General features: G+C 43.4%; 7 protein-coding genes and 3 pseudogenes across 16 annotated transcripts; 6 read left to right on the top strand and 4 right to left on the bottom strand.

The window, feature by feature from the left end:
• Positions 1-5515: 5515 nt before the first annotated feature.
• On the top strand, positions 5516-62964 carry SCAP (SREBF chaperone). 3 transcript variants are annotated; one of them, XM_063113941.1, is made up of 23 exons: positions 5516-5644; positions 30368-30587; positions 40526-40655; positions 49272-49429; positions 50270-50490; positions 50675-50780; positions 51383-51555; positions 51941-52067; positions 53533-53645; positions 54747-54841; positions 56286-56384; positions 56547-56765; positions 57666-58042; positions 58557-58730; positions 58813-59014; positions 59087-59202; positions 59291-59822; positions 59901-59986; positions 61486-61568; positions 61675-61841; positions 62013-62093; positions 62252-62458; positions 62543-62964. In XM_063113941.1, exons 2-23 carry the CDS (start codon positions 30466-30468, stop codon positions 62786-62788), a joined length of 3834 nt encoding a protein of 1277 aa, XP_062970011.1. In that variant the 5' UTR covers positions 5516-5644; positions 30368-30465; the 3' UTR covers positions 62789-62964. The 3 variants fall into 3 exon arrangements, with proteins under 3 accessions (XP_062970011.1, XP_062970010.1, XP_062970012.1); XM_063113940.1 differs by having other exon boundaries at positions 59288-59822; XM_063113942.1 differs by lacking the exons at positions 5516-5644; positions 30368-30587; positions 40526-40655 and having other exon boundaries at positions 49367-49429; positions 50307-50490; positions 59288-59822.
• Positions 62965-63211: 247 nt separating this feature from the next.
• PTPN23 (protein tyrosine phosphatase non-receptor type 23) lies at positions 63212-101075 on the bottom strand. 5 transcript variants are annotated; one of them, XM_063114280.1, is made up of 25 exons: positions 100914-101075; positions 90404-90478; positions 71781-71908; positions 71449-71525; positions 70766-70815; positions 70500-70631; positions 70125-70205; positions 69919-70050; positions 69773-69820; positions 69468-69524; positions 69302-69360; positions 69039-69118; positions 68807-68921; positions 68654-68719; positions 68129-68274; positions 67517-67828; positions 67282-67436; positions 67026-67177; positions 66757-66936; positions 64911-66660; positions 64621-64805; positions 64433-64537; positions 64218-64356; positions 64012-64125; positions 63212-63933 (listed from the first exon to the last, which is right to left on the bottom strand). In XM_063114280.1, the coding sequence occupies exons 1-25, from the start codon at positions 100995-100997 to the stop codon at positions 63454-63456; spliced, it is 4902 nt and encodes a 1633-aa protein (XP_062970350.1). In that variant the 5' UTR covers positions 100998-101075; the 3' UTR covers positions 63212-63453. The 5 variants fall into 5 exon arrangements, with proteins under 5 accessions (XP_062970350.1, XP_062970347.1, XP_062970348.1 ...); XM_063114282.1 differs by having other exon boundaries at positions 63847-63933; positions 64012-64114; XM_063114277.1 differs by having other exon boundaries at positions 63212-64125.
• Positions 80235-82040, top strand: LOC134390842 (syntenin-1-like; annotated as a pseudogene).
• A 905-nt stretch (positions 101076-101980) lies between the features above and the next one.
• Positions 101981-102298, bottom strand: LOC134391161 (large ribosomal subunit protein eL42-like). Its single transcript, XM_063115105.1, has one exon. The coding sequence runs from the start codon at positions 102296-102298 to the stop codon at positions 101981-101983; it is 318 nt and encodes a 105-aa protein (XP_062971175.1).
• A 12388-nt stretch (positions 102299-114686) lies between these two features.
• Positions 114687-118089, top strand: LOC134391290 (15 kDa protein B-like). 2 transcript variants are annotated; one of them, XM_063115308.1, is made up of 4 exons: positions 114687-114863; positions 115541-115642; positions 116613-116705; positions 117392-118089. In XM_063115308.1, the coding sequence occupies exons 1-4, from the start codon at positions 114687-114689 to the stop codon at positions 117530-117532; spliced, it is 513 nt and encodes a 170-aa protein (XP_062971378.1). In that variant the 3' UTR covers positions 117533-118089. The 2 variants fall into 2 exon arrangements, 1 of the variants encoding a protein (XP_062971378.1); XR_010024933.1 differs by lacking the exons at positions 114687-114863; positions 115541-115642; positions 116613-116705 and adding an exon at positions 116780-117067 and having other exon boundaries at positions 117392-117478.
• Positions 118090-129270: 11181 nt separating this feature from the next.
• KLHL18 (kelch like family member 18) lies at positions 129271-192798 on the bottom strand. 3 transcript variants are annotated; one of them, XM_063114264.1, is made up of 10 exons: positions 192587-192798; positions 153755-153885; positions 150807-150947; positions 146298-146496; positions 142099-142259; positions 140630-140766; positions 138789-139026; positions 135479-135583; positions 133512-133623; positions 129271-132527 (listed from the first exon to the last, which is right to left on the bottom strand). In XM_063114264.1, exons 1-10 carry the CDS (start codon positions 192713-192715, stop codon positions 132141-132143), a joined length of 1740 nt encoding a protein of 579 aa, XP_062970334.1. In that variant the 5' UTR covers positions 192716-192798; the 3' UTR covers positions 129271-132140. The 3 variants fall into 3 exon arrangements, with proteins under 3 accessions (XP_062970334.1, XP_062970335.1, XP_062970336.1); XM_063114265.1 differs by having other exon boundaries at positions 138789-139011; XM_063114266.1 differs by having other exon boundaries at positions 132317-132527; positions 133562-133623.
• On the top strand, positions 144032-144750 carry LOC134391244 (peroxiredoxin-5, mitochondrial-like; annotated as a pseudogene).
• A 1591-nt stretch (positions 192799-194389) lies between the features above and the next one.
• KIF9 (kinesin family member 9) lies at positions 194390-250375 on the top strand. The gene is made up of 21 exons (XM_063114314.1): positions 194390-194426; positions 197854-197951; positions 200545-200710; positions 202567-202673; positions 204911-205135; positions 221443-221526; positions 221638-221730; positions 222612-222759; positions 223791-223855; positions 228332-228409; positions 233297-233365; positions 233913-234017; positions 235229-235284; positions 235929-236019; positions 236513-236646; positions 238219-238413; positions 239574-239788; positions 243338-243514; positions 243828-243943; positions 244359-244463; positions 250118-250375. The coding sequence occupies exons 1-21, from the start codon at positions 194390-194392 to the stop codon at positions 250166-250168; spliced, it is 2415 nt and encodes an 804-aa protein (XP_062970384.1). The 3' UTR covers positions 250169-250375.
• LOC134391471 (small nucleolar RNA U3) lies at positions 207102-207185 on the bottom strand (annotated as a pseudogene).
• An 8226-nt stretch (positions 250376-258601) lies between the features above and the next one.
• Positions 258602-259279, top strand: LOC134390354 (queuosine 5'-phosphate N-glycosylase/hydrolase-like). The gene has a single exon (XM_063113610.1). It carries the CDS (start codon positions 258680-258682, stop codon positions 259277-259279), a length of 600 nt encoding a protein of 199 aa, XP_062969680.1. The 5' UTR covers positions 258602-258679.
• The last annotated feature ends 12636 nt before the right edge of the window (positions 259280-271915 follow it).

The raw sequence follows: 271915 nt of genomic DNA, 5'->3' as shown, positions 1-271915 counted from the left end.
AGAAAAATGAAAACATGTCTACACAGACACTTGTCTGCGAATGTTGATAGCAACATTTATCATAATGGCTCCAAAGTGGAAACAACCCAAATGTTCATCAACTGATGATAAAAATGTGGTGTATCCATGCAATGGAATATTATTCAGTAGTAAAAAAGGAATGAAATACTGATATATTCTACAACATGAATGAACCTCAAAAATATTATACTGCATACAAAAGACTATATATTGTATGATTCCATTTATATGGAATGTCCAGAAAAGGCAAATCTAGAGGGACAGACAACAGATTAGTAGTTTCCTGGGGCTGGGAGTGAGAATGGGAAGTGACTTCATTAGGTTTCTTCTTGGGGTGATGAAAATGTTCTAAAATAAGGTAGGGGCCGGCCCATGGCTCACTTGGGAGAGTGTGGTGTTGATAACACCAAGGCCACTGGTTCAGATCCCTATATAGGGATGGCTGGTTAGCTCACTTGGGAGAACGTGGTGCTGACAACACCAAGTCAAGTTAAGATCCCCCTACCGGTCATCTCTTTTAAAAAATTTTTTAAAATAAATAAATAAAATAAAATAAGGTTGTGATGATGGCTGCACTATACATTTGAAAGTCATTGAAGTATACACTTAAAATGGATAAGTTTTATAGTATTTAAATTATAGGTTGACTATTCCTAATCTAAAATCTGAAATGTTCCAAAATCTGAAAATTTTGAGCACTGACATGATGCTCAGATTTTTGGATTAGGTATGTGGTCAACCATTATGTATTATACGAATATTTTAAAATCCAAAAAAAATCCAAAATTCAAAACACTTCTGGTCCCAAGCATTTTGGATATGGGATACTCAACCTGCATGCCTATCGGGGTTAGAATCCTGTCACTTACCAGCTGAAGTGTCACACACCACAGCAGCTCTGCTGTAGTAATTAAAAGCCCTCAAATCCCAGTGGCTTAAAACAACAAACATATTCTTTACTCACATTACATGTCTGGGGCCATGGGGTCATTTGCTACAGTTCTGCTCCACATGGCTTCTCATCTCAGGACCCAGGATGAAGGAATAGTCCCAGTGTGGGACTGTGTTCTAGCTAAGGGAAACAACAAGAAGTTCATTCAAACAATCAATGGCTCTTAAAGCTTCTGCTAGATCTGCTGTAGGTCATGTTCACTCACACTCTATTAGCCAAGGCGAGACACATGGCCAAGGCTGACCATAGAGAGGGGAAGTGCACTCACCTTCTGGGGAGGCAGCACCACCCCTTGATAACAGGCTGTGCGTGTGTGTGTGTGTGTGTGTGTGTAACAGGCTGTGTGTGTGTGTGTGTGTGTGTGTGTGTGTGTGTTCCACTTACAGGGAAGGGAACAGTGAAATAATCGACTACAGCGATCTTACTCAAGTTATTTAACCTCTCTAGGCTTCAGATTCCTCATTACAAAATGGAGAGATAATAGTGCCTGTTTCATGGGGTTTATTGGGGTTGTCAGAATCAATATGTGATGACATGTAAAGTAGTTCTGGTACATGGTTTAAGTATTAGCCGCTGCTGTTGTTCTCATCATCTGGCTGACTTTTAACCCATGAGGACCTAATCAAATAGAATCCTCTTTGTGTTTTCTGCTCTTTGGTTTCCTGCCGTCCAACTCCCTTTCCCTCATAGCACCTGGAAGTCAGTGGCAGAAGTTCAGGTGCTGTGGGATTGGGTGGATTGTTTGATGCTGCCTCTGCAACTTAGCAGCTGTGTGACCTCAGGTAAGTTGTTAAAGCTCTGGATGCTACAGTTTTTATATCCTTATAATGGGGTTTATCTTACCTGCCTCTGAAAGGCATCACAAGGATTATACAAGATAATATATTGTAAAGCCTGCCTCTGGCAAGAACCCAATAATCAATAATTGGTCATTGTTATGGCTATTATGACCTCTGTAATAACCCTTATATTGCCTGTAAAGTTTCGTTTAAAGGTTCACATTAAGACAGTTAACTTCTGTTGTGCAGAGAATTAACTTATTGTATGTCTGGTCTCTGACAAATGGTAGGAACATGATAAGTAATAAAGACATTAAATGACTATCAATATAGCTTTGAGATTTTAAATATTTTCTAACAACTGTATCATGGTTACTTGAGTGGCTGCCATTTATTGGAATCTAGGCATTTCACATCCGTTCACAGTCCAATTTCTTTCGAAACCACAGAGGTTGGTGTTCTTGGTTGCATCCTGGAACCTGACTCCTAACTTGAGGTTCCCTGAGGTTAATTCCCCCAGCCACAGGTGCTACTTGTGTCGGAACCAGAGTTTTAATCCAAGGAGTCTGGCCCTGAAGCAGCCCCTTCCACTTCATCATGTTGCCAACTGCTATCATTAATAATTCATGGTGACCATGGTCCTTAGTGCAAGTGATTACAAGGACAGACCAATGTTTTGTTTTGTTTTGGTGGCTGGCCAGTATGGGGACAGACATATGTTATTATGAAACACGCTTCTCTGTGTTTGTGATGGACTAAGATAGCTGGGCAGTGGGCAAGAATTTGGAGTCTTAGGTTCCAGACTGAGGACGCCTGATGAGTTCTCAGAGTGACCTTGGACACATCTCCTGCCCTTTCTAGTGGAAGGTTTTTCTACATTTGTAAAATAGACCCAGCTTCTGTTTTTGAAGATTGTCCTGAGGATTAATTGAGATCTGGTTGGAAAATTGGCCCCAGGGAAGAAGTTCAAGTACTGGGAGTTATTATTTCTTGATGATTTTCAGGCACCATTTAGTTTTTTTTAATTTTGAGAGTGCAGCCTTATAACACCAAGGTCATGGGTTTGGATCCCCATACCAGCCAGCCACCCCCAAAAAAACAATAAATAAAAATTTGAATTTATCTTTCTCAAGGGCAACAATCTGAAGTAAGGTTGAGCTTTGGCTGGTTGGGGCTAAATGGAGCTGTTCCATCTGAATTACATGTAAAAACTAAAGTCAGGTATCTGCAACTTGCCTAGAAGTGCATCAAAAATAAGATGTCCCTGAACTGGCCAGCTACCAAAAGCAAGCAAACAAACAAAAACACAAAAATAAGATGGATTGATCGATGGACTGAGGGCTAGATTTTTTAGGGAGTGTTTTTGTGTGTGTGTGTGTTTGTTTGGCAGCTCTCTGGTATGAGGATCGGGGGATAGATTTTTTAGATAGACGTGAGATACTAAGCAAAACATTAAATTATAGAATCTAGGGTATGTGGCAGTTCACTGTATGGTTCTTTCAACTTTTCTGAATGTTTTCAGAAAATAATAAAATGTTTTCTCAAAATAATAAAATGTTTGAGAGAGAAGCCCTAAAATCATGGCCATTTCATTCTACTTTATGGAGGACATTCTGTAGCAGATTTACCAGGGGCCCACAATCCTCAGCTCCCCCAGAGGCTCCACAGGGCTCTTGTTGGGTCCTTTGTGCAGTGGAGAGTTGTTTCCCATACTGCAAGGTACTGAGGTACAATACTTAGCTAAGTGTTTGTCAGTTCTGAAGGCTCTTGTTTTTGGAGGAGAGTATCTGGAACTTGCTGAGGGCCAGTCCCCTTCAAATGCAGGTTTGATGGAGTGGTTAGGGTGGGAGCGGGTGGTGAGTAACGGGGTGACAGCAGTTCCCAAGACAGTCTGGCTAAGTTCCTGCCTTAGAGATTGTTAAAAGACAGGCTCGTGACCCTTCTTGGAGAGAAGACTTTAGTCCAGTGGGCCTAGGACTCAGGAGGACTCTGATTTAACTTTAAATATTCCCTAGGTGATTATGCTGTGAGGTAAGTTTTGAATCACATTCTCTTTAGGAACTTGACAGTAAACGAAAGGGGTTGGGACATGGTCCAGCAGGGTCATGGTATGTTCAATCAGAGAACTAAAAAAACTGGATAGACTTTAGGAGGAAAGAGGCAGTGGAGAGGGAGGAACGAATTGGTGCCAGAAGTGAGATCCTTCATGCCCAAGGTTTCTGAGGGGACAGATGATGGTGTTTCTAGGGATCATGGGTGGAGAGAGTGATGTAATGGGGGATAAAGGGTGTAGGTAAAATTCCCCACACTGCACTTACTGTTGTTTCTAATTTTAAAATAACAATAAAATAAAAAGAATTCTTTCTTTATAGAATTAGAATTCCATTTTAAGTCAGAGCCAATTCTGAACACGGCATAATCTTAAAGGTTACTTTGGGCCAAGGCCAATTGTCCCCACTATTGTTTAATTTCACTGCGGTGGGCAGAGAGCGAGGCCCGACTGGTGGCCTTGGAGAGGTAGCCCAGAGTCGGGTGGGAGCTGGGTTAAGGAAGAGGGTATGACCCTTTGAATCAGGCGTAGGAGGGCCGAGGGGGCTGGAGTGGCTAGAAGGACCGCCTCTGGTTTCTGCCTTGCATTGGGACTACATCTGCACTTTCCGCAATCCCAACGCTGGCGCCTTCTAGGGCAGGAACAGGGTCTGCTTTATCCATGCAGCCCGGGGTGGGTGCGGGTGAGGTGAATGGCTGAGCATGTCCAAGGCAGCAGCAGGGTGAGGGCCGAGCATGTCCAGGACAGCAGGTCCTGACACTCGGAGACCCGGGTCCAGCGAGGGCATGGGTTGGTGCGTTCAAGGCCCTCCCCCACACCTCCCTCTCCACCCCCACCCCTCAGCGAGCAGGCCCACGGACAAACGCAACCTGCAGCAGCCCGGGTTGGGCCGGCACTGGACAGCGCAGACGCAGCGTACCCTTACTCTTCTGTGAGACTCCGTGACAACGTTTCAGGAAGGTCAAATGAGAATGTGAAATGTGCTCAGCTCAGCAGCTGACACAGAGTAAACGCTCAATAAACGTAGCTAGTGCTATTAGAACAAACACCCGTTCCACGTAGAAAACGGCTAAATGCTGATTAGCAAATGGAAAAGACCCGAACACTCATATGCCTCCCACCCAGAGATAACCGCTGACCACGCATCAGTATCACCCTAAACCATTCTCCTTGAATTATTTTTAATAAAAATGAGATTATGCTCTACAGCTTGTTTTGAACCTTCTTTAAAGAACATCTTTCAACGTCAGTAAGTAGTCGTAAAACTTAAGTGGCTGTAGGGAAACTTGTCTTTTTTTTTTTTTTTTTTTTAAATCTGGCGTCTGGCCGGGACGGGGATCCGAACTCTTGACCTCGGTGCTATGGGAAACTCGTTTTACGGATATATTTTATCAGTCCAACTGCATTTGCAGTGTATCTCGGCTGCTTCTAATATTTTGCTATTATAAAACAGGGAACATGAACATCTGTGCATGTTCTTGGTGACTCTCCGGAACGTGCTGTAGACAGCTTTGGAGCGGTCCTAGTGGCCCTATCCCAGGGCCCCTCCGTGCGGCCCCTCGTACTTGCCTCGGGATTGTGCAGCGGGCGTCCGCCAGGGGGCGAGCGGGAGGCGCGAGCTGGGCTCGACTACGCATGCGCACGCCTCTGGGCGCACGTGCGGAGGGCGGCCGGGCGGGAGGGGAAAGGTAGGAGGTGAGAGGTGAAGGGGCGGGGAGCTGTGCGGGGACCGGCGGCTGGGGAGGGAGAGAGGGCCGGAGCCACGCTCCGGACCGCGGGCCGGGAGCGCGCACGCTGCTCTCCTTCTCCGTCCCCGCCGCCCGGGAGCTGCCACCGCCACAGGTACCGCCGCGCGCGTACCCACGGCTCCTGCTCGCGGGCCCCGGCTCGGGCCTCCAGTCGCGCGGACCCGGCAGTTCCGGGATGGGGACTGCCTGGGCCAGGGGCGAGCGGGCGTGGGCGCTGTCCAGCAGACGTGCGGGCCGGCCCGGGAGACCACAGCCCGGCGAGGGGACCGGGCCCGCGTCCCCACCCCACCCGCGTCCTCGCCCGAACCGAGCCCCGCACCCCCACCCCATTATTCGGGCCCTGGTGACCGCCGCCAGGAGAGGGGGCCGCGCCTTTGCGTCCCCCGGCCCAGTCGCCCCGGGCAGCTGTCGACTCTAGAACCTGCTTTGGGGCTGTCCTGGTTTTCCAGAGTCCGGGGAAGAGCACGCTCTCCACTCCTGCCTCTGTTGAGAGATCTGACTGAGCGGCAACACGTAGCTGCTTTGGGGGTTTTGTGTGGTATCTAGTTTTCTGTATCGCTTAAACCGAAACTTTGCACTAACGTTGCCTCTGATTACTTGTAGGTGGGTTTCTTTATTAAATACCTTAGTATTATTAAGATTGTAGTTTCATGGTAGCGTTAGTTGCAGGGAGTCTTGAATCCAGACTGTTTGAGTCACAGGAAGTTGTACAGGTGGAAATGCTGAAGTGAGTCCTTTTAGGGGCTCTGGCAGGAGTCTCCCCTACTTCGGGTCACTTCCAGCCCCAGCTTCTATCGTGACAATCAGAGCTGGGTGATTAAAGTCTTTCTGGGATTGTGTAATAATTCTTGTGAAGTGGACATAGAAGAGGTTTCTTTAATGATGTTAGTTTTGTGTGTGTTTGTGTTTCTTTTATTCGACCAAACGTTTTGTGGAGTTCAGAGTTCAGTTATGAAGTATCTTTATCGGTGTACTGCCATCTCAGGGTATTGTGCTAAAGGTTGAAGCTGTTATTAGGGAGTCAGGGTCAAGGGGGTCTAGTTAGTGCTGTATGCATTTTGGGTGTTCCTTCGTTATGCCTAATTGAAGACCTGTATCTTTTTAAATGTATGTTAATACAGTTTAGATATTAGGTGTTTTACATATTTGCAGCATTCCCTCTGGGCACACAGTATAAAAAACACAATATATAAAAGTGTAATTATATCTCCATGTTCATTCTTTTTGTCACAAGTTGAAATGGAGAGAATTAGTTTTCCTTTATTATGAAATAATCTGGTGTTTGAATGCTCTCTCTCTCTCTCTTTTTTTTTTTTCTTTGCTTTGTGGCAAAAACAGAATCTCTCCAGAGGTCTCCATCTACTTTATAATAACCACTCGTTTATGACTTGCCCACCCCCCCACGCCCCCCAACTAGATTAGTTTACTGCTGTGAGGTGGGTAAAAAGTTTATGCCTAGTTTATGATCAGAAAATGGAGGCATAAGGGCCGGCCTGTGGCTCACTTGGGAGAATGTGGTGCTAATAACACTAAGGCCATGGGTTCGGATTCCTATATACGGATAGCTGGTTAGCTCACTTGGGAGAGTGTGGTGCTGACAACACCAAGTCAAGGGTTAAGATCCCCTTACTGGTCATCTTTAAAAAAAAAAAAAAGAAAGAAAGAAAATAGAGGCATAAAGATTGTGATTGCCTGAGGTCACATAATAAGCAAGTAAACTGTCTAGTTAAGAAAGGAACCTTGCCTGTGGGCTTCAGTGTAAATGTATTTATTAGCATTTGCCAGTAGACCTCAGGGATGCATACTTTGTCAGTATCTAGCCATACACATGAATGTGTCCCAGGGACCCTGGAATGACATTTAGGTTCATGTGCTGTTTGCTTACTCTTACATTTAATTTGATTTAATTTGGCTAAAGAAACAAGGTCCCTGTGACTTCTTTTGCCACCTAAGTAATAATTCTGGGTAATATGAGGAGTCTTAAAAAAATTCTTGGAAAGATTTGTATTACCTTTTAATTCTATTTTTCCATGAACTTTTTGAAGCACCTTTGTATTTATTGAGCAATTGTGCTGTCTAGGTGCTGTGCTAGGTGCTGTTATGTTAGCTTATCTCATTTAATCCTCATAATAACCAGATGAGATGACATTGTTATCATTCCCTTTACAGTTCTAGAGAAATTATCTGACTGGCCCTGGGTCATCTAGAGAGTTAGAGGCAGAGCCTGTGTGCAACTAGGTTTTTCTGCCAACAGAGTCCATGATTTTATGTTGTTTGTGTTCCTGCTGGCTTCCTAATCTTCTCTGTTGCTGAAATGGCAGGTGAGAGGTAGTGGAAGAAGGTGTTATGGGTGGAGGGAGGAAGCTAGTGTTGCAGACTTGAGTCAGAAATGGTGGAACTCAGTAAGGTGGAGAGAAGCAGTTTGGATGCTGCATTTGACAGCTTCTCCTTGAGTGGGCGGGGGCACTGCCCGAGAATGCTTGCAGGGTTCCTGGGTCGTATGTAAGCTTTGCAGTAGAATTCAAAGAGGGTGTGTGTGCAAGCATCAGGGGTGCACGTGGGTCTCAAGAAAAACGTATTAAAACCGATCTTCATGTTTATTTCTGCCTTATTTCATTTTTATTTTTTATTTATTTATTTTTAAAAAGATGACCGGTAAGGGGATCTCAACCCTTGGCTTGGTGTTGTCAGCACCACGCTCAGCCAGTGAGACAGCCGGCCATCCCTACATAGGATCCGAACCCGTGGCCTTGGTGTTATTAGCACCGCACTCTCCTGAGTGAGCCACGGGCGGGCTCTTTATTTAATTTTTATTGTGGGGTTTTGTTGTTTGGGTTTTTTTTGGCAGCAGGCGGGTATGGGGATCCAAACCCATGACCTTGGTGTTGTAAGGCTGTGTTCTGACCACCTGAGCTAACCAGCCACTCTTATTATGTATTTCATAATGTACACTGTATTATCACAGTAGTGCATGCATATAATTTATATTAAGTATACATATATTGGGGCTGTGTGCTCAGATTTTTGTTGTTGGGGCTTTATGATCAAAACAATTGGAAAACACTGGTTTGATATTTATCTTTTTTGGAAAGTATAAAATGTTTGTGGCATGCTAACCATTTGTTTCTGAGTTGGAAGTCTAGTGAAGTTCAGTGTAATTCTACATAATCAGAGAGATGATATTTTATGTTAATAACCAATTACAAATTATTTTTAAAATTGTGGTCACAAATGTGAAAGAGGATCTGGTATTTCAACTGTCTTTTTGTCTCAAATATGGCAACCAATCTTAAATTTGAAGCTATGGTGACTGATATGGCCCCTTAGATAAGACTAGAAGTTAGAATTTTGTTAAACCTGTTCTATTTTAAACATGTTAATTTTAGTCAGAGGCCATAGGGTCTAAAATAAGCAGTTCACACAAAGATAGCAGTTTAATAGTTGTATTTGTGCCATTCCCCAACTTTAGAGTATTTTCAAATTGTCTAAATATTGAAATTCCGAGTACGTTGATTCCTTTATCATTTCTGCAAACTTATTCAGTTTTCTTCAAGTCATTCCACTGCAGTGGTTGATACATTATCTCAAATGAACAGTTCCAGAATTCTTCTTAATTTTAAAAATATATTTATCATCTTCCAGCTTATCATTTCACAGTCAAATAGATTAATTTTTATTCAGGAGATTGAATTAACAGAGGGTTTTGAGAATTTTATATATATGTATGTGTAATATATATTTATATATAATTTTATATATGTGTGTGTGTATATGTATGTATACAGTTTTCCATCCGCAGTATTCGTTGGGGATTGGTTCCAGGACCTCCCTCGAATACCAAAATTTGCGGATGCTCAAGTATTTTATTTAAAATGGAGTAGGGTCTGCATATAACCTATGCACATCCTCTCATATTCTTTAAATCAGCTGTAGATTACTTATAACACCTAATACAATGCCTATATATCACATCATTTGTGTGGATTCAATGTAGTACTTGGTGCACAGGAAATTCAAGTTTTGCTTGTTGGAACTTAGTGGAATTTTTTCCCCCCCAATATTTTCAGTCTTTGGTTGGTTGAATCTATGGGTGCAGAACTCAACAGTATTTTCCTAACTAGACAAGCTATTTTTACCTAGAGGAGATATCATTATTCCATCCCAATAGTTCTCTAACTTTAGCATGAATCAAAATCAACTGGTTGGCTTGTTTTAACTGCACTCTGAGATTCACTGATTCTGTAGGTCAGAAGTACATTTGGGAATGTACATTTAAATTTCAAACAAATTCACAAGAGATGCTGCCACTGCCACCACTGTCCTTGGGGATCACACTTTGAGAGCTCCATACAAATGCCCCTAAACCAGAGCACAGTGCCAGTGCTTACAATGTGTTTCCTGCTGAATCCCATCAATATCGGTTTTATAGTACAGTTTTTTGAAATTTTTTGGCAGCTGGCCAGTACAGGGATTGAGCCCTGGACCTTGAGTTTTATAGTATAGTTTTGCCAAGTACATAATTGGCTCTTGTTATTAGCCAATTTTCTTCTTTTAAATGATGTCATAATTAAGATCACATTTTCAATTATTGTGCTATTTCCATTTTTTCCTGCAATTCCATATTTCTAAGTTTCTTGAAAGATTAGAGTTTGTTTTTTATTTTTATTTTTATTTTTATTTTTATTTATTTTTTTTTTTTAGAGTTTGTTTTTTAATACAAATCATCCATGTTGGAAAAAAATTAATAGGCAAGCACAAAAAACCTGAAGCTTAAGTAGTCTGTAACCCCATTGGTAACCACTCGCAAGCTTCTTAGGCTTCTCAGGCTTCTTTCTTGCTCATTCTCTGTGTAATGAGATCATACTTTCTGTTTGGTTTTGGTGGCTGGCTTTTCTTGACCTTGGTGTTATCAGCACTGAGCTATATCCAACTGAGCTAAGTGGCCAGCCCTTTTTTGATGTTTTTATTAGCGATTATACTGTTTTGTATTTGTTTTCCACATTATATTGTGAACGTCAGGCAGAGTGCGGTGCTGATAACACCAAGGCCACGGGTTCGGATCCTATATAGGGATGGCCGGTTAGCTCACTGGCTGAGCGTGGTGCTGACAACACCAAGCCAAGGGTTGAGATCCCCTTACCGGTCATCTTTTAAAAAAATATATATATATATTGTGAACGTCTTTTTATGTGAAAAACTATTTGACAACATTTTTTTAAACATAAAATCTCATATTTATGTTTTCCAGTAATTTTCTCCTTTGAGCAGCCTTGTGCAATCCAATTTGCTGCATTTGGCTGTGGGCTGGGTTGTACATTTCAGAAGACTGAACTATCACTAAGAAGGTCTCCAGTCACTGTCAGTAGCTACCTACTCTCATGATCTGTCCCAAGGTAGCCTACCCAACCCTTCCTCCCTCTAACAGGTTATGTTCCTGCTGCCTCATGTCCATTTTGTAATTAGGTCCTTTCTTTCAGGACTGAGCCCTGGTTGGGTTTGAAAATGATTTGCATTTGTCGCCCCCAGCTACAGTGACTGTTAGAAACATTAAGACCCTCCTTTAGCAGACATCAGAGAATGTTGCATCCCATATTCTTGTCATGGAGGATAATCTTGAATTCTTCACCTCCTGAAAGCTATCCCAAGCTCAACTGTGAGAAAGAACATCCATGGCACTGTGCTTGAAGGTGGTTCAATGCACCTATTTCATATCTGCAATGTTTGTCTTTGGATGAGACTAGATCATGAGGAAGCAATGTAATTCTGGCCCCTCTTCCAGTGTTTTGTGTTTGGTTTTTTGTTTGTTTGTTTGACACCTGTCAGGTACAGTGATCCAAACCCTTGACCTTGGTGTTATCAGCCCAAGTGAGCTAAACATTAAGCCCTCTTTTAGTTGTTTTTACTTAACTCACTTTGTTTGGCCCTGTTAGCTTGTATTGTGGTCTTTATGAGAAGTTCCCAAGGAAACTTCTGAGGCCAGTGAGAAATGTCCTTCAGGTTGAGTGTCTCTTCTGAGCCACTGGTTTGATTTTGTCTAAAGAATTGTGAACTGTGTCCATGATGTTTCTCTGTCTGTCTTGGCCACTAGGGAGCTCAGAATTGGGTTTGTATCCAGAGTCCTTTGGCTTACACTTTCTGTATTAACCTTACTTCTGGGTTATAACATTGTTCTTAATGGCCAGGTATTTTGCTCTTTGTCTCAGATTTTACTATAAAATATACAGCACATTTCTCCCTATTCTAAACATTACTATGATTATAGTCTTGTAGCCAAATCTTTGTTCCTATCCTTAGTTACTTTTGTTTTTTATACTGTTGAATCCCTTTGAGTCCAGCCTTTCCGTGCCCCTGTCTATGTATTCATTCTTACTAAATTTCTTAAGGGGATAAATTCTTTAAAAGCTTGGCACATTTCAAAGGACTTCTCTGTTTATTAATATTTAGTGTAGTAAAGTTCAGATATACACAAAAGTAGAGCACAATAATTCTTTGTGTACCTAACATCCAGTCATATCTGTCACTTACTCATTAACTCAGGGATACTCTTGTTTCACCAAGATCCTTCATTCCTCTCCTCATTATTATAATTTTCTTTTTAAATTATTTAGTGATATTTTTTATTTATTTTTTTTTTTTATTTTTTATTTTTTTTGTCGTTTTTTCGTGACCGGCACTCAGCCAGTGAGTGCACTGGTCAGTCCTATATAGGATCCGAACCCGCGGCGGGAGCGTTGCCACGCTCCCAGCGCAGCACTCTACCAAGTGCGCCACGGGCTCGGCCCAGTGATATTTTTTAAATTGTGGAAAATATACGCAACATAAAATTTACCATTTTAACCTTTTTAAATTGTACTATTCAGTGGCATTAAATATATTCACAATATTGTGTAATCATTATCACTGACCATTTCCAGAACTTCTTTGTCATTCCAAACAGAAACCCATTAAATAATTCCTCACATTTACCCCTTACCCCAGCCCCTGGCGACCTTTGTTCTACTTTCTGTCTCAATGAATTTGCCTATACTAAGTACCTCATGTAAGTGGAATCATACTATATTTGTCCTTTTGTGTCTGGCTTTTTTCACTTACCATAATGTTTTCAAAGTTCATGTTGCGGCATGTATCAGAATTACATTGCTTTTTCAGGCTGAATTATATTTTATTGTATGTATATCCATGTTTTGTTTATCTTTTCATCTGTCAGTGAGCATTGGGTTGTTTCCACCTTTTGGCCATTGTGAATAATGCTGTTATGAACATGGGTATACAGATATCTGAATCCCTGTTTTCAATTCTTTGGATATATACCTAGGAAAGGAATTGCTGGGACATGTGGGTAATTCTATGTTTAACTTTTTGAGAAATCACAAAACTGTTTTCCTCAGTGGCTGCACCATTTTACATTCTCACCAGTAATGCATGAGAATACAAATTTCTCCAGGTTCTCCCCAACACTTGTTCTCGCCAACATTTATTTTCTGGGTTTTTTTTTTTTTTTTAGTTTTGTTTTGTTTTTTAATACAAGCCATTCTAGTGGGTGCGAAGTGGTATGTCATTGTGGTTTTGATTTCCATTTTCACAATGATTAGTGATGTTGAGCATCGTTTCATGTGCTTTTTGGCCATTCATATATCTTCTTTAGAGAAATGTCTATTCATGTCCTTTGCCCATTTTTGAATCGGGTTGTTTGTTATTGTTGAGTTGTAGGAGTTCTTTATATATTCTCAATATTAATCTCTTATCAGATATATGATTGGCAAATACATTCTCCCATTTTGTTGGTCATCTTTTCACTGTCTTGATAGTGTCCTTTGTACAATTTACCTATTTTTTTCTTTTGTTGTCTATGCTGTTGGTGTCACATCCAAGAAAACCTTGCCAAATCCAATGTAATGAAGATTTTCTCTTATATTTTCTTCTAAAGGCTTTACAGTTTTAGCTCTGCTTTGTTCATTTCTTCGATCTATTTTGGGTTAATTTTTGTATATGATATAGGGTAAGAGTTCAACTTCACTTTTTTGCATGTGACTATTCAGTTTTCCCAGTACTATTTGTTGAAGACACTGTCTTTTCCTCATTGAATGGTCTTGGCATCCTTGTCAAAAATTTGTTGATCATGGGCCGAGCCCGTGGCGCACTTGGTAGAGTGCTGCGCTGGGAGCGCGGCGACGCTCCCGCCGCGGGTTCAGATCCTATATAGGAATGACCGGTGCACTCACTGGCTGAGTGCCGGTCATGAAAAAATGACAAAAAAAAAAAAAAAAAAATTTGTTGATCATATTTGTGAGGGTTTATTTCTGGATTGATTCTCTATTCTATTCTGTTGGCCTATATATATGCCCTTATGCCAGTACCACACTATTTTGATTACTGTAACTTTGTGGTAAGTTTTGAAATCAGGAAATGTTTGTCCCCCAACTTAGTTATTCTTTTTCAAAATTGTTTTGGCTATTCCATATGAATTTTAGGGCTGTTCCATATGAATTTATGAGATTTCATATTAATTTTAAGATGGGCTTTTCTATTTCTGCAAAAAATACTGTTGGGATTTTGATAGGGATTGCATTAAACCTGTAGATTGCTTTGGATAGTGTTATAATCTCACTTGATAATGTATAGAAATGCAACCAATTTTTGCATGTTTTTTCTTATTTATATATATTTTTTTCTGTTTTGTTGTTGTTTGTTTTGTTTTGTTTTTTTGGCAGCTGGCTGGTACATGGATCCAAACCCTTGCCCTTGGTGTTTGTTATTTATTAATTATCATCATCATTATTATTATTATCATTATTATTATTATTTGCTGAATTCATTTATTAGGCTTAACTGTTTGTGTGTGTGTGCATGTGTAATCTTTAGGGTTTTCTACATAGAAAACCATGTCATCTGGGAACAGAGACAATTTTACTTCTTCCTTTCCAATTTGGATGCCTGAGGGGATGAGGAAGGAGAGAAGATACTTGCCTAATTGCTCTGGCTAGAACTTCTAATACTGTGTTAAATAAAAGTGGCAAAAGTGGGCATCCTTGTCTTTTTTCTGATCTTAGGGTAAAAGTTTCAGTTTTTTACCATTGAGTGTGATGTTAGCTGTGAGTTTTTCATATATAGCCTTTATTATGTTGAGGAAGTTTCCTTCTATTCCTAGTTTATTGAGTGTGTTTATCAAGAAGAGTGTTGAATTTTGTCGAAAGCTTTTTATGCATCAATTGAGGTGATCATTGTAGGGTTTTTTTCCCCATTCTATTAATGTGGTATATTACATTAATTGATTTTTTTTGTTGAACCGTCCTTGCATTCCAGGAATAAATCCCACTTGGTCATCTGAGATGCATTTTTAAAATATCTACTTGTTTTTAAATGCACAGTCAGTCAACAAGTTATTTATTGAGTTCTTCCTATGTGCCAGACACTGTTCAAAGTGCTGTGGATTTAGCCATGAATAAGCTTATGTCCCCAGGGAGTGGACTGACACAGAAAAAATAAAGAAAATTTCAGTGAAAACTCCTGTGGAAAACATAAAGTTGCTTAAAACACTTAGGACAGGGCTCAGTACACCATAAGCCCTGCTTAAGTGTTTGCTATTATTATAATTGTAGTAGAGATGAACTGGATAGTGGCGGAGGGAAGGGCTTTCGCTTGGGTTGGGACAGGTCTTTCTGAGACCTGAGAGGTGAGATGGCGGCAGTCCTGTAAAGATGTGGGGGAAAGCTTTCTCATGGGTCCACAGTGGTTGGAAGGTTTGTGAGCCCTGTGCACCACCCTTTGCCTTCAAGAGTGTGGAAGGAGCCTTGGGACCTGGTACAGGCACAGCAGTGAGCAGGATGGAAGTCATGGGGACAAGAGGCCCTTGGTGGTAGGTAGGCATGAAGGGGCTGCAGGGTTGGAAGGCCTCTTGGGAGAGCTGTTGGAAGGAGCCAGTGAAGTCTGCAGCTGGTGTGCTGGGGAGAGCTCTGTGAGCTCCCAGACGCTGTCCCCAAGGAAAAGGGCCCCAGGTGAGCCTCATCTCTTGGCTCTCTTCTATGCCACTCTTCCCCTTACAAACAGCTCTTTGCACTCTTTTTGTTTGGAATGAAACCATCTTCCGTGTGACGTATATATTAAGAGCTCCTGAAGTAGTAAAAAGAAGAGACTTGTCATACCTTCCGTTTTGGGGATTAGATTATATAAACTATGAAGAGCCTTGGTGCCCTCTGGCAGAGTACACTTTTGGCAGGAAATGAGGCAAGGGGCTTTCAACCTGTGTGGCCTGCTGTGTTCATGAGTGGCTGGTAGCAAGAGGCTGGTTCTGGCCATGTTCCTGCCAGCACCTGCTGGGGCCGAGGCTGAGGGCACCCTCTTCCTGGGCCAAGGCTCTTATCCTGTGAAATGACAGGGCTGCCCCCATGGGTTCCTGGGTTGCTAGTTTTAAAACTGATTCTTTGCCCACGTTCTTAGCAATGTTCAATCCCGTTGTTCGTCATTCCTGACCAAGTCAAGAGGATTAAGAATATAGGTAATTGGTATTGTGGAAAAAAACCTTTAATGTATTTGTTGATGTTTGATTATGAAGAGGATTGGCATCGTGTATGTGGTTATTTGTGACGATCATCACAACCAGTTAATGTAATTTGGGCTTCCTTCAATTTCAATTTTGCTGTGCCATCCAAACAATTATTCTAAAATGTGGCAATAATCACCCTATTGATTATGTGTGTTTTGAGGCTTCAAATTCTCTGAAATCAACTTTCATTCATTAACTGAAATTCCTTTCTTTTTTCAGTACTGTTAACTTGGTCTGCTAAAAATTCTTCCAGCTTACTTGGCTTATTTTTATGCTTAGAGGAGCAGAATTTCCTGCCCTGAGCATTGGTCCACTTTGCAAAACAACTTTCAGAAAAACTGTTTTTCTCCTGAAGAGATGAATTGTTTGCACCACTGGATTAGTTTAGCACAGTTAACAGACTTGCAGTGACTTTCTGCTCAGCACCAAATGAAGTGCTGGGTGTTCCAGGGAACACACAGTGATTCAGCTATGACCTCCCAAGAGGGACAGCAGTTAATCAGGGGAGGTGGAGAGAGTCAGAATGAATACAGAGCAGAGTGGAATAAACAGTTACAAAAGCTTGGAGAAGAGGGCTGCTGCTTCCACAGGAAAGCTTCATTCATTATTTTTTAATTTTAACTTTTCAGTGCAGGAATACATTTGCATGACACAAATTTAAAAGGTGCAACAGAGTATACATGGGAAACTTTGCTTTGCACCCTGCCCCTGGCTACCAGATCCTATCCCCTGAGGCAGCCAGTGTTACCAGTTCTCATATGTCTGTTCAGGGATGTTTTGTGCATATAAAGCCAAATGCACAGAAAGCTCTTTTCTTTTACATGAAAGTAACGCACTATATTCCCTTGCTTTTTTTTTTTTTCTCCATTGCCAGGATGTACTTTTATTTATTTGGCCAGAGCTCTACTGATCGAATTGTAGGGAGTTTTAGATTTTGCTAGTGCGGACAATGCTGGCATGAGTAACCTTCTGTACGCATCAGTTCTTGCATGACTAAGTGCATCTATCTAGTCACTTACCAGAGGCAGGAGTTCTGGGCTGGTGAATATGTGCTTTTGTAATTTTGATATTGCCAGATAAATGTCCATAGCACTTTTATCCTCCTAAGCAGTGTGTGCCATTGCCTCTTTATCCACACCCTGGTACCACACTGTTTGATCTGTGCCAATTTGACAGGTGAAAAAAATAGTTTCTTTTTTTTTTTTTTTTTTTGTTGTTTTCGTGACGGGCACTCAGCCAGTGAGTGCACCGCTCATTCCTATATAGGATCCAAACCCGCGGCGGGAGCATCGCTGCGCTCCCAGCGCCGCACTCTACCGAGTGTGCCACGGGCTCGGCCCATGAAAAAAAATAGTTTCTTTGTAGATTTCATAATCCCTCCTCCCGAACTTTTTATTTTATTATTATTTTTTATTTTATTTATTTATTTATTTATTTTTTATTTATTTATTTTTTTTTTATAAGATGACCGGTAAGGGGATCTTAACCCTTGACTTGGTGTTGGCAGCACCACGCTCAGCCAGTGAGCGAACCGGCCATCCGTATATGGGATCCGAACCCGGGGCCTTGGTGTTATCAGCACCGCACTCTCCCGAGTGAGCCACGGGCCGGCCCCCTCCCGAACTTTTTAGTTCAACCCATGGAAAAGTTGAAAGAGTAGTAGAATGAAGACTCATTATGTCAGGGGTAGTTTTAATTTATATCTCTTTAGTTGCAATAAGGTTGAAGGACCATTTACGTTTTCTTTTCTGTGAAAAAGTTGTTCTTATCCTTTGCTCATTTTTCTATTGGGCTTCCATATTTTTTTAATGATTTTGTAAAAATTGTTTATATATGAGTGAACTTAGTGCCTTGTCAGTGATATGAATTGCAGTTATGTTTTTCCAACTTGTTATTTATTATTTTGTTTAGGATGGTTTTGTCATGAAAAGGTTTTGGTTTATAGTTGGTTATATTTATTGGCTTTTACTTTTAAGGCTTCTGGGTTCTGTGTCATACAAAGAAAAGTCTTCCCCAGGAGAAGATTGTAAAAAATTATCCTGTGATTTTTCTTAAAGTACTTTTAATATTTCATTTTTTACCTTTAAATCTTTTATCCATTTGGAATTTATTTTGGTGTGAAGTGTGGATACAACTTAATTTTTTTCCAGATGACCACCATTTGTTACAACACCTTTTACTGAACAATTCACCCCACTTGTTTAAATACCCCCTTTATAATTTACTATATTATATATTTTGCCACATATCATGTACATTTGGTTCTATTTTTGGACTTTCTATTCTGTTACATTAATCTTTGTATTTATATGTTAATACCACACCATTTTAATTACTAGCTTTATAACATGTTTTGACATTTGATAAAATTAGTTCCCATTCATCATCTTTATTTTTCAGTCAGAACTTTCCTGATTTGGGGTTTTTTTGTTTTGTTTTTGTTTTTGTTTTTTTACAGCTGGGGATCTGAACCGTTGACCTTGGTGTTTTAACACTGCTGTAACAGATATTTTTGTTTTTCTATATGACCTTTAAAATGAGTTGGTCAGTTTATTTGGTTTGCTTTTGGCAGCTGGCCAATAAGGGGATCCTTGACTTTGGTGTTACAACACCAAGCTCTCAACCAACTGAGTTAACCAGCCAGCCCTAAGTTTGTCTATTTTTTTTAAGTCCTTTTTTTTATTGGAACTGTTACATTTTTAGATTAATGTAGAAAGAGTGACATTTTGATGATATTGAGTCTTCTTCACTAAGAACATGGTGTGCCTTGCTCTTTGTTCAAGTTTTCTTTTGAGAGTTTGAGAGATTTCTTAGCATTTCTTGTAATCCTCAGGTTTTTTGCTTTTAGTGTTGTTGAATTACTACATCTTCTACCTGCTTGTTGATATCGTATATGAAGGCATTGATTTCTGTGTATTAATTTTCACTACCTTACGTGATTCTTTTATCAACTATAAAAGGTTTTTAGTTGAGTCTCTTGGATTTTCTAAATATATAATAATATCTGCAAATAATGATAATTTTACCTTTTCCTTTCAGTTATATACCCATGTTTTCTTTTTCTTGCCTAATTGTGAGAGCTGGTATCTCCACAATAGTAGTAAATAATGGTGGTGAAGTACACAGCATTGTTTGGCCGCTGACATCAGTGGGAATTCTTTAGTGTCTTCCCGTTGGGCTTGATTTTAGCTTTGGGGTTGAGAAGGATGTAAGTATGTAGTTGAATTTTATATCTTACTATGTGTATGTATGTATGTAAATCAACATATAAATATGACCAAGCATCTGTCTATTCTTATTTTAAAAGGATGAAGGTTGAATTTTATCAGATGTCTTCATCGGCAGAGACAATCTCTGAGATGATCTCAGAGACCATATTAATATGTTGAACATAACACTATTTTAACTTAAGTATTGTTGAACTATTTCTATGTGTTTTTGGCACAAAATGGGTGGGATGATGTTTAGAGAAAGCTTTTAGAGGAATTAGCACTTTATCTAGTGCCTGAAGGCTGGATAGAGAGATTAGGGTTGGAAGGTGGGAAAAAGGATTCAGTAAAGAGAGATCCTTGACTGCGCAGGTGTGGAGACATGGGAGTACAGGTTGTTTAGAGGAGGAATGTGAGTGACTGAGTAGGACCGTAGTATTCACTGGGGATCTCCTAGTTGGGTAAAATGGGGCAGATTACTCCCACCTCTGGGCCTCGGATTTCTCATCTGTGGAATGGAGATAATAGAATTCCTTTTTTTTTTTCTTGACTTAAGGAGATAATGTAGGCAAAAGTCTTAGCCTGGAGCCTGGTACATGGTATATAAATTCTGGTTGTTGTTGTTTGTTAAAAGAGGAAAACTGGAGAGAGGTTTCAGTACATTTTGAGAATCTTGTATAACAAGCAAAGAAGTATGGCCTCAAATGTGCAGACACTAGAGAGCCATTCAAGGCTTTTGTGCAAAGGGTGACATAAGCAGGTCTTTATTTTAGGAAGCGGTTTCTACTGGTGTTGTTGGAAGGTGAACCAGAGGTGGAGCACAAATGTGGGTAGCAAAATCAGGTAAGAGACTATTAAAAATGTCCAGGCTGGAGGTTGTGGAGATCCACCTACCCTGCTTGCCACTAGTCCAGTTTAGACATACGCTGAAGATGTGGGCACCATAGACTTGACTTAATTCGGCAACTGTTGGATTCTAGGATTTGGTAAGGAAGTGGTTCTCAAATTTGAGCATATTAGAATCAACTGGAGGGTATTTTAAACACAGATAGCACTTGGCCTCAGCCTCCAACTTTCTTATTCACCAGGTCTGGGATAGGCCCAAGAATTTGCATTTCTAACAGGTTCCTAGGTGCTGCTGTTGTTGCTGGTCTGAGCACCATGCTGTGAGAACCACCTTGGTAGAGGGAAGGATGAAAGAAGAATCAAGGTGAAGGGGATTTTAGATTGGGACATTAGTGAAGAACATTGTGAAGGGCAGATGAAGTACTCCTTGTTTAGGATTTCATTCAGAGGGAGGGAATTATTATATCTTTCCTTCCTCCGGAATGCCTGAGGTGCTTTGTATCACCCTTGGAAGTTGAGGGGAAGATGTGTGGTGAGCACTGTCCTGATAATCAATATCTGATACTAGTGGGTTGGTTTGCTCATTACTTGTTCAACCAGTTTTTAAGTGCTTCCAACATGCCAAGTACTGTTCTAGGCCCTGATGTATAGTCATGAACAGACAGGGAATTTGTTTATAGTCTTGACAGGGGACAGACAATAAACGAGGGAACAAACCATTCATATAATTACAGAGTTTTAAATGCACTGACAGAGAAGAAATAGGTTCCGTGAGGAACAATAAAGGAAACTACTGGAGAATGTATGGTCAGGGGAGGTCTTTTTGTAGAAGTGGCATTTCAGCTGAGACTGAAGGATGAAAAGAAACCAGCCTATAAAGAGAAGAGGGAATAGAGAAGGGATCAATATGTGCCAGGGCCTTGAGGTGGGAATGAAGTTGGCACACACAAGGCATTGGAAGAGAGCAGGGGAACAGGGAGAGGCAATACAAAGTGAAGTGGTATTGGGACTGGGGTGGGTTGTGCAGAGTCCTTGGTACCAGGGACAGGCATCTGGACTTTGTTCTATGTGCAGAAGGGATCTGGCTAAGGGCATTGGTAGAGATTCTGTATCTACTCTGACCCCTGAGACAAGGTGTGTTGGAAGGGGGCAAGAAGGGATCTGTGAGGCTTGTAAGGTGGCAGGGCAGTGGCAAAGGGGGCAGGGAAGACACAGCTGGAGAGTTGGTGGCACTTGGTGAGGGGGAGAGAAGAGTCGAGAGTGACTACCAGGTCTCTGTTTTGGTGGTTCTGCGGGTGGGAAGACAGGATGAGACTGGAGGGTGTGCTCACAGAGTCTGTAAGTGGGGTAGAGACTGAAATTCAGGTGACAGCTCCAGGTTGTAAATCCCGTTTGCTGCTAATACAGTTTTTCTAAAGGGAATTAGCTCATCGGACATTGTAAATTGACGAATGGTTTTAGTAACATGGAATACCACCTATTTTAAATACCACCTATTTGGGTACCGAGGCCTCTCTGAGCTCCATACCCGTATACCTCACATGGAAATCATGTTGCTTCATAAATATTATTATCGTAGCACGCTAAAGTTTTGAAGTGATCAGTGGCAAGCTTTCTCATAATTAAAGAAAACTGTAGCTGTATATAAAGATTTTTAAGGGGGAAAAAAAGCTGGGAATTGTATGGAGTAGCTTCCTTTAGTGCAAGGAGTGGTGGGTGTGGTGACACTGTCCATGCAAGGGTCCCTTCTTGTGAAGCTGAGTTCAGATGGAGAAGATGCAAATGCATATACCCAGAGAAACCTCAGCCTGGATCACGTTTTATTTTTATAAAATTGGTCTCTGATAGATGCAAATACCTTCAAGGAAGATGCACAGACCTCTGAGTTTACTGTTGTGATACTGGGACAAATACTGTGGAGATGGAACTGTCTCCAGTTTTTATTAGGATAGTTACTGCTATTTCAGTTATTCTAGTCACAAAATTACATAGGTTTTTTTGGCCTGCCCTAACACTATTCTTTCCATAAGCCCTGGTATTTTTGGTACTTGATCTTTCAGCATGTGAGTTTTTCACAGGAGTGGGTATGTAGTTTTGCAGCCTAAATTCCTGTAGAAAGGCCATATGTCGTTTTATAGACAGAATGTCATAGGTAGTGAGGTGTATGGGTATGGAGCTCAGAGAGGTCTGGGCACCCAAATAGATGGTATTTAAAACTAGGGGAGTGAACAAAATCACTTGAGGAGAGACAAAAATCACTTGTCCACCATTGTGCTTTGGTGGACAAGACCCAGACCCATAAACTCTTTAGGTCTGTGTCATGTGAAAATTGGGGATACTATCACCTGCCATGTCTACCCCTTGTAAAAATAAATTAATGAGGGTTGACTGGTTAGCTTGTTTGGTGAGAGCACAGTGTTGTAATACCAAGGTCAAGGGTTCCTATCGGTACTGGCCAGCTGCCATAAATAAATAAATAAATGACAGTTTTCAAATTGTTTGCATACATTATAGCGTATTGATACAAAATGGTAGCATTTTCTGACCTTGTCTTGATTTATCACTGTTTTTGTTTGTTTGTGTGGCTGGCAACTGGCCCTACAGAGTATCAGAATCCTTGACCTTAGTGTTATCAGCACCATGCTCAATCAAGTGAGATTTATCAGTTTTTCTTTTTTTTAAACATTTTCAGTTAAATTTTATTTTAAAAAAGCAGGAGATCAACATTATAGTTCAAGAATGTAATCTAAATATGCACTTGATAATGAAGCACATCTGAGTATGGAGTGAAAAAGGTTTTCCAAAAAACCATCAAATGTTTTATTTCCAAATACCCAAAAAATAAACCTCTTCTGCAGCTTTTGTTAAGTGGAATCATAAACAAAGAACTGAAAATTTATTGCTGTGAAAACAAAACTATAGTACAGTAGTATGAATCTTGTGTGTTAAGCATAATCAGTTGAATGAAGTCAAGAAGTTGAAAATGTAATAAGAAATTGTGTGTATGTGTGAGAAAGTTTGTAAGTCAGTTGACCCAAGAGTTACTGAGATATCTAACTTGTTCAGTTGAGACAAGACATTATGTTAAATCTCCATTTTTTAGAAGGTAGTTAAAAATTTCAGTTCCAACATCCCACAAACCACAAATAAAAAGAAATCGTAGAAAGAAATTAAAATTATGTTCAAAGAGCTTTTTTTCCCCCCAGCTCAATTTCATTGTTTTTGATGATTTCTTTTTACATTTCTCTCCTTGCTGAGCATTAAGGGTAGGGAGTCTATTATTTCTTGCACCCACTGTGCCTGGCAAATAGAAGCCTTCACCCATACAACTTGTTCAGAGATTGTCTTCTCTTTGCTTAGTGTGGAACTGAAGTGCTTCAGGGCAAGGGCTGTTGCTCATCCTAGGGCCTGTCGTACACATATTTAAAGAAGGAGTGAAGGGTGAGTATGAAGGAATCCATGCTGTTTTCCCTTCTATCAGATGTAGTCCATTGACAGGTATGTGTTTGTAAAATAACATTCAGAAGAAAAAACACATAATAATGGATAAAAACGTTTAGAATTCCTCCACTGTATTCCATCAAGATGTTTATTTTGCACCTTTCTGCGTGACTCTATGGTTCTGTCTCCTTAGCTATCGGGTAGTAGTAGTTTTGTGACCTTGGTTCTGTTTTGACCTAGGTTGTGAAGATGAAGATGTGTGTAAAAGTGCTTAAATTAGCATTTGTACAAGGTAAGCACTATTTATTAAATGGTGGCCCTTGCCACAGCAGCTATTGTTGTAGTTGTTGTTACAGTACTACTTACTGTTACTATAGTACTATTACTACTTATATTAAATTACTTTGGGGAGAAATACAGACAAGAAAAATAGAAAATAAAAATTACTCATAATCTTACCACCCAGGAATAAATGCTGTTGGTATTTTGTAATCTTCATTTTTCATTTAATAATATTGTGAACATATGTTCATACTTTTAAATATATATTTTTAAAATATCACTTTGATAATAGTAGGACTACTTTTTAAAAGATTTTTGTTATGGGAAATGTCACACATAGAACAGTGTAAAAACCCCATGTGTCCATCACCCACTTTTGACAATTAATAAGCTGTGGCAAAGGTTTTGTTTTTACTCCAACCAGCTTCCTCCTTTCTGGTATCCCATATGTCATAAATATTTTGAAAGGTAGGTATGGTCACCATTAGTGTTCAGAAGTTTAATTTTTTCACTCCATGTGACATATGATTGTGGATTTACTTTTCGAATTTTTCAAATTATGCAAAGTTTTAAACATTTTCGAAAAAGACTGTAGTATAGTGAACTTCCATGTATCCATCATGTGGATCAGGGATTGGCCAGCTAAAGCCTGTGGACTAATTCTGGCCCAGTGTCTGTATTTATATATAAAGTTTTATTGGAACAGAGCCATGCTCATTTGATTACATATTGTCTGGTTGTTTTCTTACTACTGTGTCAGAGTTAGTAGTTGTGATAGAAATATGAATGACTCACAAAGCCTAAAATATGAGAGTACTACAAAAAATTTGTGGAAAAATGGTATTAAAAGATAATATGGGGCTGGTTGTTTAGCTCAGCTGTTTGGAGTATGGTACTGATAACACCAAAGTCGAGGGTTCAGATTCCTATACCAGCCAGTGGCCAAAAAAAAAAAAAAACCCAAAAACCATACACACACAAAAAAAGCAAAACAAAACAAAAAAGATGATACAAATCTTTCTATGAACCTTATTATTTATTTTTTTTAAGATGACTGGTAAGGGGATCTCAACCCTTGGCTTGGTGTTGTCAGCACCACGCTCAACCAGTGAGCTAACCGGCCATCCCTGTATAGGATCCGAACCCAAGGCATTGGTGTTCTTAGCACCACATTCTCCCAAGTGAGCCACGGGCCGGCCCTTCCATGAACCTTTTAAAGACCCCTCATATTTACTAACTGGCTCTTATAGAAAAAGTTTGGTGAACCTTGATCTGGATTCAACAATATCAATATTTTGCCAGCCTGGCTTCATCTCTCTTCCTGAACTGTTTTAAAAGCAGTTCTCAGGCATCAAACCGCCTCATTTTTGATGGCTACACAGTGTGCCATTTCATCATTGTGATGAACATACTTGTAGCTAAATCTGTGCACATTTATGTTTATTTTTTAGAACAAATGATTAGAAAGAAGTAGAATTGCTAGTTCAAAAACTTAACTCTTTAAGTGTGGCCACATTGCATATTTTAATTAATTTTGACATGCTTTTTCTAAATAGGCACCTTAGAAAAGTAACCTCATGGTTGGAGGAGTTGTTTGCATTGGGTTTAAGATCTTGTACGTGTCAATTCTGCCTCTTAGTGGCTTTTTTTCCTGTTAAATCAACTATCTAGAAGGTTATCAAACTTACATGTCACCTTTTATGCCTTTGGTAACACAATTTGGACAACAGCAGGGCCAGAGGTTTTATTTTCTTTCTGTTCCCTTGTGCTCTGGGGAATTGGCCTTGACCAGGTTGCCATCTCTGTTACTTCCAGGAGTACTTAGTGTCATGGCAAAAAAATGGAATATTAGGTGTAAATGTAACAAAACTTGTACAGGACTTGTATGCTGGAAACTAAACAATGCTGATGAAAGAAATCAGAGATCTAAATAAATGGGTAGGTACACCATGTTCGTGGATTGGAAGACTCAACATAGTAAAGATGTCAATTCTTCCTAAATTAATATACAAGTTTAATGTAATTTCTATCAAAATCCTAGCAAGATGTTTGTAGATATGACAAGATTATTCTAAAATGTGTGTGGAGAGGCAAAGAAACTAGAACAGCTAAAACAATTTTGAACAAGAAGAATAAAAGGGGAGGAATCACTCTACCCATTTATTTTATAGCTTATAGACTTATTTTTAAAAATTTTTTAATTTTCTTTTTATTTTTTAAGTTATTAGTATTATTTTTTTTTACATTCTAAGATGTTGCAGAGTTATAGACTTATAGCTGCAGTAATCAAAACTGGTATTGGTGAAGGGAGGGATAGACGCATAGATCGCTGGAAGAGTAGGGAACCCAGAAATAGACTCACACAAGTACAGCCAACTGCTTTTGACTAGGGTGCCAAACCAATTCAATGGAGGAAGAATAGTCTTTTCAACAAATGGTGCTGGAAAATTGGCTATACATAGGCCCAAAACAAAAAGAATATAGACGTAGACCACATACCTTATCCAGAAACTAAAATGGATCACAGATTGAAATGTAAAACTGTAAAAAAAATTTTAGGAGAAAATATTGGAGAAAATTACCTTATGACCAGCAATTTCACTGCTAAGAATTAATATACTTGAAAGAATTGAAAACAGGTGTTCAAACAAAAACGTGTACAGGAATGTTCCTAACAGCACTATTAACAGTAACCAAAAAGTGGAAACTACCCAGATGTCCATCAACTGATGAATGGATAAACAAAATGTGGGAGATCCATTTAATGAAATATTATTCAGCTATAAAAAGGAATGAATAAAGTACTGATACACATTACAGCATGGTTGAACCTTGAAAACATTATGCTAAGTGAAAGAAGCCAGTTACAAAAAGTCACATATTGTATGATTCCATTTATATGAAATGTCCAGAATAGGCATATCTATAGAGATAGAAAGATTAGTGGGTGCCAGGAGCTAGGCGTTGAAGGGAATGGGGACTGATTACACGTGGGTGTGGAGATTCTGCTGGGGTGATGAAAATGTTCCAGAATTAGATAATGGTAGTGGTTACACAATTCTTTGAATATCTTAAAAGGGTGAATTTTATGGTATGTGGATTATATATAGCTCAATTAACTTATTTTTTAAAATTCAACAAACAATTGAATTAGAAAATGGTCAAAGGAAATGAGACATTTCATGGAAAAGGATATAACAATGGCAAATGAACACATGAAAATATGTTCATTGCCACTAGCCATTAGGGAAATGCAAACTAAGACCTAATTAGATATCAATACATACCTATTTGCACAGCTAAAATAAAAAATAGTGACAATATCAAATGTTGGTGAGGATGTAAAGAAACTAGATCTCATGGTCGGGATATAAAATGGTACAAGCACTCAGGAAAATACTTTGGCAGTTTCTTAGAAACCTAAACATGCCATACAACCCAGCATTCACATTCTGTGCATTTATTCTGGAGAGATGAGATAGTAAACATTTGTGGTCAGAACAAGCATGATAGGTCTAATGTGGCTGAAGCTTGCAGGAGGTGGTAAGGATTTTCAGTGAGTAATCCTGGAAAGCTTTGGGACAGAGCCTTCAGTCTGTGTAGCTTTTTGCATCTTTTTTTCTGCCATCATCTGTTCTCTTCACCTTCTTGGCACTTTAGCACATTCATTTTTCATGGCTGATTCTTAGTATGCGTGAGTTGGTTGAAGAGAATTATAAGTGCTGAGAGTTTTGTGAATATAGGCACAAAATATATAGACCATCTTTTTTTCATGGCTTATGTTAATATATATTGTGTGTGTGCATTTTTCCAAAACTTTCTCATTTGGGATGTTTTTTATCTCATTCGGGATGAATTCAGAGTCATGGGCACCTTTATCGTGCTTATGACAAGGTGGGATGAGCCTGCCTCCCCACTTGGCCCTCATGCACTCGCACTTGTTTTGTTCCTTAGTGACCTTTATGTTCTGTACCTGTGGGTCTGACTTGATCTGAGCTTGTCCTCTCTGTAGGCTTCCTTAGGACTTCTCTTCTGTCCCAGTTACAGCAGTGTTTTTCCTTTCTGTGAACAGCTCTGTAATTTGGGTTTCTTATACAATCTCCTTTGCTTTTGTTTGTAATGGGGTCTCTCACAGAGGCAGGGGGGCAGTATTGTTTATGTTTTTATGTAATGTGGTCCACTCAGGCCTCCAGGGCAAGACTGTCTCTTTAAATACAGAGCTATAGATTTTGATCTGAAGCAACCTGTAAGTGTGGGGCAATATAAGAAAAACAGGTTTTTGGTTCAGGTTGGGTAAATTTTGCTTTGGAACAGGTTTGCATTGGGATTTATACTGTGGAGTAGAGAGGAATAATATTTCCACTTGCTAGGTTCAGGTAGGTAAGCTGTGTAATGAACTAGAATTTGGGTTTCTTTGTTTTCCAGGTTCTGTGAAAATTAACAATTAGTATAACTAATAAAGATCAATAGAAGTCAGAAAGATTTGTATTTACTGCAGAATATGAATGAATTCGATAACTTTTTCTCATATAAATAGTTCTAAGTGTAAGAGCAAGACTGCAAAGGTGGGTCTGCTCTCTCCTGTGTTGCTGATGTGTGTGCAGGAGAGGCCTGGGAAGGGAATTTGTTTGCAAGCAACAGGATCAGAATTTCCTGGATGGTCTGATCTTGGGGAACATTTAGGGGAAGAGATGTGGGGCTTGTCAGGGACTGAGATTGGAAACCCTACAACTGGTTTATGGCCATCAGCCTTCAGAGATTCCCTTGATAGTGTTTCTGCAGGTGTATGTCTCCTTTGTGTTTGTTTTCCCCTTAGGAGCAGGATGGAGAGTGGGGGCACAAGAGAAAAAAACATTGCTTCCTCATAGTCTTTGTATATGCTGGGTGGTGAGCACTATATAGCTAATAGTGGACTTCCACTGCTGGAGACTTTTTTAACCCATCATGCTCCAAGTGAGCCTTGTGAATGGTGGAGCTGTTGTGAACACCTCTGCTCCTCAGGGCAGCAGTTGTCACCTGCTGCCTCCTCTATCCATTGCCTTTTGAATGTACCCATGAGTTTTTTTCTGTTTCCTTAGATTTCTGGACTGGAAAGTTGTATATATGCCTAAAGCTTGTGCTTCCAGGAGAGTGGAAGGAGTGATAGTCATTCTTCTGGCTTGTGAATTGGCTGTGATATGACTCTTTTTGCTTCTCATTTCTGGTTTTGACACTATTGAGGAGCCATCTTTTTAGCCTGGGTTTTCATCAGTACGCTAATCAAACCACGACATGTGTCTGGGCAGGTTCCCTGTAGCACAGACCAAAGAAACTATGGAACAGAAGTGGATTTAAACTTGGATTCCGTTGGAGAGCTCAGTAAGGAAGAGAATTCTAGATCCTGAGCCTTCTACTAGAATTTTCTATTCTAATATTATTATTGGTTTAAGTTTCTTTGTTTTTAAGCAACAGAAATTAACTTTGGCTAACAAGCAAAAAAGGGATTTATTGGAAGACTATGTAGTGGCTTACAAACTGAAAAGTTGATGTGCCAGTCTTCAGAAAGGACTGGAGCTAGAACAGCCCAGGAATCTTGGGAGGAGCAACCTCTGTAGGGGTGAATAAGTACCACGAATATACACTTCCTGCTTATTTCTGCTCAGAAGTCAAAGTCCAGGGAGAGAGGCCCGACTGGTGTGGCTTGGGTCAGGGAGGAGCACCTTAACTAATTGTCCTTACAAATGAAATCCTGTGGGGGATGAGGGACACTTGAGTCACACCAGGCTGCTGTTACTCCAAGAAGGGTAGAGCTGCTGGGCAAGCAGAAACAGGAGGGGCCCTCTGCCCTTACGCTCCCAGGAACAACTGCGGGATCAGAAGCAGAGACTTCCACCTGATACTTCTGCCAGAGTGAATATTTTGTTTGGTGACTTTTATGTCAGGGCTTTTTAGTATTTATGTTGAGGGCTGACCCCATTGAACATTCTTTATGAGTGAATCACCATGCAAGAATGTGGTTTTTTTCAGCGGGAAGGCATCCCTGTATAAAGGTTTTTCCCAAGGATTTCTCTCAATCTGGCCTATGCACAGAGGATGGTTGGGAGAGTGTCCAGAAAGCCCATTTGGCAGAGAGAAGCCAAAGGTGATGTCTGTTAGACAGGCATGCTTTCCTGTGCCACATGTGAGAAAAATGCCCTCTAGGGAGTGGCCTTTTAGAAATGCCTTATGGAAGAGGGTTGAGAGTTTATTACTAGAGCTAGAGGGGTAGTTCTTTGACTTCTCTGATTAGACTGATTAAAAAGTAGCCCACAGTCACTTGAGAGATAACCGAGATTATGTGTGAATGTGTGTGTTGGGATTGGGGTGTGTGTGTGTGTGTGTGTTGGGATTGATGTCTCCAGAACTTGCATCTTAAGCATCTTGATTCCCTGGCCATATAACTACCTCCTCTCCTCAGCAATCCAAGTGTGCAGAGCCAAGTACTCTTTATTAATTGGATTTTCTCCCTTCTGGCCAGGTACCTGCAGATGGTGTTCATTATCAGTGCTGTACAGCGTGGGCTAGATTGATCCATGGTCACTTTCCGGGATGGCAGCAAGGTGACTTCAGCTGAGGATGACCCTGACTGAAAGGCTACGTGAGAAGATATCTCGGGCCTTCTACAACCATGGGCTGCTCTGTGCATCCTACCCCATTCCCATCATCCTCTTCACAGGGTTCTGCATCTTAGCCTGCTGGTATGTTTCTGGGTTGCCCTAGATATGGTGGACCAGTGTCTTAGGACAATCGATTTCCTAACCCTAACTGCTGCGTAATTCTTGGACTCTGTGTGCTTTTTGTACAATGAGAACTTGGGTTCATTGGAGCTGCTGAGTGGAGAGCTCTAGTCCTGGAGAGTTTAGCCAATAAACGAAAGTAGTCCAGGCTGGCTCCAACTTAGTGATTCCCCAGACTTGTTCGCATCACTGGTATTCTATCTCAAAATAATGTTTAGACATCCAAAAAAATATGAGATAATTGAAAGGCATGATCTTTTAATTTTCCTTCTCAACAGTGGCATTTCCTCTTAGTATATGGTTAAGAACAGGAGCCTTTGAGTGTTGCAAGGCAAAGTCCATTTGAACAGTTCCTTAGATAACCTCTGGCAGGCTAACCCCAGAGAGTTGCTTCTTTGCTCTCTAATCATTTTCTTATGTTCACATGGAGCCTACTTGTCTCTTGTTGATTCTTGGGGCCTGCCATGCTCACCAAAGACTATGAGAGCTATAGCTGCATTTGGTTCCTGTGCTTTCACAGGGCCTTACAGAAGCTTGAAGACTGACTGACTGTGATGTTGTAAAAGAGGGACTTGATGTAAGATGACATCTAATGACCCTTTTGGCTCTAAAACACTGACAGCCATGAAAGAGCCCACCTTATTATCTTGTTCTCTGGAAAGAATTCTGGTTTCCAGATTCATTGTATATCTAACAATTGTAGGTGTTTTCAGTGCTGTGCTGGAGGGAGGATGGCTCAGGACTGAACGAACCCCCCTGTTAAGTTCAATTGTTAATGATCCCAACTTCTTCCCTAATTTTCAGATGCCCATACCAGCCAGCTGCCAAAACACACACACACACACACACACACACACACACGCACACACACGCACAGATACACACAACAACAACAAAACCACCACCAAGTTCTTCCCTAATTAGCAGCAAGAAAGACGTATATCACTCATTGAGAGTTTCCACCTGAGTGCCATGTTGGTACTTCAGGTATGTAGTTAAATGACTCATCAGTCCTCACAATAACCTTAGGAAGTGGTGCAGTTATATTTCCATTTAACAAAGGAGACGAGGGCTTAGAGACTTGCATGTGCACACATCAAATAAGTAGGAAACTGGGGTTCAAATCTAGGCCTTAGTGTCTCCGTCTTCCTGCCTCTCCTCACTCTAACTCAGAGTATACATATTGGTGTTTAAACTTTGCTAAATTGCGTTATAGAAGATGAAATACTTGTAGCTACATCTTGTAAGTGATGAATTAGGAGTGCTCTGAGAACCCAGCTGTTGGGGTTTTTATTCCTCTAAGTTAATTGACATGTTCTTCTTTTAAAGCCATACTTTTCTATTCCTGACCTATATGCTAGGATAGTGGGGTTTTTTTTTTTTTTTTTTTTTTTTAAAAGATGACCGGTAAGGGGATCTTAACCCTTGACTTGGTGTTGTGAGCACCACGCTCAGCCAGTGAGCGAACCGGCCATCTGTATATGGGATCCGAACCCGGGGCCTTGGTGTTCTCAGCACCACACTCTCCCGAGTGAGCCACGGGCCGGCCCCCTATAGTGGGGGTTTTTTGTTGCTGTTTTTTTTTTTTTTACCTGAATTAGCATCAGAATCACCTGGAAGTTATGTTAAACACAGATTGCTGGGCCTCATCCCAGAGTTTCTGATTCATCAGGTCTGTGGAGGGCCTAAGAATTTGCTTCTTTAACAAGTTCCCAGACCTGGGGATCACATACTGAGAACCACTAAGCTGTGTCTTTCCTGAAAATTTCTCTGAAGTTCTGCCACATCTCTCAGCTAAAAGTATTTTTTCTTTTATTCTAATTTCTGTAGCAGCAGTTTGTGGTGGAGCTCAGGGTCATTATCACTTGTATTGTCTTCTGTTGAAGGAGGTTAAATTGAAGAAGTAGTTGTTACTCCTTTTCACAAAGACAGCTCTAGCTACAGGAACAGGGAAGGAAGTTTCCTCTTTGCCATTCATCTGGGGATCGGGTTATAGCAGGCTGGGATCAGGCAGCTTCTTGGGCCGGGAACGTAAGATATGTGTACTAGCTGCTTGGGTGCAGTTGGATCTTATCTTTGAATGAATAAGTTGATATCACACAATTATTTCAAAATAGACTGTCCTTAGATATAGGACATGAAGACCTCTGGTGTGAAAACTTTATGAGATGGCTAAGGTCTCAAGTATGGAGGACACCTCCCCAACTTGGGTGAATTAGAATGGGATGGAGGACTGGAGAATAGCAGATGTGATAATGACAATATTTAACTACTAGTAGGGCCCAGGTGCAGCTGACCCTGGCACATGCCAATCTTATGTCCCCTAGGTGCATGTGGCTGAACCTCAGTCCTGAGAAAGGGATGAGTGAGGCTCAGGTAGGCTTGGGCTGGTGGGAGGGAAGGAAGACTAATTTTTCTTGATCACCAGCTATGTAAGTCCTCAGGTGCTGATACCTTTCATTGCAAGGAGTTTGCTCCTTGAACCAGAGACCTAAGAAAGAGGGTCCCAGCTGGGGTGGGCCAGAAAAAGGGCCAGGCAAGATCTGCCTAGGCAGAGAACAGAGAGGCTTTTTGAGGTGAGTGTCCCTACACAACAGAAGTTGAAGAGAAAGCATAAGGTGGGTTTTTAGTTTTGTTAAGGTGGTTATAATATATGTCAAGCACTGTGTCAGATCCATGATACAGAGAAACAGTCCCTCCCCTCAAAAATGGTCTCAGCCCAGTGTCATTGGATATGTACATAGCAGGTGTGACCTCACCTTGGTACAAAGGGAGATGATGTCAGGGAGGCTTCCTGGGAGGAGAACAACAGAGCCAAGCCCTGCAGAAAGAATAACTTGTATCTTCCTCGCCTCCTTTACTGTTCGTGGTGGTGGTCATTTAACTCACCACTACCCTAACAAAAGGATGGGCTAGAACCCTGGCATGCCCCTCTGATCACCTGCTGTCCTCTTTTGGTCCCATCCTCTGATGGCACTATGATTTCCTGTTGTTTTGTAGTCACCCTGTTTGTGGGGTTTTTTTTGTTTTTGTTTTTTAACAGTTTTATTGAGATAGAATTCACATATACAATTCACCCATTTAGAGTATAGAATCCAATAGTTTTTAGTATATTCACAGAGCTGTGCAACCATCACCACAACCAATTTTAGAGTGTTTTCATCACCAAAGGAAGAAACTCCATATCTTTAACAGTTATTCCTAATTTCTGCCCCCCCCCCCCGCAATCACTTCTCTACTTTTTGTCTCTCTGTATTTGCATATTCTGTTTCTATATATCTGCCTATGCTGGACTTCCCCTCCCCCATCTATAATTATATATCCTTTGACCAACAAACATCTCCCCATCCCCCTGCCCCTCTAACCACCCAAGTCTCTGATAAGCACCATTCTACTCTGTCCTGCTATGAAATCAGCTTTTTTCAGATTCTACTTATGAGTGATATCATATGGTATTTGTCTTTCTGTGCCTCTTATCCATGTTGTCACAAATGACAGGATTTTGTTCTTTTTTATGGCTGACTAGTATTCCATTATGTATATATACCACATTTTCTTTACCCATTCATTTGTTGATGGATGTTCAGGTTGATTCCATGTCTTAGCTGTTGTGAATGGTGCTGCAGTAAACATGGGAGTGCAGATATCTCTTCGACATACTGATTTCATTTCCTTTGGATACATACCCAGTAGTGGAATTGCTGAATCATATGGTAGTTCTAACTTTAATGTTTTGAGGAACCTCTTTACTGTTTTAAATAAGGGCTATAGTAATTTACATTCCCACCAACAGTGTGCAAGTGTTCCGTTTTCTACACATCCTTGCCAACACTTGTTAGCGTTTGTTTTTTTTATAATAGTCACTGGTATGAGATGATATTTCATTGTGATTTTAATTTTCATTTCCCTGGTGATTAGTGATGTTGAGCATTTTTTCATATACTTGTTGGCCATTTAAATGTCTTCTTTGAGAAATGTTTATTCAGATCTTTTCTCTATTTTTTAATAGGATTATTTGCTTTCTTGCTATTGAGATGGTTGAGTTTCTTGTATATTTTGGATAGTAAACCCTTACCAGATATATAGTTTGCATATATTTTCTCCCGTTTTATAGGTTGTCTCTTCACTCTGTTGTCTCCTTTGCTGTGCAGAAGCTTTTTAGTTTGATGTAATCCCATGTGTGTATTTTTGCTTATGTTACCTTTGCCCTTTAGGTCATATCCACAAAAATCATTGCCCAGACCAATGTTATGGAGCTTTTTCTCTGTGTTTTCTTCTAGTAGTTTCATAGTTTTGGGTGTTACATTTAAGTCTATAATCCATTTTGAATTGATTTTTGTATATGGTGAGAGATAAAGGTCTAATTTCATTCTTCTGCATGTGTATATCCAATTTTCCCAGCACCGTTTATTGAAGAGCCTGTCCTTTCCCCATTTTGAGTTCTTGGCACCTTGTTGAAAATCAGTTGGCTGTGAATGTGAATTTATTTCTGGGCTCTCTATTCTGTTTCATTGGTCTATGTTTCTGTTTTTATGCCAGTAAGTACCATGCTGTTTTGGTTACTATAGCATTGTAGTATATTTTGTAGTGAGGTAATATGATATGTCAAGCTTTGTTCTTTTTGCTCAAGATTGCTTTGGCCATTTGGGGTCCTTTGTGGTTCCATACAGATTTTGATTGTTTTTTCTATTTCTGTGAAGACTTTCTTTGGTATTTTGTTAGGGATTGCATTGAATATATAGATCACTTTATGTAGTATGGATATTTTAACAATATTTAGTCTTCCAATCCATGAACATGGGATATCTTTTAATTATTTGTGTCTTCTTCATTTTCTTTCATCAGTGTTTTATAGTTTTTATTGTAGAGATCTTTCACCTCCTTGATAAAGTTTATCCTAAGTATATTAATTTTTTTTTGTATCTATTGTAAATGGGATTATTTTCTTGATTTCTTTTTCAAATAGTTTATTATTGGTATATAGAAAGGCTACTGATTTTTGTATGTTGATTTTGTATCCTGCAGCTTTATTGAATGCATTTATTAGATCTAACAGGTTTTTTTGTGGAGCCTTTAGGTTTCCAATATATAAGATCATGTTGTCTGCAAACAGGGACAGTTTAACTTCTTCCTTGCTAATTTGGATGCCTTTTATTTCTTTCTCTTGTTTAATTACTCTGGTTCGGACTTGCAGTACTATGTTGAATAGAAGTGATGAAAGTGGGCTTTCTAGTCTTGTTTCAGATCTTAGAGGAAAAACCTTCAACTTTTCCCCATTCAATATGATGTTAGCTCTGGGTTTGTCATATAACATTTATTATGTTGAACTATATTCCTTCTACACCTAATTTGTTGAGAGTTTTTATCATGAAGGGATGTTGAATTTTGTCAAATGTTTTTTCCGTGTCTGTTGAAACAATCATGTTTTTTGTCCTTCATTCTGTTACTGTGACATATTAGCAATTAACGTGATGTTTATTGATTTGTATATGTTGGACCATCCTTGCATTGTTGGGATGAATCCCACTTGATCATGGTGGATGACCTTTTTAATGTACTGTTGAATTTGGTTTGCTAGCATTTTGTTGAGGATTTTTGTGTCTATATTCATCAGGGATATTGGCCTATAGTTTTCTTTTTTTGTTATGTCTTTATCTGGTTTGGTGTCAGGATAAAGCTGGCCTCCTAGAATGAATTTGGGCATATTTCCTCCTCTTCAATTTTTGGGAATCTTTTGAGAAAAATTGGTATTATGTCTTTAAATGTTTAGTAGAATTCAGCAGTGAAGCCATCATGTCCTGAATTTTTCTTTTCCTGTGTGACCGGTAAGGGGATCGTAACCCTTGGCTTGGTGTCATCCATACCACGCTCAGCCAGTGAGCGCACCAGCCATCCCTATATAGGATCCGAACCCGTGGCCTTGGCACTCCCAGTGCCACTGCGCTCCCAGCGCCGCACTCACCTGAGTGAGCCATGGGGTTGGCCCCTGGATTTTTCTTTGATGGGAGACTTTATTACTGATTTGGTTTCTTTGCTTGTTATTGGTTTGTTCAGATTTTCTATTTCTTCATAATTCCATATTAGTTGGTTGTGTGTGTCTATGAATTTATCCATTTCTAGTAGATTATCCATTTTGTTGGTGTGTAATTGTTTATCACCCTGTTTTTCTTTGAAGAGGAAGAACTCTTCTGTACTATCACATTCTTTTTTTTTTTTGATAGCTAAATATACCTTTAATATTTCTAATTGCAAATGTACAGAAATTGCACAGCCATATAGAATCTTAGAACACCAACAACTTTCTCTGTATATCATTACATAGTTAAAAGTCACAACTGGAAGGAGGACCTCCAGCCATGTACTATCACATCCTTAGTGCTGTGTACTTATGAGGGTGCTTCAAAAACTTCATGGAAAGATTCCTATTATCTTTTCTTTGGCAGCTGGTCTGAACCTTTAACCTTGATGTTCTCAGCATTATGGTTTTTTTGTTTGTTTGTTTGTTTTTATAGGTGACTGGTAAGGGGATCTTAACCCTTGACTTGGTGTTGTCAGCACCACGCTCTCCCAAGTGAGCTAACTGGCCATCGCTATATAGGGATCCAAACCCGTGGCCTTGGTGTTACCAGCACCACATTCTCCCAAGTGAGCCACGGGCTGGCCCCCAGCATTATGTTTTAATTCTGTTTCTCCATGAATGTTTTGAAGTACCCTTGTATTTTCCCAAACTAGCATCTTTATCATGTGATCTTAAAGTGTTTTTTTTTTTTTTCCTTAAAATCTGATTGGCTTAGAAAAAATTTTCCAAGGCTAGCTGAAGTCTCTCGGCCTCCAAAGACAATAAAGCCTGTATCAGAGACTCCACAGATTTTGGGATTTTATGGCCAGGAGACCAGAGGTCATGGACCCAGGGGCATAAGCCTCACAGTTTTCTACCCCGGGAATCTTTTCTGTCCAGCGTATCTCTCCCTTCTTTCAAAGCCTCAGGTTGCCTAAGAAAGCAAAGTATGGGAAATAAACAACTTTTAGTAGTTTTGTTAGATATTTAAGTTCCATTTAATTGCTTACCTTTTATTGTTCCTGGGATAAGAGACTTGTTCAGCTTGAACCCAAAGGACCACTGCACTTCATATCCCTGTTCAGATCTAAGAGTCATCTGGGTTGTAGCAATACTTTTTACTCCCTCCCGTTGACCACCACTGTGGGGTCACCCAGGAAAAGAACAGGGCAGGACTAGGAGGTATGGTGATCAGTGACAGCTTAGGAAAAAGTGCCTTTCTCTGTCAGGTGGAAGTATCTGAGGAGTGAGAGAGGGCCTTTGTGAATGAGGAGTCAAACTCGCCTTGAACAGCACTGAGGATGTGTGACTCTTCTCTGAGCTTTTGTTGGGGCTGCAGGTTTCAATGATTGAGAGCCAACGACACTACTTCAGATGGCCTCAGTGCTAAGCCTTGCAGGGGAGCTGTAGTTAGCTGTTCTTCCTGCCTGGCCCCTGGGCCCAGTGACTGCTGTTTCCTCTGGGAAAATCTGATGAAACTTATAGCAAATAGGCACTATGGCAAGAGGTGTCTGTTTACATTTCCTAGAGATTAAGCCACTAGGACTCTAGGTGTGTCCCAGCAGCAGCCCAGCAAGGCAGAGGGTGCTGTTGCCCTGGACCTCCGCAGGTAAGCAGTGGGTGCACCATGGGGTGAAAGAAGAGTGCTTAGGAGCCACATGAGCTGGACCACCCTATGTGCAGGTCAGAGATTAATGTGAGAGTCATTGAGTTGCTTGTGATCCCACAAGCTGCTGCTCATGGTGGGAGAATGTAGATTTTAACTTGGAGAGCAAGTTGGAATCACAATGAGGCTAAACCTCCTGAAGGATAATAATCCTACAGGTGTTTGAGAACAGCCTTGGCCCTTTTCATGCTCCTTTTTCTCTATAGGAAAGCAGTACCTTTAGACTGAGACTGGATATCTCAGTTTTGGTGGCCTCCACTTCTCAACCTCTTTCCCTTGTCTGTCCACATCTCAGGTTTCTCCATGATCACCATGGTCCCTTTGTACGGTGCACACACACAGGGCTGTGTAGTAGGTTCCCTCTTCCTGTACCCATGTGGATACTCTCTAGACACACTTACATTTTTTTTCATGAACAAGAAAGAAATCTGAATAACTGAAGCCTTGTTTGTGTCTGTGCTATGGAGTGCCATGCTAGATAGACAAGAATGAAGTTCCAAAGTGCCTATGACCTCTGTCCTAAAGCCTGGATTCAAGAGAGCCCAAGCAGCCAGCTCCCTGCAGCTGCTCTGTGGCACAGACCTGTTCAGCATCTTAAAGCCAGAGCATCTTCCCAAGCAGAAGTTACCCATGGCCTCACAGACAAGCCTTGTAAAAGCTCCCAAAGGCCTATTGGAGATCAAAGACTCCTTTGTCAACCCAAAATTTCCTCAGACAAAAGGGCAGTGAGGACATCTCAGAAATATCACCTTCTAGTCTTTTGCTACCCCACCCCAGTCCTGTATTGTTCTCTCCTGGGAAGGGAAGAGAGAGATCATCTCCATCCCTGATGTCTCCAAGCAGGTATATCATGTGACATCTTCTCTGAGCTATTTCTGTGGTTGCTCTCTCTGTGTCTTCAGTGACTCCTGAGCTTCCCGTCACAGGTGACTGGGGGTGAGAATGAGAGCACTGTAGAGCAAGACTGGCTATAATTTGTGGGACCCAGTGCAACATGAAAATGCTGGGCTGCTTATTCAAAAAGCTGGGGGGAAAGTACCATTAAAGCTACTAAAATGTACTTGGATGGGAGTGAGTGAAAGGCTTGCCCCCGCCAAAATGCCCACCACATGTGCTGTGGTACTGCCATCCTGGGATGGGGATGGCTGCTGCCTCCTCACCTTGCCCCAGGACCCAACCGGGCATACACATCTGACCCCAGCCCTCCTTGCTTTTGCACTCAGGCCCCTGCTAGAAGGTGGCAGCAGGTGCAACCCCTGGCAGGGAAGGCAAGGCCAGGTCCTGGAATGCAAGGGGCAGGAGAGCTGGTGGTCAAGAACCTGTCCCTGGGTGGAGGAGTGACGTGTGAGACTACATCCCAAGCCCTCAGTGCGTGCTCCATTGTTCCGTTGGACTTCACTTACAAAAGGGAAGCTTTAGTTTGGGCTTCCTCTGAGACAGGGATTTGAGGAGTATAAGCAGCTTATGCAGGAGGTGAAGTGAGCACTGTTACGGAGGCAGGAGGTGAGATGGCAGGTGAGGCTCATCATCCAGCAAGTTGGCAGCATGGGCAGCTGGGAGCGATCTCACTGGGAATGCCAGCAGCAGTGCAGGCCCTCCCCAGAGCGCTCCCCACCTGAGAGTCTAGGCCAGGGTCTGCAAACACCCTTCAGAAAGGGCCAGAGAGTAAATGTTTTAGGCCTTACAAACCACCTGCAATTTCTGTCATATATTCTTTGTTTTTTTCTTTTTGTTTTATATAACCCTTTTAAAAAAGTAAAAATTATTCTTAGCTCATAGACAACACAAAAACAGGCTATGAGCTGGATTTTTATAGTTTCCCCCCCTAGTTTTTAATCGTAATTTGACAAGAAGTTTTATCCGTATGTTTGTTTTGTTTTTAGCATCTTGCCTCTATTAAGTCTCTGAAAACATTTAACCAGTCTCTTTTATCATTTGGGCTTCTATTGTATCAGTTGTAAGCTTTATTTTTAAAATAAGTTTGAAAAATTCTGATCTAAATGATTTCTGAATTTCAGCTCTGAAATTTTATGATTCTGATATTTTGTACATTTATAGTCCTTCTAGCAGAGAGAATTTAGTTACAACCATAGTGGTTCCTATGTCACTGCTGTTTAAGAGTTGACTCTTCCTCTCATAATGTCCTAACTCTTCTCTGCTTTTTGTTCATCCCAGCTACCCACTTCTGAAACTCCCCTTGCCAGGAACAGGACCTGTGGAATTCACCACTCCTGTGAAGGATTACTCGCCCCCGCCTGTGGACTCTGACCACAAACAAGGAGAGCCTAATGAGCAGCCAGAGTGGGTAGGTGCTCAGCATGTTGCTGAGGAGAGCACAGGAGGTTGGGTGGAGACTGGCCAAGGCAGGGTTCTGTGAGTGAGGGTGATCAGCTTCTGATTTGTGAATTCATGCACTTGAACAGCTTTACAAAGGCACCAGAAAATATGTAGTTATCATTTAATGAATTACCTTTATTGAAAGAAAGCACCAAATGATGCAAAATTTGATCATCCTATCTGCGGTTGTCCTAGCTGTGGCCAGCTGGGGCTGAGTTCATACCCTGGGCTGTGCACACACTGTGTGCAAGAGCAAGGCAGTGTCCTGACATACAGACTCACCTTGCCCCTGGGCAGTCATGAGGACAACTGAGCATCCCTAGAGTGTTCTACCAGCAGAATCCCAACATAGTAAGTGGGTATGTCTAATATTTGCAGTGTACACCTCAGTTTTTCAGATCTATTAGGTCCTATTTTATCCTCAGTCCAATCAGGGAAAAAGTGCAGGTTTTTGATCTATTTGACAGGTAAGGAAGCTGAGGCTCCAGAGTACCTCAGTATTTAGTTTACATGGGGTCAACAATGGATTGGAACTCTAGATCTCCTGATCTTAGTCCACTGCTTCTTCTAGACCATACTGTTCTCAGTTGACTGTCTCTGGGCTGAGCGGTGATATAAAAGAGAGAAAAGCAGTCTCTCTGGTTGAGGGGCTCAGGTGCAGGATCTAACTCACCATAATTCTGCACTCATTATTTGGAAGTCAATAGATGGAGTGCCCTTCCCTCACGTGTTGTACTTTGGCTCCGTGGATTGGTCCTAGACTTGCCAAGTCTGTTGTTGAGGAGGAAAACCAGAGCTCAGGGAACAGAGCTTTTCCTCTCCTACCTTCTCTCTGACAGTGGTAGCACATTCCTTCTCATTTCTTTTCTGATTAATGTAACAGCCAGGTAACTTGTTACAAACTTGAGTCTCCTGTTGCTGAAATAGAGACATATCTGGTAAGATAGGTATGTGTGTTACAGCTATACTGGTGTCAGTGGGAAGCACACACCCTGGCTTAATGGGGCTGTGCCTGTGAAGGTCAGAGGGAGCATGGTCTGATGCTGGCAGAAACCAGTTCTGTGACTTCACGTCCCAGCTTGATTGTTGGCTCACCGTGAGACCTTCTTGGTTCAAACCTTTTACCATTATTAAACTCTTAATGCAGTTTTACCACTTAATGGAACTGATGGTTTCCAGGTCCCAACAAGGTAGTCTGTGTTTGTGGGTGTTTCTTAACTAGTAGAATGCAGTGGACCTGATTGTGCACAATAGATGTTTAATCATAAGGTTGTAAGGGGGTCTGTTTGTTCACGAGCTCTTAGAACTTCCTTAGTGCCCTTCATTGGCCTGAGATGATGACAATAAGTGGGTGTGCAGAATAACTTGAGAGCTCAGGAATCAGAGGATTATCAAATTCTGACTGGAGCCCTTATCCCCTGCAGGATTGAGAAGGACTCAGGCCTCGGTGTAGTTACCTGGTGTCATGCTGCTCAGTAGTCGGGTAGCTCACCTCCACTGACTGTTCATGATAACAGTACAGGCCAGCAGTACCAGAGTGGTAAGGGCTGTTTTAGTTATGAGGAACAGAAAATACAACCCACACCAGAGTGAGTGAAAAGAGAATTGTTGGCTCATATAACTCATAGCCAGGGGCAGGGCTGACTTAAGCACAGCAAGGTTTGGCCTTCAAAAGGAGTCCATCTCTTAGTCCATCTTTTTCTTCTCTGGGTCAGCTCCACTCTTGGTCTTCCCAACAGTGGCTCTAGCAGCTTCAGCCCCACATTTTTGCTACATCCAATCCAGCAGAGGCGGAGAGGGAGCCCAGATGGCTCTGACTGGGGTTATCTACCTGCCCTCATCCCGAGCCCTGCGTAAAGGGTGGGTGCTTTGTTCTTGCCTTCATCACCTGGCTAGGAATGAGAGAAGATGGTTTCTAAAGGAAAAATAAGAGGCTCGGGCATACTGCAGGCACCTACTGCCCACATCAGGAACCAAAACTTTCTTCATTCTTCCATTCATTCCTCTTTTTAACGTTTATTTATTGCATGTTTGTGATATGCTTGGCAGGATGATGTGGGGGACAGATAGAGGCTCACTGTCTTTGAGGAGATCCCACTCTGGTTAGGAAGAAAAGACAGGGATTTTTAATATTTAAAAAAATTTAATATATGTCAAAGACATAGGGGCCAATTGAAAGAGCTCTCAATGGGTCAATCCTAGAACAGTTTTTGTAACAAATAAAGTAGTATTTAATTTTAACACAAATTATAAAATAAATGTCCATGAGTCCATCCCAAGTCCGTCTGATTGAATAAATAAGTAAGTAAGTGGGGGACCATAGACAAATCTCCTGGCAAAAAAATTCTAAATAATTTATGTAGATACTAACCCTCCTTCAAGGAGGTGAAACATGACTCTCCACTCCTTAAGTGTGGATTCTGCATAGTGACTTCTTCTCAAAGAGTACAGTACAGAGAGGGGGAGAAAAGTAACTCTACAGTGGAGAAACCTGATAAACATTTCCTCAGTACAGCAATTAGGGTTAACATCAACAGCGATAAATCCTGTTAATAGTATGTGCCCTTGATATATGGAGAAGAGAGCACTTTACCTCTGGGATCTTCCAAAAACCATAACCCCAGACTAATCATGAGTAAAACACCAGACAAATCCCAATTGAGGGACACCTTGCAAAAATATATGACCAGAACTTCACAAAACTGTCAAGGTCATTAAAAACAAGGATAGTCTGAGAAACTGTTCCAAACTAAGAGAAGCCTCAGTAGACATGACAACTAAATGTAATGTATCCTCGATGGGGTCTTGGAAGAGGACAAGGACATTAGGCAAAAACTAAGGAAATCTGAATATGCTTTGAATTTAGGTTTTTGGAAAACTACAAAGATGAAGTGTCATTCTTTTAATATCTCTTGAACTCCTAAATTATTATTTTCTAAATTTCCATACGTTAACGTTCAGTCTTAGTGCTGTGAAGTTCTTGGTATTGTCAGGTTTTTAAAAAGCCATTCTAATAGATATAGAGAATTCTTATTGTGATTTCAATTTGCATTTACCAGATGACTGATGACATTGATTATTTTTTCAAGTGATTATTGTATTTGCCCGTCTTCCTTTGTGGTGTGTGTATTCAAATGTTTTGCCCATTTTCTGAGTGGTTTTGATTTCTCGTCACTGAATTTTGGATCTTTCTGTGTGCTAGACTTGGCTCTCTTTTGATATAGCCCTTCTTTTCCCCTTTTGCTGAGGTGCTTCTCCACAGTGGGATGATGGCTGTGCCCTGAAGTTGCACCTTTATGTGTCCTTCCAGAAAGGACTCTAATGGACCCTGCCCGGTCCTTGTGCTCAGAGTGAGGCTCACTCTGTGTTGGAGTCTCTGTGGTCAGTGGCCTCACAGGGTTGGGGAAGGGCAGTTCTGTCTGGGGAGACGGATGAGACGGATGATTTTACCAGAGGAAGAGAAGAGCAAAGCAGAAACAGTAGAGACTTTCCATTTCTCAGCTGTGTGACCTTGGGCAAGTTACTTAACATCTTTGTGCCTTAGTTTCCATATTCATAAAATGGGGATAATAATTACACCTACATTATACATTGTCATAAGGATTAAGTGAAAGAAGACAAGGGCTTAGCGCAGTGCCTGGCCTAGTGTCGTGACTGTACTGTCTTCATAATTGTTATGGATCAGGTCTGGTTGGCCAGAGCAGAGAGGAGGAGAGTGAAGGTTCATGTGCTTAGACTACTCTGCAGTGTCCACCACGTGTGTACCCCTGAGGCACTGCCCCTCACCTCAGTGTCACTTTCTGCAGGAAGTCTTTTGCAACTCTCTTACAGATGAGTGCTCTGCTTCTCCTCTGTGCTCTATATTGGGATGCTGTTGGAGTCATGTTTCATTTGAATTTATATACACCAATGTTTTACACATAGTAGATGCTTAAGAAAGATTTCTCGTTGAATGAAGAAACAATACAGCTTATTTAGGAGACTGTGAGTCTGTAGTTTATCTTGGAGCATGATAGGTAAGGTAGGTGGGACCAGGTTGAATCCTGGGCTGTGGAGTTTAAACTTTAATTCTATAGGCAGTGGGAAGCCATTACCTTAGAGACAAGTCACAATGAAAGTGGTGGTAAGAAGATCAGTCTTACTGAACTTGGAGACTGAGATGACTGTGCCTCAAATGCTAAATCCAGTTTTCATAGTTTTAAAGGATAATGGAAAAGATATAACTCACGTGATTGTAACCAGACACTTTGCTAGATGGTGTATTGGTCCTCACGGTGATCTGGTGAGGTTTGAGATTTTATTCCTGTTTCGCTCAGTAAAAGACTGAGGCTTGGAGAGCTTACAGACCCTTGTCCGAAACACACAGGGAGGGAATGGTGGGGCTAGAATTTGAGTGCAAGTGGGTCTTCTGAGCCTGCTCTTCCCGCCATAACTCTTTGCCCACCAAGACTGGAGAATGACGATCAGGAACCCTCTTCTCCGAAAGAGCTCAGCGACAAGAGCTCTTTGTATCATGTTCTGGAGGGAGCCCATGGGTGTGTCAATATAAAGGTAAAATACCTGGAGCTTTAGGTTGCTCTATCTAAATACGAAGGAAGGATTATATTTTTTTAAAAAAGGAAGAAGAAGAAGACTGGGGTTCTCCAGCACTGGCCTTGCTCTCAAACCAACTCATCATGGAACCCGAACCTCACACCAGACCCCACTGGCAGGTCCACAGAAGTGGTGGGCTTGTTTCATGCTGGGCTTCCAAGGCCAGCATTGTGGTGTTTGTGGTGGCTGCCTGAGCCTGGACACAGAGTTTTCCAGAAGCCCTGGGCAGGGGCCTCATGCTAGGAACTGTGGCCATAGCATAGCCAGAGAACCCAGGAGCCTCCAGGACCTCACCTCCTTTCCCACACTGCTTGTACTGGGCCTTTACTTCTGTGTCCTATTTTCCATGGGAACTGACATTATTCACACTAACCAAGCAGGTTGGCTGTAGAGGAAATAATGGGGTTGGGAATTAGGCAGCCCTAGGTTTTAATCCTAGCTCTGCTGCCTATTAGCTCTGTGACCTTGGACATATCATTTCCTCTCTCTGAGGCCTGGTTTTCTTATCTGGGTCCTTTAGCTTAGGGGCTCTCACAAAACTGCAGACGAGCTGTCAGTGGAGGGTGCAGTCATCTCAGAGCTCAACTGGGGGAGGATCTGCTTCCAAGCTCACTCAAGTGGCTGGTTGTCAGCAGGTTCCTTGTAGACTGTTGGACTGAGGGCCTCAGTTCCTCACTGGGTGTTGGCTGAAGGTCCGCCTCAATTCCTTGCCACATGGGCCTTTCTAGACCTGCTCACAGTATGATGGCTGGTTTCATCAGTGTGGCTTCAAAGGAAGGGGGTGGGGAGAAGTCATAGTCTTTCGTAACCTAATCTCAAAAGCAACATTTCATCACTTTGGCTGAATTCTGTTTGTTAGAAGCAAATCCCTAGATCCAGCCCACTCTTTAGGGGATGGGATTACACAAGGGCATGAGCACCAGGGAGTGCAGATTATTGGAGACCACGTTAGAAGACTGCCTACCAGGGCCGACCCCGTGGCGCACTCGGGAGAGTGCAGCGCTGGGAGCACAGCAGTGCTCCCGCCGCAGGTTCAGATCCTATATAAGGATGGCCGGTGCGCTCACTGGCTGAGCGAGGTGCGGCCGGTCACAAAAAGACCAAAAAAAAAAAGAAGACTGCCTACCACTGCCTCCGTCTAGTTAGGAGCACTTCTTTGCCCAGGGACATCTGGACCTCTCTGGCCCTTATACTTCCTCCTTCACTCTCTTGGATACTCTGTTTCCATGCCTGTTTCTCACTTGACTATCAATGTGGATTGTGATACAGCCCAGCACAGGGAGTGGATGGCCCCACCCACATCGTCTCTACCAGTTTAGTGGTCCTCTCTCCCCCTGTATGGCGGGTTGAGTGGATGAGCTGCTGTTGAGGTCAGAGCCTGTGGCAGCCAGCTCCATGCAGGTGTTCTGTACCGCCTGGCAGCTTCTAGTTGGCTGAGTGTGGTATAGAAGACGAAGTGGATGAGGGCTTCTGGCTCCAGAGCCCTCACTAAGACACACCATCACACACTTAAACTTCACAAAGCCACAGATGGTTGTTTCATGTTCCTTTGTACCCAGGGGACAGGAGGTATTAACTTGGTGTGGTTGGTCAGCATCTTGGCCCTTGCCCATGCGGTAACCTGTGGTATGGCATTGTTGAATGGCTCAATGGCCTTCCTTTCATCCACACACAAGCCTTTTGGAGTCCCTGACTGTGGCACGGGCATGGAGACAACCCCCTCATTCCTCAGCCGGGCCTGGCTTTCTTCAGCCTGTACCTCACAGCACCTCATGCCTGCGGACAGTCCTTTTCTGTCTCTAGTTGACAGTGTAACTCCTGGTTAGTTTTTCCAGAGTACTGCTCTTGTCAAATTGCTCCTCCACCTCAGAGACAGTCGAGCTTCTCATTGTCAGCTTGTTAACATCCAGACAGCTCAGTCAGACGTCATCCTAGCCCGCCTCTCATTTTCCCTGTAATTTCCATTATTACCCAATTGGAGTCCATTGTGCTTTCCAGGCCGTCTGTGCTCTCAGTATCTCTTACTCCTCAGATGCCCTTTGTGCCCCTCTCCCACCAATCCTTCTGTATCCTCATGGCTCTACTCAGCTCCTTTCCTAGCCATAGCCCTGCCATGGCTGACCTAGCTCATGTTGTAGGGGTGCTCTACGACGTGCCCATCACCAGGAGTTGCACATGTGAACACTCTTGTCACTTACATGCCTGTCATAAGCTCTTTAAGGGTGGACACTAGCCTGCAGTGAGAAAAGTATGCTATGTTTGGTGAGGAGACCTGTATGTGCATCCTTGCACCACCCTGTCAAAGTTGTGAAATCTGAAACAGGCACAGTGCCTGAGCCTCTCCTTGCTTCTTGTAGGACTCTTTGTGAGGGTCAAATGAAACGATATGCTTGACTATTGCTAATATTTCTATTAATACTTAATCTCTGCATATGCTCTGATACACCTGCGTGTGTGTATACGTATGTGTGAGTGTGGTGTGGGTGTACATCTTCTTGATGCTGCAGAGTGACTATCATCCCTCTTTTACAATGAGGAAACTGAAATCCAGAGAAGTCAAAGCGTTCTCAAGGCCATGCAGTTGGAGAGCTGGGATTTAAAATTGAGTCTTTTGATCTTCAAAAGCTACTGCCCTGCTGCAGGTAGCAAAACCTGGATCAGGGGGGGAGGGGGGGAGGGAGAAGGGAGGGAGGTTTTGGTGATGGGGAGCAATAATCAGCTACAATGTATATCGACAAAATAAAATTAAAAAAAAAAAAAAGAAGACAACATTCTCTTGCAACAGAGAAAACATAAACATCAGCATATTTGCATCAGTTCCTCTTACTCACCAAAAAGCTCAAAGAAACATAATATAAATACAAAGAGTCACACCTAGATACCTCAAGTCAAGCTCTGAAAAGAAAAGAAAGAACCTTAAAAGCAACAATAGAAAAATCACTCAACATACACAGGAAAGCGCCAAAACAATTAACAGCTTATTTCTCATCTGTAACGATGAAGGATACAAGGCAGTTGAATGATATATGCAGAGTGTTGTGGAGCAATGTGTGGGCTGACAACCAAGAATTCTATATCCAGCAAAACTATTCTTCAAAAGTGAAGGTGAAACAAAGGCACTCCTAGATGAACAAAAGCTGATAGAATTTATTGCTAGCAGACCTGCCTTATAAGAAATACAGTTGACTGTCCATATATGGTGGTTCCACATCCATGGATTCAACTCACTGCAGGTTGAAAATATTCAGAAAAAATAAAAATAATAAAACCCAATACAACAGTAAAAATTAATACAAATAAAAAACAATACAGTATAGCAATTACATACATAGCATTTACATTACATAGGTATTATTCATAATCTAAAAATAATTGAAAGTATGTGGATGTGCATAGACTATATGCAAATACTACATGATTTTATATAAGGAACTTAAGCATCTGCAAATTTTGGTGTCTGCCGGGGATTCTGAAACCGAACGCACCACATCAACAATGACTGTAATAAGGGAAGTTCTTCAAGCTGGAAAAAAATGTCACCACGGGGTGTCTCAAGAGTAAATAAAATGCATCAAAAATGGTAAAAAAACAAACAAACAAACAAAAAAAAACCTGGATCAGTAAGACAGGCCACATCCTTTTGGGAGCTTATAGTCTATAGTGTGGTCAGCAGACATGTTCCATAAAGGTCTAGATAGTGAATATTTTAGCCTTTGCAGGCCAGACAGTCTCTGTCGCAACTGCTCACCTCTGCTGTTATAGCATAGAAGTAGCCATAGACCATAGTAGTAGAATGGTCATGACTACTCCAGTAAAACTTGATTTAGAAAAATGGGCACTGGGCCCTGATTTGGCCATAGTTTGCAGACACTTGGTCCCACAGTGTTTTGCCCACAGTAGATGCTCAGTAAATCCTTACCAAATATGGACCCATGTTTCTCTGTCCTCTGCTGAGCTGACCTTTCTGCCCCCTTCTCCATTTCTTCTGCAGTATGTGGGTGCCCCAGTGGCTTACATCCAGCAAATATTTGTGAAGTCCTCAGTGTCTCCCTGGCACAAGAACCTCCTGGCAGTTGATGTGTTCCGTTCACCTCTGTCCCGGGCCTTCCAACTGGTGGAGGAGATCCGGAACCACGTGCTGAGAGACAGGTACCCTCTCAGGGACCCCAGCCCCCCTAAATCTTGTTCTGCACTGAAGGGAGAGTTTATAGTCCTCAGTGTAAATCCAGTGAGCCAGGCAGCTCTGCAGAAATAGAACAAGCAGGAAGGATGGAGGGTGAGCCAGCTTTGAATTTCTTAGCATTCTTATGAGTCCACTGTGGCTGCATTGCTCCCCCTACCTATGCACATGGCACAAATAGAGCCCTGAGCTTTATCCTTACATCTCAGACAGAGTAAGTGTCCACTGGGCTGACTCTGTGATGAGCTGAGACCTGGATGACTGATGATCACATGGCTTCCTGCCTAAGGGCTATGAGATGTGAATATAATGGTGGTAGCTCTGCTGATGAGAAGCAAACTCCCTGGGGACACCTTCTGCAGCCCCAGCCCAGGTCGTGTTCGCTAGACCCCATCAGTGGGTCTCTAGATTATGCTGGCTTTTCAGGCTGCATCATCCCCAGGTTTTAGTTAGCTGATGATGGCCTTGACAAGCATTCTGGTGAACTAAAAAAGCCCCTAATTTTCACGTTACCCCTACTTGTCCACTGAATTGGCCAAGGTGTTTTAGTGATGGGGTGTGGGGGCTCTGCATGCTCCTATAATCCCCACACTTGCCTCTCATTGGAGGTGATGGGCTTTTGGGCTCCAGCTGAACTTTGAAGGTCAAACAGCCACATGGTTTGGTTGTTGACCACATGGAAGTACTTTCTCCTGCTGCCTAATCATCAGGCTCTTGGGAGATATCAGGGAGCAAATAAGCAGCATTTAGGAATCTGCTGACAGAGGGTGCCCCATAAGTGCAGTGGGCTTGTCCTGTCTCCTGCACAGTTCTGGGACCAAGAGCCTGGAGGAAGTGTGCTTGCAGGTGACTGACCTGCTGCCAGGCCTCAGGAAGCTCCGGAACCTCCTGCCTGAACATGGATGCCTGCTGTTGTCCCCCGGGAATTTCTGGCAGAATGACCGAGAACACTTCCATGCTGATCCTGACATCATTAGGACCATCCACCAGCACGAGCCCAAAACCCTGCAGACTTCAGCCACACTCAAAGGTACCCTCAGCACAGGTTGCACAAGGACCCGCAAGGGTGCTTGTTGGATGCCATCCCTTCTTTGGTGGGCACTCTGGCAGATAAAGGGTTACCCCTTGTTTCCAGGGGCAGAGGAAAAGGGGTCCTTGGTGGTTCTGCAGTGGCTGTCATCTTTTTGTCAGTACCCGCTGGTTTCTGCCCACAGACTTGCTGTTTGGTGTTCCCGGGAAGTACAGCGGGGTGAGCCTCTACACCAGGAAGAGGATGGTCTCATACACCATTACCCTGGTCTTCCAGCATTACCATGCCAAGTAAGGCTATCAGTGCTCTGGGCTCCTGACTGGTCTGTGGGGTGACATGAGGCTTTGAGCTGTCCCTGTTCTGATTAAAGTGCCCCCTGGGAACTTGAAATGTATATGTCCCTTAGACTAAAGGATACTGCTTGCTTCATTTGGAAGGGGATGACCTGACAGCTAGTTAAGAATAATGGACTAAGGCAGGGCTGGCAGTTTTAGTATGTGGTATCTCTTGAGCCTAGGGCAGGCATCCCCAGCTGATTACTGCTGAACCCCATGTGGCTTGAGTCCTTCCTAGTGGAGCACTGCAGGCAGCTCCCCATGATTGGCAAGGGCACTTGGGGTGCCTCTGATCAGCTGTCCTGGGCCTTTGGCAATCGGAATGGTGTAATAGGTCAGGAAAAGGAGGTGGAGGCTGAGCAGGGGGACAACTTTGCCAACTTTGTAATTCTTCCAACACCCCTGGAGACTATAGAGAAGCTTAGACTCCAAAGAGGAGTTCCCTCACAATACAGGGGAAGGAGGGAGGCCCTGATCGACCCTCCGTCCAGGGATTATCTTTGTCTCCTGGACCAAGAGGGACATTCCATCTGTCTCCTACCCTGCTCCATGACCAGGTTCCTGGGCAGCCTGCGTACCCGCCTGATGCTCCTGCACCCCAGCCCCAACTGCAGCCTTCGGGCAGAGAGCCTGGTCCATGTGCACTTCAAGGAGGAGATTGGTATCGCCGAGCTCATCCCCCTCGTGACTACCTACATCATCTTGTTTGCCTACATCTATTTCTCCACACGTAGGTCCATGGCAGGCAGGCTGGGAGCTTTCCCCAATCTAAACAATTCCATGTCACCCACCCCCTTGCCTCTGGAGGTGGCTTTGGGCAGAGAGGTAGAACATGCCCAGTGGCCACCAAAACCAGGACATCATCCTCCAGCAGAATCTCAGGGGCATGGGTGGTTCCAGGGCTCCTTCTACTTCTCAGGAAAAGACCTTTCCTGTGTTAGGGCTCCCAAAAGATGTACCAGTCCATGAGACTGGGAAGTGTATATGGTTATCCCATTCTTTGGTTAAACCTTCATTGACCGTCAGGGCACACACTATTCCCAGGAGCTAAGAAGGGCCCATGTGGTCCAGGGGCTGGAGGAGGTCTGCCCTGATATGCCCTCTCTCCCCTCCAGGCAAGATCGACATGGTCAAGTCCAAGTGGGGACTGGCCCTGGCCGCTGTGGTCACAGTGCTGAGCTCGCTGCTCATGTCCGTGGGGCTCTGCACACTCTTTGGCCTGACGCCCACCCTCAATGGCGGGTAGGTCCCCAGCAGGCTCCACTGGTTCACAGGGTGGCCCTCAGGCCAGACAGCCTTGCACATCTGGGCACTTGGCCTTCCCTGGAGTGGATGCTCACAGTTACCTCGGGTCTTCATGTTGTTATTTTTGACATTTAAGGGGTATATTTTCTTCCTCTTTAAGTTATCTGGCTTGTAATCATATATACGTGTGTGTATATAGAATATAGTAAATATATACATATAAAACGTATGTATGTGTGTATGTGTACATACCTGTGTATATTTGTGTACTTACGTGTGTGTATAAGTCTGTGTATATATGAGTACGTATTGCATGTGTGTATATGGATGTGTGTGTATATATTATATGTATATACACACACATAAATACACATGCACACAGCTTTTTGATGGCTTAAGCCACAGAAGGGTGTGAGATAGAGAAGGGTACATTTCTTTCTTTTTCACTATTAAAACATCGAAATGCCTATTAGGGTCATTTTAGAGTAAGCTTTTTGAAAGACACAAGCATACTATAATTTGTCACCTTTTTCAGTGATGTTTAATTTCCCCTTGCCATTCTTTTCTGAATCTTAGTCTAGAAGCCCTTTCCTGGTTTTGTCCTTAGGCTTGGTCTTCTCCGCTCTGGCTAGACCCTGCCTCCCTCTTTGTTCATGGTTACTGACTGGCCTGTCTCCCACCTTGGCTCATCAGGCTGGTCATAGGAAAAGCAATTTTGTGTTTTGTTTCTGTTACTTTCCTTGCTCATAGAACACCTGCTTCCTTTCCTGAACCTGATGGTGTTAAACACCATCCCTCCCCCCATACCTGTCTGCTATACCCTCCTCAAAGCCCTCACTTCCACCGGCTCCACAGCAGAGATCCTGGTGAGGTATATACCTCGGCTGGCATTCCTTGTGCATAGACTTCTCTTAGAGTTCATTACTAGTAGTGTAGACTGGGCTCAGACAGCTGAGCAGAGAGTTTTCTTTAGGTACAGTTGCTCTTCTCCAAACGCAGCTTCTCATCAAAGGTGAGTGGGACTTTAGGCTGTTTTTATCCCCCTTCCATTTAGTTGTGATGGCGTGGCCTGGAGTTACTGATGTGAGGTCTTGGCAATGATCATTTTCTTCAGGCAGCAGAGTCTGGTGTAGGAAGGGCCAGGAGAGGTGTGATCTGGCATTGGGGCAGCAGAGCTCACTCTAAGGAGCCTCTTCCAGCCCTTCTCCTGTGCTGGATGGGTGGAGACAGGGATGGTTGCTGGCCCTTTGGAGCCTTCCTGGAAGCTGAGAGCTGTGTAGACAGAGGCCCTGCCCTGTTGGATGAGGGTGGGGAGGTTAGACTTTCTGCCCTTTGCCTTTGGCCTCCACTATGGGCTAGAAACCCCTCAGTCTCCCCAGGGGCCCAAATCTGTTAAGAACCAGCCCTGTGTTGGGAGCCCTGCCACAACACCATCCCTCACTACCTCCTTTTCTGTTCCCAGTGAGATTTTCCCTTACCTTGTGGTGGTTATTGGGTTAGAGAATGTGTTGGTGCTCACCAAGTCAGTGGTCTCCACCCCAGTGGACCTCGAGGTGAAACTGCGGATTGCTCAAGGTAACATGGGGGTGAGGGGCATGCACTAATCAGGGGGAGGGGTCTGTTCCTCTTGCTCTTGTGTTCCCTGAGGAAACAGGGAGTCCCCAAAACCTCCTTTGCTCTGGCCTCTAGCATAATATGCAGCAGGCCACTAGGCCCTAGCAGCTTGATAGCATGTGCCCTGAGGAACCATGGGGTCATTGGACTGTACTTTGTCCTGGTTCATGTGTCAATAAGAAAGCAAACTAGACTCTGCCGTGGGGCTCATGTTTGATGATGGTCTTCAGTCTGGGCCAGTGCCTAGCGTTTTCTCTTTCTGCCTCACTTCACCAGACTAGACCCAGAACCCTGGGGCTGGTCACTTCAGAGATGCTGCCTCCACAGTTGCCAGAAAAGCCCCCTCTGGCCTCACTGGTAGGAGCTGGGGATCTGGGGTTCTGGGGAAAGTGAGAAAAGAGAGAGCCTAGCCCTGGAGGTCTGAGAGTCTCTAGGCCCCCTCCTCTTCCTCACCCCATGTCTGTGAGGAATGGGGCTGGAGGCAGGCTGATCGTTCATTCAGTAAATCACTCACACGGAATTTTGTGAGCTTCCATGCCAGACATGGAGTTACAAGGAGATGAGGCAAAATGGTCCCTATACACTAGGAGCTCAGAGCCTTGTGCATGCAACAGTGTGATAGCGTGGTGCCCTGGGGCTCACCATGGGGAGGGGCTGGAGGAAGAACGCAGCTTGCCATCCTGCCATGGCTGGTAGGTGCACTCATGTTGGCCCACGCACCAGACAAGCAGCATGTGAAGGTTGCACGTGGTTAGAGCGAGTGGCACTTGGCTTTCCTCTTGGGTTTTCTCATCTCAGCACCCTGCTTCTCCCTTCTGATGGTTATAGCTCTCCCCTGTACCCTCCAAGCCTCGGAAGTTCCCCCTTCCCTGTATCAGTTGTGTGGTGATGACAATGCCTTGGAGTTTGGGTGTTGGCAGGGTCCTGAGGGTTGGGGCAACCCTCAGAGGGCCAGGCACTTTCCTCGTGCCTCTATACTTTTGAGGACCACGAGGTTGTGTGCATACATGTGGCGGAGGGAGGTCATGTGCTGCCCCCAGGCCCTGTTGTTGCTCTCTGCAGGCCTAAGCAGTGAGAGCTGGTCCATCATGAAGAACATGGCTACAGAGCTGGGCATCATCCTCATTGGCTACTTCACTCTAGTGCCCGCCATCCAGGTAAGGCCCCAAGGCTAGCTCCTTGGATGGGCATGGAACCAACTGCTGGGCTCCCCAGTGGTGCAGCTGTGGGCAGGGTGCATCTCTCTTTCAATGAAGGCACACTTGCCTACAAGATGAGACCTCTTTGCCTGGCAAGCTGGTTGCTGCAGTGCACAGGGTGCTCCTGGTCTGCCTGGCTCAGAAGTGCTCAGGAAAGCCTGGCTAGGTTACGAATTGAGCACCTAGCCAGGCAGGCTCTGCCTTGTACCCTGTGCTCTTACTCTTCCCTGTCTGCTTGCTTACTCAGCCAATGGTAGGAGGCTCTGTGAGTATGGCAGAGGCTAGTGGCTGGCTGTAAGTTCCAGTCAGACTCAGTTTCCCATTTCTCAGGCAGAAACACTGTGGGGCCCCAAACTGCTCCCTTCCTGTCTTCCTCCCCTGGCCCTCACCCAGAGCTTCAGCCTCCAGACGTATGGCCTTGCCTGTGGGAGGGCCACCACGTATTGCCGAGTGGCCCCTGCTCTCAGCAAAGTGCCCTTGCTCAGCTGTGGGGGCTGTGGGCAGAGGGGGAGGTGGGCCTGCACTGGGTTGGAATCCCAGACTGTTGCTGCCCATTCCGAGAGGAGTTGCAAGAAGGGGATGACACTATCATCCTCTCCTCTGTCCTTCCCCCGGGGCTGGCAGGCCTCCTGAGGGGTGGGGATGAGTAGAGAGCAAAAGGGCTCCAGGCTTTTCATCCCGGAAAAAGAGCAGTGTCTGCAGGACATGATACAATCTTGGGACACTAGAGCTGACATGACCACTGAGCCACTATGCTACACCCTGTCATCTCACCCCAGATTTGAGTAGAAACTACTGATATGCCAGAGGTCTTAAATAATGGCAGAGGAGGAAAACTTAAATCTCAGAAAATTCCATCTGTTGCAGAGCTTGGGGAACATAGAAATGACCCTTTTTCAGTTTTAGTGTAGAGTTAATCTCTCCTCCCTTCTCTCCTGCCCTCCATTGGTCCAGTGTGGTCACTGCCCAGGAACCTTTCTGAGAGCCCCAAAATCAGATCAGGCTTGGGCTCTGGCTAGGTTGGTGGCACATGAGCAGGGCCAAAGGCTCAGTGGGGGCAGGACTTTTTGGGGACCTGGCTGGTGGGGCTTAGAGGTTTCCAAGTTGGATAAGGCCCTTCTCACTAGGGGGACCAGGAGATTCAGAGAGAGCACCCACCCTTTGGCCCTCTCTGAAAAAAAGTGTGAGGGGTTTCTGCTGCCACCTCATGGGGATGGGGTGAACTGCTGGCACTGTCCCTCATTGGCCACTCCCACATTCAGTACTACCAGTGTCTCTTTACCTCTGCTGTGCCCTGCCTGCCACTGCCCTGCAGATTCCGAGGTGCCTGCAGGCAGGGAACTGCTTCTCTAGGGTTTGGGGCCATGAGGTCACGGCGCCCCCTCATGTGCTCTGATTCCAGGAGTTCTGTCTCTTTGCCGTCGTGGGCCTGGTGTCTGATTTTTTCCTTCAGATGCTGTTTTTCACCACTGTCCTGTCTATTGACATTCGCCGGATGGAGGTAGGCGTGGGTTGAGCCCAGCCCCACCCATCCTCCTCCTCAGCCCTTGCTGTGCTCAGGGAACCTCTGGATGAGAGGGGTATAGACCTCAGGCAGGGGTAGTGGCCCCATGCAGGCAGCCTGGAGAGCAGACTCAGGTCCTGACCACTGCACCCCCAACAGCTAGCGGACCTGAACAAGCGGCTACCCCCTGAGGCCTGCCTGCCCCCAGCCAAGCCAGTGGGGCGGCCAGCACGTTATGAGCGGCAGCTGGCTGTGCGGCCATCCACACTCCACACCATCACGCTGCAACCGCCTTCCTTCCGAAATCTGCGGCTCCCCAAGAGGCTGCGTGTCATCTACTTCTTGGCCCGCACCCGCCTGGCACAGCGCCTCATCATGGTACTGCCACCCCTGCCCTGCCTTGCCTCCTCTGGAGGGTTAGTGCTCAGACTCCCTTGGGGTGCTGCACTTTGCCTTGGAGTGGGGGCGGGGTGTTCCCCCAGCCCTTGAAGCAGGGCTTCAGGAAGCTTCCCATCATGCTCTCCCTGCCTAGACCCCACCGGCTTCTGAGGCAATAAGACCATCTATGGGAGAAGCAGCTCCAGGGTCATTAGGTAGAGGAGTCATCATCTCCCCAAGAGTGATCCAGGACAGGAGCCAGCTAGACTGGGTGCTCTGGGATGGAACCACCTTGTGGCTACCATGTTTCCCCTGGGTTAGAGTTCTTCGGCTGCTATATAGCGTGCAGGCATCAGACCACTTCTGGGCAAACTAAATCAGCAGCTGGGCTGGGCTGGCTGGCTGGCTGGCTGGCTGGCTGGCTGGCTGGCTGGCTGGCGCTGGGCAGCAGTCCTCTCCCAGGGAGCTGCAGTGAGGATGGAGTGAGGCTGAGGCCCTCTGGGGATTAGGACGTCTGTGGGTCTCAAACAGATCAGGCAGCTGGTCCCTCTGGCCATGCTGACCATGGGAGTGGCAGCAGCTTTCTGGCCTAGTTAAGGGGGAGGTGGGGAAGTTCTGTGTCAAACCTGCGTGTGCTCCAGTGTATTTCCAGGCCAGGAAACCCAACTCCTGACTATGGAAAGGGGACCAGGCTCCTCCAGTGGCAAGTGTTGAGCAGGTGGTAGTGGGAGGACTTGGAGAGGCAAAAGGAAAGGACAGATTGGGTCCTATGTCCTCTTTCCACTCTTAGGCCTGGGGTCCCTGTACTGCCTCCTTGCAGCATCAAGGCCAAGGCCGCAAGGGGTGGGGGCTGCCAACTTCTCCCAGGGGCCCCATTGAGAACCCAGTGTCCCACTGCAGGCTGGCACTGTTGTCTGGATTGGCATCCTGGTATACACCGACCCAGCAGGACTGCGCACCTACCTCGCTGCTCAGGTGACAGAACAGAGCCCACTGGGCGAGGGTGCCCTGGCTCCCATGCCTGTGCCTAGTGGTGTGTTGCCTGCTAGCCACCAGGACCCTGCTTTCTCCATCTTTCCACCTGATGCCCCGAAGCTACCTGAGAACCAGACATCACCAGGTGAGCCGCCTGAACCTGGGGGTCCGGCAGAGGGTGTCTATGACAGCCCAGTTCCAGAGGTAACTTGGGGGCCTGAGGATGAGGAACTTTGGAGGAAACTGTCTTTCCGCCACTGGCCAACGCTCTTCAGCTACTACAACATCACACTGGCCAAGAGGTGAGTTGGGCCGTGCCCGCTGCCACCTCCTCACTTGGTGTCAGCACAGTGTCCCCAGAGCATCCCCTTCCCCCTCAGGTGCAAGACCCACTGGTTTGAATTCTACATTTTATTTCAAGTAATTAAAACTATTCTTAAGGTGATGAGGTAGGAACTGGTGCTCCAAGCAGCCACAGCTGGAGAGAGGTGCTGGGTCCTTGCTCTGAGGAGTCACAGGTCGCTGCCAGCAGAATGAGGTCCACCCACTCTGAGACAGCTGCACAGCCATGATGGCTGCTTGGGTGCTGGTGTGTGTAAGGGAGCAAGGGTGATGTGCTGGAGCTGGCTCGGGGCGGGACCTGCTTCCGTGTTCATCCCCCATGCCGGGAGCTACAGAAGAGGGCCGTCATTTGAGTGTGGCAGGTTGAGCTGAGTCCTGCATGGAGAGGGAGAGTAGGGAGGGGACGGGTTGGCAGGGCAGCAGCAGGAATCCCTCGGGGCATCCCTGCTGAGGCCACCCACTGCCCGGTTCCAGGTACATCAGCCTGCTGCCGGTCATCCCGGTCACGCTCCGCCTCAACCCGAGAGAGGCCCTGGAGGGGCGGCACCCTCAAGACGGCCGCAGCACCTGGCCACCGCCCGGGCCCGGGACGGCCGAGCCCAAGGGGCCAGGCGGGGCGCAGACCCACGGGGACGTCACGCTGTACAAGTAAGGGGGTGGGCTGGGGGGATGGGATTGGGGGCAGCCGGCAGGGGTAGGGACGCCTCACCTCGCCCCTGCCCGCCCGCAGGGTGGCGGCGCTGGGCCTGGCTGCAGGCATCGTCCTCGTGCTCCTGCTGCTCTGCCTGTACCGCGTGCTCTGCCCGCGCAACTACGGGCAGCCCGGTGGTGGGCCCGGCCGGCGCAGGCGCGGGGAGCTGCCCTGCGACGACTATGGCTACTCGCCGCCCGAGACAGAGATCGTGCCGCTGGTGTTGCGTGGCCACCTCATGGTGAGCGGGGCGGAGGGCGGTGCGGGGAGCGGCTGGGGCCCTGGCCGGGACGAACACCACGCGCTCTCGTAGGACATTGAGTGTCTGGCCAGCGACGGCATGCTGCTGGTGAGCTGCTGCCTGGCGGGCCACGTCTGCGTGTGGGACGCTCAGACCGGGGACTGCCTCACGCGCATCCCGCGCCCGGGGTAGGTCCGCTCCCCCACCCCCATCCCGCCTGTCTCGCCACCCCGCCTCCCGTCCCCCTCCTCACCCCGCCTCCCGTCCCCCCAGCAGGCAGCGCCGTGACAGTGGCGTGGACAGCATGTTCAGTGTATTCGAGGCTCAGGAGAGCTGGGAACGGCTGTCAGATGGTGGGAAGGCTGGCCCAGAGGAGCCTGGGGACAGCCCTCCACTGCGACACCGCCCCCGGGGCTCTCCGCAGCCTCCTCTCTTTGAGGACCAGCCGGACCTCACCTGCTTAATTGATACCAACTTTTCCGCGGCACAGCCGCGGTCCTCAGAGCCAGTTCAGCCCGAGCCACGGCACCGGCTGGGTCACGGCCGCGCTCGGGACTCCCCGGGATATGACTTCAGCCGCCTGGTGCAGCGGGTGTACCAGGAGGAGGGACTGGCTGCCGTCCACACGCCAGCCCTGCGCCCACCCTCGCCTGGTCCCATGCTGCCCCAGACTCCTGACGACGAGGGGGGCTCTTCTGAGAAGGGCTCCCCTTCCTTCGCCTGGGCCCCCAGTGCAGATGGTTCCATCTGGAGCTTGGAGCTGCAGGGCAGCCTCATCGTGGTGGGGCGGAGCAGCGGCCGGCTGGAGGTGGGCAGAGGGGTTGTCCTCGCTGGGGGCTTGTGGTCCGTCCCCGCTGGCAGGTGCTCACAGCCTTTGGGCTTGCAGGTGTGGGACGCCATCGAAGGTGTGTTATGTTGCAGCAGCGAGGAGGTCTCTTCAGGCATCACAGCCCTTGTCTTCCTGGACAAAAGGTGAGAGTACCAGGTTGCCTGCCTCAACCTCAGATGTCCCCAGCCTTTCATGGTCAGGCTGCTGTCCCTGAGGCTTGAGTCCTGGCTCTCCTCCACTGGTGAATGACTTGACTTCTTCTGCCGAGCTCCACACCTGTGAACAGAGGGCAGACCACCTGGATGGAAGGGGTGAGGACTAAATGAATTATGGGGTGTGACATGCTTAGAATAGGGCCTGGCACATGGTGAGTTCCCAGGGCCCTAGCCACTTGACAATAGGGAGTGAGTACACCATTTTCCTTTCTCACCCTTCTGAAGTCAGTTTGCTGGGCGCTGTTTGCTCTTCTTTCCCTGCTCCTGTTGCGCTTGCTCCTCAGCCCGCCTCTTAGCTGTGGGTGTTCTCAGAGCTCCTTCTGCACACACTTCCTGGGGTATCTCAGCCACTAGGTGTTGGCTCTCTGAGCTGAAGAACCCAGGTCTCCACCCATGACCAGGTGCCTCCTGCTGAACATCTTCACTTGCATGTCCCATGCTGGCTCTTCCTTCCAGGGGCCCTGACTATTGGCGGCACCACTATGTCTAAGCTAGAGCTGAAGTCTTTTTTTCCCTTGGGGTGGGGGTATCCCTTGCCCTCAGCCAGTGGGCTGTTGCCTTTGTTGCTGCCACTGCCGGGATTCTTGCACAGGCCTTGGCTGACATCTTACCCCCCAGACTGGCCAAGCTCATCGGGTCCCTCCATGCTCATTGGAAAGTGTAAATGTCTCAGCCTGACCCTCAAAGTTCTTGGTGACCATGGTTTCTCCTCCTTGCTCTCCACCTGCCTATATACCGAAGCTTCCCCAGGTCTGCTGTGGGCCTTCAAATTCAGGGGCAGAGGTGGTGGATGTCCATTGCCTTTGGCTGGAGGAAGATTTTGAATCCCACCCACTGTGACGTTTTGGGCCTACTGGGCAAATGGACATCCCTGCCTGTCAACTGGTGCCTAGGATTTCTTGTGAGCAAGCAAAGAAAATTCTTATTTCTGTGTGGAAGGAGATGGAGTGGGCTGTGCATGGGTGAAAGCTGCCTTTATGTGATAGAGACAGCAGCCTCCTGCAGCTCCACAATGCAGCCCCACCCTAGATCCTGTTTCCCCTCCTCAGAAGCCTTCCCTGAAGCTCGAGGCCATGGAGGGGAGCCCTCCACTTGTTTTTGTTTTAATTTACACCCTTACAGTGACGTTCACCAGGTGCCACTTTATGCGTATTTGCTCATTTAATCCTCACAACCATGCTGGGAAGTGGGTACTGTTACCCCCATTTCAGAGATGAAGGAACTGAGAAACTAATAGTTAATGTGAGCTCTCTGGCTCTAGGATCTGTTCCAGCACCTTGGGCTTTTCTCTTGGCCACGGCCCCTTGTCTTCCTTCCTGCACTGGACTGGCCTGTTTGTCTCTCTTATTCCCATGTGCCCAGCCAAACTCAGCCCCAAGATTGGGGGCTCTGAGGGAGTCACCCTGGCAGCTGCTCTTCTCTTCCAGGATTGTGGCTGCTCGGCTCAGTGGTTCCCTCGATTTCTTCTCCTTGGAGACACATACTGCCCTCAGCCCCCTGCAGTTCAGAGGTCAGAGGGCCTGGGGTGGGCAGGTGTGCACACAAGGTGGGTGGAGTGCAAGGGACGTCTGCTAGATGCCTTTTTGGAGATCAATCATTTGGCCCATTGTCCTCAGGGACCCCAGGGCGGGGCAGTTCCCCCACATCTCCCATGTACAGCAGCAGCGACACAGTGGCCTGTCACCTGACCCACACAGTTCCCTGTGCACACCAAAAACCCATCACAGCCCTGAAAGCTGCTGCCGGGCGCCTGGTGACTGGGAGCCAAGATCACACACTGAGAGTGAGTGTTATCTCATCACGTGAGTGTTGGATTGGCCTGGCACAAGGGGTGGGGATTTTTCTGGGTCAGTCAGGAAGAGGCTGTAGGAGTCCCAGATGAATGTTGGAAGGCATGTCTTCGCCAAACTTGGAAAATCCTAGAGACCAGAACTGATGCTTATCCATGTCCCAGGTGTTCCGTCTGGAGGACTCGTGCTGCCTCTTCACCCTGCAGGGCCACTCAGGGGCCATCACGGCTGTATACATCGACCAGGTGAGGGGCTTATAGGGGGCTGTGGGTGTGGGGTAGAGGGGTACCAAGCTGGGCCTGACTGACTACTGGGAGGGGCCTTCCATGAAGCAGAGGGGACACTGTTGTCAACAAAGGTACTCCACCACAGTGACCCCACTACCCTGGACCTGTTCCCCTAGACCATGGTGCTGGCCAGTGGAGGACAAGATGGGGCCATCTGCCTGTGGGATGTGCTGACTGGCAGCCGGGTCAGCCACATGTTTGCTCACCGTGGGGATGTCACCTCCCTCACCTGTACCACCTCATGCGTCATCAGTAGTGGTCTGGATGACCTCATCAGCATCTGGGACCGCAGCACAGGCATCAAGCTCTACTCCATTCAGCAGGTAGGCAGGTGGGGGAAAGCATAGGATTCTTGGTGTTGTAGGAAAGAACTCAAGATACTGAGCTTGTCATGTCCTTGCCTTCAGGACTTGGGCTGTGGTGCAAGCTTCGGTGTCATCTCAGACAACCTGCTGGTGACAGGTGGCCAGGGCTGTGTCTCCTTTTGGGACCTAAACTACGGGGACCTGTTACAGACAGTCTATCTGGGGAAGAATAGTGAGGCCCAACCTGCCCGCCAGATCCTGGTGCTGGACAATGCTGCCATTGTCTGCAACTTTGGCAGCGAGCTCAGCCTGGTATATGTGCCCTCTGTGCTGGAGAAGCTGGACTGACGGCAGATAGCAGCTGAGACACCACCTCGACTGGCTACACCAGGGCCTCCCGGCAGGAGTGTTGTATGGGGCCCATGCACTGGACTTAAACTGAGGGAAAGGAGCTGAGCATCTTCTGGCAGCTGCCTCTGAACTGTCCTGCCTTCTGACTGTAATATTAAATTTTTTAAAAATAACATCTGCTAGAGAGCTTGTGAGCTACTTGTATCTATCTTCCCCTGGAGGAGTTCCTGTGTCACTTACCTACTACCTCCCTGTGCCTTAATCCTTTTCAGAGCTGCCCAAGAAATGTATAGCAACATGGATAGCAAGGGGGAGAGCCTCCTTAACAAATTGTTTGAGAGGTCTGGAAAACAGAGAGTGGCCCTGCTGTCTTAGCTGAGGCTCCCTCCCTGAGGCAGCAATGGGCAGACTCAGACAATGGCCACAGAACAGGTTGGTTTATTACTTCAATAGCAAAAAGCTGAAAAATGTCAGGTCCCACAAAGGAGCAGAACCTGACCCAAGGCTCGTGGTACATTTCTACCCCACGGGCTGGGCCAGGCAGGGCCAAAGGCAGCAGGAATGGGAGTAAGAGGCTGTGGCCCCCCACCCCCCACCCCGAGAGAGGCCTGTGCTGGGCTTGGGAGATGATGTAGTGTAAGAACCAGGCAGGCAAAGCCTGCTCAGGTCTTGTTAAGTGTCCAGAGTGGATCCAGAAGGCTGAGGGGGTCATCGGTGGGCCGGGCAGCCCGCAGCCCCTGACCATTATGGGCCTGCAGAAAGTTCTGCTTGCTCATCCGCTGCTTTCCCCGCAAGGAGCTGTCCAGGGAGAAGGCCTCTGGGGTCAAGGAGGCCAGCAGCTCCAGGGAGGAGGAGGGGGGCCCCAAGTTGGGGGCTTCAGGCACCAGCTGCTCCTCCTCAGGCTGAGGGGCCTCAGGCAGGGGTGAAGAGAGAAGAGGTGGGGAGGAGGAAGTGATGGGGGTGGATTCTGGCAAGCTGGCTGGTGGCAGGCCTGGGGGCTCTGCAGGGCCTGGCAGGGTGGCAGCCGGGGAATCCAAGCCCCCAGAAGGCCGGATACTGAGCTTGGCAATGGTGGCCTGGATGGAGCTGATGGGTACGTCCCCACCAAGGACCAAATCCTGGGAATCCTGAGGAAGATGATTCTGAGAAGACAGAGTGGGTGAGGAGAGGGCTTCACAAGGGTGTGGCTGTCCTGACAGCCCCCAGGGAACCTCCTTCACCTTCTGGCTAACGCTTGTGCTGGCCAAGGGTCTGCATGGAGGGAGCACACCATGGCGCTGCAGGACCTGCTCCACATGTCTCACCACCGCCTCGTGGCAGAACCTAAGATGCAGCTGCAGAGGAGCATCTGGCTTGGTTAGCTGGGTAAGGGCCCATCATCTCAGGGCAGAGGGCCCTCCCAGCCCCGACCTGCCCAGACCCTCACCTTCTCCTGCAGCATGTGTTTCCTCTGCTGCCGCATGCGCCTCACCAGCTGAGGCAGCTCAGGGATCCCATTCCCAGCCTCCACCTCCTGCACGGCTGCGTAGAGCAGCGCAAAGGCTCCAGTGCGGCCCACACCGGAGCTGCAGCAAGAAGGGGGTGTGAGGCCAGGTCAAGAGCCTATGTCAGAGTAACCCTCAGGCAGCTGCCTGCCCCTACCTGCAGTGCACGACAATGGGCGTGTGCAGGGGTCGCTGGTGCAGGTAATGTGTGTGCACCTCCTGGATGAAGCGCAGTAGGTTGCTGGGGCTGTCAGGCAGGCCTCTGCAGGGCAGGGCAGGGTCTGAGCCAGGCCTGGTCAAAGGCCCTCGCCCTCCCCCAACCCTCATCCAGGGCCGTGGACGCACAACTCAGGCCAAGTGGGGAAGTGGAGGTGCACAAGAGAGCGCTTGAGGCTCTGGTCTCGGAACTGCAGGCTCAGTACTCGCTCTACGTGGGTTTCAGTGGTGCGGACGCTGCTCAGGGCCAGGCTCAGGGCACCATGCACCATGTGCTGGCCCCTCTCAGTGGGGAAGTAGCGTGCCACCTTTTGCTGAAGGGCAGACAAGCCACTACAGTTAAGGCTGGTTTTCCAGGGTCCCCTGCCCTACCATCCCACACTGCCCTTGTGGGCACCCACCCAGCCTCTTGCTCTCACCTTCTCCATCTCAGCCTCAGACACCAGCATGACAATGACCGACACCTTTTGCTCATGCACCATGAGCCAGAAGTCAGCAGCTGTGCCAGGCAGTGGGGCCTGAGTGGCCACTAAGGGTGGGCAGTATGGCGAGAGCCCCTCCACACAACTGGCATTGATGTAGTCATCCTTGCCTGAGCGGAGCACCACACGGTTACTGTCATAGGGCATGACATCCTGATGGCGGTTCTTCAACGAGTAGCAACGGGCAATGGCAATGGAACGGCCTCGGGCATCATGTTCCTGCGCATCTTGCAGCTCCCTCCAGACAGTATCCAGAGCCCCTGCATCCCCCAGCTGGCCTCGAAAAGCCTCCAGCTCCTGCTGCAACTGCTGCAGCCTCTTAGGATGCTCATAGGGGTCCCGCTCAATCAGCCGCAGGGCCTGGGGCCGACGGCCCTCAGCTGCATCAACCTTGGTAGGCTGCAGCAAGGGCTGCCCACCCCCAGGAGGCTGAGTGCCACCATGCTGGCTTTCAGGGCTAGAGGAGAGCAGGTCTGCAGCCGCAGTGCCTCGGCGCTGGCACGGGGGCTGCTCTGCTGCTGGGGGCCGAGAGGGTACTGGGCCAGGCCCTGGTGATGGGGCAGGTGAAGGCACCAGGTGGGGACTAGGGGTGGGCTGGCCAGCAGGCGGGGGGCCTCGAATGGAGAGAGGGGCTGCCTGGGGGCCCAGGGGCCTGGGAGATGGGGCAGGACCATATGCCAGGGTGGGATGTGGAGGTTGAGGGGGCCCAGGGCTAGGGAAAGGCAGAGCCCCTGAGTTGGGGGGCAGAGGGTCTTGTGATGGACCTGTGTAAAGCTGGGTGTGCAGGGCTGGTAGTGGCTGCGCCAGGACACCAGGCTGGGGGGCAAAGGGATAGGGGGGCTGTGGGGATAAAAGTCCTGTGGCCTGGGGTGGGAAGAGGTGTGGATGCTGGAGTGGAAGGGGCTGCTGCGGGGGCTGAGGTCCAAATGCTGCTTGTGAAGGATGAGGCTGGGGCCCAATCCTCGGGGCTGGAAAATCTGTGATCCCAGGAGAAAAGTGGTGCTGGGCTGGGGGAGCTGAGAGAGTTTGCTTGGCTCCTACAGGGTAGGTGTAGGGTGTGGGCAGTGGCTGTGGTGGGAGCACTGGGAAGCAGGGCTGGGGAGGAACAGGACTGGGGTTTGGCCGGGGTGCTGCGTGGCTGGAGATGGGGGCCTGGATGCTATCTACTGTGGTGGTGGCTGGCCGGACAGCCATGGCCAGCTCAGGGCCTGAGAATTGGGGAGGGGGTGCTGAGGGCAGACCTGCAACTACTGGGGGTGGCCCTACCCCTACATAGGGACTGCTCACTACACCATGCTGAGGGGAGGATTGGGGCACAAGGCCCACCCCGGGCGTGTAGGCAGGAGCTGGGTAGAGGGCAGGCCTAGGTGCCATGGGCATTGCAGGGGGCCCTGAGGCCCTAGGCTGCATCAACTGGGGGGAGCTAGAGTAGGTTCCAGGGGGTAAAGGGCCTGAGAGATAGTGGGGTGTTGGGTCTGTGGAGCTGGTGAAGGGACCAGGAGGAAAGTGGAGTGGGGCACCACTCCCTAGGAAGCTATCAGGCGGCCGTGGGCCAGCTGCCACATCAGGGGGCAGGCTGCGCAGCTCCTCGGGTGGGTCTCCCATCTCCACTGCCTCCCCGTCCTCCCTGCGAGGCAGCAGTGGCTTTGGAGCTGTGGGCCGTGGCGGTGGCTTCTTCTTCAGCTCCCTGTGGGATGGGCAGGAAGAAAGGGGCCCAGACCTTCATCAGCCCAGCCTGTCCGTGCTGGAGACACTCCGCCAGCAGCCCTGAGGTCACACCCACCTGTCCAGAAGCTGCTGGCGGGCAGCCTCGCGGGCCTGGCAGGTAGACTGCGCCCGTTCCAGCAGAGTGGCCACCTTGCTCTCTAGGTCTGCGTAGAAGTCCTTGCCCTCCTGAGACTTCTTCATCAGGTCCTCATAGGCTTCATATGAAGCCACTAGGGTCTGCAGCGTGGAGTTCCACCTGGCAGGCAGAAGGGCTGGTGTGAGGTGAGCTGCTGGAGCGGGACTCTGGGCAGGGCTCCAGGCAGGAGCACAGGGCCAGGCACTGACTTTTGGTCCAGTTCGCTGAGCACCCGCCGCACGGCCGCATACTGCACATTAGCTTCTGTCAACGCACGGAGGACGTTGTCCTGGGCAGCCAGGTTCTGCTCCAGGTACACCCTCAGCTGGTCATACTTCTTCAGCTGCTCCTCGAACAGCTTCTGAGGAATTGTGTTGGGGGTTGGGGGATGGACACTCAGGGCTTCACCACCTGAGGGTGGAACCCAAAGCCAAACCCCACCCTGACCCTGCTCACCCAGCCCACCTTCATCTCTGAATGGTCTGTGGTAACCAGCGAGGCAGTGATGTCATCCTTCTGAATAAGCTCCCTCAGCTGCTGCTCTAGGGACACACGCTGGTCCCGCATCTCCTGCACCTTGGCCAGGATGCGCTTCAGGTTCTCTAGCACAGCCCTGTCCTCTGGAGACAACAGTGGTCAGTGAGGGGCCAGAGAAATCCCCAGCTCTGAGTCTCTCCCCATGGAGATGGCTGGGGCTCACCTGGGGTGAGGGCTGGCGTGGGCAGGGCAGCCCGGACCTGGTCCAGCGGCCCACTAAGCAGGCGCAGGTTGCCAACATGCAAATTCATGGCACGGTGCAGCTCGCTGTTGGTAAAGGAGGCCTTCTCATGGACTTCCATATACTTGGCCCATTCTCGCCTCACCTCTGCCAGCTCAGCCTTGGAAACAGCCGGGATGGCCCCAGCCTGACCCACTGCCTCCTGGAACTTCTGGTCTAGCAGTTCATCCTCCTCCAGCAGGTCCCTGATGTCCTTCAGGGAGGCCTCCACATCCGTGAACACGCCCGACAGCACTGGGGGTGTGTATTGGGGACAGCACCTGAGGCAGGCAGACCAGGCACCAACTCTGGCCTGTCCCCCAAGAGGCAGAACTGCCCACACAGGGAAGGGCTTGTGTGTGGCCCATCACGCACTGGGCTCCACAGATGCAGGGTGCACCAGGTAGCGACCCACAGGGTGTGGGGGTGGATGCCTGTGCCAGAGCTTAGAGGGGTGCAGCCCCCAACCTGAGTAAGCAGGGGATGCAGGGAAAAGGCCATGGCAGATGACTTCAGTGCTGCCCTCTCCACCTGCTTGCTCTGCCGCTCACTTACCTTGCATAGACTGGACAAGGTTCCTGACAGTGTCGGGCCGGACGCTGAGAGCTGCACACTTCTCCATGAGCTGGGGCGGGATGTGGCTGTATACGTCAAGGTTGTCCACTGTCTCGGGATCCAGCTGCATTGAATCCATGAACTGGCTGTTGGGGCAACAGTGCCAGGTGGCTGCTTGGTGCTGATCTAACTCCTTTCATGTAAAAGGAGCCTGCTAGGGCGAGCCCTCCACCACTGAAGCTAGGACTGAGATCTTAGGAGACAGCAAATTGCCATCCCTGCCTGGACCCACAGAACATGCCCAGGACACGGCTGGAAACAGTGGGACAGAAGGAACATTCTCCCGCAGACATATGACTCTGACCTTATAACTAGCCCATGCCACCCTGGGCAAGGAGGCAGAGTTCGGAGACCTACCAATGAGAACAGACATTTCACTCCTTCTCTGCCGTCACAGGCAGCACTGGGACCCCAAAGTAGCCTGGCATGCACCCCTCTGCCTCCCACCCCCAGTCCCACACTCACTCCAGGACCTCATTCTTGTCCTCAATCTTGGCCATCATCTCCCGAAGCAGCTTGGCCTTTTCCTCACTGCAGAAGTGACAGAGCAGGTACTGTAGGCCCACATCTCTTGAGACACCCTCTGTGCCAAGAACAGGACCAGCCCCTCCCACCCACCTGTACAGCGATGAGGCCTCGTGGGCAGCCATGGGTACCAACTTGGCGAAGATGTCAGGGCCTGTAACAGCTGGGTCTGTGGGGTTCACTGGCAAAGGCTTCACCAAGGGGGCTCCTGGGGTGGGAAGAATGGTGGAGCTCAGGCCCACACAGACCTCAAGGCAGCCTCTGTTCTGCCCCTGGCCATCTTCACCCCTAACTGCACTCCTCCGCTGCCCCTCAGTTCCCAAACCTTTTACAGGCTGAAGAGTATCCAATGCTGGGACAGCCTCATGGTAAATGAAGTCATTGTCCTTCTTGGCAGAATTGTACCTAGAGGTTGGGAGTGAGGAGAGTAGGGAGTTGTGGGGGGGTCAGCAGGGATCCAGGACCTAGCTTCCCATGGGGGGCACTGCTCTCCGACACTGGTGACTTCCTCCCAAGGACCCAGCAGAGGAACGAGACTCTTCATAACAAGAGGGAACGAAGGCCACCCCTAGCCCCACAGAGACTCACTTTCCCCCAATGACATCCATGGCGAAGTGAAGTGCATCTTGCACAGTGTCAGGCTGGCCCTGGAGGGTAGAAATAGGGGTGGGGCCTCAGCACCAACCACAGCCAGCACTAGGACTCCCCCTACCCTCAGGGCTCTGAGGGGCAGCCGGGCCTTCCTCAGCTTTACCTTGGCCAACTTGATGGCTTCATTGAGCTTGTCCAGGGCGCTCTGGAAGTATGCAACCTGCAGAGGGCAGCAGGCAAAGCCTGGTCTGTCCCTCCCTGCTTGGACCCCTACTCCTGCCTCCCCATCTAGCCCTGAGGTGACCCATCAGAAGACAAGACGCTGGCAGCCAGCTTACACCTCCCACTATCCATGCCTGCTCAGACCCTTCGGGATGAGGGCTGCAAAGATGGGACAACATGTAAGACACACCAGGCCTGCAGGGTGGTGCCAGGGATGTGAGGGAAGGACAGAAACAGCTCGCTCACCCGCTCCCCGAACTTCTGTTGCTCCTCGGCCTGCTTCCCCATGTGGAGCTGAGAAAGAAAGAAAGAAAAGCCATCATGCCTCGTTCCCTGGGCCGCGACTCAGCCCAGTCCAGCCCAGCCCAGCCCCCACGGTCCTGTGCCCTCACATGAGCCACAGCTGCAAAGTAGTAGATCTTCATCTGTACGAGCTTCTTCCAGTCCTTCTGGATCCGGCCCAGCAGTGAGGCAGTGTCGGGGTTCTCCAGGGCCCGGCATGCCTCCTTGTAGTAATCCACCACCTGGGAGATAACAGGGGACCAGTTGGTGGTGGTCAGGACTGCAGCCAAGGCCTGCCCTCAGCCCCGGCGCCTACCTGTGCACTGATGCGGGCCACCAGAAAGCTCTTCCTGTTGTCCAGCATCGACTTCTCCAGGAGGCATTCCTGAGCCTGGCCCTGGCGCGACACATGCAGGTGCACTCCTTCACTCACCTGAGTCCTTTCCATTCCCCAGGGGTAGACCAAGGCATCTTCTTTTTGCTGCCCTCTCTCCTCCAATTTCCCCCACTCTGAGAAGCACCACCCTACTGCTGATCCACCCGGAGCTCATAAGACCAAAACCAAAGCCCCTCACTTGTCCCGTGCTGCCATCTGCACATGGCCTAGTCCAAGATCCCGACCTAACTGCCCTCTCCCTTGGCCATCTCCTCCCCTGGACTCAATTCAGTTTTAACCAGGGCACCTGCTCACCAGCATGAGGTTGACATTGAGAGTAAGGATCTGGCGGCTCATGTCAACACTGTAGGCGTGAGGAAAGTGCTCACGTAGGTAGGCAAAGGCGCCTGCTGCGCACTGGAAGTGGGTACAGGAGACCTTCATGCCCTGGGAGGGACGAGGGGGAGGATGGCCTGTGTCCCTCCCATGGAGCAGGAGCTATTCCAACTCCAGAGGCGGAGAACACTCGGCACCTCTCCCTGGTATGTCCATGTGTCCCACACTGCCCCTCTCCTCCTCACCTCCTCAGATACCCGCTTGTCCATGGCCCCAAGCATGGAGTGCAGCGCCCCTGGGGAGGCAGAAGACACAGTGTCAGGGGCACTGTTGTCATCCTGATTGTGGAATCAGGAAAACAGTGGTCTGAGAACTAGGACAGTTAGTCCAGGGACACTAAAACTGGAGTGAACAGGAAAACTCAGAAGTGCAGCCAAGCCCTTAATCTCTACCTCTGCACTTGCACGGGTGCGGGGAGAGGAAGGGGGCACCCCTGTGCATGGTCTAGGGGTCCAGGCTTGAAGCTTCAGGGATGCCTACGCAGGAGTCTGGGGCTCCCCAAGCTTCTCCCTGGAGCCAGGTTGAGACTGACTAGCAGGGCAAGTTGAGGCCAGCCTTGTTCTCCTCCTGCCTGAAGCAGCCCAAAGCCACAAGGAGGGAGGGTAATGTCCAGTCAAAGAAGAAAGGCCATCTCTCCCAGCTGGAGCACACGGTGGCAACTCTGTGTTGCAGCCAGCCTGGTAGAGAATCTCCCCAGCACAGTGGCTCCCTGTGGGCCCAGAACACAGCAGAGAAGCTGGGAGAATTCAGTGAAGAGGTCAGAATCCAGGTTCTTCCCTTCCTTAGCCCACTGCCTTGTGGCCATCAATGAGCTGAGAACCAGGGTTGGTGGGGTGGTAGGGCCCTGGGGAGGGATCAGGCAGCTCACCAAGGTTGTAGAGAATACAGGCCTGCTCATACTTGATGTCCTCATGGGCCACAGACTTGCCTGAGAAGATCTCGGTCCTGCAGACATACCACCCCCGTCATCTAAAGAGTAGAAGCTGGCCAGGGCCCTGAGGCCAGGCAAGGGGACCAGCTAACCCAGTGTGGGGATGTAGAGGGGAGACCTAGGGAGATCACACTAGGCCACTCCCCATCCTGTGCAGCAAGAAGAAAGGGGAGGAGAGGGTAGGTGCATCCCTACCACCCAGACACCCCCAAGCTGTCTCAGGTAACTTCCAGGCTCCCTGCTCCCCAGCCCTGCCTGCTGGCTCTCACCAGGTAACAGGGATGGCAGCCTCCTGGCCTGAGCCCATGGGGACTCGACTCTGCAGGTAGTGGAGCTGGCCAAGGTACTTGCGGAGGACACTGCAGCCCTCAAAGTCCCGGGGGACACGGACGGCATTCTGGGGGATGGGACGGGAGAAACAGGCCTGCCATCATTTGGGGTAGAGGACAGACAGGCTAGCTCATCCACAAATGCCAGGAAATATACAGCAAAGCTGGCAGACTGCACACTCCAAGGGATTTAAAGAAAGCCCATGGCTACACCTGTAGTCATTCAACAAACCATTTCACCAGCCAGGGCTGCAGACTGTGAATTGGTCCCAATTCTGGAAGGCTGTTTGCAACATGTTTTAAAATTTTTACTGTACTTAAATTTTGACCCACAGTTCTATATCTTAAAGCAAACTGGAAGACAGAAATAGTTTCTGAAATGAACCAAATATATTAGGATCTGGATAATTATAAAGATGTGCATGACCAAGAAAGCTATACAAAAGATCTGATTTTAAAATAAAGAAATCTGGGCCAGCCCGTGGCTCACTCAGGAGAGTGTGGTGCTGACAACACCAAGTCAAGGGTTTGAGATCCCCTTACCGGTCATCTTTTTAAAAAAAATTAAAATTAAAATTAAAAAATTAAAAAATAAAGAAATTTAAACGCTGGCCAGTCAGCTCAGGTGGTTAGAGCACAGCCTTATAATACCAAGGTCAAGGGTTTGGATCACCATACCAGCCAGCCGCCAAAAACAAAACAAAAAATCTAAAAGATGTGAATATCAAGGCATTATCAATGGATACTATATGGAAATCGACAGTAACAAAAAAGGAAGTTATGATCAAATTCCAAATCCTCACAAACTAGTTAAAAAGTGTAAGAAAGAATCATCAAGCAAAGCAAAGAACATGTTGACAAAAAGTAAGAATAAACTGTTTTGTAGTTAACAGGATCTTCACAGACATCTATCTTCTTAGAATCTGGTTTAAAATATATTACTACTAAAATAGATTCTGATCCTGGAAACCAAATTGAACTACATAAGAATTAAAAGCAAAGCACTACAACTCCCAATAAAAAAGAGACATCCCATTTGTGGAAGTGATCAAAGAAGGAGAATATCAGGTCAAAAAAGGAAATAAAATAACATTGAAATCAAAGAAAAGGAAGACCTCTATAGATCCTTCTCTAGATAAACATGAAGTGACGGAGATAATAACAACCCCATTCAGGGAAAGTCAGCTGACTCTGAACAAGCTGACAAGGAAAACAATTTGGAGAATGAGAAAACTTTCAAAATTAAGCCAGACTTTTACACAAAAGTGTAAGGGATGCTGTCAGAAGGACACCCTATGGCACACTGGAGCAGAAGAGTCTGCTCTAGTCCCACTCTACGCCACATCCTGGCAGTGTCTTAGAAGACCATCTCCACTCTCAGCCTGTTTCCTCCTGAAACAGGAAAGATAATCTCCTTGTGGTAGGGTCTCTAGAATGCCCAATGCAAGGACAAGGCGTGTCACAGCCACACTTGCTGTGGTGCCACCCCAGGTGCCTGACCCACAGGCCAAGGCTTCTCAAATCTAGTCATTCCTTTCACACACCTCCAGACCCTCTACTGTATTCAAATATCACTTGTGCTTCTTTAAACCAACCCACTTTTCAAATTAGAGCCACATTCTAAGCAGTAACAGCTCTGAAACAGATCTGATGTGCTAACTACACATTTTTTTAATACTCACTAAAACACATTCAAAAATACTAAAGTAACAAATATTTGTCTTGTACTTTTTTTGTTGTTGTTTAAGATGACTGGTAAGGGGATCTTAACCCTTGACTTGGTGTTGTCAGCACCACGCTCTCCCAAGTGAGCCAACCGGCCATCCCTATATAGGGATCTGAACCCATGGCCTTGGTGTTACCAACACCACACTCTCCCAACTGAGCCACAGGCTGGCCCTTGTCTTGTACTTCTAAAATCATATTTGGGAAACAATGGAAGCAGTCATCCCTGCAGGTCATACAGACCCACCTACACCCTTAATCCAACCAAGAATATATCAGCACTCCCTTGTCCTAGCCTAGTCTGTCAGACTTTCTGATGAGTTGCATGTGGTGGAGCACAGCAGCTCAGAGGAGTCTGGAAGAAAGCTCTGATGCAGTACCACCTCCATGCCATGCCCTGCACCTGTCAGTTCTATTTCCTGTAATCACAGGGCCAAGAATTTAACCTAGAGTTAGAAAAGGAAAGCTTCCTTAGAAACAACGAGTCCAGCCCAAGTTTTACAGATGAGGAAACTAAGACCCAGATGAAGGAAAGAGGATTGCCTAATTATATCTACTTTCCCTCGTTCTACTGCAAAACACTGAGCTATGGCAAAAGGTTAATTTGACTTATGCTATCTCTGCTTTTTATGTCTCTGTGCTTTGACACACTTTCTGTTATTCACTAAATTCTAGACCAGTGTTAGTTCTAAAATTGCTCTAATAGTTCATTCAGTTTTTACTTTATATGTTGCTGAGTCTAGGAGTTTTACAGGTCTGGTAATTTTTTCATTTAAGGAATTATTTATCAGTGTTCTATGTAACACTGATCCAGTCTAACTCCCACATTTGCTGGGATGAACAAACCGAGACCCAGGAAAGGGAAGTGGCTATCCCAATGTCCTTCAATGAATTATTTTGTGCAGGGACAGCACAGGTCTGGAGGCAACCTGTCCAGAGCTCCCTTGGGGGTGGCTCTCTCCAGTCCACTGCTCTGTGCAGACTGCCTGCCCTATACTTTAGAAGATCTGCTTCAGAGGAGGCTTTGGAGATACAGTGACAATGCTCCTCCCAGGGTGTGTTGTGTACAAGTGTGCAAAATGGTGGCAGTCCCAGGGTTAAGATTATCTCATTAAGTTTTCAAACTTTGTTCAAATAAATTTTTTAAAAATTCAATCTGTGAGGAGGATTCTGGGAAGACAATGGATTAAGCAGCACCAGAAATTTGTCTCCCCACATAGACAACTGCATTGGCAGAATCTGTCTGATGTCACTATTTTGGAAACTCTGGAATCTACTAAAGACTTTCAACTTCCAGGGGAAGGCTTGGACAGTAAATTCCAGTTAATTTTGGTAAATTTTAGCTACTCATCTCCCACTCCCAGCACCTGTCAGGCAGCTGTGCACCAGTTCCAGGAGCAGCTTTTGGGAGCCAGGGTGGGCAAAAAGGATTCTGTCCTCCAAATATAGGGGATCTGTGCCCTGATCACTGATTGCTGCTTCTGATCACAGACATACAGACCAAGAGGCAGAGACCATTATTGCACCTTCCTCCATTGTTGCAAGCTCCTCCACCTCTAACTGAAGTAACTTCCAGTGACTTAAAGTCCTGGCAACTTTTTTCTCTACTATTCGTTTTTCTCTTTTTCCTCTTTTGGGAGCCAGACATTGAAAATGAGGACATTCATAGGCTGGCCTGTGACTCACTTGGGAGAATGTGGTGCTGATAACACCAAAGCCACAGGTTTGGATCCCTATATATAGGGATGGCCGGTTAGCTCACTTGGGAAAGCATGGTTCTGACAACACCAAGTCAAGGGTTAAGATCCCCTTACTGGTCATCTTTAAAAAAAAAGAAAAAAGAAAATGAGGGCATTCAAAAGCAACCACATATACAGGGGAAAGTTAAAAAGTCACCACCTATACCAGAGAGAGGCACAGGCTCAGGAAAGATCAGAGAAGACCTTAAGTTTACACCTCAGGCTGATCCCAGGCACAGAGACATCCTGCAATAAACAAACCTCAGGGATAGGGAAGAATCTGACTTCTAGAGTTACTATGTCATTAGATTCAAATGTCCTGTCTTCAACAAAAAAGTACAAGTCATACAAAGAAACAGGAAAGTATGGCCCATTCAAAGTAAAATAATTAACAGAAATAGTCCCAAAGAAAGACCAGATGGTAGACCTATTAGACAAAGACTTTAAAACAACTGTCTTAAAGATTCTCAAAGAACTAAAAGAAAATGTGGAGAAAGTCAAGAAAACAGTGTCTGAACAAAATGGAAATATCAATAAAGAGATAGAAAACCCCCCAAAAAACCAAAAAGAAATTCTGGAGCTGAAAAGTACAATAACTGAGATAAAAAATTAACTAGAGGAGGGCTGACCTGTGGCTCACTTAGGAGAGCGTGGTGCTTACAACACTAAGTCAAGGGTTAAGATCCCCTTACTGGTCATCTTTGAAGAAAAAAAAAATTAACTAGAGGGATTCAAAGGCATATTTCAGCAGCAGGAGAATCAGCAAACCTGAAGACAGAAAAATGGAAATTATTGAGTCTAAGGAGGAGAAAGAAAAAAGATTGAAGAAAAGTGAACAGAGACTAAAGGACCTGTGGAACATCATCAAGTGCACCGATATATGCATTGGGGAATTTCCAGAAGAGTAGGAGAGATAAAGGGGCAGAGAGAATATTTAAAGAGATAATGGCAAGAAACCTTCCCAAATTTGATGAAAAGACATGAATATAAACATTCAAGAAGCTCAACAAACTCTAAGAGACCCAAAATGATACATGTTATAATCAAACGTTTGAAAGACAAAGACAAAGAGAATCCTGAAAGCAGCAGAGAGAAGCAATTCATCACATACAAGCGATCCTCAATAAGATCATCAGCCATTTCTCTTTAGGAACACTGGGGACCAGAAAGCAGTGAACAGAAACATTCAAAGTACTAAAAACAAAACAAAACAAAAAAACCGTCAACTCAAAATCCTATATCTGACAAAACTGTCCTTCAAAAGTAAGAAATAAATTAAGACATTCCCAGATAAACAAAAGTTAAGGGAGGTTTTTTTTTTTTTTTTTTTTTTTACCACCAGACCTGCCCAGCAAGAAATGCTTATGGGAGTCCTGCTGGTTAAAATGAAAGGACACTAGACAATAACTTGAACCATATGAAGAAATAAAGATCTCAGTGAAGGTACATACATGGGCAATTATAAAAGTTAGTATCATTGTAACAATGGTAGGTAACTCTACTTTTTGTTTTCTACATGATTTAAGAGACTAATAGCTTTTTGAAAATAAAGAAAAATTAAATTTACACATAGTAGTTTAAAGACTATCTCTTCAGTATATATAAATGTTCCTTTATAAACAACTGTATGCTAACAAACTGGAAAATCTAGAATAAATGGATAAATTCCTGGATACATACAAGTTACCAAAGTTGAATCATGAAGAATTAGAAACAAACCAATAACGAGTAATGAGATTAAAACAGTAATAAAAAGTCTCCCTTGGTTAGAGCACAGTGTTATAACACCAAGGTCAAGGATTCAGATGCCCTTACCAGTGAGCTGAGCAATAGCAGCAGGAAAAAGTCTCCCAACAAAGAAAAACCCAGGACCAGATGGATTCACTGCCAAATTTTACCAAACATTTAAAGAAGAACGAATACCAATTTTTCTCAAATTCTTCCAAAAAACTGAAGAGAAGGAAATACTTCCAAGTTCATTCTAGAAGGCCAGCATTACCCTGATGCCAAAAGCGGAAAAAGATACAACAAAAAAAGAAAACTACAGATCAATATTCCAAATAATCATAGATGCAAAAATTCTCAACAAAATACTAGAACTAAATCCAACAATGCATTAAAAAGATAATTCACCACAATCAAGTGGAATTCATCCCAGTGATGCAAGGATGGTTCAACATACACAAATCAATAAATGTTAATACATACATCAACAGAATGAAGGACAAAAACCATATGATCATTTTAATAGATGTAGAAAAAGCACTTAGTAAAATCCAACACCTCTTTATGATAAAAACATTTAACAAATTAGGTACAGAAGGAATGTACCTCAGTACAATAAAGGCCATATACCACAAACCCACAGCTAATATTATACTGAACAGACAAAAGTTGAAGGCTTTTCCTCTAAGATCTGGAACAAGAGAAGGATGCCCATTTTCCCCACTCTTATTCAACATAGTAATGAAAGTTCTAGCCAGAGCAATAAGATAAGAGAAAGAAATAAAGGGTATCCAAACCGGAAAGGAAGAAGTCAAACTACATTTACCTGCAGATGACATGACTATATATGCCGTGAGCCATCCTGCTATAGGGAACAGCATGGGAGCCTGAGTGATATCCCTTGTTCTGCAGGCTTCAAGGGGGTCCCATATGTGCGGTACGGCTCCATGGAAGTTCTTGTTTGTTCACCTTTGGTTGCTTGACAAGGCTTCCCAGAATTAACAGCCTAACCTTTTGGCTTAGTATGGCTTTGGGAAATTCCCTGGAGTTTCTCAAAGGACATGTTAAAATACATCAAAATTAACTGGTTTATTTAAAGGGCATTGTCAGTACTAAAGGTGTTTTTGATGCATGTTCCCGGTATGGGTTGGCTCCATTTAATTTTGTCATTAATCTTCCTTGTTAGTGATGTGTGCATGGACCCATTGCGGCTGTGGTCATGCTCTTGTATGTCTGGAATGAAGTTATTATGTTGGATTTCTATTCACATCCCCCAGGGAGACAGTGGGTCTGGGTGCAGTAATGTTTATAACTATTTGATCATCACCAGTTACAGATTTCTTTGTTTCTCCCCACTCCCATAGTTTCACTTGATGTACCAAGAACATGTTGTTTCCCTAGTAATAATAAGATATATTGCGTTTTTGTTAGAGTAGGATCATTTAACTTTTTACTTTGTTCCTCATACTGTTCCCAGAGTCAATTGGTAAAAAAATTGGAAAGGTTTACTATAAAGATGAATAGGTAAAATAATAAAAATATTAAAAAAGGTTTTTGATATTAATAGATTTTGTTTAGATTAGTTTATAGTATAATTGTTTTTAGTAGTAGTATAAAATATAATAGAACATTATAATCAAGTTTCATTATATAAAATCATCTTGTATATATTGTGATTTTGGTCATAAATTAAAATAATAAATATAAACATAAGACATTAAATTGTTAAATATAAGTAAGATTTTATAAGAATTTAGAATATAAGTTTATGTGTAAGTTTAAAAGGTCAAGAATTGTGATTCAGACCAAAAGTCTGACACTCTCTAATGCCAAGCATGCTGCTATTGTATAGTTTCCTGGCCACAAGCCACAGGCTTTGGGGTAAACTACTGATGCATGAGAGGGTGCTTTTATCACAGCATGAATGCTTTGGAACAGTCTGATTTTTCTTTTTCTATAGAGATAAAATAATAAATGTTTGATTAAAAGATAAATCATCATGTAAAAAGTTAAGTAAAAAATATAAATAAAGCAAGATTCATGTGGTCATTGTCCATACTTGCACTAGACATCTGTGGTCCATCTCTTTCTTTCCTCGCCGAAGCCACACCACCTATTCAGGTCCAACAAATCCTGCGGAGCTGGTCTCCGGCATATACGTATATATAAAAAAACCTAAGACTCCACTAAAAAATTGCTAGAACTAACAAATGAATTCAGTAAAGGTGCAGGGTACAAAATCAATATACAAAAATCATTAGCATTTCTAATACCAGTAGTGAACTATTTGAAACAAATAAAAAAATCCAATCCCATTCACAATAGCTGCAAAAAAAATAAAACACTTAGGAATAAATTTAACCAAGAGGTGAAAGATCACTACAATATAAACTATAAAACACTGATGAAAGAAAATGAACAAGACACAAATAAATGAAAAGATACCCCATGTTCATGGACTGGAAGATTATTGTTAAAATATCCATACTGGGCCGAGCCCGTGGCGCACTCGGTAGAGTGCTGCGCTGGGAGCGCGGCGACGCTCCCGCCGCGGGTTCGGATCCTATATAAGAATGACCAGTGCACTCACTGGCTGAGTGCCGGTCACGAAAAAAACGACAAAAATAAAATAAAATAAAATAAAATATCCATACTACCCTAAGCAATCTACAGATTCAATGCAACCCCTATCAAAATACCAATGACAATCTTCACAGAAATAGAAAAAACAAGAAAATCTTAAAATGTGCATGGAACCACAAAGGACCCTGAATAGCCAAAGCAATCTTGAACAAAAAGAACAAAGCTTGACATATCACATTACCTGACTACAAAATATACTACAGTGCTACAGTAACCAAAACAGCATGGTAGGTACTGGTAAAAAAAAAAAAAAAAAAAAAAAAACCAGACACATAGACCAATGAAACAGAATAGAGAGCCCAAGTGGCTGGCCCGTGGCTCACTTGGGAGAGTGTGGTGCTGATAACACCAAGGCCACAGGTTCGGATCCTTATATAGGGATGGCTGGTTAGCTCACTTGGGAGAGCATGGTGCTGACAACACCAAGTCAAGGGTTAAGATCCCCTTACCAGTCATCTTTTAAAAACAGAAAAAAAAAAAAAAAAAAAAGAATAGAGAGCCCAGAAATAAATTCACATATTCACAGCCAAGTGACTTTCCACAAAGGTGCCAAGAACACACAATGGGGTAAGTACATTCTCTTCAATAAACAGTGCTGGGAAAACCAGATATCCACATGCAATAGAATGAAATTAGACCCTTATCTCTCTGTATCCAAAAATCAACTCAAAATGGATTAAAGACTTAAATGTAGAACCCAAAACTATGAAACTACTAGAAGCAAACATAGCTCCATGACATTAGTCTCAGCAATAATTTTTGTGGATATGACCTTAGAAGCAAAGGTAACAAAAGCAAAAATAGACAAACAGGATTACATCAAACTAAAAAGCTTCTGCACAGCACAGGATACAGTCAACAAAGCAAAGAAACAAAGTACAGAATGGGAGAAAGTATTTGCAAACTATGCATTTGACAAGGGGCTAATACCCCAAATATATAAGAAACTGAAACAACTCAATAGCCAAAAACCGAAACAACCCAATTAAAAAAGGGGCAAAAGCTCTCTCGCTCTCGCTCTCTCTCTCGCTTCCTCTCGCCATGTGATCAGCTTGTACCCACTGGCTGCCTGCCACTTTCTGCCATGAGTAGAAGCAGTCTGAGGCCCATACCAGATGCAGCTGTCCCAGAATCACTCACAGCTGGAAGGACTTTTGCTTTTGGTCTCATATGAGACTTTGGACTTTGTACTTTTAAAAGCAGTCTGAGGCCCATGCCACATGCAGTTGTCCCAGAATCGCTCAAACTGCCTTTTCTGCAAACCCTACCAACCCAGCAGTTTTGTCAGACGCTTCTGCACCCGTCTCTCAAGATGGAAATCTCTATCCTAAACTGTATCCGGAGCTCTCCCAATACATGGGCCTGAGTTTAAATGAAGAAGAAATATGTGCAAATATGGCAATGGTCCCTGGAGCGCCAATTCAGGGGCAGTTGGTAGCAAGACCTAACAGTATGAACTATATGGTGACTCCTGTTACCAGTAATGATGTTGGAATTTGTAGAGCAGAAATTAAGCAAGGGATTCATGAAGTCATTTTGTGTAAGGATCAAGATGGAAAAATTGGGCTCAGGCTTAAATCAATAGATAATGATATATTTGTTCAGCTAGTCCAGGCTAATTCTCCTGCCTCGTTGGTTGGTTTGAGATTTGGGGACCAAGTACTTCAGATCAATGGTGAAAACTGTGCTGGCTGGAGCTCTGATAAAGCACACAGGTGCTCAAACAGGCTTTTGGAGAGAAAATTACTATGACCGTTCATGACAGGCCCTTTGAACGGACAACTACCATGCATAAGGATAGTACTGGACATGGTGGCTTTATCTTTAAAAATGGAAAAATAACATCCATAGTGAAAGATAGTTCTGCAGCCAAAAATGGTCTTCTCATGGAACATAACATCTGTGAAATCAACGGACAGAATGTCATTGGATTAAAGGACTCTCAAATTGCAGACATACTGTCAACATCTGGGACTGTAGTTACCATAACAATCATGCCTGCTTTTATCTTTGTACATATTATGAAACGGATGGCACCAAGCATTATGAAAAGCCTGATGGATCACACCATTCCTGAGGTCTAAAAGTCATGGCATGATGGAAATGTAGCTGAACTCCTCCAGTTTCCTTCTTCAGCAACTTCTGTATTATGCACATGAAGCTTTCCCAGATCCAGGGAGCATATGCTGCATGAGGACCTTCCTATCTTACATTATGGCTGGGAATCTTACTGTTTCATCTGATATCTTGTTCACATTTCAAGACAGTTGTAGCCTTATCCTGGTTTTACAGATGTGAAACTTTCAAAAGATTTACTGACTTTCCTAGAATAGTTTCTCTACTGGAAACCTGATGCTTTTACAAGCCATTGTGATTAGGATGACTGATACAGGCTTAGCTTTATGTGAAAACCAGTCACCTTTCTCCTAGGTAATGAGTAATGCTGTTCATATCACTTTAGTTCTATGGTATATTTACATTTTTAACATGTTACCACAGTATATTTAGAATGATTGCTTTTGATAGATTTCTTTTTTAAGTTCTCTGTGTGTGTGTGTAAAATACCAATTAAGAACACTGGTTTCATTCCATGTAAGCATTATACAGCATATGTAGGTTGCAAAAGATTGTAATGATTGTCATTAAATGTTAACTACCTTCACTTAATGCTTGAACTGTTGCCTTAACTATATTAAGCATCTAGAATTAAGACCAAAATATAATTATTGCTGCCTTTTTAAAACTCAAAATGTAGTTCAGTATTAAACTGAAATGTACGCTTAGCCCAGAATACTTTAATGGTACTTACTGAGCTATAGCATAGCTGCTTAGCTGTTTTTGAGATTTTCTAGTCGTTGCATAGCGGAAACTTCTTTCTTCTGAAAGTTGCCAGTATCACTTTCTGAGGAATGAATTGCTGTACATTTAACGTAAAAATTCTTGTACTAAACAGGATAAACTTTTGACTCCCTTTGTTTTTGTAGGTTAAGTGGGATAATACTTAATTTTGGCATTTCAGTCTTAACATATCCTAGCTACTTCGATATGGTCTTTGAATGTTTTCCTGGTAATTTGTTCCATTTCATGACTCCTTCCTGCAAACAAAATGGCAGTGACACTTTATTCTGATTTTTTTTTTCTTTTTGGTTTACGACTATTCTGTTTTGAGTATGTCTAAATAAAGTTAAATTTTAGTCTGTAAAAAAAAAGGGGGGGGGGCAAAAGACCAGAATAAACATTTCGCAAAGAAGACATACAAATGGCCAACAGGTATATGAAAAAATGCTGAACATCACTAATCATCAGGAAAATGCAAATGGCTATTATAAGACAGAAAATAACAAACACTGACGAGAATATAGAGAAAAGAAAACTCTCATATATTGTTGGTGGGAATGTAAATTAATACAGCCATTATGGAAAACAATATGGAGGTTCCTCAAAAAACTAAAAATGGAACTACCTCATTACCCAGCAATCTCACTGACAGGTATATACCCAAAGGAAATGGTCAATATATTGAACAGACACCTGCACTCCTATGTTCACTGCAGCACTATTCACAAAAACCAAAAGATAAAATCAACCTAAATGTCCATCAGCGGATGAATGCATAAAATAAATGTGGTATATTATATGCTAAAATACTATTCAGCTATTTAAAAAAATAAAAATGAAATCCTGTTATTTGCAGCAACATGGATGCAACTGGAGACCATCATGTTAAGTGAAGTAAGCCAGTCACAGAAAGACAAATACCTCATGATCTCACTTATGTGGAATCTAAAAAAAAGAAAAAGAGGTTGTTACATAAGTGGAGAGTAGAATGATGGTTACCAGGAAGGGAAAGGGGATGGGGGTCAGGGAGGCAGGGAAGAGGTGAATTATCAGGTACAAAGTTACAGGTAGACAGGAAGCTTATACTGGTGTTCTAGGCTGACCATAGCTAATAATATTACGTTGAATATTTCTTAATAGCTAGAAAAGCAGATCTTGACAGTAATTACCACAAAGAAAAGATAAATGTTTAGGGGATGGATATGCTATCTATCCTAAGTGAATCATTCATGTATTGAAACAACACACTGTACCCCCACAAATATGTACAATTAAAAATAAATTTTAAAAAATCGTACCAATTTTTCCTATGTTTGGGGACAAACACAATCTCTTATACTTTTAAATTATAAATAAAGTTTTTATTTAAACCTTCTTTTGTTATTCAAGTTAAAAAAAGTTGTTTAGAACAGAGTGGGCAGGTGAGGTAATTGACCTTTTTGACAGTTTTCTCCTCTTAAGAACAATGTGACCTTCTTTAAAAATCTAAGTTCCTCTACAGCAACATAAAAAAGGCCATATGTGAAAAGACTTCAGCTAACCTCATACTCAATGGTGAAAGATTAGAAGCTTTTCTTCTAAGTCCAAGAACAAGACAAGAATGACTACTTTTGCCACTTCCAGAGCAAACTCCCAGTCAGAGCAATTAGGCAAGAAAATAAATAAATAAATAAAAGGCATACAAATTGGAAAGGAAAAAGTAAAATTATCTCTGTTCGCAGCCAACACAATATTATATGTTGAAGAGGGCTGGGAGGCCAAAGTCAGCAAAAAAGATGCCCAATGAATGCTTCATGAGGGATCCCCCCAAAATTTGTAGAACTAATAAACAAATTCAGCAAAGCTTGAGAATACAAAATCGACAAACAACAATCATTTATGTTTCTATACACTAAAAGTGAACAATCTGAAAAGGAAATTAAAAAACAATTCAATTTATAATAACATCAAAAAGAATAACTTTAAAATAACCAAGAAAGTGAAATCTTGTACACTAAAAACTACAAAATGTCACTGAAAGAAATTAAGAAACACAAATAAATGAAAAGATCCTGTGTTCATGTACTGGGAAAATTTAATATTCTCAAGAGGACAGAACTACCCAATCTACAGGTTTAATGCAATGCCTATCAAAATCCCAAAATTTTTTGCATAAATAGAAAAATTCATTCTAAAATTCATATGGAATCTCAAGGGACCCTGAGTCACCAAAACCATCTTGAAAAAGAACTAATCACACTCTCTGATTTCAAAACTTACTACAAAGCCACAGTAATCAAAACAGTACGGTACTGACATAAAAACAGACATATGGATCAAGAGAATAGAAGAGATCCCAGAAATAAATCCTTTCATACATTGTGTTATGGGCTAAATTGTGCCCCCCCAATCACATGCTGAAGTCCTAACCCCTAGTACCTCAGAATGTGACTGTATTTGGAGCTAATACCTATAAAGAGGCAATTAAGGTAAAGTCAGGTCATACAGGAGGCCCTAATCCAATATAATTTTTGTCCCTATAAAAAGAAAATATTAGGACACAGACATGCACAGAGGTAAGATCATAGGAAGATACAGGGAGAACACAGCTATCCACAAGCCAAGGAGAGGCCTCAGAAGAAACCAACCTGCTGACACCTCGATCTCAGACTTCTAACCTCCAGTACTGTGAGAAAATAAATTTCTGTTCTTCAAGCCACTCAGTCTGTGGTACTTTGTTATGGCAGCCCTAGCAAATTAATACATATGGTCCAATGATTTTTTGACAGGGGTGCCAAGACCATTCAATGGGAAATGGACAGTCTTTTCAACAAATGATGATTGAAAAACTGGATATCCACATGCAAAAGAATGAAGTTGGACCCTTACTTTATATCACATATGAAAATAAACCAAAAATGGATCAAAGACCTAAATGTAAGAGCTAGAACTATAAAACTCTTAGAAAAAAAAACAGAATATCTTCATGACATTGGCAATGGTTTCTTAAAAGCATAGGCAGCAAAAGAAAAAAATAGATTGGAATACACCAAATTAAAAACTTCTGAGTATTGGACACAAACCAATGGAGTGAAAAGGCAACCCATGGAATGGGAGAAAATACTTGCAAATCATGTATATGATAAGGGGTTAATATCCAGAATATAAAAAGAACTCCTATAACTCAACCACACAAAAAGAACAGATTCAAAAACAGGCAAAGAACTTGAATAGACATTTCTCCAAAGAAGATATATAAATGATCAATAATATGTGAAAAGATGCTCAACATCACTAATTACTAAGGAAGTGCAAATCAAAACCGCAATGAAATACCACCTCATCATACCCATTAGGATGGTTACTATAAAGAAAAGAAAAAAGAAAATAACAAGTGATGGGAGAAAGTGCAAAAATTGGAATCCTTGTGCACTGTTGGTAGAAATGTAAAATGGTACAGCCACTGTGGAAAACAGTACGTGGTTCCTCAAAAAATTAAATTAGAATTACCAGATGATCCAGCAATTCCACTTCTGGGTATATGCCCAAAAGAACTGAAAGCAGAGTCTCAAAGATGTGTTTATACACCCATGTTCATAGAAGCACTATTTTCAATAGCCAAAATGTGGAAACAACCCAAGTGTCTATCAACAGGTGAAAGGATAAACAAAATGTGGTAGATACAATGGAATATTATTCAGCCCTGAAAAGGAAATTCTGACAATGCTATAACACTGACTGAAATAAGTCAATCACAAAAAGACAAATACTGTACGATTCCACTTACATGAGGTCCTTAGAGTAGCTACAGTCATAGAGACAGAAAGTAGAATAGAGATTGCCAGGGACTGGAAGAAGAGGAGAACAGCAAGTTATTGTTGGGCACAGTTTCAGTTTCATAGGATAAAAAGAGTTGTGGAGACTGGCTGCACAACAATGTGAATGGACTTAACACTACTGAACTCACTTAAAAATGGTTAAGATGGTAGATTTTACACAATTTTACCATAATTAAAAAAAAAATTTTAGTAAGTTTTTTAAGTCAGATAATTTTCTTGTCATAAAGCTTCTAATAAATTACAGATACATATTCATGTATTTTTTTTCCTAATTATTTTACATACTCTTGAATAGCAACATGTTTCCCCTTGTGTTTTTGTTAGAAGTTGGAGAGTCTGAAGTCTGCACTGACATGGCTGAGCTTGGGTACCAGTGATAAAAATACCTGTGTAGAAATCAGTAGCTATTAGTGTTTTCTTGCCCATGACCACATACTAATGCAGACATCATTGCAATAAACCAGCAGTACTGGTGACCATTACTTTTGCATACATTGTCATTTAGGCTACCAAGTGAAAACATATTCTCTGTCAGCTATTCAGAAGTTAGTACCAGCAAGGGCTGGTAACTTCAACCAAATCAGAAATTGACGGATTTCCATCCATTTATCCATTCAGAGGATCTGTACTGGACTCATATGCTGCTCTCTTAATTGGAGGTTTTCATTGTTCAAACTTTGAGGCAAATTTTTCAAAAGTGAAATTAGCAAATTGGCACTTAGTCTTGATAACACTGTTTCCAACTCTTTCACAATGCTGTAGGCAGCAGAATAGTTTCTTATGAGAGAACTGAGCCTATATGAAATCTCCTAGGTTTGGTTTGCATACCTGTTACTCCAATAACTGAGCCTCTATCACAAGCCACTGCATGGATTATTGGGGCAGGACCATGCCACCTCAGGAGGCTGAAATAGGCATTCAATAAGACATGTAGAAATTGAAGAATAAGAGCCTCACTCAAAACACTGACAAATGAAACCACTACTCCAGCATCACAGTCTCTGGATGGATCCCTCATGAAGCATTCACTGGGCACCTCTTTGCTGGCGTTGGCCTCCCAGCTCTCTTCTCTGCCACTGGTGACTTGGCCTATTAATGTCCATGTATCATACTAGTGCCTTCCTGCTCAAGGAATCTTATTTAGAGTTCCACATAACTCCACAGGAATTTTGTTTTGCTTACTGTCGACTCCACAGTGCCTAGAAGAGCACCTGAGATGTAAGAAAAGGTTCAATAAATTGTTAATGGAATGAATCATGCATGACTAGAACTCCAGTACATAAAAAAATAAAGAGCTACCCTTAGACTTCTTAGTCTTGGGATTGAGGTTAAAATTATTCAATATTATGTAATTTTTGTTTTAAAAAAAAAAACAAAAAAAAGTTTTCATAATATTCATTACAGGAACACATTTAGTTATTGGTTATTGCTAAGGGCACAGGTTAATAAAGATTCAAAACAGTGTTTTAATAAAATTTACCACATTAACCAAATCTTTTATCGATTAAATCAGTTTAGTCTAATAGTTCTTTGGCAATGTTGTTTTAACTTCTGACTTTTTCTTTCTTGTTGTTAGTGGCAGAAATGCTGGCCTTTTATTTTTATTTTTATTTATTTATTATTATTATTTTTTTTAAAGATGACCAGTAAGGGGATCTTAACCCTTGACTTGGTGTTGTCAGCACCACGCTCACCCAGTGAGCCAACCGGCCATCCCTGTATGGGATCCGAACCCGTGGCCTTGGTGTTATCAGCACCACACTCTCCCGAGTGAGCCACAGGCCACCCTAAAATTCTGGCCTTTTATATGAAAAAGGAAATGTGTACAATCACAATGGCTATCTCTGGGCATGGTTGTTTTGTTCTTTATATTTCTCTTATTTTCCAAGTTTTCTACAGTTTTTATGATCTGTTAATTCAAAGTAAGTGACCATGCAGACCCTCCTGCCCCCTGTGAGACCAGAGCCACTAAGAGGGCTGTGATGCCCCACTACCATTGCCCCTCAAAGGCAAAGCAGACCATCTTAAACCAGCACAACAGCCAGGACTGTGCTCAATGATGACATCCCAGACACCAGAAACAAGTCACAGATAGACATTCTCGTAATTATTAACATTGTCCTGAAAGTGCCTAACAATCACAAGAAAATAAAGGGTACAACTATTGGAAAGAAGTCAGCAAGATTATTATGCATTTATAATACAACCATGTACTTAGCAAACCCAAGAAAATGAGCTGAAATACCATCAGAAAGTGTAAGACAATTAACAAAATAAATCACTTAATTGCTTTTCTCTATACCAACCCTAATGGGTAGAAAATATAACAGGAGAGTGGGTTTGAACACTCAATAATAGCAACAATGACAACAAAAATCTAGGAATAAATTTAATAAGATATGTGCAAAATCTACATGAAGAAAACTTTGCTGAGAAGCCTCCCCAAAAAATCTGAAGAAAAGAAGATATATCTTGTTCCTAGACAGGAAAGCAACCTCATAAAGATGTTGATTCTCTCTAATCAACATCTAAATTTTATGAGCTGGGGGGGAGAGAGGAGAGGGAGGAGGGAGGGAGGTTTTGGTAAGGGGCAACAATAATCAACCACAATGTATATCAACAAAATAAAAGTTAAAAAAATAAATAAATAAATTTTATGAGCTTATAAAAATCCCAACACTTTTGCAGAACTTGACAAAAAGATTCTAAGTTCATGTGAGGAATATTCATGTGAGAATAGCCATGAAAAACTTGAAAAAGAAAATTATTAACAGGAATCACTATCGTAAAATGAATAACCGATACAATATTTAAAATATCATGGGCATGAGAGAGGAAGATAGATAGTTGGTGGAAGAGAACAGGAAATCCACAAACAGACCCAAAGTATATACAAGAATTCAACATGTAAGAGTGTTTTGAAACAGTAGAAGAGTATGGAGAAAAAGTTAAGTTAGAGCCTTCCCTCATGTATCATATACCTAAATATAATCTATATTATAAATAATATAGATTAAAGACAAGTAAAAAACAAACCCTTCAAGTATTAGAAGAAGAAATCAGTGACTGTTTATATCTTATAGGGTGACAAAGATTTTCTAAGAGCATATCAAATGCAGATACTATAAAGGAAAAGATGAGAAGGACCTGATTTATAAACATTTAAAACACATGTAAAATTTGAAAAGTTTGTATTAAATAAATAATAAACAAAAACAATGAATTGAGAAAAACATTTGCATCATATAAGATAAAGGAGCAATATCATTAATGTGTGAACGAGTCATAAATAAATCAAGAAAAAAGTTACAACACTAATAAAAAAATGAACAAAGGACATTGACAATTACTAAAAGAAGATATATAACAAATCCATTAACAATTGTGCAGCCTTACTATTATAAATATAACTGAAAATTAAAATTAAATACCCTTTCCACCTATCAGACTGCCAGATATGAAAAGGAACAGCAGGAGGAGGTACGTACCCTCCGAGGGTATAAACCAGAACAAGTGCATCCTGTTCACCCACTAACTTCTACAGAAACAACCCTGGAAATGCCCATAAATACATAGACACAGATTATGACAGCATGTTTTACAATGGTGAAAAAGTGAAATAACTTAATGTTCTCCAAGAGGAGACTGATTAAATTATAGTACAATATAATGATGACAGGCCATTAAAAATACTACTGTTATATGTTCACTGACACACAAACATGTTCATAATGTTACTAAGTGAAGAAAGCAGGCTACAAAGAAGTATACGTAGTATATGATCCTACTGTGGTTTTATATATACACATACATAAAATTGTGAAAAGGATTTTTTTTTTTTTTTTGGCAGCTGGCTGGTACTGTGAAAAGGATTTTTACGGCTTTTTGTTGTTGTGGTTTTTTTTTTTTTTTTTTTTTTGCTTTTCAGTATTTTCAAATTTTTCTAACATTAATTTTGCTGTTTTTGCAGAGGGAAAAATACTAAATTCAAATAAAACCACAATTCTAGGTGACTTCTTTATCTACCTATCAAACCAATCCTGTTCATGCCTGCATAAAAATACTATCCTCCTACCTGTCTGAGCAACTCCAGCTTCTTCAGTTCCTCATTGTAGGCTTCTGGGTTCTCTCCATAATTCTTCAGGACAAACTATAGAGAGAAAGAAGAATGAAGGCCAGTGAGAGATAAGACCTCCCACCTCCTGCCCTCTGAGTCCTGGGCAATGACCAGCCAGGGCTCAGGGTCGAGTCCAGACCTACAACCACCCTGCTGATCTGCAGCTTGTCTCCTGGACCACCAGGGAAGCCTGCCTCAATATCAGGCAGCACCAAGATGCTGACCCTGGGAGCCCCCTCCTCCTCAGAACAAAATGGAAAATAAGACTGGACAACCCTGGGTAAAACCCTGGCAGGTCCTTATAATGCTGCAACCCTCTCTACAAAGCCCAAGACTCTGCCAGCACAGGATGCCAGAGAACTTAGCTGAAATGGGATCCTAATGAGGATACCAAAATGGGACACAAACTCAGGCCCCTTTGAGGATTGGACGCTGTTGTATTCTTGGGTCACAACCATAACCCTAAGCCAAGAGCAAATGCAGACAAGGGGCACCAAACAAGAGTGGGGGCACCAAACAAGAGTGGAGTACAAAGCTTTCCTCACTAACCCACCCTCCTGGCCAGGAAAAGGCACAATAGTAATAGATCTGCAGTGTCCTCATCTGTGAGGAAAGGCCTGCAGGTATGTGATGGGAATGACTCACGTATACCACACACACACCACAGACATATCCACACCAATGTGAGAAGAGGGGAGGTCAGTGCCCACATAAGAGAGGAGACTGGCATGCCTGCCCATAACAGCATTCACCACCTCAAGAGCTGACTGTCTTGGACAGTGGACATTTACACCAACCTGGAGGCAAAGGCCTGGACCAAAGGACCCCTTGTTCAACTAAGATCAACAGAGTAAGACAACTGGAACTATCCCTGTTGCGGTACCTGCGGTGGGGCATCTTGGTTAGCAATCTGGGGGACCAGATCCACTCACTCCACAAACACTAAGGGCACTGATACCCAACTCACAAGGTTCCTTATGGCCCTAACCAAGGTTTGTGAGGTGGAGAGGGAAGGAGGATGGAAAGGCTGAAAAGAGGTGGCCTGCTCTGTCCAGTAGCATGCTCACTCACACCGTGTCTGTGGCCCATCCACTTTTCTTGGGGTCCCTTCCTGGGACCCATGACAAGTGGCTAAGATATCAGCCACATGAGAACATGGAAGGCTAAGAGACAGCTTCTATCCGCCCTGGTAGGCCAATGGAGAGGAGGAACAGACAAAAGGAAGGCTACTGCTGACCCAGTTACAACACCATCTAGCCACCTTCCCAAATCTCCGAACCTGACCCCTCTTCTGTTGGTTTTACCTCCTGAAAGTCCCTGCGTCCATGAGCTTTCTTCTCAATCCTCCTGCTTCTCTGGTCCAGACAATCTACCCCTTCGAATTAATCCCTTACCCAGTGGCCAGAGTTGTCTTTCTAACACAACTCTGATGTCACTCTTACTTTAAATCCTTTTGAAACACACATACCCACCCTTGGGAAAAAATAAACCAAAACATGAATTTATGGGAAAGAGATGTAATCTGAAGAGAAAAATTATAATCCAAAAAGAATTTGCTACAGTAGCTTCCCAAAGCCTCTAGGACCAAATCTAATCTCTAATCTCAACACAGAGTTCATGACCCCTCACAATCTGCTCCCAACAGCCTTCAAGGATTGTCCTCTGGCACCTCCCAGGTTCACCCAGCCAACAGCACTTTGGAATTACTGCTCTCAGGTATCAATGCCTGTCTACATGTTGTCCGCACCTTCTCTACTAAGACTCTGCTAAAATGTCACTGCCCTGAGTATTAGTTGCTGTTTGCCCCACATTCTGAACATGCCTCCACCATATTGTGTGCCCAGAGCAGGGTCATGCCAGTGTCTCCCACCCCAAACAATAAGCATCAAGGAATGGTAGGGGCCTTATTACATGTATTATATACTCAGCAAATGGAAATGCAGAGGATACATAAATTAAATAGCACTAAAAGGAGACACTCATAAAAATTCAAAAGACAGGGCATTTTACCCACAATTAACCCAGTCTCTTTGAAAAATTAGTGTTATGGGGTGGGGTGGGAGTGCAGGGGGGGCTCTTCTAGATTAAAAGGACAGAATAGCTAAATATAATATGAGAACCTTAATTATATCTGAGAATAATAGTTAAAATCTAAATATAAATAGTGGTAGAGAATCGTAGATTTTCGTAGTTGTGGATAATAATACTGTGGTTATGTAGGTGAATGTCCTTACTCTTAGGCAATACATGCTGAGATGTGTCTGGGAGAAAACTCACTTTCAAAGGGTTCATGGGATCTACATCTATCTACCTACCTAGAGAAAACAAACATGGTAAAATATAACCATCAAAACTGGGTAGTGAGAATTTGGTGAGCGCTACATTACTCTTTCCAATTTTCCCCACGTTTGAAATTTGGAAAACAAATGTTTTAAGAGTTGCTGATGGGCCGGCCTGTGGCTCACTTGAGAGAGTGTGGTGCTGACAACACCAAGTCAAGGGTTAAGATCCCCTTACCAGTCATCTTTAAAAAAAAAGTTTCTGAACAGTTAAATGGTACCTTGATATGGATTGAACTGTGTCTCCTAAGTTTTACGTATTAGAAGCTTGATCGGGGGCTGGCCAGTTAGCTCAGATGGTTCCAGAGAGAAATACCAAGACAGGGTTTTAAGTCCTGGCTACACCTCTGAGTTGCTGTGAGATCCTGGCTTGGTTTTTTTCATTTTTAAAATGGGGTTAATATTACCTGTTATGTCTAACTCACAGAGGACTTGAGCTATTTCCTAAACAGGGAAAGACAATGCTCAGCTAAAAATATTGTTTATAATATGCCAAGACCTATACTAAGGACTCACAGGCATTAACTCTTGATTCTCACAAGCTTATGAGGTAAAGTACATATTAGTTACATGTTACAGGTCAGAAATGTGAAGACCAGATTAGTTATGTAATCATTCACAGCAGCTGAAAGTCATTCAGTTATGAAGGAGGGATCTAAAGCAAGGTCTGATTCCAATGGCTATGCTATATCCATAATGTTACTCTGCTCTTTTACTGAGCAACAAATGGCACAGAATTATGTAGCTGGATGAGATCACTAGAATCATCCATCCTGTGTCCTGCCATTATTTTGCAGGTTAGAAAAATGGGAAACCAGAAATGAGCAATGGCAGTGCTAGGACCCTAAGCTAGACTTCCTGACTCCTGCGCCAGGAACAGTCCCTCTGCATCACCTTCCCTTGTACTAGCATGTTCTCATTCCTCTAGGTATGCTTTGCTCTTACTTTGATATAACATCTTGGAATTTCATGGTGCTAATTAAAGCAATAAGCCAAGAAAAAGAGGCATCCCATGTGTATTACCTATGTTCACCATATGCATTGTAGTGGATTGAATTGTGTCCCCGCAAAACTCACTGAAGCTTAAATTGTGTTCCCAAGTTTTATGCATTAAAACTTAGCCCCCACTGTGACTGTTAAGAGGGTGGGAAATCCTATTATGGTAATTGAAAGGTGGAGCCTTGAAGAGGTGATTGGATTGTAGGACCGTGCAGAAGTGAATGGATTAAAAATGGTGGTCAGGGTTGTGGTTCTGAGGGCTTTAAAAGAGGAGAGTCTCTCTCTTCTCTCTCCCTGCTCTCTCTGCTTCTACCATCTTGCAATGTGAGACCCCTAGGTCACTGTCACCACCACCAGATGGACTTTGGACTTCCCAGCCTCAGAAACTGTAAGCAATAAACTTCATTTTCTTGTAAATTACCCAGTTCTATGTATTTTGTTATAAACAACAAAAACGGACTAATACATGCATTGTTTCTTTTTTCTCTGCTTCTAGACGTGACTCAAATATAGGGCATTCCTTGGGCTAGTCCACAAAAACACATACAAAATTGAGTCCCATATATAGTATTGTTAATTAATAAATATATGTTCAGCTACTGAATTTCAAATGAGACTAATTTTATCAAAGAAACGAGTATTGCTAAGAGAAATCTTCAGCCCCTTGGTCCATGTCAGCAAGCCTCAGCTACTGAATTTCAAATGAGACTAATTTTATCAAAGAAACGAGTATTGCTAAGAGAAATCTTCAGCCCCTTGGTCCATGTCAGCAAGCCAGAGAAAATCACAGGCCAAGAGTACCAGGGATGAGAACAGACCTTCATCCTTCCCTAGTCCAACCCCTACATAATACTCAAGATCTCTCTCTCACATTCCTTCTGTAGTGGGTTGAATTATGTCTCCCCAAAACTCATTGAAGCTTGAATTGTATCCCTCACGTTTTATGTATTAGAAACTTAGCCCCCACCGTGACTGTTAAGAAGGTGGTAAATCCTATTACTGTAATTGAAAGGTGGAGCCTTGAAGAGGTGATTGGATTGCAGGATCCTGCAGTAGTGAATGGATTAAAAACGGTGGTCAGGGGTGTGGTTCTGAGGGCTTTAAAAAAAAGAGGAGAGTCTGTCTTTCTCTCTCTGCTCTCTCTGCTTCCACCATCTTGCAATGTGAGACCCCTGAGTCACTATCGCCACCACCAAATAGACTTTGGACTTCCCAGCCTCAGAGACTGTAAGAAATAAATGTCATTTTTCTTTATAAATCACCCAGTTTCAGGTATTTTGTTATAAGCAACAAGACAAACTAATACACCTTCCGAATGGCCCCCTGGCCTGTCTAAACAACACAAGTGAGGAAAACTCATGTTACATCTCCCAGAGGGTGCTAGAACTAGACTAGGTCTTTCAACCAATACTTGTTAGATGCTTCCTGTACACAAATATTTATTACTTCCCGAGTAAAGGAAAGAATCTGGTCTAAACCCTAAGTGAAATGGATATAGGCCTTTGGTGTATAAGATTAAAGTCAGAGAAGAATGAAGTGGACAATCCAAGTCATCTGTGCCTGCAGCCATTCTGCTATAAAAAATAAGTGGGCAGACAGGCTCAGGCAGACCAGATTTGTTTACTACAAATCTGTGATAAGAGATAAAACAGGTCACCACCAGGGGTAACAGGCAATGTCCCATCCTCCTCACTGCTGAGCAGCCAGGGGCCTTTTAGGCCTCTGATTCTTTCATCTACCTTCGTGTGTGTGTTGATGTGTGTACGCAAATGCACGTGCAAGCTAGTTTCTCACAAGAATCAACTGTCCCATGGAAAATCTGGAAGGGGGAAAAAGGCTTTATTCAGATATGAATAAGATGAACAGAAAGAAGAATCAACAAGAGTGCACTCTGTGGTGCAGGTCAACCAAGTGACAGGACGGTAAGACCTGTCTGAATTCAGACGAGGGTGGTAAAATTACCAGGCAGCTAAAGGGATCCTGATGAGATACAGTTCAACCTGGGTGATAAACAGGAGGAAAGAAATTCCAGTAAGGACCAGAGCAAGGGCAATGACCAGACGTGGAAGGAAGAGAGAATGAAAGTTCCCAGTGGAGATGATTGGGGAGTAAAGTTAGAGAGGCAGCCTGAAGCAAGCTGGTGAACAGCAGGCAGTTTTGCTGGAGGACCCCGGTGGGAAAGTAGAGGTTTAGAGATCAATTCAGCCAGAGTAGGAAAAGGGGAGAGGAGGAGAAGCCAACTGATAGGCAGGATAGCTACCAACCAGATGGAACATTTGCACTTGAGGATGGGTTACTATATGGATCACTAGAAGGTAAGCTCCATGAAGGCAGGGATTTTTGTCACCATTGTATTCCCAGGGCTGGCACATGATAGGCACTCAATAACTACTTGTTCAATGAATAAATCAGGGATGAATGCAACATCTGTGTCAAAGTGAGCTTGACTTGAGCTCTACTGCAGTTGGTTAAGGGCAGGTGTTTGGAACAGAAAGAAGAAAGAACACTTGTGTCCAAATCACTCACTGATGAAGAGCAAAAGAGCCATCTTTTATCAGTTTCCAGTGAGTCAGCACTCTGCCTCCAAAGCACAGGTAAAAAGGTACAGGACCAGCAGCACTTCCCCACTAAAAAATTGGCACTAAACTGGCACCTAAAGCTTGGCATTGCAGTTTAAAACCAGCTTGATCTTTTCCTGGCTCCTATTTCACATTATTCCATAATGGAAGACATGTCTATTGGGAGTGAAAAATCATTACTAACCACCATGAAAGGTTTTATCAAAAGCCCAGTTCTCACAAAGAAACCTTTTCTCTGTCTAGAAAATGCCTATTCATCCTTTAAAACCCACCACTGGCAAGCCATCCCTGATGGCCCTTCCTTAGGTTGGCACTTCTGTACACTGCAAATACTTCCACTCTTTTTTTTTTTTTTTTTTGGCGGCTGGCTGGTAAGGAATACTTCCACTCTTACACTGTCATCACTCTAATTTTTTAATTTCTTCTTCTAGACTACAAATTCCTTGAAAAAAAAAAAAAAAGGACTCTTTATTTGTCTGTACTATTAGGGCTCAGCATAGCACTGACATAAACAGAACCAATTTTTACCCCACTAACCTAAATTAAATTCTTCCCCTCAGCTCCAAGTGACTAGTAGAGGTTCCCACAGATCAGAAAAAGGATAGAGAAAAACAAGATACCAGTGGCAGAAGACAGAGCAGGGGCTCTACAGTTGGAGAGGGGGATCCAGCTCAGGAAGAGTTCATAGGCTTCAGTGTCTTCAGCAGAGTCTCTTCCGATGTCTAGGAAAAGAACTTTCTTAAGCATCTGATACCGCCTCAGGCTAACTGGCTAACAAGCAACTCCTCTCAGGGAGGCCCAGGTGTTCCCAGGGAAATCAATGCTTACACAATATCTTGTTGGCTAGGTGTGAGTGACCACAGCAGCAAAGGCTAAGTTCAAACAAAAATATCTCCTAGGAGTTTCTGGGCTAAGATTTTATCCACTAGATTTCCATATATTTATGATCACTATTTCTAAATTCCTTCTCAGCTGTCATTTAGTCATTTGCGAAACATTTTCCTGACTGATAACTATGTACAAGGGACCCTGTAGGCTATGAGGAACACAATGATGTTGCTCAGTTAACTTACAATTGAACTTTGGGGTGAGGGAGGTAAAAAAATGGCACACACAACTGTCACCAGGGAAAGGATGAAAAGAGTTAGGGGGATCCAGAGAAGAGAAAGATCAACCCAGACAAAAAGATTAAGAAAGGCTTTGTGGAAGAGAAAGCTTATGCTGGACCTTGAAAGATGGACAAAACCAATATACAGAGATTAAAGAAGGGCTCGACTTCTGGTCAGGATGGCAGAACAGATGGTCACCAGCGTCACTCTCTCCCACAAATCAACCAATTTACAACTATAAAAAAGCAACAACAGCCAAGCTGGGGCCGCTAGAGCTCAGGGGAAGAGGAGGAGAGACCTACGGAGTGCATGAAGGCAGGAGAAGCCATGATGAGAGAAAGAAAAAACCACTCCGACTGTTTTGAATCCCAGCCGCTTGCAGGCTGGAGCTGCTGAGTGCACCGAGCAGGAGCTGACAAAAGCTACACCTGTGCCCTTTGGATGACGTTGCTTAGAGGTGGCAGGGGAGAAGAGGGCCTCGGTGGCCCCCAGGCCAGCAAGACCACTAATAGGGTTCCTGTGGACCCACACAGGAGTGACAAGCCACAACAACTGAAAAAAAGGAGCCACTCAGAGGCCGGTGAGTCATCGTGAGGGACCAGGGCATGGCCCGTCCCATGGGAAGTGTTTGGAGCACAGGCAGTGGGGGAGACGGGCCCACAGGGAGAAAACTGCGGGACAGCAAGGACAGCTGATCTGCCCTCCAATCAGCATAGGACCACTCAGAGGAGACTGGTCAGGAATACAGAATTGCATGGGGTGCAGTTTGATGAAAATACTCAGGCCCAGACCAGAGTGTCTATACAACCCAGGTGCACCAGATTTCTCTAGACCCAGAAGTACCTATAAAGTCAACCATTAAAACCTGAGCTGCACAAAAAGCCTTCTCTAGGGAATCAGCAGCAAAGCAGCAATTTAGCTCAACCATACAGCTTAAGTACTGGTCCCCACAAGAAATTCCCCCATTTTGAAGTAAGCAAAGGACAACAAATTAGTTCCAGCGCAGAGTTTAAGTGGTGGGAACAGCAAATAATTCAACACAGAACTGAAAGAAAAAACAAAGTACCCACAAACAGAGACAAAGTCTGATACTAACTAGCAAAGGTCGCATTTCACCAAATACCTATAACACCCAGAAGGACCAAAAGTCCCATGGGCTACCAAGCCAGAAGGGGGGGAGGGCCAAGGACCTTCAGCCATGTCCCCCGACACCCACAACCAGTCCCAAGGGTGGGGGCCTCGGGCCTTGGCCACACCCCCCAACACCCACAACCAGCCCAGTGATGATGACCACTGAGCTGCCATAGGAAGCACCCTGGGCTCTCCTGAGCTGGGGCAGTGGGGGCCCAAGGGCCTAGGCCATGCCCCCCTGACACACGCATCCAGCCCAGCAACGACCACCAAGCCACAGCAAGAAGGACCCCGGGTTCCGAGCTGGGGTGGTCAGGGCTTTACCATGCCCCCCTGACATCTGCACCCAGCCCAACAATGACCAAGCCACCACTGGAAGCCCTCCGGTCTCTCCTGTGGGAATGAGGGGGGTGCTACAGGTCTCAATCCTGCCCCTCCTCCTTCCTCCTTCTTCCATTACATTTCCTTCCCCTTTCCCCTCTCCCCCCACCCTCCCAACTGCTCCACAATAACATCATAGAATGTAAAAAGTATATTAATACAATTTTTAAAATAAATAAATAAATAAAAAGAAGGGCCCCATCACCACAGGGCAAAAAATGAGAGCTCTTCTAGGCAGGAGGAATTCCACGACCAAAGGCACAGAAGAGGAAACACACAGAGCACAACAGGGGAACAGCAAGTGGCTGTGTACAGAATCTGGGATATCTGTATCAGAAACACATATGTAATAGATCAAGAACACAGTAGGGCCTCAATAAATGCTGAAAGAACTGGGCTAAGTCAGTGAGAATTCTAAGTGGGAAACTAAAGATATTGGCTCTATTACGTGAAACTAAAAAACAAGAGCTGTGCTGTTTTAGAAGAATTAACCTAATTGTATTTGCATAAAAGAACAGATGGGAGCCGGCCTGTGGCTCACTTGGGAGAGTGTGGTGCTGATAACACCAAGGCCGCGGGTTCGGATCCCTATATAGAGATGTCCGGTTGGCTCACTTGGGAGAGCATGGTGCTGACAACACAAAATCAAGGGTTAAGATCCCCTTACCAGTCATCTTTAAAAAAGAAAAAAGAAAAAAAAAGAGCAGATGGATCCATTCTTGCTCTCTTTTGATAAAAATAAAATTTAAAAATTAAAAAAGAGCAGATAGAGAAGAGAGCAAAGTCTGGGGAAGAGTCACAAAATTCTGGAATTTTAGATCAATTAGTCCAATTTCCTGGTTTTACAGACGAGAAACAAGAGGCCCAAAGAGGCTAAATGATAGACTCAAAGAAATACAGTGTTTGAACTAAGGCAGTGGTGGTAAGAAGAGAAGATGAGAGACAGCTTCTTGAGAAACTACTTCCATATCCATTTTCTTCCTCCTATTTCTTTTCTTAAGCACCCAGCTAGACTGTCAGCAGCTTACTCTGAAAGCTGCTGTGCTAAAACCACAAAGCCCCTCACCTGCAACAGTCTCCTGGTTGTTCCTTTTCACTTCTGCTCTGGCCCTCAATGCTACCAGGTGGCCTTTCCCAAAGCAGCAGATGTCTCAGAGGGCCCCTGATACTCAGTTACCACATATGATCTCTCCATAGTGGTCCCTTGCCTCTGCCAACGTCAAACCTGCCTGTCTGCTCTATCCAACACAATGACTGGTAAAAGTCTCTTCAAGAGCTACAACACTTTATGACCTCCAGATAGTTATGAAAAGCAATAGCCCTCCTAAAAACGACATGCAATTGCATCTCTTGGTCCAAAGGGGCTTCCAAATAGGATTCTCCTGAGACCATACAGAATTGCAGCTAGTGTCAGAGAGACCCCCACCGCTGGGGGCAGGCATCCTTCTGGGCCACCAGGGCTCCAGTCTTAAACACACAACCTGAGCCATAATCAGCCTCTATCCCAGTCGGGTCGTGGACTGACAGAGGACCAAGGGTCGGACCCAGCCGTTGAATCTGCACAGTCGGGGGAGTCCACCGCTCCCCGCGGGGCGGTCCTGGAGTGGAGGAGGGGCGGAGCAGAACTGGGTCCAGAGTGTCACACAGAGGAAGTGTGGTGCCTCGGTGGGAACTGCCGACGGTCGAGGGTAGAAGTCGGGAAGCGGGTTCCTACGAGGATGTGAGTGCTAGCCCAGGGCGAGCAGGGAGGGAAAGGATGGTCTTCGGGAGCGGGGATAGGCCAGGCTGAGAAAAACCGGCAGCGGCCCCTCCTGGCTTCACCCGGCCATGCGACAGGGCCTGGGGAGGGGATGGGCGCGCAAGGGGTGTCACGCGCTGGCATACGACAGAGATACGCGGCGGATGGGAAGAAGGTGAGAGGTACGCTCACCTTCTTCACGGCTGGCTGGAAGTTAAAGTCACCGGCTTCCTTCAGGTCCAGCCAGATCATGGGCATACGGGGCACGGCCTCCATGGCGGCTGAAGCCCGCCTGACACCCAACCGCTCCCGAAGCTGCTTCAGCGCCTGCCTCAGCCGCACGCACAGCCCCGCCCCTCCGTGCCGGAAATAGCTCGTCACGAGGGGACAAAAAAAAAAAAAAAAAAAAAAAGCCCCACGGCCTGCTGGGAGATGCAGTCCTCGCCTGCGCAGCCTTTCTCACGGGGCCCAGTTTCCGTTGCTCATGCTCAGTTTTCTTCGCGCGAGGGCGTGGAGGGGAAATCTACCCCCGCAGGCGAAAGGGTTTCTGGGAAGAGTAATCGTCCTCCATTAAGCGGAGAGGGGTGGTGCAGACGCATTTTCTGCTGTCGGGCCAAGCTGACCTCTCGGCCTGGCCCGCTGCGCTCCTCCGTCTGGTGAAGGGCGTCAGTCCCAAGTATTGTCGAGGGCCGTGGGGGACTGGGGCAGGTGCTGTGGTAGAGAGAATGTGGCGGCAGATCGCCCGAAAGGGGTGACGTGAAAACAGTCCTGAAGGAGGCTGCGAGGGGGCGCCCGGCCCGAGGCAGTGGGGCTAAGAAGAGAGCAAGGGGTTTCATTTCAAGTGCTGCTAAGCCTTTCGAGCTTTGGGACAGAGGGTGACTGGTCGGGACTGTCACACTCAGGCCAGCCTGGAGGGCCGGGCACTGCCTAAAGAGAGATTGACGCGTCCACTTGCGGTGACAGGGAAAGAGCTCCTAGATGGATTGTAAGGAGCGAGAAAAGGAGGCGCAGAGCAATGCCGGTAGATGCGGGGTGAACGTGTACGGGCAACCCGCATTGTCTACAACAGGAACACGGGACGAACAACGGTAGTTGCCTCTGGAGAGGGGACCTGGGGAGCAGGAATTTTTTGCTTTTGCCCCCACAAGGGAAATTTTATTGATGGCACTTGTTTATTCCCTCCCAAAAGACCAACTGTAACCAAATGAAGTGAACATAACCTCAAGATTTTATTGTTTTCACAATAAAACAAATGAAGCTTAGAACTGGATCATTTGGCCCTTTCTCTTATCTCCTCGCGGTTCAAAATGCTTGCATCTCTCAATAGCCAGCATTCTCTTACATCTGTCGTTAGGCTCAATGCACTCAAACCTCAGCACACTCTTCTTTGTAGTTTTAGCCTTTTTCCGGAAAATCGGCTTAGTCTGCCCACCGTAGCCACTCTGCTTCCTGTCATAACGCCGCTTTCCCTGGGCATACAGAGAATCCTTGCCTTTCTTGTACTGGGTTACTGTGTGGGGTTGGTGCTTGCCACACTTCTTACAGAAAGTCCGGCGAGTTTTAGGAACGTTCACCATGTTTGCTGGAGCGCTCTAGGCACGGAAAGCTGGAGGAGGAATTTTTAAATCACATATATATACATAGATAGATATAACCTAATTTTAGAAATACATTTTTAAATCATTTATTGCTTAGTTTTAGAAATAAATACAGATGCTCCTCGACCTACAATGGAGTTATATCCAGATAAACTTATTGTAAGTCGAAAATATCATAAGTCTAAGATGTATTTAATACCCTGATAAACCCATCATACGGTCGAAAAATCTTAAGTCGGGAATTGTCTGTAATAGAGAATGGTGGTTGCCAGTAGAATGAGGGAGGGGGGAATGGGGAGTTATGGTTTAATGAGTACAGAGTTTCAGTTTTGCATGATGTAAACATTATGGAGATAGATGGTGGTTACGATAGCACAACAGTGTGAATGGACCTAATGCTGAACTGTACACTTAAAAATGGTTAAAATCGTAAACTTTCAGTTAGATATATTTTACTACAATAAAAAATAAAATAAAATAAAAAGAAAGAAAATGTAAGACCTTGCAGATAAAAAGAAAAATTTACCAACATCTTAAAACAGTTAGTTTCTGGAAGACTATCTTGATGTCACCTGGTCAGAAGTGGAATCGATGAGGACAAGGTTCTTGCCCTGCAACATCCCAACCATGAGGAAGGAGGAGAAAGTTGCCCCAACAACACAATTTATAGTAAACGAAATGCAGAAGTGTAAACCAGCCTGCCTCGAGGCTCTCTGATGGTGAGGCAGTGATCAGCCATAGGGGAGTTGCAAGACCTAGCTTGGTCCAGAGCAGGCTGGGGTGTGGGAGACTATATAGCATAGTGTTACTGAGTAAGGAAGGAGGCAGCAGTTTGGCCACAGTATACAGACAGCCCAGGACCCAAACATGAGGCCAGCAGGAAGTCAGGATGAAGCAGTTGCAAGTCAGTATGGGGTAGAACAGAAAGAGAGGCAGGATACTGGTCAGCTGCCCCCCCCCCCAAAAAAAAGGGCAGGGAGGGAAGGAGTAGGAAGCCCTAATTTGGGCCATACAAAATAGGGAAGACCTATAGAGGTGGGCATCCCAGATGGATGGAACTTCTCCAGGATTCAAAGGACCCAGGCAGATGGGTTCTTTTCTCATGAGCTTCCTAGAGTGACACCTTTGGCCGTACTATCTTTCCTTCCCCTGGCCCTCCTCTCATCTGTAAAATGAGAATACCTTGGCCTCACATTGTGATTCTGGGGTTGAACTACAACAATAGACATAACATATTCTATGAGTTTCAGAGTGTATGAGTTTGCTAGAGTTGCCATAACAAAGTACCACAAACTGAGTGAGTCTTAAACAACAGAAATTAATTTTTTCACAATTCTTTTCTTTTTTTTTTGCAGCTGGCTAGTATGGGGATCCAAACCCTTGACCTTGGTGTTACCAACCTGTACTGTAACCAACTAAACCAACCTGCCAGCCTGATTTTCTCACAATTTTGGACACGAAGTTTGAGATTAAGGTGTCAGCAGGGTTGTTTTTTTCCCAAGGTCTCTCTCTTTGGCTTGTCAATGGCCATCTTCTCCCTGTGTCCATGGTGACCCTATCTACAGATACAGTCATGTCCTGAGGTATTGGAGGTTAGGATTTCAACATATGAATATGGGGGTGACACAATTTCACCCATAACATGGTCACAGTGACCTGAAGGATGATTGGTGTGAAAGACCAAGGGGCCCTTCATAGGCCTTGAATGCTGAGGTCATGGGGTGGGGATGGGCCAGTGGAGGTGAGGCAGCAGAAGGGATGTGTCTGTGTCAGGGGGTGCTCTTCTAACACATATTTTCTGGCAGAGTTGGAAGCTAGAGGAAGCATAAGATTAAATGAAACTGAGGAAGAGTCACCCTATTACAAGGGAGCAGCAAACACCCCATTCAGCTAGGCCAGTTCACCCTTTTCTCAACCTCCCCATCACACAGCAGAGCCGGATAGGCCCTCAAAGACACACAGACACTTCCCCTATTTTACCAACATGGAAACTGAGGACCTAGTTGGGAAGGGGACTACCCAAAGTCTCTCAACAAGTGAATGTGAGAGTCCAGGCTGGGCCTGGATCTCCTCTCCTTCAGTTTATTTATTCAACAAATATTTATTCAGCACCCACAGTATCCTAGACCTTGTTCTATGTGCTGTTTAACAAAACAGGTGAAGATCTCTGCCCTCATGCGGTCACATTCTAGTGAGGGGAGATAGATAGTAACACAAAAAAGAATAGACAGTATGGTAGATGGCAACATCTGCTATGGTAAGAAGAAAAAATAACCAAGGAGAGAAGAATGAGAGCATGGTGAGGGAGACGTGCGATTTCATATTGGGTGGTCAGGAAAGGCTTCACTGATAAGGTGCTATTTGAGCAGAGATCCGAAAGGAGTGAAGGAACAAGCCAGGGGCATAGCTAGGGGAAGAATGTTTTAGAAAGAGGGAACAGCAAATGTGAGGGCCCTGAGCCAGGACTGTGCCTGAAGACAGCAAGAAGATGAGAGTGGCCGAGGCTGAGTGAGTGTGAAGAATAGCAGGAGATGGGTCAGAGAGGCAATGGGGAGGGGTGTGGCAGGGGGTTGCAGATGCAGTAGGGTCTGGAAGGCCATGGTGAGGACTTGGATTTTTCTTTGGATGAGCTGGGGAACAATAAGAGGGTTTGGAACAAACCCAGGAATATGATCTGACCTAAATTTTTTAAGGATTACACTGGCAGCTATATTGATAGACTGAGGAGGGGACTGGGAGAAAGGGCCCAATACCAAGGATTGTGAATTCCTAAGACACTGTTCTGGGCTCTGTAGAGGGAAGGGTAGAGACAGGAGAATTGCATCACTCAGATCCAGCTTTCCAGGTCTTCCTAGTCAGGTCTGGTATATGCACAAACACAGAAAACATATGAAGGGACTTTAGAAAGAAACATACCACAAGGGTATGGTAGCAGAACAGTTTGGTGTGTTCAGGCCAGCCAAGGAGGCCAGATCACTTCCAAAGAATGGGCTGGGGATAGTGTGAAGCCAGCGGGGGCAGAGAGCTTAATGGGGTTAGGTAGGAGGGAAAGCTTCCTGGAAGGTGATTTGGAGGCTCAATGCAATTCCCACCAAACTCCCAATGTTTTTGGTGGAAGTTGACACAATATTTCTCAAATTTTCTCTTCAAAAACAAAATTTTAAAAAATTCTTAATTTTCTCATGCTTCTTTGGAAAAGCAAAGGCCTTAGAAAAGCCTAGACAGTCTTCAGAAGAGAAATAGAATGAGACCAGCTCCACCAGATATCTAGACCAGTTAGAAAGCTGAGTAATTGGGACGTTGTGGGTATTTTCTCAGGAATGCCATATTAGACAATCAGAACTGAATAAAGAACCCAGAAACAGACCCAAGGCACCCAGGTCCACTTAATAGATTCCAGAGGTAACACTGCAGGCCAGTGAGGAAAGGAGGGACTACCAAATAAATAATGCAGGTCAACTGGTCATCCGTATGAAAAAAATTAAATTGGAGTCTGTCACAGGTTGAATTGTTTTCCCCCAAAACATATATTGAAACCCTAACCCCTTCGCCAGTATCTGTGAATGTGACCTTATTTGGAAATAGGGTCTTTGCAAATGTAAACAAATTAAGATGAGGTCATTCTGGATTGGGTCCTAATCCAGTGACTGGTTTTGCTGTAGTTTGAATGTTCCCCCCAAGCTCATTTTTGAATTTAGCCCCAAATATGGTACTTGAAAGTGGGGCCTTTAAGAGGTGATTGGATTGTGAAGATTATGCCCTTGAGAATGGACTAATCCATTCATGGATTAATGGGTTAATGGTTTTATAGGTTATCAGGGAGTACACTGGTGGCTTTATAAGGAGAGCAAGTGAGCACGCAAAAACATGCTCTTGCCATTGTCTCCGTGTGATACCCTGTGTTATCAGAGGACTCTGCAGAGGTTCCCACCAAGAAGTCCCTCACCAAATGTGCCACCTGGATCTTGGACTTCCCAGCTTCCAAAACTGTACAAAATAAAGTTCATTTCTTCATAAAATACCCAGTTTCAGGTCCTCTGTTATAAGCAACAGAAAATGGACTAATATGAGAGTCTTTACAAGAACTAATTCTGCCGGGCTGGCCCGTGGCTCACTTGGGAGAGTGCGGTGCTGAGAACACCAAGGCCACGGGTTTGGATCCCATATAGGGATGGCTGGTTAGCTCACTGGGGGAGCATGGTGCCGACACCACCAAGTCAAGGGTTAAGATCCCCTTACTGGGCCGAGCCCGTGGCGCACTTGGTAGAGTGTGGCGCTGGGAGCGCTGCGACGCTCCCGCCGCGGGTTCGGATCCTATATAGGACTGGCCGAGTGCCGGTCACGAAAAGGACAAAAAAAAAAAAATTTAAAAAAAAAAAAAAAAAAAAAAAGATCCCCTTACCGGTCATCTTTTTTTTTAAAAAAAAAAGAATAAATTCTTCCTTGAGACTGCAACATCAACTCATTCCTGAGTCATCAGCCTGCCAGCTGCCCTACAAACTTTGGACCTCCCAACCCCACAACTGCATGAGCCAATTCCTTAAAATTTATCATCTATCTGTCTGTCTGTCTATCTATCTATCTATCTATCTATCTATCTATCTATCTATCTATCTATCTATCTACCTATCTTTCTATCTATTTATCTAACTATCTATTTATTATCTATTATCTATTATCTATATCTGCTTTTGATTCTGTTTCTCTAGAAAACCCTGACTGATATAGACTCCTTCCTCTCACCATGTTTTCAGTAGTGGTTGGAGTCAGGAGAGTGGTCATCCTTGGGGGTGGGAGAGAGCAATGATTGGAAGTGGGGGACACGAGGAGCTTTGGGGCTTCTATGAATGTTCTGTTTGTTTTCCTTTCTTTTTTTAATTTTTTAATTTTTTATTTTTTGGCAGTTGGCCATTACAGGGATAAAACCCTGGACCTTGGTGTTATCAGCACCACTCTCTAACCAATTGAGCTAACCAGCCAGCCAGAATGTTCTGTTTCTTGACCTGGTTAATTTTGGGAAAAGAAACCAAGTTGTACGCTTCTGTTTTGAGCATTTTTTTTGTATATATGTTATATAATTCAATAAAAAGTTGGCACAAAAAGTTAATTCCACATAGATTAAGGATCAAAATGAGAAGAGCATATATGAATATATCTAACTTTTAGAAGATATGAGAGAATAAACTCAAGTAGGGAAGGATTTCTTAAATAAGATATAAAAAGTACCAGCAATGAAGGAAGACCAATAACTTAAACTTCATTTGAGTTGAGAAATTCTGTTGAGCGGAAGATATCATAAAACACAAGAGCCAGCTTGAAGAAGCTCCTACTTGCCAAATCTGGGACAATTTTAGCTTCAAAATAAAATAAAAATAGTAAGGGATTATAACCTGTTGAATAAAAGAATACACAAACTTGCATAGGTATAACAAATGAATAGAGGAAAACTTATTTGTAGTAGAAAGTGAACTAACAAGGAAGGATGAAATTAGAAAATCACTATTTGGCAACAATATGAATAATTCAGGCAAAATCATCAATGGACATAAAAACTAGTGGATCTGAGAAGTAAAGTAACAGGGTAACTACATAGGTCCATAGTATCTCCCCTCAAGATACTTATTAATTACAAAGAGAAAAATATGGAGACTTCATATGGAGAAGCTTGGCAGACCCCACCTTAACCAAGTGATGAAGTTTATTATCACCAGCAATGGGATAAATCTACATCATGTGCCTCCTGATAGGATGATCTGAAGACACAACCAAAAATACTTAACCTTAATCTAATCATGAAGAAACATTAGACAAGCCCACATTGAAGAACATTGTATGAGATAACTGGTCTATAATCTCCAAAAATGTCAATGTTATGAAACACAAAGAAATACTATTCCATATTAAAGGACACTAAAGAGACATAACAACCAAATATAGAACACGATATGGGATTTTCTTTTGCTGTAAAGGATATTACTAGGGCTGGCCTGTGGCTCACTTGGGAGAGTGTGGTGCTGATAACACCAAGGCCATGGGTTCAGATCCCTATATAGGGATGGCCGGTTGGCTCACTGGCTGAGCGTGGTGTTGACAACACCAAGCCAAGGGTTAAGATCCCCTTACTGGTCATCTTTAAAAAAAATAAAAATTAAAAAAAAGGATATTAATAGGACAATTGGTGAAATCTGAATAAGGTCTGTAGATTAGGTAATGGTAGTGTATCAGTGTTAATTTCCTGATTTCCATCATTGTTCAGTGATATTGTTTACATATAGGAAAATGTTTTTAGAAAATATACATTGAATTATTTAGGAGTCAAAAGGCATCATTCTGTCACTTTCAAGTGGTTTGGGACTCAGGGAGAGGGCATTAAGTAATGTGTGTGTAGTAAAGTGTGTGTGTGTGTGTGTGTGTGAGAGTGTGTTGTATGTATGTGGGGAGAGGAGGACACAAATGTAAAATATTAACATTTGGGGAATTTAGGTGAAGGGTATGAAGGATTTCTTTTTTTTTTTTTTTTTTAAAGATGACCGGTAAGGGGATCTCAACCCTTGGCTTGGTGTTGTCAGCACCATGCTCAGCCAGTGAGCTAACCGGCCATCCCTATATAGGGATCCGAACCTGTGGCCTTGGTGTTATCAGCACCGCACTCTCCCGAGTGAGCCACAGGCCGGCCCTTGAAGGATTTCTTTGTAGTATTCATGCATGCAACTTTTCCCTGTAAGTCTGAAATTACATCAGAGTAAAAGGTTAAAAGAAAAACAGGACACCATAAAGAAAGTGAACAGACAAGACCAAATTGGGAGAACTATTTGTGAGACATAACCCCAAAGCGATTACCATCTAGAATATGTTGACAATTCTCATGAGTTCTCAGGAAAGACAAACAACCCACTAGAAAAATGTGTACACAACTTGGATGGGAACTTACAGGAACAGCCAAAACCACATGGAAAGATATCCAACTTCGTCAGTAACCAAGGAAATGCAAACACAAACTACACTGAAATCCTACTTTGTTCTCATCAGATTGAACATACATCAGACAATAATAAGTGTTGGTGAGGATGCAGAATGACAGGGACTCTCATCCACTGTGGATGGAGCTGTAAACTGGAGCCACCACTTTGGAAAATTGGTGTCATCTAGTCAAGTTGGCACTATTGACCCCTGTGACTCAGCAATTCCACTGCTGAGTCTGCATACCCTAGAAGGACTCCTGCCTACAAACACCAGGAGGTGTGTCCAGGAAAAATAGTCATAGTCAACACAATGAGGAAGCAAGGACCCTCCCCCAATGCCACCTCCCCTGGATGAGAATCCAGAACACTGCATTACAGGTGGGGAAACTGAGGCATGGGAAGGGAAAGGGGCTGCCCAAAATACCGTGTGGGCACTGAGGGAGGACCAGAGGAGAGGTCTGGTGTGGCAGGCAAAGACAGAAGGGGGAAGAGGGAAGGGGAGGGAGCTCTTCTGTTCTCAGTTCTGGAAAAGTGGAGGCTAGAGCAGGAGGCATCCCCGTTGTACCCCTAGCCCCCTATTCGGATTCCTGGAGTTTGAGGAGAGTACTCTAAGGAAGACCCCTCCTGTGGGCCCCAAAATAGGTGGGGACCTGCCCCATCAGAGCAGCAAAGGAGAGGCTGCTCAGTGGTGCAGTGCTCCTCCTCTCTCTGGAGGGTCCTGGGCCCTCCAGGAAGCCTTGGAACATTGGGAACTTTCTTCCTAGGAAAGGCTCTTACACACCAGGTTTGCAAATATGCAGGAAGGTCAGAGGCCTCAGAGGTCCATCCACAAGGACAGAACCCCTCCCTGGCTCCCGGGGGTCACTGCGTCAGCAGATGTCATCAAGGCCACAGTGTTGTCACAACACAGCCACAACCCTTGGGGCCCTTGACTGCAAAAAACCCCAACAGAAATTTTGAAGTGATGTTTTTTTGCTCAGGACCAGGTTTAATTCTTGGGCAAGGGGTCCTCTTGTACCAGTGTATGTGAATGGAAAGGGAGCAACAGAGGATTAATCTGTCTCCTGCCTAGAACAAACCTCCAAGTTCAGGTCATTGATAGGGAGGGCTTCCTGAGTAGATGGGGCCTTTCGGATTGCCCAAGCACACCCTCCTGGATCACCTGGTGCCAATCAGTGAGCAGCAGCAAAGCTAAATATGGTAGAACTTTGAGATATCCTGGCCTTTGCAGTGAGAATCTGCAGTAGGGCAGCACCCTCTTGGGGGTGCCAAACCCACTGGGTTAGGGCTGGGGTCAGCCTGCGGGACTCTCAGATGCAGGGCCTTCTTAGCAGAAGTCTCTGTGTCTGTGGGTAGTGGAGCACCTTGTGTCCACAGTGCTGGTGTTGGAACATCAGGTGTGTCTCAATGGGACCAATGTGGCCACAGCCAATTTCTCCACCCAAGTTGACTCGTGCAGGTCACTTGGGCAAGTGTTCCCAGATTCTGTGCCCACCTCCTGACCACTACATTACAGCAATGGGAAGCTGAGGCCCAAGAAAGGCAGGGACTTGCACAAGGCCCCACTGGGATTCTTTCTTCACAATTCTCCAGCCCTTGTGAAAGCCTTTTGCTCCAACAATCTTTTCAAGAGAGATGTGGAAGCTGCAAGGATGTTCAGAAGGAGTCATAGGGGCCGGCCCCATGGCTCACTCAGGAGAGTGTGGCACTGGTAGTGCTGGGGCCGCGGGTTCGGATCCTATTTAGGGATGGCCGGTGCATTCGCTGGCTGAGTGTGGTGCAGACAACACCTTGCCGAGGGTTGCGATCCCCTTACTGGTTTAAAAAAAAAAAAAAAGAAGGAGACATAGGTCTCAGCTGCCTGTAGTGGTAGCTCTATGCAGAGTAGTTGAGAATAATTGTGGTGTGGAACTGCTCACCTGGACTGGATATCTTACCTTCTGCAGATGGAGGACTTTTCCCTGGAGAGGTCCTCTTCATGCTCCCTGTACCCTCCAGCTGCCACCCCAGCTTCAGGCCCCAGGGTTGAGTCACATGCTGGATGGGTGTTGGAGAAACTTCTTGCTGGATGCCTGGAACCCTGCCTTCACCCTCTGCAGCTCAGCTCCCAGCAGCTAGACCCCAGCAGCTGAAGGCAGAGCAGCATTGTGAATGATGCTACCCTGGGGTGGTATCTTAGAACCTCCCCTTACCAACTCTGTGCCTGGCTTTGGTTCTTTTTTTTTAGACAAGAAATAATAATTTTATTTGAAGCGCACAAAACGCATGAATTACTTTGGCTAATTCACGATGTTTTAAAATAGATCTCACAAATCCTGACATATGCATTTCATAAGTGAAAAATTATAAATCACTGAGTCAATGAACTGCATCAAATATTTAGTGAATTATTTAGCTCTGATACATATACACTTGATAAATTTTTACAAGGTAGAACCTGAACAGTCTATCTTTGAACAATCTATTATTCAACAATTTCAATGTATAGATTTTTTAAAGTATGACACAAATTTCAATTATTTTTTTCTTTTTTTTTAAGAAGGAGAATCAGCCTAGTCTTTTATCCTGGAATAATCTCAACTTGCTGGAGGGAAAAAAAATCACTGCAAAATAAACATCAAAAGCTTAAGATTCGGGCCGGGCCCGTGGCGCACTCGGGAGAGTGCGGCGCTGGGAGCGCGGCAACGCTCCCACCGCGGGTTCGGATCCTATATAGGTAATGGCCTGTGCACTCAAAAAGACAAAAAAAAAAAAAAAAACAGCTTAAGATTTTTTAAAACATGTTTGCATTTCAACATTCTTATGCTGAAGATATCATTTAGTTGATTTTTTTTTTTTAAAAGAATAACAGTGGGCCGAGCCGTGGCGCACTTGGTAGAGTGCTGCGCTGGCAGTGCGGCGACGCTCCCGCCGCGGGTTCGGATCCTATATAGGACTGACCGGTGCACTCACTGGCTGAGTGCCGGTCACGAAAAAACGACAAAAAAAATAAATAAATAAATAAATAAAAAAATAAAAATAAAAAGAATAACAGTGCATTAAACGTTTGGCTAATGCTTCTGTCTGTAACTGAAAGTTGACTTTCTGTGGTATTCATTAGTGTCAAGAGTGCTCCATACAGATCCAGGAAAATGTTCTTTGAGTTGCCCGGCTCAGTCTCATCCAGTGAATTACACATGTAAGGTGAACAGAGCTAACTGGAGCCCCTTTACTAGATTTCCCAGTACTTGCAGACAGCATATGCATATAAAACTCACCTCCAGACTTGCTGGAGTAACTTGACAAAGGGTCAATGCCTATTTCTTGTTCTTCTGGCTGCAGAGGATGTCTAGTTTCTGATAAGGAATGATACATTGTAGAAACTGGGCAATGTCACCAAAATTAACTACCTTTCAGGATAATTTTACTGATCCACAAATTTAGTTAATACTTGAAAATACATATTCTTGTTATGGATCAAAGATCATTTTTCAGGCTAAATACAATAGAGTTCTCCAAATACAAGTCTCCGTTGGCAAACAGGAATTGAAGATGAATCAAGAAATCGAGACCAGCTGAGTTCTCCTTCAACTGAGCTGTTGAAAAAAACAGCATCTACGGTGTAACAGTGCTACAGCCTTTCTAACAGGAAATGCTACAGCCTTTTCCTATCTTCACCAAGTCTTCAGAAATTTTCTGTGGCGTAGAAGGGCTCCCCAGCTCCTATTCCCTGAATCCTCCTCCTCCCCTCCTTTCTTTCTCTCCCTCAGTCTGCCGGGCGCTCGTGGAACCGCCTGGCTTTGGTTCTTAACCTCCCGGTTGACTTAGTTTCCTCATCTGCAAAATCAGTTTAATGGAAGTCACTTTGTCTGTGCCTGGCAGGGATAAGCTGCGTCTCTGAGGGATCACTGCAGTAACGGCCACCACATCTGAGACTTCCTCCACCTCACGTGCTGGACAACCTGCTACTCTCTGTAGCAACTGTGTAGAGTACATTTTGATACATGGTTTGCCATCGGGGTGATCAAAAGGACGGACGGGGTCTGGCAGGATGCCGGTCACCGATGCTGTTACTAGAAGTACTCTACTTTTTATTTCTATTTAGTTAAAGTTACATTTATCAACAACACAGTAACAATCCCCTTTTCGTATTTCACCATTGCATGTCATGCTTGCGTGGCTTTTAGGATGAGACTTGGCTGTATGCTCTGTCCCCTCTCCCCACTTCCAGCTCTGAATTTCTCAGCTCTACCCTTAGCTTTTTTTTTTTAAAAAAAAAGACGACCGGTAAGGGGATCTTAATACTTGGCTTGGTGTTGTCAGCATCACGCTCAGCCAGTGAGCGAACCGGCCATCCCTATATAGGATCTGAACCCGTGACCTTGGTGTTATCAGCACCACACTCTCCCGAGTGAGCCACAGGCCGGCCCTTACCCTTAGCTTTTGGAGGAAGTATTCTGAGCTGCTCTGTGCCTCAGTTTCCCCACCGAGGAACACCTTCAGTGGGAACACCCTGTAGGTCCAGTTCTCTCAGGTCTCTGAGTCTTCTTTAGGAGAACAAGAGCCCCTCAGTGAAGGGCTGGCTGTGAAATGAAAGGCTGATTCCCACTAGCAAGGGAGCCAAGGAAAATGGGAACCTTCAGGGGAAAGGTGAGGCCCTTGCTGTTCCCCTTTGAGCTGCAGCCTGGGGTTGCCTCTCCCAGCAAACAGTGAGTGTCCAGGGGGAGATGGACAGTGAGGCTGTCCCTGGAGTGTCTGTCACCATCACAGCCACAAAGGACTGGTGAGCCACATATTGTCAGATCTTATGATTTTTCTTTTCTTTTTTTTTGGCAGCTGGCCTGTTCAAGGATCCGAACCTGTGACCTTGGTGTTATAAGTCTGCGCTCCAACCAAATGAGCTAACTGGCCAGCTTGATCTTACAATTTTTTAAAATCCAGGCATCCAGATTTTTAAAAGTTATTTTTTTAAATGTATGTAACATTGTGTATGTCAACCTGAGCACAGCCTCAGATTGGACCACTCTCTGTGAACTCAGCTGAGAAACTGTCATATGCAGAGTTCGTGGATTCTGGGATCAAACAGAACAGCCAGGTAGACAGCAGAGTCCTGGACTATCAGAGCTAGAGGTGGCCTCCTTGTAGCACAGGTGGGGACACTGAGGCCCAGAGGGAAGAGACTTGCCCAGCGTCACACAGGTCTCCTGTCCGCAACTCAGGGCTCTCGCCTCATTCCTAGGCCCTGGTCTGTTGCCCAAACCTATTGCCTCTTTGCCAATGGTGTTTTGGAACATTGGCCAACAATTGGTTTCTAGCAAAGGAAAGGAGTGGCCCCTTTTCAGGAAGGCACCAGTTCTACATGCTGCAAGGCAGCCCAAGGAACATTTAAAAGGGGCTGAAAGTGGCAGTGCGTCATAGAAGGGACAATGGCAGGGGCCTGGAGGGCTCTAACATTGGTGGTGGGCTTGGCAGTGGTGGCCTGTGTGGCCCAGCACCATCCGAGCTATGAGGAGATTGTCACCCAGGCCTTGAAGTTCTACAACGAGGGGAAAAGGGGAGAGCCCCTCTTCCGCCTGCTAGAAGCCATCCCGCCACCTAGCACGGTGAGTATCTGCGGGGCCCAGGCCCAGGAAGCTGGTAGTGGAGAAGCAGGTACTACCTGCCTTATACCTGTGAGGATAACAGGCCAGGAAGAATGCCTGGCTCGGGCACAAAGTGCTTGGTTACCATTAACTATTGCAGTTGTTATTACAATGTTCCTTCCACCTGAAGGTTAGACAAAATTGTAATCTCAGACCTGAAAGCTACCTGGCTGGCAAATTCAGGCTTTATCCAACGTGGTGTCTGGGAATCCAACCTGCACTCTGGCCCTGGGCTTGAGGAAATATATAGAGCTGTTTCAAAGGACAGATGAGAACTGGACTGGTCTTACCAGGACCTTTGAGGGTTTCCAGTTTCCCCTTCCTTCCCGCTGCATTACCTCTCTCTAGGCATCTAAGCATGCAGGTCATGAATTCTTGTTTCTATTTCACACAGGAGGAAATTGAGGGGCAAAGACAAGATGTGACCTCTCAAGGTTGTACAGCTATTAAGTCGTGTCCTTTAGCTACTTTCCAAAAGCCAGTGCACCTTAAATCTCTGCTGAGGCTGCTCAACAAGCTTTGGTGGAAAGTGCAGACCTGGCCTAAGCCTCTTCCAACTGTGTAACCTTAACCTCTCTGTGCCTTTGTTTCTCATCTGTAAAAGAGAGACGATCACGAGTTTTCTGTTGCTTCTTTAGAACTCCACCACCAGGATACCACTCAACTTCAAGATTAAAGAGACGGTGTGCATTTCCACCCAGCAGAGACAGCACCAAGAATGTGCCTTCAGGGAGGGCGGGGTGAGTCTCTTATCCCTCCAGCTCCCAGCTGCTGTGAGCAGATGGTCCCCTCCTCTCTTGGCCTCCAGGGGACTCGTGTCTACCTCCACCCACCTCGCCTGGCCACCTCACCTGAGGTTTGAATGAGGAAGCCTTTTTAAAAATCAGATTTTTAGAGCTGGCCCATGGCTCACTTGGGAGAGTGTGGTGCTGATAACACCAACGCCACAGGTTCGGATCCCTATATAGGGATGGCCGGTTAGCTCACTTGGGAGAGCATGGTGCTGACAACACCAAGTCAGGGGTTAAGATCCCCTTACTGGTCATCTTTAAAAATAATAATAATGATAAAATAAAATAGAAATCAGATTTTTCCTTATTGCTTTTTCTTACTATAAATTATTATAAATCCTGTTATAAAAGCAAAGCATGCTAAAAAAAAATTACTAAATATAAAAAAGAGCAAAGCGTGACCATAACCCACCTAGAGATCATTGCTTGTTAAAATCAGAATAACACTTTATTATAGCAAATTTTAAAAATGTACAATGTACAGAAGCAAAGTAAAATAAAAATCTCCTGCAACCCCACTGCAGGACAGACATCAACCTTTGATGTACCATCCTCTGTATCTTTTTTTATGCACACTTGTATATTTTAAACATATATGGTTTCCCCTGGACACGCTGATTCATGAAGCCTTTTCCTATTTAATCATATACATGGACGTCCTTTATTTCAATGGGTGAGCATCTAGTCTGCTCTGGTCCTTCCCAGGCAGGGACCGCCTCTCCTGGCTCTGATTTGCATCTCTGGTTTGAGAACGCGTTAGGGAGAACCCCAGGGTGGGTTGTGGAGTTCCCTACAGGGGGTCTGCACGGCCCTCGGGGCAGCCAGGGACCTGGGCTCGGGCGCGGCTCGGCCGGGCAGCCCTCGCCGCTCTCGGGGAGGGTGGCCCGGACACTTCCAGCCCGTCTCCACTCCCCCGCAGGAGGAGCGAATCTGCACCGGCGAATTCGTCACGAGGCGGCGCTGGCGCTTCCTGGCCCTAGGCTGCGACAGGAACGGTGGGCGCGAGCCAGAGGTGAGCCTCGGCCCGGCAAGCGGAGCCGGCGGCCAGCCCTCCCCTCCCGGCCGCCGTGCGCCCTGGACCGCGTCTCCCGCCCGGTTCCTCCTCCGCCGGCCGAGCGGCCGCGCCTCCCTACGGCTGCCCGAAGTTCCGCCGTGGGCCCCCACCCATTCCTCTCGCGGCGGCTCCCCTCTGTCACCACCCGACCACTGAGGTGCCGCCGCCTGGGCCACTGACTTAGCGTGCAGAGCCTCGGTTTCCTCCTTTGGAAAAGGGGCTCTATCAAGCCCTTCTCAACGCAAGTTGTGGGGAAGCGAGAGGCTTGTAGAGTGAGAAGAGGGGCTAGATCTTGATGATTGCTAGTCGGTTGGCAGGAGGTGAGGAGAGGAGTCGGCGTTGGGGGTTGTTGGGAGGGTTACTCGGTGCTCTGAGGACACTGGCTCTACTTTGGGCCCTGGGCTCTGGCCCCAAGAGATCCCTTGGAAACTCCCCCTCCCCCTAATCCCACATTTGGAAAAAAAGGAGCCAGAGGTGGAGCCTTCTGGAAATGAGTCCCAGAGTCCAGGCCTGCCCAGGGGCCACCTCCAGCCCTCTCACTACCCTCCCCGGCTGTGCCTTAGTCTCTTCATCCCAGCCTTGAGGGAGGGGACACAGGTGGGACAGAAAAGGGGGTCAATCAATGATGATGACTGCTTTTGCAGGCCCCCCGGGTGAGGCGTTCTGCTGGGTCCTCTGAGGCAGCCCCTCCAAAGGCTGAGAGCACCAAGCTGCCACCTGTGGTCAGGGACCTGTATGAGAAAGCCAAGTTTGACATCATCGCCAACATCCTGAGGAATTTCTAGGGCTGGAAAAGGGAGGGGAGACCCGCACGATGACCTCCTCTTCCCCACCTGTCCACCTCCCTCAGCTGTCTTCAGCACCGCCTTTTCTACACATCCAGGGCTGCCCTCTTTTAGAGGGCTCCCAAGACTCCCATCCACACACCTTTGCCTTTACACACCTGCTTCCCACTGCCTGGAATTCCTGCCCCATCCTGTGTCTGTAAATCCTACTCATCCTTGAAGGCACAGCTGAAAAGTCGCCTCCTCCAGGAAGCCTCCCTGCTCTCCCAGGCAGCAATGTTCTTCCTTTATCTCTTTACTCACAGTCCTCAGACAGCACTGTGTCTACTCATAGCTGCGCTCTCCTGAGCCAGCAGCAGGGGACTGTGGAATGAGTTTCTCAGTGAGGCATCCTGGGAGGGCAGTTCCTTTTGTGCAGGCACCTAGCACCCCTGCTCCCTGCCCAGTCACTGTGACAACCAAATACCCCTTTCACATATCCAGACACCTCCAAGGAGGTCAGACCACCCTTGAGTGAGAACCATGGGAGCAGCTCAATAAAATGTTTCTGAAATAAATGATTAAGTGAATAAGTGAATGAATAAAGTGTTAGGCTGGACTGGCTGGACTTGGGGTGAGGAGACCAATGAGGCAGGCCCTGGGTGGGAGGTTGTGGGGGCACAGACTTATTGAGGGCAGAGGCCACGGAGAGAAACAGAGTGGGGACAGAGGCCATCAGAGGTCAGTCCTGGAGTCTCAGGAAGGCAGAGTAATCTGCCCCAGCCTCTTCAATGGCCTTATTTCCTTTACGCCCTTACCTTTATGGCAAAGCTCCCGTCAGAACCTCTCCCTGAATCCTAGACCTGCATATGAGACTGCCTCCTGGACATGTCCCTTTGGATGTCCAAAGGGTGTATCTTCCCTCTGAACCTGCCTTTCCTGCAACCCAACCCATCAGCTGAAGGCAACTTGGCTCCTTGCTCTCTCTCACAACCCAATCTGGTCCACCAGCAAACCTTTTGTCTTGGTCACTGATGAGTCCCAAGCCCCAAGAATAAAGCCTGGTACACTGGTAGTTGCTTGGTAAATACTTGGTGAATGGATGAATGCCCTTTTTGTCTCACTAGCATGCTCCTTCAAGAGTCTTTGCTACAGCAACAATTTAGTGAAAACTCATTCCAGGGCTATGGTGTAGAGCTCCTTGAGGAAATGGGCTTTTAAAGTAATAGTCCCAGAGAGGTCAAGGACCCTTCTCCATTAATAACAGTAGCCATCTTCCCATAGAGTCTCTTACTTAGTTCTCAGAACTGCCTTGCAAGTTGCACACACCATCTGCAACTTTCAGTGAGGAAATCTAGTCTCAAGAAAATTGGTCCACTTGCCTACAGTCCAAACTCCAATGCCCTTGCCACCTAAATCCTGGGTACCACCGACTGGTGGGTGAGAGGATGGGGAGGGAGATGCTGCAGGGAGTGACCCTGGAGTGGGGTTGAAAAATGGGCAGGTTTGGGCTCAGCAAGTTAAGCTGAAACCCTAAGACCCTCCCCACGTGGTGGGGAAATAATGTTCAGCTGGAGAAGGCCACTTCCAGCCCTTACAGCCCCACAGAATGCACCAGCTCCTCATCCATACCACATCGCTCCTTTGCCTGACCCCCCACTACCAAAAGAGAGTGCTTCCAGGCCTCATCCAGGTCTTCTGGGCCCATCACAGGTGGTCAACACCACATCACAGTCTGGGGAAACTGGTCTATAATGCTGTACTCTGAAAAATGTCCCTGCTTCCAGGCGATGCTGGTGCTGCTGGTCCATGGACCACATTTTGAATAGCGAGGCTTTTAAGGACAAGTAATTCCAAAGTTATTTAAACTTTAATAGTTTATATAAAATAATTTGTGCGTATATATATTGAATTCAAAATCAAGGAAAAAGATGGAAAGCTCCTCAATCCATTTTATTAATCTCGGGATATACAATACTAAAAACTAAAGATAATATAAAAAATAATATCATAAACCAATTTGCCATCAACTATTGGCAAATAATAATAAAAGTATGGTTGGGAATGGAGCCCACCATCTTGCTCTCCTTGGGGTCTGGAACCCAGTGTCTTGCCCACACTGTCAATTATACCCAGCAGACATGAAGCCAAATCATTCCTCACCCTAAAACTCCCAGTTTAGGTTTCCTCTAGGTTCTTGCAGGTTAAGTTCAACCAAATTTAGAGCCCAATCTTATTAAAAGACAGTAAATAAGATCTGAAAAAATGGAAAGACAAGGCTTGTTCTAATTTACGTTTCAAGACACAGGGAATTTTATCAGTTTTGTTCACTGCTTTACCTCCATGCCTAAAATCCAGTATTTGTTGATTAAAAATAAGCCTGAAAAGGAAGATTTAATATCATGAATAAATCAGTTTTCTCAAAATACATAAATTTGACGCATTAGAATCCATTAGGATCCAGGATCCTAACAGGGTTTTTGTGTTTTTGAAGGAAATAAAATAATCCTCAAATTCACATGTAAGAAGGAATGTCTAGAATAGCCAAGAAAACTGTAAAGAAGAATGAGGAGTCAGGACAAAGTGACAATGGTCCAGAAAAGGAAACAAAGGGCCCTGTGGAAAAGAAGAGAACTTGGAAACAAGGCACCCTATATATAAGAAGGGAACGTATGGCTGAAACAGCAGTTCAATTCAGTGTGGAAAGGGTGGATTTTTAACAAGGCAGGCCTAACTGGTTCGCCACCTAGAGGGAAATAAAAATATATCAGCTGATAACAATTCCAACCGGATTAGAGACTCATGTAAAAAAGGAAACAATAAGCCTGGCCAGTTACAAACCTGGTTAGAGTGCTGTGCTGACAACACCAAGGTCAAGTGTTCAGATCCTCCTACCGGCCGGCCAGCTGCCTCAATAAATCAGTAAATAAAATCTTTCAAGAAAACTGAATGGCCAAAACCCAGAAACAAAGAGGAACCCAGCTGAGGAATGACTGAATAATGGGGAAAATACACCCTGGGACATGACATGACCTTTACAAATGGATTAGAACTTTGGCAGAAGGTGTGGGGAAAAGGCAGCTAAAAATACATACAATGGAAACCATTTTCTGTAAAACAAAGAAAACTCCCAAATATGGACATGCAAATATAGATAGATAGATGGTTTATATGAGTATAGAGAAAAAAAAGATAAGATATTGTGTTAAGATGGGGTATCATATTAATGTGTGTTATTGTAGGAGGCTCCTGATACGAACAGTAAAAGAACAAGGGGGGAATCAACAAAATAGAAGAAAAAAATGGGGGCTGCACTTTAGCAAAGCATGACTATAAGGCACACTTCTGTATTGATATGAGGGGGGTATGTATGAGGTGAGCATATGCATAAAGAAATTAAAAAGTGCAAAACAGTGATAATCTTGAAGACCACGTAACATGAAGTATGTCAAACGATAAAAGCAGGATCCTGACGTTTACATGTGGGAGGACCAGGCATCAGATTCCCTGACTCAACACAGAAGACCACTCTACATGATGGAAAACACAATGCCTTTGGAACCCACATGTCCCTTTACCATCCCAGCCTGACCCCCACCCTGGGATTGGGAGCCCCATATGGTCATAAAGGACCCCTCCATTTATGAAAGGAGACAGCAGAACTTGGGGGCTCAGGAGCCACAGTGAGAATGAGTGTTCTGATGTTTTTTTGAGCTGTAAATGACATACGTGTAATACCTTGCACATATTCAGTGTACACTTTGATAAGTTTGACACAGTAAACAGCTGTGAAACAGTTAAGGCAGCTAAGACAGTGAACACATCTGCCATCCCCAAGTTTCCTCACTTCACTTGGTAATCCCAGCCTCCTTCTCCCCCAGAACTCCCACCCACCCGCCCAATCCTGCTTTCTTCAGGCAACCACTGATTTGCTTTGTCCCTATAGATTAGTTTTTATTTTTTATATAAATGGAATCATGCACATGTACTCTTTTTCATCTGGCTTCTTTCACTAACATCATTAATTTGAGATTTATCCATATTGTTGAATCCATTCCTTTTATTGCTGAACTTGGATGTATCACAACTTGTTGTCTATTTATCTATTGTTTCTGGCCACTTTTCGAGTGACCTTGAATAGGTCTCCTCCCCTCTCTCAGTCTTAGTTTGTTCATCTATAAAATGGGGATATTCCTGCCCTGTCTCTTCAATCAGGCTGTTGGGAGGATCCGACAAGACTCAATGTGCAAATGCTCTATAAGGAGGGTTTGGATCTTGTATTCGCCAGACACCAAAAAAAAAAAAAAAAGAAGAAGAAGAAAAGAATCAAGGAGATTTTCTCATTAGGAGCATTATCTACAAATAAAGGAAAAAAAAAAATCAATGAGAGCTCTGCTTAGAATAGAGGGGCTGGGCCGGCCCGTGGCTCACTCGGGAGAGTGTGGTGCTGATAACACCAAGGCCACAGGTTCAGATCCTATATAGGGATGGCCGGTTAGCTCACTGGCTGAGCGTGGTGCTGACAACACCAAGACAAGGGTTAAGATCCCCTTACTGGTCATCTTTAAAAAAAAAAAAAGAAAAGAATAGAAGGGCTAAGTGCCTCAGACCCTCCATCCCTGGGGGCCACATGTCCTGTTAGGGAAGCTGTGTCTGAACTGTCCCCCAAGCCATCCCAATAGGAGAATAGGCCCTGAGGTCCTGGGGAGCCATTGGAGGGGTCTAAGCATGCAACAATTTGTTTTTTTTTTTGGTTTGTTTGTTTGTTTGTTTTTTAAAAAGATGACCGGTAAGGGGATCTTAACCCTTGACTTGGTGTTGTCAGCACCACGCTCAACCAATGAGCAACCGGCCATCCCTATATGGGATCCGAACCCGTGGCCTTGGTGTTATCAGCACCACACTCTCCCGAGTGAGCCACAGGCCGGCCCCAATTTGTTTATTTTTGACAGCTGGCTGGTAGGAGGATCCAAATCCTTGACCTTGGGTGTCGCAAGGCAGCACTCTAACCAAATGAGCTAACCAGCCAGTCAGCGTGCGGCAATTTGATTTATAGTTCTACAATTTCATTCTGGCTACTCTGCTGTCTATAGACTGCAGGGTGTGCAAGGGTGGAAGTAGGGAGACCAATTAGGAGGACATTGTTACAATCCAGGCTGTAAGAGATATGCTGATGGTGTGGAGGCAGAGGAGAGAACTGGATTGAAAGTAGAGTCAACACAACTAAGTCATGGCTTGGCTGTTGGAGACGAGCAAGGAAATAAATGACTCTTGTCCCGTCCCCACTGCTGGGTTCCTGAGCAACTGGGAAGATGAGAGGTACACTATTGGTATGGGAGAAAACTAGGGGATGACCAAGTTTGAGGGTAAGATCAAAGTTTCTACTTTGGACACAGTCGTATTGGGGCATATCCAAGTGAATATTTGAATCTAGCTAGTTCAGAAATAAGACTCCATTGGTTAGAGCATGGTGTTGGTAACACCAAGGTCAAGGGTTCAGATCCCCTTACTGGCCAGCTACCAAAAAACCAAAACCAAAAAAAAAAAAAACCCCAGAAATAAAGACTCCAGATACCTTCCTCACACATGGGAAAGGGAGGTATCAGATAGGGAGAGTGTATGGAGCAAAATCAGAACTCAGGGCTGAGGTCTGAGGCCTCATATTTGGAAGTTAGAAAGAGGTGGAGGTGGGCAGCACAAGAGTGAAGAAAAGGGACGATCTTAGAGACAAGAAGAGGTGAGCATACCCAGACGAGGGAGGGAAGGAAAGTGAGGGGCTTGTAAGGACACAGACTAAGTTCATGCTAGTAATCTCAATCCCTGCTGGTGGGGCAAGAATTTCCCTAACCACCAGAGTCCAACCCCCTAAGACATGCAGGTGCCCACCCTCAGGGGGAACCCAGGGAAGTAAGGAAATAGAATTAGAAATTTTAAATTTTCCTTCAAAAATAGAGGCCCAGATAGCTTCGCTGGTGAATTCTCTCGTTTTAAAAGAAAAAATACCGATTCTTCACAAACTCTTTCAGAAATAGAGGAGTAAGAAACACTTCCCAAATCATTTTATGAGGCTGGTATTACCAATCAAAGACATCACAAAATACCTCTAGTGAACACAGATGCAAAAATACTTAGCAAAACACTAGCAAACCACATCCGACAATATAAAAAAGGGATATACACCATGACTGAGTGGGATTTATCCCAGGAATGCAATGTTGGATCAACATCTTGAAAATCAATTAATGTTATAACCATATTAAGAGGCAAAAGGACAAAAAACATATCACCTCATAGATGCGGAAAAAGCATCTGGTGAAATCTAACACCCACTCATGATACAAACTCTCAACAAACTAATAGAATGAAACTTCCTCAACTTAAAAAGGTAATCAATGAAAAACCCACAACTTAACATCAGATAACATTGGAGGACTGAATGTTTTCCTAAGACTGAGAACAAGGCAAGAATTTCCACTTTTGCCTCTTCCATTCAACACTATACTGGACGTTCTAGCCAGTGCAATAAGGCAGGAAGAAATTAAAGACAACCAAATTGGAAAAGAAGAGGTAAAACTTTTTTATTTACAGGTGACATGATCATATATGTAGAAAAATCCCAAGAATACACTAACACACACACACAATTTAAAAAAATGATAAAACTCATAGATGAGTTTAGCAAGGCCACAGGATACAAGATCAATATACAAAAATCAATGGTATTTCTATATACTAGCACCAAAAAATCTGAAAATAAAATTAAGCAAGCAATTCCCTTCATAATAGCATAAAAATACTTAGAAACATCTTAACAAAAGAAGTGTAAGACTTGTACACTGAAAATTCCAAAATATTGCTGAGAGGAGTCAAGGAAGATCTAAATAAATGGACAAATATTCCATATTCACAGATTGGAAGACTTATTGTCAAGATGGTAATCCTCCTCAAATTGATATTCAACACTATTATCTATTAAAACCTAAGACAGCTTTTCTGTAGAAATCAACAAGCTGATTATAAAAGTTACACAGGAGAGCAAAGTATCTAGAAAAGTCAAAAGAATTTTGAAAAAGAGCAAAATTGGAGGCCTTACATTATTGGATTTTATGACATACTTTAAAACCAGAGTAATCAATACTACATAATCATGGACAGACATACAGATCAATGGAAAAGAATTGAGAGACTAGAAATAAACCCTTATATTTATGGTTTTGATTTAGACAAAGGTACCAAAGCAACTCAATGGGAAAAGGATAATCTTTACAACAAATGGTGCTGGGACAAATGGAAATCTACATACAAAAAGATGAATTTAGATCCTTTCCTTACATCATACATAAAACTTAACTCAAAATGGATTATATAACTACATGTAAGGGCCGTCCCCGTGGCGCACTCGGGAGAGTGCAGCAGCACTCCCGCCGCGGGTTCGGATCCTATCTAGGAATGGCCGGTGCACTCACTGGCTGAGCGCGGTGCGGGCGACACCACGCCAAGGGTTGCGATCCCCTTACCGGTCACAAAAAGACAAAAAAAAAACAACAAAAAAAAAACTACATGTAAGATGAAAACTATAAAACTTTAGGGCTGGCCGTGGCTCACTTGGGAGAGTGTGGTGCTGATAACACTAAGGCCAAGGGTTTAGATCCCATATAGGGATGGCCGGTTAGCTCACTTGGGAGAGCGTGGTGCTGACACCACCAACTCAAGGGTTAAGATCCCCTTACCGGTCATCTTAAAAAAAAAAAAATAAAGAAAAATAAAACTTCAAAAAGTTCTTAAGATATGACATCAAAAGCATGATCTATAAAAGAAATAATTGATAAACACCTTCATCAGAGTTAAAAACCTACAATTCAGGCAGTCCAGTTAGCTCAGATGGTTAGAGTGCAGCCTTATAACACCAAGGCCAAGGCTTTGGTTCCTTGTAACAGCCAACAGAAAAAAAAAAAAAAAAGTTTGTGGAAAAATAGAATTAAAAGGCAATATGAAGGGCCGGCCCGTGGCTCACTCGGGAGAGTGTGGTGCTGATAACACCAAGGCCCCGGGTTCGGATCCCATATACGGATGGCCGGTTCGCTCACTGGCTGAGCGTGGTGCTGACAACACCAAGTCAAGGGTTAAGATCCCCTTACCGGTCATCTTTAAAAAAAAAAAAAAAAGGCAATATGAATCTTTCCATGAACTTAAAACAAAACAAAGCAAAACAACTGTCCTTCAAAAACGAAGGAGAAATAAAAACCTTCCCAGATAAACGAAAGCTGAAGAAGTTCATCACTACTAACCTGCCTTATGAGATATGCTAGGAGTTCAAGTTGAAATAAAAGAATGGTAGACAGCAAAATGAAAGCATATAAAAATATAAAGCTCTTTGTAAAGGTAAATATATAAACAAACACAGAATCTTGTAATATTGTAATGGTGGTATATAAATCACTTTTAAATCTGGTATAAAATTTAAAAGATAAATAAAAACTTATACAATTCAAAAGACACCATTAAAACTGGGAGAAAATATGTGCAAATCATATGAGCATATAAGGGTACTTCAAAAAGCTCATGGAGGGCCAGCCCTGTGGCGCACTCGGGAGAGTGCAGCGCTTCGGAGCGCAGCAGCGCTCCCGCCGTGGGTTTGGATCCTATATAGGAATGGCCGGTGCACTCACTGGCTGAGCGCGGTGCAGGCGACACCAAGCCAAGGGTTGCGATCCCCTTACTGGTCACAATATTATCATCTTTCAATCCTATTTTTCTAGGAACTTTCTGAAGTATCCTCCTATATCTGATAAAAAAATTTGTATCCAGAATACATAAAGAATTCTTACAATTCATTAATAAGACATGTGACCCAATTAAAAAATGGCCAAGATTTGCCTAGATATTTTACTAAAGACATACACATGGCAAACAAGCACATGAAAAGATGCTCAAAATCATCAGTTGTTAGAGAAATGTGAACTAAAACCACAATGAGATGGCCAGTTTTCACCCACTAGAATGGCTATAATATCAGCATGATGCTCTAACCAACTGAGCCAACTGGTCAGCCCTAGAATTGCTATAATAAAAGAGAGAGACAAGTCCAAGTGTTGGCCAGGATGTGGAGAAACATGAACCTTTATACATTGCTAGTAGAAATGTAAAACAGTACAGTCACTTTGGAAAAGCTTGGCAGTTTCTTTAAAAGTTAAACATAAACTTACCATAAGACTCAGCCATTCCACTCCTAGTAATCTCCCCAATAGGAATGAAAATACATGTCCACAAAGACTTAGACCTGAATGTTCATAGTAGTATTATTCATAATAGCCCCAAGTTGGCAACAGTCTAAATATCCATCAATTGGTAAACAACACCATGTGGTATACCTATACAGTGGGATACAATTCAAAAACAATATGTAAAAGGAACAAACTACTGATACACTCTACCACATGAATGAACCTCAAAAACATTATTCTAAAGTAGGAAGCCAGACACAAAAGACCACATATTATATGATTCCATTTATATGAAATGTCCAGAATAGGAAAATCTATAGAGATAGAGAGTAAAATACTGGTTGCCTGAGGATGGGGATGAAACAGAGAACTACTGCAAATGGGATTAACTGAGGGAACTTGCTGGAGCGATGAAAATATTTTAAAATGGGATGGTGGTAACGGTTGCATAACTGTTTACTAAAAGTCACTGAATTGCACAACTCTGTATGTTTACTAAAAAACATTTAAAAAGTGTCATTGGACACTTAAAATGGATGAATCTTAAAGTATGTAATTTTTTTTTCTTTTGGTAGTGGTGGCTGGCTGGTATAGGGATCCAAACCTTTGACCTTGGTGTTACACCTCCATGCTCTAACCAACTGAGCTAACTGGCTGGTTCCTAAAGTATGTAAATTATACCTCAATAAAACAATCAAAACGTCAGTGATGTGAAAGGGAGGAAGACTAGGGAAGTGTGATTAGGAGACCTTTGAGTGTGGAGATATCTGACTGTCCTTAAGTTCCTCAAGAAACAGTTGTTGAGCTTCTTCTTGGTGCCCAGTGCTGGGTACATGGCAATAATGGACGGTCTCCAGGAGCTTACCAGCCAGTAGGTAAAACAGACGAGCAAATAGGCCATTGCCATGACAGAATACACCTAGGGGAAAGCACAGAGGAGGGGCACTAGGCTGACCAGAGATGCTTTCCTGAAGGCAGTGACATCTGAGAACCTGAAGGACTGTTTCAGGGAGGCTGAGTGGAAAGAACTGCTATATCACAGCAGCCTTCTACGCCACGCTATGGAATTTTGTTTTTAACATGAGCAGCAAAACTAGAAAAAGAGAATTCAATAGGGAACTGAGCCCTGGTAAAGAGAAAAACATCTGTGTACCACAAGAAATGAACTGGGAACGGTAAGCCTGGGTTAATTCCTAGGGAAACCATGAGATTCCCATATAATTTTTTGGTTGTGTAATGTGAGCAGCAGTAAAAACCAGTAGCACTGGACTTTGAGGTGTAGAGGAGTGGGCTCTGCTGCTAGTCATGAGGGGAGAGGAGTCCAAAGAACAAAAACAAAAAAGAAAAAAAAAAAAAAGAAATGGAAGGTCAAGCACATGTGTCTACCAGTCTACTCTTCACTCGTGGAGCTCTTGGTTCTGACCGAGGGGGTGTAGGTTACATAGAAAGGGCTGTTATTACCTTAGAAGCATCTGACCTTTCTCCCATAGTGCAGAGCTCACAGATAATCTGGCTACTTTTTTTTTTTTTTTTTTTTAGCAAAAAGGCCCCTGCTTCTACAATACTCCCCTCGCTGCCCAATCTGCTTCTCTGAGGTCCATCACAGCACTGAGCAACAGACAGACCTCCACACACTGGGCTGGATGGATCAGCTACTTCGTAGGCTGAAGCCACTGCTCCTCTTAACTGGATTGTTAGCATGGAGACCTGGTCTCAGTTCTTGACAATACCACCAGTTAGCTGATGAGTCGAGTTGGTTACTGGGCCCTTCTGAGGCAATTTCCTTAGGCTAAAATGAGCTATGCTACCTACTCTGTGGGGATTACTGAGAGGACCAAGTGAGAATCAATAGAGTGTTTATGTGTGAAACATATGGTGGTGGGGTGTGCATGGAGTGAGGTACCTCCCCAAAACTGAAAAAATAAAGTTGCCATACAAGAGTATAATCATTACCCAATGGATGAGACTGACCACAAGCGGACTTTTGGAAAATTGTGATTGAAGTTTCCCCACATCCACAACCACAGTAACCAGGGTATAATCTTAGGAAGGCAGATCTGGAACTGGGCTGTGTTTGGGGAGGTGGAAACTAAAGAGTCCAGTTCTCACACATTGATGAGCATACAAACCACCAAGGAAATCTGCCTACACCACAGAGCTGAGCTGCACCCAAGTCTAGGGAATCTGTCTCTGGGGAGGAACCTAGGAATTGAACCTGTGGTTTAAAAAATTTCCAGCAGCTTTTATGTGCACCAAAGTTAAAACAGCTCTGGACTAGAGAACAAAAGGAGAAATATGAGAGCAGTGGCAATCCAGACAGGAGCAAATGAAGTCTTTGCATATTTTTCACCAGAACTGATTCTTATAAAATAAAATACACACTTCTCTCCAAAGACTGCTTTTGTTGTACATCTGGCTTTTCCCTTATTTTCACAGGAATATTCCCGCTTTGTCCAATATATTTTTTCACTGAACCATAATAAAAATGTGATTTATTTCTAACATTTAAAAAATAAATTAGGAAAGAGCAAGAGCTATTAGGAGTGTACTTTATTTCTCTTTGGTTTCTTAACACAAAAGACATGCATTCTATAAATAAAAGAAAATAAGATATTCTGGGAATCAATAAATTTCAGGGGGTGGGGCAGAATTTCTACATAGTCACATCTCTATGGTCAAGTCAAGAGGCTGGTGTTCAGCTCCCATCTGGCTGTGATGTCTGATGAAATCCAGAAGAGACATTCTATCCAAAAAGGTGAAATGCCCAAGGACAGTGAATGCCACAGTGCTATGCTCAGAGTTGGGCTAGGCCCCAAGGCTCACTGAGCAGAATGTGTGTCCTAACTCTGTGTTACATCCTTTTCACAATATCCTTGGGTGATGCCTCTTCTTTACCTGGTGCTACTGGAAAGACTTCAACACCAAAGAGCCAGACCAGCCACTTGCAAACACCCAATCATCAGACTGAGAAACCAACTGGGGAGAGTGTGAAAATGCTGGTGTTTGCTCATTTGTGCTCGGAGCCCAGATGAAAGCACTGGTTTGCTCTTACTTAGAAACACCGACCTTAGGTGCAGCACTGTAACTTCTACACCAGGAGGTGGGAGTGGGCTCAGAAAGGCCATTACAAGAGCAGCAGACCATGGGAAAATGATCTATCATCCCCAATGACAAAATCTGGGCCAGCATCTTAAGGACCCAGTAAGCCCACTCAGTAGCCCACTGTCTGATTCTTAATAACTTCACAATCCAGGCTCATCAGGTGCTACTTCAAATTCACAATAGAAAGGGGCTTATAAGATGAGCACTGATACACTCCTCTCAAATAGGAAATGCAGACCCCAACCTCTTTCCCAGTCTACCTCTGTAGGCAAACTGGAGGGAGTGAGAAATGCTGGAGCTCTACCATGAGCCCAGGTTAAATTATATCAGATACCAGATTGTTGAGTCTTTTAAAATAAAAACATTGTTTTCAAGTGCTTATAGCAGAGGCCCAGCTCCTAAGTTGTAGGTAACAGAGGTACATCCCTCTGAATACATGGCGATTGCACACACTACTAAGCCTGACGGTCCTAGGGTGGGGGAGATGCCCCAGGCTCCACACTGTGCCTTCTGAATAGGCTTCCAGGCCACCCCAGGCAGGGAGCAAAGGACAGGAAGCCAACCAGGTGGAGACTGGGACCCTAAAACCCAGTCTTAGGTTAAAGGAATTATATCCTCTTTTAGTCTCTGTTAGAATTTTTAAAAATCAGATTTTGGCAGCAGCAGTTGAAGGACAGCCCCACTGCCCAGTGCACTGGTAATAGAAAATGTCCTCCTCTTTGGGTCCCGCTGTGCTACATTAAGGTCCCATCCTGGGAGAAGGAGGAAGGAGTCTAGAGTCTCTTCAAGAGGTCATTTGCCAAGATGAGAGGAAGAAATATAAAATCTGTTCTTTGCAGCAGCAAGATTCTTTTAGCCTTCAGCTCAATGTCATAAAACCAGCTTTGCTTGAATGTAAAGGTCCACTTTGCTGGTCGGTCTGCCAAGGGCTGGAGAAAGATCAGACCCCTGGAATTGGCAAGTGGATGGAGAAGCAGTGGAATGGCAGGGCAGACAAGGTTACCAAACCAAGGCAGCCCATGGCTGGTAGAAGGAGCAAGCCCTGGTTAGGTTCTAGAGGTACAAATGGTCAGTGTGCCCCAGAAGGATGACAGTGAGGAAAATTATCCAAGAATGATAGATGGGCAAGTGGGAATCTGGCCAGATCTGTTATTTCCTGCTGGTCAAAAAAAGAAGGAATGTAAGTGGGAGTAGGGCATCTGAATGAGCGCCACAGTGGCAGTGGGAGGTAATCACTGGGGGCACCTGGAGCCTCCAGTGACTGCTAGGAGCTCCTATCTAGAAGAGTGGCAGTAATTCAGCCGACTCACTAAGCCTATGATTAAAAAAGTCCTCTGATGCTGTGTGTAAAGACAAATCCCATGAGCACCCTGCTACAGGACCAGTTGAGAGTGCACTGATTCCAGACATGCTGGGGGCTCAGATAGAACCCCAAGTGCTCTGTGAAGCCTTAGGACCCTGGCATCCGAATGTGGGAGTGGATACCGCCTTTCTCCTGTTTGACGGTTTTCCATTTAAATACATATTTGCTGTTTTTTACACTTTCTTCTTTCTGCAAACTATGTTCACTTAAAAAAAGTATTTTTCTTTCCAGTTTCAAGTGTTTCTTTGTTTAAATTTCCTTCAGCTTCTTTCATGTATCTTTTTTTCTTGCTTCTCCTGGACAAGATGAAAAAGACCTCACTGAAATCCCAAAATTAGACATGGGAAAAACATCTGTTCTCTCTGCTTACCCAGTGATGAGGACAAAATCCTTTGTGCCCTACAATGGAAGGAGTGTGCTTGTGTGCCACCAGCATTTTGCTGTAGCTGCATCACCACAGGCAGGAAGACACTTGGAGTGCATCCTTTCTTTCCCAGCTATATCCCACAGTTTCCAACATGCTTGACCACTGTAGCCTCCCCATGGCAAACTGGTCACCACATGGCTGGAGAACAAGCAGGCGGAAGGAGTGTTAGATGGAAAGCCTTCTGCAAATGGGCAGCCCACAGAGCTGTGGTGGTGGGGAGCTGGGCTTAGATGGAGTCTGTGTCCGTGTGGACCAGCAAAGTAATTCTGTGTCACCAGCTGTGGGACCCAGACGTGCTTCTGTCCTGTGCTGTGCATCTTGATGACCTAGGCCTGAAAGTCACAAGGGCAGCACAGTGAGGGAGGATTTAAGCACCTGGGAAAACTGTACCTCCAGCAAGCTCACATCTCACCCCATCTTCTGGTCCACTGCCTCTCCTGAGAGGGACTGTTCCTGGAAGGAAGCGCCTATATTTGTACCAGATCCCTGCCCCACCACATCCTACTCTCTGCTTTAGATGGTGAGGAGAGGGATGCAACCCACACCAACCCCTCCCTCATGGCATGCCATGGGGGCCATAAATGTCCAGCGGTCTGTCTCTGGGTCATACATCTCCACTGAGCTTAAGTTTGACTGTCCATCGTAGCCCCCCACGGCATATAGGCGCCCACAGCTGGCCACAAGGGAGACCCGACTCCGGCGTGTGAGCATGGGCACTATCAGGCACCACTGGTCTGCCACAGAGCTGTACATCTCGGCGATGCTGAGGAATCCAGAGCCATCATAGCCCCCACAGACAAACATCTTGCTTCCCAGGGAGGCAGCGCCATGCCGGCAGCGCTTGTTCAGCATACCGGCTGCTGCATGCCAGGTGGCCGTGTGGTGGTTGTAGTGCTCCACCTGCAGCAAGGAGAGGGGCACAGGTACAAGTCAGAGCCAAAGCTTAGGCACAGGGTGACCTTGTAGGTCACAGTGGCCCACATGGTGTCAGACCCCAGTGGGAGGCCTGTGGATGAGGAGCTCTGCCAGCCAGTGTGTGGTCTGGCTCTGATGCTGTTTCCACAGCTGCACAACTGTTCTTGGGCTTATAGGGGCAGAGGGAGATCACTAATCTGACCCTTTCTGTTTACATCTAAGAAAACAAATCAAGGATTTTCCCAAGGATGCACTGCTAAGTGGTGACAGAGCTGGGATGAGAGCTGCGACTCCTATAATCTGTCCAGAGTGCTTTCCACCACAGCACTGACTGACTATAGAACCATTGCTAACTGGCTCTTGAGCTTTTTATTTTTATTTATTTATTTTTTATTATTATTTTTTTTTTAAAGATGACCGGTAAGGGGATCTTAACCCATGACTTGGTGTTGTCAGCACCACACTCAGCCAGTGAGCGAACCGGCCATCCGTATATGGGATCCGAACCCGGGGCCTTGGTGTTATCAGCACCGCACTCTCCCGAGTGAGCCACGGGCCGGCCCGGCTCTTGAGCTTTTTAAAAAAGGATAAATGTAATTTCAGACAGATTACCTGAAGAATACAAGTGTTAGCAAATGCACACTTGGCGTGTAACTGAGTTCACTTCGGGCAGGAATTTCACAACATCTAATGCAACCTTCGATAGACAACTGAACAGACAGTGGTGGCAGCAGCAACAGGGGTGACTATACCTTACCCCTCCTTGGGTACAGTGGCTCTCAACCTCCAGAAGAATTTCAGAGAATGCACTAGATGTTCTGAAACTGCACTAGATGGTCTGAAACCTCACTAAATGATGCTTTGTCCAGCAATGACATGGCTAAGGTTTTTTCAAACAACTGTCTTTCAAAATAACTCTCAAACATGGAAGGAGTAGATGTCCTTAGCTCAGGAGGAGCCCAGACTCACACTGTTGAAGATCTGCAAACCGTCGTGGCCGCCTGACACATATATCCTACCCTCAAAGACAGTAACCCCAGCAGCACTGCGATTGGAGCTCATTGGGGTCACCACCGTCCACCTGCAGGAAAGATTAAAAATAGGAAAGAAAGCATGAGAATTGGTGTTCCCATCCTCCCAAGACAGCTTAGCAGGGTGAAATGTCCTGTGTCCCCTCGCATCTGGACAATCTTCCTGCCTCTTTTCATCTCTCCCACCACCTTTGCTGATGGCTGTCTATGGCTGCTGCCTGTCACCCAAGCTTCAGACCCACAGCCTATCTTCTCTGCTCATCAACATGGCACTTAAAATCAGTAGCTCTTAAACAAACCTCTCTGTCTACAGATCTGCTTCTCCCTGCACTCCCTGGTGTTTTTTTTTTTTTTTTTTTTTTGTCTTTTTGTGACCGGCCGCACTGCGCTCAGCCAGTGAGCAGCGCACCGGCCATCCTTATATAGGATCCGAACCTGCACTCCCAGCGCCGCACTCTCCCAAGTGCGCCACGGGGTCGGCCCCCTGGTGTTGTTAATGGGACCAGTAGCTATCCAGTTGCTGTATTTGCAAAACTCAGTAGTTTTTTTGGCTTCCTCTTCCTCACCCTCAACATTCCTGTGGTCCCCAAGTCCTGGGTGGTTGGCCTCCTAGGCATTGCTTGTTCCCATCCCCACTACCACTGCAGCTCCAGCCTCTCACCTGCACCACCACAACAGTCTCTGTACTGGTGGCCCAGCTTTCAGACCATTCCCATCCTGACCCCATGCAGCCAGAGGAACTGCTCCTCCAGTGGCTGCACCATGTCGCACCATGTCCCTTCAGTGGCTTCTCACTGTCTCCTCTATAGCAGATTCCAAACTCCTTAATGTGGTTCTTCACCTTTGGTCCTCATCCACCTTCCAGCAACACCCTGTGACACACCATCCATGCCCACTCCATCCCCCCTTTCACACTGTGCTCCAGCCCACTAGATGATAAGTGCTGTCCTGGATCACAGTGAGCACTTTCTTTTCTGAGCCTCTTTCCTTGCTGTCTCCCTGCCTATGATGAGCATCTCCCACTGTCTATCCATGTTGGGTGCTCACCTCAGAAGACATCCCTGCCACACTGCCTCTCCCCACAACCCTGGAGAAGATGAAGACACTCCCCACTCTGTGCCTGTGAGCACCTGATGCAGGCACCAGGGTAGTAAGATAACCACGATGCACCTGTGACTTCAACACACCATGTGCTGCTTACAGGATCTTGGACACCCAGCTTGCTGCCCGATACATAGTAATTTGTTTAAATGAACAGAATATTGGCTTAAAAGCATCCTGATGAGTCCATTCAATTAATTTGCTTGTATTTTATTACATAAGAGGATTCAAATATTGAAACAAAAAATTCTGACTAACCTTGTTAGTGTTTTCCCAAGTGTTCCATAAATAATCCCGCAAGAAGGTGGGAAGTGTCATATAAAACACAAAGTTAAATAGGGTTCTTTACTGCAGAAGTTTTCAGAGCCTTTAAAATGTTAATATGTATTATGGAAAGACAAGAACTCTCGTGATACAGATGTCAACATTTCCCAAGTTCATGTGACCATATAACTTTTTTTTTTCCTTTTTCCAAATCATATCCTACCCACTTTGGAACATGCTCTTCATCTACTTCTTATCCTCTTTTGGCTGAATTTCCATTAAAACAGGCTGATTTAGCTAAGAGGTACAGATCATTAAAAAATGCTTCCAAGTGTCTATGTAGACTATTTGTTTAAAAAATTTATTTAATCATTTATTCAATTAACCAAGGGTTATTAAATACCTGTTATATGCAAGGTACTATAGGAGTAAAAAAGGTAAGACATTCTCCACCCTCAAGAAGCTTAAACACAAACTGCAGTTCTAATTTTTTATACTGTTTAATAAGCTCCAGTTACCCCACGGAGCTGCAGTTCTTACTTGTCCGTCTCAGGTGAGTAGGTCTCCACAGAGTTGAGGGAAGAGTTGCCATCATAGCCCCCACAGACATAGATCTGCCCATCCAACACGACTGTCCCCATGGCACTGAAATAGACAGAGATGTCATTCCAGATGAGCCTCAGACTTCCTGGGGTGGCCTCTCGTGCCCACTGAGAAATACACCTACCAGGTGCCTCTTTCTGGAACGAACCTAAATCTCAGGTATGTGACTAAGTAAAGGTGTAAAATTGAAGTGACAGAAGCTGCCCTGTGGTTCCTCCTGCCCCCAACCCCTCTCTCCTGGGTTACCTCTCCTCCCCACTCTTCTCAGTCCCTGATCTGTCTGAAATGGTCACCTGCCACCTTGCCATATTGAGGGTCTAATTTACCTTTAAGGCCCAGGTCAAAGTCCTCTCTCTCCTCCTCAAAAAGCCATACAGATCTCTCAGCAAGAATTACTCTCTCCTGATGCCACACTTGTCAGAGCAGCTTCTTTATTATAGCACTATCACATTCATTCATCAGATTTTCATCAGCTACCTGCATGGCACACCATTCTAGACACTAGGTTTATAGTGGTAAGAAAGCCAAAGTTCCTGCCCACAGGGTGCTTATGTTCTGGGACATGGGGTACCAGGAATCTATCTGCTACCTCTTAACAAGTGGGGATCTCCCGGAAGACAAGGAAGGGTCTTCATCTGTGTGACTTCGAAAGTGATTAGTGTGGTATCTTGTACATAACGGGTCTTCAATATATATTAGTTGTGTTACCTTTGATTTTTCCCATCCAATTCACTATAAAGGTTAGCCGATGTGTTTTCATTACATGCATGACCCTGCAAGGCCCCTAATTTGTCTTAGTGGATGATGCTATAGCTCCTGTTTGTTGCGCACTTACTATATGTTAGGTATCGTAGCTGTTGCTACTATCAACCTTCACTGAACTCTGCAAGGAGGGAAGGATCACCACAGTCATTGTACTGATGGGCAGCCACGGCTTGGGGAGGCTGGGCTCTCTTCTTGAGGTTGCCTAGGGAGACGCATGCCTCAAATTTAATGACAAATGCCCAACTCACCCAATTCTCACCATGCCAAGCTCTCCTAATATCAAAAACCCAGGAGTCTGGCATAACATATAGTCTTCCATTCTACACAAAGCCTTATGAGATATTAAACACAAATGCTAAGCTGCCCAAATTGCTGTTTTCAAACCCGATGCTGGAGAAGACTAAAAACAAATCTGGGTGTTTAGCAAACAGGAAAATAAAATATGCCAGCCTTACTGCCACCTTTTAAGTGTATGTAGCAAATCAAACTGATCCACACAATGTCCCTCTGAAGGATGTGGTAAAAGACCCCCCTGAACCAGCCTAAAAGAGGAGAGGAACTTGCCTTAGGTAAGGACTGTAAGAAAATCACAAATTCACTAGACACAATTACTATCCTTCTAGATATAGACACAAAACAAACAAAAAATTGAGTAATAATACAAGTGTTCAAAAACAAAATGAGAATGAATTAAGAGGTACTACAAAACTATGTGAGACTATAAACTAAGTGGTAAAGACAAGTGTGAAGAGATAAGGGAAAATGTTGATCAATGTGGACTGGAAAAGTCCAGTGCAAGAAAGCTCCATGGAAGCAGCCTGGAACACTGGAGAAGGAATGGAAAGATGGCAGAAAGGAGATGTCACCAACTGGCAGGATAGAGAGCTGTGTGGGGTATCAGAAGAGAGGTGACTAAGAACATTTTAAGGTAGCCTATAATTTAAAAGGGATGAAATGGAACAGGGCCCATGCTACTAATAACAGAGCATTAACCACAAGGAAGGAAAGGAATACCCAGAGGACTTTCCTCCCAGACAACACTCCAAACCCAGTGACAACAAAGCAAAGAAGTGGCCCAGAGCAGACATATAAGGAAAAACTGATTGTAGTCAAAGCAAAAAAGCTACACAATAAGTCACTTGATCACAGAAAGCTGCAAAGTACACAAGGAGCAGAAGGGGGAAGCACAAGGTGGAGATGGGGGAGGAAGGCACTGTGAGTATTCTTAGGAGCAGCAGATCTTACATGCATATTTTTTTCTTCCAAAATGAACCTACTTTGATCCTTTGTGAATCTGTCTTACTGGTACAAAGGCAGATTCTTCCCAGCTCATGTCCATATACTGACTGCTGAACATGGAACACATGTATCATGGCCACTATACTTATGTGCCAAAGGACTTCCATACTAACTCCTCTTCTTCACTACACATGCAGTCACTTGACCCTTCCCTCTTCCCAATCATGTGATCTTACATGTAGAGACTCTGAAGCATGGCCAGTGAAAGGGTCTTTGAAGAAAATACTTAGATCACAGAATTACAAAGCAGGAAGGCCCTTAAGGGGCAACTGGTCCATTTAAAAAATATTAACTGCCCATTTAAAAAATATTCACATAACTTCTTCCGACCCCCCAAATTAGGTACATGTCAAGGAAGCTCAATATGTAAAAGAGACAAATGCAGAGCTGTTTGGTTAAATGGGTAGGGGGCTTTGGACTGCTTTCCTTTCACCCCTCGAGCCTAAGCATGTGAACACTCCATCATGCATCTGACATAAGGAAAGATGTCGCCTGACACCTCAGCACTAAGAAGGCTAAACACAAGCACTACTCAGATGTCCTCTAATCCTACTTCTTATTCAGGAAATGTGAGCTGGCAAGTGCTGGAGAAAACAAATAGCTGGAATGTCTTAAGTGACATAAAAATTTGGTATACCTTGCAAATACCTATGTGCTCATGTCCGGGTGAATGTTTGTGACCCTGAAGTAAATACTGCTTTGGTTCGTATACTCCCTGGGTATTAAAAGCACATGTGTGGCAGGAGTCAGGGGAAAGAAAGTATAAAGAAAAACACCTTGGATTTCCTTTATCACTAATCAAGTTAAATCTTCCTTATTCTTCAAGTTTCAACTTTAATCCCACCTCTTCCCTGAAATCTTCCAGATGTTCCAGTCCAGTTTCTCTCCCTCCTTGAATCTTCCATAATACACATATTCAATCCTTATCTGGCACTTAAATAACAATACAAATTCCACATGTCCAAGTCTCATCTCCCCAAGTTCCTCAAAGGACAAGGCAGGTATTTTACTTTTAAGCAGATGACGGCTCACTCCCAGGAGGTTCTGGCAATGGCTGGCCTGGCTGCAGAAAACTCCCAGGCCAAAGCTTGTGTTTTGCTTTATTAAGTGCCCCTGCTTGTCTAACATGGTGCTCCCCAGATGCTCAGTATGTGTGTTTGGGCGCACATGGCTTCCAGAATACCTTCTCTTGCTATTCATGCTCCCCACTCTGGTCCATGTGTCCGTCTCTGGGTTGTAGGCCTCCACAGTGCTCAGCCGTAGCTGGCCGTCATATCCCCCAATGGCATAGAGAAGCCCGTTCACCACAGCCACACCAACGCGGCTGCGGGCTGTTGTCATGGGATGGCACTTCTGCCAACGATTGGCGATGGGGTCGAATACTTCCACCACATTCAGGGAATCACCTGCATAAAAATTTGCTACTCAAATTAAAACAAATGAGACCACTTGTTTAGATCACAACTATTGGGTAATGATTATATGGAACATTTGACTTGATTCTATTAGCTCTTCCCACAGTTACTCAACGTATAAGAGCCCATTAAGAGATTTCAGCCATGCTAACCTAATTCTTAAAGGAAAATCAAAATCAGACAGGAGGCATTTACTTTTTAGAAATGGTAGTTTTCTGTTACAATAAGATACTCCACTTGCTTAAAACCAAAGACACAGGCAAATAGATACACTATTTCCCCAATGGGTGACAATGCTGATTTTTACTTAATAGCAGATGACCCTAGGCAAGTTGCTTTGTGACCCCATCCTCTATTTCACATGTGAAATGGAGATAATCTTTTTTTTAAAAAAAGATGACTGGTAAGGGGATCTTAACCCTTGACTTGGTGTTGTCAGCACTGTGCTCTTCCAAGTGAGCCAACCGGCCATCCCTATACAGGGATCCGAACCCATGGCCTTGGTGTTATCAGCACCACACTCTCCCAAGTGAGCCACGGGCCAGCTCCAAAATGGAGATAATCTTTATGACAGAGCTGCCATGAGGATTAAATGAAATAACAGGTAAAGCACCTAGCATGGTTGAGAATATACTTAGTGCTCAATAAATAGTAGTCATAGTGGCAAAGAAGGATAATTCCAACCCTAGGTTTTTCATCAGGTTTTTGTAAGGATCAAATAAAATAATTCTCCCTACTGTATGCTGTTTTGGGGCACTTGGCACTTGCCACACTCCAGTGTTTACTGAGTTTAGGACTTACTTTTTCCAGGTCATAGGGTTAACAAGTAGCAGACTAGTACCTACCTCTCATTAACCTTCAATTAAAAACAAAACTGACCAAGGTCAAGGTCATACTATACTGGCCAGCTGCCAAAAAAACCCCCAAACAAACAAACTGGCCAGGACCGCACACCAACTCCCCCAGCGGGGGAGGGGACCCATGGAGCTTTCCTGAAAACCTGACTGTATGAGATGAGAGTTGACAATACACCTGGGTTGCAAAGCAAGTGTTTCACAGAAGTGGGATATGAAGAGTAAAACATATTATGATAGTGGCAGACCCTGTGTACCTGGATAATCTTACTTGTCTTGGAGACACTGTCACATTGTAACACCAGAGAGATCCATATGACTGAATGTGAACAGCCTAGTAACAGAACTGGGGCTCTGACCATATCCTATCCAGGGCTGAGTAAATGCTATAGCCAATGTGATATTACAGGAAAAGTGCTGGTTCAGGAACCAGGACACACAAATGCTGTTCCTTATTCTGCCAAAAACTTCTTGTGTGAACACAGTGAAAGTTCTCTGGGCCTCAGTTTCCTCATCTGTATGCTAAGGGGACTAGGCCTCAAGGATTTCTAAAAGGCCTCTTTAGAACTAATATTCTGATTCAATGGTATGAATACTTGACATGCTCTAACTGCAGAACCATTACATAAAACCAAAAGGGACAAGGTTGGTGACAGCACAAAGAAGAGGAAACAGAAGGGCCAGCCTAGGTCGTCTGGTGCTTCTTCATCCACAGAGTCCAAGACAGACATCTGCAAAGGGGAGTTGCAAGATACCTGCTGAGTTGAGGCCCCCCACGGCGTAGATAAGCCCAGCGATGGACGTGCAGCAGCGAGGCCGAGTTCTGAAAGCCGGAAGGTGGGGCCGGCGCTCTGGCATGAGATGATAGTCCTTTGCTTCATCTACCAGGTCCCTGGAATAAGGTACAAGATGCTAGAACAGGAGATATCCTTCCTACTTTTGCACTTCCAAGCTTGGCTCTCCAAGCTAACTGCAGGGGAAACCTGGGGGGAGAAGCCTTCTGGAAGATTTGGTCTCAAAGAACCCAGGTGAGTTCTAGGGAACCATACATGGCTATGGAAACATGCTCAAAATTGAAGGGCAATATGAGCAGAGCCCACCTTGGCTAGTGTCATTAGAATGAATATCTTCCAACAGACACACACTAGGCATGAGAAAAACAGGGTGGTGTGTCATCAGAATGAATATATTCCAACAGACACAGACTAGGCATGAGAAAAACAGGGTGGTGGCTAAAATGGCTGGGCTTGGGGAGGTTAGACAAGCAGCCCATATCCTGGTGCCCGCAGACCTTGCTTCTCCCTTCCACCTCTATGACTGTACCATGGCTCACACCTCCCTGCAATTAATCATCTCTCACCTGCACTGTAGCAGCAGCAGCCAAGTGCTCCAGCCTGCTCCTCCATTCCACCCTCCACACTGTGGTCCAATCCACTTCTTAAAGAACCTTCCACAGCTACCCACTGTCGACAGAATAATGCTCAAAGTGCTCAACAGCACCCTTGAGACTACTAGTTCCAGGGTCCCAGCTAACTCCAGTCACAGCTCCACCCCTTCCTGACACACACCACCTACACTGAACCAACTGATCCCAACCAGGGGCAAGCAAGTGAAGGAGACAGGTGAGAAAAGTCTTGTCAGCAAAGGAGAAAAAATATTTCATCACTGTGAATATGACAAGCAGTTTGAAGGATGGACATTTGTAACATCCTCCTACAAGGCTGTCGTCACTGTTTTGGTAGCTCTGTGCTGCCATGTTGTCATTGACGTACTGCAGGTAAACGTTTCACGTGCTGGTAAACATATCTTCCCCTTGTCCACCACTGTAGATGCAAAGCCTACACCCATCAGAGGCCAGTGCACTGACTAATATTCACTGAAGAGGGCAAAGACCCCAGGAAGTCTCGTTTGTACTGCCCAGTCAGCTGCTGACTTCACAAATAGCTCAGTGGCTGAAGATGCCAGAAAATCCTCAGATAATTTTGGGGAGAAAAGCCCCTTCTGCCTTGATGCTCCCACATGGACTATCTTTCTGCACAAGGTGTAAGACTCAGGCTCTTAACACTTCCTCTTCTAGGTTCTAGACAGGGGGCAGAGAAACCTGTGGGCCGTGAATTAGACAGACCACTCTAAATCCTTCATCTCCTGAGCTGGAACAGGTGGTGAAATCCTCCTCCCTGCCCAGGCACTCAGCAGTGTCCTGTACAGGTCCACTTTTGCTCACCTGCATTTGTGGCAGCAACGCACCAGGTCATCCTGCTGCACTCGGTCTGACAGGAACTGGGGCCGGCAGAGGGGCAGGCGGATATTGGACAGCAGCTCGGGCAGGCAGGGCCCCCTCTGCTCCTGGTCATACCTGACCCAGGCCAATGCAGCTTCAAAGACCTGCCACAAAAAAGAGCAGAAGCTCTGGCAGCAACTCCTCCCACCCAGAGGCCACACCCCTGTACCCCCAATGTCAATCCCTCCACTTTCTATATTGCAGCAGTCCCTTGGGCCCATCAATCTTTCTTCCTACTTGTCTCCTAAATTCACTGCTTTCCTTCCACTTCCCCAGCTACCCCATTTTGGTCCAGTGTTTTGCAATGCAAGCCTGGGTTACTGTAACATCTTCCGGGCTTTCATTATGATTTTATAATGAAAAACTGTCAATGGTACCTTAGTCCTTTATGCATCACAACAAGATGCCTATTACCCTCCATTCCTGCTGCTCCTGCACCCTATCCCCTCCATACTCCCTCCACCTAGCCAAGCTGGGATGCTTCCCCTGTTCACACTGTCCCTGTCACCTAGAATGCCTTCTTATCGTCTCTTCATCTAAACCCACTCTCCTTTCCTTATGGCCTAGCTCAAGATCCATGCTCTCCAGGGAGCCTTCCCTAATGGCTCCAGCCATAAGGATATCTCCCTCTACAATCCTACAGCCCTTACAGAACACATCACTCAAATAAGCGGGAGCTGCCCCAGGTCATGTTAACTAGTGGAAGAGCAAGGGACAGTATTCCTTGCTCTTGGGATAAGGCTCTTTCCTCTAAATCACAGTTCCCATGCTGCCAAGGGTCCACTTTTATAGTGGTCGCTAATATTCAAGGATGGGGGCTCTTCAGACATTTGAGAATTAGCTGAGTTGGTACTAACAACCCAAATGGCTTGTCTCCTAGAGGCTGGGGCTCTTTGTGCTGAACTGCAGGTGGGGCAGGCCAAGACTCTTGATTTCAAACATCCTAAACTGCTTTGCCTTTGGCTAGACTTCTTAACTGACCAAGGGCAGAGGCCTTGTAGCAGTGATGCTTGCAGTGCCTGCAGGGCCAGGTCCAAACTTCTCAGCCCTGCCTTTGACACCCTTCACTGCCAGCCCTCACCACCCTCTGCCCAAAACATTTACTCACTATCCCCCTCAGACAATATGCACCACACCTTTGTGGAACAGAAAAGATCACCTTTCGTTCCTTTGTAGCTACTAACACTACACTCTCATTAAACTTTTTTTTTTTTTTTTTTTTTTTTTAAAAGATGACCGGTAAGGGGATCTTAACCCTTGACTTGGTGTTGTCAGCACCACACTCAGCCAGTGAGCGAACCGGCCATCCATATATGGGATCCGAACCCGGGGCCTTGGTGTTATCAGCACCGCACTCTCCCGAGTGAGCCACGGGCTGGCCCTCATTAAACTTTTCTTGACCACAAGATCTGTCTTCTTTGTTCTTAGTGGACCCTATGATTACCTAAACCTTGCTTTGCCAATAGCTTCACCCTCCATGATGACTATAACTCGGCTTCATCAACAGTGTCACCTCTTCCATAATTTCAAGTATACAGTTTACCCTTGAACAACATGGGTGTGAACCGTGCGGGTCCACTTACATGCAGTTTAAAAAAAAAAAAATTCTTTAAGTGCTTTTTCTCTTCCTTATGATTTTCTTAATATTTTCTTTTCTCTAGCTTGTTTTATTATAAGAATACAGTATCTAATATATATAACATACAAAACATGTTAATTGACTGTTTATCAGGAAAGCTTCTGGCCCTAGTAGTTCTGGCTATTAATAGTTAAGTGTTTGGGGAGTCAAAAGTTATACATGGATTCACTGGTGCTGCCGCGCTTTGGTCTGTGGCAACAATAGCAGCAGCAAGACTGATAAGGAGGAGGAGGAGGGTGGGCGCTGGATGGGGTCCACAGTTTCAACAGCGCTGCTGCAGCCATGGCTCTGATCAATGTGGGAGATGCTCTCTCCTTAGAGGAGGTGTTTGAAGGGCCGGCCCGTGGCTCACTCGGGAGAGTGCGGTGCTGATAACACCAAGGCCCCGGGTTCGGATCCCATATACGGATGGCCGGTTCGCTCACTGGCTGAGCGTGGTGCTGACAACACCAAGTCAAGGGTTAAGATCCCCTTACCGGTCATCTTTTAAAAAAAAAAAAAAAAAAAAAAAAAGAGGAGGTGTTTGAAGGTGAGCCGGTGAACAAGGTGAATCTGGCAAAGCTGTGTAAAGGCTAGAAGGGTGTGCTATTTGGAGTCCCTAGGGCCTTTACCCCTGGCTGTTCCAAGACTACCTGCTGGGGTTTGTGGAGCACGTTGGGACTCTGAAGGCAAGGGGGTCCAGGTGGTGGCATGTCTGAGTGTTAACAATGTTTTCGTGACTGGTGAGTGGAGACAAACCCACAAGGTGGAAGGCAAAGTTCAGCTCCTGGCTGACGCCACTGGGGGCTTTGGGAAAGAGACAGATTTATTACTAGCTGATTCGTTGGTATCTCTCTTTGGAAGTTGATGACTCAAGAGGTAGTGATGGAGGACTGTGTAGTGAAGGACCTGAACGTGGAACTGATGGCACAGGTCCCACCTACAGCCTGGCCCCCAACATCATCTCAAAGCTCTGAGGCCCAGGGCCCAGATGCACTCCTTCTACCCTTTCCTATCTCATCTGCCCAGCTCTGGGTAGAGGGCCCCAGTCCAACCTCAACTGGAGTTACCCAACTGGCACCTTGACCAAATTTCTGCAATAAACACTTTGAGTTTATTTTTTATTTTATTTATTTTTTTAAAAAGATGACCGGTAAGGGGATCCTAACCCTTGACTTGGTATTGTCAGCACCACGCTCACCCAGTGAGCTAACCAGCCATCCCTATATGGGATCCGAACCCATGGCCTTGGTGTTATCAGCACCACACTCTCCCGAGTGAGCCACGGGCCGGCCCAACACTTTGAGTTAAAAAAAAAAAAAAAAGGTACACACAGATTTTCGACGCACAGGGGGTTGGTGCCCCAATCCCTGTGTTGTTCAAGGGTTAACTATACTTATAACTGACCAAAACCTCCAGTCCTTCCAGCTCAGTAATTGACTCCAATTAGCCTTTGACACTGTCTCCCTCCCTCCCCTCCTCAGCTCCCTATTTCCTCACTTCTCTCATGCATGAGTTCCATGAATTACTACGTAGTTCCCTCGATTCCTATTACATGCGCCTATTTCTCTTAATCACACTCACCTGGAGAAAAATCTCTAATATGGTGAAGTCCAGCTCTTTAAATTCAACTTGCTCCCTATTCTGCACCTGCACCAGTCTATGTGGCTGACAGAAAACACACAACAGAGCTGACCAGCTGAAGTTTGTGACTACTAATCTCACCAGGCCCTGCTTCCTATCAAGCCCTCTCCATTTCCCTAGCATTATCCATTTACTCTTCCCCTTTCCTAGAGGGTTATTTCGTACCTTTTCATCTCTCCTCAAATTTCTAACACTTCTCCCTCATTCTCACTCTCAGCTGAGAAAACAGAAATAAATCAGAGAAGAATGTCAGTAAGAGTCTACCAGCACCCCCCGCCCCCAATCTGCTGTGTGTGGCAGGTCTCCCTCCTGCTGCTGCAGACGTGGACAGCTTGTGTTCTTCCCAAAGACATATCCCTTGTATCTGAGACTCTGTTTCTTCTCATTCACTCCAGAACACCAGCAACTATTCTCCCATTTCCCCTAAATTTCCCTCTCTTCTGGAAAATTTCCATCAGCACTCGAATATGCTGTAATTTCCCTCACCTTAAAAAAAAAAACCCTGACGTCATGTTCCCCTCCAGTGACTGCCCCAATGCTCCACTCTTCCTTAGAACAAGACTCCTTCAAAAAGTTATCCATACTTGCTATTCCAGTTCACAACAGCATTATTTCTAATAGAAAACATTGGAAATAACACAAACATCCAAGAATAAGGGAAGTAGAATTGATAAAATCAACGAATATTATTAAGACACTAGAATGTGTAAAAAGTTTTCATGAAAAATGAATATGAAATAAAACAAACCCCATAACACACAACAGCTGCATACATGTCATGATATTAATTTTGTAAAAGAAAAAAATTAACAGAAAACACTGATGGAAGAGAGCAGCACCCCAGAGGTCACCTGCACACACTGCTACTGTGCTCACATACCTGCTCCTCTGATTTTACATTCAGCTCATCCCGAGACACTAGCTCAAGCACATCTTCCAAGGGCAGGGCCAGGAACTCTTCGGACATGGATACCTCCACAAAGTGCTGGTGGATAAAGCTATTGGCTGCATCATACAGCACAGCACACATCATTGTCTCAGCAAACTGGCGCACACCCAGGCAATTTTTTGGGTGAAGCCTTTTGGCATAAGAAAAGATTAAAAGAAAAAAATTAGAGGCAGGTCATTCTCAGGTTGGTTCTAGGTAGAGCTACAGAATGAAAACACAAATTTTGCCTTCAGTTTTGTTGAAAAACTCCCTGTGACACATGTACCTCTCTGGGACTCAACTTCTAAAGGCATAAGATTAAAGATCATCATCAAAGGTCCCTGCCTCTTGGGCCTGGTGCTCTATGCATTGAGGTGGAATGAGCTCTCTGGGAAGTCCTGTGAAGTAGTTGTCAGAAAGAGAGAACAACAGGAGAGCACATACTGGAAAGCCTGTTTGCTACATTCAGCTGCTGATGTCCTGGTTGAGCGTCTATTCCACCTCTGGTTACCAGGAAGGCACTGAAGTTGCAGAATGAGTTTAAACAATGCAGAGAGATGACTTCTCGACACACTGGGACATTTAGACTTTTTTCTTTTTTTAGAGCCTAATTGTTCGGACATCTGAAAACAACAGCATAGCTGTCATCAATCTAGCACCATCAGTGAGTAAAATACTTTGCCAGGCCTTTCATAGACATTCTCCACAGTCTTTTTAACAACACTACAAAGTAGTAATTGCTCTCATTTCGCAGATGGAAAACTGAAGCTCAGAGAAACAAAGAAATGTGCTTACAGTCCCTCAACCTGCAAGGTGGTGCTGAGATTGAATCCAGGCCTCTTGTGCATGTTCCCATGGCACCAAGGCAGACCTGTACTCATCAGGGCCAGGGAAATCCACGAAAATCCTGTCCCTGCTGTTCACTGGGCAACCTGGGTGAGTACCTTAAGTTCTCCCAAGCGTCAGTAATTTCTTCACCTGGAAAGAAATGATGACAACAGCTCCCCACCTCTTAGGGCTGTGGCCATGATTAAGAATGTAAGCAAAAGCACTTAGCCTGGTGCCTGGTACAAAGCTAGCTGCTGTTTTAATTGTTATTATGGCTGTTTTTCTTACTACTGTTGTATCTGATAAATTCCAAATGAGCCCAGTGTGGTTCTGAAATCTTGGTGACAGCAGCAGACCCTTGGGGATGGGCCTTTTCTTATTTTGATTTTGTGGCTGATAATCTGTGAAGGAGATGGTGTTTGTCAGATTAAAAACTGCCCAGGCTTACTTTTCTTCATTAGAATGCCCCACCCCCACCCCCCCGCAAATGCAGATTTAAGGTTACGGGCACAGAGTTATATTTACTTAGGAATATTCACCATATTCACCACCGTTCCCCAGCAGCAGACCCATCAAGGTCTGAAAGGGCAGAGTACCTCAGTAGCTTAGCTTTATGAATAGTCTACATGCTACAAAGTTATTTCATTCCAGTCTGAACTTGCTCTGTCTACTGCTTTGGAAACCTACGTGAATTTCCAAAGGCCAAGAAAACATGATCATGGAACAACACTTAGGTGAGGCAGCATGGCCAGTGAGGAACATGGAGTTCAAGGTCAGCATGTCAGCTCAGTCACCTGGCAAATAATGCCTTTCTCTAATGCACTTATGGTGATTGAATGAGACTTGTTAAAGCATTTTACAAATGTAAGGCAGATATGAGGATAAACCTTCCCTGGGCCTCTATAGCATGTGCTTCACTCATCCCTACCATTCTAACATCAACCCAAGGGGAGGATTCAAAAGTGCCATGAACTGGAGGCTGGGTAGAGTCCAAAGGTGTGGGACAGGCTGAACAGCACAGCTATGGGAATTCATTCCCATTCTCTCCTTCTCAGGTAGGATTCCGATACCTCATCTTTGGCTGTCTTTGCTTGGCTTGGCATAATATTCAGCACAAAACACACCTTCTCAACTGAACTGGACTTTCACAACCAAGAGGATGGGACATGGGAAGCCTGTTTATGAGGCAATTGGTGGAAAAGGAGGAAGAAGAGCTGCCACACAGGAAAGCAGCTCATTCAGGAATAGGAGGGAGACAGGAGGGAAAATAAACTTAAAGCGTAGATGGAGACCCACATCTTTCATTAGCCACTTCATAATCTTTTTCCTCGTTGACATAGCTTGACTATGTAAGCAAGGAAGCTACATAAGATGTAATGCTTAAAAAGAAAAAAGATGTACTGATTTATCAGAGGCAGAAAGCAGTGACTTGAATTAAATAAGTTATTGACTTGGTTTACTTATACATTTGATATTACACTCCAGCTGTGAGAAGAGTTTCAGAAAACACACAGCTCCAGTGCTCACCTAAAAGCAAGAAGGCCCATACATGTGAAGGCTGGGAAAAGGGCCTCAAGAAAAAAAAAAAAAACAATCCCAGCCTCAGAGAAAAAACGGCAGCAGGCCAAAGACTGAGGATGAGCAACCTCAGGCTCTATTGCCATACTGACAGCATTGCAGCTTCTCTGTGCTGTCATGCTCTGTCTTTTCTACTACTGTTCAGTATGGTTTTCCTCGTCATTGGCAATCAACCTTGAAAGTGAAGGGCCCACATGCTCGTCTTCAAGAGCCCATAGTAAGGGGAAAGCTGAGAGACCCTGCCACATTCTGTAGCCAGGCTCAAGGAGAAATACCCCTAGGAAGAGAGGCAGTAGTGGTAACTACTAGAGAGAAACAGAAAGTAGGCCAAACCACTGGCGCCTGTGTCAGGAAATAAAGAGAGGAATGAGGTATGGGTTTAGGTCTCAGAAGGGGTCCTACAGGGCTGAATAAAAAATTTCAAGGAGGGCCGAGCCAGTGGCGCACCCGGGAGAGTGTGGCGCTGGGAGTGTGGCGACGCTCCCACCGCGGGTTCGGATCCTATATAGGAATGGCTGGTGCACTCACTGGCTGAGTACCGGTCACGAAAAAGACAAAAAAAAAAAAAAATTCAAGGATAGGCTCAAAACAGTAAAGTATCTGTTCCTAAAATGCTATTGGTGCAAAAACTGCACTGGTCTAAAAATCATTTTTCTAAGCATCTTTTTGGCAGCAGAACTTTATAACAGAGCCTGGATCCAGTGTTGACAGTGACGACCTCAAAAACCCCTAGGTGGAGCTCTTGTCCCTTAGTGAAGGTGTGAGGACGGCCAATGTAATTCTGGAATGCCTACTTAGTCAGAACGCCACTCTCAAGTTCTGTGGGAGCAAAGAGATGAACTTAGCCCAGTCTGTGTCTTTAAGAAGCTCACAAATGAGTAGGGAAGACAGCAAGTGGGTACCCCCCACATCCCCACATGCATCCCTCCAGCCTGCCCCAGAAGACATCTCAGGGCAGGGACAAGCCTGGCTCTGGGAATGTGCTCTCACTACAAGGTCTCCATGTGCAAAACCGGGAACAGTACCACCTACTTCAAGATAAAACCATGCACCCAGCACTCAGCAGCTGAGAACCCCCTCATTTGAGGCATCATTACCACAGTTATTATGACTAGCTGCACATACGATGCCCATGAGCACCATGTAAGCAGGATGTGTACAGCAGTTGGACCAACAGAGCTGCTTAGTGAATTAGATTAATGGTGTGGGAATCGGGGAGGGGGAAGTCATCTCTAAGAGGGAATGAGGTTCAGGATGGCGGATCTGAGTCAGGAGGAATCCTGGTCTTCAGGCTGGGGACCTAATGATCAGTGTAGGCTCAGGTGGAGGTTGGCCCTGGGATAGCACTAAAGACATGGGCACTGTTCTGGTTTTTCTCTAGCTGTGTGTGAACCAGCACTAACCCTCATCCCCAAGCCTCTGGGGGTTAAAAGGTCTTTACCTTATGACCAAGAGCTCTATCTCTTGAGGGGTTAAAAGAGTCTTCTTATCTGATCAGTCAAAAGGTCCTGGGAGACCCATGAGGCCCATTGCCAAGCACTGGAAATAGATGGGGTTATAATCCACAGTCTTTTCCCTAAAAGAGTGTACAATGATTGTGTCCAGGGGACTGAGGGAGATAGAGAATTCCAAGAGGTGAAATTTGGATGCGCTCTTAAAGATCTCAAGTTTAAAAAGAAAGGTCAAGAAATTCAAGGAGGGGAAGTATCTAATCAAAGATGGCGATGGCTATAGAACAGTTATGGAGTACTAAATAAATCATTTTGGCAAGAAATCACCTAAATTAGTGGCTGGTCAGACTGGAAAGAGATCAGAAAAGGTACATATCAAGCCAAGGGAGACAGGACTATGTAAATCATGTTCCGCAAAGGTTCATCACAGAGAAGTGGACACTGATACTGATTTCAAGAAATGTCATCTCTACAGAGTAACCTTCCCAACTCACTCCCTTCATAAAACTCTATATGCCCCAAGGACTCAGCAAACTGGCAGGAGATTCTAGAAATGAAATGATCATGCTGCCTACCATGGGCCAGGCCCACCATATCACCTCACCGTTCTCGGAGGAATGTGCAACAGGCGTCTTTGATGCTCTGCAGCTGCAGGAAGCTCGCCCCCATCAGCAATGACTGGACATTTTGCTGGTCAATGGCAAGGTTGCCGTTGTAGGCAAAGTTGATCAGAGCCTCCAGGGCACTAAATGAAAGAAGAAAAGCCGTGAGAAGCTCTTCAGAGATAAGTCTTGGCCCACAGGAGAACTAACTGACATTACCACTAGGAGAACAGATGGGCCCTGTTCTGAAATCCATTTAGCCCGTGCCCTTTGAGAACCTATCTAAAAGAAATGACTACTTTATCAAAGCCAAAGACTCATTTTGCTAAGTTGTCTTTATCACCCAAATAGTGTTATTACAGAAAATTCTAAAAAAAAAAAAAACAATTACCCACAATCTCACTCCTAAAAAAGTCAACTATGGTCATTTTTCTAGGTTCATTTTCAGTCCCTGTTCTCCTGAACACATAAATTATATGGATATAATCATAAAATACTTATCAAGCCCTTTCCCATGTTGCTACACTGTCTTCATCTTTATTGTGTTGAGTGGCTGCTATATAACATTTCAACATGTAAATATGCTATAATTGATTTCCTCTATTGGTAGGCATAATAGTAGATATTACTATGTTATGGCTGTTATAATGTTTTCAGATTATTTTCTTGTGATAAATTTTTAGAATGAAATTTCCAAAATTTTTCCTGGCTTCTAATTCACACTGAGAATAAAATCCAAATTCCATCTATAGGGCTGTACATGGTCTGGCCCCTTCCCATCTCTCTGACCACATCACCTTCTACTCTTTCCCTTCCTCATTCTATTCCAACATTCTGAACATACTCACCTCAGGGACTTTGCATTGGCTATTCCCTCTATTTGGAGGGCTCTTCCTTCAGATGGCTCACTACTTCACTTTAATTAAGGTCTCTGCTCAACTGCCATCCCACTACAGAGGCCTTTCCTGATCACCCTGAAATAGTGCAGGCCTCCACCAGCATTCACCAGCCTTTACTCTGCTTTACATTTCTCATATCACTTTCACTCCCAGCCACACCGAGCATTTATTTGTTTACTGCCAGATCCCCATTACTAGGAAATTGGTACAATGAGAACAGGTGCCTTCTGTTTTCTCACTGCTATACCTCACTGCCTAGAGCTGTACACATCATAGTTGTTCAGTCAATCTCTGTTAAATGAAGCACCTGCACATGGTGACCACACGGCTCCTTCAGACACAGACCTCAGAGAAAAGTGTGCCACTGCTCTTGGAGACTCACTTCTGTGTCTTTCCTTACAAGAAGCTGACCTGAGATTTCCACCCTACAATATTTATATAAATCCTCTCCATGTACGGGGACAGATCACTTTCAGTCACCCAAAGGGAACCACATAGTCTCCTTTCCCCGTAGTTTTCACCACTATGAGATTAAGAGAGGTTGGGCAACAGTGGACTACTGGCTTAAGGGAGAACCCTGGGCTTGACCTCCTCAGGCTTCCACGTTCTCATCCATCAAAATAACCATAATATCTGTCATATTCTAGACCTGTGTTGTCCAGTACAGCAGCCATTAGCCACTTGTGGCTATTTAAAATTAAGTTTAAATTAATTAAAATTAAATAAAATTTAAAATTTAGTTCTCCAGTCCCACTAGTCAGGTTATTTTGAGTGCTCAATAACCATCTGTGCCTAGTGGCTACCATTTTGGACAGTACAAATAAAACATTTCCATTACTACAGAAAGTTCTAATGGACAACACTGTTCTAGACCAATGAGAAGGAAAGTGAATGAAGACATTTATTTGAAGAACTATTTTGTTAGCTAAAATGGCTAGCCCAGAAAAGTGTAGAGAATATACGCCATCTTTGTACCCAGCCCCAGTTTATTTTTTTTATCATTATCATGATATAGTTTATTGTATAATTTACATTTAACTTTCAACAAAAATGTATTCATATAAAATATCTTAATTTCTCAATGCTATTGGAGCACCTAACATTTCTCACATACCATGATATAATGAAAATAACTAGAATGATCACAATGGCAATCTGTGACAGTGCAGTTGGTGACAGTGGTTGTCCTCCTGGCTTGACCTGTTATTGGTTATGTATCTTTGGGAAAATCCAATCTTAACTCCTCATAAAAATAAAAACTTATATTTGTATAGCAATTTATACATACATTTTAAAATCAATTTATTATTACTATGTTTTTTTATACATTCAAAGATGTTGCGAAGCAGGGGGAGGGAGTAGGGGAGAGAGGTGGAGCTGGGGGGCAGAGCTGAGGCCCACAGGCTCCCCCGACTCCAGCTTGGGAGCCTGGGGGGTTTCCTGTGTGGTGCAGTTTTTCCTGGACTGGATGTGAATGTCGGGGGGTGTGGCTGAGGCCCTTGGCCCCCTCAACCCCGGCTTGGGAGCCCAGTTTCCTGCAGTGGGTCAGTCATTGCTGAACTGGATGCAGATGTGTGTGGGGGGGGGGGGGCGTGGCTGAGGCCCTTGGGCCACTCCACGTCCCACCCCAGCTCCAGAGCCCAAGAGGCTTCCCCCTGCACAGTTGTGGCAGGCCCAACCCCAATTTAAAAAAATGTTTTGGACTCTAGCTTATATTAAATGTGTTACTCCAGGGCCTGTCAGTTCAGGTGGTTAGAGCATGATGCTGCTAACACCAAGGTCAAGGGTTCAGATCCCTGGCCAGCCACCAAAAAAAAAAAAAAAAAAAAAAAAGTGTTACTCTAATAGCAGAGAAAAACAGCATCAAAACTCCCTTTGTTTTAGCCCTGTCTCAGGCCATTGGCAGAGGTTCTAATACCTCTACTAATCACCTACTGTATGTATGGAGCTGTGCTATTTGGGTCCTGTTGCAGGCCCTCCAGTGGCACCAAGCACGGGCTGAAGCTGCACCTGGAAAGCAGCCTGTGAAACCTAATGGAGGGATTTAGTACCTTGGGTCCATTCCTTGCATTACAATCTCATCCTGCTTGCACTCCATCATGTCATTCGTAAACATAGCATGGAAGTACGGGATCGAGGCGGCTAAGACAATCCGGTGAGCACTGAATTTGTGGTCCCCGATCTGTGGGCAAAGTAAAATACAAAAAGAGACACTGAGGAATGCAGACACAAAAACACAACTTGCCCCTTTCACAGCTTACCCCTCTGCCCATTATAATGGCACTGAGGGCATCCCAGGGCATGACAGCCAAGGCTTATCATGGAGACACTGAATAATTTAAATTCAATGTACTCATTTATAGTAGAAGAACGTAAACAATACATTTTAATGAGGTGTTAAAATGTTAAAAAACGTAAGCCTGAATGCTTCAGTGTGTAGTTTTTACTTACTTGGCCATCTCCAATGCATCCCTCTCAACTCCTCCACCAACCCAAATATATGATTCCTTTAATACTTTATCCCAACCCCAGCTATATTAGAAGGCAGATGGAACAGACAAACTGTCCAAGAATGCTGTAACTCCTAAAAGTATGTTCCTCAAGAAGAGTAAATATATAGTGACAGGAAGAGATGAGACCAGACTTGAATAGAGGTTGTGCATGGGGACCAGGGACAGAGCAGGCATCAAGGGCTCAAATGCTTGCGGGGGGACGGTCCTTAGGCACCAACCAAGCTGTGGTAGACAATAAAGAGCCCAGAGCTCCTCTGAAGAAAATGACCCTGGCCGCAACCAGCAGGAATGACTGGTGCTGCAGACTGGCCTGGCCCGTGTTCTGTCCATAGGGACAGCAGCCAACTCTTTCTCCAATTTGTATCAAACCCTCACCTACACACCCTTAGCCTAAGGAATTCTATAAAGTGCTTTCCAACTATCTGTCAAAAGGCTATTCCTTTCAATAAGGTTTGCCATTTATAGGCCCAAGCTACATAAACATTTTCACTTAAGAACTTTCCATTCTCTAGAAAGAGCAAAACAGTTTTTTTCTTTTTCCCCTTCCCCATTTCATATTACTGAAATGCCAGAGCATCTCACTGACTCATGCTCATCTTTTTGTGCCACATTTATTTAAGGATTTTAGGTCAGGTTTGGTCACTATGTCCTGTTTCACTGAAGTTCAGGTTTATCATCCATAAACAGTCTTTCAAGATATCATATACTATCTTCCAAATGCCAAAGGATCCTTATGAGATTAAAATTCTATTAGTTCCTCATATAATTTAGGTATTGCTCTATAACTAATGTTGGGGACATTAAACGGGTCCATGCTTTGGATTTTTTTTTTCATAATTAAAAAAAAAATCACAGTATTACATGTACATATTTCTTAAAGTTGTTCTATGACGCTTATAATGAAAATCAGCAGTCTCTTTCCCTGATTCCTACTACCAGGGGCAACCTCTTTCTTCTAGGATTTATCTCCACTTTTCTAAATAATATGCCTATATATTACTTCTTGAGGCTTCACTTTTAGTTATTACCTGTAGCAGCCAGCCTCCAAAGAGCCCCCCATCATCCCTGCCTCCTGATATTCACACCCTTGTGCACACCCTCCCACAATGTATCAGGGTTGGTCTATACGCTCAATAGAACATAGCAGAAATGATGATGATATGTCACCTTCAAGGCGAGGTCATAAAAGGCACTGAAATTCCTCTTATTCTCCTTCCTGGATCACTTGCCCTAGGGGAAGCTAAATAACATATCCTTTGGAAAGGCCCATATGAAGAGAACTGAAGTCTCCTTCTACTGCTACCTATGTGAGCTTGGAAGAGGATTCTCCAGCCCCAGTCAAGCCTTCAGATGACTGCAACCCCCACTGACATGTGGACTGCAATCTCATGGGAGACCTTTAAATTGCTTTTGAACTCTTGACTCACGGAAACTGTGAGATGAAAAATACTTGTTTTAAGGCTCTAAAATTTTGGGGTAAGTTGTTATGCAGCAAAATGTAAGTGTTACATTACTAATTTAATTCCTATTATGGAAGATTAGGATTTTGTCCTGACCCCCTCTTCATATACTGCTGCATGTACTCTGCCCATCTTTCCAATATAACTAGGTCAAATTTTGATTACATTAATACTAAGAATTGCATTATTAGGTCTATGTGAATATTATCTGTAGCCAAGCCATGTTGTATACATTTCCTTGTTTGTATAATTTTTATTTTCCCTGGAGTGTAAAGCTCCTTTTAATATGTTCAACCAGGTACTCTATCAGTTGTCTGTTTCTTGAGAAATCTCTACTGGAACTCTACCCTTCTGGGAATTCTTTCTACCTTACCTACATTGAAACCCCTGTTTCCTGGATCCCATTTAGTCTTTTTCCTTGTTTATTCACTTGTTCTGTTGGAAAGTTTCTTCTAGGAGAGCTTCTTAGGAAAAGGTATATACACAATATGTCTGAAAATGTCTTTACTAAGCTCAAACTTGGGGGATAGTTTAGTTGGATAAAAAATTCTAACTTGGGGAGGTTGGGAAGAGCAGGGGGGAGGACAGAATAGGAAGAGGTTGGTTAATGAATATAAAATTACAGTTTGATAGGAGGAAAAAGTTCTAGTGTAAGTAGAGGAATAAGTTCTAGCACTCTAGGGTAACTATAGTAAAAACAATTTATTGTATTTTTTCAAATAGCTAGAAGAGAGGATTTTGAATGTTATCAACATAAAGAATGATAAAGGTTTGAGGTGATGAATGTGCTAATTACCCTGATTTGATCATTACACATTGTATATGTAATCAAAATATCACACTACACCCCATAAATATGTACAATTATTATGTCAATTTAAAAAAAATACATATATATTTTTTTAAAGTTTGAGGAGACCAGAGGAAAGCTCAGGCTTTTTGTAGGGATTAGAAAAATAATTATGGAACATCATGAAAATAAATTTGTATTATGTAAGTTAAAAAAATTTAAGTTGGGAATATTTTTTTGTCAGAATTTTGAAAGCATTGCTCCATTATCTTCTAGTTCATTGCTTTTGAGAAACCTAATGCCACTTGTAATACTAACCCTAAGTATGTGACTGTTTTCTCTAGAAGATTTTAGGACTTTATAAATTTCACATGGTTTTCTTTCACTCATTGTGCTGTCTGTATCAATCTACAGACATTATTTCAGTTTTGGAAAAATCTTTTTATATCATTTCCTTGATTATTTCTTCCCCTCTACTGTCTGTTTTTTCTCTTTCTAAATTTCTATTAATCAGATGTTGGATCTCTTGGAATAAACCTCTAACTTTCATGTCTGTTTTCCCCTATTTCCCATCTCTTTCATTTGGTCTATCATCAAGGAAACTTCTTCAACTCTATCTTTCCATCTTTCTGTGTTATTGTTTTTTATTGGGTATCATACTTTTACTTTCTAAGAGGTCTTTCCTGTTTTCTGAAAGTTTATTTTATTTATTTTTTGTGACCGGTAAGGGGATCAGAACCCTTGGCTTGGTGTCGCCGGCACCGCACTCAGCCAGTGAGTGCACCCGCCATCCCTATATAGGATCCAAACCCGCGGCAGAAGCGCTGCTGCGCTCCCAGTGCTGCACTCTCCCAAGTGAGCCAAGGGGTCGGCCCAAGTTCTTTTTATTTTTAAAGGATCTTGTTCATCTTTCATGAATGCGATATTTTCTCTAATCTCTCTCAATTTTAATATTATAAAGCTATTTTTTTTTCTTATTTTCCTCCCTGCTTTTACTGTTGCCTCCGAGTTATTTTCTCTTCCATTTGTTTTGATCTATCTTTTATGTGAGAGGCTTTCTTTAAATGTCTGCTGACACTTGACTACCTATACATGTTCATATATTTAAAGTTGTTTGAAAGCTCTGAGCATGTGGGCTAGGCTTGTCAATTTGTGAACTTCACTTTAGGGTGATCACACAAGAATTTGCCATTTTATCGAGAACCCCTAGAATTATTATCTTTAGAGGCTAATTTCTTCAGAGGAGGATCTTCAAATCTCTTGCATGGGACTACTCTCCTGCAGATAGTCTGCAAACTGGGTAAGAGAGGGGAATGGTCCTACAATTCACTATTTAGAACTCTACCTTAAAGCCCTTATTTTCAGTTCTGTTCCATATTCTACCCCTTCTTCTATGCTTGGTGTGCCTGAATTAGGAGTCTCTGGGTCAACATCTAAAATTCCTATCTCCTGAGAGAGTAAGGAAGGGGGTATAGGCATCGAATTACTTTTTGCATAGATTTTCGACTAATCTTTCTGTGTTCAGGATTTGGTGTCTCCAGTTCTGGAGTTCTACAATACAAATCTCTTTCTTCTTAGTTTCTCCCCCTGGAAGACACTGTCAGTTCTTCTTGGCCCACTAAGTCACTCATACATGGTCTCTGGCTTCAACATTCCATTCATTTTTCATTTGCTGATATCTCTTTCCCCTTTTAAGTGTCATTTTAGTCGGGTTACAGGAGGGAATGAAAGTTAAAGTGTATGTTTAACTGCTGTGCTTAACTGCTGTGCATTTATTTTTCATCTAGAAAATAAAAAGAAGACAAAAGAACAAGCTCTGTGAGCATCAACAGGGTAACCTAGTTTCCCCCCAAAAAACAACCCAAGAGAAGATGGACCTATCCTGGGACATGTTAGCCAGATTACATCTGAGTTCTGTGTTTGGTTAAGGGGAACAACAAATTGACCTTCTTTAGAAGAGAGAGACCAAGATGGGAAAGGGTCTAGAAGCTACATCTTATGAGGAATGGCTAAAGGATAATCCAGAAGAGATAATTTAGGTGGGGCGGAGGAGGGGGCATGGCAGTTGTCCTCAAATCCTAGAAGGGCTGTCACATGGATGAGGGCAGAACTAGAAGTTACAGAGAAGCAGTTTATCATAAAGAATAAGAGCCTACCACCTAAGAAGATTTAGGGGGGTCCTAGACTAGTTCTAAAACTATGAAGTGATTACTTAAGGGAACTTCCAATTCTACAATTCCGTGATACCACACTTTTGTGAAAAGTGTTTAAAAATCCAAACTCTCATTTATAATCTGTTTAAAAATCTCACTTTTAAAAAAATTAGATGATCATTTATTGAACTCCTTTTATATGCCATCGACTATGCCCAGTACCCATTATACACATCTTCTCATTTCAGTCCTCACAGCAAGCCTCTGCAGTAGGTAGTTACTATGAATCCCATTTTATAGAAAAGTAAATCAAGATTTAGAAGTTAAGTAGCTTGCCCAAAGTCAAGTAGCTACTCTACTAAAGAGAAGGAATTATGCACAAGTTGTTTACCAGTGGAGTTTGAGAGGGACCCAGTAAATATCATACCTTTTCCCAGCTTGAGTTCTCAGCCAACTGAGAAATTATAAAAATAAAAAACCTACACATGTAATTAAACTGTATAGAATTAAATATATACATACACACAAATGAGTAAAAGTGAAACTGATGAAATCTGAATAACATTGGTAGATTATATCAGTGTAAATATTCTAGTTATGATATTGTACTTTCATTTCCTCTGGCCCAATAGTTTTGCAAGATATTACCACTGGGGGGCCGACCCTGTGGCGCACTCGGGTTCGGATCCTATGTAAGGATGGCTGGTGCGCTCACTGGCTGAGCGCGGCGCGGATGGTCACAAAAAAGACAAAAAAAAAAAAAAAAAAAACAAGATATTACCACTGGGGGAAACTGAGCAAAAGGTATATGTGATCTCATTGTATTATTTCTTAATAACTGCATGTGACTCTAAAATTACCTCAAAACAAAATGCTCATTTAAAAAAAGGACAAAGCAAATGGGAAATCAAAATATTCTTTTCTTACCAATAAATGTAATATTATAAACTATGGCTTATATAAGAGGGCAAGTGAGTTCCTTATTATTAATATCCGGAATTACATAGACCCATGAAAAGGCTACTTTCTCCACTGATCTGCAATTACACACTGTTACCTGAAATCTCCCCTCTTCCCTACCCCTAACATGGCAAAGAAATGTGAACTGCTGCAATACAATTTAGAAAAAAAAGCATCAACAAGAAACATATAACTGGTTGGCCAGAAAACTTAAGGCTGTTTGTTTGGCATACATCCCTACCTTTAATCATGCTTTGCTATACACCCATCTTTCAAACAACACTTCTTATAATCATAAATTATCAACGAAATGGAATCAGGCAGTAAATTTAAAGTATTAGAAAGAATCAGGTTCAAAGTGCAAGACAGGATGGAAAGAAAGAAAGAAATCTATGGTGTACACAAAACATCCTAAACCAGGAGGTCAGACTCAAGAAAGTTGTTGAACTTCAAATTGCTATGATCTGGTGACTGACTAGACTTGGGAGTAAGGGAAAAAAGGTGTCAAGATGACTTCCAAGTCACTGGTACAACTTCGTATGTGGAGGTACCATTTACTTAGATTGGGAATGACAGACAAGGACTAGCTCAGGGGTAGAAGACCAAGTAAAGTTTCAGACAAGCTAACATGGAGTGCCTGGGAGACATCCAAATAGAGATACTATGTAGGAAGTGGATGGATAGGTCTGGAACAGAGATGAGTGTGGGCTCGGCCGACACTTTTGGGAATCATTGGTATAAACAGGGAAGAGACCACTTAGGGAGAGAGCTCAGAGTGTGAAAAGAAGAGAGTATAAGACAGTCTTGAGGAACTCCAACATCTAAGGATCACCTAGTAGAGGATGCATGTGCGAAGGAGACACAGAAAGAAGGTATAGAAGAAAGTAAAGAAATGAGAAGAGAAATAGGGAGATATCTGTGAAGGTAGAAAAGAGTGTGGTAGCAGTGGTGGTCCACCAGACTGATGACATGGCATAAGCACTGAAGTTAGAGGCCCTCAACAGCCATGTTAACTTAGACAGGCCACCTCCAAATCTGGCTTTCCGAGTTATAAAATGAGATCATCCATATTCATCTGATCTCTCAACAGTTTTTTGGGGGTTTTTTTGGTCTTTTTTTTTTTTTTTTTTTTTTTTGTGACCGGTAAGGGGATCGCAACCCTTGGCGTGGTGTCGTCCGCACCGCGCTCAGCCAGTGAGCGCACCGGCCATTCCTATATAGGATCTGAACCCGCGGCGGGAGCGCCACTGCGCTCCCAAGTGCTGCACTCTCCCGAGTGCGCCACGGGGCCGGCCCTCTCAACAGTTTTTGAGAAGATCAAATATAACAGTATAAGAAAATGATCAATATGAAAGTCATTTGACCAAATCACCAGGGTCACTCTAAATTGCTGAAGTGTCAGTGGGAAAAAAGTGTTGTTCTGTGCAGACCAAGGTGATGTTGCTGCCAACCCTGGGTCTTATTTGGAAGCACAGATTTGAGCTGATTTGTTCTAGCATGGCCACCAATGGGATGTGACTCAAGGGCAAATTTACAAACCTGATAAACAGAGGTGCTTCATAATGGTGAATGGATGAATAAATAACTGGATGGATGGGGTCTGGAGCAGATTGGAGCTACTTCGATTTTTCTGAGAGGGGCTTCAGAATTGCAACTTTGGTCTCATTAAATTAAGTTATATATAACACATGGGAAGATACCTAGCACAAAGTAGATACTTAGAGATTCAACAAAAGTTTTCTGTTGCATCCAGTTGAGAGTGCCAGCAATAAAATACTAAGACATAAATAACTGAAATCCTCACAAGTTCAATCTGATGAATAGAACCCTGGTCCAGAGATTAAAATGCTGAGTTTTAGATGCAGCTCTACCATAGATAAAAGCAAGTTGCCCAATTTTACTATGCCTCAGGTTTCAAGGTTGGAATATAGGATTACTACTTATAAGGGCATGGAAGGAATATAGTAAAAAATTTTGAGATTCTCAAGAAAAGCATTATGAATACTTCAAATATTATCCAATCAGTCTATTAGACAACATTAGAAAGTACAGCACAGCATTAAACGTCAAAATACTTGTCAGTCTCTTCACCCTGTGCCCATCCAGGGGCGACAGAGACCGCAAACCATATGGTACGTACAAACTGCACTTAACTGCACCAGTTTCCACGCCAGCTATTACCTTTCTATGTGACCTAGGCAAATCTCTTTCCTTCATCCCTGAGCCTCAGTTTCTTCATCCATAAAAGAGGCGGCTTCAACTGGATCATGTTTCCCAACAGATAGTAGTTGTGCTAATAACAGTAGCCTAACATGAATTTAGAAAAGCTTTTATTTTTGATCACGATGGCATCTACATACCTCTAAAAAGTTAACGGTACAAACATGCAAAAGATATCATTTATCCAGCCTACAAATTGGTGTACTTTTGGACTTGAGGGCAATACCTCTATGGAATCCCTGTGGCATGAGAACCTCTGCATCAGAGGTGCTCTGAGGTCCCACCTGGTTAGTTCAGTTGAAGACTATGACTAAGCAAAAGGAACCAGAAATCCTGAGCAACTCACTGTCTACCTCAGCTTTGACTCATTTTAACACACACACTAAGCTTCCCATTTTATTCCTTGGAAAGGCTGGGAAACTTTCCATTCCTGGCACTCCCCTGGTGGTATCTTTTGATCAACAGAAATAGTATAGCTCAACAACACAAATTCTGTTCTCTGTCGCAGGCAGGTTGGGGCTCAACATCCAACCACCTGCTTATTCAAGCTGGAAAAGCAGCAAAGCAAAATCTGAGTTGGGAGTAATCTGAGACAGGTGTTCCCAAAGAAGGCAAAAGATATCCCAGAATAGATTTCTCTTTGATGGAAAATGTTTTGATACCATTTCTCCTACCTGCAAGGAGCCTACAATGAACATAAATAAAACAATAAGCAAACAGAATACCCTTGGGATCAGTGGAGTTAAGACTAAGCTTTCAGGAAGTCACAAGGGATGCTGAAAGGGCATAAACAGTAATCGTCATTTTATTGAGCCACAAATTTGAATTATAAAGGCTATAAAGGGTGGTGTGTAAGAATGAGTCTTTAATATGGAGAAGCAGTAGGAATGGGTTCATCTCTAAAATTCCTTTAGGCTAGAAAGTAGATCATTACAAATTCTTTAAGAGATACAGCATATAATGATGGATAAGAACAGGTACTCTGGAGCCAAATTACTCAGGTTCAAATCTAGGTCCCACTGCTTGTTTACTAGCTGTGTAAGCCTGGTCTAGTTACTTAACCTCTCAATGCCTCAATTTACTCATTTGCAAAATGGGGAAAACAGTACATCCCTCATGGGGTTATTGTGAGGATTAAATTAGCTAATATCTGTAAGGCATTTAAAACTGCATGGCACACATTAAGTGCTATGTAAGTGCTCGTTAAATAAATAAAATGAATGTTCTTAAACTTAGAACTTTATAGAAGTTACTTTTAAGACCTTTAGAGAAGGGGTTTGCAAATTATGGTCTGTAGGCCAAATCTGTCTTGCTTCCTGTTTTTGTATGGCCCATGAGTTAAGAATACTTTGTATGTTTTTAAATGGCTGAGAAAAAAATTAAAAGACTAATATTTCATGATGTAAAAGTTATATAAAATTCAAATAGTTTCTGTATATAAAGTTTTATGGGAACACAGACATGCCTATAGAATGGCAAAGCTGAGTAGCTGTGACAATGACCAGTGGCCCACAAAGCCAAAAATATTTACTATCTGCCCTTTTATAGAAAAAGTTTGCTGACTTCAGCTCTAGAGTCACAGGAGATAAATATTATAAAGAGGGAAAGGAGAAGATGCTGATTTTATCTAAGTATCCCCAGCCCGCATCACATCTGATTGGTATTCATGGACTCCCCATGCTGAATCAGCGTGAACTGTCTGCACTTTGTGGAATTCAACACTGAAATGAACCATGTCCTATACAAAATGCTTGCTCTTTTGTAAAAGCAAATGAGCTGAGCCTGAAATAAAGGCATTCATACCAGAGCCATAAATGGCCCAAATGAGCCTGCCACCACCAATATACCTTTTTGTTAAACTTCAGTTTCTTAACTATAATACAATTATTCTCTCTTTCACCACCTCCCATGGAGTTTAAGTGCTAATTAATGCAGCCTTGTCTGTGAGAAATGTAGGAGGTGGACTGCACGGAGAAAATGTGAACCATCTGCCATCCTACCTCAGGTATCAAACAATCCTCCACCTTATTCAGGAACCACCAAGCATAACACCAGCCAACCAAAATCTTATTCAGATGTTAGACAAGTAAGGATATTCCATGTTTGAGATGTGAAGCCTCAGTCTAAAATGCTGTACTTGTTTGTTTTTTTTTGTCCTACTCTAGTGGATTTCAAACTCATGAGGGTAATAAGTGTCTTGTTCATCCACTAAATAACTCAGCAAATATTCATTGAAATTAAAATACCCACTCTATCCTCACAGTCAGAAAATTCAGCAATAGCAGCCCAGAAAAAATCAACAATTCCCTGTAAAAATAACCCCACAGAAAAGAAGGCAGTTGCACTAAAGATGACAGTAAAAATGAACTGTAGATTCTCTTGGTTAAGTACAGAAAAGGATATCAAAGACTGAGCAGGAGGCATGATGATTTTCAGTCATTTCCTTCAAGTTTTTCTTACATATATAAATAGGTGCACTAATTTCAAATAGCCATAACATTTGAGGGCTATTATAACAACAATCCATTGTTATCTATTAACTATCTAGATATAATACATATCTACACAGCGATATAATAAAAATTAATAATGTTTTAATATATTAACTATCAATTATCTATAATAATGTTATAATGATGATGATCTATTAATGAACTACTTTAAGATACCTGAAGTTTAACAGAAACTTTTGGTTTAAACGCATGCCACTAAAAATCTTCCTAAAAATTATGACTACCTATAGATTCCATCTTGTGTCAGCTCTGTCCAACATACCTTACCTTCTTCTGGAATCTTCTTCTATCTTTATTCCAACCATACTGTACGACATATGGTCCAAGCCCTACTAATTAGATCTGTCCATGGAATTTTTCAAATGAGACAGAAGGGGGACAATCCCTTCAGGGTAGTAAGGAGCCATCAGGTGTGTGATAAACCAGTCTGCAGTGGGAAGAGGATGCTGATGACAGAGGGAAAGAGTTTTGGCAGCATTTCAGGCCCCCCAGCCCAGCATCAACCCTGTCCTTTCTCCAGTTTGACTGCATGAGCCAACAAATAACTGGTCTTGCTGAGGCTAGTTCTGCCATTAAGAGCCAGAGTTCTGAGCAGTGTAGTCCACAGAACTCCTGCGGGGAATTCAGAAACAGGAAGTTTTCTTCCTGGTTTTAGTAGATGGGCTATAATTAAAGGTGGTGTCAGCTCTGACTGGGCCCTGGTGGTACCTCAAGGAACCCATTTTGCTCACCAGTCAGGTTCTAAAGTACTCATTTATAAAGGTGAGGAATAAATATAGTAGTTATGGCATCCACTCCAGGTATCAAAGGTATACAGCACACAGACGGTTTTATTGACTAGGAGCACCACAGAGCACATAGGAATGGTCAACAGATATCTGCTGCATGGATAAGTCATTTGTTGAATGCCTAGCAGTTTGTTTTCTTGGAAAAGTTATCATTACTCTGAACATGGATAACAAACCCCACCATGTGAATTCCCATCATAACTCTAAGGTATGTTACTGACCTGAGGTCAGATAGGTAGGAACAAGAGCCACTTAGTGTCCTACTCTGTAAGTGTAGACAGTAGATTCTGAAGAAATGTTACCACGTCTGCACAACTCCACTTTCCTCTTCCCTGACCACAGGGATGCCCTGAAGGCCAGGGATGGGGTTTTATTCATTTTTGGATCCCACTGTTAATAGCAGTGGGGATGCCTGAGTTTCTCAAATTAACTTCTCTCCACCTGTCTTAATTCAGGCTCTATCCAGCTCTTGCTTGGACCTCTGTGAATCTTTCTTCTCTTCAGAAGTCCCCATACCTACAATCCTTCTGCACACACATGCCCCCTTAGCCACATCATTTCTCTGCTTTTGTACCTCTGAACTTTTTGAAGAGGCAATTTGTCAAGAGCTATTAAAATTTTACTCTTTGACCCTGTAATTCTCCTTCTAGAAGTGATATTTACACAAAGCCACAAAAATATATGTACTAGGTATTCACTGCACCATCATCATTAATTAAACAAAGAAAATGTACAACACCTATATGCCCTTCAATAGAGAAATGGTGAAATAAACTGTGATATATTCACATAATAAAAAACTACAAAAAAAAGAAAAAGAAAAAAGTACGACTCCATGCACTGATGGGAAGTATCCAAGATATATTAAAAAACAACTTGTAGAAAAAATATATATGGTTTGATCCCATTTACATAAACAAATGGATTAATTTGTCCAATAAATAAATATTTAAGCTTCTACTATTTGCCGGAGAAAGACAGTGTGATAGAGCAAGAGAAGGAAGAGAGAGACTATGAAACAATGTTGTTTTAAGCCAGGATATTCAATAAATTTAATTAGATATTCTGCAAGAAACAACGAGTAGGGCATTATGCCCTTCCCTATTATTTGGAGTTTTTAAAAAATTATGAGCACTTATTTTTAAAATTAAAAAACAAAAATCAGTGACATTAATATAACATTTCCTCTTCTGTCCTGCCCCCCCCCCCCACCTCAGGGTCCCCATGCTTCTAAAATACAGAAACTTTTTCTCCCTGTCCCCAGACACACCAGGTGTTCTCAAGGAGGAAGCTGGACAATATTCCATTCTACTCTTTTTACAACTGTTAGTGTTTTTCTACTCCAAAATCCCAGTCTCATTCTTTGCAAATTTTCAACTAGAATCCACTAGGGGAGGTAAAGAGACCAGGAAAGAGGCTGATACAACTATGCAGGTATGAAAATAAGGACTAGAACTAGAGCAGTGAGGACAAAAAAAGAGAAGCAGAGATGACTATGGTGGCTGACTGGTTGCTCACCAGGAAAGGCCGGTACTGCCACTGCCATATTGTCCTCATGGGGAATGTAAGGGCTAGTCACTTGGTTAAACAAAGGTGAGAGTGGGAAAAAAGGAAAAGATACAAAGTTAGGGATGAAAAGTGGACATAACTACAGATCATGAGACATTAATAAGAGAATTCAATGAAAATTTTTATGTGAATAATTAAAAATATAAAATGAACGAATTCTTAGAAAATATAACCTATTCAAACTAAATTAAGAAAGAAATAGTCTGACTAGTCTCACAACCATTAATAAATTGAATCAGTAATTAAAAATCTTCACAATTGGAGGGTGGGGAGGAAATGGGGAGATGCAGGTCAGAGGATTCAAAGTAGCAGATATGTAGGATGAACAAGTCTAGAGATCTACAGCACATCATCAGGACTACAGATAATAAATTGTACTGTATTTGGGATTCATGCTAAATGAGTAGATTTTAGCTGTTCTTGCCACAAAAACAAAAAAAATGGGTAACTATCTGAGATGATGAATATGTTAATTTGCTTCACTATAATAACTTTTTTACTATCTGTATCTATCCCATGACATCATGTTGTATACTTTAAATATACACAATAAAATTTGTTTATAATTTTAAAAATCTTCCCATGAAGAAAATCTAAGCTAATTTTATTGTAGAGGACTATACACTTAACTTGTAAAGAACAGATCATCCAAATCTTTTTTCTGTTTGTTTTTTTGGTGTTTTTGGCAGCTGGCTGGTACAGGGATCCAAACCTTTCACCTCGGTGTTAACAGCACCACACTCTCCCAAGTGAGTTAACCGGCCAGCCCTCAAATCTTTTATAAATATTTCCATAGAATAAAAAAGGGAAACATGGGTACTTCAAAAAGCTCATGCAAATATTTGAATTATCTTTCAATTCTATATTTCCATGAATATTTTGAAGTACTCTTGTATTTCCTAACTCATTACATGAAGCCAGAAAAACTTTATACTAAAAATAGAAAAAAAAAAGTATAAAAAAAATATACAGGCCAATATCACTATACAGTCAAAAACTCAGCAAACCAAATCCTGCAATGTATTTAAAACAAAATCCAAAAACCTATGTTATAACCATGTTGGGTTTATTCCAAGAAGGCAAGAAGGTTTTAAAATCAGCAAATCTATGAATACCATTCTCAACATTGACACATTAAAAGAGAAAAATTATATGATCATTGTAGATGGAGAAAAAGTATTTGATAAAATTCAACCTTTCCTTTTTTTTTTTTGGCAGCTTGCCAGTACAACCCATTTGTGATAAATAAAAATTCTTGGAAAATTAGGAATAAAAAGAGAGCTTCTGAGCTGGCCAGTTAGCTCAGCTGGTTAAAGTGTGGTGTTCATATCACCAAGGTCCAGAGTTCGATCCCTGTTGCCAATCAGGCACCAACTATTAAAAATTAAAAAAAGACAACTTCTTTAATTTGATTGACATTCCTTATCAAAAATCTTCAGCAAATATTTTATCAATAGTAAAAAATTATAAGCATTTCGTGTAAAATCAGGAACAAGACAAGTATGTCCACCCTCATCACTTAATACCATCTAAAGAAACCAATGCAAGAGGGCAAGACAAAGAAAAAATTTATAAGGATTTGAAAGGAGAAACTAAATTATCACGATTTACAGATTATATAAATTATCTACAGATAAATTTTATTTATTTATTTTTGGTGGCTGGCAGATAAATTTTAGAATAAAAATTTATCAAAGTAGATAGGTGAGATCAATATATAAAACCCTTTGCATTTTCATATATTAAGCCACAAAAGCTAGAAAATATAATTTTAAGGAGGTATTTTTTAAAACTGTAACAATAGAATAAGATTTCTATGAATACAGCAAACAAAAATGTACAAGACCTCTATAGAAAAAAACTATAATAAAATTTTATTGAAAGATATTAAAATAGATCTAAATAAATGAAGAGATATACCATATTCACAGGTAGAAAGATATAATATCACAAAGATATCAACTGTCCCCACACTGATACAGATTCAATGCAATCCTAATCAAAATCCAAACATGTTCTTACAAAGAGTTCAAGTGGATTTTAAAATTTATATGGTCTAGCAGGAAGTGCCCCTCCCACGGAGGGGGGCGGGGGGCTGAGGGCCTCAGCCACACTCCCTGACATCCGACATCAGCAAACAGCCCAGCAAGAGCACCTAGCTGCCACAGGAAGCCCCCTGGTCTCCCCTGCAGGAATGAGGGGAGTGCCATGAGCCTTGACCACATCCCTTCTCCTTCCTCTTTCTCCCTTTTTCCTACCCCCTTCTCCTCTCCCCCTCCCTTCCAACTGCTCCGCAACATCTTAGAATGTAAAAATATAAATAAATAAAAAAATAAATAAAATTTATATGGTCTAGCAAAGGCCTAAGAATAGCTAAGAAGACACTCCTGAAGAAAAAAGAATGAGGTAGATGGAACTGCCCTATCAGAGAGAGAGAGAGAGAGAGAGAGAGAGAGAGAGAGAGAGAGAGAGAGAGAGAGAGTGTGTGTGTGTGTGTGTGTGTGTGTGTGTAAAGCAAGAGAAATTAGAAGATTGTGGTACTAAAACAAACTGACCAACTGAACACAACAGAGCACTCAGAAATATATCCCATGTACGAGGGGTCCTCAAAAAGTTCATGGAAAAAGAAGATATAACAACCACAACTACTTGAAGTTGATACAACAAGCAAACAGAAAGGACATTGTTGGGGGGGAGGGGGGGAGGGAGAAGGGAGGGAGGTTTTGGTGATGGGGAGCAATAATCAGCCACAATGTATATCGACAAAATAAAACTTAAAAAAAAAAAAAAAAAAGAAATGCCGAGAAAAATCTAATGGTCAGGTGAATGCTAGGGCACATTTGAAGTACTAGAAGGCTTGGGACACCTGCCTCTCTAATGAGGATAATGTGGAAAGTCTCCTGCTTTGTACAACCACTTCCACCCAGTTAAGTTCTTATAAACTTCCTAAATTAAAGAAACTTATGTACTTTGAAAAAAAAAAAAAAAAAAAGTTCATGGAAAGATTCGTATTATCTTTTGTTTCTATTTTTCCATGAACTTTTTGAAGTACCCGAGTGTTGTGGGGAGAATGCACAGAGGAATCCAAGACCAGCATCAGTGTTGCAGTTTTTATAGCTCTTCATTTTAGTGTTGCAGCTCTTTGTTCAATGATACAGCGCCTCTTTTTGCTTGCAAACAAGGAGAGCACTAGGGAGCAAGAACTCCTAAACCAGTGTCTCCCAGAACAAAGGAAAAGACCCCCTTATATAGCCTAAATTCCCCTCCCAGGTTCCCATTCAGGTCCTCTTATGTAAATGAGGGATGCTGTCCTGCTAATTCGGATTGGCTGATTGTGGGACACAAATCCGTTGGTCACTTCAGGAGCCTAATTTCCTCTGGCCCCTGGGGGGTATGAGACTGCTGTTAACTCACAGAGGGCGGGTGCAGGAAGCAAGCAGGCTAAATCGCAGGGGCCAGAGTCTGCAGTGGAGAGTAGAGTTTCTAAAACAGTTTCTCAGGTGGAAAAGGGAAAGCCTTAACAATTAGAAAATGCTTAGGGTTCTCTGCAACCTTAGTATGTGTAAACTTGATAAATGACAAAAATGACATTGCAGATAATATGGAACAGAGAGTCCACTTAATAAATGGTGCTAGAACAACTGGTTATCCACATGGAAAAAAATGAAATTGAATTCCTGCCTCACTTCACACCAAAAGTCAATTCCACATGGAATAAAGCCTTAAGTGTTAAAGGCAATATTAAAATGTTTAGAAAATATGGTGGAGTCTTTCTGACCTTGGGCTAGGGATTTCTTAAGCAAGATTTCAAAAGGTATTAGCCATAAGAGAAAAGACTTCAATATTTGACTAAGGTAAAATTATAACTTTTGTCCATCAGGACACCATGAAATGAAAAGGCAAGTTACATGTGAGAGAAGATATTTGCAAACACAAAACCAACAAATGATTCAGACCTACAGTATACAAAAACTCCAAAAAATTAACAAATCATAATAAAAAGACAACCCAATCAATAAGTGAGCTTAACATTGATATTAACATTGGATAATATTTTGGATATTATTGGGCCAAATAAACTATGTTGGTAAAATTAAAAAAAAAAAAAAATTAACACCAATTTTAAAGAATTTCTTCCAGAAAACAGGAGGAATAACTCCAAATTCATTTTACAAAGCCAGTACTCATATTACCCTCATACCAAAAGTAGACGAAGACATTCCAAAAAAAGGCTTTAGTGAACTACTTAAAAGTAGGTGTTTCACAGAGGGTAAAACAGAATGACTCAAAACAAAGGAAAAGATGATCAATCTCAATAGTACTGGGACCAAAATGAAGTATCATTTCATATCCAGTAGATTTGCAAAAATTAAGAAGTCTAATAATACCAAAAGTTGATGAACATGTGGATGAACAGAAGAGGTCTTAAACACTGCTGGAATATATGTAAATTTATCCAATCTCCACTGTGAAAAATAATGACAATACTGACATTATCTCTAAAAGTTTAACATGCACATACCTAATGACCTAGTGATTTACCTTCTAGTTATATACTTTAGATGCATGACCCCCAGAAAATATGTGATAAAATGTTTACAATATCACTGCTCAGAAGAGCTGAACACTAAACAAAACAAAAACCAACTTAAATATCCATTGAGAGGAGAATAAATATATAAATTGTGATATTCATGCAATGGAATATTATTCATCAGTGAAAATTAATGAATTAAAAGCTATATACAACATAACATGTAAAATCCCCAGGGGCAGGAATCTGACCATGTCAAAAGATTTTTCCCTCTTATAATGATTTTGATATTATGCAATACTTGGTACATAGAAAAGAATATATGTAAGTTAGGAAAATAAACTCGTGAATCCACCAGAGATCCAACATGCTTCTAAATCATCCATAGGTCAAAGAGGAAGTGTTAAGAAAAATATTAAAGGAAAAATTTAAAATACATTGAATGAATAAAAATCAAAAACATATCCAAATTCATGGTGCACAGCTAAAGCAGTGTTGAGATTATAGTATTAAATGCTTATATTAGAAAAGTCTCAAATGAATAATTTAACCCCCCCCACCAAGGAACTAGAAAAACAGAAAAAATAAACTCAAAGCAAGCAAAAGGAAGAAAATTAAAAGAGCAGAAGTCAATAAAATTGAAAACAGAAAAAGAGAAAACTAATGAAACAAAAAGCTGGTTTTTTGAAAAGATCAGTAAAGTTGACAAACCTTTAGCAAGACTGATCAAAAAAAGGGCAGAGGAGACAAATCAGCAACACAGGAATGAAGCAGTGGATATTACTACAGACCCTTCAATCATAAAAAGGATAAATTTGACAACTTTGGTGAAATGGGACAATTCCTTCAAAATAAAAACTTACCCAAGATGAAAAAGGTAATTTTAATAGTTTTAAAACTCCCAAAAAGGAAATCGACAGGTTCACATAGTTTCTTTAGAGAATTCTACCAAATTTTTAAAACAGAATTAACACCAATGGAATGATAAATGTTTAGGTGATAGACATGCTAACTATTCTGATTAGATCATTTATACAATATATGCATGTATTGAAACAACAAACTGTACCCCATAAACATATACAATAAAAAAAATTTTTTTAATGTTTTAAAAAAAAAAGAAGAAAAATGGAGATCCCAAGTTGAGATGTGCTGTCAATGTAAAATACACAAAGAATTCCAAAGACATATTACTGAAAAAGAAAAGTAAAGTATGCCAATTTTTCATATTGGTTACATATTGAAATGATAATATTTTGGATATTATTGAGCCAAATAAAATGTTATTAAAAATTTTTTTTTTTTTAATTTATTTTTAAAAGATTACCTGTAAGGAGATATTAACCCTTGACTTGGTGGTGTCAACACCATGCTCAGCCAGTAAGCCAACCAGCCATCCCTATATAGGATCCGAAACTGTGGCCGGCCCAAAATGTTATTAAAATTTTTAAAAAATTAACACCAGAAACAATCTCTTCCAGAAAATAGAAGAGGAATGGATAACTCCAAATTCATTTTATAAAGCCATTACTCGTATTACCCTAATACCAAAAGTAGATAAAGAGTACAAAAAAGAAAACTACAGACCAATATCCCTCATGAACAAAGATACAAATATCAAGGGCTGGCAGATTAGCTCACTTGGTTAGAAACATGGTGCTGATAACGCCAAGGTCAAATCCTGGTCAGTTGCCAAAACAAACAAAATAATAGATGCAAAAAGTCTTAACAAAATATTATCAAACATGATTCAGCAATATAGAAAAAGAATTATATATCATGACCTAATAGGTCAACTCACTTACTAGTCCTGTGATTTTTTTTGTTTATTTTGTAAAAAATCCAAAGCAATCTACAAAAAAACAAACAAAAAATCCCAGGACTAATGAGAGTTCAGCAAGGTTACAGGACACAAGATCAATATACAAAAATCAATTGCAGGGCTGGCCTGTTAGCTCGGTTGGTTAAAAGAGTGGTGCTGATAACACCAAGGTCCAAGGTTTGATCCCTGTACCAGCCAGCTGCCAGAAAAAACCAAAATCAATTGTATTTTCTATATACTAGCATTAACATGTGGAAACCAAAATTTAAAATACAATTACAATCACTATAAAATTAAATACCTAGGCGTACAGGACTTTACGATGAAACTACAAAATGCTGATGAAAGTCAAAGATCTGAATAAATGGAAAGACATATTGTGATCAATGATTAGAAGACGCAACACAGTAAGATGCTGATTCTCCCCAAATTGATGTACAGGTTTGACATAATTCCTATAAAAATCCCAGCAAAATTATCTTCATAGATGTAGACAAGATTATTCTAAAATGTATATGAGACAAAATAAATAGAATAGCTAAAACAATTTTGAACAAGAATAAAGTGCAAATGGCCATAAGCACATTAAAAGATGTTCAACTCCATTAGTCGTCAAGGAAATGCAAATCAAAACCACAAAGAGATACCACTTCACACCCATGAGGATGGCTATCACAAAAAATTTTTAAAAAACAGAAAAAATAAGTATTGGAGAAGATATTGAGATACTGAAACCCCTGTGCATTGCTGGTGAGAATGTAAAATGGTATAGCTAATGTGGAAAATAGTCTGGCAGTTCCTCAAAAAGTTAAATATAGAATTATAATACAACCCAACAATTCCACTCCTAGGTAGATACCCATTGAAAATAGGGACTCAATCAGGTACTTGTACACCAATGTTCACAACAGCATTATTTGCAATAGCCAAAAGATGGAAACAACCCAAGTGCCCATTAACAGATAATGGATAAACAAAATGTGGTATATACACACAGTGAAATATTATTCTGCCTTAAAAAGGAATGAAATCAAGAGAATGAAAAAACAATCCACAGATTTGGAGAAAATATTTGGAGAAGATGTATCTGATAAAGGACTACTATACAAAATACAGAAAGAACTGTTAAGACTCAACAATAAGCAAACAAATAACCTAATTTAGAAATGGGCAAGAGGTCTGGCCAGGTGGCTCGTTGGTTAGAGCGTGGTATAACAACACCAAGGTCAAGAGTTTGGATGCCAGTACTGGCCAGCTGCCAAAAAAATAAATAAATAAAAATGGGCAACAGACCTGAAATAGACACTGTACCAAAGATGACATATAAATGCCAAAAAGCATATGAAAATATACTCATTATGTCATTAGTGAGCTGCAAATTAAAACAACAATAAGATAGCACTACACGCCTATTAGAACAGCCAAAATTCAAAACATGAAGAACACCAAATGCTTGTGAGGATGTGGAGCAACAGGAACTCTCACTCACTGCTGATGGGAATGGCATAGGTACTTTAGAAGACAGTTTGGCAGCTTCTTATCAAACTAAAAGTACTTTTACCATATGATCCAGTAATCATGCTTCTTGGTATTTACCCAAATGAGGTAAAAAATTATATCCACACAAAAACCTGCACATGGATGTTTACAGTAGGTTTATTCATAATTAACAAAATTTAGAAGCAACCAAGATGTCCTTCAGTAGGTGAATGGATAAATAAACTGGTACATCCAGACAGTGGAGTATTATTCAGCCCTAAAGAGAAATAAGCTATCAAGCCATGAAAAGACAGGGAAGAACCTTAAATGCTTACTAGTAAACGAAAGAAGCTAGTCTGAAAAGGCTACATACTGTATGATTCCAACAATATAACATTCTGGAAAAGACAAAACCACAGAGATAGTAAAAGGATCAGTGGTTTCCAGAGTTGGGGGAGAGAGGAATGAACAGGTGGAGCACAGATGATTTTTAGGGCAAAGAAACTATTCTGTATGATACTATAATAGTGGATGTATATCATTATGCATTTGTCAAAACCCATAGAATGCACACCAAGAGTAAACCCTAATGTAAAGTATGAACTCTGGGTGACAGTAATGTGCCACCATAAGTTCATCGATTGTAACGAATGAAATACTCTGGTGTAGGATTTTGATAGTAGAGGAGGCTGTGCATATATGGGGGCTGAGGTATATGGGAAATCTCTGTGACTTCCACTCAATTTTGCTATGAAATTAAAAATGCTCTAAGAAATAAAGTCTACTGGGGAAAAAAAAAGAAAAGGAGGTGGAATGAATTCTGATACATAGTAGAACAGGGATGAATTTTGAAAACCTTATGTTAAGTGAAATAAGCCAGACACAAAAGAATAATATTATATAATTCTACTTACATGAGGGAAACAGAATAGGCAAAATCCTAGGTATAGAAAGTAGAATAGAGGTTACCAAGGGCTGGAGGAAGGGGAATGGGAAATTATTACTTAATGATTATAAAGTGGTAAAAAAAAAAAAAAAGTAAAATAAAGAAGAATAAACTAAAAGGAATCACTCTACCCATTTCAAGACTTATTATATAGCTATAGTACACAAGACTGTAGTATTAGTAAAGGAATAGGGACATAGTCCAATGAAACAGAGAACCCAGAAGTGGCCTCACACAAGAATGGCCAAATGATTATTGACAAAGGTGCAAAAGCATTTTGATGTAGGAAAAAGTATTCAACAAATGGGGCTGGAGCAATTGGACACCCATATAAAAAAAAAAAAAAAAAAAAAGAATTTCAACCTATTCTTCATACCTGATGCAAAATTAACTCGAAATGTACCATAGATTTAACTGTAAAACTTAAAACTATAAAACTTTTAGAAGAAAACATAGGAGAAAATCTTTAAGACCTAGGGCTTGGTGAAGACTTCTTAGTCATGAGACCAAAAGCACAATCTATAAAGAAAAAAATAGAAAAGATGGACTAAATCACAATTAAAAACTTTTGCTCTGTGACAGAATCTATTAGAATTACAGACTGGGAAAAATATTTGCAAACTATATATCTGACAAAGAACTTTCATCTATAATATATAAAGAACCCTAAAAACTAAACAATAGAAAAACAAAAAGCAATCCAATGAGAAAATGGGCAAAAGACATGAAGAGATATTTCTTTTTTTTTTTTTTAAAGATGACCGGTAATATCTTATCTTAACTTCTGACTTGGTGTTGTCAGCACCATGCTCTCCCAAGTGAGCTAACTGGCCATCCCTATATAGGGATCCAAACAGTGGCCTTGGTGTTATCAGCACCACACTCTCCCAAGTGAGCCATGGGGCCGGCCCTATGAAGAGATATTTCATCAAAAAAGAGAGATAAATTGTAAAAACATATGAAAAGATGTCCAACATCATTACCCATTAGGAAAAGGCAAATTAAAATCACAATGAGCTATCACTACAATCTCTAAAATTAAAGTGATAACAACAAATACTAGTGAGGATTCAAAAGAAATGGGTCACTCATTATATGAGTCAGGGTTTTTCAGGGAAATAGAACTAATAAGAGATAGAGACAGAAAAATGGAGACAGAGAGAGACAGAGAGAGAAAGAGAGAGAGAGAGCAAGAGAGAGAGACAAATTTATTTTAAGGAATTGGATCATGTGATTTTGGGAGCTGCCAAGTTCAAAATCTGTAGGGTGGGAACTGGCAGGCTGGATATTAAGATAAGATTTGATGTTACAGTCTTGAGTCTGAAACCCACAGGGTACGTGAGCAGGCGGGAAATTCAAACAGGGTTTCTATCTTGCAATCTTTTTTGTGGGGCGGGGGGAGCGGCAGCAGCTGGCCAGTACAGGGATTGAACCCTGGATTTCTTGCAATGTTAACGCAGAACTGCTTCTTCAGGAAACCTCAGTTTTTGCTCTTAAGGCCTTAAACTGATTGGATGAGGCCTATCCACATTATGGAGTATAATCTGCTTTACTTGAAGTTTATTAATTTAAATATTAATCACATCTAAAAATATCTTCACATCAACATCTAGACTGGTGTTTGACCAAACAACTGGGTACCATAGATAAGTCAAGTTGACACAAAAAATTAACCGTCACACTCATACATGCCAGTGGGAATGTAAAATGGTATAGCCACTCTGGAAAATAGTTTGGCAATTTCTTCTAAAACTAAAAATGCACTTACCACATGACACAGCAATTGTACTCTTGAGCATTTATCCCAGAGAAATAAAAACCCACATTCACACAAAATCCTGTACATAAATCTTCACAGCAGCTTTATTCAGAATAGCCAAAAGCTGGAAGATGTCTTTCAGTGGGTAAATGGTTAAGGTAACTGTGGTACAACTACAACATGGAATACTTAATGAATCCTAAAGCCTATTTCATCTAAAAATATAAACAAAAAAGCTATCAGTACATACAACACTTGAAAGGACCTAAAGGGCATTATGCTGAGTGAAAAAAGCCAGTCTCAAAAAGCTACATACTCTCGGATTCCATTTACATAATATTCTTGAAAAATAAAGCACAAATTAGTGGTTGCCAGAGATTACAGATGGTGGGTGGGAGGGGGATCAATATAACTATAAGGGGGTGGCACAGGGGAGATCTTTGCGGTTATTGTAGAAGTCACTGGCAACCTTTAAAAAAGCAAATGGTGGTGGCCTGATATAACTAATTTATCCTTACTAAAACACAAGTTTCACCAAGAGAGCAATCTTTGTGTGTTTCATGTTTCCTGGAACAGTCTGGCAATTAACACTAAGTTATTTGTTGAATGAAGTTTCTGAATGAGTCAACTCAATGTATATTTGAATCTGGTCATATCAGTCCCCATTTTGGGGGGTCTCCCTTACTGCTTATAAGTCAGATCCAAACCCTAAACTGACCCCAATCGATCCCATCCAGTTTTATCCCCTACCATGCCTCTTTTCTAAACTGTCAGCAATTCCCCCAAATTGTTCTGTTCCCTCTGCTTGGATACTTATCCTCTTATTTTTCTGCCCAAGTGAATTTCTCCTCTTCCTTGAAGATGCAGCTCAAATGCTCTGTCCTCTGAGGGAATCAGCTCTCTCCTTCCTGTGACACCTGGTACAAGTTTGTACTATGGTACACATTATATTGTCCTTAATGAATGTCTCCCCACCTAGGCTGAACATTCTCCCCACAGAAAGCAAGGTTGTGTCCTAGCACTTAATACAGTGCCTTATGCTCCTGTACTTAATGAATCCTAAAGCCTATTTCATCTAAAAGGTCCTTCACCTGAGATACAAACAAGTAAGATTTCTGATGAATTTTATCTTTTTTAAACTGTTGGCTTTCTGGCTCAGGACTGCTGGAGCTCATCATAGTGGGAGCTCAAAGGTGGCAAGCACTGGGAGTGTTACTCTCTAACCTGGTCTGAAAATTCAGTTGGCTGAAGAACAAGGCTCAAGAAAAAGATGGCTTAGAGTCAACCTGTGGAAATCCTGACTTCCAGGCTAGCAGTGTTTTCCCATCCCTGAAGAAATATACCAGCCATACTAGCTAGCTATCTTGTTCAAATGGGTTTCTAACAAGGTGGTATATGTAAGGAAATGGGGTGGGGGATGTCCCTTTACCTTGAAAGCTGATGGTCTGCCTGCCAGCCAAGAATATGAGCAGAAGGATGCTCATCCATCCTACCATAAGCAGAAATGATCAGTCCTCACAAACCCATGGGGTTGGAAAACCGATGGCAAGTATAATAAAATACACTGGGCTGAGTTTGTGGTTTTTTTTTTTTTTTTTGTCGTTTTTTCGTGACCGGCACTCAGCCAGTGAGTGCACCGGTCAGTCCTATATAGGATCCGAACCCGCGGCGGGAGCGTCGCCGCGCTCCCAGCGCAGCACTCTACCAAGTGCGCCACGGGCTCGGCCCGAGTTTGTGGTTTTGATGGCATTTTAAAGCACGCTGTCTGAACCATCTAGTGATGGAGCTTTGGTCTCTTTGCTTTAGGGAGCCCCACTGGGTAGTGACTCAGGAAGGTGGTGAGGGAGGAAGTGGCTGACCAGCTGACACTAAAAAAAGACCTGGGGCAACAGTTCCATATAAAGAACAATCTAAAACATTCAGGTCTGTCCCCACCTCTTCCAAATCCTCCCCCTACCTCCCACCACCCATATCTGGCAAGGTAGAATGGGAGGAAAAGCAGGGAGATGGGAGGGCAGAGTCCTCAAGAACCACTGAACATCTAATTGTACCAACATCAAGTGATTTGCAGATATTTCTTACCAATCTAGACTTCTCACCATGAGAATTCAAGGAGTTCACAGCCTGCATCCAACCCACCTCTATCTCACCTTCCACCTTGCTCCTGCATGTCTTACTTATTCGAGAAACATACTATACATGCACTTTCACGCCTGGGCTTTTGAATAGATTCTCCCCCAGCCTGGAATGCCTCTTCCCACGGTGTGTGTCAAAGTCCTATTCATCCTACAAGGTACCAATCAAATACCATCCTTTCTATGAAACACTCACAAACCCTCTAAACTGTAAATAACTACCACCCCTTTGGTGTTCCCTTAGGCCTCTGGTGATATCTGAGCAGTTACAGAATTTATCACACTCTGCCTTGTCTCATAATTAATTGATGGGTATCTATAAATGTCAGAAGCTGACTCCCATTCACAGCAGGGTGCCTCATGCACGTAGTTTGCACCATGCACAGTTAAGTGCACTTCTACAGTATTTTGACTGAAGAAGCATCTCAAATATAATGTCGTGGGCCCTTTAGAGTAATTCAGTAAACACCTTTGAGCACTTGAAACATGCCAAGAACTATGCTAAATAATAGATGGTTCACATGCTTCAGGAGCTTAACATCTAGAGGAGGAAAAACAGTCAAACACATCTGTACTCTGTCCAGTATGGTAAGGGAAGTAAGAGCAAATTATTAATGCAAGGTTCTCAAACTTTCCTGTGCACAGGATATAAGAATCACTAGATTCTATTTCAGTAGGTCTAAGGTGGGACCTGAAATTCTGCATTTCAGTCTCCCAGGCAATGCTGATGCTATTGGTCCAATGACAACACTCTGAGTAATGGGTTAAAGAACAATGGAAGAAGGAGAGATTAACCACAACTGGAGGGATATGAGAAGACTATCTTCAGAGAAATGGGACTTCACTCTGTGATAGGACTGGGCAACAGAAAGAAGATGGTGTGGGTCTCTGCCAGCCAGAAACACACAGGTTGGCAGGGAGACAGGCATGCAAACTTGTGACAATGTTAAGCAGACACAAGTGCAAAGTGTTTTAGGAGAACAGAAGAGGGTGTGGTTGGGCATTTCTTTCCCCTTGAGAAGAGAGGATATGAAAGGAGACTTGCAGCAGGGACAGGACTCTGCCTGGTAGATGTGAGCCAAAGAAATACTTGAGCAAAGTCCCACAAGATGGAGAACATAGGTCATGAAGAGACAGCCAGCTGATGCAGGAGAAGATCATGGGCAACTAGGGGAGACCAGCAGAGAGGGTCAAATCTGGAGAACCTTGAATATCAAGAGTACAGCTGGCAGTCCTAGAAAAGTCAACCAGGAGTGACTGTAAACAACAGAACATCCCTAAGCTTCTCTCTCTTACATGTGAGACAGACAACAGGTGACAGTGACGGATTTCTATGAGCAGCTTAGAATAATCAGACTCAGTTAAATCAGCAGTCCTTTCCTAACAAGCCACCACCTGCTGCTCCTACATTCCCACTGCCCCTCAGATATCTGGATGACTTAAAGTGCTAACCCATATTCATAGAACAAAAGACAACCTTTTCCCAACATGGGGTAGAGGCACCTTTTAAAACCACCAAGAACTGAACAGTTCTGCTCTACTTCCTGTTCCCCTGACAAGTTTCTAACCTCTGATTTTCACTGCATGCAGAAGAATAGAATTTCCTTCAAGAACAAGCCAGGATGAGTCTCTCTTGCTCTTGCCACTATCATCATCTCTCCTGAACAGGAGAAGGGGAAAGTGCAAGTGAAATCCTGTGCTCTTTCATGAACTGTGAAATATGCATCTTACTTCTATACTATAGGCATACCCCTAACACCTTGTCCTGATTCTTCATTCATAAATAAATAAATGAGTAATTATGGCTCAGCTTCACTCATTCGTTCACTCATTCATAAAGTATTTCTTGAGCCACACTGTATCATGCAAGGAGCTATGACAGGCCTATGGCACTACCTCTCTAACTTTGTGTTCTTCCACTTTTCTCTTGGTCATTCTACTCTTACCATGCCAGCTTCTTGCTATATCCCCCAAATACCAAGTATGCTCTTGCTTTAGGGCTCTGTGCTTATTATTCCCTCTGCCTAGAATACTCTTCCCTCAGATATTGTCATGGTCAGATCTCTATTCAGAGAGGCTGGCTCAGGTCCCACTAACGAAAACAGCACTCTCCCACCAAAAAAATGTTAGAACTAATAAACAAATTCAGTAAAGTTGCAGGATACAAAATCAACATACAAAAATCAGTACTATTTCTGTATACTAGTAGTGAACAATTTGAAAAAGAGATCAAGAAAGCTATCCCATTTAAAACAGCTACAGGGCCGGCCCATGGCTCACTTGGAAGAGTGTGGTGCTGATAACACCAAAGCCAAGGCTTTGGATCCCTATACAGGGATGGCTGGTTAGCTCAACTGGGAGAGCGTGGTGCTGACAACACCAATCAAGGGTTAAGATCCCCTTACTGGTCATCTTTAATTAATTAATTAATTAATTAATATAAATTGAATAAATGAATAAATAAATAAATAAGCAAGCTACAAAAACAAAACAAAACCTAGGAATAAATTTAACCAAGCAGATGAAAGATCTCAATGAAAACTATAAAACACTGATGAGAGAAACTGAAGAAAACACACAAAAAAGGAAAGATACCTCATATTCATGGATTGAAAGAATTAACATTGTTAAAATGTCCACACTTCCCAAAGTGATCTACAGATTCCATGCAATTCCTGTCCAAAAACCAGTGATATTCTTCACAGAAATAGAAAAAAAAATCCTAAAATTCATATGGAACTATTAAAGACCCAGAATAGTCAAAGCAATCCTGAGCAAAAAGAACAAAGCTGGAGGCATCATGCTACCTGACTTCAAAATATACTACAATGCTATAGTAACCAAAACAGCATGGCACTGGCATAAAAAACGGACACATAGATCAATGGAACAGAATAGAGAACTAAGGCTGGCCAATTAGCTTAGTTGGTTAGAGTGCAGTGTTATATCACCAAGATCAAGGGTTCAAATCCCTGTACAAACCAGTTGCCAAAAGAAAAAAAAAAAAATAGAGGACCAGAAATAAATGCATGCATTTACAGCCAACTGATTTTCAACAAGGGCACTAAAGCACCAAGAGCATACATTAGGGAAAAGACAGTCTCTTCAATAAATGATGCTCGGAAAACTGGATATCCATATGGAAAAGAATGAAACCAGACACCTATCTTTCACCATACACAAAAATCAACTCAAAATGGAATAAAGACTTAAATAAATATAAGAGCCGAAGCTATGAAACTACCAGAAAAAAACATATGGCAAATGCTTCAAAACGCTGGTATGGGCAAATATTTTTTGAGTAAGATCTCGAAATCCCAGGCAATAAAAACAAAAATAGACAAATGGGATTATATCAAACTATGAAGCTTCTGCACAGCAAAGAAACAATCAACTGAGTGAAGAGACAACCTACAAAATGGGAGAAAATATTTTCAAACTATGCATCTGACAAGGGATTAATATCCAGAAAATATAAGGAAATCAAACAACTCAACAGCAAAAAAGCACAAATAGTCTGATTTAAAAATGGGCAAATTATCTGAATAGACATTTCTCAAAAGAGGACATACAAATGGCCAAGAGGTATACAAAAAAATGCTCAACATCACTAATCACCAAGGAAATGCAAATCAAAAACATGAGATCTTGTCTTACCCCAGTTAAAATGACTATTATGGGCCGAGCCCGAGGCGCACTCGGGAGAGTGCGGCGCTGGGAGCGCGGCGACGCTCGCGCCGCGGGTTCAGATCCTATATGGGAATGGCCGGTACACTCACTGGCTGAGTGCCGGTCACGAAAAAGACAAAAAAAAATTAAATAAATAAAATGACTATTATCAAAAAGACAAAAAACAAATGCTGGCAAGAATGCAGAGAAAGAGGAACTATTATATACTGTTGATTGGAATGTAAATTAGTACAACCATTATGGAAAACAGTACGGAGGTTTCTCAAAATACTACAAATAGAACTACCATGTGATTCAGCAATCCCACTAGTGAGTGATTACCCAAAAGAGAAGAAATTAGTAATGAACTCCCATGTTTATTGCAGCAGTATTCACAAGTGTCCATCAATGGATGAATGGATAAAGAAAATGTGGCATATATACACAATGGAATATTATTCAGCCATAAAAAAAGAATGAAATCCTGTTATTTGCAGCAACATGGACAGGAGTGGAGGACATAACTTTAAGTGAAATAAGCCAGGCAGAGAATGACAAATACTGCATGTTCTTACTTGTATGTGGGAGCTAAAAAGTTGATCTCATAGAAGTAGAGAGTGGAATAACGGTTAACAGAGACTGCAAAAGGGGGTCGGGGAGACAGGGAGAGGTTAGTTAATGGGCACAACATTACAGTTTGCTAGGAGGAATTAGTTCTAGTATTCTATAGCACTGTAGGGTGACTACACTTAATAATAGTTATTGTATTTTTTAAAATAGCTAGAGTAGAAGAGAGGATTTTAAATGTTCCCTATACAAAGAAATGATAAATGAGGTGCTGGATATGCTAATTACCCTGATTTGATCATTGCACATTGCATACATGTATTGAAATATCACATGTACCTCATAAATATGTACAATTATTATGTATCAATTTTTTAAAATAAGCACCCTCAGTCACCTTATCCTGTGTTATTTTTCTTCATAGCACTTATTGCCACTGGACACTTCGTATCTGTTTATTCATTTACTGTTTGCCAACCCACTAGAATGCAAGCTCACACTCACATAGGCTTTTGCCTACTCTGCTCACGGCTGCACTCTCAGAACAGTGCTTGGCACATGGAAGGTGCTGACAGATCTGCTAGTATACTGCTGAATGAAAATGAAATGGGAAGCCACTCAGTAGGAGAACTACTAGATCAGAGCTAAGCCTGAAGAAAAACAATCTGTTAGAAGCACAAGGATCATTCCCTAAAGGGTCGGTAAGAGTTCTCTCAACACCTGGGTTAGGTAAAAGGTGCAGAGGACCTTTTATTTAGGACAGTGGTTTACTGAGCACCTACTAAGTAGACACCTCGGTAAATAAATTTGTCAAAGCCCTGCTCTTATGGAGTTACAATACTATAAATAATTATGTAATTACTACTCTGATAAGTGCCACAAAATACACATAAAAGAGAGAGGATGAGCCAAAGCCAATTCCAGAGTTTCAATCATGCATGACTAGATGGATGTTGTGCCATCCTACACAAAAGAAGCAGATGAAAGAGATGGTCTAGAAGGGCAAGAGGACTAGTTTTAGACCTAATGAGTACGAGGATTCTCAACACAAATGGAAATAAATGTAGGTCTACTACTTCAGAGCAAAATAAGGGGTAGAAATATAGATTTAAAAACTATTTGCAAATAGTTTGTAGATGATACCAACACACCTTTACCTGGAATTCACGTTAGCATGGCGTGTTTTGCTGGTCCTCACAAAAGCTCCATCAAGGGTACGTGATATTTAGATTTTACAAATCAGCACAAGAAAAATAAGCTCACAACATGTGCATATCATTTAAATATGTATCCCTTAGAAGTCAATTCTTTTTAAGCGGCAGTTTGAAGTACAGCTAAAGGGCTGAGCTAATACAGTTGGGCTCTTAAGAGTTGAGGCAGCATAGTGCAAAAAATAAAGAAGTCTAAAGTAGGAAGGCAGTAGGAAAGACTACTCCTTAGTATGAAATGTTTCTAATCAGTGGGATTGGATACAGAAACAAATTCTGTTTTTAGTGTCGCTACAGTCACAAAGCACTATAAGCAATCTTACTTGCCCACCTGGTAACAAATCTTTTTTTAAATTGTGATAAAATATCAATAACATAGAATTTATAATTTTAAACACTTTAAAGTATACGGTTCTGTGGCATTAAGTACATTCACACTGTTCTATAACCATCCATCTCCAGAACTTTTTCATCTTCCCAAACTGCAAGCAACTCTGCACCCATTAAACAATAACTCCCCTCTCCTCCCAGCCCCTGGCAACCACCATTCTACTTTCTGTCTTCAGGAATTTGACTGCACTAGGCACCTCATGTAAGTGGAATCATACATTTGTCCTCTTGCAACTGGCTTATTCCACTTAGCATAATGTTTTCAAGGTTTGTCTATGTTGTAGTAGCACATGTCAGAATTTCCTTCCTTTTTATGGCTAAATATCCCACTGTTCCAAAATATACCATATTTTGTTTACCCATTCATCTACTGATGAATCCTTAGGTTGCTTCCACCTTTTGGCTATTGTGAATAATGCTGCTACAGGCATTGGTGTACAGAAGTATCTGTTCTTGAGCTTATTTTGTGAAAAGCATTTTTGTTTTCTAATCAGATATTCAGCACACTCTGCTCACACATACCACTATACTGGGCCATATCCTCTATGTTGCCTGCCAAAAGCTCAAACTCTGACTCTCACCTTCAAGGCTCTGAACACAGATGGTCTGTTCCAAGAGCCATCATGGTCTCCTTTGGCCTGCCATTTTGCAAGCGGCTAAACAGCCTCAGCTTCAACTCAGACAGAAAGGAAGCACGGTGTCTTTGGTTAACACTTTGGAAACTTTCTGCTTCAAGCTCCAGCAGAGCTACAAGACTTTAAAGATGAAGTGCAGGGCCGAGCCCGTGGCGCACTTGGTAGAGTGCTGCGCTGGGAGTGCGGCAACGCTCCCGCCGCGGGTTCGGATCCTATATAGGACTGACCAGTGCACTCACTGGCTGAGTGCCGGTCACGAAAAAACGACAAAAAAAAAAAAAAAAAAAAAAAAAAAAAAAAAAGATGAAGTGCAAAATTTAACAGTAACTTCTCCTATGTCAGTTATTCACTCACCAACCAGTACAGTCCCATGATCACCTGCAGTAAGCTGGAAAAAGAAAGTTCTTCACTTCTGGTTCATCTGTACTCTTTAACAAGAGATGTTTCCAGGCCCGTGGCTCACTTGGGAGAGTGTGGTACTGATAACACCAAGACCACGGGTTCAGATCCCTATATAGGGATGGCTGGTTAGCTCACTTGGGTGCCGACACCACCAAGTTAAGAGTTAAGATCCCCTTACCAGTCATCTTTAAAAAAAAAAAAAGAGAGAGATGTTTCCAATTCCTAGATACTATATTGAAATTACAAAAGTACACACTGTGGCCATAAAGCAATTGTAACCTACTCCAAAAGTCTTAAAATTCACACAGGCCATATCAGTATATAACAGAGGTTAGTAAACTACAGCCAACAGGTTTGGCTCATAATTGTTTTTGTAAATAAAGTGTTATTGGGACATAGTCACATCCATTTATTTATGTATTGTGTATAGCTGCTTTTGTACTAAAATATCAGAGTTGAGTAGTTGCAACTGAAACTTCTATTCAGAAATCCTAAAATATTTAAAATCTGGCCCTTTACAGAAAATATTTGCCAATTCCTAGTTCACACTGGTTTATTCCCAACTGGAAAACAAGTGGTGATGTAGTCAGCTGTTTGGGTATTCTTCCTAAGGTCTTTCTAAGCTATCTGCAGGGAAGCTGGCTGATTCCATGCCAAAGAGGCAACAGGAGTGCCAACACTCAACAAGTCAAAAGTAGGAAGGTAGATGCCATGCTTGTAATGTAGGAAGAGCTAGGAATACATCTTTAGAAAAACAATGCTGTCTCATTTTCCATCAACCAGCCTACAAGCTAAACTACAAGGTGGGGCCACAGGGCAAACAATGGAGTCTCATGTACAAAATAATAAAAGAACCACCTTCAGGAGACGCATCCTCAAACATAGGCTTCTTAAATTCACCCAGCGAGCTAGCCAAGCTCCAGAAGCCTCAGGGTAAACCCCATGAACGTTGCCCGGCTAGTAACAGATTTTCCGGGCTGTACCTCCAACTCTCTTTCCACACCCACATGTCAGGCAGCATCAAGCTCTCTCGTTCATCTATATCAGCATCCACATATCAGTGTTCAATGTACCTTGAACAAGAAAGCGATCAAAACAGAATTTTTGATTAATATGAAATTCATATCACAACTGCTCTGCTCCTCAAGGAGCATATTCTTCCTCTCAGGTCTCATTGCTCATTAAAAAGAGACAAGGCTGAAGATGAACACAAATATCCGAAAAAAAATCAGTAGAAAACCCTGAGAATGAACATTATTCAGAAGCACAAGTTATAATAATGTCATTTCAAAATCAGAGTTAAGAATTCATATATCTAGAAGACTAGCAGAAAAAGCCTGCATCTTTCTTCTCTCCTGAAATAGAACGGTGGTATTGCATCCGGACATACACATCACCACCCTCCGTGCTCAAAGATGACACTAAAGATGCTTCATACCATCAGCAGGGCAGGTGACTAACCTGACAGAGAATATAAAAGCATTGCTTCTACCAGTAAATAGCTAGTCGGATCTCAGCTAATACAGCTTTGTGCCTTGGGCAAATCTTTTAATAACTCTAAGCCTCAGGGTTTTTTTAATCTGTAAAATAAATGGCTTTGATAGAGGAACTCTATGGCCCCTTTTAATATAATTATTCTAGCTCTATAATTATCCCTGTGTAACTCGCTGCACTGCACATAACATAAAAATGGGCATGCATCAACAAGTCTTTATTTCATTTCCTTATATCCTTCTCCACCTACTCTTTCATCACAAAGCCCTTGGTGACAACAAATTGGGCAAGATTCCAGTCTCAAACTGGCTTCCCTGAAGCCAGTTTCAGTGAAAATTGTTTACCTGAATTTAGTGGGTCAAAAGCAAATATTTTAATACTGTGCCTTTCGCCCATGGAAAAGATATTTCCTTCTGAAGGCTAAACTTTCAGATCCAGGTTCAAAACCTCAGCAGAGGCCTTGAGAAAATGCTAAGAAGACTGATGCCAGCAGATCTTTCAGGAACCATTCATCAGTGGTTGCAAAACAGTGTGTATATATACATAGAAGACTCATCTCTCCTCTCACCTATGGGTCTGTAAATAATATGGAGATTTAGTGACCCCATTCTGCTCTCACAAATATGAGGTGAAAGGAGAATAAAAATATATAAACGTGGTGGCTCCATGTCTCATGAGTAAGAACAACATTCATTAAATCTGAGGAGTCTGCCCCACCGGCTGGACCCAGATGAAACTGACAGACACTGCCTGAGCCTTGGGCCCCTGGCAGCCCAGAGGAAAGGAGATAAAACAGACCGTTGGGAAGAGGGGATGAGATCCTCCATGGCTGCAAACCTCTCTGCCCAGACCAAGCCTCATGCCATAGGTTGCCAAGAAGTCACGCACTACTACTGTTCTAACCTTAAGAGGAAATGATTTGCCAGGGAGAGGACCATGGGCTCTTTCTGATAAGAGGTTCAAGTCACCATAGATACAGAATGAGATAACAAAACAAAGTAATATATTCTTTTCTGTTATGCCTCTACTTAACTTCCAACAGTCTCCCAAAGAATTTAAATTTCAAATATTTCCAAAAACAATATTAAGCCTAGGGCTGGCTGGTTAGCTCACTTCGTTAGAGCAGGTGCTGACAAACACCAAGGTCAAGGGTTCAGATCCCCTTACCAGCCAGTCACCAAAAACCAAAACAAAAAGAAGAAAAAAAGAAAATTAAACTTTGGTTCAAGTGTTGGCAGTAAATTTTGAGAATGTGGCATCCCTGCTAATATTCACTTTCACACTCTCCCTAAAACTGGGGAAGATAGAAAAGATGGCATGTTGTTAAGGATGAGTACAGCTTACCTGAGATAGATTAATTCATGTGCTAGCAGCTGAAATCAGTTGGGTCACTGTCAGTGACAGAAGAGGCAACCAGAGGGCCAAGCCCGTGGCGCACTCGGGAGAGTGCGGCACTGCGAGCGCGGCGACGCTCCCGCCGCGGGTTCTGATCCTATGTGGGAATGGCCGGTGCACTCACTGGCTGAGTGCCGGTCACGTAAAAGACAAAAAGAAAAGAAAAAAAAAAAAAAAAAAAAAAGAAGAGGCAACCAGAGAGTATAAAAGAACACCTGACGCTGAGTATGGAGACTAGGAGTCTAGTCCTAGTTTCTGCCTAATTCAACCTGTGACCTTGGACAAATCCCTTCCCCTTCTGGTCTTGAGTTCTCTTCAGTAAAATGCAAGCTACTGAAGTAGAGTAGTGGTTTGCAAACTCTTTCAAGGCAATGAACATTTTCTTCAGATAACATCATCCAAAATTCATCAGAAACTAAAACAAATTCAAAATGGCAGGTTGAACAAATGTATTTATTTATCTCCACTCCTCTAGAAACTTCACTAATTATTAATATCTACCATGTACTGAGCACTTACTATATGACTGCTTAAATGTATTAACCAATAGAATCCTTAACACTCAGGTAGGTAATGATTCCATGTTACAGATGAAAAAACTGAATCACCAGTGTTTAAGGAAATTGCTCAAGTTTTCACAGCTAATAAGTGGCACAGACAGGGTTCAAACCCAGGTAGTCTGGCTGCAGAGTCTGTGTGATACTGTCTCTCAAACTTACCAGCAAAGAAAAGCAAAGCTTCCAAGGAAAAAGAAGTGGAGAGAAACAGCAGATTAGAAGTCAACAAAATTTTGGAAGATGAGAAGCAGACAAATGAGTAGTAACTGACTTAGATGGAGAATACTGAGTGTTGTAGATGGCAACCCACTGCAGAACTCCCTCCAATATTCAACTAGTGGAGGCGCCAGTTTCCTTTGAAGGTGTGAGCATGAGGAGGGGCTGAAAACAGGCAGTACTGGTCCCCTACCCCAGACAAGCAACTGCTCTGTCACCATCCTAGCAGAGAACTAGAGGTTTATTCTCTGGACAGGACGAACTATAGACTGCAGACTTGGGTAACAAGGGCACCAATGAAGACAAGGAAGTGGCACCAGTCAGGGGGGTTAAATGAAGACCTGGATACAGAAGGGAGAATTCCCAGTACCCTCCCATTATAAGGCTCCCAGAATGATAACAGCCAGGCTTATACCACCTAGGAAGAAGGCTGGAGGAAGATCTGTGGATTTTGAACATATCCCAATGAAAAGAACAGGTCCATCACTCTACAGCCATGGCTCTCAGAATGTGGTCCCAAACTAGGAATAGCATCACTGGGGAACTTGTCAGAAATGTAAATTCTCAGCTACGTACTAGACCTAATGAATCAGAAATTCTAGAGTGAGGTCCAACACCAGTGTTTTAACAAGATCACCAGGTGATTCTAATGCCTGCTTAAGTTTGAGAACCAATGCCCTAAGGGAGACTCACTGGTCAGTAAACCATCCCACACCAAAAGGCTTTCTACTAGCTTTTCAGTGTTTATTTGAAAAACAGTCTGGAATTGCCAGAAATTTGAGGAAGAACTCTATCATGAAAGAGAGAGACCAAAACAGATTTCACAGAGTAGCTCTGGTGGAGGGTAGTGAAAAGATGCAGATCCTAGTTAACCTGGCCTTTCCCTGGCCCTCACCAGCACACTGCTAGTGAGCAGTTACTCCTCGGACTCTACAGAATAATTTCAAACCCAGTGAAGTAAAAGCTCTCTACAATCCTGTCCAGCTCTAGCCTATGCCTTTATGCTGGTCCTTATGTCCCAGATCCTTGAAAGTAACATAGCAATTCAGACTGACTCTGGATCTATGTCTGATGACTTACTTCTCCTTTTGAATGAACAAAAATAATTTTAGTGGAAAAATCATACAAGCATTTTTCTGTTATAAGTTTACTATATTCTGTATTTGCATTAAATGCAGAGGTGAAATACACTACTTTATGTAGAAGTATCTCTGACCATACCACTCTCATGCCCTTTATATTTCTTTGTGTCTTACGAGCTTTCCCTGGCTCACTCTTACAGTCTGAATCTTAATACAAAAATTCTCCCTTATTACTGCATTTCACCAGTCTCTACTCATACATCTGCCACAATCAGATAATTCTTCTGCTTACAAATATCTAGTGGCCTCACAATCTTTCACCATGTAATTACTGTGGACAAAAACCTCTCATTTATTTTTATTTTCTCTGCTTCCTTTAGTCCAGCTCATTTTTCTCAATCCTCTTGGTTCCCTTCTTTCACCTCAGAAGATCGTGCCCCTTCTCATGCCATTTCCCTCCTGGAAAACCAACCTTCTTCAGGAGGGGTTTAAGGTGATGAAAGTTTTGCCAAGTATCCTCACACTAAAACTGCAAATTAGGAATCATCCCTATTTTTACATTTGGAAAACTGAGGCTTCGATAAAGTAATTTGCCCAAGGTTACAACTAGGGTTTTAATCCAAATCTTTCTGTCCCCAAAGCCGTATTTTTAATCATTCTACTGTACAGACTCCAAAGGTCTGACTCAAATATGTGGGAAAAGTTTCCTTAATCATCTGGAAAATAAGAAGAGAAAAAGATCTCTGCATAGTTTAAGGCGGGTGGGTTTACCCACAGATGCTGAGAGCCTTCCAGCCAAAGCCCAAGAAGGAATGCTGCTTTTAGCATCATCTCCCCACCTGGAGGCCTCCACATGGCTCAGCAGCTTGGCCAATGAACAGCACAGCATGCCTCTCCCGCAGAAAAGGACCCAATGCACAGGAGAGAGGATGGCTCTTGTGACCAGAATGCTGGTGGGAAACACGTGGTTAAGATATCCTTCCACTCCTGATGTCAGCATCCCTCTCCCCACGCAACACATCAGTCCAGACTCCAGGACCTTTGTGGTGGTGGTGGCGGGTGCCTTCCAGTTTGGGGTACAGTAGTTGTCCACCTCAAAAGATTTCCAGATCAGATTTTTAAAGCTCCTAAGAGACAAGGTAGTAATCTTACAATCAAGAGCAGGCAACGGCTCCTAAGGGGAAGCCTTCACCTCTACAACTGCACAGCCAACTTCGAGAGGGCATAAAGAAATGTCTATGGTGACGAGAAAATGCTTCAGTGGTGCCCATAAGAATGTGGAGCCAGCCACCGCCCCTTCCTCCATAGAGGAGCTGTAAGTCCATTTTCTCTCGTCTGTGTGACAGAAAAGAGAGGCGGGCACCCCAATGTCTCCCACTCCGAGAGCCTCAGCGGCGCACCTCTCAACCTTTCCTTCCGAGGGCTGAAAGGCTGTCCCTCTTCCGCTTCCTACTCGGCCCCAATCCCCGTCTCCAGCTCGGCACCTCCGTCCCCACGACTCCGTCTCCTTTCAGCCTCCTCTCTCCACTCCTCTCCCGGCTCGACCTCTCTTCCTCTATCCCCCGCCCATCTTTCCTCCCCGCTCTGCCCCTCTCCTCTGAGCCCGCCGCCGCCCAGCCCGCGGTACCTTCAGCGTCACGTCGCACAGCTTGCCCTGCCGCCGGATCTCCTCCATGACGCCGTAGCCGCGACTAGGCAACTCGGACACCGAGAAGTGCACCAGGTCCTCCAGCTCCTCCGTACCGTCCTCCACCATCTTCCCCCGGCGCGGCAACTGCGCAGACCTGGCCAGCAGGCTGTACACTAACCAGGGCGGGGCAAGGGCGCACGCCGACAGCACCTCGGAGCGCGGAGCTGGAATCAGACGGGCCTGCGCGGCCGCCGTAGTCGCAAATCCTTTGCGCCGGAAACTCCGACGCCCCGCTTCCTGGTTCATATGCCACCTTCGTTACCTCGCTACCCCGATCTTGACCTCGCGCATGGAGCTGCCGCAGTCTTTCTAGATTAATCGGCTCCATCTCTCGTCTTCCCGATTGTGTCCTGACCTTACCGGTATCCTCGACAGAGAATCTCGACTTAATTTCCGTCACCCCTTATACTTCCCGAATCCCCGGAAGCGGCCCGTTGCCATGGCGACTGTGTACACAGCTAGGCGGCCTCGCGTTGTGCATCTAGGTCGCGTGCGTGGCTTCGGTCGCTGCAGTTGCAGCCGTCGCGCTCCGGGAGCGCCGCTTCCTTGAGAGCGGTGAGCAGGGGGCGCGCGCCGGCGAGGGTGGGGAGAAGGAAGACCCGAGAGAAGTGTGTGCCCGGGAGGCTAGCAACGGCTGGGGTCCGAACACCTTTCTATCAGGGAGTGCCCGGCTTGGCTCGCTCACCTGTGAAAACCGGGCGGAGAAGGGTGCAGCATCTGGGGGCCTTTTCAGCCTGGCTTCAACTTGGGGTCTTCGAAGCTAATGTTTCCTGGCCCCACTAGGGTCCCACCTTCGCCCAAGACATAGAGGGCCTGGGGCGGAGGGCCAGGGGTTGTCTGGATTGTCCTACACTTGTAAGTTTTCGAACTGGAGGGGGCCCCGGGATCATCAGCCCGAGCCTTTCGCTTTACAAATGAGGAAACCGCTCCAGAGAGGGACCTGAATGGGCCCAAGGCCCACTGCCCAGGCTCCGCACTGAGGTCCCGCACATTGGGTGAGAGAAAGGAGAAAGGCTAATTTTGTCTGCATCCCAGTCTTGGGTTCAGCCCAAGTCTGGGTGCAGTTGGACCCTCAGTTTTGGGTTCAGATGCTTCTGCTGCTGCTGCGGTAGCTAAGAGGGTTCCCCTTAAGAGCCCTGCTCTGGGCAAGAGTTCTGGAATATAGGAATCTGCCTAGTGCCTACCGTGCCACTAGATGCTCCCTCTCCTCTTGTTGAGCCTTCAGATGTGCTTGGCAGTTCTGTTTATTCACACTCTTTAAAAAATGAGGAAACCACGAGCCTCTCTGAAAGGAGGATTCCTGGTGGCCATTCAGCGACTCACTTTGTTACACCAGAATATCTAAGGGTGGAGTGCAAAAGAGAAGGGTATTCTCCACAAGGTCCTGAGAGAGAAGAACACTATTAAGAGGAAGGGGGTGGTGAGGGGCTGAACATGGCTTCTTGCATCTGGAAACCAAGTGTCCTCCTGGAATGGATGTGGGCTCAGGGGTTGGAGGTGGTGTGGGAGGGGAGTGATATCACATGCCCTTTGGGACTCTCTCAGTAGTGACGGAAGATGGACCCATCTGTGGAAATTCAGCCACCCTCTGACTTTCAGCCATGACCTTCACCACCAGCCACCATTTGTTGAGCAACTGCTCTGTGCTGGGCACTGTTCTGGGGGGATTCAAGAGATAAAAGGCACAGTCCTTGCCCTCAAGCAGTTTGTAATTTAATTTGGGAGCTGAAACCCACTCAAATGAAGCGGCGTAAGAACGGTAACAAGCAGTATTTCAGTAAGTGCAAGATGGCATGGGGTCTCCAAATGTCTGGGTGTTGGTTGAGGAGCATCTGAGTAGCAGGCTCACGAGAGGGGTGTTGTTCATAGGAAAGGCCATTGCAGGTGGGTATGGTTCCTGGCATGCTTGGAGCCATGGTGTGAGCATGGGGAGGGCCTTGGGAAGCATGGATGGAGTGACTGCATGTGCATGTGCACGTTGGCAAATTGCATGGCAGAGAAGAGGCAGGCTCCAGGTGGGGTGGGGTGGGGTGGGGAGGACTTCCTTTGAGCTGGTCTGTGCTACCCTTGTGCTCTCAGTGGATGAAGGCTTCAGGGAGGGAGGTCGGGGCACCTACTCCCAGAGCCCCCTGCATGGCATCTGAACTTTCCTGGACAGGAGGTTGGGCCCTCAGGGCTGTTGTGAGGAGTGCTTCCCAGAGCTTTAGAAATTGAGTGTGAGTGTTTGAGTCAAAACATACCTCTCTCTACTCAATGTCCCAGTAGCAAAGATCAGTGAACTTGGAGATAAGCTGTTCTCTTCAGTTTCCTCAGTTCTGGATTTGTGTTAGAGCTATTTGTGGCTTTTTATTTCTAGAGCTCAATTTTGCAGTCAAAAATGTTTGGACTTAAATTGGACAAGTCATATCCTTGCTCATTCCAATATGTTTCAGATTCATTTTCTAAAAACAAAAGGTCTGAATGACCCCATAGTGGATAGGAAAAAACTTCCATGAAATAATGACTTGAGCAATGTGGGAAGTGTACACAGTCTACAATAGGCAAATATGTAAGTGCCATGTTTGCTTATTTGATTTGACATCTGAAGAGCTTGTAAAGGAGTCAGAGTTGTATTTTGTCCACATCATTGAAACTGTAAGCTGAAAGGGCAGGGCCTGTCTCTATTTAACTTGCTTATAGAGATACTTAGTGCTACTTGAGGATAGTAAATGTAATTATAAGAGGAGAGCAAGTGTTCACCATAGGTTGTGTCTGGAAATGTGGAAGGACATTAATATTTTAAAAATCTGCAATAATTTTTGTCAGGTAACACTCATTGAACCTCTCTTAGATAATTACATGTAAAATGTTACCATTCTTTATTTAATGTGCTTTTTAAAAAAGCAAAATAATTAACTAATTAAAAGAAAACATTGCTGTTATGTATGAGGGTTTTTTTTTTAAACAGCACGGGTGCTAAAAATTGTTTTTCTCAAAAATTAGACATCAATTTACTAGTTAGAGTCCTTTGCAGTAGTACATGCAAGCTGTTTTTTATTTAATAACTGTGTAGTTATTACTGTTTTCCAGGTGGAAGATAAAATTGAGTCAGCTCCCCATGCCTCACATGTCCCTAACTCTTCATGAATTCAGCAAATTCCGTTGCTGATTGTCTTTTCCAAAAGTGTTTCCAGGTGTTCTCTTTGGTTTCAATTCTATTCTGCCCCAATAAAGTACAGGTTATTTTAGGGGCAGATGGCCTCATTTCTTATGAGTGCAGGTCCAGTCCTGTCGGGGAGATCAAAACAAAAGTGTATGAGCAGCACACATCCTGCCCCGTGGGGCTTTTCTCCATTCACGTTCTGTTTTGTACATTGTGGAGTATTAATTCTAAATGAGTTTTTAACATTCTTTTATTATATTCATAGTTCTATAAAGTGGAATTATTGAAATTTGAGAGACCGGTCTTAAGACTATGTCATGAAACTGTAATGATATTGTTCCAATTACCAAAAAAAAAAAAAAAAAAGGAAAGTAAAGAAAAAATCTAACAAATGTAAAATAGAAATGTTTTATCTTAAAACAATTTAAAACTGTATTGTGTTCTTTTGCCCAGTAGTTTTGAACAGTGAAGCTATTTATTATATTTTTATAGAATTTTACCTAGTATTACTTAACTAGATTTAACACAATTGATGATGATTACAGATAGATTTTGACTTAGCTTTTCTTAGAGTTCTTGGCATTTTCTCTCAATATTTAAACCTTTATTAACAGTGTATATTATGAGGTGCCTAAAGAGCTGATTAAGTTCTAAGTCCCCCTTAAAGAAATAAAAATCAGTGCAGTTATCACCTCACTTATAACACTCATGGCTTCTCCACTCTTTGTCAATGTGAGAACCAAAATTTACTGTCTAATGAGTATTAATTTTTTTTTTCTTTTGGCGTCTGGCCAGCACAAGGATCTGAACTCTTGACCTTGGTGTTATCAGCACCCTGCTCTATTGAGTGGGCTAACTGGCCAGCCCCCAGTATTAAATATTTTTATGTATGCACTCCAAAGAGAGGGTCTCGTGTGATTTGACCAGTGATACCAATATCCAATAAAATGTGAGGTTTCTTAGTTATCATTTACAGAGTTGTGCAATTCCATTTTAGAAAGTTTTTATAAGATATTTTAGTCGGACAGGCTCTTAGGGAGCAATTGTTGCTCTCAGTGCAACAATCCCTTTTGTAGTTAGCATTGTGACTTTGCTTAACTGTTAATGGTGTTTATGGTCCTTACCCTGAGAAGGTCTTTTCCATTACGGGATGACTCTTCATAATAGAAAAGTCATTTACCTAAATCTACCTCCCTATCACTTATCTCTATAAGTGTTCATCCTATTCCATGAAGCCACATCAAATGTTTAACATTTTATCTTTTTAAAAATTTTTTTTTTTTTTTTTTTTGGCAGCTGACCGGTACAAGGATCCAACCCTGGACCTATTATCAGCACCACACTCTAACCAACTGAGCTAACCAGCCAGCCCTTATTTTAACATTTTATTATGCTTGTACACAGTAATTATCTGTGATAGTATAAATGAGGAAAGACAAATGTGTGTCTGCCTGAAAGAAATGACGAGAATACAATGAGTTTTTAGGAGAGGAAGAGGAGGTCAGGGACTGTCTGTGATTTTTCTCTCAATGGAAGGGGAGAAGAAAGAATATTTGCTTATGGACTAGATTAAATATACTTCTAGGACACCCAGTTGTGTAATGGAGGTAAAGGAGGGATGCTATATCTGAAGCAAGGTATGTTAATGAAGAAAAGAAAATGAGTTTTAATGTATTTCATAGTAAGTATTTTAGAAGAAAATATAATAAATGAGGCAGAGTATAAGTAGACCCTTCATAGATGCAGAACATTTCTAGAAACAACATCTGAGATTAGGCCACTGAAGAGAGCATTCTTTTTGCTTTGTATTTCTGTCTCTTTGGGGTCTTTGGTGGAAAATGGTGACGCGGCCTATAAAGTAGGAAGTACATGTACTTGTTGAGCAGTGTCCTGTGGGTAGAGCTCTGGAATGCTGAGGGGTAAAAAAGAAGACTTGCTCTCAGAGCAACAGGGAAAAATGGATACGTGTCACTCTTTTCTCATCTTCTTAATGAATGCCCCCTCCCCTCTAGTTGTTATTTGATGATGACTACTGAAAATTTCATTGCTCTCTTGTTTTTAGCTAGAATGGGTACTAGGAAAAAAGTTCATGCATTTGTCCGTGTCAAACCCACCGATGACTTTGCTCATGAAATGATCAAATATGGAGATGACAACAAAGTAAGTGCAATGTGTTTTGTTCACCTGCCTAGGCCTCTCTCTGTCCTACCTCACTACAATGTAACCCCATTTCCAAACAATCTTTTAAGGACCAAGATAGAATTGGTGAAAGGTCAAGGGGACTCTAGAGTCTTTCAAGTCCAAACCACTCCCTCACAATGCTTTTAATGAGGAAATTCATAAAGCTCCCATCTTTGTATTTTAATAATTTTACCTTTAATAAGGTAGTAAGTTTATCTTTACCTTTTTATCTGGCGTAGAAAAATTTACATTTGTCCACATTCATAAAACTTTCTGGTGGTCAGATCTGCCATTATATAATCTCGAGGTGGTACAGTAAGAATGTCTTGAGTTGATTACTGTTAAGCTTATCAAAGACATGGGGGAAGTTCTTATCAAGAGAACTAGAAAGATTTATCCACCCTTGTACCCTCACCACTATCCTCAAGCCTATGACAGGCTTAGGACAATGTGAGAGTATTAGATGTTTTCTTTCAGCAAACATTTACAGGCCACTATGGGCAGCATTGAGGCATTTTAAAAGGAAGAATTCAAGGCAAACTGCTCAAGACTTGAGGGTCCCAGCAGTCAGAAAAGGGTTCAAATGCAGCCCTGTGAAATGTGCCCTACTGGTCATGGTTTCAATGAACACAGAAGCACAGAGCATTTAATGTGTGAATGGACCAAGCCTGTCTTTCTTGCTTTTAATTTTTCTCTATATGGCTGGTTCTTTGCTCCTGGATTAGGGCAATCAGTATAAGATTTAGCAGGAGTCTGTGTATTAGTCTGTTTTTGTTGCTTATAACAAAATACTTGAAACTGGGTGATTTATAAAGAAAACAAAATTTATTGCTTACAGTTTTTGAGTCTGGGAAGTCTAAAGTCCATCTGGTGGTGGTGACAGTAACCTAGGGGGTCTCACATTGCAAGATGGTGGAAGCAGAGAGAGCAAGAGAGCTTCTCATTCACTCTCTCTTTAAAGCCCTCAGAACCACACCTGTGATCACCATTTTTAACCCATTCCCCAAGGTATGAGCCTACAATCTAATCACCTCTTCAAGGCTCCACCTTTCAGTTATCATAGTAGGATTTCCCACTCTCTTAACAGTGACAGTAGGGGCCAAGTTTCTAATACATAAAACTTGGGGGACACAATTCAAGCTTCAGTGAGATTTGGGGGGACATAATTCAATCCACTACATTCCACCCTGGCCACCCAAAACTCATGTCCTTCTCACATGCAAGTATGTTCATTTCATCCCCTAAGTCTTAACTTGTTTCAGCTCAAAAGTCCAAAGTTCCAAGTCTCATCTGTGAAGTCAAAACAAGTTATCTACTTCCAAGATATAATAGTGGGACAAGCACAGGGTAAATATTTCCTTTCAAAAAGGAAGAAATAGGCCAAAAGAAAGGGGTAACAGGTCCCAAATAAGTCTGAAACCTAGCAGGGCAGGCATTAAATCTCAAAGCTGGCAAATCAGATACCTTGACTCTATTTTCAACCTCCTCTGCATGCTGATGTGGGGATTGGGTCCCCAAGTCCTTGGGCAGCTCCACTCCTATGGCATTCCTGGTTGTAGGCCACACTTCAGCTCTCCCAGGCTGGCATTCCTCTCTGGTAGCTCCATAGGTCTGGGACTCCATGGCGGTCCCACTCCTACAGCTTCACTAGGCATGGCGCTGTTGGTGTTTCTCTGCTGCAACTCCTACATCACCTTTCTACTCAGCATTGCTCTAGCAAAGACTCTATGTAGTGTCTGTTTTTATCAGAAATTCCTGTCAAGAAGATTGGAATCTATCATTAACCTTAACCAGTATGTCCCTAAGTCAGCTGCTGCCACAATGGCTTGCTATGAAGGGGCATGCATCGAAAAATCTGATTACAAGTAGGTTGGGCACCTTCAATTTACTCTAATACCAGTCTGAGAAGTCCAGAACCTTTTCTTAGGCAATTACTTTATCATTACTCACATTGGCTTGTAGTGTGTATGTGGAAGTAGGTTCTCACCACAATGCAGAGCTGAGGGAATCCTTACCACCAGTAACCAAAGAGATGGGATTTGAGCCTCTGTCACTCAGCATACTAGCTTAATGTTCCTTCAACATTTTTTTTTTCTTTTCCTTTTTTTGGCAACTGGCTGGTATAGGGATCCAAACTCTTGACCTTGGTATTATGACACTGTGCTCTAACCAACTGAGCTAACTGGCCAGCCTGTTCCCTCTGGCCTAATCCAAAGCCTCTCTGTGCTTATTGAATATATCTAAGTCTTGTTTAATAACAACATGATAAATTGCCTTGATCCCACATCATAGATGGGGGAACTAAGACAGACAGCACCCTATAAACTAGGGTGAGTGGTACTGAAACTAGTTAAGTGTTCCAGTCTCCTGGTCTTTCCATCATAAGTGTCTTGTCGAGTTCCCTTCTCCCATCTCAAATAATTCATCCAGAATATTGGCCTATATGTGGGAGTACCTATTCATCCTAAAGTTCATTTCCTCTATTTCCTCCAGGTCAGGACTCAGCTATTGGTGATTTTTTTTTACACCAGCTTCCTAACATAACTTTTTTTCTCTCTGTCTCTTTTCCTAGAGCATTGATATTCACTTAAAAAGAGACACACGGAAAGGAGTTGTCAATAACCAGCAGACGGACTGGTCATTCAAGCTGGATGGAGTTCTCCATGATGCCTCCCAGGACGTGGTTTATGAGACAGTTGCCAAGGAGGTGGTTTCTCAGGCCCTCGATGGCTATAATGGTAATTTAGTTAATAAACTGTTGTCTTATCTAAGAACTTGAGGAGCCCCTCCTGGAGGAAGAGGTGCAAGTATTTTATGGTGAATAAAATAAAATATAACCTCACTTACTAACATTTGTATGCTTATTTGTCTGTCTCCATGTTTGTTTTTTTTAATATTGACTTCCCTTCTGATTTCTTGAGAGGAAGAGCTCCATGTTCTTATGGTGGAAAACTTTCTATTTGCTTGGTGACATTGTGAGCATGGCTTGATCCAATGTCCTGGGATTTTACCTTCATAGGAAGTCTAAAAGACCCTGGCTCTGTATAGGTCATGGGGGTTTAACTATTACCCTTTTTCAAATCTCTCGAATATTGGTTTCGAAAATATGTCTTTATGATGAGTTTGGTGGAGTCCAAACATTTTTCTCTTGGTTACCTGCTAGGAGGTATTTCCATTTATTCTATCAGCCCAATGTACTGTTCGTATTCTAGCGTAGGATTATTTACATTATCACTAAAATCTTGAGTAGAGTTTGATTTTATTAACTAAAAACAGCTTTATTGGGAAAATATTTATAATTTCCCAATGAGATTGTTTTAAAATCTTAAAATGAATATATCAGTTTATAGACTTTGCCATCTGGTGGCTGCTGAATAGAATGTTCCCTACTTTGCAAGTTTTAGGTTTTCTATTTAAAAGTCCATTAAGTGTGGATGCCCAAACATTGTAATTTATCCTTTATGTGATACATAGGTGTGGTCCCCACTGACCCAAGGATGTTCTCGTTGGTTTTCATGATACCCTGAGGGAATGTGGCCCTGAGGAGGTGAAGACAGGGGAACTAAGGCCCAGGGAAGTTAAGAGTCTTAAGCATTGGGTGCTGTGGAAACACAAATGGGCTCTGAGTCTCAGCTGAAGTGATTCCTTCCTGCTCATTTCTGTTGGGTTAATAGCCACTATTTCTGGCTCCAACTCAAATGCTGAATTAGAGTCCCTGTGTAAAACCTGCTGCCACTCCTAGGAACTAGAGCATCTGTGTGACAAAAGTAAACACTGACTTCCATGGCCCAGTGTTGCCCTGGCAATTCTGCTGTGTAGACGTCCAGAAGCAGCCTTTGATGTAGGATCTGGCTTAGGCTACCCAAGCCAAGAGGAAGAGCAGATGGGAGCTGAAGCACAGGGTGACTTTGTGGTTTGTGTCCCTGAGCCTGGTGGTGATGGTAAACCTAAAGGATGTGAGAGGTGCAAGTGAAAGTTTCCGGGGTGGGCAGTGGGACCAGATCAGGGCCTGATCATGGTGGTCCATTTCTGGTAGTGACATGGTACCATCTAGGAACCCTGTTTGGTCCTGTAGTAACTTGCAGTCTATAGAGAATTCTCACCATTGACAGGAAATGCCCTTCCCACTCATCTCTTCCTTGAGATTTTGAAAGCCTTTCTTGCCTCTGTAAGGAAGTTGTTGCCTCCTGCCAGCCCTGAGACCCTGGCAGTTCATGGCCTTGCTAGAGAAGGGCTGGAGTCTTGTGTTTCTATTTTCTTCCTCATCTTTTTAGGAAAAGTTCCAGTTCTAACGTTCCCTGAAATTCCTTACTCTCCTCATAAGCCCTAGGGCCAGATTGCCCTTTAGTGAAGGGAGCAGTAGAACATTGTGTGGACCACAGATTCAGGGCAAATGTCCGTGTTTTGACTATGCCTCTATTCCCCTGCCCACCCACTCTTCTCCATATTGGAATTCTGATGTCCTTGGCTGCTCCCACTGGCCACCTTTACGCCAAGAGTCCTGGCTGACAGCAGGCATACTGGGGGATTGGGAGAGTTGTCCTTGGAGCTATTTTCCTGGATGTCACCGAGATGTATTTTGAAATGTTTGCAGGCACCATCATGTGTTATGGGCAGACGGGAGCTGGCAAGACATACACCATGACGGGGGCAACAGAGAATTACAAGCACCGGGGGATTCTCCCTCGTGCCCTGCAGCAGGTAGAGAGTGGGCCCATGGGTGGGATGCCACAGAGATCCCCTCTCTCTGCTGCAATTGTTGCCAACAACATTGAGATGTAAAGACAGTAGTGGGATCCAGCCCTCAAAGGAGTTGCAGCTGGTACTGGAGACTTACACGCAGCTGAAGGGTGGTGGGTCAGAAGCCTCAGGAAACCAAGAGGTCTGGTTTCAGACTCTGACCCATACCCACACTGAGTGTGTTTCCTCCTTTGTGAAAGAGGGAGTCATACTAATAGCATAATAATCGGCTTCTTGCTGCCCAGATGGTCTGTGATCCTGTAATTAAGGATTTGGAGGTCCTAATCATGTTCCTTCCTAGTTTTAATGAGGGAAAATATGGGCCAATGTAGAGCTTCCTTACTGGCCTGCTCTGGATTCTTCTACCACCACAGTCCCTGAAAGAGCAAAGGCAAAAAGCAGGGCATGACCTGAGCTTTCAGAACAGTGTCAGCCTTGAGGGAAGTATGACAAGACAAAGCAGAAGGGTCTTCCTTTGGGCCCTGATAGCTTGGGTTCTATGAGGACCCTCTGGTTGGATGTAGGAGGCAAAAGGCCTTTCTGGAAAAGCATCTTGCGGCAGCCCTTTTCTATAAGAAGTGTAGACATCCCTCTAGTATATAAACCATCCATGCTCCAGCTTTTGAAGCATTATCTTTAATATCCCAATGTGAAACCTTCAGTACCTCAGTATCTTAGACTTATTAGTAATCTAGCCCAGTGCTATCCAATAGAAATATAATGTAAGTCACATATAGACTTTTGAGTTTTCCAGTAGCCACCTAAAAGGTAAGAATAAACAGGTGAAATATATATATATTATAATATATATTTATATAATATATATAGTCATATATTATAATTATATGTATATTATAATATATATTATTTTATATATTGGGGGAGGGGGGCGCATGGTGTGGCTGGCTGGTACAGGGATCTAAAACCTTGACCTTGGTGTTATGACACCATACTCTAACCCACAGAGCTAACCCTATATTTTATTTAACTCAGTATATCTGAAATATCATTTCTACATATAATCAATATAAAAATTATTTAGATATTTTAATTCTTTTTCTCATACTAAGTCTTTGAAATTTGATGTATATTTTACACTTGGAGCACATTTCAATTTAAACACTATTCAACAGAAATACTTAATCTGTACTTAGATTTCATACAATTTAGAGTTGAAAAAGTAGATTTACATACCCAAGTTGTTTCGATCATACTTAAAAGTTTACCAATAACTGAATTTGTCAATTTTTAAATTTAACTTAAATAAAATTTAAAAATCAGTTCATTTGCACTAGCCACACTTCAAGTATTCAACAGGCATCTATAGCTAGTGTCTACCATTTTGGATAGCACATTTCTATTTATTTATTTAATTTTTTTAAAGATGACCAGTAAGGGGATCTTAACCCTTGACTTGGTGTTGTCAGCACCACGCTCACCCAGTGAGCTAACCGGCCATCCCTATGTGGGATCCGACCCCGTGGTCTTGGTGTTATCAGCACCGCACTCTCCCGAGTGAGCCACAGGCCGGCCCTGGATAGCACATTTCTAAACTCAGAGGAAGGCAGGACCTCAGGGATTATCCAGCCCAATTCCCCTTTCACAGGTAAGAAAATTAAGGTCCAGAGAGGGGGAAAGACCAGTTCAAAGCCACTTGCTTGAAAGTACTAGGGAGTAAATCAGAAGTTGAGAAGGCTGAGTTCTGGCTTTGCTTCTATTAGTAGCCAAGTGACCAGAAACAAATAATTGTATTGCATGGAGCCTTCTACAAATGGATATTGCCCCTGCCCTGCCTCAATCACAGGGGAATTTATGGGGATGGAATTAAATAATAGATATCAATGGTGAGACCTCATAAAACAAGAGATCTTTATTCCAGAGTCCTTTTCAGTCATCATGCCTCTACTTCTTGGGACTGTAGAAATGTTAGCCAATCCTATCTGTAAGTAAAGCCTCAAGAAACTACAAATAGTAATAACAGTTATTACTATTACTATTAGTCTACCAAGTGATATCACCTGGTAGACTAATAGTAATAGAAATAACTGTTGTTGATGACCGTCACACCAACTAGACTGTAAATTCCTTTAGGACAGGAATTATCTTCTTGGTGTTTCCTCCTGAGTTAAGAACTCCCCTGATACTCACTGGCTGTTGGAGTTCTGCTCTTGGTGACTGCTGTCCAATCTCACACCTAGGTTTTTAGGATGATCGAAGAACGCCCCACACATGCCATCACTGTGCGTGTTTCCTACCTGGAAATCTATAACGAGAGCCTGTTTGATCTCCTGTCCACTCTGCCCTATGTTGGACCCTCAGTCACGCCAATGACCATCGTGGAAAACCCTCAAGGGGTCTTCATTAAGGGCTTGTCGGTTCACCTCACAAGTCAGGAGGAGGATGCATTCAGCCTCCTTTTTGAGGTGAGATGATCAAGTCTAAGGGTTCCTTCTTCCCTTTCATTTTCTTCCCTTTCCTCCCTCTCTTCTTCCCTCCTTTTTGTTTTTTTACTTTGATAATCAGAATGAAAACTAATATATGCTCACTTAACAAGTTCGGGTAGTACTGAAAAAAATAGGAACAAGTAAGAATTCACTCCTAATCTGTTTTTAACATTAGGCCACAATAATGTGTATTTTAGCTTATTTTCTTCCAGTGTTTTCCTGTGCAGTTTTTTCTTTACATAGTTGAAATTATTCTATGTCTTTTATTTGGTAACATTAAATCACGAGCACTTCTAGTATAGAAAAAATAAGGATTATACTGAGGATCCTTAGTATGCTGGTGAGAATATAAAATGGTGTAGCCTCTTTGGCAGTTTCTTAAAAAGTTAAACATAAATTTTATCATAGTACCTCGCAATTCTACTCCTAGGTGTCTACCCAAGACAAATGAAAGCATATGTTCACACAAAGATTTGTATGCAAGTGTTCATAGCAGCATTATTCATATTAGCCAGAGACTGGAAATAACTAAAATATTTGTCAACTGGTGAACGGATTAACGAAATGTGGTACACTCATACAATGGGAAGCTACTTAGCCATAAAAAGGAATGAAGTACCATTACATGCTGTAATATGGATAACCTTGAAGACAGACTAAGTGAAAGAAGTTAGTCACAAAAGACTGTTTATTGTATGATTCTATTCATACGAAATGTCCATAATAGCCACATATATTTCTAGAGAAAGAAAGCAGGTCAGTGGTTGCCTAGAGAGGGAGCGGGAAGTGATTGCACATGGGCCCGAGGGAACTTTTCAGGATGATGCAGCATTTCTAAAACAGGATTGTGCTGATGTTTGGCACAACTCTGTAAACTTATTGAAAATCATTGAATTGTATACTTAAAACAGTGAATTTTATGGTATTTAAATTATGCATCAATAAAAACTCTTTTAAAAAGAGTCATTTAGGTGTCCTCGGGGGTGATTTATGCCTGGCTCCCTTGTGTCTACGGGGAAGAAAGAGGCTCCTGGATAGCAGCGATGGGTGTTCTTGTCTTATTGCTGCTCCTAATGGTTTACCATGAAGAATAATGTTTGCTGTAGGTTTTCTGTGGCTTAAAGAAGGTTAAAGAAGGTCCAAGTTTATGAAGAGTTTTTATTATGAATAAGTATTCTTACTCTTAAGAAGTAGCCATTCTCCTGACTTGCATGGTAATCATTTCCTTGGTCTTCTTTATTGCTTTGCCACCTACAGCATACCATGTATGCTTCCCAGACAGCATAGTTTAATTTTTTTGAACTTTGTATTAGAGGAATCATGTAGGATGAATTCAATTATGTCTTATTTCTTTTACCTACTTTTTATGTAATTCATCCATGTTCTTGCTGTATTTTTATAATTTCCATCATTGTATTTCATTGTGTGAATATACTACAATTTAGTTATCCAGTTTACTTCTGATGGCATTTGGGTTTTCCCAGTTTGGGATATTTCAGACAGCACCACTAGGAAGTTTCTTGAATGTGTATCCTGGGGCACAGAAGAATGGATTTATCTAGGTAAAGCCAAGGACTACAATTGCTGGGTCATAGAGTATGTGTGTCTTAAGCTTTCTTAGATGATACCAAATATTTTCCAGAATGATACACTCCCACAGCAGGTTATCAAAATTTCTATTATTCTGACTTAAAAATTTTGGCCAATTTAGTTGGTGTATAGTATTTCCCACTGTGGTCTTTATATATTTCCCACTGAATTCTTTATATCTTCTGAAAACTAGTTCTTTTTCAGTTAAACTTATTGCAAATATCTTCTTTTTCCTGTGGCTTGCTTTTTTATTCTCTTTACATGTCATTTGATGAACAAAAATTCTTAATTTTAGGCTAGTTGAATGTTTATAAATTTTGTTTTGACATGTAGAAGGATTTTAAAAACTGCTCTAACCATCTGTTTTTTAGTGCTCTACACATTCAGAGAAACTTCTCTAGTAACGAACTATAGAAATGATCCCTGAAAGTATAGTCTTTAACCATCTGTTTTTTAACTGGAACATTTCATTCCATTTGTACTTAAATGTAATTACTGATATATTTGGGTTTAAATCTGTCATATTATTGTCATACTCTTTGTCCCATCTGTTTTACTTTTTAAAAAATCTGTTTTGCCCTCTTTTTAAATTTGAGTATTTTTTATTATACTTGTTTCCCCTTTTACTAGTTTGGAAGTCATACATTCATTCATATTATATTCATTCTCTGTCTCTCTCAGTTTATTCAAGAAATAACAACTTGCATATTTAGTTAATAAGCACACACACTTACACAAATGAATGCATTTATAATTGGTGAAATTTGAATAAGCTCTGTAGATTATGTCAATGTCAATTTCCTGGTTTTGATATTGTGCTGTAATTATACAAGATGTTATCATTGGGGAAGGCCAGGTATTAGGCTGTGTTCCTTTCTATAGCTTAGGGTCCTTTTCCAAGCTCATAGAATTTGGTTCCTTGAGATTCTAGGACTGAGGTCCCATTTGTTTGCTAGTTAGCTCGGGGCTGCTCTTAACTCCAACAGTCTGCTCACAGTTGGTTGCCATATAGCTGTCTTATAGGGTCTCTCAGGTCCCTCTCACACCATAGCAACTTACTTTCTCAAGGTTAGTAGCAGAATCTTTCTGAAAAGGCTTGCCTGATTAGGTCAGGCCTATCTAGGATAGTCTCCTCTTAATTAAAGTCAGCTGATAGGGTACTTTAATTACATCTCCAAATCTCTTCACCTTTGCTGTATTCTGCTGTTTAGATGCAAGCCACAGGTCTTGACCACAATCAAGGAGAGGAGGCTATATAAATGCATGGGTCATTGGAGGTCATGTGTGGCTTCCATGCAAATGCAGTAATGGATTTCAGAACCTATGGAAGAAGAGCTATAAAGTACTTTCTTATGACCACCACAAAAAGTAATTTTTGTGTGTGGCTACTTTAAGAAATTTATCTTAGTGTTTTATTTTCTGCAGCCTCAGTATGAGTGATGTGTCTGTGTGAAGACTTTTTAAAAAAATTTTGTCGTCTTAGGGATTCATCACAGGCTGGCTGGTTAGCTCAGTTGTTAGAGCATGGTGCTGATAACACCATGTTCCAGTGTTTGATCCTTGTACTAGCCAGCTACCAAAAACAAAACAAAACAAATCTCAAGGAATTTGCTGGGCTTCTTGAACCTGGGCATTGTTATTTTCATTATTTGGGAGAAATTTTTATCCATTCTCTCTTCAATATTATCTTTTCCCATTTTCTTATTTATCTCTTTCTAAACTCTAATATAAGATTTCTCATCTATCATCCACGTCTCTTTCTCCTTTCCATGTTTTCTACCATTTAGTCTCTCTGTGATGCATTTTTGGTACCTTTTTGTGATCTTGTTTTAGTTCACTAATTCCATCTTCTTCTTGTCTAATCTGCAGCCAGTCATATCCATTGAGTTTTTAATTTTTGTTGTTGTGGGGTTTTATTTATTTATTTATTTATTTATTTATTTATTTATTTATTTTTAACTTTTATTTTGTCGATATACATTGTGGTTGATTATTGTTGCCCCTTACCAAAACCTCCCTCCCTCCTCCCTCTTCTCCCTCCCCCCCCAACAATGTCCTTTCTGTTTCCTTGTCACATCAACTTCAAGTAATTGTGGTTGTTATATCTTCCTCCCCTCCCTGGTTTTTTATTTTTGTGTGTGTGTGTGTGTGTGAATTTATATATTAATTTTTAGCTCCCACCAGTAAGTGAGAACGTGATATTTCTCTTTCTGTGCCTGACTCGTTTCACTTAATATAATTCTCTCAAGGTCCATCCATGTTGTTGCAAATGGCAGTATTTCATTCATTTTTATATCTGAGTAGTATTCCATTGTGTAGATGTACCACATTTTCCGTATCCACTCATCTGATGATGGACATTTGGGCTGGTTCCAACTCTTGGCTATTGTAAAGAGTGCTGCAGTGATCATTGGGGAACAGGTATACCTTCGACTTGATGATTTCCATTCCTCTGGGTATATTCCCAGCAGTGGGATAGCTGGGTCATATGGTAGATCTATCTGCAATTGTTTGAGGAACCTCCATACCATTTTCCATAGAGGCTGCACCATTTTGCAGTCCCACCAACAATGTATGAGAGTTCCTTTTTCTCCGCAACCTCGCCAGCATTTATCGTTCAGAGTCTTTTGGATTTTAGCCATCCTAACTGGGGTTAGATGGTATCTCAGTGTGGTTTTGATTTGCATTTCCCGGATGCTGAGTGATGTTGAGCATTTTTTCATATGTCTGTTGGCCATTTGTATATCTTCCTTAGAGAAATGCCTACTTAGCTCTTTTGCCCATTTTTTAATTGGGTTGCTTGTTTTTTCTTGTAAAGTTGTTTGAGTTCCTTATATATTCTGGATATTAATCCTTTGTCAGATGTATATTTTGCAAATATTTTCTCCTACTCTGTTGGTTGTCTTTTAACTCTGTTAATTGTTTCTTTTGCTGTGCAGAAGCTTTTTAGTTTGATATAATCCCATTTGTTTATTTTTCCTTTGGTTGCCCGTGCTTTTGGGGTCGTATTCATGAAGTCTGTGTCCAGTCCTATTTCCTGAAGTGTTTCTCCTGTGTTTTCTTTAAGAATTTTTATTGTTTCAGGGTGTATATTTAAATCCTTAATCCATTTTGAGTTGATTTTAGTATATGGTGAGAGGTATGGGTCTAGTTTCATTCTCCTGCATATGGATATCCACTTATCCCAGCACCATTTGCTGAAGAGGCAGTCTCTTCCCCAGTGAATGGGCTTGGTGCCTTTATCAAAGATCAGATGGCAGTACGTGTGTGGGTTGATTTCTGTATTCTCTATTCTATTCCATTGATCAGTGTGTCTGTTTTTATGCCAGTACCATACTGTTTTGGTTATTATAGCTTTGTAGTATAGCTTAAAGTTGGGTAGTGTTATGCCTCCAGCTTTATTTTTTTTGCTCAGCATTGCTTTGGCTACGCGTGGTCTTTTATTATTCCATATAAATGTCTGGATAGTTCTTTCCATTTCTGAGAAAAATGTCTTTGGAATTTTGATGGGGATTGCATTGAATTTGTATATCACTTTGGGTAGTATGGACATTTTCACTATGTTGATTCTTCCAATCCAAGAGCATGGGATATCTTTCCATCTTCTTGTATCCTCTCTAATTTCTCTCAGAAGTGGTTTATAGTTCTCATTATAGAGATTTTTCACATCCTTGGTTAACTCAGTTCCTAAGTATTTTATTTTTTTGGTGGCTATTGTAAATGGGCAGGCTTTCTTGATTTCTCGTTCTGCATGTTCACTATTGGAGAAAAGAAATGCTACTGATTTTTGTGTGTTGATTTTGTATCCTGCTACTGTGCTGAAATCATTTATCAATTCCAAGAGTTTTTTTGTAGAGTTTTTAGGCTGTTCGATATATAGGATCATGTCATCTGCAAACAGGTACAGTTTGACTTCATCTTTTCCAATCTGGATGCCCTTTATTTCCTTCTCTTCTCTGATTGCTCTGGCTAGTACTTCCAACACTATGTTGAATAGGAGTGGTGAGAGTGGGCATCCTTGTCTAGTTCCTGTTCTTAAAGGAAAAGCTTTCAGCTTTTCCCCATTCAGGATGATATTGGCAGTGGGTTTGGCATATATGGCTTTAATTATGTTGAGATACTTTCCCTCTATACCTAACTTATAGAGGGTCTTTGTCATGAATGAGTGCAGAACTTTATCAAATGCTTTTTCAGCATCTATAGATATGATCATATGGTCCTTGTGATTGACTTTATTAATATGGTGTATCACATTTATTGATTTGCGTATGTTGAACCAACCTTGCATCCCTGGGATGAATCCCACTTGATTGTGATGAATAATTTTACGTATGTGTTGCTGTATTCTGTTTGCTAGTATTTTTGTGAGGATTTTTGCATCTATATTCATCAAGGATATCGGCCTGTAGTTTTCTTTTTTGGTTATATCTTTACCTGGTTTTGGTATCAGGATGATGTTTGCTTCATAGAATGAGTTTGGGAGATTTGCATCTGTTTCAATCTTTTGGAATAGTTGGTAAGGAATCGGTGTCAATTCCTCTTTGAATGTTTGGTAAAATTCTGCTGTGAATCCATCTGGTTCTGGGCTTTTCTTTGTTGGGAGCCTTCTGATAACAGCTTCAATCTCCTTTATTGTTATTGGTCTGTTCAAATTTTTTATGTCTTCATGGTTCAGTTTTGGGAGCTTGTGTGTGTCCAGAAATTTATCCATTTCCTCCAGATTTTCAAACTTGTTGGCATATAGTTGTTTATAGTAGTCTCGAATGATTCCTTGTATTTCTTTTTTTTTTTTTTTTAAAGATGACCGGTAAGGGGATCTCAACCCTTGGCTTGGTGTTGTCAGCACCACGCTCAGCCAGTGAGCAAACCGGCCATCCCTATATAGGATCCGAACCCGTGGCCTTGGTGTTATCAGCACCGCACTCTCCCGAGTGAGCCACGGGCCGGCCTAATGATTCCTTGTATTTCAGATGAATCAGTTGTAATATCGCCTTTTTCATTTCTAATTTTTGTTATTTGAATCTTCTCTATTCTTTTTTTTGTTAGCCATGCTAATGGTTTGTCAATTTTATTTATCTTTTCAAAAAACCAACTTTTTGATTCATTGATCTTTTGAATTGTTTTTTGGGTTTCAATTTCATTCAGTTCTGCTCTGATCTTAATGATTTCTTTCCATCTGCTAACTTTAGGTTTGGATTGTTCTTGTTTTTCTAGTTCTTTAAGGTAAAGGGTTAGGTTTTTCACTTGCCATCTTTCCATTCTTCTGAGGTGAGTATTTAATGCAATAAATTTCCCCTTTAATACTGCTTTTGCAGTATCCCACAGGTTTTGGTGTGATGTATCATTATTTTCATTAGTTTCAAAAAATTTTTTGATTTCCTGCTTGATTTCTTCTTGCACCCATATGTCATTAAGTAGAATGCTGTTTAATTTCCATGTGTTTGTATAGTTTCCAGAGTTTCGTTTGTTATTAATTTCTAGTTTTAATCCATTGTGGTCTGAGAAAATACATGGGATAATTCCCATTTTTTTGAGTTTATTGAGACTTGATTTGTGACCTAATATGTGATCTATCCTGGAGAATGATCCATGTGCTGATGAGAGAGAAGAATGAATATTCTGAGGTTGTTGGATGGAATGTTCTGTAGATATCTGCCAATTCCAATTGGTCTAGAGTATTGTTTAGATCTTGTGTTTCTCTGCTGATTCTTTGCCTAGATGATCTGTCTAATATTGACAGTGGGGTTTTCAGGTCCCCTGCTATTATGGTATTAGTGTCTATTTCCTTCTTTTGGTCTAATAGAGTTTGTTTTATAAATCTGGCTATTCCAGGGCCGGCCGGTGGCTCACTCGGGAGAGTGTGGTGCTGATAACACCAAGGCCATGGGTTCGGATCCTATATAGGGATGGCCAGTTCGCTCACTGGCTGAACGTGGTGCTGACAACACCAAGCCAAGGGTTGAGATCCCCCTTACCGGTCATCTTTAAAAAAAAAAAAAAAAAGAATCTGGCTGTTCCAACTTTGGGTGCGTACATATTTATGATTGTTATGTCTTCTTGATGGATCAGTCCTTTTATCATTAAGTAGTGTCCCTCATTGTCTCTTTTTATGGTTTTTAGTTTAAAGTCTATTTTGTCAGATATAAGAATAGCTACTCCAGCTCGTTTTTCTTTTCTGTTTGCATGGTAAATCTTTTTCCATCCTTTCACTCTTAGTCTATGTGAATCTTTATGGGTGAGGTGGGTCTCTTGTAGGCAGCATATAGTTGGGTCCTGCTTTTTGATCCAGTCAGCCAGTCTGTGTCTTTTAATTGGGGAATTTAAGCCTTTAACATTAAGAGTTGTTATTGAAAGGTGTTGATTTATTCCTAGCATTTTATTGGTTGTTTGGTTGTCTTAGGTGTCTTTTGTTCCTTGCTTTATGATTTACTGTTTGGTTTCTTTGTTTGTTGGTTCCTTAGGTTGTAGATAGTGTTTTTGTTAGCTTGTTTTCTCTTCAGGAATGCCATTTTTATTGTACTAGCGGGTTTAGATTTTTCTTAGGTTTTTATGGCAGTGGTAGTTATTTTTCAGGAACCAAACCCAGTACTCCCTTGAGGATTTCTTGTAAGGGTGGTCGTGTGGTGGTGAACTCCTGCAGTTTTTGTTTGTCTGAGAAATATACTATTTGCCCTTTATTTCGGAAGGATAGCCTTGCAGGGTAGAGTATTCTTCGCTGGCAATCTTTTTCTTTTAGTATTTTGAATATATCATCCCATTCCTTTCTAGCTTTTAGGGTTTGTGATGAAAAGTCTGATGTTAGCCTGATTGAGGCTCCCTTATAGGTGATTTGACGCTTCTCTCTTGCAGCTTTTAAGATTCTCTCTTTGTCTCTGAGTTTTGTCAATTTGACTATAACATGTCTTGGAGAGGGCCTTTTTTGGTTGAATACGTTGGGAGATCGTTGAGCTTCCTGGATCTGAAGATCTGTGATTTTTCCTATACCTGGAAAGTTTTCTGCCACTATTTTGTTGAATATGTTTTCAATGCAATCTCCGTTTTCTTCCCCTTCTGGGATACCCATGACTCGGATATTTGAGCGCTTAAGGTTGTCTGATATCTCTCTCAGATTTTCTTCAATGTCTTTGATTCTTTTTTCTTTTTTTTTTTTCTGCTTGTGTTATTTCAAACAGCCCATCTTCAAGTTCAGAGGTTCTCTCTTCAACTTGGACAAGCCTGCTGGTCAAACTCTCCGTTGTGTTTTTTATTTCGCTGAATAATTTCTTCAGTTCGGCAAGTTCTGCTACATTTTTTTTCAGGACATTGATTTCCTTGTACATTTCCTCTTTCAGGTCCTGTATACTTTTCCTCGTTTCATCATGATGTCTAGCTGAGTTTTCTTGTATCTCATTCAATTTCCTTAGAATTATCACTCAAAATTCCTTGTCAGTCATTTCAAGGGCTTCTTGTTCTATAGGATCTAGAGTTTGAGATTTATTAACTTTTGGTGGTGTACTTTCTTGATTTTTTGTATTTCTGGTATCTTTTTTTTGATGTTTATTCATTGTGGCAGGGGGTTTCACACTCCACCGGTTTGAGACTATTGACTAACTAAGATGTTGCTGTGGTTGCCAATTTGGTATGGCTACCTCCGTGACTGCTCAGTTGGCCTCTAGTGCCTTGTGTGTCTGGTTGCCTCGGGTCTTGGGCCTCTCCGAGGAGCCACCTCTCTGGTCAGCTTGGACTCTGCTGGGCTGCTGGATCATGGGGTGGTACCGCAGGGTGTGTGGTCTCTGCTGAGCTTCCACTTCCCGTGCAGGACTTCTCTCTGGCCCGGGCTGTTGGATCACGCAGTGGCGACCCCACAGGGTGTGTGTTTTCTGTCGAGTTTCCGCCTCCCTAGCCGGACATTTCCCTGCTCTGCGCGCACTGGGCTCGGCTGGGACATGTCTTCTGCAGCCCTTGTCTATCAGCTGGGCCTTCAAGACCCTGCTCGGCACCGCCTCGCCCTGGAAGTCTACCAGGTTTCTGCTAGGTGCAGACGACCGGTCTCTCTGGGTGCCTTTGTAGCACTGTGTAGATCTTTCTCGGGACTTATCACCTTCCTCCTGGTATCGCAGTTATTTGTGTACTTGTCTTATCTCCCACAGCAGAGCGTGAGCTCCTTGGGGGAGGAGCCTGCAGCACACGGTTCACCTTTGAATCCCCCCGGCGCGGACTGAGTCCGGTGCCCGCCGGCAGTCAGCTCTCCGGCAGGTTCAAGCGAACTCAGGAACTCTCCGGGCACACTATTCCTAACCAGAAATCGGTTAGGCGTTTTTCCGAACTGGTGGCCACAGAGATGGTATCTGCCTCCCGGTAACAGGAAGTTTACCGGGGGCCAGAGCCCAGGGTGCGGTGGAGTGACAGTCGGCCCAGCCCATACTTCCTTGCCCTCCCGACGCTGGCCGGGGACGCCCCATGCCACCAGCCCCGCCAGAGAACCGTGGAGGGAGTGGGAGGGGAGGCTGGCCTGCAGGCCCCGGGAAGCCCCACACCGGGGCAAGCAAGTGGGAAGGCTCAGTGAGGAGCCAAGCCGGGCAAGGAGGACAGGCCTGGCTGAGCCGGGCCAGAGCCGCCACCACCTGAGAAAATGGAGGCAGCCCCGGGGCCAGTGAGTGGCCCCGGTGGGGCAGGCGGAAGCCGGGTGGGCGTCCGCCCCCTGAGCAGGGCCGGGCCGGGGGTCACTCACGGGGCTGTGCTGGGCCGGGCAGCTCCCTCTCTGCCTCTACGTTGTCACCGTCCCCGTTCTCGGTTCCCACCGCCTCGGGCTGCTCACTCAGTCCCGTGGCACTGCTCGGGCGCTCCCAGGAATCTTCTTTTATGCCGGCCTGAAACCTCGAATCTTGAGTAGGGCAGCTGGCCGCCTTCAGCGTGGCCCCGGCCTCCGGGATCCTGGCAGCTTCAACAGCAGCCCTGGTGCCATGTTCACTGTTTAGAGACTCGCTTTTGCAGCTAAGAAACAGTTCTTTTCCTGCTCCATACTTCAGAGCTGTTGCCTGTAAATGAGGCAGCCTCTCCTGCCAAGGGCAAAGTGGCGGTCAGCCCCCACGACCGGCCACCAGCAGTGGTCCTCCCTTAAGAGATGGCAAGAGGAAGGTCCACAAGTTTCCCAGCTGCATAAGGCCCAGTGGCTGCCTTTTCCACCTCAGCTGCTCCACGCCAACCGCCGCAGCCACCGCCATCTTAGGATCCCTGTTTGTTTGTTTTTTAAAAATTTCTTCTTTTTTTTTTTTTTGGCTGCTGGCCAGTACATGACCTTAGTATTATCAGCATCATACTCTAGCCAATTGAGCTAACTGGCCAGCCCTATTTCTTCTTTTTCAAAAGAGCTATATTTTATAGATTTCTGTTAGATAAAGATAATTTCAAGCTTGTTATTTATTTCTTTAAACATGGTATGTATAGTTATATAATCTTTAATACTTCCGATCATTAAAGTCTCTGTGGGATTTTCTGCCCATTCACTTTCATAATTCCTTGTTTCCGTGTGTGCCTATCTTTGTGTGCTGATCATTGCCATTGAAAAATTATTTGTGGGAATTCCCAAAGGTCTAAGAAGAATGTGCTTTCCGCCAGGGAGGTTTTGAATTTGCTCCTACCAGAGCATGTGGGGAAAATATCTGTCAGGAACCACTGCTTTAGGTTCTCTGACTTCTCAGGCTGGGTCACAGTTTCTCAGGAAGATGGTTTTATTTTGTTTTGTTTTTCTTTGCTTTCCTGTTTCTTTTCTGTCCAGTGCTAAAGCAGCCTTCTCTATCATCTTCTAGAGTTGAGTTGATGTTTGGGGTAGATTTAGTTTGGTTTCTCCCATACCTGGAGGGTGGAATCTTTGGGATCTCAGCTTAATGTACATGTGTGTTTGGGTGAGGGGATCTCCTTTATGATTCCTCACCTTGGGCCAGCCCTGGGATTTGACTGTTATTTCCCTTACCCAGTGAAGCTGTCATTAAAACTCAAGTATTCTGGTATGGACAAGTGCCCTCAGGGCAAAAAGTAGCCTTAGTGCTCTGGTCCTATCATTACTTCTCTGGGTTCAGGCTTCTCCCAGAATTGGGCCTGGCAGTTTTCTACCATCTTGTCAGCTTTGCAGCATTTTAAAGGTGATTTTAAGAATATTTTATCAAGCATTTTCATATTTTTTTTCAACAGGAGGCTTTGTTTGCATAATCTATTCTGCTATTACTGGAGACAGAACTCATCCTCATTTGAAAGACTGTGTTGCTAGGCATAGCTAGGCATAGAATTTGAGATTGACAGTTATTTTTTCTCATAACTCTGAAGGTGATATTTCATTGTCTTTAGCTTCCATTGTTGCTATTGAGAAGCCAGCTTTCAGTCTATCTTCTGTTCCTTTGTAGGTGATCTCTCTTTTCTCTCTGGCTGCATTTATGTCTTCTCTTAATCTTTGGCATTATGCAATTTCTCTATGATACATGTACTGTGCAGATTTTTTAAAAGTATCCTTCTTGTGATTTGTTACATTTCATGAATTTGTGGATTCATATCCTTCATGTCAACTGAAAAAAAAATCTCAGCCATAATTCTTTTGAGTGTTGCTTCTCCCTCTTTATCTCAGTTATCTCCTTCTGGAATTCTTATTAGACATACTTCTGTCTTCTTACTCTGTCCTCCATGTCTCTTAACCTCTCTCTCTCTCTCTTTTTTTTTTTTTTAAAGATGACCGGTAAGGGGATCTTAACCCATGACTTGGTGTTGTCAGCACCTTGCTCAGCCAGTGAGCCAACTGGCCATCCCTATATAGGATCCGAACCCATGGCCTTGGTGTTATCAGCACTGCACTCTCCCGAGTGAGCCACGGGCTGGCCCTTCTTAATCTCTCTTTCATGTTATCTATACTTTTATCTCTTTGTGCTCTATTCTTGGTAATCTCTTCAGATTTCTTTTCCTTTTTTTTTTTTTTTTTTTAAATGACCAGTAAGGGGATCTTAACCCTTGACTTGGTGTTGTCAGCACCACACTCTCCCAAGTGAGCCATGGGCCAGCCCCCAGATTTATTTTCTAGTTTCCTAATTCTCTCTTCAGCAGATTAGTTAGTACCTAATCTTCGCTTTAGATTCAAATATTTTTTTATTTCCAAAAGTTCTATTTTTTTAAAGTTCTACTCGTCATTTTTGATAGATTTTTGTTCATTTTTCATGTTTTTTAAACATACTAAACATACTCATCTTATTTTATTCTTTGGCATCTGGCCAGTATGGGAATCCAAAGCCTTGATCTTGGTGTTATCAGTACCATGCTCTCCCAATGAGCTAACTCACCAGCCCTTATTTTTTTTTATCTTACCATTTTGAGGTTCTACAGTTATTCTTTCTACTGACTCTTGCTTAAGGTGCCTTATTTCCACGTATGTTTTGTGATTTGATTATATGCTCTATTTCCTTGGGGCATTCCTTGAGGCTTGGGTTGAGAATATACTGCTTTATTTTTTAATCTTTTAGTTGTTTTTCCTTCTTCTTGTGTGGACCACAAAGAGAATATATTACTTTAAAGAGGTTTTTTTTGTTTGTTTGTTTCAGGAGTCTCGGGGACATTACTAATCTAGGGCCTCTTCAAATCAGATGTTTAGTTTAGTTTAAGACTGTCAGAACTTGCAAGTAGAGTACTTGTGCCCCAAACTCATGTTTGGTCAAGATTGAATTGTAAACTCTTGGACACTTTTTTTTTTTTTTTTTTTTAATACCTTCTGTCCAGAGATAATGCCAGTGTTAAAATAGTCTTCTTGCTCTCTATTTTCTGCATCAGGATTTCCTCTATTCTTCTTTGCCAGAGGGGATAGCATAGGCTTATTAGATACTTCCCTTGGATAGAACCAAAGTTTTTTCTGCCTTGACCGGCATGGTTAGATTAGCAGTTGTTGAATTCTCCCATAAATACACACACACAGAAACACCAGGCCTCTGAATCAGAAATCAAACCTTTATTACTCACAGTCTCACAGCAGTAATAGTGGTGAGGGTAATACTCTAGCATGGATTCCTTATCCCCAAACTCCCATGGAACAACACAGTGAGAGCAGATATCACATGTGTTTTTCAGGGGGCAGGTGTCTGTACTATTGGAGAGGAACTCCAAAGTTATGATTCTCAGAGCTTATACTCCCTCTGTGGGGAATGTAGGGAAGGAAAGGGAGGATTGAGAGAAAGCATGCCTTTGTTTTGGAATGTAACCACATCCTCTCTTGGGAAAGTAGGGGAAGGTCCCTATCCTGGAATGGAAGCATTTGGTTCTGGGGGAGAAAGGTAGATTTTATCACCCTCTGATGACTTGGGTAGGTAGGATGTATGCGGGGTGGAAGGAGTAGGGGAAAGAGACAAGTGACTCCAGGTCCACACCCTTGGAATGTGAAGAGCGAGTGTCTCTGGGGGGGGGGGGAAGGAGACATTCTCTATCTTTATAACATGTCAGTTCATTGCTCAGAGCAACAGGGAGAAATCCAGAGAGGTCTGCCTTATAGCACCAGTCTGCAGATGCCCTCAGGAAGGGAAGAGCCTTTGTTCTTGCTTACAATCCCTGGATTCCTCCAAGAGACACTTTATGTGTTGCCCCTGGATACTTCCTTCACTTTCTTGCAGTCTCAGGCATTCATTCAAAAGGAAGTTTTAAATATTCTGCCCATCGCCTTTAGGTGTTTTGCAGCAGGAGGGTTTCTGAATTCTTAGTTCATTATATTGCTGAAAATTGAAGACTCTTTCATGTTTCAGGCTGAGATACAGTGAAAAGAGTGTAGGACTTGGAACTGGGGGACCTGGGCTCAAATCCCAGTTTCCATAAAACTATGAAGCCTTAGTTTTGAGCAAATCATTAATCTCTCCTAGAATCAGTTTGCTCATCTGTAAAAGTGGAGACACTAATATACCTATCCCAAAAGGTTATGAGAATCAGGTAGGATCAGGTACTTTGAGCACCTATTACAAGGCCTCACACACAGTAGGTGCTTATTGGATGCTGTTCAGAAGCACAACTGGTATTGCTTGAGCACTCATTGTATTTTAATTGAACCAGGTGCTTTGTTGGCAGCAATAATTCCTCAAACCTCTTCCTTCCAGTACCATATCCTTGCTGAACTCTGATGGTAAAAGGACAAATGTGAGTCTTAAAGAAGCTCACTGTGGGGTGGGGAAGGTTGAGGGAACCCATGATGACCATAATGCAGTGTGACCCATGTTCCAGGGGTGACAGGCACCCCGATGGATTTGGGCAAGAGGGAGGGGACTCAGCAGAGGACTCTTCATGGAGGAAAGGGCACTTTCTCTGGCCTTCAGAGGTTGCTGAATAGAAGCCAGAAAGACAAAGGAAGAGGGCACTTCAGAAAGAGAAGACTGAAGAATAAAGGTGAAGTAACCCCTTATACTCTTGGCAAGTGTCACTGGATTTGTTAGGCAGACAGTAAGAAGCTATAGAGATGTAGCCACGGGCCTCCATAGCCCCAGACCTCCGTTCCTTAGCAGGTGCTTTCCTTTCCACAGGGAGCCATGGCATCACTGCTTTGGGGCTTGTTTATAGCATTTCCCAGGGGCCTTTAAGGAGACAGCAGTTCATCCTGCAAGGACCTTTTCTTTAAGAACAGTTATTTCCATCACACTACCTTTTAAGTGTACTCTGGTCATAGGGCCCAATTTTGTGAATTAGAGGCAAGGGCCTGCTGTCCCTTTAAAAATACAAATTACTGGGGCCGGCCCCGTGGCTCACTCTGGTGCTGATAACACCAAGGCCACGGGTTCGGATCCCATATAGGGATGGCCAGTTTGCTCACTGAGTGAGTGTGGTGCTGACAACACCAAGTCAAGGGTTAAGATCCCCTTACCGGTCATCTTTAAAAAAAAAAAATACAAATGACTTATTTTGTCTAATTTTTTTTTTTTCTTCATTTTTTGTGACCGGTAAGGGGATCGCAACCCCTGGCGTGGTGTCGCCCGCACCGGGCTCAGCCAGTGAGCGCACCGGCCATCCCTATATAGGATCCGAACCCGTGGTGGGAGCGCCGCTGCGCTCCCAGCGCCGCACTCTCCCAAGTGAGCCACGGGGCCGGCCCATTTTGTCTAATTTTTTAAAGTAATACCTGTTCACGGTAAAAAAAAATATGAAAGAACAAAACTGTGTAAAAAAGAAAAAAATAACCTATAAGCCCCAACCCAGAAGCGACTATTATTAACATCCTGCTAGCAGCATTCTGCTTATTTCTTCTGTGAATGCTTTTGCATTCCTTATATCGTACCATAATATGGCTTTAGATTCTGCATTTCTTTGTAATTAAAAATTATTTGTCAACATTTTCCTAGCTGTCTAATATTCCCTTGCAGAGATGGATCATTCCCTAATGGTCGGATATGCAGGTCGATTCCGATTCAAGATTCATGAACATTTTTAAGGCTCTTGATTCTTACTGCCACCTTGCTTTTCACAGAGCTATACCAATTTGTACATGTCCAGCAGCAGGTGAAAGTATAGGTCTGAACTCCTGTCTGTCCCCGTTTCTACTAGTTTATAAAAGATTTGCCTGTCTGATTGCAGAGGAAGGCCAAACTGATTAGAAGGCCCAGCTGCTTGCAGTGATATGAGATCACTTGTGTAGTTATTGGTATAATTGAAAAATGACCCAAATGTCTTGTTATGTTAATTTTTCAAATATTGTTTAATTTTCCCTTCTTCTCCAGGGAGAGACCAACAGGATTATAGCCTCCCACACGATGAACAAAAACTCTTCCAGGTCACACTGCATTTTCACCATCTATGTGGAGGTAGGTACAAGCTCTTTGATCAGCCTGGGAGGGGCAGTCGATTCCCATGGGGCCTGCTCAGTCAGAAGCTTTTCCCTGTGACAGTCTAACTTCTGTTTGGATGTTTTGTAGGCCCATTCTCGTACCTTATCAGATGAAAAGTACATCACTTCCAAAATTAACTTGGTGGATCTGGCAGGCTCAGAGAGGCTGGGGAAATCTGGGGTAAGTGAGGGGAGCAGGTGGTCCCTTCCCAACAAGCCATGGGCTCTGTTTTTTGGCATAGTACCTGCACACATGGGCCTTCCCTTGTTGGGTAGTTGTAAGCATAGTCCTGAGCTCAGCGAAGTGGAACATGTGGGCTTGCTGGAGGGACAGAATTAGCATGAGCATTTTTAAGGCCCTTGATGCTTGTCATCACCTTGCTTATTGTCACAGCTCCTACATAGGGATAGTTCTTACTTAAGAGGATTTCTGTAAACATTAAGTGAGATAATGCCCCTAAATTTTTAGCAAGGTGCTTGGCATCAGTAATGCTGCATGCTCGTATAGCATTTCTCTGTGTATGAATATGAGTATTCCCATGAGTATTTCATTTCAAATAAATAGTCACATGATTATAACCCCAAGGTCAAGGGTTTGGATTCCTGGACCAGCCAGCTGCAAAAAATATACATGTGTATATTTGTATGAGTGTGAGTATTAGCACAAGTATTCACAAGAATACTCAGTGAGCATTTGTATGAGGTATTTGTATGAATATTGACAGGATTATTTGCTCAAGTACCTGTGTAAGTATTGCTCTGTGTATTCATATTACTGTGGATCTTTGAGTGAGTATTCATATGAATATTTGCATTAAGTATTCATAGTCATGTGAGCACTCACATGAGTGTTCATGTGAGTATGCCCATGAGTTTTAGTATTACCATTAATTAGCCCAAGATGGAATATAATTTCATGACACTGAGGACAGACCCTGGTCTGGGAAAGAGGCTCTGGCCTAACCACAGACTTGTAGCATCACCCCAAACCAGGAGGGCAGTTGTTCTTAGTGGGGCAGTCGCCCCACTCAGTCTAAAGTGGGACTGACCTTTGGTTTGTAGTCCGAGGGCCGAGTCCTGAAGGAAGCCACCTACATCAACAAGTCACTGTCATTCCTGGAGCAGGCCATCATTGCCCTTGGGGACCAGAAGCGGGACCACATCCCATTCCGGCAGTGCAAGCTCACCCATGCCCTGAAGGACTCATTAGGTGAGGGTGTGGTTGGTGCCCAGGGAGGAGGGTCTGTGTCCCTGGGGAGGGACAGGTGTGCCATACACCTGCCAGTGGTGTTAATAGAATCACTCCCTCATGATGGCATGGACTTACCTGCACCCCTTTCACAGTGACTTCAGACACACCTGAAAAAGGAGAATCAAGAACAGAATCTCCTGCCACACTGTTCACTTCTCAGGACCTTTACTTAAACTTTTACCTCTACTGGGAATACCTTCTCTTTTCCCCTTGTCCCTAAACCAGCTGGCAGAATCCTTCGTATCCTTGAAACCCAGGGAGGGCATCTTCTATGATGTCTTTCCTTCCCTACAGCCTTGTGGACAGAGCAGCAAGGTCTGTGTCTTGTCATCCCTGTGTCCCCAGGCCTTTGAGTTGGACCCAATGGCACAGTCACTGGTGTCTGATTGCTAACTGAGTGCCACCTGAGCAAAGCTCACACCCCTCTCTCCTGACCCTGCACCATCTCTTCTCTGCTGTTCTCTCCTGGCTCCTCTTTTAGGTATTTGGTGACCTCTTTCTCTTCCCTCTCTCTTCCGCTTGCCTCCCAGCCTTGTGCATGTTTGGGTGTGTCCTCTCTGACCCTGTCTTAGTCTGTTTGGGCTGCTATAACAAATTACCACTGGTACTTCTCATAGTCCTAGAGGCCGGGAAGTCTGAGATCAAGGTGCCAGCAGATTCAGTTCCTGGTGAGGGCCTCTTTCTGGCTTGCCTATGGCCACCTTCTCACTATATCAACACATGGAAAGAAAGAGAGGGCTCTGGTCTCTCTTTCTTTTCTTATAAGGACAGTCATCCTATCATGGGGGCCCCACCCTCATGACCTCATCTAAACCTAATTACTTCCCAAAGGCCCCACCTCCAAATACCACTGGGAGTTAGGGCTTTAATATATGAATTTTATGGGGATGCAAACATTCAGTCCATAACAGACCCCAACCAGCCCCAAAGGAGTCTTTTGGCAGAAAACCCACATGGTTCATGGCCCTTCTGTGTCCTGCATTCTGCAGGGGGAAACTGCAATATGGTCCTTGTGACAAACATCTATGGAGAAGCTGCCCAGTTGGAAGAAACGGTATGTACAGCCAGCCAGTGTGACCAGGTTGGAATCCCTCCTCTTGGGTGCCAGGGCTGGGCACACTAGCCAGAGGCATCATTAAGAGTGGGAGGATCTGGGGAATGCATCTTAGCCAGAATTGCTGAAGGGGCCCAGAGCCAGGGTCCAGACATCAAGTACCAAGCTGTGTTGAGGAAGAGGCAGGGCAGGAGGCAGGCTCAGCATGAGGGACTGTGCTGAGAGGAGGCTGAGGCCAGCTTTGTAGGGACAAGGATTGTTACTCATTGGGTGCTGCTCCTGTGAATTGGGATCGAGAAGGATAGCTGATTACTTGTTCTTCATAATCACACATGTCTAAACATCTTGAAAACACCACAAGGTCCCAGGGTGTGGTTATAAGGTTGGTATGAGTAGGTAGGTATTAAATGCCTGCCATGTACAAGATGGTAAGTGGGGAGCAGCTTGGTAGAAATGAGTCATACATGGCCTTCAAACTCAGAGTTCCTGCCCCAGGATGAGAGAGAAGCCATGGCCCTACATAATGTCAGAGGCCCAGATGGAGAACTTCAGAGGAAGCTGGGGGTTGGGGTGAGGAGAGGGAGGATTTTTCCTTAAGCTAGGGTGGTGAAATGTGGGCACTGAGCTGGCTGGGGTTAAAGGACTGGTGGTAGGATAAGCAGAGGTGTTCCTGGAAGAGGTAATAGTGGGACTGAGGGGAGGGCTCAGGAAGAAGAGGAAGAAAAGAAACCACAGGGGCCTGGTGGCTAGGCTGAGGCCTTGGCTGTTCTCCTGTAGGTGGCTGGAGCCATCACAGAATTTAAGTAGGGGAGGGCTGTGGCCAGAGGTGTGACTCAGGGAGACTAACCCAATGGCAGGACACAGGTAGCCTGGGGAGGAGAGAAGTTAGTGAGAATCAGAGGCAGGAATAAGTGTCTGACTCAGTGACACAGGTAAGTCTACACAGCTGTGCACCTCCAGGCTGCCACCTACCCCCTCCTCTGAAGTGCCACACATAAATAAGACAGATTTGGAAAGCTGTCATTAGACATTTCACTTTTCAAGTGCAGATATTTAAGGCAAGTTTCAGTCATCTGGAGAATCCACTTAGGTGAAAAGGGGTATTTCCAGAGATGCTGTGAGGCAGGACACACCTGTAGGGCCTCTCAGATGTGTGCATTAGGGACTGTCTCAGCTTCCAGGGGGAGCGATTCTGCCATGCATTCAGCGCCCTGGGACTTGGGAGGCCAGGGAGGGGAGCTCCAGCTGACATGCAGGCAGCATCCCCAGAGGAAGGCCTCAGGAACCTCCTGGTCTCAGCTCATAACAAAGCATGGTTGAACCCCAAGAGGAGCCATAAGATACTTGGGCCTCCTGGAGGCCTTGTTAAGATGCCCTCAAAGACAGTGGAAGCCCCCTCTCTCTCCTCATACCTACCCCTTGATATGGTCACAGCACAGGAAGCAACTCTCCTGGTACCTGAAGGCCCCAGGGGCTTGCGCCCATACTACTCGGGGTCTCTGCCCAGGACTGAACCCAGAGGAGCTGTTGAAGGAGTCTCAGGGTTTGGGACAAAGGTAAATTGGGAGTGTGGAAGCTAATGAGTCTCTGCTCCAAATGTTTTAAAATTTTTAAAATGTTTCTGTCATGGATTGTGTTGCTTTATGCAGTGACACTGCGTTCGTGTGCATGAGTAACCACTGTGATGGAGTTGTGGCCACTCTTGCTACTGTGCTTGGAGTAGGACAGTCTGATTTGGCCCCGCACAGAAGCAATAGCACTTGTAATGGTGGACCTCTTCCTGAGGGCTCACTGTATACACCTCATAACTAAGTCTCCCAGTGACCCTGCAAGGCAGATCTCCCCTGACTTTATGGAGAAGTTGTGAGATCTGTCGGAAGTCATGCAGGTGATCAGTGGCAGGGCTCTTAACCACTAGACTGCCCAAGGAAGAGCCTTTTTAGTCCTTCCTCTGTGCCGCTTCCGGGCGACCCATCCCCCTCTGAGCCCTCTTCATTTCAGGGCCCTTCATTGACACGTGAGTCAGCCCAGTATGGTATGAGGCTGGATTCTCAGGGCCTGCCTCCTGCTGCCACTGGCTGCTCCTCACTGTCAAGGAGGAGCCCTCCACCTGTCATATAACATTGACGCAGTGGGGCACAGCGTCTGAGCTGTTTCTCAAGTGCCTGCACATGTGGCTGCCTCGTGGGCCTCCAGCCATAATTACCCCTGTCTGGCTTCCCCTTCAGTGGGACTCTGGTGGGACCCCAAGGCATCACTCTGTGGGCCCAGGAGACCCCACAGTCTGTTTTGGAATATGCTTCTAAACAGGGATTCGTTTCTCCCAGTGGTCTCCTTTTACCTGTTTTGCAAATAATCTCTACTCACTAGTGATTTGCCAAAGACATAGAAGCCAACCAGTATGCACACAAATTTTAGAACTCTGTTGAGTTGAATTTTTGACTTTGCCACCAAGTAGCAAAGGCTAAATAGTGCATTCCATTGCCTCCCTTCATTCAAGTTCAGCATTTACCATGCACTGTCCCTATGGGAGAAATCGTGATTCTCCAGGCATTCGAGGTCTTCTCAGTTCCACTGCTGGCACACATGGGGTCTCTTCTTGGGGCACCCTCTCATTGTTTGTCTCAGTCCCCCCAAGATACTGACCTGGATCTCTCCTCCCTCACACTTGGGGCACACTGTCCCTCTGTCAGGATGCCCTTACCTCTCCCCCATCACCTGGCAAACCATTGCTCTGGCCCATCCCAGGCACTACCCCAGTCCTCACCCAGGGCACTAGAAGGGGTTTCCTGTGGATCCTCCTCTTCCCAGCAGTTAAGAGCACAGACTCAGAAGCCAGAGTGCCTGCACTGAATTCCTGTGCTACCACTGACCAGCTCTGTGGCCTCAGCTGTGTTGCTTGACCTCTCAGTGTTTTCATGCACTCATCTGTAAAACGGGGCTGATGGTTCTCCTACTTTATAGGGAGTTGTGAGTATTAAATAAATTAACACACATAAAGTGCCTAGAATGGAGCCTGACCCATAGCAGGGACTGTGGAAGGGTTGGCTTTACCCTCAGTTGGCATCAGTTCACCTCCCCATCATCTCACAGAATGAAGAGCTGAGCAAGCTGAGGGCCTTCTGTTGACAGTCTGGGAGGCTCAGACCCCAGACATCTGATGCAGGGTTGCGTGAGACAGCCATAAACCTTGCTGAAGGGAGGCTGAGAGAGCAGTCCTGTCCTGACATGGCCTTGTGGTTTGGTAGCAGTGAGGACCCTGAGGGAAGTATATATAGAGGACAAAGCCATAGGGGCACACTCTCTGTGGTAACAGTGAAATCTTTTAGTCCAAATTCTGCAGAGACTGCTCATGGATGGTGGGGATTACACTTTTGGCTGAGGCTGGTAGGCTGAGTCCAGGCTTCATCACTCTAGAGTGGTCACGCCTCAGAACAGTGTCTCTGAGCATCTGTGGCTGGAGATCACTTCCCTCCCACCCCTGAGGTGGCAGAACCACTCATTCCCATTCAGACCACTGAGCCCACCCCACAGTGGGCCAGAGCATCTGCCTTCCTGGCAGATGCTCAGGGAGTCTGAGCAGGGTACAGTGTGAGCACATTGCTCAGGGCCTAGACCTGCACTGTCTGCTATGGCAGTCAGAGACCACCTGTAGCTGCTGAGCACTCAAGTGTGGCCAGTCCAAACTGACATATAGTAAAAGAGTAAAATACATGTCAGAGTAAAATACACATCAAAGACCTAGTACAGAAAAAAAAATGTAAAATATCTCAATAATTCTAAAATGTTGATTACATGTTGAAATCATAATATTTTGGATATATTGGGTTAAAGTTTAAAATATACAAGAATTCCTTTCACCTGCTCCTTTTTACCTATTCTGATAGGGCTACTAGGGAAGTTAAAATTACATATATGGCTTGCATTTGTGGTTTGCATTATATTTCTGTTGGATATTGCCAGTCTCGACCCTGAAAAGCATGTGAAGGAGGGCAGGGGTCAGAGACTTTTCATGTGAAGGAGAGACAGGAGGGCTTCAAGGAGGAAGCTGGTTTTCAGCTGGGCCTTGGAGATAGGGGAAGGTGAGAAGGCAGACGGTACCAGGAGAGGAAAGGGCACTCTCAGTGGTGGGTGGGGGAGGGTCACTTGAGCAAAGGCCTAGAGGTAGAAGATGGTTAGGTTTGGGTGAGGAAATAGACTGGCGTGTATCCTCATAGTGTACAAAACGAGGACCAGCCTGCAATATGTGCCCTCTGTCAACGTCCTGCTCTCCCTGCTCCACTCCCTACCCGACTGGGGGACCTCATTGCCAAGAGCCCTTTTGACCAGTGTCCTTTTGGGGAAGTGAACCAACATAGGTTGGCAAGGAAGCCTGAAGAGCCAGGAGAGGGCAGGCAGGGTCTCTGAGAAGGCTGGTCTCCTGGGGTCTCATTTTAGTGGGGAGCCATCTGTCATCTGCCTGGTCTGTTTTTTCAGCTGTCTTCACTGCGGTTTGCCAGCAGGATGAAGCTGGTCACCACTGAGCCTGCCGTCAATGAGAAGTATGACGCTGAGGTACTAAGGGGCTTGTGGGCAGGTGCCCCACTGTGGGAAGGTATATGGATTTGCTACTTGGGTTCCACAAGCCTGGCTTCCCTTCCTACCTCAACTAAAGATACCCATGCAGCCCTGGGTCAGTCCCTTTCCCCTCTGGGATAGGCCAAAGTCTTCAGAGTCCCTGGAGACGCTTCAGGGCTGCCACAGAGGTGAAAGGGCTAGGTCAGGCCACCATCCAGTTCTTGTGTGGGTCTCCTGGAACTCTGGGTACTCTGGACTTCTACATGAGATGTCCTTAGAGCTAACTTTCAGAGCTAAATCAACATGGAAAATCTCTGAGAATCACCTGGCTATGTCACTACAGAATCTCTTTCCTCATTGAGTGACCCCTCCTAGCAAGCAGAGCTGACCAATCAGAGGGAATGCAGAGCATTGTCATTAACCAGGGAAATGCAGACTAAAACCTCAGTGGAACTCCACCCTCAAACTAGCAAAAATTAGAATTTTTCTGACAACACAAAATGATGATGAGAATGTAGAGAAACAGGAACTCATATTCATTTCTGGTCAGAGTGTAACTGATACAACCACTTTAGGGAACATTTTGGCAACATCTAGTAAAGTAAAAACGCATTTACTGATAATTTGGCTTTCCTTTAAGATGCTTATGTAATCGTAGTTTATGGAGACCAAAGCATATGCACACCCTAAGCTCATTTCAAACCAGTTAAACTTTCCAGGTTCTAAATCCTGAAGGAAAACAACAGTCCTTGTGGCGCTGTGGAACTAATCCATGGTTTGGAGGTTGGGAAGGGAGTGGACCTCAGAGCAGTGGTCCTCAAACTTGAACAGGCATCAGAATGCCTGGCCAGCTTGTTGAACCACAGGTCACTGGGTCCATTCCCAGAGTTCTTGATTTGGTCTGGAGTGCCGCCTGAGGATTTACATTTCTGATAAGTTCCCAGGTGCTACTGCTGCTGCTGCTGCTGCTCTGGGGGCACACTTTGAGAACCACTGACCTACTAGTTAAAGCCCTGGCACCTGGTTTGGGCTGTCCTGGGTCCAGCAACCTGCTTTTTCCTTCATTAGCTGTATAACCTCAGCAAAATACTTACACTTTCTTTTTTTTTTTTCTTTTTTTTTCTTGTGGCTGGCTGGTACAGAGATCCAAACCCTTGACCTTGGTGTTATCAGTACCACACTTCCAACTGAGCTAATCAGCTAGCCCTAAAATTCTTAGCCTTTCTAGGCTCAGTTTCTTCATTTGTAAATTGGAGAAATAACAGAATCAACTGTCAAAGAGATCTTGTGAAAAATAAGATAATGTGTAGAAACCTCGGAGTGCAATGCTGTCCTGGAAGAAATGGTCAGTACATGTTTGCTAGCACTGTTCTCACTTCTACAGAGCAGTGGTGCAGCTTCCAGGCGTAGAGACTAGAGACATTCTCACATATGCACGTAAAGAGACATACAAAAGAATGGTGCTCACAGTGCATATCATAATAGTGAAAAATTGGAGACCTAACCAATATCCTTGAACAGGAGAGTAGCTAAGTGAATTATGGAGTAAGAAAGCCAGAGCTACAGCTACCAGCATAGATAAATCTCAAGTGAGAGAAAGATTGGAGGATTGAAGGGGACCAAACGACAGCTTCTGTTATTTATAACAAGTATAAAAACATGCAAGGCAATGCTAATCATCATTAGTGGATATATGTGTGTGCAGTAAAAGAAGGAACATAAGAGTGAAAAGACCAAACTGAGTCCAGAGGTTCCCTCTGGATGGCAGGGGAGTGAACTTGGAGTGGGGTGCACAGGGGCTATTTGTTTGAAATGTTTTACTTCTTAAAAAAAACCAAAATGAACCAAAGCCATGCTGTTGAAGTCAGATTTTGAGGTGGTTTGCCCAGGTTTTATGGCATTATTTTCTATGCTTTTTTGCAGTCTTGCAACTTTTCTTCTTTTTTTCTTATTTGGTGTTCTCTTATTTCAGAATTATCACATTACCACCTGTGAACCTGGCTAGGTGGATGGTGCATGCTCTTTGATATAATTTCTGTTCTGAAATCTGCATTGTTGGTCCTGGACAACTGAGTCTCCATGACATCCAATATGCATGTGTTTATAATCTTTCTGATAAGTATTTTTCTTTATAAACATGCATTCTTGGGAGACATGGAAAAATATTTTGATTGCTGCATTTCCTAGACTGTAACCAGTATTCCCAGGTCATTTCAGCACCATCTTCAGCATTGATGCTGTTTTCAAGGAAGTGGAATAGTTCCTGCCGAATTTCTTTGGCTGGTGGGGCTGGCTGTAAGTGGGAGACTGGGTCCCCAATCCACCTCTGCCACCAGCTCTCTCTGGTAAGTTGCTCAGATGCTCTGAGCCTCAGATCCTCATCTGTGAACAAGGATGTTGAACTGATGAACTTTGGTGACCCTCCCACTCAGTCTGTGATTCTATGAGGTGATTCTAAAGGACTGTGAGCTTCAGGTATAAACAGACAGCAGAGAGAGACTTGGTGTATCTCACTCTGCCAAGAGAAAATACACCTGCAGGCTGCAATGGAATCAAAATCAGGAAACTAGGGGCCGGCCTATTAGCTCAGTAGGTTAGAGTACGGTGTTGGTAGTACCAAGGTGAAGGGTTTGGATCCCCCTACTGGCCAGCCACCCAAAAGGAAAAATTGGGAAAGTACCTAAGCTGAGAGCTGCCCCAAAGCCTAGTGCAGAACTTAAGCAGAACCCTCTGATTTATCTGAATTATCCTTATTACATTTATGATGAAAACACCTGACCATCAAGGAACCTACATGAGTCTGTGCTGTTTCCAAGGCATTTCTTCCATCCAAAAAATGCCCCCGATTTTTATAAAGGAGTTGCTGCCAGACCCTGTTCTGTGCTCCATCCTGGTGTTTCCAGGCAGCTGCTCTCCAGGCAGTAGAAGAAAGCAAGTTGGAGGCCACTGAGACTGCCAGGCATTAGCAGACGCGGCTCCCATGCTCTTAGGGTATGTCTTGGAGGCTGGTGCCCTGTGAGAGCAGATAGTTTGTTTCCCCACAGCACCTCCTGATTGGTCCAGATGTCTAAGCCTGGCTCCCCTGTGCCACACTGAACATAGTCATCCAGCTGGATGCATCTGACAGCTCAGCCAGAGTTTCCCTAGCTGGGACATGATGCATTTTCTAGAGCTAGGAGGAGGTGGGGATGGAGATTGGTGGGCTGGTCACCAAGCCTCTCTCCTTGACCCCACAGGAAGTCCACACCTAAAGGAGACCTTCTTGGGGCTTTCCAGAGGGGAAGAGGCAGGATTTTACCCTAGTCACATACTTTGAGTCCCAGGCTTTGTGCCTAAATTGGCTCAGAGCCACCAGGATGCCAGGGGTCTGTTACCCCTTGCTAATGTGACCTAGCTGGATGAGGGCTAGAGTGCATCAGGCCTTTGGTTTGGGAGAGGGCCAGTGGGGCTGTGGAATGGTCACAGCTTTGGTCACCAAGTCCTGGGATCCAGGTGGTCAGGGGTTCCCTCCAGTTGCCCTTTTATGGCAATTAAAGGAAGCCCTGTTGTTCTCAGTGAGGATTCTCAGCATGAAGTCCCTTATGCCTCTTTGATGGAAGACACTCAGTATCTATCAAATGTAAAATACTTAGCAATTCTGCTTCTCAAAATGTATCATTTATCCACTCACCTAAAATCTATGGAGTGCTTACTATGTGCCAGGCACTTTCTGAAGCCCTTAGGATACATGACTGTAGGAGTAGAAACACAAATCTCTGTCTAAGCTTACAGTCTGCTGGGGGTAGGGGTGATACATAATAACAAACACAATAAATAGGTAAGTTTTAGAGCTTCACTGTCCAGCACAGTAACTGCTACTCACATGTGGCTATTTAAATTAATTAAAATTAAAATTCACTCCCTTGGTCCCACTAGCTACATTGCAAGTGTTCAATAGCTGTATGTGGCTCATAGCTACCATATTGTACAGCACAGATATGGAACGTTTCCATCACTGCAGAAAGTTCTATTAGACGGCACTAGTCTAGAGTATGCTAGAAGGTAATACATGCTATGAAAAACAATTAGATATGTTTTAAACGAGTGGTGCGGGGAAGGGGAGGGGATTGCAATTTTAAACAGGGTGATTGTGGTGCACCTAATTTAGAAGCTTTTGAACATACATTTTTAAGAAGGTGAGGGAGTGAGTCAAAGAAATACCTGGGAGAAGAATATCCCTGGGCAGAGGGGACAGGCAATGCAGAGGTGGGAGTGTACCAGTTTGGTGGGAGTGGAGTGAGCCAGGGGAGAGCAGTAGAAAAGAGGCAATGGGGACTGATCACATAGAACCTCATAGTTCACTGTGTTATCCTACAGAAATCTATAGGGAAATGTAAGTACAAAGATGTTCTTGCAACATTGTTTGGAGAAGCAAAAAATTAAAGGTGACATACATGATTATCACTGGGGAATGGTGATATGTTCATGCAGTGTTCAGAAAGGACAAGGTTATGACTGTGTATAGAAAGCATCCTGGAGCCCCGTAGGCTGCACTGAAAGGGCCATTGTCTTGGTATACTGGAAAGAGCCTGGAGCTCCTGGGAGTTGTGGTTTGAGGTAGCCCTGTGGCCTGTGCTCACTCTGTTTAAAGTCTCCTCTGCTGGAAGAGGTAAAGGGCAGGGGTCTGCTGAGGCACTCTCAGATCCTAAATTCACCCCAGTTGGGGAAGGATCACCAGTGGGGAGGAAATTACCCAGAAACTGAAAGCACACCCCAGGGATTATCAGGAATGGCTACATGTCTGGGCACAGAATGAGGAATCATGCGTTTGATGTGGAAGAGGCAGGGTAGCTTCTCTGACAACCTTTTCTGTTGTCATCCCCCCCAATTATGTTTCCCTGGCAGCGAATGGTCAAGAACCTGGAGAAGGAACTAGCACTGCTCAAGCAGGAGCTGGCCATCCATGACAGCCTGGTAAGAGGCGAGAGGCAGTGGAGGATGGGGGAGATGCTGGGGCAGGGGGAGACTTGAGATACTGGGGCCAGGAGGAGACAGCATGATAGGTCAAGGTCAAGGGAGGTGGGGCAGGCTTGGTGGTGGGACAGGGGCAGCAGCAGGGGGCCATGAGGGCAAGAGTAGGGGTGGAGTCTTCAAGTGGCCTGCCTGGGTTCATGGTCAAAGCAGAGGCAGTGCCCCTCTGCTCCCCACCCTCCACCCCATGGTCCTCATTCTCCAGCATCTGCTGGTGCTCAGCAAGCATACCTTTCTTGTCTGGAGTAGTAGGCCCCATGTCCAGTGGTCTTCCTTCTCTCCCTCACCCTGTTGTCATGCCCTGACCCAAGCACCTGGCCTGTGTCCCAGGTCCTCTCCACCAGGACCAGCTGGTGAAGGAACAGAGTCCACTTGGGCAGCCAGAGCCTGTGTCCATCTTCCCTACTTTGGCTCTCAGATGGTCCCTGCTGCTCCTGCTTGGACTCAGGTTCCTTGTTACTTATCTACATGTTCTTCATTCTCCTTCAAGGCCAACCGAACCTTTGTAACTTACGACCCCATGGATGAAATCCAGATTGCTGAGATCAACTCCCAAGTGCGGAGGTACCTGGAGGGAACACTGGACGAAATCGATGTAAGGATTTTCTCTGTGAGACCGCTGCCTCAACTGGCCTGGGCCTCCCTGTCCTGGGCACACCCATGCTACGCTGGCCCCAGAACCTCACACTGACTGGGTACGGTGGGTGAAAGGTGGTGCTAGAGCCCTGGTGGCAGAGGCTCTCAGCCCACCCTAGCCTCAGCTTCCATGTTTAGGGTCACAAGACTGTGGGGCTGCACGGAGTGGCCAGTGGCCAGTGGTCTTGAACACATTTGTGTATAGGAGGTGGTTCATCTCAGGGGCACAAACACAGGCCCTGGAGCTAGGCTGCCCAGCATCAGATCCCAGCTCAGCTGCCTCCTCACTGAGTGACCTTGGCAAAATGCTCAACCTGGTGTACTTCAGTGGCCTCACCTGTACAGTGGGGAGGGAAACCCTGCTGGGATTAACTGAGCTGGTGCCTCGGGAGCTTGGCACTCCCCTGTGGAATGACGCTGATAAGGGATGGTGGTCATGCTGGTTGTCTACAAGGCAGACCCCAGGTCCTATGTTGGAGTGGACCAAGGAAGGGGAAACAGCAGCCACATAAGGGCCCTCAGGGGAAAAGACTCATCCTGTTTTTACAGTGCAGGCCATCAAACCCTGCATCAGGGAGCCACATGGGCAGGCCCCCTGGCTGTTACTGTGGGCAGCTGCGAGAGGCAGGCCAGGGACAACCAAGGGATGGGCTCTTCTGGTTTTCCCAGTAGGGGCAGTTTCAGGCTAACTCTTTGAGGGCTTGTGGGCTTTGGGGCCACGAAGGAGACCAATGACCTTCCTCCAGCCACAAGAGTGTTTGTGTCTGTGTCCACGCAGAATCATTCTTAGATGGGCTCCATCTGAAGACTGCAGGCTAAATCTTTTGGAAGTAGTAGAGAGCCAAAGAAATAAATTTTATTAAAATTTGTTTCTTAGAAAGTATTTTCATGGTGTAGAGTCATTTTTGTCTTACAGAGATCTCCACCTATAGAAAAGGTGGTTTTTATAGCCTCAGTAAATACTTAGTTTTAAAGCTACTAATCAGGTGTTTCTCTGCTCTTGAGGAGGGCTTGACTGCCACTTTGCTGAGAGGCTGTTTGTGCATGTTCTCTTCGCAAGACAGTTGATCCAGGGCTCAGCCAAGGAGTCCTGATTTCTCCACTAACATAGACACAGCCTAGTCCCCTGGTGCCCGTAGTCTAACCTCTGCCTTGTTCTCTTCCCATCAGATAATAAACCTCAGACAGATCCAGGAGGTATTCAACCAGTTCCGGGTAGTTCTGAGGTGAGGGATGCTCCCACACTCCACCTCACTCCTACATCAGGCTGACATTTTCATTTCCCGTGGTCTGGGCACTTGCCTCCAAGAGCACTCTTATCTCTCATGTGTGAGGAACTGGATAGATCAGAGTCCTCAGGGTGTGCCCAGGTCCCTGGTGAATGTTTATTGAGTTCATTAATTGGGCAGAAGGTCTTTATGGAGTGCCAGCCCTGAGTGTGCCCAAAGCAGGGCATCATGTTCCCCACCCCACCATCCCACCCCAGGAGGCGTTTGTGGTTTATTTGGGTATAGACATGCCCATAGCCTGAGTGGCTCATGATGGGCGATGTCACAAAAGCTGTTCACATGATTCTGACTGGCCTGTTTGAGCATGTCACAAATCAGGCTTACAGTTCTTGTTAAATGTCATCTTGGAGCAGACATACCACGCACATAAGGGTGGCCCCTGCAGGTTTTGGGGTGGATAATGGGTGTGTGCATTGGAGGGGGTGGGGTGAGTTCTTTTTCCTAGTCTGGTTCATAATGAGGGCGTGGTTCCATCACAAGGTGCCTCACCCAAATGATTTCTTCTCTAGTACTTGGTTCTTGCCCCAGCGGGTTCAGCATGGCCCCAGTGTCAAGGCATTTTTCTCCTTCTGTCTCCCAAGCCAACAGGAACAGGAAATAGAGTCTGCTTTGCGCACGAAGTACACACTCATAGACAAGAATGACTTTGCAGCCATTTCTGCTGTTCAGAAGGTAAGCACAGTTGCCTCTTGCCAACAGCCCTGACCCCAGATTTTCCATCTCGAGACCTTTGTAGAGGCAGCCCGTGTCATGCATTAAACCAAAGCTAGGATTGCAACAAATAAAGGTAACACCAGGATGAGCATGGGGTGACCTGTACAAGAGTAACCCACTTTTGAATTGAAAAGAATTTCAATAAACTGGAGATGTAGCTGGTAATAAACAAGACAAATTCCTGGAGTTAGGTTGGAAACAGGCCTTAAGATCGTCAGGGTATGGAATGAGGTGCCAGTCTGGTAAGGGGGGTTGATGTGGAAAGTGGACATTTGGTAGAGTGGTCAGGGACAGCTCTATTGGGGATAGCTTTAAGCTGGCATCAGCAACCAAATCTTGGTATGTGGGGTGAACATGCCCACCCTGAGCCTTGGGCCATATACACTTGGGTTCCCAGGGGGCCCAAACCCTTAATCTAGCTTATGACCCTTCTGCTGGCCTCTCTGTCTAGGCGAAGCTCATGGATGCTGATGGCCACCTAGTGGGTGAGCCTGATGGACAAGGCTTCGGACTCGGGCTTGCCCCTTTTTCTACCAAACCTGGGAGGAAATCCAAGTCCAAGAAGACATTCAAAGAGCAGCTCAGGTGAGTGACCTCACTGCTCTGCCTGCTCAATACCTATTCCTCCTTGGGGTGAAAGGGAGGACACAAGCAGTTCCTCTTTCCCCGCTTCTCCCTGGTGTCTCAGCTACTGGGTGGTCACAACAGATGTAGCTGCCGCTGATACTAGCTAATTTGTGGGGCCCAGGCTGGGGCCAGTTTGTAACCAGCCATAACACAAGAGTCACCTTTCATCCTCACGGCAGTCCTGTGAGTGGGAGTTAATGTCTTCATTTTACTGATAAGAAAACCGAGGCTCAGGGAGGGGAAGTCACTTCCCAAGGTCACACCACTGATTAGTAGAGTCGCAGTGAAAAGCCTGCTGGCACTCCAGAGCGCACGGCCTCTGGTACTTCATGTGGTGTCTCTCTCCCTTCCCCCGCCCCTGGCTCTCCAGGGTTCTTCCACTGACTGGCACTCAGGTCACCTAAAACCCCAATTCACCCTCCAGGCAAGACTCATTTGTATGTGCAAGGCGGGAAGAATGTTTAGGCTTACTTAATGAGCCCAGCCTCTCTGGGAGGTGCAGTGTAGCCATGGACAGGAGCACAGGCTCTGGAGTTGACATCCAGGCTCACCTCCCTACTCTGTGCTTCTTACACCCAAAGGCTCACCTTGCATGAGACATGAGCACCTCTCTCTGCCTCTGTTTCCACATCCCTAAAATAGGAATAATAGTAATAGCATAAAGTCATTGGGTTTGTTGTAAAGATGAATGAGTGAATGCAATCCCTGCACATGGGCCCAAGCTGATTGTAGGAAACTGTCACATGCAGGACAAGAGTCAGGTAGCAGGGGATGCTGATACTTTTGGCCTTCTCCTGCCTCTTTGGGAAGAGCAGTCACACCCTAGCCCTCTCTGTTCTGCCACTAGGTAATCAGTGCAGTAACAGATGGGATGAGGCAGGGTCCCTGAGCCACGCTTGTTACAAGAAGAAGAAAGGAGGAGGACACTGTGGGAGGAGCTGTGGGCATTCTCCTGTCAGTGCAGTCCTGCTCAGATGTGCCTCTCTTGGAGGGAAGACACACTGAGTGCCATCGCTTGGAGAGGGAGGGCGGCTACTTTTCTGGGAGCTGGTGTACTCATAGGCGGGGAGAGCAGGCAGAGCAGCAGGGCAGACCTGTCCTGCTTTACCATTGGTCCATAGAAAGACCCACCCTGGGTAGGGGCTCTACCAGTGCTTCCCAGAGATGCCTGTGTCACTAGTACCTCAGCAGCCATGGTGGCTCCTGAGAGGCTACAGCCTATCCCCCAGGCCCATGCACATTCAAGCCCTGGTGACTGACCCCAGTTTTCAAAGAAGTCTCCTGCTGGGGCTGCTGAGGGCTCCTTATTCTGACAAAAGGGAGAAAAATGCTCTTCTCTTCTTCTCTGTCTGCATGACTTAGGGTCATACTCTTTGTCCTTTGACCTAGGTGTACGATCAACATACACCTAGGAGCTGAATGGGGTGGGGCACCTGCAGTAGTGAGGGCTGAGAAAGGTCACTCTGAGGCGTCTGAGATACCCCACTGCCCATGACTGAGCCCTGGGGCTTCCCTGCCTTCTCCTTCCAGCTCCTCAGCAAGAAAGGAAGGTGCCAGCAGCCCTGTGAGTGGCAAGGACTTGGACATGTTTTCCACCTCCAAGACCCAGCTTGTCCCATTGTCCAAGGATGGGGATGTCAAAGACATGCTTCTGCGGGACCGAGAAACCTCCAGCACTGAGCCACTTCCCTCAGACTCCCCAAAGGAGGAATTACGCCCACCCAGGTAACCATCTAACATTAGTTCCTGCACCAGATCAACCAAAAACCAGAGTGTGACCCTTAACATGTATAGGATGCCTGCAGATAGAAGAGAAATAAAATGGAAATAAAATAGGAGATCATGGGCAAAGACTAGGAGCATCATCCAAAAAAAAGAAACACCACAGTGTATGCAAAATGATCCAACTTCAGGAGTCACCCAAGATAAACAATTAAACATGGAATCATTTTAGACCCTCCAAATAGCAATTATTTAAATAATTAAAATTATGTATCTTTTACATAAGTAATGCACTTAAAAGGTACAACGTGCTGAAAGTGTGGAAGTATGTAATTCCTTCTCTTTCCTCCAGCTGCCCACTCCCTACCCTGGTGAGTGAGTAACTGAGTTTTCAGTAATCTGTCCTAAGGAAATAGAGATATGGACAAGATATATGCAAAAAGATGTTCATTGAATCATTAATTTAAAAAGCAAAAAAAGATTTTTAAGACCTCCAATAGCCAACATCAGAGAAAAGGCACTAAGTGAAATATTATCTGTGCACTTCGGTTGTACGATGAATTTATTCCCCAGCCCGCGAACATTTCCAAATATGCAGAGAAGTTGAAAGAATTGTACAGTGCACCTTGTTGGTTTTGTATTTAACATGTTACTATACTTGTTCATTATGTATCTGTCCTTCTATCTGTCTGTTTTATTTTTTGGTGCATCTCCAAGTAAGTTGCTGACATCAATCCATTTCCCCCTGCCCCAGTACTTCATCTTTCATCTCATTAACTGGGGTTTTCAAAGACTTTTTAATAGCATGAAAGAGTGCTTCTGCAAAAAAAGTGAGATGTAAAATATATATTCTGCATGGCCTCAACCATTAAAATACATCAAAGAAATTTTGAAGGAAATATACCAAAGTATGGTTGCTAGTAGGTAGTGAGTGGTTTTTGTTTGGTTTTTTGTTTCTTATACTTTTTCCATGTGCCCTTTTGTGCTGAGTAAGAGAAGAGGGAATGATTCCCACAAAGTTGAGCTTCTGTATGGGGTAGGTGATGCCTAGGACTTCTGCCTCCTTCCCCCAGAAGCCCCAGGGAGGAAAGATGAAGTGTCTGGTGGCTCCAAGGCAACCGCCCCACTTCTCTCCCTTCCTTGGCCTCCTGTTCTACCTCCAGGCCCAGCACCCCGCCCTCCAAGCCCATCGCCTTTCAGGAGTTCAAGAATGAGCGAGGTAGTGAGATAAATCGCATCTTCAAAGAAAACAAATCCATCTTGAACGAACGGAGGAAAAGGGCGAGTGAGACCACACAGCGCATCAATACTATCAAGCGAGAGATTGACGTGACCAAGGAGGCACTAAATTTCCAGAAGTCACTACGGGAGAAGCAAGGTAAATGTGATGGGAAGACGGCTAGGGGGCTGTGGGCTCTCAGTGTCTAAGTGGGGCAGCTTTGGGCACTAGAGGACCTAGATGGGAGGGACCCAGCAGGGGGCACTGGCATGCAGCCTTTACCCCTAGGTCATATCACTTGGCCCTGGTCAGCCCTCCGGGGGGCCACAGAGTCCCTTCCTGTCAGCCAGCTTCTGCCTGTGGGCCCCCCTTATTGCATTATCTCAGACCTAGGTATGGGCTGCTGTCCACAGAGAAACAGGCCCTTGGTCCTGCAGAAGTATCCCCAGGAGATGGGCAGCTGGTGACCCCTGCAAAGTCCCTGGGTCCTGATGTGGTCTCCTCACTGCCCAGGGTGGTCAGTCTGGGGTGGGGGTGCTGGTAGGGACCATGATAAACCAAGGAGGGAAAGAAGAGTGTGGATACCAGAGGGCTAAGGGACTCACTATCAGTAATACCATTCCCATGCTGAACCCCTGACACCCATGCTGGCCTGGAAGAGTGTCCTCTCCTAGCGCAAGTGACATGGGGGTTCTCAGGCTCGAAGAGCCGGAATCCCTGCATAGGGAGGGTGCTCACTTGGTTACCCTGACCTGGTGCCCTTGTTCCATTGGCACGCACTGCCTACACCTGCACTGTGGGCCATGAACCATCACGCTTGAGCATGCAGAGGACTCATCTCAGCAGGCTGGTCAACTGCAGATTCCCAGGCCTCCAGCCAGTGGTTCTGACTCAGGAAATATGGAGCAGGACCCAGAACCCACCATCCCAACTCTGAGACAGGTGGTTCAGAGGGCACACAGTGACTCATTCTTGGCTCGGTTTCATTGCCTTTTCCAGATAGGGCACACCACAGGTTACTGGGCTTTGCCTTGCTGTATTAATCCAGTTCTGTTGCTTATAACAAAATACACAGAACTGGGTAATTTGTAAGAAAACAAAATTTATTGCTTACAGTTTCAGAATCTGGGAAGTCCAAAGCCCAGGGAACACATCTGGTGAGGGCCTTCTTTGGTGGTGGCTTTACAGCAATGCAGGGGTCTCACATGGCAGAAAATGGCAGAGCAGAGAGAGAAAGACTCATTTGCATTTGCTTTCCTTTGAAGCCCTCAGAACCACGCCCCATGACCACCATTATTAATCCATTCACCATGGCATGGTCCTACAATCTCACTACCTTTCAAGGCCTCACCTTTCAATTACTATAATAGGATTTCCCACCCTCAACAATTACAGTGGGAGTTAAGTTTCTAATATATGGACTTTGGGGCATACAATTCAATCAATCCACAGCACTTGCTAAATAATGACCCTGTTGCAGCCCAGCTTTCACGAGTGATGTCTGCATATCACTTGGTTTATTCCTCCAGGTCAGGTGGATCATCGCACTCACAGGCAGTACAATTTACTTCATTTACTTCTCAGAGGGCAACTTTATTTCCAGATTCTTGGGGCCATTTTGCTCATACCCTGCAGAACAACCATGAAACACCACTCCAGAGGGCAAAGCCCTCCAAGGCCTGGTAAATTGGAGAAGGTCAGTGATGGTGGCTCCAGACATGCTCCTACCCAGAATTTCCAGGGAGGGGACACGTTGAAAGTCTTACAGGACCAGCAAACACACCTTTGTCTCCTTTGCCCACACCTTCTTTGAACATACAACTCCTTATTGCATATTTATATATTTAAAATAAAATACATGCATGCTATGCTGACACACCGTTTACTCCTAAATATACCTGAAATGGGTGTTTTCAAAGGATGAGATGAAGACATAAATCATATTTTAAAAATATTTAAAATTTTATCTATCAGTATTAAAAATTTTTTTTTCTCTTTCCCCATAATAGCAGTTATTTTCCTGCTGGTTATTAAAATAAAAATTAAAATACTTTTATTCTGAGAAAACAGATCAATCAAGTAAATTCATTTTTTTTTTTTTTTTCCGTGACCGGCGCTCAGCCAGGGAGTGCACCGGTCATTCTTATATAGGATCCGAACCCGCGGCGGCGGGAGCGACGCCGCGCTGCTAGCGCAGCACGCTACCGAGTGCGCCACGGGCTCAGCCCAAGTAAATTCATTTTTAAAAATACATGCTAGAGCAATAATCAGCCACAATGTATATCGACAAAAAAAAAAAAAAAAAAATACATGCTAGGTACCTCATGATTGACAGCCACTTATTGGCCCAGCAGGGTCAGAGTATTTGGAATATCGGTCTTTGGTAAAAGAAAAATGCAAAATCATCTTTAAGTTCAATTCGTTTAAGTTTTTTCTCGGATATAATCAGAGGTCCTCTGGGTAGTACAAAAGATGTTCACAGTCACTCCCCATCTCAACAGAGTACGGTAAAGGATTTGTGCTTTTCACAATAGCCACAGCAAGGATGTGTCACAGCCCACAGAACCATAGCATATCACTCTGCATTGAAGGTGAGGGACCTGGTAAAGGTGACTCTGGAGCCCCGACTCCAGATACCAGGGTAAGAACCCTTGCCTCTCCATTAATGGTGTCAGTGACACTTAACACATCCTACTTTTCCCCCAGTAAACATCAGGGGAAACGCTAACACTTTCCTTCAGCACCTGGGGGCTGCCTGATGTACCCCAGCCACACATCTCAGGTCACATGTAGAACTCACTTGCCCCACACCTGGGGTGGAGGGGAGAGGGGCTGATACGATGCCTTTGTTAAGCTTTCAGGTGCTGTAGGTAGTGGACAGTAAGCGGCTTAGCACACCATATTATTTTGTAGTAACAACTCTCACCAAATTGACAGACCTTAAAATGTCCATGCAGGGGCCGGCCTGTGGCTCACTTGGGAGAGTGTGGTGCTGATAACACCTAGGCCACGGGTTCAGATCCCTATATAGGGATGGCCAGTTAGCTCACTTGGGAGAGCGTGGTGCTGACAACACCAAGTCAAGGGTTAAGATCCTCTTACCGGTCATCTTAAAAAAAAAAAAAAGTCCATGCAAAGAGACTGGCTAATAGCATAATTGAACACGCCCCCACCCCTGCAATCCTCTGACAGCTAATCTACACAATACAGATGTCTAATCATCTCTAACAAGAAGGTAGCTGGTGAATGTTGAAATCAGTAAAGGAATTTGAAATGTGGATTTACATCTACTATTAATAAGGAATCTTGCTCAAGTGCCTTGTGGTACTAGCCAGTGATGGTAGTTCATGTATATGATTTACAAAAAAATATATACATTTGTATAATAAGGGTGCTTACTAAATATCTGTGCCTGATGAGGTTTAAGGTCAAGATAAGCATGGAGCATGGGCCATCTCTATCCTCTCCTCTAACGACCCCTCCTGTTTGTCCTAAAATGCCATTGTGGCCCCACTGATCTGACTCCCTCTCCCTGTGAGACATGCTCTGGCAGCCTGGCCTTCTTGTGCTTTGCCAACCTCCCCAGCCCTGCCTCTGGTCTCCTGTATTCATGCTTTGCCAGCACTGTGCCCTCTTTCTGGAATGCCTTCCTCCCCCCACCCCAGGTGGATGTCTCCTCATTCCGTGACCTCCTCTGTCACCCTGCAGGCGAGTATGAGAACAAGGGGCTGATGATCATTGATGAGGAGGAATTCCTGCTGATCCTGAAGCTCAAAGATCTCAAGAAGCAGTACCGCAGCGAGTACCAGGATCTGCGTGACCTCAGGGCTGAGATCCAGTACTGCCAGCGCCTGGTGGATCAATGTCGCCATCGCCTGCTCATGGGTGCGCCAGTTGGGAAGGTTGGCTGGCCACCTGATGTGCAAGGAGACTCAGGACAGGGCCACAGCCTGAGTTCTGAAGCGCCCTCGGAGCTTCTCCCAACAGAGGCAGAGGCTGGGCTGGGGTTTCAGATGTGTGGTTTCCAGGACTGTGAGGGCTGGAAATGGAGATGGGGATTGGGTAAGACCCTGGAGCAGGAATTGCACAGGGGGGTGAGCCTGCAACAGGTACAAGATAGACGGGCACACACAGCTTTTACCTTCATCCTCAGGGACTCCCTCACGCTTCACGGTGCTGTCTCCCCACCTTCTTGCAGAATTTGACATCTGGTACAATGAGTCTTTTGTCATCCCTGAGGACACGCAGATGGCACTGAAGCCAGGAGGCAGCATCCGGCCAGGCATGGTACCTGTCAACAGGATTGTGTCTTTGGTGAGCCGCCCAAGGTCAAGGGCATGGCAATGGTTGAGCACGGTGCAGTAGGCAGTGCCCCTTGTCCTCTTTTCTTTCCGCAAATACTGCTGTGTATAGGGTGCTCCCAGCCTCTCCCAAGGCTGGCCCAGGCAGGGGGCAAGTACAAGTCTCTCCTCATTTATCGAGGAATGGGGATACATAAAACACCACTCTTCCTACTGATCCTTCTGGCCTGGCCCATTCTGTCCAGATGGCAGTTACAGGGTGTCTGTGCGGATGCTGACAGACTTGGGTGCAGGAAGATTGTGAGATGCCCTGGGTGGAGGTTTAGAGACCTAGTGAGGGACTGCTTTGATACCTACCACAGACCTGGCCAGGGTGGATGCTGACAATGCCAATCTGAAGCAACTGTGATGGGCTGGGCCTCTCCCAGGGAGAAGATGACCAGGACAGGTTCAGCCAGCTACAGCAGAGCGTGCTGCCCGAGGGCCCTGATTCCATCTCCTTCTACAATGCCAAAGTCAAGACAGAACAGAAGGTAACTCAGGAGGTTCATGTCTCCAGGAAGGTGGGGGTCTCAGGGACCTCATTACTAGGAAACCCAGGATCACATTTCTTACTTTAGAGGGGCAGGGGAGGAATGGTGCCAGCCCAGGGAGATCCAGAGTCACCCAGTCAGTGGGTGTTTTCTGCCAACTCCAGACTAAACTGGGCTGGCCCTACAGGGGCCACAGACCATGGCCTGGCCTGCGTATGGCTGGTAAGTGCTAAGCCAGCCCATGTGTGGTTCACAGCCAAGGGCAAGGCCCAGGGATCCCCTGAGGCCACTGCCTGTCAAGAAGGACCTCTTCAACAGGGGCTGCCTTGCACAGGAGGCAGCAGACAGAGGACCACATGCAGCTGAGGCAGAGCTAAACATGGTGTTAGCCACAGGTTGGGCCTGGGACTCTCCTCCATGAGCAGGTTGGGCTGGAGCAGAGTATCCCCACTCTGCCAATGCCCAGCCTAGAGCCAGAACACAGAGGGGCTCTGTGTGCTATGCACCCCTCTGTGCCCAGAGGCAGTGCTTGTACAGCAGGTGGCAGATGCACATGGGGTAACTGCCTAAGTGAGCTTATTCTTTTAAACATATTTTTAAAATTTAAAAATCAGGTTAGATATTTATTTACATTTTCAATAGGTGATATATTCAGGTGTTTCAAATATTAAAAAAGCATGAAAGTACAAACACCCTGACCCCCATCCATCAAGTTCCGAGCAACTCCCTCTGACTGGGAACTCCATCACTTGTTTTTAGTGTTCCCCTGTACATTGTTTTGCATCTTTTTCCACTTAGCAATACATCCTATAGATCATTCCATGTCAACCTGTCGGTGCTTCTGTATTCTTTTCTACAGCTGCGTAGTAGTATTCCATTGCAAGGATGTACCAAAATTTATTTAACCCATCTCTTATTGATGAACATTTAGAGAGGTTCCATTTCTTTCTTTTTAAAAAAAAAATTTTTATTTTCTCTTCCACTTGCAGAATTTGTGCTTCCACTTTTAAAGAATACAAATATAGCTATGATAATTAACCTTATACAGATGTGAACTCAAACCTATGAATATATGTGAAGCATAATTTTGTAAAAGTGAATTTCTTTATCAGAAGGATATTTGTATTTTTGATGGCTGGTACCACATTGCCTGCCTAGAGCTGAAACCATCTGCACCTCACAGCAGCATATGGGATGCCTGTTCACCACAGCCTTGCCACAAGATATGTTATTCCCCCCCTTTCCCCCCCCAATGTGAAAGGTGAGAAATGGTCTCTCAGTGTAGCTTTAATTTGCATTTCTCTTATTATGGGTGAAGTTGAGGCTCTTTTCATGTGTTTAAGAGCCATTTTAATTTTTTTCCTGTAAACTATTCATATTCTTGACTGTTTTACTGTTGGGTTTTTTTTTTTTTTTTTACTTATTTATAGGAACTCTTTATATATTAGGGAAATTAGCTCTTTATGATATGAGTTGCAGCTATTTTCCCCTGTTTGTCATTTGCCTTTTGATTTTACTTATGGTTTTTTTGGTAGTTATTTTGTTGATTTTAATGAAATCGAGTTGTCTTAGTCCATTCCGGATGCCATAACAACACCTTAGATGGGTAATTTATAAACAACAAAAATGTACTGCTCATAGTTCTGAAGGCTGGGAAGTCCAAGATCAAGATGCCAAAAGATTAGGTATCTGGTGAGGACTTGCTCTCTGTTTCAAAGATGGCAACTAATGATTGTGTCCTCACATGGCAGAATGGCAAAGGGCTAACAAGCTCCCTCAGGCCTCTTTTATAAAGGCACTAATCCCATCCATAAGGGAGGAGCTCTCATGACCTAATCACCTCTCATAGGCCCCACTTCTTAATACCATCACCATGGGGGTTAGGTTTCAACATATGAATTTTGGGGAGACACCAATGTTCAGACCAAAGCATGAGTTTATTAATCTTTTCTTTCTTAGCTTCTGGATTTTGTGTCATAATTAGAAAGCTCTTTCCCCAATTGAGTTTATTCTTTACATTTCAGATTAAGCCGACATCTTTAGTGATTTGGTAGCTGTGAGGAGCTGAAGCCCATTCAAAGAGACTTGAGTGAAGTGGTTTGTAACAGAATTCTGAAGGTCCCATAGAGCAGCAATTCTCACCCTGTACTGTGCACACAAAGCACTGGGGGTGTTGTTAGAATGAAGATTCTGATGCAGCAGGCCTGGGGTGGAGCTTCTGCATTTGAGATTCTGCATTTCTGATAAGCTCCCAGATGATGCCCATGCTGCTAGTCCAGGACCACACTTTAAGTAGCACACGTAGAGGCTCTATCTTAGAACTTGCCCTTTATTAGGTTGAAGAAGTTTTCCTCTGTTCCTAGTTAGAGTGTTTCGTTTTGTTTTTTTCATGAAGGAATATTGGAGCCATTATCTTTTTGCATACTGCTTTCCTTTTCTTTTTATTGTCTCTCCTAGGACTCTGATTAGATGTATTTTAGACTTTCTCATTCTGTTTTCTGTATCTCTTAAATCTCTTTTACTTCTTCCAGCTCCTTATCTCTTTATGCTGTAATTTGGGTAACTTCTTTAGATTCCTGTTCCAGTTCATTAATACCCTCTTCAACTGTGTCTAATCAGCTATATCTAAAAATTCTGTTTTGTTCTCTTTCAAATATGCTTAGTCATTTTTGGTAAACTCTTATATTCTTTAAGAAACAACTTTATTGAGATATAATTTACATAACACATGATTCACCCATTTAAATTGTAGAACTCATTTCAACTCATGTAGAGTTTCTAGTATACTCACAAATATGTACAACCATCATCAAACTCTTCTTTTTTTTTTTTTTAAAAGATGACTGGTAAGGGGATCTTAACCGTTGACTGGGTGTTGTCAGCACCACGCTCAGACAGTGAGCCAACCGGCCATCCCTATATAGGATCCAAACTCGTGGCCTTGGTGTTATCAGCACCTCACTCTCCCAAGTGAGCCACGGGCCGACCCATCCAATTCTAAAATATGAATTTTAGAACATTTCATGCTCTGCTTATTTTACTCCTAAATATTTCAGTGTTTATGTCATAAAATCAGGAATATTAACAGTGATGCAACATTATTTAATCAAAAATCCATGTTTAACTTTTTTTTTTTTTTTAAGATGACCAGTAAGGGAATCTTAACCCTTGACTCGGTGTTGTCAGCACCACACTCTCCCAAGTGAGACAACCGGCTATCCCTACATAGGGATCCAAACCCCTGGCCTTGGTGTTATCAGCACCACACTCTCCCAAGTGAGCCATGGGCCAGCCCTCATATTCAACTTTTGACAGTTGTCTTAATGATGTCCTTTCTAGCTATTCTCCTCTCTTTCCTCTGTCTAGGATCCAGTCTAAGATCACACATTTCCTTTAGTTGTTGCCATGTCTCCTTAAATCTAGAACAATTCCTCAGTCTTCCCTTGTGTTTCATGATTTTGATATTTTTAAACACAGGCCAGTGTTTGGTAGAATATTTCTCAGTTTGGGTTTGTCTAAATTTTCTTGTGATTTAAATATAAGTTGTGGGCCGGCCCGTGGCTCACTCGGGAGAGTGCGGTGCTGAGAACACCAAGGCCCCGGGTTCGGATCCCATATACGGATGGCCGGTTCGCTCACTGGCTGAGCGTGGTGCTCACAACACCAAGTCAAGGGTTAAGATCCCCTTACCGGTCATCTTTTTAAAAAAAAAAAATAAATAAAATAAATAAATAAATAAATAAATAAATAAATATAAGTTGTGGTGTGGTGCTGGTAACACCAAAGTCACCGGTTCACATCCTCATACTGGCCAACTACCAAAAATAAAAAAGTAAATAAATAAATATGTCATTCGTTTTTTGCAGGAAAACCACAGAAGTGATGTTATGTTTTTCTTGGTACATGATCGCAGAAGGCACATGATGTTGCTTTGTCCTATTATTTGTGAGGCTAATTTTGATCAGTTGTTTGTAAGGTTATCCTGTATTTTGAATAAGACGAAAAAAAATCTTTGGCTTTGTAGAAAGAGCTTCGAAAGTTTTATTGTTTATTGCAAGTTATTTTAGACTTGCATTAACTAGCATAAGTTACTTCAAGGAAAGGTGAACCAAAGTCATTTGCATGGTTTGAATTTGAACGATCTGAATTTCTCTCTTGATATCCCAGGCAAACCTTGCATTTTCTCTAATTCTTGCAAAGTCTCAGACAAAAATTTAAATTCTAAATCATTAGACAGAGGAATTCTGTATTTTCTTTCTTTCTTTCTTTTTTTTTTTGAGTCCTATACTCTCTGCATTGGCCGTTTTTAATGTTTAAGACATGGCCATGCACAAACTTTTTACGCAGATGTTGGACTTGAATTATTCCATGCTCCCTTTTTGTGTTGTTGTTGGCAGTTGGCTGATACCAGGATTCATACCCTTGACCTTGGTGTTATAATGTTGTAACACTGTGCTCTGACCAACCAGCCAGCCCTCCATGGTCTTTTGATTCCATCTTATAGTTATTTAAACCTTTCACTTATATTTTTATATATGAAATATATAGGATTAGATTTTTCAAGTTCAAATCTGTTTCCTATTTTGCTGAGTCTCTCTCATAGTGGCTTTTATCTTTGTGCATTTGTGTGTGTTTAAATCATGAGCTCAGGTTTGATTGAACTTAAGCTCTAGGAGTCCTGAGCACATAAGTTGAGATTACTTTCCTCCTGAAAGGGTTTGTACTTGCTTTTTGCAGTTAGCCATCGGGCATTACCAACTCAGGACCATTTTAACTCCCCTTCAGGAATTCCAGCTTAATGTGGGAGCTTCAGGTTCAGTGCCCCACCTTGTGGGGAATCTAGGATTTATCTCCATATTGGAAGCTAGTTTGAGCATTTGCTTGCTTACTGCCTCCTGTTTCTGTTTCAGCTCACTTTCCCATCTGCTCTGTAAGAGCCCAGCAATGCACTAAAAGGGTGGAATTTGTGAACATCTAGTTGACTGCAGTTGCAGAGGGAGGGCCTCTCAAAGTACCAAGACCCCAGGGCCAGTCCGTGGCTTACTCGGGAGAGTGTGGTGCTGATAACACCAAGGCCACGGGTTTGCATCCCTGTATAGGGATGGCCGATTCACTCACTTGGGAGAGCGTGGTGCTGACTACACCAAGTCAAGGGTTAAGATCCCCTTACCGGTCATCTTTTTTTTTTTTTTTTTTTTTAAAGATGACCGGTAAGGGGATCTTAACCCTTGACTTGGTGTTATCAGCACCACACTCTCCCGAGTGAGCCACAGGTCGGCCCCTTACCGGTCATTTAAAAAAAAAAAAAAAAAAAAGTACCAAGACCCCTACTCCTCTGGAGATAAAACTCTCTTCTTTTATTTTTGAATCTATTCCCTGTCAGAAACTTTCAAGTAGGTCCTTGAAACGCATATGCCTCCTTTTAAACATGCCTGCCAAACCATTTTAAAACAATTTTACACACTCTTTAAGATGAAAGGGTTTGACTAGAATGTTATTTCTCATAGAATTGGGAGAGTCAGAGGGAATCCTTGTCTGGAAACTGATGTTTGCAGGAAGTATGATAGGGTGAATGTGAGTTGCATGGCTTCTGTGTCTCTGCTAAGTCCACACCTCTTAATCAATTCCTGTTTTCTCCCTTTTTCTGTGTCTAGCACAATTACTTGAAAACCATGACGGGCCTCCAGCAGACACATAGAAAATAGAATGTCATCACCAGTGCCTTGAAGGACAAGACCAGAAGCTCCAACCCGCTCTAGTGGAGCTGCCAAGCCCTGTGCCCAGAGCTCCAACCACTCTGTTCCAAGGCTGGGACCCAGCCCGGAGCACAATGGCCTACCTGCTAAGAGGAACATCCTCCCAAGGACACCCTTCCTCATCTCTACAGAGCACTGTTTTAATTCACTATCTTATATGCAGGGACAGGATAAAATAACTTTCTAGTTTGGATTTGTAGTGCTCATCTAAGAACTTTGTTTTATTTTTTGTCTGAAAAGAAGTCTTCCCTGTGTCAGATGGGGTCAGAACTGAGTCTTGAGTAGGAAAACAAAAAAGTAGCTCAGCCAGGCTCCTCCTGGCTGGCCTTTGTCCCATGGGTCAGCCTCTTTCCTTTCCAGGATGGATATCCTAGGGGTAGGTTGGTCTGAAGAGCTCTGCTTCTCACAGATTCCTCAGACCATAAGTTCTCTCAGAGCATCCTTTTTGTGTTCCCAAGCCAATGAAGGCAGGAGGAGGCCCTCTTTTTTTGGCAATCAGGAGAGGACCAGTTGTAGCCACTAGACCTAGAAAGGGATGAGGCAGAGCAGGGTCTGTGTGCCAGGAAATGAGTGAGCAGTTTCTGGGGGACATGCCCTCTGTGTGTTACCAGGACTCCACAGCCTTCCCTACCCAGCATGTCTGTGGGCAAGGTGTCAGGGTCTCTCTTAATGTGTAGGCTGCAGATAAGCACAAGTGAAAGTGACCAGTTTATCCTGGATAGAAACAAGGATCACACCGTCAGGGTTAAGCAGGGAAGTGAAGTCAATACTCTAGTCAAGTTCCTGGGTTGTGGATGTGCCCTTGGTGGTGGTACCAAAGGGAAAGAGTTACTACTCTGCTCAGAGAATGAATTTAGGCCCTCTGGGGGCTTTCGAGGCTGAATGATGCACCCCTGGATTGGGAAACCCAGTCTCCACTGAGTGAAAAGTTCAGAGCTTCCTTGGAATCTTTCCTCTCACACCTACTTCTGTTCTTGTGGGTTGGGGCCTTGGCCTTGTATCCTGTGAGTGTTCTCTCCAGCTGACACACTCAGCAAGTCCTTGATGTTGGTGTGATTGGGGCCAACAGTGGGAGAAGAGGTTCTCTCTCTCTCTCTTCTGGCAGCCCTGTCATGGGAAGCTGCCAGGGAAAAAAATCCAAATGAGTGGGTAGTGTCCAGCTCTGGGACCACTTTATATAAGGAAAGATAGAAGGAATCAGGTCTTCTCACTTAAAGAGGAAGAGAAATGTGAGAAAGGCCCAGGAGGGGCTGCCAGGTGGAAGAGAAGCAAGCATGTTTGATTTGTGTTGTCCTAAAATGTGGGCTGAATGAATAGGAGCAAAAGTTTTCCCAAAGGGTGGCTGAAAGGCAGGTTGTTATCTCAAAATAAGAAGAGGCTTAAAATGAGAGCATTTCTGGCCTGTCCTTCCAGAAAACAGTTCCTGCTGAGTTAATCTGACCGTCCAAATCACTCCTGAAGGGACTTGCAATTCTATCAATGTGACAGATGAGGTAACCTGAAAACATTTCTGCTAGAAACAGAGATGCTGGCTAAAGTATAACATTCTTTTAAATGCAAAGTTAAGTTTGCAGGAAAGAAAGGGATCTGCCAGGAGCTGGAGACAAAGGGGAAACTGAAAACCAGAGTGGTCAGTGTGTGAATTGGCTGTAGCTGCTAGGAACTGGGAGAAGGTGTGCGAGTGGATTATTGGTCTTGAGTGTTCATGTCCACTCAAGTGTGAGAAATAAGACTTTGGCTCATTCTAGATAAGAAGTTGGAAATGGAACTCTGCATGAAGATGGTACCCTGAAGGCTTTATCCTTGGTGAAGAGGGGAGCTAGAAAAAGATCCCCCTCTGGCATGGAGAAACAGTAAGGAAACTTTCCTCAGGAATGAGGGGTACAGGTTCTGTGAGAATTTGCAACCATGTACAAGTTTGGGATTCAAATTTACACTGTGTGGTCCAGGAACCACCAGGCTGAGAAACTAGTGTAAAAATTAGCCTCAGGCTGATGATATCCTGAAACAGGTAGTAGAAATGAAATTTAAAAGTCTACTGTTCATGCCCTTTACCCAGCCACACAGCATTCTCACTGACAAACTAGTAAACATGAGCTCCAATGACTACACACACACACACACACACACACACACACACACACACAAAAAAAAAAAACCTACCATGGTGGAGGCACAATGAAAGCAGGATCAGATTTATAAAAACTTCAGATAAATTATTAGATAAAGATTAAACAACATTGTGTGTGTATGTGTATGCATGTATGTATGTTTTAAATAGAGACAAAGTATGAATCAAATGAGAAAGTCTACCAAAATAGATTGCAGATTTTTTAAAAAGAAGAACTAGGATAAGAAAAAGTCCTAAATATTAAAATGACAGATTAGAAAGAATGAAAGAGAGAATTAGTGACCTGCAAGCTGGATCTGAGGACATTGCCTAGAATGCAGCATAGAAGGATGAAGAATGGGAAAACTGAAAGCATGGATAAGAGAAATGGTAGACAGAATGAGAAGATCCAGTATAGATTTAATCGCAGATCCAGAAGGGGATAACAGGGGAGATCACTCTCTTGATGATCTCATTCAGCTTCAGAGCTTTAAACATCATCTATTTGCTGACTCCCAATTTTATATATCCAGCCTAGGCCACACTCCTGAACTACAGACCTGTATAGCTGACTGCTAACTTGACATCTCCACTTGAATGACTAATAGACATCTACAAATCAACACGTTCAATACTGAATGCCTAATTGTCCGCTAAACATGCTCTTCCCATAGCCTGCCTTATCTCAGCCCAATTTCTCAGGCTAAAATTCTTGTACTCACTCCTCTCTCTCTCTCTCACACTCCCACATTGAATCTGTCAAAAAATTGAGCAGGCTTTACCTTCTCACTATATTCAAAATCTGACCACTTCTCGCCACTTCTACTGCCCCTACTCTGATCTAAGCCACTGTTATCTCTTGTCTGGATATTACGACAGCTTCCGGTCTCCCAGTTCCTCCCTTGCTATCTTATAGTCTATTTCCAGAACAGCAACCTGGATGATCCTTTTGAAATATGTTAGATCATATCACACCTCTTCTCGAACTTTTTTTTTTTTCCTTTTTTTTTTGACGGCTGGCTAGTACACGGAATTGAACCCCAGACCTTAGTGTTATCAGCACTATGCTCTAACCAACTGAGCTAACTGGTCAGTCCCTCTTCTCAAGCTTTTAGTGGCTCCTTATTTCTCTCAGAGTGATACTGAAGCCCTTAAAACAGCCCACAGGGCCCTATATAATCTTGCCTCCGTGACTTCTCTACTCCCATCTCCTCTACTGTCACTCTTGCTCACTCTGTTCCAGCCACATGGGCTTCCTTACTGCTCCTCAAACATGCCAGGCAGCTCCTGCCTCAGGGCCTTTGCAATGGCTGTTCCCTATGCCTGAAACATTCTTCCCCCAGCAGTCCATTTGATTCACTCCTTCACTTCCTTCAATCCTTCACTACATGTCACCTTCCGTAGCAGATGCTCTCATGGCTTGACTATAGTCCTTTGCACTTGCCATTCCTAGTAATGGCTTCTTAACTGAAAGCACCTGCAACTTTCTACATAAAGGCTTTCTCAACCTGGGTGCTCATCTGCTTCAGGGTGGGCCCAAATGCCAGGGAGTTAATACCTTTAGGAGTAACCCTCAATCAATGAATCTGTGGATGAGTACCCCAACCTCCTTTGCCTTGAGTGGGACAACTCTGACATGTTCTCCACTACTTCCCTGGACTTCCCAATATAAACATACAAATTCACATAAACATGAAAGGAATAAAAAAAAAAGTTGCAATATTGTTAGTGGGATTTTCAGTGAAATGATTACGTACATGTATTAGTCCGTTTCTGTTGCTTATAACAAAATACAAAGAACTGGGTGATTTATAAAGAAAACGAAATTTATTGCTTACAGTTTCGGAGGCTAGGAAGTCCAAAGTTCAGGGAACACATCTGGTGAGGGTCTTCTTGGTGGCAGCAGTGACACAGGGTATCACATTGTGAAATGGCAGAGCAAAGAGAGCAGAGAAAGACAGACTCTGCTCTTCTTTTAAAGCCCTCAGAACCACAACCCTGACCATCATTTTTAATCCATTCACTACTGCATGGTTCTACAATCCAATCACCTCTTCAAGACTCCACCTTTCAGTTACCATAATAGGATTTCCCAACCTCTTAACAGTCACAGTGGGAGCTAAGTTTCTAATACATACTATTTGGGGGGCACAATTCAAGCTTTAGTGAGTTTTGGGGGGACATAATCCACTACTATATATATATATATCTTTTTTTTTGCCAGCTAAAACTTTTAGTAGATGAAATAATAGTATCTTTAAATATTTAAAGCTGTTAATGATGTTATATGCTTTTAATATGTATTCTGAAAGTATAATGAAAAGGATAAATTTGAATCAGAATAGCACCTAAGATTTTTTTCTCAAGGTTTGAGATTCAGTGTAGTACAGAGAGCTCTGGAGAGTCCTCCCTCTGTTTCACTAACCTTTAATCTGAAGGACTCAGACACCTCTGTGCCATTTCCTATGGCATCACATGGAGGTTCCAATCCACCTGCCCCACCACTAGCTGAGTCTAGGGAGTTTCACTCTGGACTTGACTGTTGGTCGGTGAATTGCACTTTTCAGAGGCAATGCAAAATAGGAGTAGAGCACAGGCTTTGGGCCAGAGTCACCTGAGTTTAGATTAGGACTCTATATCTTACTGGTGTGGGACGTTGAGCAAGTTGTCCAATTGCTCTGCTTTCCTCTCCTCGCGTGTAAAACAATAATAATCATGAGGCTCTGTGAAATGAAGGAATTAATGTCAAATGCACAGCAGGTCCTCAACCAACAGAAACAGCCATGACAGTAGCAATAACTATAATAAGAATAAAGATGCAAATTTGTGCAGCATTATGTTTGAGAGGTGGTAAGCTCACACACTCACACACACACACACACACACACACACACACACACACACACACACACAGGGGCACACATATACACACATGTATGCAAGCATAAAACCAACGTAAGCCTCCCTTGCCACTCCCCAAAATAGATTTTGGATTTGAAAAGACAGCATTTGGGCTGACGTTGTCTCTCTTCAATTAATGCTGACTGTGATGACCTTTTTTTTTTTCCCCTTGGCAGCTGACCAGTACAGGGATCCAAATTCTTGACCTTGGTGTTGTAACACTGTGCTCTAACCAAGTGAGCTAACTGGCCAGCCCCCTGAGATAGCTTTAGACCAATCCAAAAGTTGACTTAATAAAGAGCAGTAGCTGCTAAAAATATACCCAGTGCCATCCTGGACGGCGTTAATGGAAGTCAGGTGTCCCAGGTCAGGGAAGTAATGGTCTCACCTCTGAAAGGCCACACTTGGAACTTCATATCAGGGTCTGGAGGCAGTTGTTGAGTGGACAAACCCCAGGGGAAGATGACTAGCATCATGAGAGGCTCTGAAAACTCCTTCAAGCAAGGAATAATCACAGAAACTAGGGACATTCAATGTGAGAAGTAAAGTCCAAAGGGGGTAAATTGTTCTGTCATTTCAGGAGGGAAAAAGGAGGTGAGAGTTTTCCAACACTGGAATGGATGGTCTTGGTGCAAACTGGGCTCCCAGTCCCTGGAGGATGCAAGCAGTGTTTGGGCAGCCCCAATCAAGGTCCGTATGAGAGAAATCCTCAAACCAGGAAGAAAGGGTTTGAATGCCTCCAGATTCCTTCTAAATGTAAATTCTGTTATTCTGTAAAAGTAATTGTTCTGGAAAAGTTATTTAACATATCAGTTGCAAGTAATGTATAAATACATATTCACACATATACAAGGGTACTTTGAAAAGTTTGTGGAAAGTAGAATTAAAGATAATATGAACCCATCCATGAACTTTTTGAAGTATCCTCGTATATGAATTAAAAAAACAAAATGTCAAAAATGGTCATTTCTGGGTGAAATAACTAGATAACTAGAGGTTAAAGTAAACAAGCAAAATAACTAGAGATTATTTTTTCCCTACTTTTCATGTTTTTATTTTCTTCTCTATTAAATATGAATTGCTTTTATTAACAAAAAGAATAATTTAGAAAAAAATTTTATTAAAAAAAGCAACCTATCTATGAGCAGATGAAAGACATTTTACCAGTTCAGCTTTCCAACAATAAAGGGAGAGGCACCCCATTTGTGGAAATGTATCAGCAAAGACTGGAAGAAAAAATGGGGAATCCTGCATTTGGGGAAAGGGGACACACCTCAAGGACCAGCCATGATTATGTGATTTGATGACTAAATGGCTCTAAAGAAACTGATTTCTGAACCTAGATGGATTTTTCTGTTATGAGCCCTTTGAAGGAAAATCTACTCTGCCAGGAAAGCTGTAAAAAGCATTAGGAGGCTGGAATTGTGTGTGGAGCAGACAGACATCATTCTTTAAGAACAGTGTTCAGGGCAGAGATGGTCAGGGGAGGAAGGAACCTTCTTTGCTACAGGACTATTCCCTGGCTGCCTCCAGCAGAAGGTGGGAAGGGCTAAAGGAGAGATCCAGAAGGCTTCCAGGGAGGCTGTGAGCATGCAGCAAGTGGACAGGTATGAGCCCATGAACACAGGATCCAGGAACCCCATACAAGTCTGGATGCCACCACTCAGTCCATGACCTTGGGTGCCTTTACTTCTTGGAGGCTCAATCTCTGCATCTGTAAAATAAACACAGCATCTTTTCCTGTCCTCCCCACTACAGGGATGCTAAAAATAATGTATATGAAGACATTGCAATGTCTAAAGCCTCCCGTAAATATCTGTTATTATTCCTGTTCCTTCAGAATTGCAGAAAATTGTATTAAGAATTTCAGGCTGGCCAGTTAGCTCAGTTGGTTACAGCACAGCTTTATAATCCCAAGGTCATGGGTTTGGATCCACAGACCAGCCAGCCGTGCCCTTCCCCCACCAAAAAAAAAAAAAAAAAAGAATCTCTTCTGCCTGGGGTTAGAGCCACAGAAAAGAATTGGGAGTTTTGACACCCAGTAAAGCATTAAAATGTCTCAAAACTGCAGAAGAACATGGGTGCGGTGGCAGCAGCAGTGGTGTCCAAGTCCAAGAAAGATTTTGAACCTGAAACTTGTGTTTACTCAAGCCTGACATGAAACCAAGAAATAGTAAACCACTCATGGATGACTGGACGTTGGTGAGAGAGATGCAAATGGTGGTTAGGTGTTTGTATTTCTTTAAATTTTTTTCACCTACATTTTGTGACCATCTGGTTGAGTATTCTAATATTAGTAAAGATGTGTAATTAGTTCCTGTAATAGGACTAGTGGTCTTCTGACAATGCCACTCTCCTGAAAAATTACCAGAAGCAGAAAATGGATTAAGAGCCCTTCCCTGGGTGGTCAGCAATCCTGCGATCCTGGGCACCTGTGATTCTAGGTCAAGTCCCTCCCCCGTCTTCCCATACACACAAATAACAAAAAAGGAAAACCAAGAATCCAAGGGCAGTTTCTTACCAGTGCCAGTCATAATCCCAAAGACTCAATCCTGAACACCATAATCCCAAATGTTGAAATCCCAAAAGATCGAAATCCTGAAAATATAATTCTGAAAAAATTTTTAATTCTTTAAAAGACATTTATTTACATTTTAAATAAATGTAAATAAATGGGGATTTATTTGAGAAACATATAAAAACACAACAGAACACTTAACAGGCCACTTTAAACAATAAAATAGGCAATACTAACATATACTTTTGTAAGCATAAACACTCAGGTATACTAATGGCCATTGCATGGATATAACAATCATGAGCAAATGAACTGTGTTCATAAAGAAATAGGTCATGAAATGTATAAACACATATAAATATGGTTGGTGATTGTGTGCACCCGGCTTTGTAACTGTGGTGATCTGAAATACTGTGATGGACAAACTAAGTCTTTTGACGAGAAAGATCAAAAACCTCGGTGGGTCACCACCACATATGCAGTCGCCCAATGATCAGAGATCTTGAGAAATTTTATCTTTCACAAATCCAGGTGTACAAAGAGGTATACATCTCTTCATTTATTGAGGAAGTTTCAACATTTTTATGTACAAGCACAATGCTTACAAATGAAGTCAAAGTTGGGATAATGCACTTTCATGGTGGCAAATTTGCAGAAAGAACTAATATAATCTAATTCATTCTAACGCATTAGACCTCTCTGGAAGTCTTTACCCAATTTATACCTCTAGTATCAGAAACGATGTGAAGCTCTCTCTGTTCTCTTTGCTCCACCATCTTGCAATGTGAGACCCCTGGGTCACTGTCGCTGCCAGAGGGACTCTGGACTTCCCAGTCTCAGAAACTGGATACCAATAAGTAGTGCCTCCTACTATGCCACAGTGACCCTGGATCAGGTTCGGCATATACTCCGTTCTGACACAGACGTTTCCATGCCTTTGACAGAAGAGAGGCATCGGATTCTCAACGAAACAGGGAAAATTCTGTTGGAGAAGTTTGGGGGCTCTTTTCTTAATTGCGTCCGAAAAAGTGAAAAAAGTGCGCAGAAGTTAATCCACCTGGTCGTGGAAAGTTTTCCTTCTTACAGACATGTGACTCAGTTTGAGGGGAAAAGAATTTCTTTTTACAAACGAGCCCAAATCCTTGTGGCAGACACGTGGAGCTTAGAACGGAAAGGGGATGGCTGCTTTAAGGACATCTCCAGTATTACCATGTTTACTGACTATGGATTACCTCAGGTTCTTGTTTACCTTGGAGCCCTAAAATACTCTGATGAACTACTGAAGAAGCTTTTCAAAGGAGAAATGCTCTCATATCGGGATAAGCAAGAGGTGGAAATAAGAGGGTGCTCACCTTGGTGTGTTGAGCTGATCCGTGATTGTCTTCTAGAGCTTATTGGAAAAAAGGGTAAAAAGTCTAATGGAGAGATCAATTCCATTCTTCTGGATTATTACTTATGGGACTATGCCCATGACCATAGGGAAGAGAGGAAAGGAATTTCATTTCCTCACACACATTGCATATACTATTGAGCCCAAGTGTAAGCTGATTCACAGGAAAATCCCTACATTTTTATATCATATAATCATTTGTACAGTTTCGCTTTAATATTAAGAGAAGGTGGTAGTGATTATAGGAACAAGGAAATTGATTACTTAGTCTCACATTAAAAAATTTTTCTTGACATATCACTGTGTATTCCCAACTTTATCTTTTGTCTGTTTATTTGGTTTTGACTATATTTTCCTTTTCTGTGGACATATAGTTGACAGAAATGGTGCAGAAACTTTAGTATTTTCTTTAAATCTCAGTTTTCTTAAAATTAATCATGCTTTATAATGTGATTAATCTTCAATGATAATATTTCATCTACTCAATTGATGTATTTTCTCAAGGTGTAGTAATTTTCTGCATAGTTCAGTCATTTGATATAAAAGATGGTAGAGTCTTTGATGTATGCATGGTTTTGCTCTTGTAAAAAAATCAATCCTGACATTTTAAACTTTTTATTGGTAAAGATAGTTTTGTACATCATGGTCTTCAATTTAGAATATCTGTGTACATCATGATTTTCAGTTTAGAATATCTGTTTGCCTAGTATTTTTCTTTTTCGGAGTAACTACATTGGAAATGAATAAAGATTTTTTAAACTTCTTAAAAAAAAAAAAGAAATGATATGAAGATGACTTTTAGACTTTAGCAATTTTGATCTTTTGGGATTTCAACATTTGGGATTATGACAATGGGAGACTGTGTATTTCGGGATCATGGCCCAATTCTTACCCCAAAACTTATTTTAAGATTGGACTCAGAATACACTGAAAAGGAAAAAACGTGTTATGTACGCACACACAAAAAGATAAACAACAAAGAAAGAGAGATGTGCATTTTTGAGCTCTGACACAGCTGTTCTTAACCCTGGCTGCTTATTATAATCACCTGGGGTTCTTTTATAAGATCCTGTTGCCTAGGCCACAGCCTGGACCAATTATATAAGGGCCTCTGGGACCTGAGCATCAATATTTTTTAAAAGCTCCCCAAGTGATGGTAATATGCAGAGTGAGTTGAGATTCCTCCTTTCCCCCACCTGCCCCCGCCAGTAGAAGATCTAGACATTTGTTTTTCGCCTTTAACATGTACTTCTTTACATGATTAATATTGTCATAAGCTATTGATTTATCTTATTTAGCAACTACTTAATATCACATGCTCTCTTGGAAACAGGCTTGGAAGCTTCTGTATTAGTCTGTTTCTGTTGCTCATAACAAAATACTTAGAACTGGGTAATTTATAAAGAAAATGAAATTTATTGCTTACAGTTTCTGAGGCTGGGAAGTCCAAAGTCTATCTAGTGGTGACGACAGTGACCCAGGGGTCTCACATTGCAAAATGGTGGAAGCAGAGAGAGCAGAGAGAGAGACAAAGACAAACTCTGCTCTTTTTTTAAAGCCCTCGGAACCACACCCCTGACCACCATTTTTAATCCATTCACTACTGCACGGTCCTACAATCCATTCACCTCTTCAAGGCTCCACCTTTCACTTACCATAATAGGATTTCCCAGCCTCTTAACAGTCACAGTGGGGGCTGAGTTTCTAATACGTAAAACTTGGGGGACACAATTCAAGCTTCAGGGAGCTTTGGGGGGACACAATTCAATCCACTACAGCTTCTCTACTAATAAATTTTCAATTTGCAAACTTTCATAGTTTTTGATTATAAAAATCTGAATATTATGGGCTGGCTGGTTAGCTCACTTGGTTAGCGCATGGTGCTGGTAACACCAAGGTCAAGGGCTCAGATCCCCTTACAGGCCAACTGCCAAAAAAAAAAAAATCAATATTCAAGGGTGATACCTTGGGCACTTGCATGTTTTACAAACTTCACAGGTGATTCTGATTTGTGCTCAAAATTGAGAGACATTGTGACAGATGGTCAATAAACATTTAGACAGATGGGTGAGGTGGATGATTGGGTGGGATAGAGCAGGGGTTCTCAATCTTAGTACTATTGACATTTAATTATTTGTTGTGAAGAACTGTCGTATGTGTTGTAAGATGTTTATTTAGCAGCATCTCTGGCCTTTATCCACCAGATACCAGTAGCAAACACCCCCGGCCCCATCATTATAATAGTCAAAAATGTCTGCAGACATTTCCAAATGTTCCCTGGGGGCAAAATTGCCTTTGGTTGAGAACCACTTGGACAATTTAATGAATGGGTAAAAAGATGGATGAGTGGACAGATGGTTGGATAGAAGGATGGATGGATGGCTGAGTGGATGGGTTATATTGGGTGAGTGGATGAGAGTGGGTGGGTGAATGGAAGGATGGATGGTGGTTGGATGGGATAGATTGATGTGGGAGTTGATGGATGGGTGGGTGAAAGGATAGAGGAATGGCTAAGTGGATGGGTGGGTGGGCAAACTGTTTTCTGTGGCAAGGAAAAAAATGGGTGGAAGGGTAGATGGATGAACGATCAGGCCTCATAAACCAAACTGAATGTCTCTGTTTCTAAAGTTTTGACTCTCAGGATAGTCTTTGCTCTCTGTGCATAAAAGAGCATAACGTGGAGAGTAAATATTTGGCACATAAAATAACTGAAAGGATACAGAAGGGCAGAATTTGAAATTTCAGACATTGACATTATTCTCCAAGGTAAAAATGAATTCTAGAGTCAGACCCTGAAAAAAATAGACTTGGTAAACATAACTGACATAAAATAAATCAGTTTATAAAATAAAACTGAGCATGGCTAAAACTGTACATGGTAAACTGTTACTGCCTGAAAACTGAAAAAGGAATCAAACTTTCATTATAACATCATTATATGAAAATTTGACCCGAGAAAACTAGATTTGATGGAAATAAAGGCCACAAAATAAAATTCACATTGACAAAAGCTATAATGAGTTACATTTAATATAAAAAAATTTCAAAAATTCAAATATTTTTATATAAAATGTACTAGTAAAAATAACTTCACTAAAATAATTCTTGAGTATTTTTGTTCTTTTTTAAATTATTATTTTTAAAAATACATTTTAAATTTAAAAAATTAATAACTTTAGTGGTACTGTGTAGAAAATTTATGAAGAGACTAAACAAGCTTAATGGAGCCTGTTCAGGAAAATTTTTTTTTTTTTTTTTTTTTTTAAAAAGATGACCGGTAAGGGGATCTCAACCCTCGACTTGGTGTTGTCAGCACCATGCTCAGCCAGTGAGCTAACCAGCCATCCCTATATAGGGATCCGAATCCGCGGCCTTGGTGTTATCAGCACCACACTCTCCCGAGTGAGCCACAGGCCGGCCCAGGAAAATATTTTTTCATTTATCATTGTTGGTATGATTTTGATTAAAATATTTGTATTTCCAAACAAAGTCAAAACATCTGGCTGGTAAAATAACAAGAACAACAACAATAATAATGGGATCAATAGTTTCTCTGGGTAAAATCCAGCTATTGTCTAAAGATGTTGGACCTGATGTTCAGAAACAGCCAGCTGACTTTTTTGTGGGTTTGTCCAGGTGCTAGGCCTTTTTTTTAAATGAAAGTATAGCTTTCTGTAAATATAAAGATTTACAGAAGGAAAGTTTGAGGCCGGCCGGTGGCTCACTCGGGAGAGTGCAGTGCTGATAACACCAAGGCCACGGGTTCGGATCCTATATAGGGATGGCCGGTTTGCTCACTGGCTGAGCATGGTGCTGACAACACCAAGCCAAAGGTTAAGATCCCCTTACCGGTCATCTGTAAAAAAAAAAAAAAAAAAAAAGTTTGCCCACACTGTAGGGAATAATTGTAAAGACTTTGGAATGGACCAAGAGGCTGAAGACTTGGTGTCTTCAAAGGACAAGAAGATGGTATCTAGCAGACACTTCCCAGTTATGGGATTCTAAGGGAGCTCTGGCCTCTCATTGTCTTTGAGCTACTTTATAGTCCAGTAAATTGTAGATAATGGATAGAAATGCAAATATACTTATTCATAGACTTGCAAATTTTGTTCCCCTACTCAACTTCCTCTAAAAAAAAGTCAGTTTTACATCTATTTGTAAATTTATTTCAGCATTCCTAATCTGTATAAATGTAGTATTTTTAGGGGCCGGCCTGTGGCTCACTTGGGAGAGTGTGGTGCTGATAGCACCAGAGCCGCAGGTTCGGATCCCTATATAAGGATGGCTGGTTTGCTCACTTTGGAGAGCATGGTGCTGACAACACCAAGTCAAGGGTTAAGATCCCCTTACCGGTCATCTTTAAAAAAAAATAATAATAATAATAATAAACGTAGTACTTTTTTTTTTTTTTTGGTGGCGGATCCGAATCTTTGGTCTTGTAACACCGTGCTCTAACCAACTGAGCTAAGTGGGGTACTTTAAATTCTTCTCTGAACTTGTAAAATCTTACTGGTTTCCCCATTAATTAATGAGTTAAACAAAATCTTTGACACACATTCATTTTATGTATGTATGACAGTCATAATTATAACTTCTTTGAAATATTATCTTTTAATAACAGATATTAAAAGATATTCTTTTTCATTGTTGGAGACAGCATCAATTGGTTCATGTTTTCAGGAGAACAATTAGGCAGTGTATCTCCAGAGCCTTAAAAATGTATATATTGGTACATACTTTATACATTAGTACATACTTTACGCATTAGTAGTACATACTTTTTGGATAAAAATTCAGCAATACCTTCAAAATTTTTAATTGTGTATACCAGAGGTGTTTCATAAACACATTTTGTTCAAATGCAAATTTTTATAGTTTTATTTTTACAAATGCAAATTTATTCTTATTTTACTATTAAATATTTACTAGCCAAGTTTAAAAAGCATAACATTTTAAAACAGGCACTGTAATTTCCAAGCACTGTTGGCTGCTCAATTGCTTAATCAGAGGGTGTTAGAGATGTTCAGTCTCTAACCCCTGAGATACTAAGAAGTATCTTAGTATCCGAGGTAGTAAGAAGACACTCACTTTCAGCAGACATGAGGGGAGGAGCCAGAGTTTTTCCCACTGGTTCTGCAGTAAAGGGTTCAGCTGAGAGTGAGGTTGCCATCAAGTTATTATAGTTCCTTTCCTCTCCAATAGCAACTGACTGGGTAAAAGTTTATCTCCTTTTCAATTCTTGGACTTGAGGTTAGGGTGATGATATAATTTCATTAACACAAACCCACATACTGAAGTTTTGCTTCAGATGAAGAAGATATTTCTGAATATCACATGTCAACATTGCTATTTTGACCTATATATTTTATTTCTAATAGTTTCCATTATACCATTGTTTGAGAAATATATTCCCTTTGACCTTGGACCTTGTACTATGGTTGTGGAGCCATGTAACTTGTTCTTAAGGTAACAAATCGTCTTTGAATATCCATGTAACACTCAGCTTTCATTGCATATACACTTCTTCCCTGGAGTGGGCATATAGTATCATAGAAGGCATATAGCAGGCGTATAGTATCATAGAAGGCATACCAGCATTCTCAAGGTTACTTCTATTGAACATTGATTCTCCAAAAAGCATTTCTCCCCTGAAAACCTGTTCACAGTCATAATGGTTTCTCAGAAGGGGAAAGTCAGAGGAGGATATTTATAAGATTTTAGGACCTAAACTGCATTATTTTCAGGAGAGTTTGCAAAGCAGGAAACTGATTGAGATTAGGCAGAGTTTATGACCTAATTTTGAATTGGTGGACACAGTGAGGCATCAGTCTAAGCAAACCTTGGTGAGTAAGCTTCTAGTGTTAAGTAAGCTCTTTTTGTTATTTCATAGTCTTATCTTTCAGTAATAAGTATTTCTTACAGCAAATAGCTAAGTTATTTTTGCTTGTTCTCAGTAATTATTTAATAAAAGAACAAGAAAATATGCCTGGTCCCTGTATTTTTTAACCCAGGGACAGGAAATTGTGTTGGTTTCAATTCTCTTTGTCAGGTTCCTGCAAACTATTTTTGTTGTAAGAGACAAAAAGATTGGCTGTTAGTAAGTCCTGCTATGGTGGTATTATTATTGAAAAATACAGTAATAAGGCTTGCTGTTAGTATTGTACTTAAAATCCTAGTGGCTGCCATTTCATATTGGTTGAGCAACCTGTATAAGTACAGTATAAGACGAGGCAGTCCCCTAATCTCTGGCAGCTCACACAATTTCTTTGCCTGAAGAAAGTGATAAAAGCAGCCCACTCTCTGAGACAGTAATTCTGTTATACCCTGCTGTGCTAAAGGAACTATCTGAACAAATATCCGAAGGGTATGAACAAAACATTGTGTGCTTATGATTCCAAAACCACTCAGGGTCTTTACCATGTGTGTTCTACTGTCAAGGACACTCATCAAGCATTTTCTTTACTGATTTTCCATTCCATAAATATTTACTTAATCAGATTTACTCTGTTGTTAGTTATGTGAGACCGAGAACTCTCCTAATGACAGTATTAATTTTCTACTGCTGCTGTAACAAATTATCACAAACTTAGTAACTTAAAACAACACAAATTTATTATCCCACAGTTAGAAATCTGACATGGGGCTAACATCAAGGTGACAACAAGGGAGAATCTATTTACTGGAATTTTCCAGCTTTTGGAAGTTGCCCACATCCCTTGGCTCATGGGCTGTTTCTTCCATTCTCAAAGCCATCTCTCTGATCATTCCTCCGTAGTCACATTTCCCTGTGACTCTCCAGATTCCTTCTTCCATTTCTGAGGTTGCTCGTGATACATTGGTCCCATCTGAATAATTCAAGATAATCTCTGTTTTAAAATCAGCTGGTTAGCAACCTTGATTCTATCTGCAACCTTAATTTTCCTTTACATGTAACCTAACATATTCACAGGTTCCATGTATTAGGAAATGAACATCTTTGGGGGCAGGGGCTGGGGCATTATTCTGCCTACCACAGTCACCAAGTAAAGCAGGAGTTTGTTGACTAGACGGCCTTACTCAGGTCCTGGGCTATCATGTGATCACTGACAAGGTCAGGGAAAACAGAAGTGATTACGAGGTAGGCATTTTGCTATTTGGCTGAAGTCAAACTCAAACAATAAATTTGATAGAATACCAACGCTGAGACTGAGCATCCCTAACACCTCTGACCCAGCAATTCATTTCAAGAAATTTATCCCACAGAATTACTCACACAACTGTGCAAAATTATACAAACAAGATGTTTACTGCCACATGATTTATGAGAAAAACTGAAGACAACTTAAATATCTGTCCATAGAGGAATGGTTCACAAAATACGGTACATCTTTATTCTGGAATACTTTGTAAATTAAATTATTATTTTGTGTTTGTTTACTTTTTGGTGGCTGGCCAGTACAGGGATCCGAGCTCCTGAAACAACTTAAATTAAATGAGGTAAACTTATAATCATGGACTAGGAGGATGTTCATGATCTATTGCAGTTTTTACAAAAAAGCAAACTATGGAACAAAATGCATAGCATGATACCATTTTACCTTTTATTAACATGTGTGTGTGTGTGTGTGTGTGTGTGTGTGTGTGTGTGTCACACACGTGTGTGAACATACAGAGAAAAAGGGCTGGAAGGATATTACTATGGTCTGAATGTTTGTGTCCCTCCCTGCCCCCCAGGTTTATATGTTCAAACCTAATCCCCACTGTGGTGGTATTAAGAGGTGGAGCTTTTGTGGGTGATTAGGTCATGAGGGCCTCACCCTCATGAATGGGATTAATGTCCTTATAAAAGAGGCCCAAGGAGCTTGTGCATTCCTTCTACCATGTGAGGATGCAGTAAGAAGGCGCCCTCACCACTGAATCTGCCAGTGCTTTGATCTTTGACTTTCCAGACTCTGTAAGAAATAAATTTTTCTTGTTTATAGGCCACCCAGTCTAAGGTATTTCATTATAACAGCCTACTGGACTAAACAACATAAACTTCTGTATTGTCTGAATTTTTACAATAAGCATGCTTCACTTTTATTTATCCATTGACCCAGAAATTCTAATTCTAGGAATTTACAAAGGAAAACATCATGATGGTGCACAGAGATTTATCTGCAAGGATATGCAGCATTGTTTATATAAGAGTGAATAATTGTTAGCATCCAAAATGTGAAGGGTATTGATTAAATCAGTTGCAATTTATACTACAGAAGAGTATACAGCCATTAAAAATAAGATAGAGGTCTGGCTGGTTAGCTCAGTTGATTAGAATGCAGTATTTATAATAACACCAAGGTCATGAGTTCAGATCCCCATACTGACCAGCTGCCAAAATAAAAAAAAGATAGAAAATACATTATTAAATAAGAATATTATAAAACACTATGTATAATGTGTTCCATTTCACTCAAATGCATATGCACACACAAGTGAAAAATATTGTCATGCCAATATTATCAGCAGCTATCTCTGGTGGGATTTTTTTTTTTTATACATACATGTGGGGTACAATGTTGATTTTCAATAATTGTGTAGAATGTGTGGTGGTTAGATCAGTATAGTTAGCTTATTCATCATTACAATATGCAATCATTCTTTGTGTCCGTTGTCCAATTCCTCATTAGCCCCCTCCCTCTCCCCCTCCCCTCCCCTTTTCCATCTCTAGTTTTTTAAAAGTTGAAGGTATTACTGTGATTGTTGTTTCTTTCTTTCTCTCTGTCTCTCTCTATTGTTCATTTGTTTATTTATGGATTTAGTTCCCAGTTATGAGTGAGAACATGCAGTATTTCTCTTTCTGTACCTGGGCTGTTTCACTTAGGATAATTTTCCCCAGGCTCATCCATGTTGTTGCAAATGGTACAAGTTCATTCTTTTTTATGGCTGAGTAGTATTCCATTGTGTATATATACCACAATTTCCTTATCCAGTCATCCATTGATGGACATTTAGGTTGGTTCTACATAGCCTAGCTATTGTAAACAGAGCTGCAATAAACATGGGAGTGCAGGTATCCCTTTGACTTGATGTTTTCCAGTCCTCTGGATATATCCCCAGGAGTTGGACTGCTGGATCATATGGCAGTTCTATCTGTAGTTGTTTAAGGAACCTCCGTACTGTTCTCCATAATGGCTGGGCTAATTTACATTCCCACCAACAGTGCAGAAGGGTTCCTCTCTCTCCACATCCTTGCCAACATTTGTTTTTCTCTGTCTTTTTTATAATAGCCAGTCTGATTGGGGTAAGGTGATATCTCAAAGTGGTTTTGATTTGCGTTTCCCTGATGATTAGTGATGTTGAGTGTTTTTTCATATATCTGGTGGGATTTAATTTTCTTATGTTTTTGGTAAGAGAAGAAGAGGAAGGAAAGAAGTCAGAGGTGAAGCTCTAGTTACATTCTCTTCTCAGGACTGAACTTTGGAGGACATTGTATGCACTAAGGACCTACAGTTTTGGGTTGGGGTAAGAAATCCCAGAGTGGGCAGCTTGTCCTAGATTCCCTGGAGCTGCCATTAGAGAGACTGTGCAGCACTCAGTAATGTTCAGGCTTCCTTGCCCAGGTTCTCAGGAAGGAGCGGAAGAGGACAGGGGAGAACCCTTGAGAGGAGGTAAATGCTGAAATACAGAGGCAGAGTTCTGTCCACATCTGATTTGTAGCTGTTAAATTTATACCCGCATTTCCCTTTGTACCAGCCTTGACTGGTTTTCTCCCTAATAGAGGGATGTCAAAACATTCAAGCTTATCAACAGCATCAAGTACTTGGACCTGCATTCTTCAGATTAATTCATTGCCCCAAGAGCTATTTACTTTGGCCTTTCTTGAATTTACTCCCTAGAGAGATGTTTTTGGGTCTTTTCCTTCAGAATGCTAGCTTCGAGAATAATCACAACTCTGTTCCTTCTAAATTTGTCAGTGTCTTTGGCAGCCTTTTGACAAATAGGTTTTCTATAACCAACCCTTTCTTTTATAATTTAAACTGTCTTTTGAAAGTCCTTTTATTTACTAATTAATTTGCAAGGAATGCTTTAGTTTATTCATTGACAGTGATCACTGCTCTTGACACATACTGCATATTCTTATTGTACAACCCATATTTTAACCGCATTGAAGAAAACAATTTAAGAAAGAAAATTCCTCATATATCTCCCACCTAACACATCAAATTTCTCCAATTTATCTTGGAACCAAAACATACTCTGATTCACTAAAATTAGTGTTCTAACTTTTGGGTTTAAGATGCTATGGGCATCTCCACGTTGTTTGCCTTCAACATTGCTGTTACTGTTAAACTGCCTGGTATTTCATCACATTGATAAATTAGCATCTCTTGAGCCATTTCCAAAGCTTAGAAGTTTAGGCATATCGAGCCTTTAAAAAGTGCTCTGGCAGTTTTTTTTAACTAAAAAAGTTTTTTTAAAAGTTCTCTGGGGTGGACTCAATATAGGAACTTAAACAAGGTCACAAGGTGATAACAGAGTTTCAAACAAAAAAAGCTCTAAAGAGAAAATCAAATTTTGGCTAACATGAAACCTAGTATGTGTGCAAACTAAGCAGAAATAATAAAGCAGTTGTGTATAGTTTGCGAAAAACCATGTAGAAATTAAGAAGAAAAGGTATTACTATTATTATTCATTATTTATTAAAAGGTCATAGGCCTTCCCTTTTCTGGCAGCCTAAGGAACTTCTCCAATTCCTCTTGGATTTGGTAGAATGAAGAGGCAATACCACTGCATCAGCTCCACCATGAGATAGGTGATCTTCAAGCCAGGGTCTGAGTTTCCATAAAGGCATGAAAAGGCCTTCCAAGGGTTTGAATATGTTTCCAGGTCTTCACTGTCCGTAAGTTCTCTTTCCTAGCATTGGTCTGCCTGAATCTGGACCTTGGTCACCAGTAGCCTGTCAGCCCTTTACAGAGAAAGGCATACCCCTCAGCCTTCTCCACTCTGAGGAATGGCTTCCCATCTCTCCCTGTCTTGAGCTCATTTCTATTAGGAGCGAAACAGAAGTTAAGATGTGAGCACTCTGCCCCAGGTTCTAAGTTCAGATAAACAATAGTTCCTCATTAGTATAGTAGTGAAGAACAAAAATAAAAAATAAAAAATAAATTTAAAAAAATAAAGGGCCTGGGGCCGGCCCGTGGCTCACTCGGGAGAGTGTGGTGCTGATAACACCAAGGCCACGGGTTCGGATCCTATAAAAAAAAAAAAAATAAAATAAAATAAATAAAAAAAAAATAAAGGGCCTGCCCGTGGCTCACTTGGGGGAGTGTGGTGCTGATAACACCAAGGCCACGGGTTCAGATCCCTATATAGGGATGACTGGTTTGCTCACTTGGGAGAGCGTGGTGCTGACAACACCAAGTCAAGGGTTAAGATCCCCTTACTGGTCATCTTTAAAAAAATAAAATAAATAAAATAAAAATAAACAATAGAGTGGGAGAAATGACAATTTTTATTCAACACCTTTGCCATCCCATGACTTGCCCCAAATGCCTAGCTCTTATTAGAGAATCACCTGAGAGCAGAGCAAAGAAAGTGTAGGTAAGAAACTCTGTCCTGAATGCTAAAAACATCTTTCCATATGTATTTAACACATAAGCAAGACTTTAAATGCTCATTCCTGGAAGGAAAAGGAGTATAGACTATTGACAATGATTCATTTAAATATAACTGGAATGTTTATTTTCTTAGTTTTTTATTGTAGCATATTCATTGTTACAAATCAATCATGCTTATTCTTTATGCCCCTTATCCAATCTCTCCCCTTCCTCTTGACCCTTCCCCTTCCCCTTTCCCCTTCCCTCTCCTCATCCCGCCTTCCCCTCCACCCTCTAATAACCATAGATTTGTCTTCTCCATTTGATAGATTAACTTTTCCTCTGTTGAGTTGTTGCCTAGGTGATCTGTCCAGTACTGAGACAGGTGTGATCAAGTCCTCCCCTATTATCGTAAATGAGATGCTTCTATTACTCTGGAGTGTGCTTTGTGGAGAGAGAGGACCTCTTTCTTCTTTTTTATTTTTATTTTTGGTCTCTGCTGGTGCCTCTCCTTGTGTCAATGAAGTTGAGAGTCTGAGTGCCATCTGCATGATGGCTGTGACTGCTGCTATAGAGACTAGCTACTTTTGTGGCAGCCATAGCAGTTGTAGTGGCCATGGTGGGCCACCCATGTAAAAGTGGTGCTTTTGGTGTTCTCTTTATCTGGTTGCAGCTGGATTTGGCTTCCCCCAGCTCCATACCTCAGGAGCCCAGGGGGGAGGGGGGTCCTTTGGGAGGACTAGCAGCTGGCCTAGTTGCGGCTGGATTCAGCCTCCTGGGCTCCATGTCTCATTCTAAGATGTTGTTGTGGAGCAGTTGGGGGAGAGAAAGAGAATGGAAGGGGGAGGGTAAATAGGATAGGAAGAATGGGAAGAAGGGGGAGTACGATCAAGGCCCATGGCCCCCCATTCATTCTAGCAGGGGAGACCAGGGGACTTCCAGCAGCAGCTGGGCTGTCACTGGGCTGGATGCAGACGTTAGGAGTGTGTGGCTGAAGCCCTCAGCCCCCCACTGCCCCGGCTTGGGAGCCCTAGGCACTTCCTGCAGCAGCTCAGTGGTCTTTGCTGGGCTAGTTGCAGCATAACTGATGTCCTTGGCACTTCCTCCTCCCTGGCTTGGGAGCCTAGGGGCCTTCTAGTCTTTCTAGGTTTTATAGGTGTTCTTTGGTGGTGTTAGACCTTTACTAGTTAGTATCAAACTTTGTCTCTGATCTGTGGGT

The sequence above is a fragment of the Cynocephalus volans genome, chromosome 11, assembly GCF_027409185.1.
Source record: "Cynocephalus volans isolate mCynVol1 chromosome 11, mCynVol1.pri, whole genome shotgun sequence".
Classification (NCBI taxonomy): Eukaryota; Metazoa; Chordata; class Mammalia; order Dermoptera; family Cynocephalidae; genus Cynocephalus; species Cynocephalus volans.
Note: the sequence above shows the minus strand (reverse complement) of the source record. Positions and strands in the feature narration are given on the sequence as shown.

What these genes read in the sequence shown, in the direction of transcription:
- SCAP (XM_063113940.1), top strand. Translation starts at nt 30,466, where the DNA reads ATGACCCTGACTGAAAGGCTACGTGAGAAGATATCTCGGGCCTTCTAC. An exon ending in CTACATCTATTTCTCCACAC is followed by an intron (nt 51,556 to 51,940) that starts GTAGGTCCATGG and finishes TCTCCCCTCCAG; the next exon opens with GCAAGATCGACATGGTCAAG. An exon ending in GCCAAGATCACACACTGAGA is followed by an intron (nt 61,842 to 62,012) that starts GTGAGTGTTATC and finishes TCCATGTCCCAG; the next exon opens with GTGTTCCGTCTGGAGGACTC.
- PTPN23 (XM_063114277.1), bottom strand. Translation starts at nt 100,997, where the DNA reads ATGGAGGCCGTGCCCCGTATGCCCATGATCTGGCTGGACCTGAAGGAA. An exon ending in ATGGATGTCATTGGGGGAAA is followed by an intron (nt 69,119 to 69,301) that starts GTGAGTCTCTGT and finishes CCCAACCTCTAG; the next exon opens with GTACAATTCTGCCAAGAAGG. An exon ending in CTCAGCGAACTGGACCAAAA is followed by an intron (nt 66,937 to 67,025) that starts GTCAGTGCCTGG and finishes TCTGCCTGCCAG; the next exon opens with GTGGAACTCCACGCTGCAGA.
- LOC134391161 (XM_063115105.1), bottom strand. Translation starts at nt 102,298, where the DNA reads ATGGTGAACGTTCCTAAAACTCGCCGGACTTTCTGTAAGAAGTGTGGC.
- LOC134391290 (XM_063115308.1), top strand. Translation starts at nt 114,687, where the DNA reads ATGGCAGGGGCCTGGAGGGCTCTAACATTGGTGGTGGGCTTGGCAGTG. An exon ending in CCATCCCGCCACCTAGCACG is followed by an intron (nt 114,864 to 115,540) that starts GTGAGTATCTGC and finishes TTGCTTCTTTAG; the next exon opens with AACTCCACCACCAGGATACC. An exon ending in GTGCCTTCAGGGAGGGCGGG is followed by an intron (nt 115,643 to 116,612) that starts GTGAGTCTCTTA and finishes ACTCCCCCGCAG; the next exon opens with GAGGAGCGAATCTGCACCGG.
- KLHL18 (XM_063114264.1), bottom strand. Translation starts at nt 192,715, where the DNA reads ATGGTGGAGGACGGTACGGAGGAGCTGGAGGACCTGGTGCACTTCTCG. An exon ending in ATGCAAGGAATGGACCCAAG is followed by an intron (nt 150,948 to 153,754) that starts GTACTAAATCCC and finishes TCTTTCATTTAG; the next exon opens with TGCCCTGGAGGCTCTGATCA. An exon ending in CGTTGCTGCCACAAATGCAG is followed by an intron (nt 140,767 to 142,098) that starts GTGAGCAAAAGT and finishes ACCTTATTCCAG; the next exon opens with GGACCTGGTAGATGAAGCAA.
- KIF9 (XM_063114314.1), top strand. Translation starts at nt 194,390, where the DNA reads ATGAAGCGGCGTAAGAACGGTAACAAGCAGTATTTCA. An exon ending in AGAGGCTGGGGAAATCTGGG is followed by an intron (nt 221,731 to 222,611) that starts GTAAGTGAGGGG and finishes TTTGGTTTGTAG; the next exon opens with TCCGAGGGCCGAGTCCTGAA. An exon ending in ATGAGAAGTATGACGCTGAG is followed by an intron (nt 228,410 to 233,296) that starts GTACTAAGGGGC and finishes TTTCCCTGGCAG; the next exon opens with CGAATGGTCAAGAACCTGGA.
- LOC134390354 (XM_063113610.1), top strand. Translation starts at nt 258,680, where the DNA reads ATGCCTTTGACAGAAGAGAGGCATCGGATTCTCAACGAAACAGGGAAA.